A 288358-nucleotide genomic window follows, 5' to 3' on the forward strand; every position below is an offset into this window, starting at 1 on the left:
TGTATCACACAAGCGGTTTGTAGCGAAATAGCGTGCCTATGGAACATCGTCTTAGTTGTGTGACTGGATTCGTGATTTCCTGCCAGAGAGGTCACAGTCCGTAGTAATTGACAGGAAGTCATCGAGTAGAACAGAAGTGATTTCTGGCGTTCCCAAAGGTATTGTTATAGGCCCTTTGCTGTTCCATATCTATATAAACGATTTGGGAGACAATCTGAGCGACCTTCTTAGGTTGTTTGGAGACGACGCTGTCGTTTATCGACTAATGAAGTCACCAGAAGATCAAAACAAATTGGAAAACGACTTAGAAAAGATACCTGTATGGTGCGAAAATTTGCAATTTGAAACTTCTTTATTAAAAATATTACTTAAACTGCTGAGCGAAATTGAATTCACTTTGCTAGTCTTTATCCTTACAACACTGACCTACTGAACTTGCCCTGACAAACAGAACTCAAAATTTTCGTATACATTAATTACTCCCAATATACACTCCTGGAAATGGAAAAAAGAACACATTGACACCGGTGTGTCAGACCCACCATACTTGCTCCGGACACTGCGAGAGGGCTGTACAAGCAATGATCACACGCACGGCACAGCGGACACACCAGGAACCGCGGTGTTGGCCGTCGAATGGCGCTAGCTGCGCAACATTTGTGCACCGCCGCCGTCAGTGTCAGCCAGTTTGCCGTGGCATACGGAGCTCCATCGCAGTCTTTAACACTGGTAGCATGCCGCGACAGCGTGGACGTGAACCGTATGTGCAGTTGACGGACTTTGAGCGAGGGCGTATAGTGGGCATGCGGGAGGCCGGGTGGACGTACCGCCGAATTGCTCAACACGTGGGGCGTGAGGTCTCCACAGTACATCGATGTTGTCACCAGTGGTCGGCGGAAGGTGCACGTGCCCGTCGACCTGGGACCGGACCGCAGCGACGCACGGATGCACGCCAAGACCGTAGGATCCTACGCAGTGCCGTAGGGGACCGCACCGCCACTTCCCAGCAAATTAGGGACACTGTTGCTCCTGTGGTATCGGCGAGGACCATTCGCAACCGTCTCCATGAAGCTGGGCTACGGTCCCGCACACCGTTAGGCCGTCTTCCGCTCACGCCCCAACATCGTGCAGCCCGCCTCCAGTGGTGTCGCGACAGGCGTGAATGGAGGGACGAATGGAGACGTGTCGTCTTCAGCGATGAGAGTCGCTTCTGCCTTGGTGCCAATGATGGTCGTATGCGTGTTTGGCGCCGTGCAGGTGAGCGCCACAATCAGGACTGCATACGACCGAGGCACACAGGGCCAACACCCGGCATCATGGTGTGGGGAGCGATCTCCTACACTGGCCGTACACCACTGGTGATCGTCGAGGGGACACTGAATAGTGCACGGTACATCCAAACCGTCATCGAACCCATCGTTCTACCATTCCTAGACCGCCAAGGGAACTTGCTGTTCCAACAGGACAATGCACGTCCGCATGTATCCCGTGCCACCCAACGTGCTCTAGAAGGTGTAAGTCAACTACCCTGGCCAGCAAGATCTCCGGATCTGTCCCCCATTGAGCATGTTTGGGACTGGATGAAGCGTCGTCTCACGCGGTCTGCACGTCCAGCACGAACGCTGGTCCAACTGAGGCGCTGGGTGGAAATGGCATGGCAAGCCGTTCCACAGGACTACATCCAGCATCTCTACGATCGTCTCCATGGGAGAATAGCAGCCTGCATTGCTGCGAAAGGTGGATATACACTGTACTAGTGCCGACATTGTGCATGCTCTGTTGCCTGTGTCTATGTGCCTGTGGTTCTGTCAGTGTGATCATGTGATGTATCTGACCCCAGGAATGTGTCAATAAAGTTTCCCCTTCCTGGGACAATGAATTCACGGTGTTCTTATTTCAATTTCCAGGAGTGTATAACGGTAACGCGATCTGACTGCTACCAAATTAACTCAAAAGAATGGCCCAGACCAAAAAGAAATCTGAACAATAAGCTATACATTTCATTAAGCACTTACCTCACAAAAATCTTCATTACGCGAACTACTGCAATACAGGGAGCGTCAATACTGCAAGCTAAATAAAAGATTCTAACTAGTAAAGCCACTAACTACTAATAGGCATGTGGTTAGCAAAGGAAAGATTTTGTTGCAGGCCAAATAATGTATTTTTTACCTTAATAATGTGACATCTAGTTCAGACACAAACATAAATCGTCATTGACATCTAGCTCCAACTGCCCAACAGTACTTCCATCGTTCCTGGCGACTAGCTTCCAACTGCCCAACAGTACTGGCGATTGTCTTCCAATGAGTCCGACCAGCCACAGAGTCTCTTACAAAGAAAGCGCAGTCAGAGGTCCAATGTAAAACGCTACACAGCGCTGTCAACACAGAAGCAGCCCACTTACGAATTGACCGTAAATAATGAAGAGTGTGAGGTGCATCCACATGAGGGCTAAAAGGAATCCGTTAAACATCAGTCACACGATAAATCAGTCAAATCTAAAGACCGTAAATTCAACTAAATTCCTAGGAAGTTCGCCTCGATAGCTGAGTGGTCGGCGCGGCCGAATGCTGTGCAAAGAGGCCCGGGTTCGGTTTCCGGCTGCGTCGGAGATTTTCTGTGCTCAGGGACTGGGTGTCGTGTTGTCTTCATCATCATATCATCGCAATTGACACGCAAGTCGCAGAAGTGGCGTCAACTCAAAAGACTTGCACCAGGCGAACGATCTAAGCAACGGGAGGCCCTAGCCAGACGACATTTCATTTACAATTACAACAACTTAAATTGGAAGGGACACACAGGAAATGTTGTGGGGAAGGCTAACCAAAGACTGCGTTTTATTGGCAGGACACTTAAGAAATGTAACAGATCTATTAAGGAGACTGACTACACTACGCTTGTCGGTTCAAATGTGTATGAAATCTTATGGGACTTAACTGCTAAGGTCATCAGTCCCTAAGCTTACACACTACTTAACATAAATTATCTTAAGGACAAACACACACACCCATGCCCGAGGGAGGACTCGAACCTCTGCCGGGACCAGCCGCGCTTGTCTGTCCTCTTTTTAGAATACTGCTGCACGGTGTGGGATCCTTACCAGATAGGTTTGACAAGAGTACATTGAAAAAGTTCAAAGAAGGGCAGCACGTTTTGTATTATCGCGAAATAGGGGACAGAGTGTCACTGAAATGATACGGGATTTGGGCTGGACGTCATTAAAAGAAAGGTGTTTTTCGTTGCGACGGAATCTTCTCACGAAATTTCAATCACCGTCTTTCTCCTCCGAATGTGAAAATATTTTGTTGACGCTGATCTACATGGGGAGAAACGGTCACGATGATAAAATAAGGAAAATAAGAGCTCGAACGGAAAGATACAGGTGTTCGTTCTTCCCACGCGCTATACGAGATTGGAATAATGGGGAATTGTGAAGGTGGTTCAATTAACCCCCCTGCCAGGCACTGCAGGCTATTAGAATAAAAGGTATATATCGGTCTTTTTTATTTCTGAAGAAAAGAATTTTATTTGTGAGTAATATACCTACATTTCCCTTTCCAGACCACAGAATGAAGATAAATTCAGGCTATGGTTTTTTCAGCTGCTGCACCTTCATAGGTCGATTGTCGATTTCAAAATATCACAACTGAAAAGAAAGCTAAGCGTAAGCGTAGTAATAAAGTTAGGTATAAAGTACAACCGCCGGCCGAAGTGGCCGTGCGGTTAAAGGCGCTGCAGTCTGGAACCGCAAGACCGCTACGGTCGCAGGTTCGAATCCTGCCTCGGGCATGGATGTTTGTGATGTCCTTAGGTTAGTTAGGTTTAACTAGTTCTAAGTTCTAGGGGACTAATGACCTCAGCAGTTGAGTCCCATAGTGCTCAGAGCCATTTGAACCATAAAGTACAACCACAAGCATCCCGGTTTTTTCTGTCCGAAATATGGTCAACCTATGAATGTAAAACGAAAGTAACATAGATCCATGAATGCCCACTATAAATACTGTCACCTTAAAATTTGATACACGTTTGTAGCAAATGACATGAAATCAAATTAAGGCTGTTATAATAGAAAGCAAAAAATGGTTCAAATGGCTCTGAGCACTATGGGACTTAACATCTGAGGTCATCAGTCCCCTAGAACTTAGATCTACTTAAACCTAACTAACCTAAGGACATCACACAGATCCACGCCTATGGCAGGATTTGAACCTGCGACCGAAGCGGTCGCCCGGATCCAGACTGAAGCGCCTAGAGCCGCTCGGCCACTGCGGCCGGCAAAAGAAAGCAATGAGTAAAGAAAAAATGGCATTCAAAACATGCTCTAAACATTTGTGATCGTACCTCATATTGAAATTACTGTTATTAATTGATATAATATTCTAATCTATGTAGGTTACCATTCCACTGAAAGATCAGGAGGAGATGGTGTGGTAAAGTGGTCATTGCATACTTTATGCAAACTGGAGGGAATCATAGCTGTCAGCTGCAACGAGACATTAAGCGGGATCAGCGGCGACGAACGAAAATGTGTTCTGGACTGAGGTTCGAAGCTAGTACCTCATGATTACTAGGCAGGCGTTTTTCTGTTGAATGGTTTTGTTCGTTACTGTTCGTTTTATTTGCTCGGGGCGGACATCCAGTGCACTTGCTCAAGTTCATCGTTGATCCATTAACTCAGATTTTTTTATGTATAAATACAGAGTGCAGCTAACTCTCTGAGCGAACACGCTGAGCTACAGTGCCGGCGCGTCAATTGGGACACAGCGTTGTCCCAACTGAGCGGACTATTTCGGTGCCTCACGGTCGATCCGCATGCCCACCGAGCACCACCTATCCGTAGTCCCTGCCCATTTTGCTCACTATTCAGCTACTCTGTGATTCCCACAGGAGATCAGACGTATTGGTGCATCCACACTGAAGAAAGTGTATCCATTGCCCAGCTAATCTTATCAATTATATGAATGCATGGTGTCTGTTCCTTCGCACATGTCCAAAACAATATAATCAATGCATTCATATAACTGATAAGCCTGGCTGGGCAATGGATCGACTTTCTTTATTGTTGTTCACAAATACGTCCGACCTTCCGTGGGAATCTGAGAAACGTACATTGAGTTAATGGACAGGGACTGCGGATAGGTGGTGCTCGATGGGAATGTGGATGGACAGTGAGGCGTGCCGAGATAGTCCGCACAGTTGCCATAACACTGTGTCCCGCTGTGCTGTGGTTAACGCACCTGTCGGCTTCGAATCACAGCCCGGTACGCGTTTCCGCTCGTCGCCACTGACAGCGCGTAATGTTCTGCTGCAGCTGACATCAGTGATCCCCTTCAATTTACATATAATGTTTAACAACTGTGGATTCTGCATGGTGTCTGTTCTTTCGGACACCACGCATTCATATAATTGCATACTGTTTTGAGCTGAAAGGTGCTGGTGCCTGCCGAGAAGTGGTCACATTACTGTTCATCGTAAGAATAAACCTGATATTACGTATCCTTCCACATCTGCTGGAATCATATTGGATTTAAGCTTCGCGTGGAGCGGAGGTCAAGCCGTCCCGTTTATAGTCAAGTACGATAATAAGGATACGCTTTACGCCTTGCGCTACGGGCATATCGACTCAGTGATAAGGCATAACGGATTTACCGGCGCATTTAACTACATCGCACTGGTCAGCCAGCTGGTCCAGCTAACCCGCAGTGTTGTGAGCAGCAGCAGTTAAGACGTAAATAGAGACGAGCAGTAAACCATTATATACATTATACAGGGTGGTCCATTGACAGTGACCGGGCCAAATATCTCACGAAATAAGCATCAAACAAAAAAACTACAAGGAACGAAACTCGTCTAGCCTGAAGGGGGAAACCAGATGGCGCTATGGCTAACCCGCTAGATGGTGGACATAACTGCGTTCTTTTAAATAGGAACCCCCATTTCTTATTACATATTCGTGTAATTCGTAAAGAAATATGAATGTTTTAGTTGGACCACTTTTTCCGCTTTGTGATAGATCGCGCTGTAATAGTCACAAACGTATACGTACGTGGTATCACGTAACATTTCGCCAGTGCGGACGGTATTTGCTTCGTGATACATTACCCTTGTTAAAATGGACCATTTACCAATTGCGGAAAAGGTCGATATCGTGTTGATGTATGGCTATTGTGATCAAAATGCCCGACGGGCGTGTGCTATGTATGCTGCTCGGTATCCTGGACGACTTCATCCAAGTGTCCGGACCGTTCGCCGGATAGTTACGTTATTTAAGGAAACAGGAAGTGTTCAGCCACATGTGAAACGTGAACCACGACCTGCAACAAATGATGATGCTCAAGTAGGTGTTTTAGCTGCTGTCGCGACTGATCCGCACATCAGTAGCAGACGTCGGTGTTGAGAATGCTACATCAACATCGATTGCACCCGTAGCATATTTCGATGCACCAGGAATTGCATGGCGACGACTTTGCAGGTCGTGTACAGTTCTGCCACTGGGCACAAGACTTTTTGCACGCGTTCTATTTAGCGACGAAGCGTCATTCACGAACAGCAGTGACGTAAACCGGCATAATGTGCACTATTGGGCAGCGGAAAATCCACGATGGCTGCGACAAGTGGAACATCAGCGACCTTGGCGGGTTAATGTATGGTGCGGCATTATGGGAGGAAGGATAATTGGCCTCCATTTTATCGATGGCAATCTAAATGGTGCAATGTATACTGATTTCCTACGTAATGTTCTACCGATGTTACTACAAGATGTTTCACTGCATGACAGAATGGCGATGTACTTCCAACATGATGGATGTCCGGCAAGTAGCTCGTGTGCGGTTGAAGCGGCATTGAATAACATATTTCATGACAGGTGGATTGGTCGTCGAAGCACCATGGCCCACACGTTCACCAGGTCTGACGTCCCCGGATTTCTTTCTATGGGGAAAGTTGAAGGATATTTGCTATCGTGATCCACCGACAACGCCTGACAACATGCGTCGGCCCATTGTCGATGCATGTGCGAACATTACGGACGGCGAACTACTCGCTGTTGAGAGGAATGTCGTTACACGTATTGCCAAATGCACTGAGCTTGACGGGCATCATTTTGAACATTTATTGCATTGATGTGGTATTTACAGGTAATCAAGCTGTAACAGCATGCGTTCTCAGAAATGACAAGTTCACAAAGGTACATGTATCACATTGGATCAACCGAAATAAAATGTCCAAACGTACCTACTTTCTGTATTTTAAGTCAAAAAACCTACCTGTTACCAACTGTTCGTCTAAAATTGTGAGCCATATGTTTGTGACTATTACAGCGCCATCTATCACAAAGCGAAAAAAGTGGTCAACTAAAACATTCATATTTCTTTACGTATTACACGAATATGTAATACAAAATGAGGGTTACTATTTAACAAAACGCAGTTGATATCCGTTTGACCTATGGCAGTGCCATCTAGCGGGCCAACCATAGCGCCATCTGGTTTCCCCCTTCAAGCTAGACAAGTGTCGTTATTTTTTGTTTTTTCGTTTTACTCTTTTTTGTGAGATGTTTGGCCCGGTCACGATCAATGGACCACCCCGTATAGCTTCGAAAGTCTTTTAACTCTGAAAGAGAATAAAATTCGGCAGTACGCTTCTTGCGGAACCAGACGAGAAACGTAGCATGCTCTAGTTCTTAGCTAACATAGTACTGTAATTAAAAATTAGACTGGTGAAAATGCCTAGACTAAACACAGGGCAATTTTTCTGCGTGAGCTGTGTGTGACATAAAGGCTTACTGCAAGGATTTCACTGTATAGTTACATATTGAAGCCACCGTAGGTCTGGTAATCTTTGAGCTCCTTCCATATCTGACTCAGAAAAATACATTTCAGTGCTGAAACTGTCATCAGCTACGTTGATAAAGAGGTGATCGACAACAGAATCCACGGAGCCAGCCAAGTGCCACATTTTCTCACCTTCTTTTATGACGTGTCGTTCTATATCCCGTCAGAGTTCGGCAGTGACGCCTGACAGCTTCGTGCCTTAGTTCCAGCACATCTGCCCGCTAAACGTCCTGTTGTTTCGCGTGAAAAATTCCTTAACTTTGCGCCAGATCAGTTCTATTGTGTTCAGATTGCAGTGGAACGTGTGTCGCGCTCAATGCTGTGAAAATTGTTTTCCATGTTTCCAAAAAATGTTCAAATGTGTGTGAAATCTAATGGGACTCAACTGCTGAGGTCATCAGTCCCTAAGCTTACACACTACTTAAACTAAACTATCCTAAGGACAAACACACACACCCATGCCCGAGGGAGGACTCGAACCTCCGCCGGGACTAGCCGCACAGTCCATGACTGCAGCGCCTGAGACCGCTCGGCTAATCCCGCGCGGCTCCATGTTTCCACGAAGCTTATCACTCTGTCTCGTGTGGGACCACATCCGTCGTATAAAACAATGGACGTCGTCCAAATAAAGAGTATTTGACTTTTCACTTTTGTTCCAAAAATAATTTGTAATGTTCTCTTAATTTAAAAATTACATTTATTAACATTCTTTTATAAAATATCGATAGTTAAAAATTATTATTTGTAATGAAAACTGAAAATTTGCGTGCGATGTGTAATTACAAACAAGAAGTTGTGCATATTTTATAAAAAGATTCTGGTTTGATATGTGTTAATTAGCATATATTTGATGATCTTTTTAAAATGAAGTAGGTATTCGAACTCAACAAAAGAAAATTTAAAAAATAAAATACTACAGGTAGACTTGATCCTATGGGGCCTTGACCCATAGCACAGCCTCATGCGATTCTCATGCACTACTGATTTCGCTGCACGTCTGGACTGCTGCGACAGTCCTTACTTGCTTGGAGAACTTCAACGCCCATTTTATCTGCAATCTTGTGAAAGCATTAAGAACTACTTGTTTCCCGCCATTTCAACGGCGTTTCGGGCGCTTGTTTCACTAGTGAACAAGAAGCACCGTCGATCAAAGCACAAAGCATTCATAGACCGCGATTTTTGAAATAAAAACTTCGTAGCTAAACTATAATTAAGAATAACTTTGATGGGTGTTAATACGTTATACATTAAAGAGCCAAGGAAATTGGCACACCTGCCTAATATCGTATAGGGCCCCCGCGACCACGCAGAAGTGCCGCAACATGACACTGCATGGACTCGACTAATGTCTGAAGCAGTGCTGGAGGGAACTGACACCACGAATCCTGCAGGGCTGTCAATAAATCCGTAAGAGTACGAGGGGCCGGAGGTCTCTTCTGAACAGCACGTTGCAAGGCATCCCAGATAAGCTCAATAATGTTAGTGCCTGGGGAGTTTGGTTTCCAGCGGAAGTGTTTAAGAGTGTTCCTGGAGCCACTCGGTAACAATTCCAGACGTGTAGGGTATCGCATCGTCGCATTGCCCAAGTCCGTCGGAATGCACAATGGACATGAATAGATGCTGGTGATCATACAGGATGCTTACGTACGTGTCCTCTGTCAAAGTCGTATCTAGACATATCAGGGGTCCTATATTATTCCAACTGCACACGTTCCACGCCATTACAGAGCCTCCACCAGCTAGAACAGTCCCCTGCTGAAATGCAGGGTCAATGAATTCATGAGGCTATCTCCATACCCGTACACGTCCATGCGCTCGATACAATTTGAAACGAGACTCGTCCGACCAGGCAACATGTTTCCAGTCATCAACATTCGAATGTCGGTGTTGACGGGCCCAGGTGAGGCTTAAAGCTTTTTGTCATACAGTCATCAAGGGTACACGAGATTACATTCCTCTCCGAAAGCCCATATCGACGATGTTTCGTTGAATGGTTCGCAAGCTGACACTTGTTGATGGCGCAGCATTGAAATCTGCAGTAATTTACGGAAGGTTGCACTTCTGTCACTTTGAACGATTCTCTTCAGTCGTCGTTGGTCCCGTTCTTGCAGGATCTTTTTCCAGCCGCAGCGATGTCGCAGATTTGATGTTTTACAGGATTCCTCATATACATGGTACACTCGTGGAATGGTCGTACGGTAGAATCCTCACTTCATCGCTACCTTAGAGATGCTGTCTACCACCGCTGGTGCACCGACAATAAAATCACGTTCAAACTCACTTAAATCTTGATAACCTGCCATTGCAGCAGCAGTGACCGATCTAACAACTGATACAGACACTTGTTGTATTATATAGGAGTTGCCGTCCACAACGCTGTATTCGGCCTTGTTTACTTATCTCTGTATTCGAATACGCATGCCTATGTCAGTTTCTTTGGCTCTTCAGTGTATAAGTACTACCGGTTATTGTTTTGTGCTGTTGTGATAGTTTCTAATTATGGATATGTTTGTAACAAGAAAGAAGAGGAAAATAGATTCTCAGCATCCGCTAGGGCTACACTAAGTTAAAAACATGTACGCACTGCTATAACAGCCTAATTACTTATCTACAGCCGGCCGGAGTGGCCGAGCGGTTCTAGGCGCTACAGTCTGGAACCGCGCGACCGCTACGGCCGCAGGTTCGAATCCTGCCTCGGGCATGGATGTGTATGATGTCCTTAGGTTAGTTAGGTTTAAGTAGTTCTAAGTTCTAGGGGACTGATGACCTCAGAAGTTGAGTCTCATAGTGCTCAGAGCCATTTGAACTTATCTACAGCAGATTAATGTTACCACTGGATACGCTATTTCGAAGCTGGGAAAACTCTGAGATTGCAATATTTCAGTGTTTCGTAAGACAGTGGAGCGGTAAATGTCATTACAAGTAACAATAAATTAAAATCACTGCACAAAAATACACATGGATTTGTCTGTGTGACTTAAAAAATCGCGGGGTCAACAAAAATATTGTCCAAACTGTGATGGTTGCATTTATTCTATCATTAGTACCTCAATTCTAAAATATCACCCAACCTGGTCACCTGGTTGGTACTCAGTTGTGAAAACAATTTCCGGTACGGAAAGATGAGCAAGTGTTTATGGAGAGCAGAAGAGGTTCGAGGTGACACATTCTTAGCTTCTCAGGTGGTCTGTTTCTAAAGCTCTAAGTACCTTTTTATTTTCTTCTGTGAGTTCTCAGCAGTCACTCCCTTAGGCTGTTATTCGTTCCACTCTTGATTTGTATAAATGAATTTTAACCTTTAACTTATTTTTGAGGGCCAGAGTACAAGGTTTAATTTATGTATCGCCGCCCTTCCCTGCCTGATCCGTTGTTGGATATCTCTGTCACATTTTCCATCAAGTGATGGGATAGTACCCAGGTAGTTGAACTCTTTCCACACTTTCGTAAGATGTCCGTCAATATTCAAGTTAGTACCCGCTTCTCCCCAACATAGATAATTTTCCAACGCTACTTTTTATACTCTTACAACTACTTCTTCAGCACATGAGATATCGCCTTCATCGTTTGCTGCAGTGAGCTATTTATCAGCTTAGAAAAATGTGTTCATACACTGGTTCCCTACTTTAGTCTCCATGCCCACGCACTTTCTACGCCACAGATTCAGTGCCTTCTGCACACACAACCTAAAGAGCGTGGGAGACGGACAATATCTTGCTTCAGTCCTTCAGTTATTCTGAAGACCTCTCTGGAAACTTCTTTTCCTATTTTAATGACACATCCTGCTGACTTGTAGAGATTTATGATGCTTCTTACACAAAGTTTTGGCAGTTCCCCTGACCACCGTACTTTAAACAATAGCTTTAGTGGCACTGTATCATATGCTTTCTCAAGATATATTATAACCAAATGACTTCTTACATTCCTTCCAGTCTCTTCTCCATGACCTGTCATAGGATAAAGATGTTATCTACACTTGACTTGCCTCTTCTAGGGCCACTTTGTTCTTCCACTTCATTTACAAACTTCTCCATTCTTGATTTTAAAATCCTTCCATACAACATGTTAATTGTACATTGACACTTACGCCACAATAATTGCTACATATTCTCTTGCTGTCTTTTTGTATATGGGACTTAGGTATGCTAAGCTCCACCTTACTGGAATTTCCTCCCCATCTCACATACATTCCTTAAATGAGTTGCGTAAACATTCATACAGAATGCTTGGGCCATAGCTGACTGATTCTATTGGTGCATTTCAATGACCTGATGATTTCCCAATTTCCATTTGTGTAACTGCCTTCTGTACCTCTTTAGCAGTTATTTCCTCTACCTGTTCACCCTCCTTGTTCTGCCATATCTCCCACTTTATTACCTTGTACTCTGTCTTTTCTTCTGTTAACATGCCTTTAAAGTGCTTCTTCCACTCTACCAAACTGATAACCGGCAGGGTTTTCTTTCTTTTACTTCTTTTCTCAGCCCTGCAATAATTTTTCATGCTGTAGTCACTTTTGTGCCCCCCAGGCACCGATCGACTTCTCTGCATTTACCCTCCCAGGTTTCCTTTTCCTTTTTGCTGACGTTCTTTTTTACCTCTCCACTCATTCTAATATACAAGGTTCTATCATGTTTGTATCGTGCTCTCAACCAGTTTTATAGAACATCTTTTTTTAGGTTCACTTTTTCTTCAGTGCTTTGAGTCCACCATTGTCGGCACTGCTTTCTTTCTTCACTTCCTGCTCCAGTGCTTCAAATGGTGCGTCATGTATGCATTTTTTTTAATTCCTTGGTACATACGCCCCGCCGTTTCTTCTTGTAAGTACCTCAGTTTGTTTGCAAACCAGATATATACAAATTGTACAGACTCTTGACACAAGCTATCTAAGATGCATTTCATAGTATCCACTGTCCTCATGGGAATATTTGCCTCTTTAATTTGTCTGTGGCCCTTGGATGTTACTATCATCTTTGCACCTAACAGGGAATTGTCTGAGCCACATTCTGCAGCTGTAGACCCCAACATCATTATTGTTCTTATATTAGAATTTTATTTTGAATAATATAGTCTATTATTGACCTGATATTTCTGGAAGAATTCCCCCGTGTATACTTGTGAATCTGCTCGTGAGGAAAGAACCCACCTAAAATCTTCAAGGACAGTGTCTCACACTTATCCGCTAACATTTCTCCTTTCTCCATTCTCATTTACTCTGTCATCTCTATATTTTCCCACTACTCCACGAGCACGGGTCAGCCCTACTTTTCCATTAAAATTATATCTTTGCAGGAGCGTACTCTCTCTAGCATACTTGTTACTTTCTCATAAAACTCATCTTCGACTTTGCTGTCAGCGACACTTGTAGGTGCATAAGCCCCGATAATAATCAGTTTGTGGCCTTATTTTGAGATTCCTACGGTCATTACCCTCTCATCAACTTCCTCCCAGCATTTGATATCTCTTCTGTGCTTCATTGCTTCATATGGACGGACAGCTATTGAATCACCCCCCCCCCCCCCTCTCCCCCCGAGCCCTTACCTCCTTTTTAATGCCACTGTAAAAAGAATGTAATCTGCTATATTTTCATTTCCCTTCCCCTTGACCTTTGTTTCGCTGGAGACACATACATCTACATTCAACCTCCCTAGTTCCTGGAATACTTCTCTTTTCTTTGCATCCAAACCCTGCACATCCCACGTTGTTATAAACAGAATCCTTTTCCGTAGCCACTTTCGTCTCTATGATGATCCAATCCCATTATTTTTTAAGGCCTTTGACTAAGATCTCGAGCCGAAAAATAGTTTTTACAGATGCTTGTAAACTGGCCTAACAATTCAACCCCCACCCTGGAGGTCCGGGCAGTATTTTGTGGTTGCCATTCCCTAGGAAGATCGTATTCCCAAGGCTTTGAGCTGTGCCTGCCTGCTAAATCAAGGTTGATTGGGTTGATCTGGGGGAGGAGACCAAACTGTGAGGTCATCGGTCTCATCGGATTAGGGAAGGATGGGGAAGGAAATCGGCCACGCCCTTTCAAAGGACCCATCGTGGCATTCGCCTGAAGCGATTTAGGGAAATCACGGAAAAACCTAAATCAGGATGGCCAGACGCGGGATTGAACCGTCGTCTTCCCGAATGCGAGTCCAGTTTGCTAACAACTGTGCCACCTCGCTCGGTCATAAGTCAAGGAAAGGAAACATCAGAAATGGATGTAGGAAAGATGGGATGCTGTGAGATACTCTTCTTCTGCTTCCACCACGGAGGCCTGCCCAGATTTACGAAAGAACGAGGGACAGAAACTATATATACTCCGGATTGTGTCAAAGAATAAGGGTATTTAAAAGAAAATGTGATTTTCTCATTTAGTAAATAGTAGGTTTATTGGTTGTGTTATTAAGGTTAATGTGGCAATGCAATATTGATATTTAAGTTCAAAGTAATAAAGTTTCTCGCCAAAAACTTACTTAGAAACAATGTATTTTGAGATAAAAATTAAATATGAGTTTATGCTATTCTATGATTTTTTAAATGGAGAAGCAGCCCTTCAACTTTTCCTATTGAGTCGAGATTATGAAAAACTCCAAAATTAGGGGATAGCACAAGAAAACAATCTAACTTGGAAAAATGCTTCACTAGGTGTCACGTTTTATTTTTGGAAGAAATGCGAAAATCGAAAGCTTATATAAAAATTTTTACATCACTACCAAAAAAATGACTAAAAGTTGTTGTAAAAACTATTTGTTAAATCAAAGCGAAGAAACCTTAAAAATCTATAGTAAAAAAAAAAAGAAACAAACTTGCCTTGCAATCATTATATTTTCTAAAGCTATGTAAGTGGGCTGCTTCTGTGTTGGCAGCGCTGTGTAGCGTTTTGCATTGGGCCTCTGACTGCGCTTTCTTTGTAAAAGAGTCTGTGGCTGGTCGGACTCGTTGTTGGAAGATAATCGCCAGTACTGTTGGGCAGTTGGAAGTTAGTCGCCAGCAGTGATGGAAGTACTGTTGGGCAATTGGTGGTGGACATACAGCAGTGATGCATGTTAGAAGTGGGAAGTTAGCATTGATGGAGGGTAGAGGTCTGAAGTGTTAGCGTAGGCTAACGATCTGTACATGGTTCAAATGGTTCTGAGCACTATGGGACTTAACATCTGTGGTCATCAGTCCCCTAGAACTTAGAACTACTTAAACCTAACTAACCTAAGGACATCACACACATCCATGCCCGAGGCAGGATCCGAACCTGCGACCGTAGCAGTCGCGCGGTTCCGGACTGCGCGCCTAGAACCGCTAGACCACCGCGGCCGGCTGTACATGTTCGACTTGGAGATTGAATATTATTCGTGATTATATATTTTTGAACTAGATGTCAATGACGATTTATATTCGTATCTGAACTGGATGTCACATTATTAAGATAAAAAAAAAAACATTATTTGGCTTGCAACAAAATCTTTCCTTTGCTAACCACATGTCTATTATTAGTAGTGGCTTTAGTAGTTAGAATCTTTTGTTTAGCTGGCGGGATTGATGCTCACTGTATTGCAGTAGTTCGCATAATGAAGATTTTTGTGAGGTAAGTGCTTAATGAAATGTATAGGTTATTGTTAAGACTTCTTTTTAGTTAGGGAAATTATTTTGAATTAATTATTTGAAGTCAGGTTGTAATTTTTTGAGCAGTCAGATTGTGTTGCACTAGAATATTGTGGGTCAGTGTTGACACGATAAGAAAAAGTAAAGAGAAAGTAGGCTCAGTATGTTCAGTTTTACTCAGCTGTTTCAGAATCAAATAACGTAGAAGTTTCATCTTCTCAGTCATTCAGCAATTTAAGTACAGACACACACATTTAACTAAATTTCAGCTGATTTGAACAATGAAGACGCAAATAGATTTCTTTACTGCCTGAAAAACTGTATATATTACATAAAACTTAAAATTTATGTGAGTCTAATTTATAAAATTTAAAAAAAGTGGAAATGCAATGTGGAACCATTGACGCCCCCGAAAAGAACGAGACCAAGGGGGAAACGAGACCGGCTATGACGAAAGTGAGCAGTGAACAACTGCTCCTCAGAAGTACACATATCAAAAACAGTTTTGCGTTACCTTGGTTCCGAGAGTTCCGGAACCTGTACAGAAAATTGGAACAGAGATCCATATAAGCATCACTTCCGCCCTTTTGATTGCTCATGAAAATCACACATTGCGTGTTGTATCACCACACAGCGGGACCTTCAGAGGTGGTGCTCCACATTACTGTACACACCAGTACCTCTAATACCCATCAGCACGTCCTCTTGCATTGATTCTTGCCTGTAATAGTCGTGGTATACTCATCAAGGCACTGTTGGTTCAGATTATCCTACTCCGCAACGACGATTCGGCGTAGGTCGCTCAGAGTGGCTGGTGGGTCACGTCGTCCATAAACAGCCCCTCTATCCCAGGTATGTTCGATAGGGTTCATGTCTGAATAACACGCTGGCAACTGTAGTCAACCGATGTCGTTATCCTGATGGAAATCATTCACAACATGTGCACGATGGGGGCGTGAATTGTCGTCCATGAAGACGAATGCCCCGCCAATATGCTGCCGATATGGTTGCACTATCGGTCGCAGGATGGCATTCACGTATTGTACAGCCATTATGGCGCCTTCCATGACAACCAGCAACGTACGTCGGCCCCATATAATGACACCCCCACATAATGCCAAAACAGCAGGGAACCCCCACCATGCTGCACGCTCTGGACAGTGTGTCTAAGGCGTTCGGCCTGACCGGGTTTCCTCCAGTCTGGTTGGAGGCATATGCGACACTCATCGGTGAAAAGAACATGATGCCAATCCTGAGCGGTTCATTCAGTATGTTGTTGGACCCATCTGTACCATGCTGCATGGTGTCGTGGTTGCAAAGATGGACCTCGCCATGGACATCGTGAGTGAATTTGCGCATCATGCAGCCTATTGCGTTTGAGTCGTAACACGACGTCCTGTGGCTGCACGAAAAGCATTATTCAACATGTGGCGTTGCTGTCGGTGTTCCTCCGAGCCATAATCCGTAGGTAGCGGTCATCCGCTGCAGTAGTAGCCCTTGCCCGGCCTGAGCGAGGCATTTCATCGACAATTCCAGTCTTTCTGTATCTCCTCCATGTCCTAACAACATCGCTTTGGCTAACTCCAAGACGCCTGGACAATTCCCTTGTTAAGAGCCCTTCCTGCACAAAGTAACAATGCGGACGGGGTCGAACCGCGGTATTTACCATCTAGGCATGGTTGAACTACAGACAACATGGGCCGTGTACCGCCTTCCTGGTGGAATGACTGGAACTGATCAGCTGTTGCACCCCCTAGGTCTAATAGGCGCTGCTCATGCATGGTTGTTTACATCTTTGGGCAGGTTTAGTGACATCTCTGAACAGTCAAAGGGACTGTGTCTGTGATACAATATCCACAGTCAACGTCTATCTTCCGGAGTTCTGGAAACTGGGGTGATGCAAAACTTTTTTGATATGTGTAATTTCTCAATCTGTCTGTTAACTTCAGTAAACCATTCCTTGGGCCGCGTTCGTCCGTGAACGACCGCCCTTCTAGCTGTTACACTTTAGAATGCACATAATTTTAAGTTCTCACAGTCCATTGCCGGTCTTAAAGTATACATACATTAAACAGTTTTTCAGAGAGAAGTGAGGAGAATGCCTCTCCTATCAATTACTTTAAATTGTTCCAAGCCGAGAAGACATTTCAATTCCAGTAGACTGTATATTTTTATGAGTGTTATCATTCACAAATATGTTACGCCAGAACGGCGATTGCACAAGAGTACGTACTGAACTAGCCTTGCCATAATGTTCAGATGAGTGTGAGTAGTATTGTTGTGTATACCAGTACTCCTTACATCCTTATAGCAACACTATTTGTCTTACCACAGTATTTTATTGACTTTATGACACCATACACACTTTGATGTTTCGCCATTTTCAAAACAATCTACAGTAAAATAGGCATTCATGAGAAATATATGGTAACATCCACACCATGACTAGTGAACAAAAATTAACACTTACCTGAAAATATAACACAATGTTTTATGGATTACAAACAGCAGAATGTCTCTGTCTAACATGTGTATACACATTGCATCTCGTCATCCTTACTTTCATGATGTGTAAGTATAAACTGAGGAAACAACACCACTAGATCGCACATCACATAGGGAGGTTATGATATATAATATTTTGGCATCACAAGAGTAGTTTTCATTACATGATCCGCATACAGCATTAAGCAACAATTGTCCATGCATCAATCTTTTAAATAATATGAATTAAAGCTGACTGTAAAAGGTTAGGTGGGTATTTCAAAACTGGATGATGTTTATGTGTAACTAGGGTTGCCACATCTAGGTAGGAACTCGTCAGGACGCTCTGAGTTGGGGGTGTAGAAATGGTGTAAAAATTTATTTAATATAATTACCTTTTGTTTAGAACATAATTACATGGAACTTGTTGCGCAGAGGTAGTTGATACACCATATTTTTTGGAAGATTTAACCTTTTTTCACAAATCTTTTTTTCCCTTTTACATATTTATTAAACCCCCACACAAGTCAGCTGGTAGTTAAAGTGGTGCTGTAAGATTGATTCGACAGTCCCTTGTTGACATAAATAAGACTAAGTAAAGCTGAATTTACATGTTGTGCTAACAGATGGCGTACTTGAGCCAAGCTTGTAACAGTATTTTGCAAAATCGAGACAAAACTGGTCCTTGCCGGGATGTCGTGAAAAGAATGTCCATAATGGTGATGGTACTGACATATCGGGATGGATGGCAACTCTATGTATAACGATCTCTACACTGTTAGTGAATAGAGTGTTTGGGAATTTATATAATTACAGATAATAAGGAATACATAGGTATGGACATGGTCAAATATGATCAGTGTTGTATAACACCAAGCTGCATCAAAATTAAAATTGTATAGCTGAACACTGGTGTGTGTGGAATGAACATACTGTCTGAGGTGTATAAGTTGGTGTTGGCTAACACCAATGAGATAATATCAGAACACTAGGAATCTACATGACACTGAAATCTGATTACATACAACACCATTAAAAATGCAGTTAAAGACATGAATAACACATTTGTCATGAAATTCACTTGAAGACTCGCATAATCATTCCTATTACATATGAATAACACTGGGGAAATTAAAAACAAGAAATAAGAGAGAGAACAGCTGTAGCCTTTTCAGAGAGTCATTAAACTGTTAATAGAGGTAACGCCTTTAGAAATGGTGAACCTGAGGACTATGGTTAAAACAGAATAATGTTCATGAGCAACTGCAGTACATACATGCAACCTATGTACCAATAAATTCATCCTGCTACGAAAATAAATATGCATTGTCAACCTGTTTGCAGTCTTTTGACAAGCAAAGCACGAAACTGTGGTCAGCAGTTCCATAAAAACTTGCATTTTTGCACCATATTCCTTCTTAGTTGTTGTCTGACTGATACATATTTCTTTACAAATAAGTTTAAAGATATATTATCTAAATCTACGCCTCTTCTTTTCACTGAATTCCATGATATTCTCCTGTTCAATAAATATTTTGGAGCTTGTGTGTGGTCATGAGCATCTTCCGAACTTGACAATAAATTCCGTGCCCTCCAGTAAATAAATTAAAAGAGCAAAGCGAATTCTCACCACAGCATGTCCACAATACTTCACTGCAATATTACTTTAAATGTTTAACTTAAATTAGACAGCAAAACACTACGAAATCTTGCGCAGATAGCTAACCAGTTAGGGGCTGGAATGTTGTGCTACCTGAGGACTAAGTTTTCCGAGTTTTAAAAAGAATAAGGGCTTAGCTGACCATTTTTGGTAGAATTCTTGGGATTCTATCCAGAGCTGTTGCACAAATTGTATTTTTATATTGTGAAAATGTTATTCCTCATTACTGCAATTATCTTACAAAACATTATCTGCACAAAAAATGTCACTAGGCTTTTCTGTATTTTTTCCCAGAAATTCTATAGAGCTACTCAAATTTTGTATAGAGTACTCTAGAACTACAGCATATCTATCAAGAAATCAGAAAAAATGTGTGTTTTTCGAAAGTTGGGTTCCAACTTCACAGCTATTCACAATTTCGCGAAATTGTACAGAACTCTTCAAATTCTGTAGAGTGAATTTTAGAACTGTAGCAAATCGATCAAAACCTCCGAAAAATGAATATTTCTCAGAAATCAAGTGCCAATTAACAACTATTCAAAATAGCGATCATCATTTGTTTTCCCGAAATTCTGCTGAACTATCGGTATTCAAATTTTGTACAGAGAACTCTGCTGCAGCCTATCTATCAAGAAGACTGGAAAACGTGTATGTTTCCCATAAGTTGGGTACCATCTTCACAAGTGGTGAAAATGGGTTCTTCATTACTGTAATTATCTCATAAACTCTCATAAACTGTTATCTGCAGAAAAAATGTCATTTGCGTTTTCTGAAGAACTCTTGGAGAGCTATTCAAAATTTTGATTATAATTTTTTTTCTCAAATTGGCAAATAATTTTTTTACAAGCACTATTGTTTTTCTTAGCAAAATTCCGTAGAACTACTCAAATTTTGTGCAGAGAACCCTAGAACTATAGCATATCTATCAAAAATCTGAAAAAATGTAGATTTCTAGAAAAATTGAGTGCTGACTTCACCAGACTCCTCAAAGCAAATGGAGCAGTGATAGTCAAACCTTTTTGCTCATGAGCCAATACTCACACCGTGGGATGTCACCTCACACGGCATCTGTACCGACCTTATTATTAATTCGTAGCCTACATAAATTAATATGTTATGAGCACCAACAGACTAGCTACACTAAGTGCACTATATGTTGGCCACTGAGACCCAAAGTACTGATCTTTGAAAGTCGGCACCATTCGGAATATTTCGTGTCAAATATTCTCTATTTCAGTTTGCTACCACCCTTAGCGACCTCTAAGTTAGCTGGCTTCAGACACACAACAAAAATGTCATCACAGCTAGTGGCATACTGCAGTTGCATATAGTTGCCATGGCGCAACTTGAGAGACGGAACTTTTGTCATGCCACAAGAAGTTCGACTTTGATGTACTCTGTTGTGCCACTTTCCTCACACCACTGCTGCCTGTTTGTAGTATGTATTTTGAAACATAATCATTCTGGCGCAGTCATCATGGGGTAATTGCTGCTGTATTCCATTCGATTTCAGTGAGTTTCCATTTTATTACCGAAAAAAGTTAAAACAATTGTCGGCAGGCACACTTTGCAGTTTCTGGGACTACAAGAACACCAAACTATGTTTGATTTTCTACAGCAGTGTGCATGTGTGCGTGTGTCTGTGTGTGGTGGTGGGGGCATATTTGCAAGCCAGTAATGTATCCCACAATCTTAAAAGATTTCTGGATGAACAAATAAATAAACTTAATATATGTAACCAAAAAAGCGACCTGTAAAAACTTCGTGATTTATGAGAGCAAGCGTTGTCTAAATTGTGTATTCTGTGCACCAGATAGCTCCAGACTGTGAATGGCAGGTGTTAAACTAAAAATTAGGTACCTGAAATGCCTATATCAACAAATACAATAAGATTCTAAAATCTTGGAAGAGTGGCATGTTCGAGTTTGTATTTACGTGTCAGCTGTTAGTTTGTTTGTCACTGCAGACAGCATTTTCGTCTTCATATGTTATTTCTTTTGTAAATGTGTTTGTGACCCCTGATTTAGCTCTGTGTGAAATCTGTTTTAGGATACAACATTTGGGTTTCATCTTCCTTGTATTTAACTTTTGTCACAGCTCTAATGCCATAACATGCACTATAACATTCATACCCGCCAATATGATTCCAGTTTACGCCATCCTGAAATATATGCACCAAAATGCACACCTGTGTGAGTGGTAGCTCAAGGTATCACTACTGAAAGACACAAGCTGTGGTACCACATTATTTGCATGTGTGAACCTGGCTTCATGATACTAACTTCCTGATGAAGTACTGTTGTGTTGTCTGTGGAGCTGATGATTGGTAACAGTAACTGCACTTACATTTAAATGCAATATGCAATACAAGACACGATAACAGACTCGATGTTTCCTAGATAGTTTTAAAGTCATTTTTCTTGTACTCATCGTTTTGTGTTACAACTGTCTTAATTTAATTTCATATTCCTTGTTACAAATACGTACCACATTTCAAGATGACCATCTCTGTAATGCACATGCACAAATCCATGTTCCTTTGGTTTCCAAATTCATACATAGTAGCTAGTCTGTACAAGTTGGGCATGCCCATGAATCTGCAGCAATGGCAGACAAACATGATATGTTTCCTCCCTTACATCCCCTAGCCCACAGTGGCTGTGCTGTTTAGCCCTCTGATCATGAGGTAAGCAGCCAGCTTCACTTAGCTCATGGTTAATTCATCAGTGTCAGTTAAAATCAAACTTGTCTTAAAATATTACTGTGTCTGTAAGTATTTTTGTTTGTTACAAGCCTGAAAACTACTCCTTTAAGAAGCGCTTAACGTTAGTTGTCGTTTTTGGATTTAGCTGTTAGTTGCTAGATGCATATTACTATAAAATACGCCTGATAACTGGCGGCCACACGAATATTTGACTGGGTCCATGGGCCTCAGTTTCATGTAAATGATATGAAGTATTACTGAAATGGTTTAAGTCTGTTAAATACAGTAAGGTATTATTTGTTGTCACAGTATTTCAGAGCACAGAATTTTACCTGACAAAGAAAAAAAATGAGTCCATAGCAAAATTTTCCATTCCAGAAACTACAATCAAGATCCGAAAAAACAGAACACCTTGAACGACTGGAGATAAGACGTCCATATTCGTGGGTCATGTACATTAGTATATTCTGCAGAAATGATTAGCAATTCAGTCACCTTGGTTCAGCACGTGTCCTGCTGTTTAACACACACAAGGCCCACCAGGGACCCTGATAACTTGCTCCATGCATGATGGCATCGACGTATACAAGGTGTGAATGGCTTCCTGTTGTATAGCCATCCATGCTGCATTCACCTTGTTCCGAGGTTCATCTGCAATGGTTGGCATTGAGTCACAGCGCTGCACCTGTTGTTTTACCATATCCCACAATAGGTCTGGTGATCTGGCGGGACAGGGCAAAAGGCTGGCATCCTGTGACACCAAGAATGCATGTGTTCATGCAGCAACATGTGCCTGTGCGTTGTCGTTCTGACAAATGGCGTCTGGGGGTGTTGTGCAGAAAGAGTGTGGCTACAGATGGCAAGATGTCATTCATGTAAGACACACTGGTCACAGTGCGCTGGTCACAAACCATCTGTAATTTGTGGTTGTACTCAATAGAACCCCACACCATAAGGCCTTGAGTTGGCACTCCATGTCTTGTGTGAATGCAGTCACTATGATGCTGCTCCCCGTGTCTGTGGCAAACCAAAATGCCGCCATCATTTTCAAATAAACAGAACCTGGATTCATTGGGAAATATGACCTGATGCCATTCCTGTCCCCAGAGACATTATTCCATACACCGTTGCCGTCTAGTATGTGTCTGCAAATTCGTCAAATATAGGCGGAGAAGTGGAAAATACGTAGGCCTACATAACCTGTGCCATAATAGACGCTGTTGGACTGTCACCCCCGATAGTGTATGATGTGTTACACTGTTCCTTGCTGCACCAAAGCCGAGGAGGATGCAGATCTCTCCTGCAGTGCCATTCAGATGAGGTGTCGATCTCCTCCAGAGAGTGGCTGGGTGGTGTGACCTGACCCATCTCGCCATGTTCTACGGTCTTCCGTGATCCATTCTGCACACACCCATTGCACTGCTGAAACACTTCATCCCACATGAGCAGCAATTTCCTGGTTCAGTGTATCACATTCTCTCATGCCAATAATGCACCCTCTTTAAAGCTCACTGGTTTGATGGTACAGTTTGTGCATACATCTGCGAGGCATCCTGTATGTCTGCTCAAATCACACTAATCCATTACCTTTGCTTTATAGCTGCAGGCACATTTTACTGGTAGGTGGTGTTGTGCCACAATATCGCTGTTGGCTGGAACTCATGGGCCGAAATGATTCAAATGCTAATCATTTCTACAGAACGTACTAAGGTATATGTGTTGTGAATATGAACGTCCTATCTCTAGTTATTCAAGATGTTCTGTTTTTCTGAACCTGAGTGTAAAAAGCAATTAAAATAACCTTTGTCTTTGTAGATTCTATAGAAAATAAAGCGGCACTCAAACTTGAAATACACCCTGTCTGAACAATTTGTTAAAGAAAAGTACTAATGTGGTTTGGATAATAGTTGCCAAGAGAAGAGAATAAGTAAAAGTTTTGTGAAAGTAAAATCTTATACATACCAGGTTCATGAATGCCTTCTTTTCTTGTGAGAGACAGGAGTGACAGAGATGTGTGAGCACATTAATTCTGGGAAAAGGTAATATATAAGAAGGGTAAACATGTATCCATAACATTTGCCAGTAGAACTTTGTGACTACACGAAAAAACTATCTTGTTCACTAGAGATTATGTCTTGAATGCAGGCAAACTACTACAGAACAAATATATAGGAAACCATTGTACCAGAGGGAAATCAAATAAACATCAAAAATATCACAGAACAACAGCCTATCAGAGGAGCATAGCTAACATTGGTGTAATACTACATAATAAGATACCAAAAGAAATAAAAATTGCTATGTATCCAATATTTAAAATAAAATTAAAGGCTTCTCTAATAAAGCACTGTTTATACTCTGTAAAGTTATTTAAAAATTAAATTGTAAGAACAGGTACCTAATTTTCCTTTACTTACAATTTGCTAATGCTGTATATTATTGCAACTTTTCTTTGATTGTCCAATACCAACAGTACAGTTTGTGCTGTATGATAAAACAGGACTAATAAAAATCTGTCCATCAATAGTTCAATCAGTCAATCAATCAATCAATCACTGTACACAGTAACAGATAAAAGAACACTGGCCTTCAACAAATTTATGAATTATATATTGGGTCACAAAGTCGTTTTATACTCAAATCACAAAGCACTAAGTTACCTGGAATAGTGTGAACCATATCATAGTTGACTGAATATATGGGTATTATTTATCCACCAGTTTCATTATCCTACTAAATATATGACAAGGGCAGAAAAGTTATCATAGATCTAGATCACCTGTGTGGTCTGCATTAAAAAAGTGAAAGTGGATAGTATGAAAAGAAACTATGTAATTTAAAGCCATTAAAGTGTGAAAGGAATTAGAAGTATTTGCAGTGATATAAGAACTCAGAAATATGACCAAAATTCGAGAATGGTAAAAAGCTACATACGAAAAAGGTGCATGAAGAGGTTGATCAGTTCAACGATTGTAAGAGGAGTCTTTTCAGAAGAACTAAGGTGCACTGTGATAATTGGAAATTGTGCTGTCCTGATCTGACAGCCAGGTATCCAATGTGTCTAATTAATGTGTATATTCATGTCTTAGTGATCCTTAATCAACTATTGTTTGGTTTTTTCTGTTTTAATTATTTTCTAGGGGAACAAACCATACAGTGTAAGTCACGTGCTTGGTGAGCACAAGGACCCTGAACTATGTAGCACTTCCATCAATTTTCTTGATTATTTTGTCACTTATTTCCCTGTCAGTTGCGTTATGGTCTTTTCTGTATTTCAGGGTTTCTGCAGTCTCTAGTCAGGTGTGCTTTTCATTTAGTGTTAATGTCTTGTGACAACTTTGGATATTTGTATTCATGTCTCTGTGTTACTTACGTGCATGCATACAAATACTACTTACATTTTGTTACTTTTTTGGACAAAGTCGTTCTTCAGAAGGGGAAACTCACACAAATGGACACAAGTCTGAGTCACACACTCATGGCCTGTGGGTGCACAAGGCTCACTGTGACTGTGGCTGATGTGAGCAGCGATCTAACTGTGGAGGGTAGTGTGGGTATGAAGGTAGTGTTGGTATGAAGGTAGTGTGGGGTGGAGAGGGGAGAGATAGCAGGGTAGGGATGATGTAGATGCTAATGGTGACAGCTGTTGTTTAAGCCAGAACATTTATTTTGAAATTTCTCATTTAGTATTGATAGCATATTCTACATTCATACTGTCTACATACAATACGCCTTCAGACTTGCAAGCCATCATCATTATCAAGGATATGAACTTAATGAAGTACAAAGCGGTTTTTGACAGAGTTCTGGAGATTATTACATACTTTCAATATTTTCTCATTGCACAAAACATGCATGCTTCTTGCTGGTAAGTATCTTTTTTACTGATGTGGGCAGCTTTGAAAAAATCTCCTCTTCCATTCAAACGAAATTACGAAACAAATGTTGATCTTGAAATCTATGTGATAAAGTGTGTACAATACTTCAGAGTGATGGTAGTCAATGCAACATCGAGAATGTGGATATTATGGATGTGTAAACTGACGTTAGCCACTGTATTTAAACATTTATCAATTTAAACCAACTCAGCCAATTGAGTAAGTGAACAACTTTTACTAGTATGTATCTCAGATTGTTTACAGCATTATTCAATGTTCAAACCATTGACAAGTCCAGAATGTTCTTCACGATTTTCTCTGCTGCTCTTCACCAATTGCTAATGCAGCTATTGTACACGAATTCATTTTCGTAAATAAACTGTGTGATTTACAAGCCAGACGTTGCAGACTGCCCCTGAAGAGGGCTGGGATCACAGATGACCATGAGGAGCACGTTCCATGAGAAGTAGCAAGTTGTTTCAGAGTGTGTAGCAACCACAACAGACCTGACTTCTTGCTTGCTTCGCAACGAGCAACACATCCCACATGAAGGTGGCTTTAACCTTTGTTGTTGTTGTTAGCCTTTATCATTGTTGATAAACACTTTAAATACCTTTTAGTTATATATAACACACAGTATTAACATGATCATTTATTTTTTTGTCAGAGCTGGACACATGCAGAATTTAGGACAAAACGTATTTCACTATTTGTAATTTATTAAAAAAAAGGACATGATGACAATGTATTAATTATATACAATATGAATTAATAAACATTAGATTGCACTTGCAGACACATTTGTTTTATATTTGTCGGTGGAGGAAACCAGTTTCAAAATGTTTGGTCTATTGTCAAGGAGGAATGGAGCTTATCAGACGCTTTGTTGATGTTAGTCTTGGTAATCAAAATGGCTTTAAAAGCTGCGACGCTTAACTGTGTTTCGTCATTTGTCCATACCTTGTTCATTACAGAAAAAACTCTTGACAGGTGCATTACTTCCAAGCAAACATAAAACGTATTCAATAATTATGAGAAAATTCGTATAGTTCAGATTGTTGTCAGGGAAATGTGAACAATTCCACCCAACTGTCTTCAATAGCAAAATTTTCAGCGTTCCAGCTTGATATTTTTTCATCTGCGATGTGTTTGGAAATAAGCAAAAACTCATCGAATATGTCTTCATCTTTGTTGTTGCTAAGAAATCCTTGTGTAATTAGCCAATCTGTAACATTCTGTATTTACTCCCACATACGGTAGGTACTTTTGTCAAAGTTGCCCACTCAAACATTTCTAAGTGTACTGAACTGATACCACTGATCCAACTATTCTTTGCTAGTCTTGGAGATGCTAAATTTACCTTAGAGATTCTATAGCAGACACGCATTATGCTTCAATTTTTAACACCATTTGACTGAAAGTCACTGCCTGTGCATCAAAAAGTGTAACCATAATTCTGATGTGGGATTTTCTAAAACTTTTTAAAATATTTGGATATTTATAAATACTTAGAAAATAGCTTTCCAAGGGCAGAAATATTTTTAAAATTTGCTCAAGCGCCAGAATTAACGTGAGCAAAAAAGAGTAAATTTTTACAGTGACGCATACGAGGTCCACAAGGAGACAATATGAAGTTATTTTGATCGTGTTATGAGCTAGATGGGCTGGACATCCATTCCCAGTGAGTTGCCTTCCAAGTGGTAGGTTCAGTTTTGCATGAACATTATTATTCCCTTTTTATTCTTTCCTTCAAATTTGCAGTTAGTATTACGTCCACAAAATGCCACAATTTTCTTATTTAAACCATTGCACGACAATACCTCCTTCAAATAATCGACAACAATATCCGATGTTTCACCAGGCTGTCCTTGGAACTCTAAAATCTTGACTTTCGCAGCTCCATAAGGTAAAAAATGTCGAATAAAAAAAGGGAATAATTTTACTGAGCCACGATTTTAAGTACCGGTATCTGTTAAAAGACATGCAGAGAGCTTCACAAAGATGCTCTTTCAATTCATCCATCACCATAGATGCCAGCACATTTACAACAATACCCTAGGATTTTGTATGAGCAAATCTAAATTTGTTCTCAAAACATGTTCAAATTAGAGGCACAGTCATTTGAGCGAAAGCTGTTGTTTTCTTGAACCGTCTGATAAACCCATGCACATTCTTTTGCTGCAACATCCAAATACTTTGAAGTCGGCAAATCGTTTCTTTTTTTTAAAAAAAGCAAGCTTTGACGACCTGGAAGCAGCAGCTTAATCGGAAAGCCTGTGTTTTTTTCCAATTTTAAATGTTTTTCAATATCGTTGACACCACCATGACCAACAGTAAAAAAAATACGACACCTTTCACACGTAAAATCTGATGTACCACTCCTTTGTTTTATACATGGATATTTATTTTGCAAAACAGTATTGAAGGTACAGTTGCGTTTAGGCATTTTTCTAGTGTTACAAACACGAAAACGTTGAATGAGTCGTTTGACTGTGCAAGTGTGCCCGAACATTCCAATACAAACTAAAAATATTGTCGCATGTCAAGTTCGCACTCGATCAATGCAATAACATTGGCTGAGTAACAGCGTCTGTTCGCTCTGGCATATTACTCGCTCTTTCTCCACGCCGCCCGCACTGCTGCCGTCACCCGAGCGTTTCGAATGTAATGCGTAACCAATTACCATTTGACCTGTTTGAAAAAGTGGGACATTTTTGCTCTGGCTGGGGACAACGGACAGACAGTCTGAAAGCGGGACTGCCCCGCCCAAAGTGGGACGTGTGGTCACGTCACACATCATCAAATTTTCAAATTAATAATGTATTGTTATACAGCTGGTGAACATTAAATCATTCATTACCTCATATAAACATCGTCATATATGTTGTCTGCTCAACTGAAGTGTCATTCAGTTGAATAACATGTCAATGATTGCTCATTCATAGTAGACCCGTTTTCACCTCAGCTTTTACTTTGTGATAATACTTTACTGCCTATATACGCACAGAATGTTATTAATGCAAATGTATACATTACTAAACATGAAACTTAACATATATGTTTCACCAAAAAGCCTATAAATATACCAGTTGAAACTTTCGCAAGAATGCGTTAGTTCCCTTCGCAACGGCGCACAGCTGTGACATCTAGAGGCTCGAAATGATAACTATATTTTGATCGCCTGCTAGCAGCTAATACACACATGAAATGAAGTAAGAGATGTTTTGGATTTGGCTCACATACATAAAGAAATGGGCACAAGAAGGCATTTAGATTTGGCTCTCATACATAAAGTAATGGGCACAAGAAGGCATTTAATGAATCATAGGTTGGAAATCTTAGTATGAATGAAATATTTTTGCTGTGGAATAAACAATTTTATTCGTCAGAGAACTGAATGAGAGACTACATTAATTGATGTCTTACGAAAGTTATTTCATCACACATACATAATTTCCTGCAGTTTGACATTCATTTTCGAGGACTGAGATGCAGAAAGGTTGTTTATTTTATTTACATATGCTTTAATCGGCACCGAAAAGTATTTCTTGGCCAATATGAGGAAACGATTTTCGCAAACACACACTACAGCAGCACTGACTCCTCAATCTATGGACCAATTCGTTTGTACCTTCACAACTGCTTTCCAATACAAAATTACTAAAATGCCACCTAAAAATGTCAGACATTCTAGAACACAATTATTCTGAACACTCATGTTGCTGAATTTATCAAAGGCTTTTGACACAGTTGACCAGAGAATTTTATTACACAAATCAGAAATATTAGGAATAAGGGGTACAGCAAAGCAATGGTTTAAATCATACCTGGAAAACAGGGTGCAAAGAGTTGAAATCCACATACTTGCAAAAGATTGGTAGTTAAACACTTATCTGATCCAATATATATTAATATAGGTGTCCCCCAGGGAAGTTTACTGGGCCCAATCCTCGTCCTTACCTGTATATAAATGATTTCCCCACAGAGTGTCAGGCACGGGAAAAAATACTATTTGCTGATGACAGCACTGTAGTGATTACAGACAGAAGCTCAACACTGTTAATAGAAAAATTCAATGAAGCTCTCTGAGACATCCACAACTGCTCACTAAAGAATAAAGTAACTCTAAATGTCAAAAAGACAAACTGTATAAACTTCCGACTAAAGAAAAAACCCTCTGACATTACACTGAAAGTAAACAGTGAGGTACTTCATTGTGTAACAGATAGCAAATTCTTGAGGATGAATGTTGGTTGTCAGCTAAAATGGACAGGGCATGTGAGAATTTTAGCAAAGAGCCTATCTTCAGCATGTTACGCTCTGCGAATCCTTGCAGCAGTGTGCAATATTTCATCCTTGCAAGTAGCCTACTTTGGGTATGCGCATTCAGTCCTCAGTTATGGAATAATGTTTTGCGGGGTAAGTGCTGGAAACATACAAACTATTTTCAAGATACAGAAAAGAGCTGTTCGAATAGTAACAAATAGCAGTAACAGGGCACACTATAGAGAGTTGTTCAAAAAGTTAGAAATTCTGACAGTTCCATGTGAATATATGAGGGTATATTGGCAGCCGTTGAGAATGGAGCTCCCGTTGGATGTTACTGCCAAGTGTGAATTGCACGCAGTTATTCAGTTTCTGAACGCAAAGGGCACTGCGTCGACTGAAATCCATCACCAATTTATGGAAGTGTACGGTGAGTCGTGCATGGATGTCAAAAATGTTTGTAAGTGGTATAGAGAGTTTGCAGCTGGTCGGACCGAAATTCACGACAAACAAAGGAGCAGGAGACTGTCAATTTCTGAGGAGACAGTGTTGAAGGTTGAGCAAAGCATGCGTGAAGATCGGCAGATCACCTTGGATGATCTCTGCACATTGGTTCCTAAGGCTTCTCGAAGCACCGCTCACAGAATTTTAATTGAAACATTGAACTACTGGAAGGTGTGCACTGGAAGGTGTGCGCAAGATGGGTGCCACGCATGCTGACTGAAGACCACATGCGGCAAGGAGTTGATGCTTCCCGTGCATTTCTTCACCGCCTTGCAGCTGAACAGGACAATTTTCTGGACTGGTTAAAAGAACATTTGGCCAGAAAGCAATTCAGCTCCGACGACAAGGTGAAAGAAGTTCATAACTTTCTGAACAGCATGGCAGCAAGATGGTATGACATGGGCATAAAAAAACTGCCACAGCATCTACAAAAATGCGTTGACAGAAATGGTGATTATATCGAAAAATAGCTAAATGTCCAAGCTGTAAAATGATGTAAACCATTGTAGAAATAAACAGATTTATGTGCTTATAAAAAAATAGGAGACCTTAGTTTTGGGATTACCCTTGTATTTATCAAAACATAATGTATATAAGGAAAAGCATTCATCTGTATACAACAAACAGCATAATTCACAACTATGGAACCAAATCCAGACATTGTTTACATATAAACAGTAGAAACAAGTCAAAAACTCAAAATAGTGTATTACATCATGGTATTAAATTGTGCAACAGATTACCACTAGAAATAAAAGATGCAAACGATCCCCACACCTTTAGTCAAAAGCTAAAAACATATTTGCTATGTAATAGCTATTACACTGCAGATGAATATTTAAAATAACTATAGACTAATGTTCATCAACATTGTACTGCATAACAAATTTAACTTGACATGATTAGAAAAGTAGAACTAAGTATAGGAGCTGTCTATACTGTAAAGAGACATGTTTATTTTATAATAAATATTGTACAAACATTTGATGACATCCATGCAATGTATATTGTTCTATGGATGAATAAATAAATTGTTGGGAACAATATTTTGCTTGTTTCGTACTTTTCTACTGAATATGAAAGGTGTCGGGGTCACGATAATTTTGTTCAACTGACATTAAAGCAATTTTACACTCATTGTGCTCAATTCTGCTTATGACACAACAAATAACATAATTATCTGCATTTCTTTGTGCAGCATCTACTGCATCTTTAACTCCATCAGTGGCTACATTGCAAATATATTTATTATTGACACAAACTGGCTCTTTCTGTGTAACAAGAAATGCTGCAACATCAAATTCACAGTTACTGCCTTCTGATGGGGATGACAAGCTGTTTATCATAAGAAATTTTTATGCATCTGGGGTAACATTGTTGCCCTCTTTACCTCTCACTATGGCAAATGCATTTTCAATACGAATCTGTGTCAGTCTTCTAGTAAAAAGAATTTTAAAATTAAACCTTTCATTTAACTCTGACCACAAGACTATAGCAATGATACCATCAATCCAACCTTGAATCCACAGGGATTTTTTTCCATTATTAGGTATAAATAGCTGCTGTAAATTTTCCCGAATTTCCAATAGCGTCTGTGAATGGTTAGAATCACTACAAAGTGGTTTTCTGTACTATTTGGAATTGCTACATTCTAACGAATTGAAAGTGTCAAATAGATTTATCACACAGTTCCATGCAATCAACTGCATCAACAGCTGAGGGTGATAAAGAACCAAGTCTCACATGTACTTGAATACCACAAGCAACAGAGTGACTTAGGGTTCTCACTGCTAAACACACTTTCATTGGTGAGAATGGAGTGAGTGTGACGCATAGTTTTGTGATGCATAGTTTTGTCTAGGTACAACTACTGAGTCTTTCTTATAAAATTCTTCAGTGTGAGTTCAGCTACAGACTTTTCCCTTCCACTGAAAATCATATTTCTTGAGATTATTCCTCAGTGACTTGAGTAAGTGAGGAGCATCATCTATATATATAAAAAAAAAAAAAAAAAAAAAAAAAAAAAAAAAAAAAAAAAACAACTTTAAGTACAGACCTTTGACCATCACTACCATGACTTGTTTACATAACTGGCACTCAGTTAACTTTGAATCACTACAAATTTCTACAGCAGTGTCCTCAAAACCTTTGAATAAGTCATTTTGTGCATGGTAGATTAACATTGACTTAAGTGACAGTTCATCAAATACTACTGACACAATTTTTTCCTCTGGTTTCATTTTTTCAGCTTTTAGTTGCAACAAATCAAGCACTAAGCTATTGATACCTGGCTTAACCTCTGAATTTTGCAGCCAGCTCCTCAGTGTTCTTGGAAGTAGCTAAACAAAAATATTTCTGCAAAATCCTGTACGATTTTGGTGAACAGAAATGAAGAGCCAAAGCATAGCTCCTGTCTTGTTGTTTATACCTTCTTCCCTGAGGTTTCCGGTTTGTCATAAATTCCTGTAGGTTTATAAACTTGCCTGCCACATCATGAGAAACATTGCTTTTAGCAGAGCTGCACTCTATTACTTTGCACTGTAAAATACACAACTCTGATCTCAGACCACGGATCAACCCTTTCTGTCTCGATACTCTTTTCTGTAACATTCTACACTTTAAAATTAATGGGTACATTTTCACACTTTTTTTCCGCTTTGGAGATGACACTATTGTCCACTTTAGCTTGAATGTTAGCGACTGATTCTTGTTGCTCCACCTCCCCTTCTCTCTTTCTCTTGTTTGGGCTTGATCTGAAATTACTTTCCTTTCTATCAGGCAAAACAGAAGGAACAGAGCCTGGCTAAATACTAAAACTGGGAGAAAAAATTTTATGTAACGGCAGTAATGTAACTAATTATTGTACAGGCATTAAATATGGCCATTTTTTGTTTTACAAACAATTCTTACCCTTGGCTTAATAAATTCTTCTTTCTGAAGTCCTCCTCTACAAAATGATCAGAGCATACTACATGACTAGTATTTAAATGCTCTGGCTCTTCTTTCCTAAATATTTCATCAAGATCTGCCCTCCTACTATGAATAACCCACTGCTTTTCTAAAAATAATGAAAGCCAAGCTATAAATAACAACTTTCTCAGTTAGAAGAAGTACAACTAACTCATTGAAAGAAGCTAACCACAAATTTACATTAATACTTACATTTCTTTATTCTTCGGGAATCTGTAGAAAGACTTTTGATTACTTTGTTGCTGGTAATTATTGCAACCACTTAAAGTACAAAAAACACATCTACCAGCAATTTTCAGCTCATGAACAAACGGAAATTGTCTCTCAGGTAAGCTCTCCTATGTTTGTTTACACACAATAATCTGTTAGGATTCATTTCCGGTCATGCTGCAATCGCTGTCACACACTCTCAGGCAGAGTTTCTGCTACTATCTGTATAGGTTATTTGGTTTTATTTGAAATGTATACTTTTCACACTATTCTGTTTCAAACAATTGGGACTCATTCATTATAATTCAACAGCACAATCAAATCTACATTATTACAACCTTGAATATAAATACGAGAGTAGGCCTACTTCTTTCATGTCTTACCAATTGAGGACCAAGATCAGTTGTTGGAAAAAAAGAGTATTAATTGACACATGTGGTGCTGATTATGAAGTAGTGGAACTTGTAGATATTCATATTTTTTTGCTTTGTGCTTATATGCCCAACTACTGTGTATTTTTACATCGAAATTCGTGTAGTATTATGTTGTCTAGGTTGCTCAATGGTTAAACCAAACAATGAAAAATCTGGAATGGTATAGCAACTACTCAATCACAAAGAGGATTGTTGCATGGCAGATATGCACATTGAAAAAAATAAACTTTAGCTCTGAGAAAACACCTTTGGCAGAATGCTTGAAAGGGTAAAGGACGAGGACACACCACTGTGTAATGTACAGGTGAAGGACACAGTAAAAGAAAAAAAATATTATGAAAAGAACAGAAATAAAACTGAAAAAAGAAGTGTAAGAAAGTGGTAGCTCAAGAAAAGAGGAAAACCTGGGAGGATTCGCGTGAGAATTGGAAAAGGCTGTTATGGGGGGGGGTTCTGTATGGAATTACAAGGAGTAAGAGGAAGGAAAGAACATACAGAGCTGGTGAAACAGAAAAATGGAAAGCTCAAGTAGAGCAGATAAGAAAAAGATGGAAAGAATACTTTGACATACTACTTAAAAAAAGCACTGAAAAGAGAGTAGATGTACAGCATGGGTATATTGCCTGGATGAAGAGAAAGTTATTACAGTGTTAGAGGTAGAACTAACAGTTAGAAGGATGAAAACAGGAAAGGCACCTGGAAGATATTAAATAAGTGTGGAGATGATTAAGGCAGCTGGTCTTAATGGGTTACAGTGGTTATGTAGATTGCTAAGATGCATATGGACTCAGAAATGTGTTTGAAGAATGGGGAAAGGAAACAATAATTCCAGTGTTCATGAAGGGAGACAGAAAAGTACATGACAATTATTGAGGGATCACAAGTAGCAAAAATAATGAAGAGCATACTGGTAAGAAGACTGAGGGAAAAATGGAAGGTTAGTTAGAAGAAGAGCAGTAGCGCTTTAAACATGGTAGATCAACAGATCAACAGTGGACCCAATCTTTACACTGTAGTATGAGACAGTTGAGAGAAAGGCATTGGCAGTATGGGAAAGACCTGTGACAATATTTCTTGCCTTAGTGAAGGCTTAAAATGAAGCTCCCAGAGAAAATATATGAGTAACCTTGGAGAGAAAGGAAGCTGGGAAACAAACAACAGAAATTCTTAAAGTAATGCATGCCAAAAGGTTCAGCTGTGCCCCGTCCAAAGTTGGAAGAACTGGTTGGTTTAGAAATATTACAGCATTGAGACAAGGAAGTGTGACATCACCATTATTATTGTAATGATGATGGATGAAAATGTGAAATAGACAGAAGCAGCTCATAGAGGAAGGGAGATCAAGTAACAGCTATTTTCTAATGATACTGTGGTATGGGGAACCAACAGTAAATATGTACAAGAAAAAATATACATTGTAAATGAAAAAAAAGAGAAATATGAAACGAAATATAGTGTCAGGAAAGCAAGAGTATGGTGACAACCATAGGAGGCAGAGAAGGCAAGGGAAAAATCAATATTAAAGGACAAGATATTGAAATTGTGGGTAACTTTAAATATCTAGGAGATGTGACAATGGGGAATGAAAGAATGGAAGCAAAGTCAGCAAAAGGGTACAACAGAGCAAAGCATTTTAGTAATGCATGAGGGGATTAGTCTGGGGAAGGGTGCTGCCAATGAAAAGCAAGGAAGTGCTGTACAAGACATACTTTACACCTATGCCGACATATGCATTGGAGAAGTGGACAAGGACCAGGAGAGAGGAGAGTAGAATCCAAGCCAGTGAAATGAAATTTCTAAGTGGTACGTTAGGGAAAGCCTACAGATACAGAGTGAGAAATGAAGATGTTAGGAATGAACATGGAGTATAAGAGGTGAATTAGAGGATTCAGAAAAGGTTGCAATAGTTTGGGCATGTAAAGAGAATGGCAGATGGAAACATACCAATACAATTGATGGAGGCCAAGATGGAGACACAGAGCATGACTCACTGACTTGATAAAGACCAATTTAAGAAGAAGGAATCTGGGCTGTAACAAAACAGTTAGTATACTAGTCACCTAGTACTGATTCCCCTGCACACTAGGCTGGCCATGTGGGCAGCTGCCCTGCCAGGAGGTCATGGGTAAACTGCTTCATCGACAGTGAGATATTTCCTTGTATGGCCTGGCCTGTTTACCATCAAGTTACGTTTCACCTCCGCAGCAAGTGGGGGTGCCAACCTCACTGACAGGCGGTGCATCTGTTGCAGCAGAGAGTGCTGTCATCAGGGCACTACTTTGCTAAGCAGGTAATTTGGCCTCAAAGCGCCATGAAGTCAGTTCCATCCAGGCACATCAGCCGTTCAGTTTCAGTGCTACAAGTTGGCAGTACCAGCGGTTTCAGCTCAGTGCTTTGTGCCAGCAGACCTGGCCCAGTGCATAATTGTCTTCACCAGCAGCGCATCAGCCGTCACATGCTGGCAGCACTGTCCCAGTAATGTCCCAGGTCCTCACACCACTGTCTACCATGACTTCAGAGTTTGTCAAGTAGACACACCACAGACAGTATCACAGGAGAGATATTTCTTTTATATAGTTGTGGGAATATTCATCAAAGAACATTATCACTGAATTTGGTTTTGTAAATACTGTTATTGTTTTGAAGTGTCTTCAATCAATCCTCAGTACGGGTACACTTCAATAGATCTGAGGTAAGATATTTTTGGTGTTTTTCTATATCTGCAAATCTTCATTGGTGAGGTTTATGCCTCTCTCATGTGAGACACGTAAATTTGAGGTTGTTTTCTCTCCTCTTGTCTGCTGTATGTCAGTGGCGATGAGTCTGTGTCCATGTGTGTTGAAGTACATTGTTATTGTTGTTGTTGTTGTTGTCTTCTCTCCTCTTGTCTGCTATACTTCAACGACGACAAGGTAAAAGTGTGTTTTGATGTTGACATTTCTCACAGATTTCGGGTTTCAGTTCCCTTCCAGCCTGGTTTAAGAGTTTTTCCATGTATTGGGTTGTTTGCTGGAGCAGTTTTTGTTTTCATATTATTTGTAGTATGCTAGTTAGTTTTGCTGTGGCTAGTTTTCCCATTTTTTCTGTTCCCCCAGTGAGAGAGCAGCATTCTTTGCATGCACGATTCTTACACCTGGGTACAGTTTTCAGTCTATGCAGCAAGTTTCTTACAAGGGAACCTCCCCATCGCACCCCCCTCAGATTTAGTTATAAGTTGGCACAGTGGATAGGCCTTGAAAAACTGAACACAGATCAATCAAGAAAACAGGAAGAAATTGTGTGGAACTATGAAAAAAAAGCAAAATATACAAACTGAGTAGTCCATGTGTAACATAAGCAAGATCAAGGATAATTTCAGCACAGGAGTGCCGTGGTCCCGTGGTTAGTGTGAGCACCTGCGGAATGAGAGGTCCTTGGTTCAAGTCTTCCCTCAAGTGAAAATTTTAATTCTTTATTTTCGTAAAGTTATGATCTGTCCGTTCGTTCATTGACGTCTCTGTTCACTGTAATAAGTTTAGTGTCTGTGTTTTTGCGACCGCACCGCAAAATCGTGCGATTAATAGACGAAAGGACGTGCCCCTCCAATGGGAACCGAAAACATTTGATCGCAAGGTCATAGGTCAACCGATTCCTCCACAGGAAAACACGTCTGATATATTCTATGCGACACTGGTGACGGCATATGCTTCACATGACGGGAATATGTTGTCGACCCACGTAACTTGTACACTTGGCGAATGGGTAAAAAGATTCTTCTACCTTGCCCGATTTAGGTTTTCTTGTGGATGTGATAATCACTCCAAAAAAGTGATGAAAACATAAGAGTTTGTCACATAAACTGCAACAAATGAATGCAACAGTTTCACAGTCGCAGTTTTCCCTGTGCTCTGTCAAAACATATGTTTTTAACGTTTTCAAATTTTTCCGTGTGTAGACCGTCAAATCCTGCATATGTGCAAGCAAATCCGAACATGTCCTGTAATTTTGGAGAGTGAAGTTGATTATGTGTGACTGCCTGAACTTTGATAATTATCTGAAAACAAAAAATTAAACTTTTCACTCGAGGGTAGACTTGAACCAAGTACCTCTCGTTCCGCAGGTGCTCACGCTAACCACGGGACCACGCCGCTCCTAAGCTCACATTATCCTTGATGTTGCCTATCTTGCGCATGGACTACTCAGTTTGTATATTTTGCTTTTTTTTCATAGTTCCACACAACTTCTTCCTGTTTTCTCGATTGATCTGTGTTCAGTTTTTCGAGGCCTATCCACTGTGCCAACTTATAACTAAATCTGAGGGGGGTGCGATGGGGAGGTTCCCTTGTTAGTAGTTTTTGTCTTTTCTGCTTAGTCCAGATGGTTTATTAACGTGTGTACCGGTGTGACTTTGCATTCATGCTGCTGGCTGAAGTTGTTTTCAGTTTTAGTGCAAGATTTGAGTTTCTAATTTGGTGGCAGTGTTCTCACATACAGTTTGTGTGTTCAATAGTATCATACTTTCTGTACCATCACCAGAGCTGTCATTGTCTCGAGCCATTTGATTAGAGGAGCAGCAGATTCAGAAGTTGTTAGAGGGCATAACTCAGCTCACTCAGGTTTAGGCTACTACAGTTGCATCTCGACATGCCACTTCTGTGTATGATGTGCCACTTTTTTTGTGTATTCAATGGTCAGAAAGAGGACTGGAACCTGTACTGTCAACAGTTGGAGTTGCGTTTTATGGCCTACGGCATCAAAGGTGTGCAATGCAGTGGTAATTTTCTTGCCACTGGGATTGCAAACGTTTTTTATTTTTACTGTCAGTTTTTTTCCCAACTTGCACCTGGCATACAATTAACTGTTAGTGGGATGGTTAAATGTACATTTTCATTGGATCAGTCACCTCTGGCTGAGCAATTCGCACTCCACATCCTTAGTTAATGTCAGACAGTCCTTTTGCAATATTTGATTGATATTGTTCATGAATCAAGTCCAGACAGGCCATCCAAAAGTTTTGTGTGTGGGAAGATGGGCACCTTTAAGTCTGGTTGTTAACAAAGTTGTCTTCATGTCTTATAGCACTCCATGTGCTGCTCTCAGATTTTTACAGCAGCAGTACCACGACTCTCAGACCAGCCCTTGCCTGTGATGCCATTGGACACCTTCTTTCATCATTGGCATCAGTCCCATCACCACCAGCCCTGTTACAGCCAGTCCTTCTTTCGGCATCACTTCGGTTGATGCCATTCCTGTCACAGGCAGGCCTAGTGTCATTGCCAAGCCTGTCTGTGATGACCTCAGCCCTGTCATCAATCTGGTCATTACTGACCCCATCCCCCTGTCCTGGCCAGCCCTCCTGTCATCGTCAAGTCTGCCTACAGTGACATCAGTCTTGTTGTCAGTTTGTCCATTGCCAGTCGTTTTGTGGCTGGCCTGTTTTGTTGATAGTCCTCTCAACACCACTGCCAGCTGTCTCATTCGTCCTGCCATTGCCATTGGCGGCCCTGTTCCATCGATCCTGTTGTGCATCTGTCCATTGCCAGACTGTCCTGGCCAACTCTCGTGCCATCGCTGGCCCTGTTTCACCTGTCCCTCAAGTTCTGCCAGGCCTGTCTGCAACATTGTTTGACTGTTTGTCACTCTTCTCGCCACTGGCCCAGTTTCAGCCAGCCCTCCTGCTGGCTGATTCCAGCTATCTTGACAGTGAGTTCAACATTGGCCCTGCCTTAGTATTCCCCACAGCCGCTTGCATCTAGTCCAGTCTTTCCTGTCAGCACTGCCATATCTGCTCCAGTTGTTATTGCTGACTCAGCCACCAGTTCCCCATTTGCACAGGCACCACTGTTCTGCTAGGCTCTGGGTTGCACCTCCTTGGAAGTTTCATCGCTAGCTCCGCCGACACCCGACCACTCCCTGTCACTACCTGTGATGGAGGCCTGTCACCATTCCCCTTCATGGACATGGCATGCGTTTTTTGTTGGGATCATTTCTCATGTTAATTAGTGGTTCACATTGGTATTTTCACAGGAATAGTGTTGAGCTTTTGTGAATTTTCTGTACTACTACTCTTGTGTATCAAAAGTCACAGTCCTACACCCCATGTTCAGTAGTCTTTTTAGTTGTCTCTTGCATTCTTGTTCAGTGATCATGTAATTCCCAATGTTCTTACATATCAATAGTGTTTTTGTTCAGTTCAGTGAACATGGAATGCTAGGTTACGTTTTTCTGGCCAATTCCCGGGCACAAATTTTTCTTTTGCTGACTGTATTGTTGACTGTTCAAGCTTCCTGGATAGTCGGCACTGGTGGTGGTGAGCAGCCTCTCCCCATGAGTGTGGCACTTCTGTGAGATGGCTGTATTATCTCTTTTTAAGGGGAGAGGGAAGTTGTATCCACCGGGTAGTCGATTGCTTCACACACTAGGCAGGCCATGTGGGCAGCTGTCCTGCCTGGAGTGTGTGTGTAAATGGCTCTCATCAACACTGAGACATTTCCTCTTATTGCCTGGGCTGTTTAGCATGGAGTTACACATTGCCTCCACAATGTCCGGGGCACCAACCTCACCAACAGGCAGCAAACCTGATGCAGCAGAGAGTGCTGCTGTCAGTGCACTACTTTGCTATGCCAGGTAATGTGCCCTCCAAGTGCCACGTGGGTATCCATCTGCACCAACTTTTCAGGCCACCACCAGACTGTGCAAAGTCAGTAATGCCTTATGCCTCAAGTCGACAGTACCAGCAATTCTTTCCAGCCACATCAGCAGTTCAGTTCCAGTGCTACAAGTTAGCAGTACTGTCTGTTTCATCTTAGTGCTTTGTGCTGGCAGACTCACCCAGCAGTACATCAGACATCACACACACTGATAGCAGTGTCCCAGTAATGTCCCAGGTCTTCCCAACACTACCTACCATGACTCCAGGGTTTGTCATGAAGCCAAATCACAGACAATGTCACAGGAGAGATATTTCTGTTGCATGTAGTTGCATTGTAATTCATCCAAGGACATTATAATGGAGCCTGGTTTTGTAAATAAAATGTCTTCAATAACTCCTCAGTATGAGGATACTTCAGTTACAGAAGAAAAATGGTGGAAAGAGGGGGGAAAGTTGCGAGGTACCATAAATGCCCCAAACCTCCTTGATGCTGGATACAGGGAAAATTAAGATGACAACGAGAAGTGTTGCTAAGTGCTTTGAGGGAAGTAGAAATTTGTGTGGAATAATTTCATGTAGAACAGTCTTTTATTAATTAACTCATACATACTTTGAGTTGTTTCTTAACCACAGTAAGAAGAGGAAAGTTCTGTGTAAAGAAAGACCTTTTAAAGTAGTAAAAATATTGAGTGAAGCAATGTTTGTTGTTCTTGTCATAATCAAGGTACAATATAGTTGAAGATGCACTCTTAATAATGTTCAGAATGTTCTGTTTGTAGAGTAGTTTTTATGAAATGGACATCAATCCACTATTTTAAAGGCTTTACAGTTTGGTGAGAAGTAACTGTGAGTTGATGTATTGAGGTAATTTATAAAGTATTGAGAATTTATTATGAAACTAGCAGAACCTGGCCACACTTTGCTGTGTCTCAGTTTGACCAAATGGAAAAGAAAGCAAAGAGAAAGCACACATTTGTAATGTGTATGGGAATTGAATACGCATCCTAATCTCCTTCTCTCTCATCTCTGTCTCCTTCTGCCCCCCTACCCCCCCCCCCCCCTACTTTCCCTTCCCAGAAATCACCTTGAGACTTCTTAATTGTTATTGCTGCTGTTGTGTCATATGGTAACACAATCACCAGTGCAACGGTGGGTCCTTTGGTGTGCTCCAGGCAGGGACTGGGTAGAACTATGGCATGTAAAGTATTACTTCAATTTATTACAATATGGATACAAAGAGTTACTTAACTTTGTACAATTCATTTCCACGGGAATGTTCCGACTATTTACAACTGTATCTGGATTATTAAAGCATATCTTGGTACAGCTAAATTTACAAGACTCTTCACTTGAAGAATAATGCACGTAATGTTCTGCATAAGACATTAAGACATTTAATACACTGGCTACCTATCTCAAGTGATGCTGTTATCTTGATCATTGACTATGAATTGGGCTGAGCATTCCACTGCTCATCCGTAAGAAGATGAGCCATTGTGGTAGTGAAGAGAAGTTCTAGGTGACATGGCTACTCTGGCATTGCTTACTCGTCAGTGCAGCATGTAGCAACCGTACCCTCCTGTGGTTTCATTGCGAGATGCCAACTGTGCTTTGGCATCCCACTTTTTGGACAATACCACAATTTCAAATTCAGATTCTGTAGTACTATTCTAATCATAAGCCAATAAGCAAGAAATATAAATTCCTGTTTTCTGTGAAAACCATATGTGAGGAAGGAAATAAAGCACAAGTTATGTGCACAATTTATGTTTAAAATACCGGGTGATCAAAAGTCGGTATAAATTTGAAAAATTTATGAACCATGGAATAATGTAGATAGAGAGGTAAATATTGACACACATGCTTGGAATGATATGAGGTTTTGTTAGAAAAAAAAAAAAGTTCACAAAATGTCTGACAGATGGCACTGGACAGCAAAACTGCTAGCGTGACGGGTGAGAGGTACGCCGATATGTTACAAAATCGCGTCATCCCCAGCCTGGTTGATAAACACCTGCTGGAACGTATGATGTTTATGCAGGATGGTGCTCCACCCCATATCTCTAGACGCGTGAAAGATCTCTTGTGCACGTCGTTTGGTAATGACAGTGTGCTCAGCCACTACTTTCGTCATGCTTGGCCTCCCAGGTCCCCAGACCTCAGTCCGCGCGATTATTGGCTTTGGGGTTACCTGAAGTTGCAAGTGTATCATGATCAACCAACATCTCTAGGGATGCTGAAAGACAACATCCGACACCAATGCCTCACCATAACTCCGGACATGCTTTACAGTGCTGTTCACAACATTATGCCTCAACTACAGCTATTGTTGAGGAATGATGGTGGACATATTGAGCATTTCCTGTAAAGAACATCATCTTTGCTTTGCCTTACTTTGTTAAGCTAATTATTGCTATTCTGATCAGATGAAGCACCATCTGTCTGACATTTTTTGAACTTTTGTATTTTTTTGATTCTAATAAAACCCCATGTCATTCTAAGCATGTGTGTCAATTTGTACCTCACTATCTACATTATTCCGTGATTTATTCAGTTTTCAAATTTATACTGACTTTTTGATCACCCTGTATGTATGGAAGAAACAGTTTGTCTAATTATTTACACTGTGTTTGCTCAATATATGGCTCATTCTCTCTGCCACTCTGGGAATGTATGGCAAAAAAGGCCATATCTGACATTTCCTTTTCTGATGTAGCACTTTACTGTGTGTTTGATTGTGTGACACTTCTTATGCAACTGGTGAAGTACCCATTGCTCCTGAGAACACTTTCTAGATCTTGCATCTCATGTCTGAGGCACACTATTTATAAACTGACAAGGGAGATTAAAGAGTGTCTCAGATTGCCAAAAGAGAAAAGGGACCCACTTGGAATGTTGGGGCTATACCATATGCCATGCACATGTCTACGTTGAAATGTCTGGACGATCAGTCAACATCAGGATCCCCAAACATAAGTGGCATTGCAGGTTGGGGCAGGTAGAGAAATTGGCCATGGTGGACCACATACTGTGTGAGACTGACCATGTAGTGAAATTCGACGACATGGAAGTTCTTGCTGTTGTTCAGGGAAGCTATAGAAATACACAATCATGACAACAGCTTCAACAAGAAAGGTGCATGAATCCTGGACTCCCATGCTGCAGAGAACGACCATTGCACGAAGCAAGCGGAGAACTGCAGCAGTAATGACCATGGAAAAGCCCTTGGTTGTTGGTGCACCAGGTACATACAATCTGCAGCCATGAGCTCAACTCCAGTCCTTCTCCATCAATGGAGGGTGGGGCTTTGACAATGCCATCCATTCATACTAGTGAAACGCAGAAAAATTGTGAAACAAACATCAGCTTAAGAACCCAAGACAGAAGCCAACAGGCAATGTGTCAGATAAGAAATACATACTCAGAACTTTAGAATGCAGTACTGTGTAATATGTGTGCATGAACATGATGCTAATATTAGGTCCAAATTAGTTCACAACATATTTTGAATGCAATCATATTTGCTATTCAAAAAATTCAACAATGATTCTCTTCTTTTCCTTGCCTTTTCATCCCTCTCCCTGACAAAACCCCAGCAGTAGTCGCCCATCATCAAAGGGTTCCAGTGATCAAGATTACAGTGTTCCATCATATGCATGTCATAGTGAAAACTTTCACCCTGTTCATCATTTATGGTTCCTCAATTTTGCAGCAGGATATTATGGTGTGGATGAAAAAAGTACATTTAAGCAACATTTTACACCTGATGCAACTGCTTAATAAATCGTTCATAATGAAAACATAGTTATATCTTATGATTCCTAAAAAGCCCTTCACAGTGGCTTTGAAAGAGGACCAAGCAGCTAATTCAGTACCTTTATGTCTGGTATCGAATGTTGGATTTTTTTTATCAATTTTTATTAGTGGCCCAACAAATATGCATTCTTTTAGCTTTGCTTCACTCTACACAGGAAACTTTTGTGTCAAATGAGTGAAGGGCCTAGAATTAAAAAAAAAAACTTAAAAATTCAAAAACCTAACATGCTGGTACATTTTGGGGGGAAAAAAGAAGTGAAGCGCAGAAACTGAAACAAAATTCTGCAGGGGTGATCTCTGATGATTGAGATGGAATGGTGAACAGTTACTGTTTACCTGTACATAGTTACGAAAATTCAGCTACATCAACTGAAATTAAACAGTATTTGAATTCTTGAACTTCAGAGCAATTAAAATAAGAAAAAATAAAAAAAATGTGAAAAGGTTGCAAGAGCCAATTACAAATGAGTATTGCAAAGTCTGGAACATTTATATATGCTAAATGTGTCAGTGAAATTGAAGTCATGGGTTATGTAACTGGCAAGAGAATTCTGATTTTGGTTACAGATATCCCGTCAGTTTCAGATGTCAGTTATAACATGCTGTCAGTAGGTAATCTTGAATCAAAAGGTCTGTGCATAGTTTTTGAGAACTATAAAGGTATTATTCAAAAGTACAACATAACTCTTGCTATTGCACATATAAATGAGTCAAACATGTACACAGCCAAATTTTATGCATAAAGAACTTCAGTGTCATGTAGCTTCACCGACAGAGATGATTGAATAGTGGCTCAGTAAGCTGGCTCATCAAAGTTACAATAATATTTAAGTTGCAGACACATGTTGACAGCATGAACTTCAAATCTGACTAGTCATATTATGATTTTTGCCATACATCTATTGAAGGGAAATAGATGTTGCAGCCCCATAAAACAAGAAGAGTAGAAACTTGCTCATAGTGATACAATTGAACCAGTTGCTCCATGTTCATTTGATAAGAAACGGTATATTTTAACATTTACTAATGACTTTACTCACTTTTTGTGTATATTTTCTGGAAACAAATTCAGAAGTGCCAAAGTTTTTCAAGATTTTTGAAATAATATCTACATGTCAGTTTAATTTGAAAATAAGTTGTCTTAATTCTGATAATAGGCAAGAGTATATATTGAATGATCTGAAGACTTTCTGTGAAGACATGACCATTCAATTTGAGTTCATAATGCAATATACATGCAGCAGAATAGGGTTTCTGCATGTCTAAATACAACTATTTTGGATAACGCACATCGTATGCTTCTCTAATCAAAACTTGACAAGTTTATGCAGAAAACAGTGTTGGCCACAGTCTGTACTACAAATAGGAGTCCAGCTACAGCCTTGGAAGGAAAAGTACCAGTGGTTCTATAGTGTGGGAGAGAACAACTCAGAGAAGATGAAGGTTTTTGGTTGTGTGGCCTCTTGTTTAATCAGAAGTCACTATTTTACGTGGTCAGAAGTAAAGCAAATAAATACTTATTATTACAAATAAACTGGTATTTTGTGTGCCTGAGGAATACCTGCAGCTCTCTAAATTTTTCAGAAATTGTTATTGTGATTTTGTTAGTTTAAGTTATCAAGCAAAATTATATTTTTAATCTTTAGGGAAATCATTTGAATTATAAAACTGTAATTATATTGTAAATCTTAATAAAGATGTCAACACTAATAGCAGTGTTGAAAAGTTATATTAGTGACCAGTGCTCTCATTTTTAGAAACCTATATCAGATGTGGGCTCCAACTGCATGCTCAGTTTTTAATTCAAGACTCAGTTATATGACAGTTTTACTGCAGTTTTCCTCAGTATGATTGTTAATGGGAAGTTTTGTAATGGAGAAGTGAAGGAACTATAGTAAACTACAATGAAAGTTGAAAAAATTTGTTTGTGATAAAATTATTTCTAATGATGTAAGGATTCACTATATTTCAAGAGAATTACACTGGTACTTTCTGTAGCAAAAGAAAATGGTGTGCTAATTTTATCAACCCTCACCACCATTTCTGATTCATGAAGATAAGTATTTTAATACTAATGACTTCTTTCATGCTCCAAAACTTTTTATCTTTGAACAAAACTCTGTAAAACAACTAGAAGATTGCAATTTTTGGACTTTAACATTCAGGCAGTTTATGTCTCAGTTGTGAGCAGGAGTGTTTTGATGCACACACTTCATTTTAAATGCCTTACTCCAACTTATGATAATGAGCAATTTGTGTGTATGCCATAATTCAAAGTGAAAACATCACGCTTTGATTTTCATAAAACCTGAAATGAATCATAAAATACAGTTGCATTAAAAAGAAAACAACACTTAACTGCAAAGTATTTACTGTCAATACTGCAAGGAAATTTACAAAAATAACTGTAGCTCATAAAATTATGTATCAGATGCTGTGAAGTTTAACAAAGATATAGAACACAGTCGTGGCATTAGTAAAAGAAATTTTCAACAAAAAATGTATGTTTCAAGTTAGGACACACTTGAAACATTTGTAAAAGCCACAAAGTAATGTCTTTCTTCTTGCAATTTTGTTCTCAGTATGGGAAAAGTCATGGAAATATGAATGTGACCAATAATATGCCTCCTGATAATATAATGCTGTAGTGATTCAGTTTAGGAGAATAAGCTGCTTACTTCTTACTTTGAACTTCTGGTTGTTGGTTATTTTTGTCCATGTCCATCTGTTTAACAAATATTGTCATATTCTATGGCGAAAACATAACTATTAAACTGGCTTCAGGATGTATATAAGCAACCAACACACTGTCTGTATAACTGTGCAGTGATTTATTATTCCACATGTAATGATATGGACTTCCAAAGCCATACTATTCCATACATAGAAAGCCTTCATCTGAAGGCATGTTTTGTCAGATAGTAACAGGTTTTAGCTTCCTGCCAAACCAAAATCTGTCTTATATCACTTCACAAGCTAAGATTGGATTTCATAGGAATCTACTTATTGTTTAAAATGCAAGCAGCTTTCATGGCTGCAATTCAGCAGCTTAGCTTATTGATAATCATCATCTTCAGTGAGGTGTGTAACTCAGTTAAGCTGCTTTTCTCCACCTGGAATAACACCTGGTCTGTGTTGGGTTAAATAAATGATGAAGCCAAAACAGTCAAAATACTTTAAAAACTTATTTATTGCATTCCTAACTGACAAAGACTGATGTGGGTTTAGTGCCTGAGAACTGGTGTCATACTATGTCTCCTCAGGTACTGCTGTTGTTCCCTACATAGCTTCCAACAGTAACAGAATTGTATTATACATTAAAAATTTTTGGTAACTTTTTTGAGAAGCAACAATCTTGTAATCTATATAAAATCAGTGAAAAAACAGTCCAGATCATGATAGTATTTTATTAAAATGACCAGTTCCGGTCTATACTTAGGCCATCTTCAGATACCATCAGCTAAAGCTGATGATACATACAACAGCCAGTTCACCTCAGTCACTGAAATTTTAAAGTTGTAAAGTTTCAGTCACTGAGGTTAACTGGCTCTTGCACACATCATCGACTTCAGCTGATGGTGCTGTCTGAAGATGGCCTAAGTATAGGCCGCAACAGGTCATTTTAATAAAATACTATTGCAATGTAGACTGTTTTTCACCGATTTTATATGTATTACACATTGTTTCAATCAGACTTATTTGAGTTTACAATTGAAATTTCATTGCTTTTACAAAACTGGTTATAAAATTTAGTTTTAAAATTCATGATGATGCTTTTGAATCAGTTAGCATGTCAAAATACTACAATGTTTTGTGATAAAATTATGTGAAATATGTATCTGTAACAATATTCTAATTTTTTTTGTTAATAGATTTACAAACACAGACTGAATTTTGTTCCTAACATGAATGCTGTGATTTTACAGTTAACTGTATTGTAACTACTATTACTTTCTATTACTTTTCTACATATGAATTCTGTGAATAATAAATTGGACTTTGTTTACATTGTTTTTGACATATTTTCACTTTGTGGTTCGGTATCTTTAGAAATTAGTTGCAGTTATCTTACCTGGTCTTGATACATCTCAAATTGATCTAATTTCATCAGTACAGTAATCCAGTAATGTTACAAGACAAGCTCTTTCATTTTCATAACTTCACATAAACTTCACAACCTAATATCGAATATTTTATTACCTTCAGAATTGTAATTTTCATTAAATGTTGTTTTATTCTGCTACATTAAATGTTGAGCACATGTATGCAAAGGTGAAAATCTTAAAAAGCAACCTGTGTCGGTAGATTAAATACACCTAAACACTGAGTTACATACAACAAATATGCAAAAACTATGAAAAGCATTCAACATCAACTGAATAAAAGACACCTATCTAGCAGTATGTGGCAGACCCTTTCATCCTTATGACAGCATTGAATCATGGAATAGACTCCATGAGACACTGAACACATCTAGGAGAGTCATATTAACTGTGACTGCTCATTTGCTGCCTATAAATTACAAAGATTGGTCAGAGCTGGGCCCAAGGGGAAATATTTCTTTTGATGATACTTAAACATACTCTATAGGGATGAGTGTGAGATATTTAGTGAAGCCAAACAAGCTCTCTCATATCCATAAAGTGTTCCTCAAATGAATCTGCCACAGTTTGGAAGCAATTGGGTGGCAGATTTCATTATGAAACTTACACTCTGCAGCAGAGTGGGTACTGTTTTGAAACTTCTTAACAGATTTAAACTGCTTTCTGGACCAGGACTCAAACTTGGAACAGTGCCTTTTATGGGCAACACTTTTGCCAACTGAGCTATACAGGTATGACTTACGACAGGCCTTTACTTCTTTACTTCTGTCAGCACATCACTCCTACTTTACGAACTTCACAAAAGTTCTCCTGCATGCCTTGCAGGGCTAGCACTTGTGGAAGAAACACTGTCTTGCTGAAAGAACAGATGACATAAAAGGTGCTGTTGGTGAACAAATAGTTGCATGTGACTGGGCAGTGTGTTTCCTTGAGAGATGATGGCAGACATATCAGGGTTTCCATTGCAACCCATGTAAGCATCACCCACACAGGAAAATATCTTCAGCACATCGATGGATAGTGCCCTATTAGCAAATAGGATGCATCATCTAATGTAGTTACTGACACTTGTATTCAGCCATTGGTATTTTCCCCGCAGGTGCAACTCATTACTTCAGGATATTTTTTTCCATGTTTCGATCATCCATAGGTTGTGTAGCTGTGCTCATGCTATTTACTGTGCTCTGTGACATGCAGTGTGGAGTTATGGCTTCTGTTCCATATTTTCAAAAGGTGATTCTGGATAACATGGCTTAACTGATGTACACATTGTGTACATTGATGGTCTTCATGCTGAGGTAGCCCAGTTTACACCAGCCCACAACATCTGGTGATAAATCATGTGTTTGTTAGCTAAAAACATTTTTCGGGCAAATGAAGCAAAACTAAATTCACTTCTTGGATAACTGTTTAGAAATGAAAAATTCAGTTTGTGAAGTCTGGCATTTTCTGCACAGTACAATATTTCTCACTCAAAATGAAATAAACTTTATGGTAAAAACTTTACACATCATATAGTCAAACATAGCACGTTGTTAATGAATTGATTGGTTTCTTGTTATTGGCCACAGTTGTGACAATGCTTTGAAATTATGTAATCTGACAGAATGTGCTTTGGAAATTTCATATTTTGTAGTGAAGAAAATAGTCAAAGGGAGAAATATTTTCATGTATTGTTAAAAGGAAAAATTTCTCTATCTGTAAAGCCACAAGAATAAGTTTAGTTTTATTTCAGTAGAACACTACATATTTTATATGGCATTTGAAGAAGGTATCTCAGAAAGGGAACTACAGTGACACATAATATGCTACTCTTTACATTAAATTTTTCATAAAATACAAGCTAGAAGATCTATTAAATGTTAAACTGAAGCAGACAGATGGATCACATCATTAAGTGCATAGTACCAACTCTGGCTATGCAGATGAGATCCATCGTCACCCTCCCCCATTACACAACTTCAGTAAAAATGTCTGAAAATTAAAATTTGTTGACAAAATGCACCAACAGTACAAAGTTAAAAAGGTGGGAAATAGTAATACCAAAGTGGCCCACATACGAAAGAAGTAAAATTTTTCAAAATGTTAGAGACTGTCCACCTCTCTTATGTTAAAAAGGAGGGAAAACATACCCAACATACTATCCCCCCCCCCCCCCCCACCCCTCTGTGCCTTTCCATTCTGACCAGTTTGGGTTTGTAGGTTTCTATTTTTTTTTTAGAATTGTGAAAGTCAAACATTTTTTGGATGTTGCATACATTGAAACCATAGGAAAGGTGGCAACAAACTTCCCCACAATGATTTGATTGCTATTGTGTGTAGTTTCACACATTATCAAACACATTATGATGCAAGTTTTTTCTAAGCAACAGTTTTCAAACTTTTTCTTCATTTTTGTGCTTTACAAGCACTGATTGATTGACACATTATGCCACATTCACTAGTTCACAACCATCAACAGATTAATTTTGTCAGTTTGTAGGGTCAAGACTCACAGTTGCTTATTTTCACCCTTTCTCACAAATCACATTAGAGATTCATTACTCCCCCTCATAGGTCTATACTGCATCCCTTATTTCAGTTTTTTTCACACTTTTGAGTAGTATATGGTTGTGGAATCTGAGACTACAGTCTCAAGAAAATTGTTGTAACATCACTTTCTATGTGCTATATGCTGAGTGATTAATTGATTAATTGGTTGATTTTGGACACGGAAGTTGACTGTTTCTATTAATCAAGTCTGTGCATAAAAATGCAATAGCAAGTAGTGCAAATCATAAGAGAGGTGTTCACATCACTAATAGACTAGAAGCTTCAATGGACAACCAAATTTCTACAGCCTCTCACAACAAGGCAGCTTCTATAATATTAACCATGCACACAAAGACTCTGCATGAAGTAAAATTTAACAATATCTGGCTTTCAGTTCTCTTCTTCTGATATTACATCAAATGTGAGACCTTCTTTGTGCAGCTCTTTTATTAAGGATGTCTTTGAAAATGCAGTAGCTGTAGTAATCACACCTCCCCTGAAACATTAAAAAGTGAGAGTGTACGTAATGAAACAAATTTTGGATGTTTGTAAGTAGTTGAAAGTTTAAAAAAATCATCATCATACAGATATCTACATTTTTGAAACACTTTACATTAAAAATGAACTTTGAAGAAGTCTGTTATGAAGTGTGTCAATTTGTTGAATGTTCTCCAAATGCAGATAAGAATGTTTTGACCATTTTAAAAAGAATCCAGTACATTTTGTGCACTAATTCACTACTGTGAGTAAGTCATCATTCCACTATTTCACACCAAGGAGAGAATAGCAATAAAATAACTTGATAAAAATTGTCTGCCTTTTACCAAAAATAGACAAAGTTAATTCTGTCTGTCACAAAAATATAGCCAATGTTTTCTAGGAATCTTGTTATTGAAAATATCAGAAAGAGTACAATAATAACTAGTAAATACTGAATACTCTGCTGGATGATAATGTTGATAAAAAAGATGAAGTGGTGCCATTCCCTTGCCCAGTCTTGTAATGTTGTTGTTGTGGTCTTCAGTCCTGAGACTGGTTTGATGCAGCTCTCCATGCTACTCTATCCTGTGCAAGCTTTTTCATCTCCCAGTACCTACTGCAACCTACATCCTTCTGAATCTGCTTAGTGTATTCATCTCTTGGTCTCCCTCTACGATTTTTACCCTCCACGCTGCCCTCCAATACTAAATTGGTGATCCCTTGATGCCTCAGAACATGTCCTACCAACCGATCCCTTCTTCTGGTCAAGTTGTGCCACAAACTTCTCTTCTCCCCAATCCTATTCAATACTTCCTCATTAGTTATGTGATCTACCCATCTAATCTTCAGCATTCTTCTGTAGCACCACATTTCGAAAGCTTCTATTCTCTTCTTGTCCAAACTATTTATCGTCCATGTTTCACTTCCATACATGGCTACACTCCATACGAATACTTTCAGAAATGACTTCCTGACACTTAAATCAATACTGGATGTTAACAAATTTCTCTTCTTCAGCAACGCTTTCCTTGCCATTGCCAGCCTACATTTTATATTCTCTCTACTTCGACCATCATCAGTTATTTTGCTCCCCAAATAGCAAAATTCCTTTACTACTTTAAGTGCCTCATTTCCTAATCTAATTCCCTCAGCATCACCCGACTTAATTAGACTACATTCCATTATCCTTGTTTTGCTTTTGTTGATGTTCATCTTATATCCTCCTTTAAAGACACTGTCCATTCCATTCAACTGCTCTTCCAAGTCCTTTGCTGTCTCTGACAGAATTACAATGTCATCGGCGAACCTCAAAGTTTTTATTTCTTCCCCATGAATTTTAATACCTACTCCGAATTTTTCTTTTGTTTCCTTTACTGCTTGCTCAATATACAGATTGAACAACATCGGGGAGAGGCTACAACCCTGTCTTCAGTCTTGTAATAGGCTGCACAATTGTTGGTGCACCTTTCTCTGCTGCTGTGTCATGGGGAACTGTGTCTACAGTCCATGCAATTCCAGATGTTCTTGCACTGTCCATGCAGATACTTGATTTGCTGAAAGTGAGCTTATTTCCTGACTCTAGGTAGATGATGCAGCTGTGCAATCCTGCACAGCTGAGCAAACATGTCACCTGCTACTGCTGAGATTTTGCATGGCAATGAGTAACGACCTTCTTAACTCACTGATTTGACACCAATATGGTAGTCATGGGACTCTGGCCAACATGAGCAGTAATATGGTGGAATGATATAACACAGTCAGTTAGTTTCATGTTCCATGGATCATTTTGCATGATAAATCGTAATGATATATGGAATGAGGCATTTTACATTCACATCACAAATTAACGCATGCATGTGCACGACCTCCTCCCCCCCCCCCCCCCCCCCCCCCACACACACACACAGAGAGAGAGAGAGAATACTCAGGATTATTTGTATATGGATTATTCATGCATAAAAATACCTTGATTATTCATGTTTTTGCATCTTCTCCCCCACAGTACTTTGAATAATCAGAATAATCAGGAGCATACTGTAAGAGTGTGTGTGTGTGTGTGTGTGTGTGTGTGTGTGTGTGTGTGTGTGTGTGTGTGTGTCAATGAACCAAAATCCTGCTGTCATTGAATTCTGACATGTGCTTCTAGACCTTTTTGCTCATCACACACTCAATTCTGAATGAGAAATTCGCAGCACAATCTGTCCCTATATACAATATGTACATGGTCATGATTACTACCTATTTACACTTGTGCTGAGATCTGACCATTTGCACATTTATTGCATGCCCTCTTCATGGTGTTCCAATTTTAGTACTGGCAGTGTATGTATTATTTTAATGAGATCAAAAAATTACAATGGAAGATGCGCGAAAATGGGGTATGCACTGTCTCACACAGCTAATGTTTGATTACATGTTGGATTTTTTTCATCTTCAAGGTGCATCTTAAGTGATTTGCAGCAACATTATCAGAGAGCAGAAACTAATCCCCATATATCCCTTAGTGTTATTTTCTTACTATAAACATAAACATGCTTCCTTCCATTCCCCACCACTTTTCACATTCCATGCTCACACTGCATGTGCTACCTCTGTACATTGTTAAAATAGGAGGATGAAGAGATCAATGATATGGTACAGACAATTAATGTATAAAAGAAAACTGATTTAAATGGGTATGGTCAGTGACATGCATGCTAAACAAAAATCAAAGAAACAAGCAGTAATAACCCTGTCTTTATAAAAGCACATTATTTACACTGAGAGATGCATAACACAAAAATGCTATTTTCAACACTTCATATTATGATATTATATATATTTAACAACAAAGGACATTTCTTATCAAGCAGGAATTTTAAAAAAATATAAGCCCCAAGCAAAATGATACTTCAGTTGTATTCATCAGTTTCAAGTTTTTTTTTATCTTATAATTATTTGCACATTGCAAATTACCTAACTCAGTTTAGAAGTGGTAGAAATTCTGACAATACCATGCATTTTGTTTGTTACTGTGTAAACACTTCCAAGGAAGAGTTTTTTCTACATATTTTTATGATCATAGTATCTAATGATAGCAGACACTGTGATTCCCCAATTCTTGAAAATTTCTATGTCCTAAACAATGGAAATATAAAATGTCACTCACTAAGATTTGCCAAACCACCCACAGTGGTGGAACAGATGCTAGGGTTAAAACACTGTCCAGTGCTACTGTTTCCATATACATAAGCTCAATCTATTTCCTTTCACTACTTGCAGCTACGCACAAAGCACAGCACACATCCTCTTTTACAGGGAATTTAACCATAACACACTGACGAAACAGCTATTTTCTCATAGTGACAGCTACATCAATTCTGAACAAATCGTACCACTAGTCACTAACAGTTCAACATGTTCCCAACAGGCCCAGGTGGCATGACCTGGTAGTGTAATGCCAATCACAACTTGCACATACTCTTTGCCATACTGTCAACTGTTTTAAAATTATTTTACAGGATCCTTAAAGAGTGAATGAGGTATATTACAGTAAAATTAAATGAAGAAACACACACACACACACACACACACACACACAAGCAAGCAAGCAAATAATTTTTCAGTGCCCCTGTCTCAGAATATAAAGTTTATCAAAAAAACTGAGAACCCCCTTAACATTTACTTACTGCACATCATTTACACAATTATTTTTTTCTTCTTGTTTGTCTTCTTCCGTTTGTCTATGGATTCTTACATACCTTAGCTACTGTTATGAATAATAAGTTCTCAAAATGCGTGACACTGGGGCTGTTGTTTCCAAGAAATGCTGATGTTTTTCAAACTTCTTAGTGGCATACTACAGTATGAAAAATACAAAGCAACTAAAAACTCATTTTTTTAATGAAATTCATTAACCTGAGAACTTGAGTAACCAGTACAATTCCTGACACTGCAGTACTTAAAAGCAGACTTTGAATCATTATTTTCTTATTATAACAAAACTTTAACAAGACTGAGGATGAAAGCAGAGTTAAGAAACCTACCTAGATGGCATTTTCTCACGTTCTTTAATAATTGTCACTGCTGAAAGGACAAGAGCAGTACAAGTGGCACCATATGCTGGGTTTCTACCTTTAATCTGCAAATAGATGAAACACACACACAAACATCTTTCACATATTTAATGATTTTGCTTATGCATTAAAAAAATAGCTTATGATTAAAAGCAACTCACTTCTGTTGCATAAAAACTTCCACACATTATAAGCATTACACATAAAAATTCTTCATTATGAACAATTATTAGGGAGAACACATTAACATATGTATTCATAATTTAAGTGAGTCTTCAGTGGACTTCACTGTCCATGATGCCAATTACTGCAAGTCTTCAATTCTGCATCAAGATGATAAAAATTGCCAGTATTAGTAAAACTGTTACCAGCATCTTCATTATATCTACTGTTGCTACTACGTTCCTGTAACATTGCTGTCTGGTCCTTCCATCATAACTAAATAGTGAAATTATCTGTGTAATTCTCAAACAAACAATCTCTGGTTTACAAATGCTAAAATTTTGTGACCTTTAGTGTTAGCATTTTTATCTAATAATAGACAGTTCTTTAGAACAAGAAGAAAGGACATTTGCACACCTGCACACATCATTTATGACTTGTATCTGATTAACTCTATCTTCCCTTTTCCATATACTTTACAATAAAACCAGTTTATTTTGAACAGACATAAAAACTTTAAACAACAATATAGTCAGGATCAGTCTGTGATTATTAAGCATATAACTGTATATTAATTTTAAAGGAATTCCAGTTGCCTATATGCCTCTAGGAGACAATCTAATATTTAGAGGATGTGTAACTATAGTGTCTATTTCATTACACAGATAACCATTTGATAAGAACATTTATAAGCATGTCCTGTTAGTCAGAACCGAAATGATATTTAAAAAAGTTGTTTCCATTTTCATGTCCCATCATCTGCATCAGGGGTGTCCAACCCATGATCACAAGCTTCCAAAAGCAAGTACCAACAAGGCCCAAGAAGTGAGCATCTATCACATGATCACTAAAAATTAGAAAAAAAATTTAAAAAATTTCTTCTTCCAGCATGGTGTAGGTAAGCGGTAAGGTTGGTTTCCTGATCTATATCTACAGCCATGCTCTGCAAATCATTGTAAAGGGCACACCAGAAGGTACCTTCCATTGTACCAGTTATTAGGGCTTTTTCCCATTTCATTTACAGGAAGGATGGTTATTTAAGTGCTGCTACTGTACATGCTGTAATTACTCTTATCTTGTCCTCATGCTCTCTGTGGGAGCAAGGTGTAAGTTTGTTGTATATTCCTAGAGCCATTATTCAAAGCCAGCTCCTGAAACTTTTTAAGTTGGCTTTCTCGGGGTAATTTACGTCTGTCTTCAGGAGTCGGTTAGTTCAGTTCTTTAAAGATCTCCATGACACTCTCCTGCAGGTCAAACAAACCTGTGACCATCCTTGCTGCCCTTTTCTTGTATATGTTTAATATCCCACATCACTCATTTCTGATATGGGTCCACCACACTCTAGCAGTATTCTAAGATTGGTTACACAAGTGTTCTGTAAGAATCTCCTTTGTAGCCTAATTGCATATCCCTAATATTGTACCAATAAACCAAAGTCTGCTACATGTTTCACCCATGACTGGATCTATGTGATTATGCCATTTGACATCCCTATAAGGTGTTACAACCAGGTACTTATATGACTTTACTGATTCCAAATGTGACTAACTGATATTGTCATAATATACTACATTTTTTTAATTTGTGAAGCCAAAATTTTACATTTCTGAACATTTAAAGCAAGTTGCCAATCTTTGCACCTCTTTGAAATCTTATCTAGGTCTGACTGAATATTTGTGCAGTTCCTTTCAGATTATACTCTGTTATAGATAACTATGCTTTTATATGTGATAGTATTAGTGAATCTGAACAAAAAACTTCATGTGGACATATGCCCTATTGTGAATGGTTTCTGAGATAGAACACGTTTAATATCACTTTCTTACATTTTTCTTTAATTACTCAAAAAATGCACACTCCAACAAAAACATGTATCAGTACGCAATTAAACTAAATTAAATTTGCTAAAAAAAAAAGGTCCTATTTTTTGTCTAGGATTAACAGTCTGCGTAGAGAGATCATGAGAATATTGAAAATCTCGCGCAACGCACATGCGCTGCAGCTTAGGTGCTTTTTGTAGGCCAGTTTGAGGTAGTTTTCCGACTTGATAGACCACAAGCATCCTGCATCAAAATGTTAGTCTCAACTTCCTCTATATTACTGTGGTATGTTGTAAACAATGACAATGAATAATACAGGAAATAAATAGAAATGTTCATTAAAAGTGTTCTATCTCAGAAACCATTCAGAATAGGGCATATATCCACGTCAAGTTTTTTGTTCAGAATCACTAATACTATCGCATCTCAAGCATAGTTATCTGTAATGAAATATAATCTGAAAGGAACTGCACAAATATTCAGTCAGACCTTGATAAGATTTCGAAGAGGTGCAAAGATTGGCAACTTGCTTTAAATGTTCAGAAATGCAAAATTTTGTCTTCACAAAATAAAAAAAAATGTAGTATCCTATGACAATAATATCACTGAGTCACATTTGGAATCAATAAATTCATATAAGCACCTGGTTGTAACACTTTGTAGGGATGTCAAATGGCATAATCACCCATCAAAATACGTACCTTTCCTCCTGACTCACCCTGTGTATAACATGAATGGCAGTGGAACCAGTACACTTCCCTGGGGTACACTCTAAGTTACCTCGACATCTGCAATGACACTCCATCCAAAGCAACTTGCTGCATCCTCCCTACCAAGAAATCCTCAATGCGTTTACAAATTTCACTTGATGCAATTGTAATTTTGATAATAAGTGTAGGTGTGATACTGTGTCAAATGCTTTTCTGAAATAGAGAAATGCTGCATCTACCTGACTGACTTGATCAGGCCTTTCAGTATGTCATGTGAGGGAAGTGTGAGTTGAGTTACACATGACGGATGTTTTTGAAATCCTTGCTGCTTGGGATGGAGGAGTTCATTCTATTTGAGATATTATGTTTGAGCTCAGAATATGTTCTAAGATTCTACAGCAAATGGATGAAAGGGATACTGTACAGTAGTTTTGTGGATCACATCTGCTACACTTCTTGTAGGGATGTGACCAGAGTTTTCTTCCAGCTGCAGAGCATGTTTTTTGTTCATGGGATATATGATAGATTGTGGTTAATGGAGGAGCTAACTCAGCTGCAAATTGGGTATAGTATCTGACAGGGATTTGGTCAGGCCCTGGGACTTTGTCCAGTTTTAATGATTTCATCTGTTTCTCAACACCATTGACATTAATATTTATATCACTTATGAAACTTCCTGGCAGATTACAACTGTGTGCCGGACCGAGACTCGAACTAGGGACCTTTGCCTTTCGTCGGCAAGTACTCTACCAACTCAGCTACCCAAGCACGACTCGTGCCCCGTCCTCACCGCTTTACTTCTGCCAGTACCTCGTCTCCTCAGCGCACACTCCGCTGCAGAGTGAAAATCTCATTCTGTGAAAGTCTCATTCTATATCACTTATCTTTTCAGTGTCCCAAGAATTAAATTGGGGCAATATACTGGGGTTTTCCTTTGTAAAAGAACATTTGAAAACAGAGTTAAACATTTTTGTTTTGCTATCCACAATTTCAGATACCATTTTGTTCGTGAGTGCCTGGACACTAACTTTGGTGCCACTAACAGCCTCTAAATACATCCAGAATGTCCTTGTGTTTTGTGAAAGATAATTTAACAGTATTTTGCTGTGGTAGCCAATGAAGGTTTCAAAGCACTGTTCACCTGACATCCAAATGTGTTTCACTCAGCATATCTCTCTCTCATTATATAATAAAAAACACACAACCACACACACAAATTTCAAGCTTTCGCAACCCAAGATTGCTTCATCAGGAAAGAGGGAAGGAGAGGGAAAGATGAAAGGATGTGGGTTTTAAGGGGGAGGGTAAGGAGTCATTCCAATCCTGGGAGCAGAAAGACTTACCTTAGGGGGAAAAAAAGGACAGGTACACACACACACACACACACACACACACACACACACACACACACACACACACACACACACCCATCCGCACATATACAGACACAGGCAAACATATGTAAAGGCAAAGAGGTTGAGGCCCCAAAAGTGCATGGCTGGGACATGTGTCACGGTTTTCAGGCTCTGTGCAGGGTCAGGACACTGCTGATGTGGAGGATACACATTTGCATGGTATGACTCGATCTCTACAGTTGGCTTGACGGAAGTGGATTTATTTGTCAGCTCATATGAAGCAGGATATCTACAGATTCTTTTAAAATTCAATCCCAGAATGTGCTGGCCTATTTCAAGAACTTGATGCCATCATAATTCATGCCATCTCCTTTGGAGATGCAGTGCTCTGCGACAGCTAACTTTGTTGGTTGTTCCTAATCTGTGATATTTGTGCTCCACACACATTTCATGCACCATTTGGACAAGTCTATCTCTGTTGCTAAATAGTAAATTTCTATCTTCATTTAAGCATACTTGCATTAAGGAATCCAGTATAAATAGTCCTGATGCTGTACTTTTTTCTCCGTCCCTTTGTTGTCTTGGATCTGACTACATCCTCAGTTGATTCATTCACATTAATTTTGAGTAATTGTGATGAGCAGAATGATAAATATTTTCTATAAACAGCAGCACACTGACAATAGCTGAAAACAATGTTCTCACTTGTACAAAGCTGATTAAAATGAATTTCCCTTCCTTTCCAGTCTTCCCCAAGCTATCCCTCTTCCCTCCCTGAGTAAGGAACTACTAATACCAAAAGACTGCCATGGTTTTTTTTCTTTTCTTTGCCTTTTCTATTTTGAATAGATCTGTCAACAGAAATTAGAATTTCATCTCCTGAAGGTAAGTACCAGCAATCCATTCTACCTAACTGTTGTACTGTAATTCATTAGGCACAACATGAGAAAAGTGGAGGAAGACCTGCCAACAAATGGATCCCAAACTTTGTGACTAATGGAATAAGGAGGAGGAGGAGGAGGAGGAGGAGGAGGAGGAGGAGGAGGAATAGGAGGAGCAGGAGGAAGAAGAAGAAGAAGAAGAAGAAGAAGACAATGCTGATGATAAAGAGGAAGGAGCAGCAGCAAGGAAAATAAAAAGTTAAAACTAGCCTACAGAAAAAGGAAAAACAGTACTATACCTGTACAGTTACTTTCTTATTTATTGGCATTACATGCTTAGGTGTTGGTTCTGATAATCTTTCCTTCCATCCTTCAGCAAAAAGTGTAAATCTGAAGAGAGTATTTTTCAAGATTTCTTCTGCGGGATCTTCATGAGTTACATAACCAGATGTAAACATTCCTGGATGCTAGAAAGAAAGTGTTAAAAATTATATAATGATATCTGGCAGTCCTATTTGGAGAACTAAAAACTGCAAACTAAATCAGTCAGCATCCATTGTACTGTGAAATGTGCCACAGTGTTAACACAGTGCTCAGATTTATAAGTGGCCTTCAAATGAGATGTGAGCAACATCAGTTATGGAAACAAATTTCTCATGATGACATGCTTGTATAAAATATTCTCATTTACCTAACAACATCAAATCTGTGTAAAACCTCAAGTCATAATAGCAGCAGCCATGACATCTGGTTGCTGCTGATGAAGATTAGGCAATTTTACTCAGGTTTGATGCAGTAAAATAACTGAATGTTTTCCTGCATCACTGCATGTCTTCAGCATTATCTGTTTTATAAAAAGAGCAAATAAATAAATCTCATCAACAACAGTCTCAATCACTGGTACATTACGTTAGACAGTGTGACTATATGGGTAAATCCGTGGCTGTCAATGGTACCTTGATCCTATTGTCTCTTGCTGATACTGTCTCCATTCCAGGAAACACACAAGCTACGAGGGGCATAAGAAAAGTCCGTACAAAAATAAAAACTACTTATGTGTCTGGAGTAAACCTTTTTTTAATTTTTTGACATAGTCTCCTTTTAGACTTTTACATTTTGTCCAACGCTGTTCTAATTTGTTGATCCCTTCTGAATAATAGGAATTGTCCAAGTCTGCAAAACAGCTATCAGTTGTTGCAATCGCCTCCTCGTTTGAATAAAATCTTTGTCCCGCCAGCCATTTCTTCAAATTGGGGAACAAATAGTAGTCCGAGGGAACCAAGCCTGGAGAACAGGGGAATGTGAAACGAGTTGGAATCCTATTTCCATTAATTTTGGGACCAAAACTGCTGAAGTGTGTGCTGGTGCATTATCATGATGGAAAAGGACTTTTTTGCGGTCCAATTGCCGGCATTTTTCTTGCAGCTCGGTTTTCAAATGGTCCAATAACGATGAATAATATGCACCTGTAATAGTTTTACCCTTTTCCAATTAGTTGATGTGGATTATCCCTTGTAAATCCCAAAAGACAGTCGCCATAACCTTTCTGGCCGAAGGAATGGTCTTTACCTTTTTTGGTGCAGATTCTCCCTTGGTAACCCATTGTTTAGATTGTTGTTTGGTCTCAGGAGTATAGTAATGTATCCATGTTTCATCCACAGTGATGAAACAATATTTAAAGTGCTGCTGATTCTTCCTGAACAACTGCAAACCATCCTTGCAACACTTCACACGATTCCATTTTTGGTCAAGTGAGCAATCGCGGAACCCATATTGCGGATAGCTTTCTCATATCCAAATGTTTACACAAAATATTATGTACCCATTCATTCGAGATGCCCACAGCACTAGCAATCTCACACACCTTAACTCTTCTGTCGTCCATCACCATATCATGGATTTTATCAATGTTTTCTGGAGTCATTACCTCCAGATGGCGTCCAGAACATTCAGCATTACTTGTGCCCATATGGCCACTCAAAAAATTTTGAAACCACTTATAAACTGTTCTGATCGAAGGTGCAGAGTCACTGTAATGTTTATCAAGCTTCTCTTTAGTCTCCTGAGGCTTTTTTACCTTTCACAAAGTAATGTTTAATCACCACACAAAATTCTGTTTTGTCCATTTTTTGACAATCAATCGACTTCCTTGATTCACACGAATGCCAAACTCAAAGAAATAGACCAATATGGCTGAAACTTGGTGTGTGTTCTTTTCAAAGATGCTGCTAACTAAACATGACCTTGATATGTGCCAGTGGTGCCATCTCTTGGACTTTCCACGGACTTTTCAAATGCCTCTCGTATTACTGCTCATTTCCTTGACTATGTGGCAGCATGTGCATGTGGAAATATGTGCTAAAGAGTGTGGAGTAGAACAATACATAAGCATATTCAATCCATGTGTGGTTCACTCAGCTGCAGTGTAGAAGAGAGAAGCCAAATAAACTTCGTGAACTTGGCAGAAGTTTCCAAAAAGACCAGTACTACCCAGCTGAACCTTATTGCTGCTATAGCTGCACTGGGGTGGCTTTTGTTAAAGCTATACTGCTTGCCAAATGCTAATGCCTGTGCTGAGAGATGGGATTCCACCCAATATCAGATATTATTTGAAAATTATTGGGTGAAAAAATTGATTTTTGCACATCTTACAGTCTGATATCTTTACTCGATAAAGAAATGAATTGCTTTTTGCCATCCACCATACCTAATGCACTACATCAAATTAAGTAAAATGTTGCATGAAATTTTAAAAATTTTGCAGAGGTAAAAATCCATTCCATAAAATTCGCATGTGGTTGGTTTTAGCTCATATACATTGCAGGGAATGAAAGTTACATAAGATACAGAAATTTTATTTAAAATTGATAGCAGAAGGATATCTCATTTTGTTCTTTACTTATTGGGTTGTATATCTGAAAAACTGTCATACCCAGCATTCTCACAGACATCCTTGTGCATTGTGAATCATGTCATAACAATCATCACATCTCATAAACAATTCAAGATATCAAAATGAGGGTTTTTATAAATGATAGCATGCAATGAGGAACATATGTTGTATGATAAAGACTCTAAACTCTTTTATTCACCCATATATAGAAGTAACTCATCCACAGCAATGAGAGGTCAACATCTCAGGATGCATTCAGACTTCCATAGCATTGTAGGAAAACCAAAGTGGTGCACTTATACACATCCACAACACCTGGGGAATGACATATTGGGACATGTATACAAGCCCACAGCAGTGAAACTGTTAGCAACACAGCCACTTGCATGGCTTGCATAGTGATATGAAAATCACACAGATGTGCATAGGCCATGAAGATGCGGTGTGCACTGGCTCTATGTTCTTCCGTATGCCTCACAATCTGTTGTGACAAATCTAAACACTATGTTTCCTTTGCTGAATAGGAGGGGTCAGGCACCAGTTTGGTCACACTTGGCAAAACTCACCCACTGAAAGCAAGTGATGCTGTACCTCATAGGTAGTGATGGGAAATGACAGTCAGCTTGCCTTGAGGATGCAGTGCTCTACTAGGGAGTCTGTTAATCATTGGCAGTTTGAACATATGGTGAATTAGGGAAATGGCAGCAAGGGATTGGAAGAATCACCTTGTGCACTTACTGTGTATGATCAGGGGACTCAGTCAGCATCCTGAAGGGCTCTTCTGACAGCCAGGCAGCAAACAGCTGCAGAAGGTGGTGCATGTTGCAATGAACTATGCTTGTCATCTGGGCTCCGAGTTAACATTTGGAAGATTCTAATAACTGGCAAAGAAAGTGGAGAAAACCAGCCTTTCTCTTGGAATTTCAACAAAGCTCATAATCTTTAGCATTGCCTCCATTACTGGTTTGGCTCTGTGATTCTGAGCTGAGTACAAGGCCCAGCTCAGAGACTTGGAATGGTTTGTTAACAATGTGAGGTGTAACTTCTTAGACATGTGTTATAGTGTTTAGAGCTGTAGTGCACCACCAAATGAGACAGCAGTGCACTAAACATCAGAGACTGCTATCCAGGTACTGTCATCATTGGAACAGAGTAATAATACCCAGCAGTTGATTGGGATGGTAACTGTTTCATAAGTCAGAGTAATTTATGACCATTCCTGAATCTTTATTAAGTAATAGTGTTTTAAACAATGAAAGATTCAGGATGGAATAACCACAGCATTATGAAAAGGACAGATTGCTAATCACCATATAGAGGAGTCACTGAGTCACAGTCAGACACAACAAAAAGATTGCTATACATGTAAGTTTTCTGCCAAAAGGTGTTCTTCTGAAGTAGAAAACATACACACATCCACATAAGCCAAACACACACACCCGTGACCACTGTCTGTGGCTGCTAAGTCCATCTTCAGGGCCCAGAGACGGTGGTCATGTGTCTGTGAGTTGTGCTTGTGTGTTTTCTACTTTATAAGAATGTATTCTGCCTGGAAGCTTCAATGTACAACAGTCTTTCTGTTGTGCTTGTCCGTGACTCAGTGTCTCCTCTATATGGTGAGTACCAATCTGTCCTTTTTGTAACAGAATTTCAGTTGTTCTTACATGAGATACTTATCAAATTTAAGTATTTATCACTTACCTTAAGAAGAAATTTAACTCCAAGTCTGCACTGTGCCAGAAGACCCACCAACAAAGCCCTGAAGATGAAGCCAATTGTGGTTAACAATGATGGAAGCACAAAGTACATGTTAAATTGCACAGGGCGCTTCATTTCATTTTTATAAAGATGTCTCTGGGAACTCTCAGCAACTGCAACATCTGTCCCTGGAAAGGGTAAACACCAGCCCTCAACGTCAGATCTTCTATGAGGCAGCAACCTATTAAACAGAAATTAAAGGAGAATAAATTGATGATGCAACTCCAGTGTTACATTATTTAAGATTCACCTGAAGAAATTACCGTTGTTTTACTTTTGGAGTAAGTCGTGGTAATCTATCAGGGAACAATTTCTGTTGCAGTGACTGGATTTCACCATAATGGGATGTTGCATGAATAGCAGATTCCCAGGTGCCAAAGTGTATGGCGGGTCCCTAGAGCACAATAACTGAATTTATTAAGACAATGAGGTACACATTATTAAATGAAATATATATATATTTTTATTGTCGTATATAGTTTCCAGTGAGTGGTCAGCACACAGCCTAATTTAGATAACAAATTATGCTAAATAATTGTTGTATTGTATTTGACTGATTGGATTTCTTATAGTACGATGAATGAAATCCAGGACAAGTCAAAGAGTACAATATTATATGAGTGCTTTAATCCACATGAAATATTTAATTTATTAATACCAGAGAAGTTATTTTTTATGTTCAGTTGTCTAACTTAAGGTTACCAATTGGTATCAGCATTACTTGAAATGTAATTACATACTTACATATTACAGTGAGCACATAACATTAAATTACAATTTATAATCATATATTTTGTGGAGCATATGCAAAAAAAGTAATGTTTTTAAAAAAATCTTAACACCTGTGGTTTATTAATTTTCTGTTGTGACTTTTATAAACTAGTAAATGGCTCTGAGCACTATGGGACTCAACTGCTGAGGTCATCAGTCCCCTAGAACTTAGAACTAGTTAAACCTAACTAACCTAAGGACATCACACACATCCATGCCCGAGGCAGGATTCGAACCTGCGACCGTAGCGGTCTCGCGGTTCCAGACTGCAGCGCCAGAACCGCGCGGCCACTTCGGCCGGCTATAAACTAGTAACTTCCTTTTAACATTATATGAGGGTTGTAGAAAATGGTTCAAATGGCTCTCAGCACTATGGGACTTAACATCTGAGGTCATCAGTCCCCTAGAACTTAGAACTACTTAAACCTAATTAATCTAAGGACATCACACACATCCATGCCCGAGGCAGGATTCGAACCTGCGACCGTAGCAGTCGTGCAGTTCCAGATTGAAGCGCTTAGAACCGCTCGGCCACAACGGCCAGCTATGAGGGTTGTAGAGACTTTATGGAAACTGTGCTTCTTTCTCATTTCATGGATGGGATTGACACAGTTTGTTTGGGAAAGAATTCCATGGTAGGCTAAATGCAAAAAATTAAATTATAATAACAACAATAAAAGTTGAAAAATAGCAAAGTGAAACAGATCTTCTTGGGCTGGTATCATTCCTAACATGAATGATTTTCTCCTCATACCTAATTAATCTATACATATGATGTTCCAAAATTCAATAATTAAGATTTTGAGAGACCACATGCTCTCAAAGTTCTGACCCTGCTACTAAATTCCTATTACAGTACCGAAGTATCTTAATTTAAAGACCTAATTTTCATTAACAGAAATAGCACTTCATCTTCTGTCAAAATTTTGTTGTTTAGGAAGTATTGGTACACAAAAACATTTTGCATGTAACCCAACGCTACATAATTTGTAGAAAGTAACTTGTCAAAAATACATTATTAAAATTTGATGTCTTAATTTTTCTGTCTCAAAACGTTATGGTATACTTGGTGAAATATATTGTTATTGAAATATTGCAAGCATAAAATTTTGTTTCTGGAATAATCTTACTGAGCTTTATCAGAAAACATATGAGAAACCCCTGCCTGCAAAAATAGGACCTAATATTAAAGCTTTTAAAGAAAAATCTATCCAGTAATAAAAGAAAACTTCATTTCTGAAGACACACAAATTTCTCATTTAATTCTTGTTTTGTACGTTATTGCTGAAAATATAATTGAGCTGTATTTTATCAGCATATAACTAGTTTGTTGTTAATTTTTTATGCAGTTACTGGGCAAGCTGATAAATAGGCACTGGGATAATGCCAGTCACTCGTGACCAGAGAAAATAAGTGTGAAGAACTTGTGTTATTACATGAAAACTTACCACTCATAGAATTACATTAATACTGACTAAATATGAGTCTTTGGAAGCTAATGGTCAATTATTTTGATGTATATTGGGCAATATAATACTGTGCACTGTTCACAGTTTCACACTATTTGTTAAAATAATGGTGGCTGACTGTACTTTATATATCTCCAATATTGACTATTTCATTGGAAATTCCTTGTATCATTTACTATATTAATAATGTAGCTGAAAGATGTCTTCAGATGTCTTGCAGGTCAGTAACTTAACAAACTGTCTCTTATGTGTGTGTGTATTTATTCTCTACAGTGATAGAAGAAAGAGAAAAAAATGAAATGAACTGGTATAAAATGTTCTACACATATCTGATCATCCTTGAGTGTATGTTATATGGTGGTAGCAGCAACCAAGATGCTCAAAAAGTTTTAGCAAGGTTGCAAAGTAACTCAACTGGTACAACATTTGTATCTGCTAAAAGTAGAATATAAATATAAAGCTTACAGTTTGGGACCAATAGAATTATTTAATTTTGGTCACACAAGGAAACAGTCTCCCTACCTTGCTCTAATGATTCCAAGAAACCTCTTGATGGAATCCAAATCCCAAACCTCAAGTGTTAAGTTCGTCACTTGAGTATATGGGTCCTCAAGATGAGGAACAAAAGAACAATTCAGTGATTATGCAGTTCTCATAAAAATTTTTGATAGTCATTTTACCCTGGAATGTAACATAATTTATGCAGTCAGTATTCAGTAGTTTATATCATCTACCAATAAATTCATCACTGTGTGTTATGCTCTGGCTGAGTATTGTGATTTTCATACATTAAAGGATGAACTGATTTCAACCCTGACCAAATCATTGGAGGCACTCTTGATCAGAAAGCACATCTGAATTTTCCAAAAACAGATTTGCTTGTGTGTTTGTCTAGACATAACAAGAAGAAAACTAACCACTCAAAATGATACACAGATGACAAGTCAAAAAACAACAAAAGTCGCAGAAGCTGTGGTAATGACCCACTTTCAATGAGTCAGTGTCCATATAGTTAATCACACAAGTATTCCCAGTCAATGGGTGAAATGACATGTTGGAACATGTTGTTCACAAAAGCACTTGACCAGATTAGTTTCAAGTCTGATATAAGGGCTGAAACATGTATCACCAGAGAAACATAACAATCTTTTTTCGTTGCTAGCAGGTTACTGCAACATGAAAAGTAGCTTTATACTGTAAATGAAAATTTAATGTTTGGGCCTTCTGGGAGAATATGCAACCATGGTAAATCAATGTTGGTCAACATATATTTCACAGAAAGTTGGACAATACAGTTTTATGGCAACATGAATGATGCACTTTGCAGTGAGGTTCAGAAGTTGGGGATCCATATGGTACTGCAGAATTCCTGGGGCTAATGTAACAACTCATGGCAGACATAGTATGCCAATATCAGATAATTTCTTCTGAGTTAGGATAAGCAGTAAATGTTCTTCATGCATTGGCTCATACAATAAACTAGGGCAATATCCTGCCACAATAGCCACCCTGTAAGAATGACTGCTACAAGCTGAATTAGATTATAGTGTGATGCCTTACTATTCCGTCATCTAATCTACACCCACCAAATTACACTACCACTGGGTTAGAATATTTATGTCAAACAATCCCTTCAACATAGCCCAGTGCTCTGCACTTGAAAGCAGTGTAAATTCTTCATATTAAATGCCAGTTCCTTGTGGGCAGATTAATAGTGGAGAGAATACAAACTCTCAGGTCCCCCAGTTATTCAGAAATTAACAGATCTATAAAAACTTCTTTGGGCCGATTACTGTTTCACTGTTCAGGCAAAATGTTGTTGAATAATAACTGCTACCTAACATAAACTCTCCTTTGCTAACTAATTCACAGGGTGAACCAGTACCTCACAGTTCCTTTTTCTCAGCTACTTGCGTCCCACAACATCTATCTGCACTTCAAACATAAATGTTAAACATTCACACCATATTCATGACTAATATCCAAATTCAAATAAAATATTCACCAAGGCCAAAAATAACTGATGAACCACATGAGAGTGGTGGTTTCTTTTGGCCTGATCTCCAAGCAGAACAGTTATTCTTCCTCCACAGATCCCATCAGTGTTTACCACAGAGTCAGTAGTCATCACACAAGCTTTCAGTTCATCAGGACATTTTGAATGAACAAGATCAAATGAAGAGTACCATTAGCTCTCACCATCCCAGCAGTATGGAAAGACAGAAATATTCATCTTATGAAAATAATGCAGAAGATGGTTGAGTTACAGTGGTATGGCACTTCAGTCAACTTCATCTTCATACCACAACACCAAGGGCTCCAACAAAATGATTGGAGTTCAGTCAGGGTAGTGTAATAAGTGGCTACATTTAATTTTGTCCCTTGCTGCATGAACTTGACTAAAAGGACTCCTTGTATATAACAAAACATGTTTACCATAACCTTGTATGTTGAGATTGTGTGCTTGACCTTGACTTTGACTGGTGATGTCATGTGACTCCATTCCACCAACTGACATTTAAACTTCAAGGTCATGTAAGGAAGCCACATCTTGTCCCCTGTAACTACGTTCTTGAAAGACTGATCATATTCCTTATGATATCAGTCAAAAAAATCAAGTGCATGAGCCATTCTTTCCATTTTTTGTTTCTCAGTAAGTAAGCTGAGAACCCAATGTGCACACAGTTCACAAAATTACAAGTTTTCAGGGACAATATTGTGCAAAGTTGTTCTAACTACATCCAGAAATCCCAATGCTAAAACTGAAACTGTGAAACCCTGGTCTTCCAAATATTTGACCAAATCTTCCGAGGTCACTGATGGTCAACCTGGTCACAGTTCATCATAGACATTTTCCCATCAATCCTTGAAAGCTCACGCTCACTTACACATCTGCTGTCACTCACTGCATTGGGGCCATATGTCTCACTTATCGATCAATGAATTTCCACTGCTGCAATGTTCCTTGCTGTCAAAAACTGAATATTGGCCATATTTCGCAGTTGGCTGGCCGATCAGTTGGTTTAAACATTTTGAAATGACACTGTAAAAAGCAAACTGCAACATTACAAAATGCATATGGCATCCTTGGATGAGCAATGCATGATGGTAGTCAGTGAGCATGCGCGTTTCAATGTTCGGGTGATAATCACATAGCTATGGTGATTCAGACATTACTTTCTGAATAACCTTTGCAATTCCTGTGAAGGAAAGTGGGAAGAAACACTATCGCAGAGGGCAGCCACTGCTTTAATCTGTAACTTGCTCCCTCCAGAAAATATTTGTTTACAAATGGGTCATCCATTAGAGTATGATAACTAACATCCAATGTAAAGGCATGTTTGTGCCACAAAAACTTGCGCAACTGCCTCAACAGGAAAGGCATCAGAGACTCCTTAACTTGTATGTGTAGGTAAAATTGTAGACAAGAACATGAATGGACCCAGCACCGAAATCTGTGGAGTTTCATTTTTGTTTCACATTCCAAGTATAGTTTCACTTCTGTGGCCAACGACATCAATGTAATTTTCTGTTTTTTGTTGTGCAAGTAGACTCCTTATAAGGAGAATACCATTAATCCACATATTGGAAGATTTTCTTCTGATAAGGACACAAAAAATAACATGGAACATCGCTTAAAACAAGTTTTCCACCACCTGCAAATCTGTGAACATGTATTTTATAGATAGTTACTTATTCCATCGATTGTATTCATGATAAACATTAAATGTGATTCATGCCAACAGACTAAAAGTAGCGCACACACATGTGCATGTACAAGGTGTAAAAATATTTATGTAACTATATGGAAGCCATTAACAGATTTCTTTATAAAAATGACTAATTATTTCTATTCAAGATTTCTTCTGTGCTCTAAAAGAAGTGGGTAAGAAAAACACTTTTAATCTATATTTGAAAGTGCTACTGCTCCCTGTCAGATACTTTATTTCCATGGGTAGACTGTCAAATACTTTTATATCAATCAAAGAGTTTTACAGCTGCATAATTCAACCTTGACTGTGCCAAAGACAGAGTCATTAGAAGGGCTCTCCATATCATTTTTCTTCTAGTGTTGTACTTATTTTTATATCTGTTACTCTGAAACTCAGATGGATTGTAAATAACAAATTTCATAAGCAAATTAATATAATGTGAGGTTACGATTAACATTTTCAACCACTTAAAGATATGCCTGCAAGATGTGTACATGTGAATGTCATGCATAATTCTAATTACTTCCTTCTGTGCAATGAATACTTTCTTTCCAAGCAAGGAGTTACCCCCAGAATATTATTACAAAACATATCTGTGAATGAAAATATGCAAAATATGTTAATTCACTGACTTCTGCAGTGTCATTGAGTATCGAGAGTGGCACAAGGAGTATCAACCAGCACAGAGATACTCCACAGTAAAGTGATGTTATGAGGCACCAATGAGATGCTAGGAAGAACCTGTGCCTCCTGTAGTTCTGAAGTGCCGTCGCCACCCTTCTACCTTGAAATAGTGTCACTAGAGGCCAGCAGGGCAGTTCTGTTTGAGGTTGGAACCTGCCCCCTTCCAGGAAGTTCCTGTCTGAGTAATGCCATTGTGCTGCCTACTCGCTGTGACATAGCTCGTGTCAACTATCAGTGAATGAAGAGACTTCCTTCTCCAGTGAACTGTGTCTGTGCACCAATGCCATCAAAACTGTCAACAAGTGTCTAAAAACTTGTGTTTTTTAGTGACTGTAGTGAAGCCACAGTACAGCCATTCTGAACTTGGATCAATTTGCCACTTAGTAATCATGGTGCATTTAGTGTATTCTGAACTGTAAGCCCACATTTCCTCACAGTTTCATAGCTACAGCCAAGCATGGCAAGCGAAGACAAGTTTTGTTGTAATTAATAAAGTAGTATTTATTCAGAGTGTTCTGATTAACTGTATTATTACTAGCCACCTCAGTGTTTAAGAAGTTGGACACAACAACTTTAGTACCCCCAGAGTTGGGCAATTGTTCTCATAGCAAAAGATAACCACATCTAAGCATTTTAGCAAGTTTGCTACATGATTTTCCAGTTTAATTTTCCATCAGTATCTATGTCTAAGAACTTAGAATTTTCTACTCTGTTTATTAATTCTGTTGATATACTTGATTAATAGGAGGTGGAATATTTTTGTACTCTGTTTATTAGTTCTGTTGATATATTTGGTTAATAGAAGGTGGAATATTTTTGGCACTAAAAAACTGGATGAGCTGTGTTTTTCAAAGCTTAAAGCTAGCCTATTTGTACTAAACCAACCAGTAACTTTTACAAAAAGATAAATTACTATTTTCTCTGTTGATGATTCTGCAGACAGGACTAATTATACCTTGTGATTCAAATAAAATGGTGAATTATTAACATGAAGAAAGTACAGTAGCAATCTAATGATTGAACCTGTTGTTTCCACAGCTGGTGCCTTTTGATCCAACCACCAACCACGCATTGGCATATCACAATTGCTGCCCCTCCTAGGCACTTTTGAACATCAGTACAGCACATCAAGCCAGTAGCAGCTGCCACAGTATCTGGTGGCGCCACATTGCCAGAGAGAGTGCTGTTATATTTGACACTGGCTCGCCTCCACGAACCATGTGACACTAGCACAAGTTGTGGGTATTCCTCTACTGGACAGTCTTGTAGGATTCCAAGTTGCTTTCCAGTCAGTCAACATTGGGAGTTCACAGCTATGGTTCACCGGGTCAAGAGCTGAGCACACAAACAGTCCCAGAATCAGATTTCCACTCATTGGAGCACAGCATACATCAGTCGGAGTTTACGTCCTCACATTTTGCATCCAATCTTCCGAGGCATCACCAGTCCATCACTCATGGCCTATACAGGCTTTGGGCTGTCAGTGTTACTCTACTGAGCTAGACAGGGTACTCAGCTTTGAGATGTAAATACTGTTATTACATTGGTGTTAAACTCTTATCCTCAGATCAGGGTTACCCATAATCACATTAGTTCAGAAGCTGTTTCAGCTGTGCCTGTTTAAGGAATCGTGTAATAAAGTTCTGCTGTTCTTTTGGATACATTTAAATAATAACACAAGGAGTGACACTGGATGGTAGTAGAGTCATTCTTGTTATGCAAAGGCCTGAGAACGGTATATTTCAATCTAGCTGGAAAAACACTGAGTTAATGATGCATTAACAGGTGGCTAAAAAATGGCTCTGAGCACTATGCGACTTAACTTCTGACATCATCAGTCGCCTAGAACTTAGAACTAATTAAACCTAACTAACCTAAGGACATCACACACATCCATGCCCGAGGCACGATTCGAACCTGTGACCATAGCGGTCACGCGGTTCCAGACTGAAGTGCCTAGAACCGCACAGCCACACCGGCCGGCTGGTGGCTAACAAGCCTGCGTGTTGTAAGAGTACAATTTTTCATTTCTTATTGGAGATGCTATCCACTCATATGAACTTTTACCTTTTGGAGTCACGATAGCCTTCCTTATTTCAAATGGCAATCTGAGATTAATTTTTATTTCAATAAATGCCCCCTATATTTCTTCTTTGGCTTACTGTTTTACTTTCTCTTCTGAAATGTTTGCACAAATTTTCTCACTTATTTTTTAACAAGTAATTGTTAAAAATATCTGCTACAATATGCCTTTTATAATGCTCCCATTCTTCTCCACAGAAATGATGTCATCCTCTGTGGTTTCTTTCCATTTCTCTCCTTTAACAATATTCCATGATTTGATTTTACTCTCTGATGTGTCAGTTTCAGAAAGTGCATACTCCTGGAATTTTTGTTCAGCTTTTCTTAATGTGTATACTTCAAGTCAACTCAAGGGAGAATTCAAGGAAATTAAATAGGTAAATCTTAATAAAATAAAAATGAATGCTGTGAAAGTGCATATATGTAAAATTAGTGTCTGCTGCTGGGTAACATTATTCTATATCATTTTGCTCCACCCACAGACTCCAACATTCTTTGATTATTCTTTGCATGCTGTCCATAAGGTAGTAGAGATTTTTGTGATCAAGCTTGTCCCACTCTTCAGTAGTAGACTTCTGCCCTCCTGAGATTATCTAGTGTGTGAGGAGCATCCCTGTGATGACACATTGCTTGTTCCACCTGGTCCCAAGCATGCTCATTTGAGTTCATGCCAGAAGATTTGGTTGATTTCTACCTCTTGGAGAAAGGTGTTCCTGAAGTGGGTGTAATGTGCTCATGCATTTTTGTCTCGAAAAACAAACCTATCATCAAAATGTTGACTTTAAGGCTGGACAATAGGATTGAGAATCCTGTTGCAATATTGCACAGCCCTTAAATTACTCCTAATCTTGAAGGGCAGTTCCCAACATTCGTACATGACACAGGCCCAAAAGATGACAGACTAACCCTATGGCCAGATGAACCTGAGAAACCTGATAAGTATATTGGTTTCTGAGATCTCTGGACTTTTCTATGACAGTAGTCACAATGAGTACATTATTTGTCTAACACCATTAAGTTCCATTTCAAGTGCTCCCTTGCCCATTTTCTTCACATATCATGATGCTGAGAGATTTGAATTGTTCACACAAAGGATGCCTTATGGCTAAAACCATGTGGAGATTGTTGCATACTGTTTTTGTTGACATAGTGGTCCAAGTTACCCCATACAGGCAGCGAATATGGTGCATTTTTCTCAGAATATTTGCGAGCCATAATTGCACATAGTGGTCTTCAGCTGGTGGGCGACTGTGAGGCAGGTCTTCCAGGTTCTGTGTCTCATAACAGTGGCTGAATATGCAAATGACATCACTGTGCTGTATGCCAAAGTGTCAGCCAGTTTTCTGTGCCAAAAATGCACATGTGGGCAGAGCATGAAATGACCCTTTGGGGCATGCTGACAGACTGAACAGAGCACACACATTACCATTAGTGTTGCTATAGGATATCCAAGTCTGTCTACCAAATATAGCTTGAATGTCTGGCAGAACAAAAAGGTATAACAAGCCCTTATGGGGGAGGGGGCTGAATTATGTCAAGATTATAATATTCAGCTATCAACACAAGATAGCTGTTACAAAAATATTACTTTTTAACTACTGAAAGATTATTTACTCTAATTGACTGTTGGTTTTCTTTCTTTTCTTTTCTCTTTGTTAATTGGCATACACAATGTGTGCCAGGATAAATCTAGCATCTCTTCTTGACTGTTTATTTTAGTTACTATGTATGCTGCCACTATCAAGAGTTAATCATTGAAATTGTTCCTTTTTTTAATAATTCTACAGATTGCTGTTTCTATATTCTAAGGAGATTTTTTAAATGCAGATGCCTTTTGCCTGTTTATAGCATACTGGAAAGTTTTGCAATGTTGTTGCTTTTGTAGTTTCAAATTATGATCACCGCCTGCCCTCTGAATTAGAGATATCTCATACTGGCACAGTATACTTCAGACTGAGATGTAGTCCAGCCTTTCCCACATCTGACTGCTTGTATTTTATTTTACTGGTATATTTTGTACAACCTAGGACTCATCTTCATTGTTTACATTAGCAATGAAATTAGTTGGTTGGTTAATTTCATGTTTCATTCGTATGAATAATTAAAGATGTGGAATGAGTCATTTCACATTCACATTACACATTCATATGTAAATATGGCTATACACTGACCATTTGCAGATTTTTTTCCCTTATAAGCTAAAAGACTTGTCTGTTACCCGATTCCTCAAATCAATCACTATTTTTAAATACTGGTTGACTACCAGTATTTGAATCCAAGCAAAATTGAAACTACAAGTGATGAATATGAAAACTCTAGATTCAGATATATCTTGGAAAAGTTAGTGACTAAATATCATTCATTTAGGCACCATATGATGTGGCCAATTAATACAAAGGTTATTTTATTTGAATTGTAGCAGAAGAACAACAAAGTATGCATTATCATGTGGAGTGCTGCAGTAGCCTGCATGGCTCACACAGAAGATGTTTACTTCAATACATTTTGCTTTTATTTTCTTTTGCATTCAAATCAATTCTAGTTATTTTTCTACAGTTAGCATAATCAAAGTTATTAGAAACAAAACATAACAGTTAGTTACATATACAGTATGCACATTGCTGTGACATGGAAAGAATCTAAGTGTTTAACTATATCTCTACATGCTCAGTTTCCACAGTTTACAAGTGTTTGAGATGGAATGCATAGTGTGGTATTTTCCATAACAACACACAAAATAGAGGTGATCAAGTTAGAACAATTTTGCATAAAATACACCTTCCAATGGTAGCCAAGAGAAAGCAGGAAAAGGAAAAATGTGTTATTTCAAGGACATTCAGATTTTAAGGTTACGCAACTACACATTGACAAACAACTCAAACAGAAGAAAAAATTATAAGTGATTTGGGAAAAGATAGTTTGCTACTTACTGTAAAGATGAGACATTAAGTTGCAGATAGGCAAAATTAAAGACACTTACAAAAAGTTTTTGGTCACAGCCTTCATCAGCAAAAAAGAAACACACACCATTCATATACGCAAGCAAGCACGCCTCTCTCTCTCTCTCTCCTCTCTCTCTCTCTCTCTCTCTCTCTCTCTCTCTCTCTCTCTCTCTCAAACACACACACACACACACACACACACACACACACACACACACACACACACACACACACGTCCGTTAACTCCAGCACCTGGGCCAAAATGCAACTATCAAGTGGGATGGAAGCAGCAGGGAGGGGGGACGAGATAGTAGTGGGGGAGAGAGGAATGCTGTCTGGTGGTGTACAGGACAGGGATCAGAATGCCAATAGGCGCAGCATCAGGAGATTGTGTCACAGGGAGGTGGGGAAAAAGAAATGAAGAAGGAGAGGCATGGAGAAAGGAGGGCAGGTGCATTGGCAGAGGCTGCAAACAAAGAGGGTGGGAGATGAGAATGTGAAGGGTGTGGAAACTGCATGTTACTGTAGGTTGGGGCCAGGATAATTATGGACATGGAGAATGTGTTGTAAGGATAACGCCCATTAATACAATTCAGAAAAGCTGTTGGTGGAGGCGAGGATCCGATGCCTCGGGTAGTGAAGCAGCCACTGAAATCAAGCATGGAATGTTCAGCTGCATCAGCTGCATGTTGCCCCACAGGACAGCCTACTTTGCACTTGGCCACAGATTGGTGATGGCGTTTCATCCTGGCACACAGCTGGTTGGTAGTCATACCAATGTAAAAAGCAGCGCAATGGTTGTAGCAGGGCCAGTAAATGACATGGCTGCTCTCACAGGTGGCATGGCCTGTGACGGGTAGGATAAAATTGCAACAGCCCTGGAAAAAGCACTGAGTGTGTGAATTGGGCAGGTCTCGCACCTGGGTCTTCCACAGGGATATGATCATTGTCGCAAGGGGTTGGGATTGGTAGTGACAAAGTGATGGACTGAGATGTTGTGGAGGTCGGTGGACTATGGAAGACCACTTTAGGAGGTGTAAGAAGGATCTCGAGTAGGATGTCCCTCACTTCAAGGCTTGATGATAGGTAATCAAAGCCCTAGTGAAGGATGTGTTTCAGCTGCTTCAGTCCAGAGTGGTGCAGGGTGATGGAGGGGGCACTATTTTCTGGTTGGTTACTGGGGGTAGTGGGACAATTGGGGGCTGGGGGAAATGGTATGGGAGATCCGTTTGCATACTAGGTCTGGGGGATAGTGCCTGTCTGTGAAGGCCTTGGTGAGACCCATCAGCATACTGGGCAAAGGAGTTCTTGTCACTGCAGATGCACCATTCCCAAGTGGCTGGGCTGTGTGGGAGGGATTTTGTGGTGTAAAAGGGATGACAGCTGTCAAAATGCAAGTTCTGTTGGTGCTTGGTGGGTTTAATGTGGACAGAGGTGCAGATGGAGCCATCAGACAGGAGGTGGTCAACGTCTAGGAAGGTGGCATGCTGGGTTGAGGAGGACCATGTGAAGCGGATGGAAGAGAAGGTCATGAAGGAGTGAAGATAGGGTGTCTTGGCCCTGAGTCCAGATCATGAAGATATGATCAATGAACCTGAACCAGACTAAGGGTTTTGGTTTTAGGGAGGCTATGGAGAGGTCTCCACTACATGGCCCATAAACAGGTTAGCGTGGGAGGGTACCATGTGGGTGCCCATGGCTGTGCTGTGGATTTCTGTATATATCTTCCCTTGAAAGGAGAACTAGTTGTGGGTTAGGACAAGACTAGTAAGATGTATGAGGAATGAGGTAATGGATTTGGACTCCGAAAGATATTGGAAAAGGTAGTGTTCAATAGCAGTAAAACTACAGGCACAAGAAAAGCTGATATATAGGGAGGTGACGTCAAAAGTGATGAGTAGGGATAGCAGAGGTAAAGGGGTGGGGATGGTGGAGAGTCAGTGAAGGAAGTGGTTGGTATCTTTTATGTGAGAGGCTAGATTATGGGCAATTGGTTGGAGGTGTTGGCCAATGAAGGCCAAAATTCTCTCAGTGAGGCCATAATAACCAGCCACAATGGGGCATCCAGACTTGTTGTTGGGTTTGTGGATTTTGGGGAGCATGTAGAAAGTGTGTGGGTGTCATAGGCGTGAGGAGCGAAATGGATTCAGGGGAGAGATTCTGGGAAGGGCCTAAGGCTTTCAGGATTGGAAGTTGTGTTGGACTTTTGGGATGGGATCATTCGGGCATAATTAATAGATGGAGGTGTCAGATAATTGGTGGAGGCCTTCTGTGGCAAAGAAGTGCATTCATTGCAGGGATCAAGAGAAGAAGAGTAGGCCTTCTGTAAATCCAGAATGGTTAAATCTGGGTGTAGGGCTAAAGGCGAGACCTTTGGATAGGACTGAAACTTCTGTGGAACTGAGGGTTTTAGTAGAAAGGTTAACAACAGTGTTACAGGAATGTTTCAGGTCTGGATTTGGTGGAGTTCTGGTATGGTGTTTTGGGGAATGTGGCAAATTACAGAGGTCAGGAGGAGGAGGAGGATATTGGTGTTTAACGTCCCGTCGACAACGAGGTCATTAGAGACGGAGCACAAGCTCGGATTAGGGAAGGATAGGGAAGGAAGTCGGCCGTGCCCTTTGAAAGGAACCATCCCGGCATTTCCCTGGAGTGATCTAGGGAAATCACGGAAAACCTAAATCAGGATGGCCGGATGCGGGATTGAACCGTCGTCCTCCCGAATGCGAGTCCAGTGTGCTAACCACTACAGAGGTCAGCTAGGCAGGGTTCAGGTACTGTGAGAGGTGGACTAGGAGGAACATTGTGGGTAGGATAGGGTTCAGATAGTGGTGCATTGATGCAGCAGTAGAATGTTAGCACGTTGGATAACTTATGGAGTTGGTACCTGAAATGCTCCTCCAGATGCTGGAGAGCAAGGGATTCAATTTCTGAAATGTGATGTATGAAGCAGGGATTGCACAGTAACAGTAACTTGCACATACTGGTTCTGGGATGCCTGTGCCAGCGATACATGTTCTTGCAGTACTAGGTCTGTAAGGGCCAGAGACTGGCAGAATCCAAAAATGGGAAGGTCATTGTGAAATGAGGGTGGGATTCAGAGAAAGCAATTATTATGATTGGTTGGTTGATTTGGAGGAATGGACAAACAGTGAGATCATCAGTTCCATCAGATTGCAGAAGAATGGGGAAGAAAGTCGGCCGTGTACTGTCAAAGGAACCACCAGCATTTGCCTGAAGCATTTTAGGGAAATTACAGAAAACGGACACAGGTTTGAACCATCATCCTTCCAAATGCAAGTCCAATGTGCTAACCATTGCATCACACCGCTTGGTGAATTATTATGTTTAGGCGATTTTGGGGGATTCCATGGTTTAGGCAGCATTTGAGAAATAGGATGTGGGTCTCAGTTTTAGCCGGGTAAAGGGATATTTTCTGAATTGGTGCAGAAAGATGGAGCAGGTGTCCATGCGGCACGAAAGGTGGAAGTAAAATGGGAATGATGCAAAAATGGGTAAAATAGGTGTTGATGGTTGCAACAAGAGCTGGATAAGAGAAAAAAGAATAAAAAATATGTAAAGACAAGCAGAAACATCCAAAAAATGCAAAATTACATCCAGTTACACAAAAACACACACAGATAAGTATAAATACACACAAATACACTCTGCTGCAATCATTGAACAACTTTTTCTATTGTTATGACTATGAACCAGCTGTCCACCAGGATGAACAGCAACCACCCAGCTGTGGCCAAATGCAAAGTAGACCACCCTGTGGCAGAACATGCAGATGAAGGTAACATGCTTGATTTTAATGGCTGCTTCAATATCCAAACCATCTGGATCCTCTCCTCCAACGTCAGATTTTCTGAACTGTGCAGATGGGAGTTATCCTTGCAACACATTCTCTGCTTCCATAATTATCCAGGCATCACCCTCCACCCAACAGTTTCCACACCCTCTGTCCTAACATCTCCTCCCCTTTCTCATCTCCCACCTAATTTGTCTGCTGCCCTCTGCCATTGCACCTGCCCATCTTTCCCCACTCCTCTCCATTTTTGTTCCTTTTTGTCCACCTCCCTGCCCACAGCCTTCTGATGCTGTGCCTGTTGGCATTCTAGTCTCTACACACTCAACCAGACAGTGTTCCGCTCTACATCTACATCTACATTTATACTCCGCAAGCCACCCAACAGTGTGTAGCGGAGGGCACTTTATATGCCACTGTCATTACCTCCCTTCCCTGTTCCAGTCACGTATGGTTCGCAGGAAGAACGACTGCCGGAAAGCCTCCGTGCGTGCTCGAATCTCTCTAATTTTACATTTGTGATCTCCTCGGAAGGTATAAGTAGGGGGAAGCAATATGTTCAATACCTCATCCAGAAACGCACCCTCTCGAAATCTGGGCAGCAAGCTACACCGCGATGCAGAGAGCCTCTCTTGCAGTGTCTGCCACTTGAGTTTGCTAAACATCTCTGTAACGCTATCACGCTTACCAAATAACCCTGTGGCGAAACGCGCCACTCTTCTTTGGATCTTCTCTATCTCCTCTGTCAACCCCACCTGGTACGGATCCCACACTGATGAGCAATACTGAAGTATAGGTCGAACGAGCGTTTTGCTTAGGGACTACATTTTCTAAGGACTCTCCCAATGAATATCAACCTGGCACCCGCCTTACCAACAATTAATTTTATATGATCATTCCACATCAAATCCTCCCACCTGTACACTACTATCCCTCCCCCTCCCCTCCAGAGTGCTGCTTCCATCCCATGTGATAGTTTCAATCCGGCCCAGCTGGTGGAGTTGTCAGTCATGTGTGTGTGAGGTGTGTTTGCTTGTGTGTATGAATGGTGTGCATTTCCCTTTGGATGGTGAAGGCTATGGCCAAAAGCTCCGTGTAGGTGTCTTAACTGTGCCTGTCTGCAACTTAACATGTCATCTTTACAGTAAGTTGCAATCTTTCTTTTCCTACATTGTTGATATTTCTACCTGGAGTTTCAGTTGTTTGAAAAATTAACAACATATACATGAAAGCCAACATTCAAAATAAGCTAAAGCCCCTGTAAGAGATGCACCAGTATAACCTGTATTAACGTCTTAGCAGAGGAAGGTTATAAATATAGAAAACCAGTCTGGCCACTGATCATGCGCTACTGTGCTAGAGCACACTGTAAATATCACACTAAAATTATGTCATTTCTCTTTGACTGCATCCTGATACATAAATGAAATACATAAATGAAGACTTTTTTGTAGCACTGTTTCTGCAATAGTGAGAAACCGAGAAACCAGTGTCAAGTGTTAAAATGATGGTCAGCCACCCTATAATGAACTCAGAGAAGGGTCACAGCAGCCTGTTTTTGATTGTGGATGCTCTGAGACATAGTCATCCCCGGTCACAGCACCAGGTCAGTATTTTTCTTTGAAAGTATGTGTAAAGTATTGTGCAGGCAACATGGTAAATTTTGTAGACGATCTGCTAAAGAGGCCCCTTTCCTGTACATCTTTGGAAGAGAATGTGAGAGTTAAAGAGTTAGGAAGTCCTACTCCAAATTTAAATCTAACAAGGGGAGGGCTTGGGATGGGGCTCCCAAATTTGACTCAAACTGTGTGGGTAGAAGCAGGTAGATGAACTTTTCAAGTACAATATTTTGCCTGAGGAGGCAGTAAGAAAAGGTAAAACATTCTCTAATGATTTATGAATAGAGTATGAGGTATTTTTGAGCAACATTTGACATATTTGTGTCACAGTGTTCAAGCGCAGCAACTCGCATTTTGTCAGCTTGGGGTATATTCCCGCCACTACCATCTTTCTTTTTTTCATTTTATTTTATTCCTCACAATGTTGAACTAGTAATTATAAAATGTACATATATTTCAACAGTTCAAGTGATATATGTAAAATTAATATATTTGATTTAGTCACAATTGCTAATATTTTAAGTCAAAAGGTGATAGGTAGTGGTAAAAAATTGAGTGTATGAGAAAATTAAGTATGAAAGTGTATGAAAAGAGTTGCTTTCCATATTTGTTATTCAGAAACAGTGATGTGTGAGGGGAGTGGAAGATCTAGTATATATTACAGCATTAATAAAAAATAGCAGAAATCATAAATATATAAACAATATACTTGGCCTTAATGCATTATGTAAAGTTAATATAGCAATAATATTATGTATCACCTATCATGATGACTTAGTGAAACAGAATTTTTAATTTCTATAATGTTGTAGCAAACTGGTGAAAATTTGCACAAGCAGCCCCTGTAGAAAACTAAAGAATGATTTAAGAAAAGTTTGAGTTATCTTTCAATGAAAGCACAGAATCAATAATACAAAATAGTAATTCAGTATTGAATATTAAAATTTGCTTGAAACTTTTATCTCAGGAAAACGAGTGCATGAAGGTGGAGGACAGCTAAACATATATTCCATTATTTGTTGTTTCATAAAAAATGTTAAAACAAAGAGTGTGATCATTAAAAAAATTAATAATGGCATACAGTATCTCTACAGACCTTTCGATCCTTGACATCAACTTCAATCTCAAGATATGCTTCCACAGAGTTTATGTCACCTGCAAAGTGAAAGCATCCAGCTGCAGTTAATGCATATGTCTACTCTATTTTTAATTCCTTATGCACAGTTAATAACAGAACATAAATTCACTATGGGCACTGTTAACAAAAAGTTGAAGAATGTAAGGATGATTAATGACAACAACAATATACTTAAGAGAATGGTCTAAATTGGTGATGGTGATGTTTATAGCAAGCATGAAGCTAGCAATAAATGAAACATACTGTAACTTATTATATATAAAAACAAAGATGAGGTGACTTACCGAATGAAAGCGCTGGCAGGTCGATAGACACACAAACAAACACAAACATACACACAAAATTCAAGCTTTCGCAACAAACTGTTGCCTCATCAGGAAAGAGGGAAGGAGAGGGGAAGACGAAAGGAAGTGGGTTTTAAGGGAGAGGGTAAGGAGTCATTCCAATCCCGGGAGCGGAAAGACTTACCTTAGGGGGGAAAAAAGGACAGGTATACACTCGCACTCACGCACATATCCATCCACACATACAGACACAAGCAGACATATTTAAAAGACAAAGAGTTGTCTTTTAAATATGTCTGCTTGTGTCTGTATGTGTGGATGGATATGTGCGTGAGTGCGAGTGTATACCTGTCCTTTTTTCCCCCTAAGGTAAGTCTTTCCGCTCCCTTAAAACCCACTTCCTTTCGTCTTCCCCTCTCCTTCCCTCTTTCCTGATGAGGCAACAGTTTGTTGCGAAAGCTTGAATTTTGTGTGTATGTTTGTGTTTGTTTGTGTGTCTATCGACCTGTCAGCGCTTTCGTTCGGTAAGTCACCTCATCTTTGTTTTTATATATAATTTTTCCCACGTGGAATGTTTCCCTCTATTGTATTGATATTGTAACTTATTAATGATATACATCATGCACTTACATTGACATATAAGTTACCATCTTTTTTAAAAAAATAGTTTTCCTACAAAATAATAATCAAACACCAATCAAGGAAAGCCTGCATCAATTCAAGCACAAACGTGTCTTCAAAAAGAAGAAAGAACATCTCTATAACAACCAGAGTGAGAAATATGCCCACAAAGTCTTGCATGATGCATTTGTTGCATAAACGGTTCTTGTTCCATGTAATTCACTATGAAAATCTGAGCTTTTACGAATATCTTCAGTTTTCATCAGAAAATCAACTGACTGTCAAAGAAGCAATGAAAACGTACAGTTGTAACAGATGTAGCAGTGGCCACTATGACCAGAGAGGCAGTTTCTATGATGTGCTAGATAATAGAGGTAACACAGGAAAATCCAGACACCTTCATATAATTTATTAACCTAGGAAAAGTGTCTGACAACATAAAACGATGCAAGATGTTTGAATTTCTCAGGAAAAAAAGGGTTTAAGATAAGGAAGCAGTCTTTCTACCCTTCTGTTCAATGTAAACATTGAAGAAGAACTGTTGGAAATAAAAGAAAGGTTTAGGGGTGTGATGAAAATTCAAGATGAAAAGACATCAATGATAAGATTTTCTGATGACATTGCTAACCATAGTGAAGGGGAGTAAACATTACAGAAGCTGCTTAATGGAATGAACTGTCAACGAGCACAAAATATCAACTGATAGTGAACCAAAGACGAAAGTTATGAGAAAGTGCAGAAATGACATTAGTGATAAATATAACACCAAAATTGGGACAATGTTGTAAACAAAATTAAGAAATTCTGCTACCTTGGAAGTCAAATAATGCACATGCTTTGAACAACACTGAGATGGCATGGTCCAAGACACAAGCCTGGCACAATGATGAGGGTTATCTCATATACTGCCTTATTGAACTCTCTACTTGAGTAGAAGTAACTCCTTTTCATAATAGAATTGAACCAAGCAAGTACAAATACTAGTCGCTCCAACAGCTAGCAGTATCTGTCATCGACTGCTGCCTAGACTGAGAACTACTACACACCAGCCACCAAACTGATATGAGCCACATAGCCTCATCTACAACTAGCTGCTGCATCCACTACCTGTTGGTCTATGGGCTGGTACTAAGTTATATGCTGCTCATGCCTGAATGGGCACCATATGACTGAGCCCCAAAATTTTTGCTAATAGCTGCTTGCTATCAGCCTCTGTACCCTCTCCTGCTCCTGCACCACCCCCATTCACACTCTCTCTGACACACATTTATCACCCAATTCCACCCTTGCTCACCTCTCTTACAGTGCGAAATTTTCTGTACCCTCATTGTCTATAAATAAGCAACTGTGGAGGCTTACTGAAGAGCAAATACTCATAATTTCAGTTTGACTAATTCTGAATGAATCACCTTTCATGTGATGAAGAGAAGTTGAAAAATATAGACTGTGATCTTAGACATAGAGGTGCTATGGTATAGAGTTTAAGGCCAAGCAATGCTCCACATTATAAAGAACTGAAGACTTTTGTGATCATTTCAGTTTTTTTTATAAAGCTAAAGACTGAACTAATAGTCTCCTTTCTAAAGTGAATTGGTGAATTATTTAAAAGTGATTCTGGGGTACTTTAATTCTGTGGTGTTTGAGTTATATGTATATAATGTTTATAGCGGTGGTGAATAAGCATTGATCATAAATCAGACTAATGTTTAGCTAATGCATCAAGAAGTTTTAAAATGATTCATGATTCAAACTTTATTAATTTAAAAAAAAATTAATATCACATTCACAAAACATACAAGAGTGACTTTTTAATAGCAACAGTAATCAAAAAGATGTAATTAACCTATTCAACAGTGAGAGTTAAAAAGAGTAACTGCTGCTCCGAATATTTAGTAATCAATATTAAATATAAAGAAGATTTTCTGGAAATGTAATATAATTTGGAATGGTCTTCACAGATGGAGAATGAAAAGCTGACAATCAGAGCTATATAATTACATAGAAGCTTCAGGTGCACTGTCTGCATAATGGGCATGTAGCTCATTTTCTGGGAACGATAGTTCAGGACAGCAGTAACAGAGTGTGCAGTGGCTGTCCTACATCTATCTAGCAGCCATCTGCACCGTGGTTTTCCAAACGTGAGGGGCATCCAGTATCGTGGACATCCAGCTACAGTTGCCTCATGTAACATCTGCTGATGAGCAGCGGACATGGCCTACATGAACTCTAACTGGGGTTCACTTCATAAATGCCCCGTAGTTTCTGTTTAAATAGGATACTATTCATTGTGCAGTGGATTATTAATGTAAATTTATATGGTTATATGCTTACATGAATATCAGTTTTGCAGTGAACTTTTTAGGTGGATTTCAATTTAGATAATGTATTTTTCCAATGAAATTCATTCGTTTACGAGTAGTTTAGATTAAAAAAAAAAAAAAACATGTCATTTACTATTACTAATTTCTTAATTATTGTAAGTAATGCTCCTGTGAGTTTTTAAATTATTATTTGTCAGGAGATTGATGGCCATGATTCTCAAATAGGGAAGGAAGGCATTTGAAACAATTATTCAAGTGTTTTCACACTTAACAACACACAAAAACGAAAAATGTTCTTATACTGATTTTCTAAATAGAGAAAATATTTTCTCAGATGTAAGGAAGACTGCTGAACATAAATGATAAACTGATTGATTTAGTCTCTAACTCAAACGGGAGACGTGATAAACTAGAAAATTGAATTTGGGATTAAAACATGTACAACATTTTGATAATCATATAGACTTGGTACAAGGAAGGACTGAAAGCAGAGTTGAGCATTTAAATACCATTAATTTAATACCAGTACAGAACATTCAAAATGGTTCAAATGGCTCTGAGCACTATGGGACTTAACATCTATGGTCATCAGTCTCCTAGAATTAGAACTACTTAAACCTAACTAACCTAAGGATATCACACAACACCCAATCATCAGGAGGCAGAGAAAGTCCCTGACCCCGCCGGGGATCGAACCTGGGCGGGGGAAGCGAGAACGCCACCGCACAACCACGAGCTGCCGACAGTACAGAACATTCTTGCAAATAAAGCACAAATATTAGAAAGATAATAATACAGAAAAGCACAATTTGGAACATGCCCTGACTAAGAATGCTGAAACACATACAGGATTTAAAAATGAAATGGAACCACAACTGGAGTAATTAGAAGCTAGTACAGGATACTCTGGTAGTGAAGGAACTGATTGCATAGAGATCTGACAGCAGAAAAATTACTCTCTTTTGTTCCTACCGTACGAGTACAAGCTGAGAGAGGAACCTCATTAAATAATATCTATGACATAGGACTCATGTATTGGTAATTACCAAAACTTGTGTCAGATGAAAGATAAGCAAACAATTAGAGGATTTATATTTTGGTCACCAAAATGTTTATTGCATTTGAATAAACATTATTACTTTAAGGATATATTTAGAATAGTAAAGAACAAATTACTGAGAATTTGTAGCACATGTCAGAAAGTTAAAGTAGTTACATCACATTTATATACTACTTTGTATCCAATAATGCCAGAATGCTCTTGAGTCTGCAGCTGATGGTCTAGTGGCTAGCGTTGCTGCCTTTGGATCATGGTGTCCTGGGTTCGATTCCCGGCCGGGTTGGTGATTTTCTCTGCCCTGGGGACTGGGTGTTTGTGTTGTCCTTGTGTTGACCTCATCATTTCATCTTCCTCATCATCATTTGCATAACAGGATGGCAACAGTAGGGACATCTGGCCACTCCTTAAATTAACCCTGCCAAATCTGATCCTAACCATGGCAACCCTACGAACTGTTGGACAAAGGCACCAGGAAAAGAAAAAGAATGGCAGAATGCACTTGGGATCATGTGGTTGCAGACCTTTTTGGTCCACTGCCACTGGCAAACATTTTGTAGTAGACACAGAAATACAAACAATAAATATTAAACAATGTTTAGTCAATAAGCGGGTGAGATGAAAAAAAAGATAAGTATGTGGGAAACCTGTGCAGCAAGGGGGCCATGCAAAAGTTTGTACTTTCAGTATTTTGGAAGAAAACTTGTAACTAGTCATAAAAAGTTCCAGTTAAGACCTAGATAAAAATCTACTTAATACTAGATTTTAAATCATCTTGAAAGAAAAACACCTGACTACACAATATTTTTGTCCTTTACCTGTGAGCTAGGGGGCACTCATGGAACCACTTGCCCCCAGATATGGGTGTCCTTGCTGTGCAGTACAAAGTGGGAGATTTAGTTCTAGTTAAAAGCCATAAGAGTACTATAAAAAATAAGAAAGTAGTTAAAAAATTTTATCCTTTAAATGAAGAAAGACCCTTTGCAGTTGTGGGTATGCCACACACCAAGGCAATGATGCTAGACCACTACTGGAAGATCAAAAGAATATTTAGTACCAAAATATATGATTATCTGTAAGTGACTAGACAAAATAATAAATACTAGAGAATAAATCTCAAAATTCTAGTCACGTATGTATATCCAGATCTTCCAAGAGTTTTTTGAGCCCAGTGGCAGAGATAACCACATTTGTTGTATCTATTAAAAAATAAAGCATGCCATCAGTCCTGCGGGACAGGGAGTGGACTCTTGGTTTGGGCTGCGTCACATCCTTTGACCTGAGAGTGTACTTTTCATTCGGATGACATCAGTGCATGGGAAGAGCAGTAATGAGTTTAAAAAACAAATGTTGTAATTTTAATGAAGTTCATTAAAATGATCAGCACAAAGATGCAGTTTAGAGTTTCATGCATAACAAAAGGTAACCACCTCTTTAGGTAATTTTTTAGATGCATCGAGCCTAAATGTTTTCATATTTGTCTTGCAGCATTCAGAACGATATCTACATACATTAAGCACTTTACCTCCCTTTTTGCCCAACAAATGTTTGCTTCTTCATGTATCGATAGTGAGTTTGTATCAGTAGTGACTGGAGTTTCTTCATGTGAATGCCATTTGAAAGCATCTTTCAACTGTTTCCAAAATATCATGACTGACACTTACCATCCCACTACATATTGGAATACATATAACACATTCACAGCAATAGTGAGATTGAATGCTAACTTTTGATCCTATTTTACTGTAGTTCCCAATGGACTGCTATATACACACAACTCGTCCAAAAGGTGAGTTGTAGTATTTGCCTTATTATATTCAGTAACAATTTTTGGTTTTCAATAAATTGCTATTTTAGTTGTCACATTTTCCATTTCATGAATACACACATTAGGTGGTCACTGGCATGCGAGATTGCTGCCTCAGCAGATAGCCCAGTAAAATTGAGTCCATGCTCAACATGTTAACTGTAGGGCATTGTTAGAGCATCAAACTAGTGTGTGTATTTATAGCATGTAGAGCAGGAAAACTGACCAGAAAAAAGTGAAGTGGAGGTTGTGTTTTTTTTATATACAAGCAGATATAAATGAATTGTAGTCTGAGGACTCTTTGCATCCTTATTAAGGGGTGGCACCAACTATAGCATACTGTGATAGATTATGATGTATGAAGACTCAAAGAGTTGTAGCAGTATTTAATATTGTGATCTTAGAACTATTTTTATGCATTAAGATGTGGGCACCAGTAATAGTGTATATTGATTTAGTATGAGGGAGTGGGGACTCAGAGGCTGCAAGTAATTATCATGGTCTTAGTGCCCTTTGTCCTCTGTGTAGGGAAGTATTTTTCTTTTTGTGTTACAGGGAAGAACCAATATACTGGTTGGAATTTTGGTTACATGGAAGGCCCATGGGTAATTGGCTATTTTTTTACTCTTATATGTAATAAAAGTTCTACACAAGTATTTTAATCGAAAAATTATAGAAGAATAAGAAATTACTATATCCCTACTGATGTGGAGTTCAGTATCGAAAATTTTGAAAGTAACTGGAGAAATCAATAAAACAAGAAGAAATGTTATTTTGATGTACATCACAGTTGTTTTTGAAAATATGGACAGGAGAAGAGACTTATTGAAAAGCAAATTTTAATCATTTCCAGTTCCAACTTCAGTGCTCAGAATAATCTTTCACTATTTCTCTCATATTGTATCTTCATGTTCCCCTTATACTCTTTCCTATCAGTTTCTACTAGTTCCCATCAACCTGACCTCTGACTCCTTTCATAGTATCCATCCACTTCCACTGTACGTGCATTTGTTCATAAGTACATACACACATACAACATGCCAGCATAATTTTCATAATCCCCTCATCAGCTGATATCCAGTTAATATCACCACTCATGCCAATGTAGATGTAGCTCAAGGAAACAACAGCTCAAGCTCAAGGGAACTATAACATTAAAACTAGATTTTAATACTTGATCAAAAACAATACCAAACCAAAAGAATTGCTATGTCTTAGTAGTTTAATTATATTTTTAAAGCCCTTAGGGAATGTACTTCTGAAAGTAATATCTGTCAGTGGTGTATACAGTGCCCTTCTGAGTAAATGAAATCCACCTACTTTTGATAATTAATTACTGTTTTTTTATGTGAGTAATCCTAATTGTTGTGGGTTGGCAAGAGAGCCAACCCGGTACTACTAGAGGAAGCCGAAAGGCACGCGTTTTAGCTCACACAGGCTGGCGTGAGGTCTGGAACAGGACAAGGAAATTAGACTTTAGCAAAAAACGTACGTTGCTGCTGGAATACTTAATCCATAAATGGTGAACATCGCTCTTGATGGTACATTATTCATAATCTCAATAGTAACTGGCAATGGCACCTTGCTAGGTCGTAGCAAATGACGTAGCTGAAGGCTGTGCTAACTATCGTCTCGGTAAATGAGAGCGTATTTTGTCAGTGAACCATCGCTAGCAAAGTCGGTTGTACAACTGGGGCGAGTGCTAGGAAGTCTCTCTAGACCTGCCGTGTGGCGGCGCTCGGTCTGCAATCACTGATAGTGGCAACACGCGGGTCCGACGCATACTAACAGACCGCGGCCGATTTAAAGGCTACCACCTAGCAAGTGTGGTGTCTGGCGGTGACACCACACTAATATTTGGTAACTAGTATATCCAATATGTATTCATTTCTGGCCACATGTAATGCATATGAACTCAACCACATTCTTGGTTCTATATTTTCCTCATATAATAATGCAGTTCTTGTGCTGTGTACTACATATTTCAGGTTTTTTATTGAAAAAAGCAAAAAACACAAAACTGGAAAATGGAAATAATATAGAAAACTAGAAGATAGGATTGCATGGAAACAAAAAAGATTAAGGAATAGAAACAGATCCTCACACATAAATATAATTTAAAGATATACTAAAACTGTGTAATTTTCTTGAGGGTATTGGTCTGTTCGTTCAAGACATGAGGCACAGGTCTATTCATTGACTTTACCGGTGTTTTCATTTCGGTATAAGAACACAACAGAAAGTAAAATTGTATTTTGTTATTATCTTTATTACTTTATCACTAGATATGCATCATGTACCATTCGTACAATTTTTCATATAACATATGAACAAAACTATTCACAATAAGGACATAGATAAGAAATTGAAAACAATATTATTTTGTCCAATCACTTTCGTCATTGTCAAAAAAAATTCTTCAATACAGTATAAAGAGTGCTGTTGTATGTCCAATAGTGTTTTCCTTTTGGATTTTTCTGGTGGGAGACATTGCACTTCTCGAGGCAGTGTCTCGCACATTTTTAGAGCAACCATTGGAAAACTGTCTTTTGTTCCAGACAGTCAACAGCTTGGCATTTCAATGTTCCTTTTGTTCTGTGTGTCATGACTGTGTATTTCTTGTCTCATATAGAAAGCCCTTTTGTTGTTTTTTATACTGATGAAGCACAAAAACACATACTGGCTGAAAATGATCATTATTCCTCACTGGGTGAATACAGACTTGCAATGCTCCATTCTCTCTCTAGAAATGATGACTCTTTTTTGTAGCATTAACATGTCCTTGCAACCTCAAGAGTATCCCCATAACAGCAGGCCATGATTATGTGGCTATAAAATAGTGCACAATACACCATTATTAAGTACTGGTCAGTTCATACGCCATTTAGTCTCCTAAGAGGGTAAATTATGTAGGAGAGCTTGGAGTGCACATACACTGTGTACCAATTCATTGAGAGTTTGATATAAATCATGAAGCCCAGCAGTTTGACAGCCTCCACATTATCCTGGGATCCAATGCCAATGAGGCTGCATATCAGATGATGTATTTTCCCTTCATTCATCTTCATTTTATTTTTGATGAATCACTCTTTGATGTTTTAAAATAGCACATCTGTTGCTTTAGAGCTTGTGGGGCAGATTTACCTTTGCAAAAAGGGCAGTATCATCAGCAGACTGTAACATACAGTTGTTGCAACCTATATCATTGACATAAATAAAAAACAGGAGAGGTCCTATGACAGATCCCTGGGGTTCACCACACTCCAATTTTCATTCTTGCAAGATTGCTCCATGGACTGGACACTTGACATGGGTCCCTTTTTTTGTAGACTGTTATTGTTTGTCCCATTTTCAGGCATTCTGGAAAGATACTGTAGGATTACTATTGCTAGTGGTTGAACAAACTCTGGAATAATTTTCTTGAGCACTGTGCGGGACAGGCCATAGATATCTGCATGAGACCTTGTAGTGTTTCAGGGTATTTGTAAACATCCCAACACATCATTGGGAAGCGGTCGACAAGAGATGCTTGTGAGTAAGTTGAATAAGGATAAATGTAGTGGGAAAGAGAAACTGTGTGTTTTCATTTCTTGTATGCAGTGAATGTGGACCAGTGGTGGAGCTGGCGAGAAGGGAACCAGTAAAAATGGTATTGCAACTGTGGTGTCACCGCCAGACACCACACTTGCTAGGTGGTAGTTTTAAATCGGCCGCGGTCCATTAGTACATGTCGGACCCGCGTGTCGCCACTGTGTGATCGCAGACCGAGCGCCACCACAAGGCAGGTCTCGAGATACGGACTAGCACTCGCCCCAGTTGTACGGACGACGTAGCTAGGGATGCACACTGACGAAGCCTCGCTCATTTGCAGAGCAGATAGTTAGAATAGCCTTCAGCTCAGTCAATGGCTATGACCTAGCAAGGCGCCATTAGTAACATTGCATGTATCTAAAGAGTCTCACTTGTATCGCCACAATCTCCAGATGTACCAAAAGGATGGATTAAAGTTAAGTATTCCAGAAGCTACGTACTTTTCTTTATAGCATTCATTACGTATCCTGTTTCAGACCTCACGCCCATCTGCATGAGCGTACCGCGTGCCTTTCGGCTTCCTCTCATGGTGTCTAGGCTGTCTTGTCTAGACACAACATTTTTGGCGACGAGTCAACGGAAAGGGTCTTGTTCTTTCTAATTGCTTACATTTACTTGTGTCATGGCTTCGCCAAATGTACTGTCCGAATTTTATCGCTTGCAGAATCAGCAGACGCAGGCGTTATTGGACGCCCTTGGACAGCTCGTCCAGGGTCAACGTGCACTGCAAAATGATGCAGCCGCCGCTGCTTCACCGCTACCGCAGCCACAACATGCTGTTGCACCCCCGTTCCGGCCGTTTGCACCAGCTAAGGAAACATGGACGGAGTGGTCATGCCAGTTTGGATTTCATCTCGCCGCCTACAGAATTCAAGGTAACAAGCGGCAGCCTCACTTATTGTCTTGTGTCGGCATGCAAACGTACCGTGTGATAGTGAAATTATTTCCCCGACACAACATAGCAACTCTGTCCTACGAAGAAATTTTGTCTGCTTTAGATGTCTATTTCAAGGAAACAGTCAATGTCGTTGCAAAAAGGTATACTTTCTTTCGTACAAAACGTACGGCCTGTCAAACTAATAGGGAGTGGGTTGCAACATTGCAAGGCCTTACAAGGGATTGTGCTTTTGAGTGTGAATGTGGACTCCCTTATTCAGATACTATGGTACGTGATGCAATAGCACAGAACGTTTCTGATGTTCGCATACGGGAACAGATTTTGAAACTCGCCAATCCCTCCCTTCAACAAGTGATAGACATATTGGATAGACAAGACATGCTTGACTTTGTTCAGGAATCATTTGCAACTTCGCCAGCCGTGTGTAACATTAACCGGCCCGCCGGGTGCGCTGCACGGCCCGGTAAACTGCCCTCGCACACGTCCGCGCAGCTGCCGCCACGCTCTAAACCAGGTGTGCCGCGCAAGCATACAAATGCAGTGAAATCATGCCCGCGGTGTGCAACTAGACATTCGCGTGAGAATTGCCCGTCACACCAAGCTATTTGCTTTTTCTGTAATAAGAAAGGACATGTTCAAAGTGTTTGCCAGAAAAAGCTGAGATCAGACACACTTAATCATTCCAGGCCCTTTGCTTCGCGCCGGAATCGAACCAAGAATACTCAGGCTCGTGAACCTTCACCCATGGACATTCATGTAGTTAATTCCACCTCATCCAGTGCCACTTTCTCTAACAGTGACTGTGTTCGTCCCACAAATACTGTGCGCCGACGTCGCCGGAATTCCCGTCAAGTCGCAAGTGCTTCTGTACCAGTGTCCGTTCAAATTGCACGAGGCAATCGCTCTTGTCGTCAGCAGGACAATAAACTTTTTGTAGATTTGGACTTTAATGGCAAGGTTATACCATTCCAGCTCGATACTGGAGCTGCAGTTTCATTGCTCAATCACGACACGTACAAACAACTGGGCAAACCTCCGTTGCATGCCGCAAATGTTCAGCTCACTAGTTATTCAGGACAGCCTATCCCTGTGTTAGGACAGTGCACTCTTCTTGCAACATACAAGGGACTAACAAAACTTGTGTCATTTTATGTTCTTCGTTCTTCTTCTGCAGTGAACTTGTTTGGTTTAGATTTATTTCAGTTGTTTAACATGTCTATAGTAAATCGGGTCCTATCAGTGCATCAGACTGTGCCTTCAGACAGTGTTTCTCGTCTGTGTGAAGAATTTGCAGACATTTTTGCACCGGGCCTTGGTTGCGCTAAGAACTATGAAGCACATTTGGAACTGAAAGTAAACGCGCAACCGAAATTTTTCCGAGCGCGCAATGTTCCCCACGCATTGCGTGATGAGGTCGCAAGAACATTAAACGATTTAGAATCACAAGGTGTAATTGAACGTGTGCAAGCTTCTCTCTGCGCCTCACCCTTAGTAATTTTGCCGAAACCTTCCGGAAAATTGAGACTTTGTGTGGACTTTAAGGCAACAGTGAATCCACAATTAGTGATTGCAACTTATCCTTTACCCCGCCCGGAAGATCTTTTTGATAAACTGTGCCCGGGTCAATATTTTTCAAAGTTGGACCTAGCAGATGCATACTTGCAAATACCAGTGGACGAGGATTCCCAGTGCGTCTTGGTGGTTAACACGCATCTTGGTTTGTACCGATTCAAAAGACTGCCCTTCGGGTGTGCATCCGCCCCTGCATTGTTTCAGCAATATTTACAAACTGTTTGTGCGTCGGTCCCTACTGCAGCGAACTATCTGGACGATATTGTGATCTCCGGAAAGACAGCAGATAAGCATTTAGCACACCTACGAACATTATTTCAAGTGTTGCGACAAAATGGTCTTCACTTGCGGAAGGACAAATGTGTGTTTTTTGCTCGTGACTTACCATACCTGGAACATGTCATCAATGCCCAAGGCATCCATCCCAGTCTAGAACACCTCCGTGCCATACAAGACTTGCCTTCGCCGCGGAATTTGAAGCAGCTACAGAGTGTGTTGGGTAAAATTAACTATTATCATCGCTTTCTGTGCAATGCCTCTTCCCTTTCAGCTCCGCTTCATCGCTTACGCCGTACAGGTGTTCCGTTCGTCTGGACGACGGAATGCGAACGTGCCTTTCGCCAGTTGAAATCGGGGTTGGTTTCTCATACTTGCCTTACGCCATTTGATCCCCAGAAACCCCTTTTGTTGATGGTAGATGCATCAGATTTCGGGATCGGTGCTGTGCTTGCGCACAAAGATGGGTCGCATGATCGCCCTATTGCCTTTGCGTCCAAATTGCTCTCGTCTGCGCAGAGAAATTATTCACAGATAGAGAAAGAAGCTTTGGCTCTCGTGTTTGGTGTTACTAAGTTCCATGATTTCTTGTATGGTCGTCACTTTACCATCATCACAGACCACAAATCTTTGACATCGCTTTTTCATCCGACCAAGCCTGTACCTCCGCGTACAGCGCAGAAATTCATTCGCTGGTCTATTTTCCTCTCGCAGTACCGCTACGATATCTTGTATCGGTCCACTGCTAAGCACGGAAACGCCGATGCGTTGTCCCGTTTGCCTGTTGCTGAGGATAGAGCATTCGATTCTTCCGAACTTGCTTGCATGTTCATTGATTTGGAAACCGATGAAGTGGTCGAATCGTTTCTGATTGATTTTCGTCGTGTAGCTACAGCCACAGCTGCTTACCCTGTCCTTGCTACCGTTTTGCGTTTTGTTGCTACGCAATGGCCTTTGTCAAAGTCTCGGATCGAGGATCCGTTGGTTCGCCGATTTTTTGCTCACAAGGAGAGACTTTTTGTTCGACGTGGTGTTTTGTTGTTGCGTTCTGATAATGATCAGTCCAGAGTCGTGGTCCCACGTTTGTTACAGTCCTCTGTCTTAAAGCTTCTTCACCAAGGACATTGGGGTATAGTGAGAACGAAACAACTTGCTCGTCAGCACTGCACTTGGTTCGGAATCGATGCTGCGATTACGAATATGTGCTCTTCTTGCATGGTGTGTGCCGAACAACAATCCGCACCACCGCGGAAACTCGTTGCATGGCCGCAAGCCACTTCCCCTTGGCAACGCTTGCACATCGATTTTGCTGGTCCATTCTGGAATGCTCGATGGTTGGTTCTGGTAGATGCCTTCAGTAATTTTCCTTTTGTTGTCCGGATGTCTTCCACGACGTCAACTGCCACCATCCAAGCATTGTCTACTATCTTTTGCATTGAAGGTCTTCCGCAGACTATTGTTTCCAACAATGGCCCACAATTCATGTCTGCAGAATTTCAGTCATTCTGCCAGGCCAATGGTATTCAACATCTGACATCCGCGCCGTTTTCGCCTCCGTCAAACGGTGCCGCTGAACGATGTTGATGTTGAAAGAGTCGCATTCTCGGGAGGACGCGTTGTTGCCCTTTTTGTCATCGTATCGCTCTCAGCCCCGAGATGGTCGCTCGCCGGCTGAGTTGCTCCACGGTCGTCCTCATCGAACCTTGAGGTCTTTGCTGCGCCCGCCGCATCAGGTTCCTGTGCAGCGGCAGCCTTCTGCTTTTGCTCCAGGTGACGTTGTATTCTGTCACAACTATCGAGGTTCACGGCGTTGGCTCGCAGGGCGCATTGTTCGCTGCCTCGGCCGCGCGATGTATTTGGTTTTGGGGGCCTCTGGTGAGGTGCGTCGGCATCTCAATCAGCTGCGCCTCTGTCGTCGCACGGGTTCTGCCGCTCCCCGTCTGCTTTCAGCGACAGTGCCGTCCGGTCAGCGCCCTGGGGACCCATCTACTGGCTCGCCTCATCCCCAGGTGTTACCGACGATGCCTTCCGTTTTGCCCCATGGCGACGCGCCGCTGCCGCCTCCGCCGCCGCCGCCTGTCCTCCAGCCGGCACCGCCCGCAGTGGACGCTTCGCTGCAGCCGCCAAGCGCCTCCCTGGGTCATGCGCCGCTGATCGCTTCCCGTGACCAGCTGTCCTCCGCCATGGAACTCTTGCCCGCTCCGGACCATATGCCGTCATCGCGCGTCGGATACCCCGACGCAATGGAGGTCGACCCTTCGGCCCCTCCTGTCTCTTTACGGGCGCATACACCGCATGTTGACATGCACCCTGGACTAGGTTTTCAGGCGTTTCCTAGATCCCCTCGGACCGAATGGCCGGGTGCGGGTGGCACAGCCTTGCCTGTTGTTAGGCTCCCCACCTCATCGCATACGTCAACATGGGGTCCTCCCCACGGCAGGCGGAAGCCTTATAACACGACCGTTCGCCGATTTGCGGGGGAGGAATGTGGTGTCACCGCCAGACACCACACTTGCTAGGTGGTAGTTTTAAATCGGCCGCGGTCCATTAGTACATGTCGGACCCGCGTGTCGCCACTGTGTGATCGCAGACCGAGCGCCACCACAAGGCAGGTCTCGAGATACGGACTAGCACTCGCCCCAGTTGTACGGACGACGTAGCTAGCGATGCACACTGACGAAGCCTCGCTCATTTGCAGAGCAGATAGTTAGAATAGCCTTCAGCTAAGTCAATGGCTACGACCTAGCAAGGCGCCTTTAGTAACATTGCATGTATCTAAAGAGTCTCACTTGTATCGCCACAATCTCCAGATGTACCAAAAGGATGGATTAAAGTTAAGTATTCCAGAAGCTACGTACTTTTCTTTATAGCATTCATTACGTATCCTGTTTCAGACCTCACGCCCATCTGCGTGAGCGTAGCGCGTGCCTTTCGGCTTCCTCTCATGGTGTCTAGGCTGTCTTGTCTAGACACAACAGCAACCACTGGTCATCTGGAAGTCATTTGGACCATGTGCAGCAAGTGCCTCAATATGAGAGCCATAGAGTAAATGATGAACCAAAAAGGGCATAATAAACATTTGAACAGCAGTAGTTTTTTTATCTGTGTTTTGATTGCCCTCTCAGGTCCTAAAGTACGCAGTCTTTGAATGTACTCAAGAGAGTGGTATTACCATGGCAATTGTTTGTTTTGTTGTTAAAAGAATTAATGAAAATGTTGGGCAAAATATACCCCTGTTTGTGAGAAGTGTGGCTATTTACCTAGTAGTGCAGTAGAGAGAACTTGCGGAAGCATTTCAGGAATCTTCACCGCAGTTGGATTGACAGGGAGATGGTACGGAAGGATCTGGACCACCAAAGAACAATTCTGAGAAGAGAGGATAAAGGTAATACTACTTTCATCTGGTGGTGTATTAGGGTCAGCAAAATATTTGCCAATATATCGGCCAGGGATGCAACTTCCCGCTAGTGCTGGTATAAGACCCATCACAAACCCTACAAAATATACATCAGCAGGAGAAGAGGAGAAAATACACCCCATGTGGTGACCCTGGAAAAAGCGAACAGAGAATGCACCAGCAAGTAAGTGCAGAAAATTGATTTGAGTCAGGTTTATGACTCCAAAGAATAGAAGACAGAGAAGTTGCCCCTGGCAACCAGCGATCAACAACAGTGCCTTATAATGCATGTAACAAGAAATCAAAACTAATTCAGAGTTTCTTTTGAACAAATTGTCTGAGAAAGATTAGTAAACACATAATGAATGGCAACTATAATTTACTGTTGGATATCTGGAGTGCACAGAATTAGTTCAAAACTTAACAAAATTGTTTCAACGGGATAACGCATACAGCAGACATCGATCTGGCAGGAGTTATCAATGCAGAGCGGCAAGCAGTTACACAAGTACGGGGTGCTGTATTGTCCAGCCAGTGGCAGTGCAGCACGAGAGCCGACATCAGCTTCAACTTCAGTGTCGGCTTCGGCTGTTCTACAACCAGCTGCAGTTCACAGTTCCACAGAAGGGTGAACTGTGAACATTTAAAAAAAGTAGAGAGATTTCTGTGAGTATAGGATTCAATATTAACTAACTAAAGATGAAATAGATGGTTTTTCTACAGATAATAGGTTTAATTTAGCAAAGCAATTTCCAAAGTATAAACCAGATGGTGATGTACACACAATTTATTTTTTACGAGTATTTGCCGGATCTTTACCTAGAAATTGGGATGACTTCAAGAAAATAGATTTCACATTAGGCAATTTAATTGGAGACGTGGTGGAATGCAGAAGAATTTGTCTTGGAAAGATTTTGAGGAAAGCTTTAAGAGGAAGTACTGGTCTTCAAGCACTCAAAAATTAAGATTAAAGTTATTAGATCCAACTCCATACAATAATTCATGGGGTACATATAAAAAGTACATAGAAAGGCATTTGACAAAATTGAAGTACTTAGATGATCCAATAGATGAAATGCACTTAGTAAAAGTACTCATTAGACTTTTACCATACCACGCTCGACAAGGAATATTGCATAGAGGGTGGGAAACAGTGAATGAGTTATTAACGTTTATTGAAGGTTTAGACACACTGAATACTGAAAGAAATGAAAATTATTCAGTGAATGACCAAAATACAGGGAATAGGAATAACAAATACTTTCCTAATTCCTAACCGTAGGCAAAGGAATCCAATTATTGTAGAGTGAGCAGTAATGAAACTGTTCACAGCAGGGATAACGGTCTAAGTCGCAATAACCCTAGAGGGGGAAGAATTCAGACTGATAACAGACTCGCAGCTGTTTATACCTCAAAACCAACAAATAAATATGCAATGAAATAATGACACAGGGGCAGATCAGCATATTGTTGAAGTAAGTTCCGACTGGTATCTGATCATAGTGATGGAAAACAAGAACAATCCTGGGTCAAGGGCCAGAATCCAGGATAGACAGAACAATACTTGGCCCATACAGAAGTAAAATGATCGCTTATAGTAAAATATCACCTATTAACAACTGGTTATTAGCGGAAGAGGAAAATTTAGAATAATTGCAACACAAACCAATTGTAATCGGAAGAATAGGAAATAAAGTAGTGGAAATTTACACTGATTCAGAAAGCGAAGTATCAATAATTTTGGAGGAATGGCTATGAAGTGGAAAAATAAAGGAATTTCCTAAGTTAACAGTTACAGGAATACATATTGTAGGTATTACAGGTACTAAGAGCAATGTAGTGAAATGGGAAACAAGGATTACTTTTGAAATGATCAACTGGTGTTTGAACAAACCATGTTAGTAGTCCCTAAAATAAATACACAAGTATTACTAGGATTTGATTGATTAATGAAATATGCCGTGGTAATAGACTTTCAGAGTGGTTCTTTTAAGTGCAATCTAGATAACTATAATAAAGAGATCTTGTTTAAGACAGAGCGATGTCAAGGACTAAATGGAAGTAAAAATTTACGGTTAATAGCGAATATGAGTTCAATGGAGGAGGATGTAAGTAATCTACAACAAACTGCAAATAAAGCTGATTAGTATGCAAAGGCTTACAAATCTGAACTGTTACCCTTACTCAAAAGGAAGAGCTATATGGAATATTACACAAATATTCAGACATGTTCTTAGACAAACCAGGGAATATAGGAGATTATATGCGCAGTTTTAAGATCAAAAGCAAGGAACCATTTTTCTGTAGACCTTGCCCTGTATCTATCAATATAAAACAGGAAGTACAGGAAGAAATAGATAGAAGGTTAGATAAAGAGATAGAGGGGCTGGCCAGTACTTACCTCATCTCAGTACAGCCGATAGATACACAAAAAACAGAACCGAAAATTTACGTTCCTAGGTTTCGGAACAAATGTTCCTTCATCAGGGAGGAGAGAGGGGAAAGAAAGGGAAGAAGGGAAAGAAGATTCAGTTACTCACAACCCAGGTTATGAAGCAACAGGGAAAGGAAAACAGGGAGGGTAGCAAGGATGGAGGCATGGTTGTCAGAGGGAAGCCAAAGATATTCTGCTGTAAGTACTGTGCCAGCTTCAAACCAAAGAGGATGCATACAGAAGTAAAGAGGTATATAGTATAAAGATAAACACAACTATGTAGGATGAAAAGATGCGTGAATGGCTGAAGAGGAAAGGGAAAGAGGAGAAGACTGAAGTGTAAATGGGAGTGAGGTTGTTTAACGAAGGTTCAGTCCAGGGGGATGGTGGGATGAAAAGATGTGTTGGAGTGCAAGTTCCCATCTCCGCAGTTCAGAGGGATTGGTGTTGGGTGGGAGAAGCCAAATGGCACATACGGTGAAGCAGGTTCCTAGGTCCCTAGAATTATGCTGGAGGGCATGCTCCGCTACTGGGTATTGGACATCTCCTAGGCGGACAGTTTGTCTGTGTCCGTTCATGCGCTCAGCCAGTTTAGTTGTTGTGATACTGATGTAAAAGGCTGTGCAGTGCAGGCATGTCAGTTGATAAATGACATGTGCAGTTTCACACGTGGCCCTGCCTTGAATTGTGTATGTTTTACCAGTAGCGGGGCTGGAGTAAGTGGTTGTGGGGGGATGCATGGGGCAGGTTTTGCAGCAGGGTCGGTTACAGGGGTAGGAACCGCTTGTGTTTATCTTTATACTATATACCTCTTTACTTCTGTATGCATCCTCTTTGGTTTGAAGCTGGCACAGTACTTACAGCAGAATATCTTTGGCTTCCCTCTGACAACCATGCCTCCATCCTTGCTACCCTCCCTGTTTTCCTTTCCCTGTTGCTTCATAACCTGGGTTGTGAGTAACTGAATCTTCTTTCCCTTCTTCCCTTTCTTTCCCCTCTCTCCTCCCTGATGAAGGAACATTTGTTCCGAAACCTAGGAACGTAAATTTTCGGTTCTGTTTTTTGTGTATCTATCGGCTGTACTGAGCTGAGGTAAGTACTGGCCAGCCCCTCTACCTCTTTGTTAGTATTTGTTTCACATCTTTATATGAGATTTTCCATTAATCATTTAAAATGTTAGATAATAATGTTATAGAAAGAAGTACAAGCGTATACAACAATCCACTGTTAGTTGTCAGAAAGGCAGCAGGTGGTGTGCTCCTAGTACTAGACGCGAGAACCTTGAATCATCACATTGAACCAGAGAGAGATTGTCCCATATGCATAGATGAACTACTTGCTTGTTTTGAAAAAGCAAATTATTTTAGTTCTGTGGATCTGATGACTGGGTACTGGCAGGTGAAATTAGCTAAAAAATCTATACCTTATACTGCATTCCTATATGACGGAAAATCATACCAGTTTGAACTTTTGCCATTTGGGTTAAATATATCAATATCAGTGTTTATAAGAGCATTAGATCAAGCATTAGGGAGAAAGTTGTTACAAGAGCTATTGATTTATGTGGATGATATACTGATTGTTTCAGAGACCTGGGAGGAACATTGTGATTTACTTGGGGTCATCTCATAGGAATAAGAGGAATTAAGCCAGATCCAGAATGCATTAGAACGATTAAAGACTGTCCACATCCACAGAATGTGAAACAGTTGTGTTCCTTTTTAGGATTAGTGGGATTTTATAGATGGTATATACAAGGAGAGGTCATGAATAATCCACATCTACTATCGCTATTAAAGCAAAAGGTGAAATGGATATGGGATGAAAATGCAGAAAAGGCATTCCAGGAAGTATAGAATACCCTGGTCAGTGCTCCTATTTTAAACTGAGTCTTCATGAACCATTTGGCATCACAACAGATGCATCAGAACATGGCATAGCAGCAGAAGTATTTCAAGGGAAATGGGACCCAGAAGAGGGAGAACATAAAGCCACTGTTTTCGCTAGTCACAGCCTAGACAAACATGAGCTGAATTATACAGCAGTGGAGAAAGAATTATTTGCTGTTGTATGGAGTTTAAAGAAATTTGAAACACTGATTTGGGGTTCAGATATCGTTATATATACAGATCACCAAGCACTGATATTCTTAATGGAAAGTAGTTTATTACATAGGAGGCTCATGAGGTGGGTATTGCTTTTACAACAGTTTCAGATACAAATAGTATACATCAAGGGAACATTAAATTCGGTACCAGATGCTTTGTCACTATTGCCATTAGGAATGGGTAATTCTCAGTAAAATACTGGACCAGGAATGATTTTTAATACAAATTTTATGAAAATAAGCTATACGAAAGACGAAGTACGTGTGTTAGCTACTAAAATCAGTCAAGGAATGAAAGACGAAGAAGAGTTAAATCTTAAAATGTTAAAGGAACCAGGACCAGGAATGATTTTTAATATAAATTTTATGAAAATAAGCTTTACGAAAGACGAAGTATGTGTGTTAGCTACTAAAATCAGGCAAGGAATGAAAGACGAAGAAGAGTTAAATCTTAAAAATATTAAAGCATGGGAAAAATGAGTTACCATCCACAGAAGACAAAATTTTGACAGTGATCAATCAAGTGTTGTTTTGGAGAGAGAATAAAAATACATCATATTGGAAATTATGTGTACCCGAGTGTGCACAAAATGATTTAATTTGGTTTATACATAAAGGTTATGGGAATTTTGCAATAAGGAAGTGTATAAAACATATGATAAAGTTTTACCATTTTAAACACCTAGGTAAGAAAGTTGTTAGATTACTCCAGACATGTCAAGTCTGTCAAAAGGCGAAGGAAAATAATAAAGGAAGACATTACACAATGTATCCCATAATACCTAGAGCTTTACATGATTTAACAGCTTCAGATTTTTATGGACCATTACCATCAAGTCAAGGAGGTGTCAGATATATTTATGTTCTATTAGAGTGTTGGTCTAAATATATTACATTATATCCAATTAAACAAGCTAACACAGAGACAGTTATAAACTGTATGCACAAATATTTTGTAGAGGTAGGAAAACCTACGAGATTATTAATGGATAATGGTTCACAGTTTGTGAGTCAATCATTTAAAGAGTTTTTAGCTTGAGAGAACATAAGGCATGTCATGATATCAAAATATCATCCAAAATCGAATCCGTGTGAAAGAGTTATGAAGGAGATAGGACGTTTATGCAGAACTTATTGTTCACCGAGACATACAACTTGGGCAAAATTAGTGCCAGAATTTCAATTGGTTTTGAATGAACTACCCCATTTGTCTACAGGATTGTCTCCCGTAGAAATACTACGAATAAAATTTATAGGGAAACCACTATTAAAACTCTTCAAATGGCCAGAGGTACAACAGGAAGAAAGTGCTAACTCATACAAAATAGTAGAAAATGAATTGTGTATAGCAGCTAATAAAAGATTGCAAAATTATAATACATCAGCAATAAACCCAACATTTGAAATAAATGATCTTGTGATGGTAAAAGAAGAACATCATAGTTCTAATCTTAAAAAGGAAATGCAGAAATTTTTTCTGAAATATGCAGGACCATTTAAGGTTGTGGATAGTCCACACCCAAAAGCATAATATTTAATTGACCCACACTGTTCAGGAGAAAGGTTTACATAATGCTGACATATCATAAATTAGGAGGGGATAGGGGACAAGCAACCAAGTACTAAATAGTATTTCACGTGACTATAATAATAGGATGACAAATAGGAAGATAGGATTCAGGTACAGAAAATGGATTAATAGAAGATGAAAGTAGAGACAGTAAGTTTTTGAATTGGTAATCTAGCTGTAGCTTGGGTTTTAAGAAAAGAGAGAACAAAAGAAAGAATAGAGAGCAGTTAAGAATACTTAGACATGTAGTGTTGTCAATAGATGAGTTAAGATGTGGAGAAGGTAGTAAGCAAGAGACTTTACACCTGAAACAGAGTGCAGACATGGAAATCAAAAGGGAACCTCAAAGTAATATGGGCGAAAGTAGAAGAAAAAGTAATGGAAGATATAAATGTATCTGAAATGTGGAGTGTACTCTCTAATTTGGAATGACGAATAAAAGGCAGATAGGCGGACCTAAGAAAGGCTGACCTATACTGTGTGGGCAGGGGCACCAAGAAGGGGATTGACCTGTATCATAGTAGAATAGGAATTAATATGGGGCACTACCACATTGAATGAAAAAGGTATATTTTACTGCACTAAGATGCAGAAGTGGTCTTTGGTGGAAGCGGGAATAAGTTGTGTTAAAAGGATAATTCACAGATTATTCTTAAAATTTGTAGTAAATAACAAGAGGTTTTTCCAAATGGTTTACAACAGAGAGGTGAAAGGATTTTAGTGCAGTGGTGGAGACAATTTACACCTCCACATTATTGCACACAAAGCCTTTGCAATACAAGTCCATACACTTGGAAGGTGGGATATTAAAGAAGTTAAGTTCTCTAAAAAGAACATTTGAACAGCAGTAGTTTTTTATCTGTGTTCTGATTGCTTTGAGATTCTTCCTGATTTTGTTACCTCTCTTCTTTGTTTACTATATCCAACAGGCATTAGGCTTATACCCTTAGCTTTCTGTATTTTGGCCAGGTGAAAATCTGTTGTTACATTTCTTCTGTTCTAAGGAATGGTGTCCTTTTCTGGTTGATCATCTTTTCCCAAGGTTTAGAAATCCATTGAAGAGATATTTCACTTTACATTTGTTGCTGAATTAATAAGTCTTACTAATCAAAGTGAAGTGCAAATCAACATCTCGCCTTAATGGGAAAGTTTTTCTGCAACTGTGAAATACAAAACAATTTTCAATCAAATGATTCCAAATTTTTGACATGAAAGCAAACTCTGTCTGCTTGAGTCTTCTTGACCTTTCTACCTTGATATCAGAGCATAAAAATTCAATATGTCTCTAAATTTAATTCTTGACATTGTATCACAAAAGAACTGTGGGTTGTCAGTTTTCAGTTGACAAGTTATCAATTTTGAACCTATAGCACAAGAAAGGCACACCCATACGAAAATGTAGTGATTGCATACTCCAAGTTTTTATGGGTTTCTGTCTTTGTGCACAGTGTTATATGTTCTAGCACTGTGTCATTTATGAACTGCCACTAAGAACTAGTACTGCTGTGAATTTTGATGTTTCTGTCTGAAAGTGTCTTTGGCCCTGCTGTATAGTGTACTACATTTTGCTTTTGTAGTCTCCCAGATGCATTCAAGATATGGCCAGAAACATTCCATTCTGTCCATTCTTTCCTGAATTCTGAACAGTTCGCAAAAAAATGGTGAAGGTAACTAACACTTACCTCTTCCTCTTCCTGTCATCCTCTGTTGAATAAAATACTATCTCTTCCTAATTGACATCCTGGTTTTGATGGGGAAGTTTATTTTGCTACTGTAGCAGTCACTGATGTAACTTCTATGGACGCATCACAACAACTTTCACTTAGTTCTGAACTGTCTGGAATATAGTCATAGTAATAGCTCCTAATTATCTTTCAATTTTTCTACCTCTGAACTATTGTTCTGAAACTCAATGCAGGTCTCAAGTGACATAACTGCATAAAGAAATATTAAGCAATCAAAATGCTTGCTGCTGTATTTGTAAGTATACAGCGAGAGATAAAAGCAATGAGTATACATACAGGTTTATAATTTTTACAGTGGGGTTACTGGGGGAAGGAAACAATAGCCACAAACATTTGAAGTATAACATAAAAATATTGTGATTACAGGTAGACAAAATTTCAGAATGGTCAGTTTGTCTGGTTCTAGTGTTAACACAGTAAAACGAGACTCCATGGTTTTATAAATAGTTGGATACTTAGTTAACTTCATGTTAGATATCATTTGTGCAGCTTCTAAAGTAATACCGTGGAAACAGTCAGCATGCAAGCCACGTATACAGACTTTATTTTTTGCAAATTGCTTGCTGATACCTAGCTACAGATTAAGCAAAATCATTTTAAAGCATACTTTAATAACGTCATTGTCATCATCATCATCATCACCATCACCATCACCACCACATCACCACCACCACCGCCCATTTGAAATTCACTTGTAGTCTTGAAGTAATAAATAATTTGAATGAAACATTTTAAAAGTCTCTTTGTGCTTTTACATATGGGGCAATAAATAACTTATATTTTACTTAATATTTAAATTATAACAAGTCATCACATACCTCCAAACTTATTTTGCAGGAACACTACTCCCATGTCTGTTGGAATGCAGTCGAAACCACAGGCATTAATAATGAAGACATCTTTCTCTTCTGCCAATGTGTTGTAGCTGAGCATAAGTTTTTGGATGTACTGTACCAAAAAGAGAACAGAATTTTCCTTGAAAACTAAGTTCCCAAGATTATAATGTTTAGAAGTAATGCAAAAGTTACTTGCCTGAATTTCACCAGTAACATCAACTTGATGAGCACCACTCTCTATACATGCTTTTACTACTGGCTCACCATAAAATCTATAAGGACCAACACAGTTCACAACAACACGAGCTCTTGAGGCCATATGAAGCAGTGAGTCAAAATTCTGCAGGTCTGCCTCTATAATTGGTATGTATGACAAATCTTCCCCTAAAACAAAAGTCACAATAAACTGAAAGGTAGAGGTCATAACAGGTGTAAAATCACCTATTTATAAATGTTTTCCACAAGCCCAGTGTGTTTTTAACGAAGCAGTTATCCATACAAAACAATATAAAACTGAAACAGAATTTTTGGCTGTGCCTTACCTTCAGCAGTACTACCGAGAGACTTGTGTAAAAGTACAAGCACTATTCTAATTGTCAGAACTAATAGTCCCCTTGTCAAAAATATTAGTAAGATCATTGTCCTCTATTTTACCTTCCTCTCCTCCTATTGTTCTCTCCTTCTTAATGAATGAACTAATAGTTTCAACAGTTGGGATAGTGTACATAGTTTTGTCTCTCTCTCTCTCTCTCTCTCTCTCTCTCTCTCTCTCTGCAATACTGAAATTTCACTTCCTGAATGTAAGTACTGGCCACCAATTCTGTCTTATAGTTTTAGTTTTCTTGCAAGGTTTGTTCTCTCTCTCTCTCTCTCTCTCTCTCTCTCTCTCTCTCTCTCTCTTCCTTTTTGATACAGTTAGCCATACATTCAGTCATACATGTTCTACAGACTTGTCATCAAGAAGTACCTTTGGCTATGTGGAATAAGTCACACTGTTGGAGTGTTATGTATGAATGTTTTTAACATGTTGTGTTCCATTCCATACATGAAATGTCGTTCTGCTAATATGTATGCGAACTTTTATCTTACAGGTATTTTGCAGTCACCATTCCTGAAATTATTTGATGTAAGGGACCTGCTATGCAGTGCTACTAGACTTCATCACCTTTTTCTGTGAGTGGGTGCTGAAAGAGAGCTCTGATCTATTTAAGATGCTAAAATAACATAATCAGTTTTGTGATAGCCTTTCTGCATTATACTCACAATGTTTCCTTAGTACAGCATCATTTACAACAGTGGGCAATAGAGATGTCTCATTACTTGCAGTGCACAAGAGATTATAATACATACTGCTGTACTGATTTGACATTTCAGAATGACTGTTCTCCTCTATCATCTACAACTGTTCTGGGAATGACATTATTTCCTGTGCCCTTGTCTCTGTGGTTTCCAAGGCAACTGGAAGCTGCAAGGCCAACGACAATCAGGCCTCTGCAGCAGGTGAAGAATTACACTTGCTATTGAGTCTTGATGTTTTGAGCCGATATCGGTTGCACCAAATCTGTATGTATGGCAAGTCAGAGTGCACACAGCAGGACATTCCACACTTAACAAGAGGTGTTGTCATTGTTGTAAACTGAGAACCTGCAACTTGTTGGGTAATAATAATAGAATAATAAGCTATTGGAGGTAAACTTATAAAAAACACAATTATGTCTGTTTTAATTTTTTATGCCCTGAATATGTATCATTAAATGAGTCATCTTCAGTGTGTATACTTTATTCTGTGCCAGGTGTGGTAAAATGCTTGAAGATCAACACTACAAAGTTGGCGGAAGGTCTTTGCCTGGCCAGAGTGTGGACAGAGGATGTGTTGTCTTCAATGAATGGTGTGTGTGTGGCCAATGGGAAAGGGAGTTCTTTCTGGAGCAAACTCGTGATAATTGTGAACTGGGGCATTGTGTCTGTCCCGTGGCCTGTAACGTGAAGATTTGAACATTTGCACTGTAGGGTGTCTGTCTATTGCTTGTGAAGGTTGCTGAAGCTGCATCAAAGTTTGTGCTGCTCTGTATGATTATTATTATTATTATTATTATTATTATTATTATTATTATTATTATTATTATTATTATTTGGGTTGAGGGGCACTCAACATCATGGTCATCAGCACCCTAATGAAAAGTCAACATGCAAATCTCAAGGGTGGGGACAAAGGCTGTCCCCACATGCAGAGTAGTTCATAATGTATTACAGGCTGCTGCCCTTCCCCACTAATTTAGGGATGAGGCCTAATAGTGCCCAAAATGCCACCACCCTTGTAACGTTGGAATTGGTATCTGTGAGGATGGTGGGCAGATCACTGGCGAGACTGTAGGCTTCCCTAATACCAGTATACAGCTTAAACACAGGCACAATATGCTTAACTGAAAGCAGCATGCCACAAACTTCACAGACTGGTGGATCTTCCCACCAGAGGAGGAAGCCATGTGTTAAAGGACTATGTCCAATACGCAGTCTGGTAAGCAGAACCTCCTTCCAGCGGCAAGGCTGACACAAAGTCCGCCACACCTTTGTTGTTGATTTGAGCAACCACAGTTTGTTGTCTGTCACCTGAAACCATTCAGTCACCCACTGGCGCATGATGCATCTGTCACAAAATGAGACGAAGGTGTGCGTTGGGATGTGACACTGATGGGCAGCACCATCCCAACATGCTTCCTTGGTGGCTATGTCAGCCATGTCATTGCCCTGTATCCCAATGTGGCCTGGTTTCCAGCAAAAGATCACCTCCTTGCCATGGTGTTGCAGCCACTGCAAAGAGTCATGGATGAGTTGAATCAGCGGGTCTACTGGACACATTTGTGAAGTGCTTGCAGTGCACTAAGAGAGTCTGAACAGACAAGAAACCTTGTATGGTGATGTCTGTGAACCCTCTCTAGGGCCATCAGAATGCCATATAAATCCACATCATAATTATAAATTGCTCTGGAAGGTGCACTTTAAAAACCCTATCAGGGAAAACAGCAGAACAACTGAGAGCATTCTCTTGCTGTATATACAATGATAAAACTGTGGCAAGTACTTAATATGGATGAAAACAAAGTTGTAAAAATTAAAATCTGGAGTACAAGTTTTCATGTACTGTGTCAAGCTTAAATCACTTCAGGTCTCTGGAGATGCCAAGGTGTCAATGCATTCCATTCCTAGCTGTGTATTTTGATGCCTGATAGATCCAGATCCTTGAGACAGTCCGTAGCATGTATACCAAATGGCATGGACACATGGAGCCGATTCCTGAACGGCCATTCAAAAATTGGTTGGACCACTGAAATAAATATCAATAACTGAGGTGGCGCTGAGATTTTCAGTGCCTATCCAGCCAAAAGGATACATCGCCGAATCCAGAGTGGTGGTTCACCAGCCTCTGCACACAGGCTCTGAAATGGGCTGGTCTGAAAGGCTCCAGTCAATATCTGAATGCTCTCATGGTGGATAGCTTCTAACATCTTGAGGTAGGAAGGGTGAGCTAATCCATAGACCATGCTGCCATAATCTAAGCATGATCGAACAAATGCCCTCTAAAACTGCAGGAGGCAGGACCTGTCAGCTCCCCATGCTTTTCCGCTAAGGTATTTCAAAATATTCAATGACTGAAAGCCCTTTGTTTGTAGGTCCTTCGGGTGTGGGAGCCAAGTCAGTTTTGAGTCAAATAATAAAAACAAAAAGCACACAGTGTCTTGAAAACGTAAAATATTGTCCCCCTCAGTGAGCACTAGTTGGTTAAAACTCTGATGAGCATGGTTAAAAGTGACACATGTAGTCTTCTTGGGTGAGAACCGAAAACTAGTTGTCCTGGTCCAGGTTTCCAGTCTCCCAATGGTCAGCTGTAGCTGCCTCGATCATCGTAAGATTGGAGGAAGAGTAGAAGATTGCAAAGTCATCCACAAGCAAAGAGCATTTGACAGGGTTCCTGACTGCAGAGGAAATGACACTGACAGCAGTGGCAAACAATGTGACACTGAGGACACTGCTCTGGGGGACCCCATTCTCCTGCACATAGCAGTCAGACATGGTATCACCAATGTGATATCAAAAATGCCATATCTCAAGAAAGGATTGGATAAAAAGTGGCAGGCATCCACATAGTCCCCATTTATGAGGTTGGCAAAGGATGTTTTATCTCCAAGTAGTGTCATATGCTTTTTTGAGGTCAAAAAACATACAAACCAAATGGTTTCAGCATAAGAAGGACTCCTGTATTGCCATCTCCAGTAGAACTAAGTTGTAAAGGATGGAATGGTAGTGCCTGAAACCGCACTGGGGGCAGCTCAGGTGACCTCGGGATTTGAGCAGCCAGACGAAGTGGCAGTTGACCATGTGTTCAAGAATCTTACCCATACAACTGGTAAGGGTGACACTCTGGTAACTATTAGGGTTGCTATGGTCTTCGCCTGGTTCCCAGAAGGGAATTAATATTGTCTCCTTCCAAGTCTTGGGGTATTGTCCATCAAACCAGATCTGATTGAAACAAGAGAGGAGCTGTCCTTCGCTTCAGGGCGCAGATGACAAAGCATGGCATAATGGATTTCATCAGGTCATGGAGCAGTGTCTCTGGCTGCAGACAAAGCTGATTCCAGTTCCCACATGGAGAACAGAAGGTTGTGGACTACTACATTATGCAAGAAGAAATTGAGCTCCCTCATCTCTGCAGTCCTACAGAACACCTGTCAAGCAGGAGCTTGTCTGGATGATGTAGTAACAGTAAAGAAGTGTTCAGCTAAAACCTGAGCATGTCTCCTGGCATATCTACCATGACCCCATTACTTGACAAGGCTGTAAGGGGACATGTACTACCCTTGCCTGAAATCTGTCTTATTGATTCCAAAACTTGTGCAGTGGAAGTGGACCGAATAATGGAAGTCGTGAATTCCCTCGAGGAAGCCCTCTTCCATTATTTTATCACTCACCTCGCATGTGCTCTCACAGATCTGAAGGTATGGATATTGTCTGTAGTTATACAGTGTTAGAAGTTCCGCAGAGCTGTTCATCTGGCCCTAATTGCCGGTTGACACTCGTCATTCCACCAAGGTACAGGCTGTCATCTGAGTTGGTTACTAGACCAGGGGATGGACTCTGTGGCAGCCTGTTTGATCTCACAAGTGATATGGGCCATCACCTCCTGTGCACAATTCCTTTTAAAGTAGCCTGTCGACTGTACTGTAACCAATTTGTCCTCTGTGCCATACATCTGCGTGGTCTCCTGTCAGCCACCATCCTAGTCAGCAGACGGATCCACACTGGGAAGTAGTCACTAGAATGTAAATCTGGAGCTACCCTCCACTGCACTGAGTCTGCAATAGCAGGGGAACAAAAACAAAGGTAAATGGCTGAAAAAGGCCCTGTATCTGTGGAAAAGTGTGTCATCTGATACGCATTCAGAAGGCTGATATTCTCAGAATGGACGAGTTGCTCAATCATTCAATCCCTGGAGCAATTGGTAGCCAAGACCCATAGCACATCGAAATCACCCCCAGAAGAGTTCTGCCAGTGCATCTGCATCCAAAGCATCATTAGGGGGAAGGTACAAGGAACACACTGTGATATTAAAGGGAGTGAGAACTTTCACAGCAATTGCTTGCATGGTCGTGGTAAGAGGGACAGGGGGGGAGTGGCATCTATCATCAATGAAAACAGCCACTCCATCTTTAGCCCTGTCTCCAGAAGTATCGTCCTTCCTGTATGCGTGGGAGCCCTCATAATGTACGTGTGTCGGTGACATTAAGATGCATTTCTTGTAAGCAGGTGCAGAACGGTTTCTCCTGGACCATTAGCTGTGATTCTTCCAAATGTGAGTGATATCCATTCAAATTCCACTGCAACACAGAAGTCCCTGTGGAAGCCATTGGTTAGTGATGGTTGTTCTTGTGTTTCTCCCTCAGAGGCAGTGATTTACCAGAGAAGTCAGGGGGAACGTTAGCCGATTCCTTGCTCTCCGGTTCCTCCAACTGGAAGTCCATATCCTCAAGAGCTCGCCAATCCAAACGTTTAACTATCACTTTCTTGGACTTGGGACTACTTTTCAAAGGATGAAAAGGAAGGGGTTGTCTGGGTTCCGAGGATGGCTCAGTTGGCTTCTGATATTGGGTAGTGGTATGTGGCTTAGGTGGTAAGCCTGTTGCTGATGGCTTTTGAACAACTTCATTTTCAAGTGGAGCATTTCCCCCACGGGTACATCAACAAGTGCATGTGCTCACACGTGAATCTGTGGTCTGAGTTTGTGTGGAGTCAACACACTTAGTGATTGGCATCTTAAGGGCTGATGCAAAAGAAGTAGCAAAAACTGGTGGTTGCATAGCTTTGAAAGCTTTTTTAGCTTCACCATAGGGTGCGCATCTCTTTATGTTCAACTCCTGATTTTTCCTTTCCTTGTAGTAAACCTCACATTTCTGTTCCACACTGTGTGAACCCCGGAACAGTTTACGCATTTTGGAAGAAGTGTGCAAGAATTGCCTGATTTGTGAGCTAAGCCACCACAACTGCCACACACAGCCTTCCCCTTATGTCCCATAGTGGTATGGCCAAATTGTTGACATTTGCAGCATCACATTGCATTAGGAACAAATGGACAAACCTTATGACGGATATAGACTGCAGGTAATTTCAGAGCACTAAACATGAGTAGAAATGTTGCCAATTTTTCCAATTTGCCATTGACTCTCCTCCTACAGTTCTGCACTTCCATGACACCCATATTTTTCCATTCTTCATGTAACTCCGCAGGCTCCACCTCCATTATGTCTGAGCAGGTAAGCACGCCCTTACTAAAGTTAAGGGTGTTATGCAACTCAACCTTGACTGGGTAGTCATCTAAGGCTTTACATCCCAGGAGCTTAGATATTTGGTTTGACTTAGCAGTTTCAACTAGAAGTGTTCCATTATGAAGTCGTTTGACATTTATTTAGAGACCCAGCAATACCTTCCAATGCCTTATGAATATAGGAAGGAGAGATCTTCTCAAAGGTTCCCCCTATTTGCTTGATTTCAATGAAAGTTTTATGGCACACTAACGCCCTGCTATTTGGGAGGACTGCCCAATTGAGCTCTCTTTGAGTAGTGGGTGTAGGTATTACCTGACAGTACAGATGGTACACCCATCCCAACAGGAGTAGTAGTTTGATGAGATCATTCCATAGGGATCCCACGAGACACTAGGGAAACAACCATCACTCAGGCAGAGCCCTGCATGCCTGAACAAGCCTTATACAACTGGGGGGCTGCAGATGCCTCATAGGTTGCCCACTAGAGACTGTTTTACCTCATGAGTCCTTCACCTCATCAGCATGTAGTACACCTTGAGGTTGACGGGTTTTTTTTTACAGTGTGTGTACCTTTGGGACCAAGGGGTGAAGCCAAGATCCCCATTCTCCGAAACACTAAACATTCCACCACTGCGCCATATGAAGGTCACTCAAGCAAGCACAGAACTTACGGTGACAGAGGGCTCGTGGAACTTACCAGTTCACACCTCAGGAACCCCAGGGTCGCCAAGCCCATCAGCAAACAAATGCTGAGTCCCTGATGGGTGCTCTGTGTGGAATTCAGGGTGGTTATTACCACAGCCATTTCCTAATAATCATCAGTGAATTGGCAATGAAGGTGAACTGGTGTTGGATAACAACTAAGTGTTAATTTCCTTACTGTTAGATCACAAAAAAGTCACTTTGGCATTTCAGCCTTAAAATATTTACATATTGCCTTACTTCCAAATGTTCTGGTTTTTTATCAGTGAGGAAATGTTTTAATTGTAAAGGCTTTTAAGGTTCTATCTGTTGCTCTAATGTGTTAGAGCAATTTATTTTGACGATTAAATTTGTCAAACTTTTGTTGTGAGGGTCCAGTAGTTACAAATCATCATTCATTGACCATTCATTGGTAATTATTATGTTTATGAGGCACTAAATGGAGACTTTCTTCACATTTTTTGACGTCACACTGTGGCTTCTGCAAACTTTTTTTCTGGACTGTTGTAATTGGTTTTAAAAATTGTGCAGCTATTTGTTATGTGTTTGTTTTTACTCATATTTCTATTCTTAAATGTATGTTTTTCTTGGCGTTTTCTTTCTCATATGATAGCAAAAGAACATAATTTCTGACTCTCCATATCTCCACTAGAAATGGAGATAATTCTTGGAGTCTAAAGTGGAATCAGAAAGTATTTTGTAAAACTGACCTTCACCAATATATTTTTATCTGACAAAGTAAGGAATTAGAACAAGCAACTATTTATCATCTTTATGATCATTGCCTCATACTTATCTGACCACAATGATATTTCTCAGAGAATAAAAATTATATACATTTGTAGGATTCCTTTTCTGAATATGTGTGGATTCCAAGTATCTTGATTTACGACTGATGGTAGTTTGTTGAAGACATTTACACCAGAATATGGAAATCTGTTATGAACCACAAATAAAAAGTACTTTGAATTGTGGAAATTATGTCTTTGTGAGATTAAGATTTTAACTATTTCCTGTGAACTAGTTACAGGGCTCTTCAGCTATCGTCTGGACTGTACTTGGTGGTGATGTTAAATTTTGGCCACTAATTAATATTCTTACACAATTTTTTCTCCTTCATTATTGCACCTTCTGCTCCCTTATCTCATGAAATGAGATGTCTGTCAAACATGCTTTGGTTTAGTTTCTTTTTCTTCATAAAACTGTCAGGTCTCTGACAACCAGTCCAATACAACACTAGCCTAAAGGATTTCTCATCCAGGAGGAGGAGGAGGAGGAGGAGAAGATAACTGTTTAACATCCTTTTGATAACGAGGTCATTAGGAACGGATCACAAGTTCACATTAGGGAAGGTCAGAGAAGGAAATTAGCCATGCCCTTTCGAAGGAACTATCCCAGCATTTACCTTAAGTGTTTTAGGGAAATCACAGAAAACCTAAATCAGGATTTCTGGATGTGGGTTTGAACCATCGTCCACCCAAAGATTTCTCATCCAGAAACCGCATTTGAATGTTGGTTGTTTATAAGAAGATAGTGTTACTCATCACTGAAAAAGGAGAAATATTTATCAAAATGTTTTGAAACTTTGCAGTAGCAGGGTCATGGCCTATAGCCGAAACCGCAGACTTTGCTACGAATATGGAATCAATCATTTCATGAGGACCACGTTCGACACTCAACAGCTGTGTCAGAATAGAACCTGAGAGGACAGACATGTTATTTGTTTGGCTGTACAGGATTGAACAGCCACGTCACACACCTGAGCCCGAAAATGGGCTTGTTTGCAGTAAGCCAAACATCCACACAGACAGGGTGACTTTGTATGGAGCACCATGAACTGTCAGTGTGGTGATCATTGTTGTGATGTCCCCTGATGCAGTAGAAGAGAGAGGTCCACTGACAGTGGTATACCCAATGGCACTGGACACAGGAGAGGAATCATGTTGTCCTCTCAGACAAATCCCAGGTCTGTGTACCGCGTCAAAATAGACATATCTATGTATAGAGCTAACTAGGGGATTGAACCATTTGCAGATTGAATTTGTAATTACAATTCGAGCTCAGCACCTGATGTGATGGCATGTGTTGCCATTGGGTATATGAGACTATCATCTCTGGTCCGCACAGTCCCAAATTTGGACAACAGATGTACATTTCTGATATGTTAATATTGGGGATTATGCCCTATCATCAATGACTCCATGACATTATTTTTCTGTCCATACTGTCCTGTCCAGTCTTGATAAAGAGGGTATTTCACTGCTGCCCTGGCCAGAATGATCGTCAGGCATTCTACCCACTGCAAACATTTACTTGCAAATTGCTGAGAGACCACCATACAACTGTTCAGTAGTTGCTACTACTGAAACTCTGGCAGAGAGTTGAAGCAGTTTTGTGTCACAATATGAATGTGCAGAAGTGTAGATAACATCTACAAAAGATATAAAAAGACCAAGTTCCATAACATGCATATTACAAGTCTGTAGAAATAAAAGATTCACAATATCACAAGTGAGAGGGTTAAAGCCAAAGGGATGTTAGTCACACTTTTAAGTTGTTTTACTTAAGTACTATAAGACAATGCAGATCTGTTAAAGATGCAGATCTGTTAAAAAGAAGAGTGGTGTAGGTCCTAGTATAGTTCATACATCCATTGGCGGCAGTAGCAGTTTCAGGGGTGAATAAAACAGTCACTTTGTTAGCATCCAATCTGGTGCTAGTCAGACTTACACCACTAATCCTCTAAATGTTTGTGAAGTGTGAGTTTCTACATATGTAGGATTTGCTGTACATTTTATGTTGATTATAGTGGACCCTCAATCTGATGAAGATGTGAATACTGAACCCAGTACATTGGAATATGCAAAATCTAATGATGACCAGGAACCATCAGAGTCTGAAATGTCTGACTCTTCAGGTAAGTTTGTTGTTGTTGTGGTCTTCAGTCCTGAGACTGGTTTGATGCAGCTCTCCATGCTACTCTATCCTGTGCAAGCTTCTTCATCTCCTAGTACCTACTGCAACCTACATCCTTCTGAATCTGCTTAGTGTATTCATCTCTTGGTCTCCCCCTATGATTTTTACCCTCCACACTGCCCTCCAATACTAAATTGGTGATCCCTTGATGCCTCAGAACACGTCCTACCAACCGATCCCTTCTTCTGGTCAAGTTGTGCCACAAACTTCTCTTCTCCCCAATCCTATTCAATACTTCCTCATTAGTTTCATTCCTCATCAGGTAAGTTTAACATTTTATAAATACATAATATTATCTGGCCATCTCACAAACGAAAGCACTGGCAGGTCGATAGAAACACAAACATACACACAATATTCTAGCTTTCACAACCAACGGTTGCTTCGTCAGGAAAGAGGGAAGGAGAGGGAAAGATGAAAGGATGTGGGTTTTAAGGGAGAGGGTAAGGAGTCATCCCAATCCCGGGAGCGGAAAAACTTACCTTAGGGGGAAAAAAGGACGGGTATACACTCGCACACACACACGTATCCATCCACACATATACAGACACAAGCAGACATATTCAAAGACTTTTTAGATATATTTTTCCCACGTGGAATGTTTCCCTCTATTATAATATATATCAAAAAACAACGATGATGTGACTTACCAAACGAAAGCGCTGGCAGGTCGAAAGACACACAAACAAACACAAACATACACACAAAATTCAAGCTTTCGCAACAAACTGTTGCCTCATCAGGAAAGAGGGAAGGAGAGGGAAAGACGAAAGGATGTGGGTTTTAAGGGAGAGGGTAAGGAGTCATTAAAATCCCGGGAGCGGAAAGACTTACCTTAGGGGGAAAAAAGGACGGGTATACACTCGCACACACACACATATCCATCCACACATATACAGACACAAGCAGACTTATTTAAAGACCATATATATATATATATATATATATATATATATATATATATATATATATAATGGAAGGAAACATTCCACGTGGGAAAAATTATATATAAAAACAAAGATGAGGTGACTTACCGAACAAAAGCGCTGGCAGGTCGATAGACCTATCGACCTGCCAGCGCTTTTGTTCGGTAAGTCACCTCATCTTTGTTTTATATATATATATATATATATATATATATATATATATATATATATATATATATATATACGTTTGTTTTCTTAGTTGCAGTACAAGAAGCTGAAAAAACAAAACACAAATTTCTTAAATTAAGTAGAAAGAGATATATATATATATATATAAATATCCGTTTGTTTTCTTAGTTGCAGTACAAGAAGCTGAAAAAACAAAACACAAATTTCTTAAATTAAGTAGAAAGAGACAGAAACATGAGAGTAAAAAGCAAGAGAGGAAGAAGTAAAGAAATTCTGGCACAGCATATGAAAATAAGGGGGGGGGGGGGGGGAATAGTTTCTAAAAAGAAATTCAGTAACACAAGCTATAACTGCAGGTCGAAATGTCTAGAAAAGGTACAAGAAGTGTAATATAGAAATTCAGCAGAAAAATTTTGGAAATTAGCTTCTTTTTCTTATCAGAATGCATTTCTATGTGGGTTGATTTAGAAAATGAGCCTTGAATTTAGGAGTCCTAAAGATGGCTCAAGATTGCCAAAGTCAACAAGTAATCAGTTTTACATTCAAGTTGATGGAACTAGTGTTGAAATATGCAAAAGATATTGCCTTAAAACATCCAAAATTTCAGATTCGCAGTTGACCACAGCTATTAAGAAATTGAAAGTATTTCCAGGATCAGATAAGCTAGCAAGTGTGGCATCAATGAATAAAATCTCTAATGACAGAATGAAGTCTCTAATGAGAGAATGAATGCCAATATAATTCTGATTTATTGTTCTGCCTCAGTTGCACATTTTAAATTAGATTACAAGTGTTGATTGTTCTGCATCATCTTCAGATCTTAAACAACTAAATATGTATCAGCTAATATTTTATGATAAGTAGAAAAGACAAGAACTGTACATATATGTAGAATTCACCTATGAGGTTGTGTTTGCTACCAGTCTTGTCTACTCAGAACCACTTATCAGAGTGCTGTGTTTTGGAACTGAAGTCAGTGTTTTAAATAGGTATATGTTAGAGGTATAGGTGGGAAGGGGCATAGGGGAAATGGAGTGAGGCTGAATGGTGGAGGTGAAAGAAGCAGGGAGGGGTGGTGGGGATCTCATGAGTTAAACAAGAGAGGTCATGCTATAATTATATAAATTCTCATTGATACACTAATAGTGTAGAACAATGGGTATTTAAAATATAAATGAAATACAATAATGAAATTATAAAATGGACTGAAGGGGGCTTGAGAGCAGGCAAAGAAGGCAAGGGTGACAGGGGAGGGGGGCAGGGGAGGAGGACAGGAGGGAGAGATTGTGAGAAGGATACTATGGGCTTAACAAGAGATAGTCTTATACCAAAAATGCAAGACTTCAATAATATAAAAAACCTTCCGTTAAGATACCACAATGGATGTGTAAAACTGGAATAAAATAGCAGAAACTGAATTAGTGTCTGAAGATGTTCAAAGTGTGAAACTTTAAAAGTATACAGTCAAAAATTGTAATTTTTTTTTTTTTTTTTTTTTTTTTTTTTTTTTTTTTTTTTTTTTTTTTTTTTGTCAAATACATAAAGTATAGGCCTACACCAATGGATTTATAAATAGTGAGAGACATAAAGATCATAAAATTATGAAAGTGGGATTATGCTGAGGACCTCAAATTGCATGAAGTATTGTTAAGTAATATGAATTTTTAAAAAATATGAATTCAAATTATTTATAATCCAACTTTCATTATTACAGCTAATTTTTGATGAAACTGCGTTTTTAACAAGCTAGTGACTTCGACAGGAAGGTCATTCTGTTTATGAATGGGAAGCCTTGCTAAATCACTAGTGCATTTGATGTCTGCTATAATTCTCTTTATGTCCTAATGTTGGTTTGGGATTATAGTTTAAGCCTCTTGATGGGAAGATGTCTCATTAACTGTAAGAGGAATATCTGTAAAATTAATGAGCTTGTTGAAGAACTCATGGTTTCTAGGCACAGTATTGTTCCCATATTTCCTTCCATCTGCCATACACAACATTTTTTTATGATGCCTTGCAATTATTTTTGTTCTTTCATTGTCCATTCTATTATTAATTAATGTACATAGACTTTCAAACTGTGGAGAATGAGTTTTAGCTATCTTTAAGTGAAAAAGTATAAGTGATCATTTAATACATCTTTGTTCTTGAAGGTTTCCCTAATTTCTGCTTTTACCCACATAATTTCACTTTTTTTGTAATTGGATGAGCTATTACTTTTTTATTCATGATTTTAACTTTTGCACACCCTGGGAATTATATTTTTATGTAAGTATTCAATGTTAAATATAATTTTACAACGGTTTTCATTAATTTTACTTAAGTTAAATAAAACAGTGTCTCACCGCCAGACTAGGCACCATTTTCAATATAGTTGACACAATCGTCTTGTGTGATTCAGCAAATGTTTAGAAAAACCACTCCGTCTTCAGGCCACAAGTGGCCCATCGGGACCATCCAACCGCCGTGTCATCCTCCATGGAGGATGCGGATAGGAGGGGCATGTGGTCAGCACACCGATCTCCCGGTCGTTATGATGGTATTCTTGACCGAAACCGCTACTATCCGGTCGAGTAGCTCCTCAATTAGCATCACGAGGCTGAGTGCACCCCGAAAAATGGCAACAGTGCATGGCGGCCTGGATGGTCACCCATCCAAGTGCCGACCACACCCGACAGCGCTTAACTTTGGTGATCTCACAGGAACCGGTGTATCCACTGTGGTAAGGCCATTGCCAAGCAAATGTTTAGAAAATTAAGATAATTCTCATTTACTGTTCTGTCTCAGTTGCACTTTTTAAATTAGATTATATGTTGTGATCACACTGAATCAAATTAAAAGTAAATATGTACCATCCAATACTTTACAATAAGTAGATAAGACTGTTGTTGTTGTCGTTGTTGTGGTCTTCAGTCCAGAGATTGGTTTGATGCTGCTCTCCATGCTGCCCTATCTTGTGCAAGCTTCTTCATCTCAAAGTATCTACTGCAACCTACACCCTTCTGAATTTGTTTAGTGTATTACTCTCTTGGTTTCCCTCTACGATTTTTACCCCCCACGCTGCCCTCCAATATTAACTTGCTGATCCCTTGATGCCTCAGAACATGTCCTACCAACCAATTCCTTCTTCTAGTCAAGTTGTGCCACAAATTTCTCTTCTCCCCAATTATATTCAGTACCTCTTCTTTAGTTACACGATCTATCCATCTAATCTTCACCATTCTTCTGTAGCACCACATTTTGAAAGCCTCTATTCTCTTCTTGTCTAAACTATGTATTGTCCCTGTTTCACTTCCATACTTTGCTACAGTTCATACAAATACTTTTAGAAACGACTTCCTGACACTTAAATCTATACTCACTGTTCACAAATTTCTCCTCTTCAGTAACACTTTCCTTGCCATTCCCAGTCTACATTTTATATCCTCTCTACTTCAACCATCATCAGTTATTTTGACCCCGAAATAGCAAAACTCATCTACTACTTTAAATGTCTCATTTCCTAATCTGATTTCCTCATCATCGCCTGATTTAATTCGACTACATTCCATTATCCTTGTTTTGCTTTTGTTGATGTTCATCTTATATCTTCCTTTCAACACACTGTCTATTCCATTCAACTGCTCTTCCAGGTCCTTTCCTGTCTCTGACAGAATTACAGTGTCATCGGCAAACCTCAAAGTTTTAATTTCTTCTACATGGATTTTAATTCCTACTCCAAATTTTTCTTTCATTTAAGACAGTAATTGTACATAAATGTAGAATTTACTTATGTAGTTGTGTCAGCAGTGTGTCTTGTCTACTCAGAACCATATATCAGAGTACTTTGTTTTACAACTGTTGTCATTACTAACTACATGTTGGTGGTATGGATGGACGGGGTTTGGAGGTGTCAAGAGGAAATGAACTGAGACTGATTGGGGGAGGGGAAAGGAAGCAGGAAGGGGGTGGTGGGGATGTCATGAGTTTAACAGGAGAGGACATATAGAAATTATATAGCATATAATTATATAAAATCCTTGATGAAACCATAATGGTGTAGAACAATGGGTATGTAAAATAGTGAAATTATAAAATGAAGAAAGGCGGATTGACAGGCAAAGAAAGTGGGTGAGGGGCAGGGAGAGGAGGGGGGGGGGGGGCTGTGGGCAAGCCAGAATGGACAGGGGGTGTAGTGAGAGATTATGGCAGTGATGCTATGGGTTTAACAAGATATGGTCTTATACTAAAATTGCTAAAAGTCAATAACATAAAAAACCTGTTAAGATAGCTGAATGGATGCATAAAACTGTAAGAGGGAGACAAAAATTGTAGAGTACAAAAGAGGAAATAAAGTAGCAAAAACTGAACTAGTGTCAGAAGGTATTCAAAGCGTGGCGCTTTGAAAGAATATAGTCATAAGTTCTTACTCTGAAAGTATAAAACGAAAATTGTGTTAAACTTTTTTTTGTAAATACATTAAAAGTATAGGTCTAGAACAATTGATGTATAAATAGTGAAAGACTTAAAGATCAAAAAATTCGGAAGTGGGATTATGCTGAGGACCTTGAATTGTGTCATTAAATATTATGAATTTTAAATAACAATGAAAGTATAATGCTGTAAAAATATAAAACAAATTATAAAAGTGAAATTATGCCAGGCTCTTGCAGGTGGCATGTAAAAATCTCACTTTCTTCCAACATTGTCAGGAGGTGTCCTTTTTGGGAAACACTTTCAAATGTGAATCATTAGTTCCAATTGCATGCTTCAGTGTTTGAAGATGCTCATCAAACACTGTTTTATTACTATGGCTTGAAGCGTGCTTTTGAAGTGTATTTAGTTTTACTTTGTTTTGCATCTGAAGATGACCCAGAGTGACTGAAACATGTAATTTAATTAAAAATGTGCAGCTGAGATGGAGCTATAAATGAGAATTATCTAAACAGTTGTTGAATCTCTCAAGACGATTATGTCAACTATAGTGAGAACGAATGCTGTCCGGAAGCATGTCTCACCATTCCCCCTGCCCTTAATGTATGTCTTATGTACAACTTATACATGGAGTACTACAAAGATGAAAATATATTACCTGTTGAAGAGCCCATTTATTGCAGATCTTTCAGTAATGGCTTCAACTTACACCACATAAAGTACCCTGTTTAAAATGTGGAATGTGCAAAATACGGATGTTCATTTTAGAAGATGAAGATGGAGAAAAGATCTTGGAAGCACAACATGAACTTCATCTTTGAAGGGCACAGGTTGCTCAAACAGCTATGAAATTAGATCCAAAATATGTCAAAGAATAATAAATTGTTTCATGCCTTTACTTTTGACTCTCCACCTTTCCCCATACTAACTGCTTCCATGGCTTACTAGAAAAGAAACATGTACTTATACAACCAAGGCTATCATGAGCTATCAACTGAGTTGGGCTTTAGGTACATACGGGATGAAATGATTGTTTCATGTGGTTAACAAGAAATATGTTCTTGTGTTACAAGACACATTACTACAAGAGCCTCGACATCAAGACATGTTGTCAGGAATAGAGGCACTTGTACAGGACAGAACAGAACTTTAAAACTTGAATTGTCTTGTGAAATTGCTGCAAAGCAGTGATAACATAGGTATTATTGACCATACATTTAGGGTGAGTGGTTACTCCTACTATCAAATGATTCAGATTCTGGGTCGATAGTATCTTAAACAAGACATAAGATCACTTTTGTTCCTGCTGATTGGCACTCCATAATCTCAAAATCAATAAATAAGAAAGCATCTTTTTAACAGAAATGTCAGTTCAAGACTTCAAGTCTATGAAGATTCTTAAACAAGCAGGAAAAAAGTCACAAACAAACCAGTGTCATGGCTTAACATATAATGAGTTCATTTAGTGAAGAATGAATCACTGATGCTATATTACAAGGAAACTCATAAGGAAGAAGTTCCATTTCCTGCTCTATGTCTAAAGTCAGCTAAACTAGGGAGGCCAATCTCACTCTAGCATGTTGCTCTGGAAAATCTATACCCTGGACCAAGGAGAAGGCAACACTAGATCCCTAGATCTTCTACATTACATTCCACCCATCAGCCATGCTTACAAAACACACACACACACACACACACACACACACACACACACACACACACACACAGAAAAAGAGTGAGGGAGGGGGGGGAGGGAGGGGGGGGAGAGAGAGAAAAAGAGAGAGAGAGAGGGGGGGAGGGGGAGAGAGAGAGAGAGAGAGAGAGAGAGAGAGAGAGAGAGAGAGAGAAGAGAGAAAATGATACAGACCCACTGAAATTTACTGATATTGAACTTGACCAAGATTTTTAGTTGCACAGAAAGCATGTTATCATTGTATTGGGTGTTCAAAAAGTCTCTCCACAGTGCTGTATGATTGTTAGCTGCGTGTTCCGTATGATTGTTTGCCTGCCTGGGTTACTTCCCTTCAAGTGAACTCTCCCGACACTCCACTGTTTCATTTCTCTCAGCCAGTGTCAGTAGTATCATTGGTGTGTGTCGTTACGTGTTGACGCGAACATTTAAGTTTAGTTACTTTGTTCATTTTTGTCACCGTTAAAATGCTAACCATTGAAGAACGTGTGTTTTTAGTCGAACAAGTTTTCAAAGCTGGCAGAAAATACACAGCTTCAGTTCATCAAACATTTAATTCAGTTTTCCCGGAGACAAAATAGTTTAAGCCAACATAAATTATTTTCAATGATAATCACAATGGAATAATGACACCTTTCTGCAGTGCACAACAAAAAAGTGCTATTGATTTCTTATGTAATTTATTGTAATGCATCTAACAAAACCTTCAACACTGTAAGGAAAAGACAGATTGCTACTTACTATAAAGATAACACATTAAGCTGCAGACCAGCACAATTAAAAGACACACATTAGCTTTCAGCCACAACAAAAATGGTTCGAATGGCTCTGAGCACTATGGGACTTAACATCTGAGGTCATCAGTCTCCGATAACTTAGGACTACTTAAACCTAACTAACCTAAGGACATCACACACATCCATGCCCGAGGCAGGATTTGAACCTGCAACCGTAGAGGCCACGCAGTTCCAGACTGAAGCACCTAGAACCGGCTCAGCCACAACCTTTCTTAGAAAAAGGAAGACACACACACACACACACACACACACACACACACACACACACACACACACACACACACACACACACCATTTATTCTCACAGGGAAGCACACCTTACACTCACATAACTGCCAACTCTGACAACTTTGACCATAATGCAATTGTCACATTGAATGGAAGCTAGAAACTGGTGGGGGGGGGGGGGGGGGGGGAAGGGATGGAAGTGTATGGGTGAGATGAGAAAGAAGCGTTGCCTAGCAGAGTGTGCAGGTACTAAACTGCCAACAGGCACAGCATCGGTAGGCTGTGGGGTAGGGAGGTGGGGAAAACAGAGTGAAAAAGGAGAGGAGTGGGGAAATATGGGCAGGTGCACTGGAACAGAGTAGCACACAAAGAAGGTGGGAGATGAGAACAGAGAGGCACTGATAGGACAGAGGGGGTGGAAACTGTTGAGTGGAGGGTATGGGGACAGTATATTACCATAGGTTGAGGCCAGGATGATTTTGGGAGTGGAGAATGTGTTGTAAGAGTAACTCCCATCTGCACAATTCAGAAAAGCTTGTGGTGCAGGGGAGCATCCAGATAGCTCGGGTAATGAAGCGGCCATTGAAATCAAGCATGTTATGCCACATGGTGGTCCACTTAGCTCTTAGCCACAGTTTGGCAGTGGTTGTACATCCTGGTGGACACCTAGATGGAAGTTATACCAAAATAAAAAGCTGTGCAATGATTGCAGTAGAGCTGGTAAATGACATGGCTGCTTTCACAGATGGCCTAGACTGTGATGGGGTAGGATAAGCCTGTGACAGAACTGGAATAGGGAGTGCTGGGTGGATGGATTGGGCCAGTCTTGCACCTTGGTCTTTCACAGCAATATAATTATTGTGGCAAGAGGCTGGGATTGATGTTGCATACGGATGGACCAGGATGTTGTGGAGGTTGGGTGAGTGATGAAACACCACTACAGGAAGGGTGGAAAGGATCTCACGTAGAATGTCCATCATTTCAGGGTGTGATGATAGGTAATCAAAGCCCTGGCGAAAGATGTTATTCAGTTGTTCCAGTCCGGGGTTGTATTAGGTGATGAAAGGAGCACTCCTTTGTGGTTGATTCTTGAAGGTGGTGGGAAGATTGGGGATGTGAGGGGAAATATGATGGGAGATCCATTTGCAGACTAGGTCTGGGCGATAGTGCCAGTTAGTGGAGGCCTTGGTGAGACCTGAAGCATGCTAGGGAATGGAATTCTTGTCACTGCTGATATGGCATCGCTGGATGGCCAGGCTGTATGGGAGGAATTTTTTGGTGTAAAAGGGATGACAGCTATCAAAATACAGATACTGTTGCTGGTTGGTGAGTTTAATGTGGACAGAGGTGCGAACAGAGTTAAGATTCTCCAAAACTTCCTTCCATTTATCAATGATGTGAGGCCATACCATGGATAGATCAGCAGCAAATCTCCTATACTGTTGGGTTTAAAATGCCGATACACACATCTTTCTTCAAAATCCTACATAAATAAATTATTAGAAGCAGTACAGGCAGATTTCTAGTTTTCTATCTTAGCCGGTTGTACTAATGTAACTGCTTGACAGTTGGTGTTCTCATATGGTATAAAACTTTGATCCTCAATTCCTTGAAAATGCTGGATAAGTGCATCATATTATAGCATCATTTGTAACATCCCCATATGTACTAAAGCTGTGCTAAAGATGAGCAAAATTGGTAATTCCTTTAGTGGTATGCTACCCTTGTCAGCAAGTACTATCTTGCTGAGGTATCAAATGAATTTTTTGACTGGACTTCTTGCTAAGATGGGAACAGCATGCTATTTTGAAAGAAGATTCATCAACAGATACAGAAGTAACTTCATGAAATATATTAATGACCTGGAAGACAACATAAATAGTAACCAAAGATCAAGATTTTAAACATGGCTGAAACAGCAACTGTTGAAATTCTTCACGGTAAATGATGACAGCCAAAACAGTTGCAGGATAAAGATTTATTAATTAATTAATCTTTAGCCTGCAACTGTTTTGGCTGTCATCATTTACCGTGAAGTAACCAAAGACTTCTTGCAGATGATGCTGTCAATCCAAGCAGATCTCAAGATTCTAAAGTGATGCAAAGGTTAGCAACTTGCTTTAAATGTCCAGAAACAAAAAATTAAGAATTAAACAAAAGGCAAAAAAGATCAATGAGAGACAACATAAATCAATTAACTCACACAAATACCTGGGTGTAACAATTCTTGTCTGGCCCCCTCCAGACACACGAGCAATATCAACCCGATACTCCAACTCGTTCCACACTCTCTGTAGCATATCAGGCGTAACAGTTTGGATAGCTGCTGTTATTTCTCGTTTCAAATCATCAATGGTGGCTGGGAGAGGTGGCCGAAACACCATATCCTTAACATACCCCCATAAGAAAAAATCGCAGGGTGTAAGATCAGGGCTTCTTGGAGGCCAGTGATGACGTGCTCTGTCACGGGCTGCCTGGCGGCCGATCCATCGCCTCGGGTAGTTGACGTTCAGGTAGTTACGGACAGATAAGTGCCAATGTGGTGGCGCTCCATCCTGCTGAAATATGAATTGTTGTGCTTCTTGTTCGAGCTGAGGGAACAGCCAATTCTCTAACATCTCCAGATACTGTAGTCCAGTTACAGTAGCACCTTCGAAGAAAAAGGGACCAAAAACTTTATTGGCTGAAATGGCGAACAAATGTGCAACTAAATGAAACTTTATAGCCCCCTTAATTCGCCGACAGATAGTGCTTAGCTCTGCCTTTTGTCATTGCAGGGTTTTAAATTCCTAAAGTTGTGGTATTCTTTTTGAATCACCCTGTATTTCAGGCCGAAATGTATAAAAAGAAATTAATGTGTTATAATCGATATGTACTAACAGCTAAAATTACTCTTCTTTCAAAAATATTTGAAATTATGAAATTTCAAGCACATTTAAAAATCATATTATTAATTGCACAATCTAACGCTAATTATTAAATATATTTCTGGATTAATTTACAAGATAATTAAATATTTCTGTGAAGATTCTTCTTTTGGCAAAAAAGTATGTAAACTATTTCGCTTTGTGAACATTTTGGAATTGTATGAGTACTGCAGAATGTAAGTATTAGTAGTGGGCATGCCTCTGATGGAATCAGATGTGTTTTTGAATGTGTCGCTTATAATGTAACTTTTGGTGTGACAGAAGTAAAAATTGTAAAGTCAATGTGAATTAGAAGACTGGGATAAAGCAAAAAAACTATTCATAGCAATAGGCAAATCTTCATCAGTTATTTCATCTTCAGGAACCCAGAACGTTATAAAAATTATAGCCTCAAGAATGTACCCCTAGACACAACAGGAATTAGAGCCAAAAACAAGAAGAGAAAAATCAAGATAATTAAAAGGTTCTTCATTTGTATATCTTACGCCTCTCAAGGATTTTATAAAAAACAACCAGACTAAGAGGAATTTTATGGTGATGTGTGGGACAATTATATTATGAGTTATATAGTTTCAAAAAAATGTTTTAACTGAGCAACCTAGAAACATACTACAGATTGCTATGTATCAATCCCAGGGGGACCATGAAGGCAAAATGAGACTAATGACACCACACACAGAGTCATTAAAGCAGTCATTCTTTCTGTGCTTCAAACACCAATGGAACATGGTACAATGGGAAATACTCTCCACTATGGTTTGCAGAGTGTGGATGTAGATGCACACTATAGATTGTCACAGTGGGTAGACAGTGCATTACTAGTGAGGTAAGAATTAAAATTTTCAGCACTGGTTATTATTGAGAATATACCAACTTGCTCTTTCAGTGCAATGAAACAAACAGGTGCCATGTTCACTCAACACTGACAAAACATTTATCTAATATCAGTTAGAAATAGATTCTTTTCATTATGTCAATTGTTTTGGAGACCGTTTTGTATTTATAGTGTAATTAATGCTAAATGAATACTGTATTCAAATTTTCAAATTAATAGTCTTGAGAAAAAATAAATAAAAAATGTATGTATCTTAATTATTATTTAATGATAACTGTAATCGTGGAGACAACAGATATGGCATCATTACATAAGGTTTCTGATTTTTAAGGTACATACCTGTTTTCTTACTGATGTCATCTAAAATCTGCTTTAACTTCTTAGAGCTCCTACCAGCTATTCCCCATGTAAAACCACCATTTACTTTCGATAATCTTAAAGCTTCTTCAGTAGTATATTTTCCAGTAAAGCCACTGGCACCAAATATAACAAGGTCCAGTTTTTCTCCTTCAACTGATCCTGCTGAAAATTTTCAACACTAATGAGAAAAAAATTGAAGTGACTTGCAAATATATTATTATCTTATAACATTTGTTTGAACGTAATGCTTTTTATAAAATACAATTGGAATATGGCAGTTTTTCTGATACAGGTAACAGAGCCACTAGAAAAAGAAACATCATATATCACACTGTTAATACCAAAATAAACTGATTGTTGAAACTCAATGTATTAATTAAATTTATTTTCTATGAAAGTTTTCTAATATTCAAAAAACTAAAAGTTATGAGTCTGGCAGATTTCAGTTATAAATGCAATTTTGCAGACTCTGTGCTCATTAAACCCTATTATTTAAATAATAAACTATTTTTTCCATGAGTGCAAGCAACTGGACACAATGTTCACACATGCCTTGCAAGAACTGTTATCAACGAACTAAGATCAGATTTTCGAATCAAGAACAACTGCCAACATGAATAACGTAGAAGTAGATATCCTCAGAGTAGTTAAGCAACTTAAATCATTTAACAAAGGCAAGTCTTCCAGTCCAGACTGTATAACAGTTAGGTTCCTTTCAGAATATGCTGATACAGTAGCTTCATACTTAACAATCATACATAACCATTCGCTTGACAAAAGATCCATACCCAAAGACTGGAAACTTGCACAGGTCACACCAATATTTAAGAAAAGTAGTAGGAGTAATCCACTAAATTACAGGACCATATAATTAACATTGATATGTGGCAGGAGTCTGGGACATATATTGTATTCAAACATTATGAATTACCTTGAAGAAAATGGTCTAGTGACACAAAGTCAACATGGATTTAGAAAACATCACTCTTGTGATACATAACTAGCTCTTCGAGTGCTATTGACAAGGGATTTAAAATTGATTCTGTATTTCTAGATTTCCGGAAGGCTTTTGACACCATACCACACAAGTGGTTTGTAGTGAAATCACATGCTTATGGAATATCGTCTCAGTTTTGTGACTGGATTCATGATTTCCTGTCAGAGAGGTCACAGTTTTTAGTAACTGATGGAAAGTCATCGAGTAAAACAGAAGTGATTTCTGGCATTCCCCAACCTTTGCTGTTCCTTATCTATATAAACAATTTAGGAGACAATCTGAGCAGCCATCTTAGGTTTTTTGCAGATGAGCTGTAGTTTATCAACTAGTAAAGTCATCAGAAGATCAAAACAAATTGCAAAATGATTTCGAAAAGATACTTGTGTGGGGAGAAAACATTTGCAATTGACCCTAAATCACCAAAGTGTGAGGTCATCCACATGAGTGCTAAAAGGAATCTGTTAAATTTTGGTTACACACAAATCAGTCAAATCTAAAGGTCATAAATTCAAGTAAATACCTCGGGAATTACAATTACAAACAACTTAAATTGAAAGGAACACACAGAAAATGTTGTGGAGAAGGCTAACCAAAGACTGCATTTTACTGGCAGGACATTAAAAAATGTAATAGATCTACTAAAGAGGCTACATACACTACACTTGTCCATCCTCTTTCAGAGTACTGTTGCTCGGTCTGGAATCCTTACCAGATAGGATTGACCGAATACATTGAGAGAGTTCAAATAGTGGCAGCATGTTTTGTACTGTCATGAAATAGTGGAGAGAATGTCACTAACATGATATTGGATTTGGGGTGGACATCATTAAAACAAATGTGTTTTTCATTGTGGCAGAATCATTTCACGAAATTTCAGTTACCAACTTTCTCCTCTGAATGCAAAAATATTTCATTGATGTCACCCTACATCAGGAGAAACAATCACCAGAATAAAATAAGGGAAATCAGAGCTCACACAGAAAGATATATGTGTTCGTTTTTTCCATGCACTGCACAAGATTGGAATAATAAATAATTATTGCTAAGGTGGTTTGATGAACCCCCTGCGAGGCATTTAAATGTGGTTTTTGGAGTAATCATGTAGATGTAGGTGTGACAGTACAGAATTTTTGTGTAGTTAAATTTGGGATTTTGACCTTTAGAGTCGGAGCTGTAAAGTTTTCTGTACCTTCATCTTAACATGTAAATAAGTAAACATGTTTTTTTGTTAATGTTAAATTAAATCATGGGTTTGAAAGCACCATGGTAAACACCAGCTATTTACATACAAGATAATGGGAACAGACATTCTGAGCACTGCTTCCTGCAGGGGGAGCTCAAGTGACGCCCTGCAGGAAGTATCACTACGCCAAAACCTGATTGGCTGGAGACAGCTATTTAGGGGCTAGATCCAGCCCCAAAGTTCAGTTCACTCCAGATGCTGACCTCGTGGACTTCGACCGCTGAAGATTACGGCTTCGTCTCTGAATTGGACTTTTACTAAGATGTGTGTGTGTTACCACGAACCTTTGTGGAAAAGTAGAAGTTAACTTTTATTTGCCTCAATTAGGAGACTTTTACTGTCTTCATTATTGTTACCTTTCTTTTGTTGTTCAGTCATCAACTGTGTAAACTAACATGAATATAACTTGTGTTTGTGAGAAATTGCGAATTGTCAGTCGCACACAAGTGGCGACGAGTTGGCGCCTGCATGTGTCTTCCCCATGGCAGTACTTCAGCAGCCGGCCCAAAATGTGCACAACTTACTACAAGGTTTTCAACAGTTTTGCAAGAAATCTCAGGATACACAGGAACGTTTATTTGTGGAACTCTTGCAAAACCACACAGTTTCGCCGCCCCCGCTGTTTCCCACTTTCAACGAGGATGCTGAAGACTTAGAAACATACGAGAAGCGGCTCCAGCAGCATTTTCAGATCCACCAGTTTATCCAAGAGGCTGCTTGTCGTTCCTACTTTTTGTCCTGGAACCAGTCCAAAGTGTGTGTTCTCTTGATGAAACTCCAACTTCGACCTCCGGATTCTTTGACTTTCTCCCAGATTTGTTAGGTTCTCGCGGCTTACTACCAATGACGGTTCCACATGTTGGCTGCTCGCGTCGAATTCTACCAGTGTCACAAGAAGGCTGGCCAATCCTATCACCAGTGGGCAGCGGAAATGCAAGGTCTCAGCCGGAAATGTCACTTCAACACACAAGTCTCCAAAGAATCTTACATGGACAAGATGGTCCGCAATCACCCCATCCATGCCGCCCCTCATGTGGCTTTCCGGCACGATGCCCTCCGAGTCAACGATCCTACTCTCGACCAGATCATTGATCTAGCATTTAAGTACGAAGTCTCTACAGCGCCCGACAAGCGTTTGGAATCCTGGGCGGAAGTGACCCTCCACGACTACAACGCCTCAGAGCCCATCACATCGCTGGTGGAGGTCGAAGACATTGTCACTATCCATTCTAATGGCTGGCACCGACCATCGAAGGTGGAGGTCGAAGACGTTGCCACTATCCATTCCAATGGCTGGCACCAACCATCCTGTTCTGCACAGCATCAACAGGGCAGCCACCCTGTACAGGAATTTGCACCCTCAGACGGCTTCACAGGTCCGGCGCAGGCCGTCAGTGCACAGAGGCCCCTGCACCCTCACCAGCACCACCAGCCCCTCCGGCTGCTGTCCTGCCCGTGCTTTAAGAACCATGCACGGGAAGACTGCCCTGACAAGTAGGCGTATTGTGCAGTGTGTACCCATAACAGACATGTCAGTTCGGTCTGCCAATCTTCACAGCCCACTCCTCATCCAACCAATGACCGTCAGGGACCTATCCTCATGGATATCAATCAGGTGCAGTTTTCAGGATCTTCCAAGCTGATGATTGACATTTAGGTCAATGGTCAGCCATTACAGATGCAGGTGGATACTGGAACAGCGGTCTCACTGATCAGCTATTCCTCTTGTGCAAAGATTGTGGTGACCCCCGGCATCCACACCTCGGCGCCTCCTTACTTATTATAATAAGCACACGATTGCCCTCTTGGGTCAGTTCATGGCTTCCGTCCTGTATAAATAGTTCGCTGGAAAGTTACATTCCTTGTGGCCAACAATGAGGCCATGGTGGATCTCTTCGGGTTGGATGCCTTCTGTGCCTTAGCTTCATCATCAATGACAATGTTCATGTGGTGTCTTCCCAGGTTCCATTGCCGGCAGTCGATACCTTGTACATGGAATTCCAGGACCTCTTCTTGCTGGGCATCGGTTGTGCTCAAGATTTTCATGTGTTGCTCCAGCTGAGACCATCTGCCTGCCTAAAGTACTTCTGGGCCCAGCAGGTTCCCCACACCCTCCAGCATCCTCTTTAACAAGAATTGGACCGTCTCACCATAGAAGGAGTTATCACTCCAGTCTGTTACAGTTTGTGGGCGACACCCTTGTTCATCCTCAAAAGACCAGAGAGGCGTCTTTGAGTTTGTGTTGACTTCAAGGCTACGCTTAACCCTCAGCTACAGGTTAAAGACTATCCCCTCCTGTGTCCCGAGGACCTGTTCTCCAAGCTCGCAGGTGGAAATTTTTTTTCGAAGATCGATCTTGCCGAGGCCTACCTCCAAATACCTCTTGATGAGCCTTCTACTCACTTGGCCATCATCAACACACTGTTTGGGCTGTTTCAGTTGAACCGCCTCATGTATGACATCGCTTGCGCACCAGCCATCTTTCAGCTTTACTTGGAACAGCTCTTGCAGGATGTGCCATGTTGTATCAACTACTTTGACAACATCGTCATCACCGGCCATACCGTGGATGAACATCTCAGCCATCTGCGACAATTGTCCTGTGCCTGCGGACTGTGGGCCTAAAATGCAACCTTGCTAAATGCTCCTTTTTTCAACCTGCTATCTCCTACCTGGGTCACATCATTTCCCATGATGCCATATCACTTACCTTCTCCCACATTGCTGCTATAGCGGCCCTTCCTCACCCACGTGATGTCCACCAATTGCGGTCTTTCCTGGGTAAAATTGCTTACTATCAAAAGTTCATTCCCTCTGCCGCCCATGTTGCGGCGCTCCTCCATTACCTATGCCTAAATAATATGACTTTTCATTGGCCCCCGGCTTGTGAATTGGCTTTCCAAACCTTAAAATGGAAGGTGCACTCATGGAGTGTCTCATGCCATATAACCCCTTCCTTCCTCTCCCCTTGGTTACAGACACCTCAGACCATGATGTTGGGGCTGTCCTTTCACACTGTCTACCGGATGGATCAGAATGCCCATTGGCGTACATATCTAAATCCCTTACAGATGCCCAAGGCAAATATTTCCAAATTAAGAAGGAGGCCCTAGACATTGTGTTTGCCTGTACCAAATTCCTCCCATACCTTTACGGTACGTCTTTTCGCTTGATCAGTGACCATAAGCCCCTCGTGGCCTTATTTTCAACATCAGCCCAGTTATCCACAAAGACTTCCCACCGCCTGCAGTGATGGGCCCTATTCCTTTCACATTTTAGGTACACCATCCATTTCTGGCCAACCTCGCAGCATGCTGTAGGGAAGCAGCCTACTCACGCCTTATAAAATTCACATCAGTCTTTCCATTGTGTGCCAGCCAGTCCGCTGTAACTAGCTCTGACGTCATAAATGTTGCGCCATACTTTAAAAATCAAGTAAATAACCTGAAACATTTCTAGCATGTCAGGAGTAATACTAAATCAATGGGTGTTGAATATCAGTTCAATAACTTTAACCATTTTCGAAATTTGGACGTTTTTCTGTAAAAATCATTGGCGCAACAGAAAAGAGCTAGAAACTTAAAAATTTATATTTAGATTCCTTTTACATAATAATTTAGTAGAAACAGTATTCTGGATCTCACAAATTACAATTTTAGTTGAAATTCATGATTTTATGGTTTTTATCTTTAAAATTAAGGAAGCAAGATAGATTAAGTAGGCGAATAAATAAAGCTAGGATGTTTAAATTTAAGTAGAAGGGAGATCCGCTATAATCATAAAGATGTGAGAAGTTTCAACTGAATAACTATAAAACTATAGCAATAGCGTATCTCCAAAGGGCAAGTTCAGAGCTTGTCTACTGCGTGTAGTGTAATTAAATTAATTATCTCGCCCAAAATATTTGACAAAGCCACGTCAGACTTTTATTATGATTACTTACCTGTGTGCTGATTGCACAATTAATGTTGATGCTAGTGGCTATGGTATAGCTGTGGAGATATTCCAAGTAGAAATAGAGAACGAACAAGAAGTGCACAAGACTATAGCTTTCACAAGTCGATCTTTACAGGCAGCAGAGAGAAATTATAGCATCTCAGAACTGGAAGCATTGGCAATTGTATTTGGGGTACAGAAATTTGAGCAGTATCTATTAGGTCACAAGATTTCTTCATGACCATAAGGCGTTGACCTTTTTAAAGACCTGTAAGTTGAGGAATGCTCGTTTGGTAAGATGGTCATCGTATCTCCAGCAGTTTGACCTTGAGGTTAGATATATTCAAGGGAAAGATAATTTGGTAGCTGATGGGTTATCTAGAAGTGCGGAGCTCTGTGATGACATGGGAATTACAGCAACAGACCTAAGTCAAGTACGAATGTTTGCGTTGCACGAAATAAAGGAAGAAAGTGCATTAAAGAGGGTGATTAAGAACTTGAGAGTGAGCAGAATGCAGATGACCAGCTGAAATTAGTAAAGAGTTATTTTGGAGATGCGAACTATCATAAGGTTTCGCAATACTACTGTCTGCATAAAGGTATTCTGTTTAGGAGGAAAAAGGTAGGTGTTTCTGAGTGGAAGCTGTGCTTTCCCTCACAACATGTAGACTTACTAATCGACTATGTACACCTGAGGTATTGGCACTATGGTGCAAAGAAGTGCATTGCAAAATTAAAAGAGAAAGTTGTGTTTGACAACATGTACCGCCGTGTTGCCAAGCGTCTAGCATCTTGTGTAGTGTGCCAGAAAGTCCATGCTGCTAACACCAGAATACAAGGGGATATGCATTCAGTAGAGCCAACTGAAACCCTAGAATTACTGGCTTGTGATTTGTTTGGCCCTCTTCCTGCTTCGAGAGGTGGGTGCACCCATGTTTTTGTTGTTGTAGATGGATTTAGTAAATATGTTAAGCTATACCCAATTAAAAGAGCAAATGCAAAAACATTGGTAGAAAACTAGGAAAAAAATTTTTCATGAGCATTGGCGTTCCGAAGAGTTTGCTGTCAGACAATGGGCCTCAATTTACTTCTGATAGATTTAAAGAATGTCTGGATAAGGCCGGAGTGAAACATCTGAAAATATCTGCATATTTCCCCCAAGAAAATATGAGTGAACGTATTATGAGAGAATTGAATAGGCTTTGCAGGACTTGTTGTGCTCGGAAACACTCAAGTTGGGCAGAGCACATGAAGTATTTTGAGAATGTAATTAACAACTTAAGGCATGATGCAACTGGTTTTGCGCCTTGCGAATTGATGTTTGGCCAAGAACCGCACAATGTGATTGCAGATATGGTAGAATTCCCTATTCTAACGCAAATATCCACAGATGAGAAGAAGTTAAAGGCTGGGGCAAATATAAGAAAAAGAGCATTGGAAAGGAAGAAGCGTCATGACGCAAAAGCTGTACCCACCAGTTTTGAAATAGGTCAGTTAGTCCTTGTCAAAACCAAGGAAAAATCAAAGAAAATAAATGCAGAAACAAAGAAATTCATGTTCGTATACCAAGGACCTTTCAGGATCATAGGAAAACCACATGCCAATGCATATAGGCTAGAGTACCCTAAGAGTAAAAAGCTATTAGGTCTCAGGAACATGATCGACCTAAAGAAGTTCATAGGTAGTGAATGCTTTCTGTAGGGAGGAGGTTGTTCTGTAACCTCTACACAGTGTGGCAGCTGTGCAGTCCCAGCTGTGTGAGATCTTCTTTCCCATTTCAGATTTCACTCTCTCTTCATCTTTTCTATCCACCTAAAATTTCGACCTCTTCTTTCCAATACAAAAATTTTTTGAAACCAATGAATTCTGTAGGGGGAAGTTGTTCTGTAACCTCTACACAGTGTGGCAGCTGTGCAGTCCCAGCTGTGTGAGATCTTCTTTCCTTTTCAGGTCTCACTCATTCTTCATCTTTCCTATCTACCAAAGTTTTGACTCCTTCTTTGCAATACTAAAATTTTCTGTCATGGCTATCAAGCCATGAGTTCTGTAACCATTCTATCCACCGATTAGTGAAGAAAATACCTAATGTGACAAACCTAACAGTGACATAAACAATAGAGAAGTGTGACGTAATTAAGGTACAAATGCATTTGAGTAACAAGTATGTATAGAACCCTGGTAATATTGTAAGTACAAAGTGTTGTTTTATTGGAAATGGTCCCGCAATAATATTTAAAAAAGAAATACAAGTTCATTTATAAGCAGGATCTGAAGTGGTAATGAGACCTAGTGTATGCATTAGAGCTAGCTAATAAATATCAAGAGAGAGTGCTTAGTGTTATGAAAAATAGACAGATAAGTTGTAAAAATTAACTCACCTTGTGTAGCAAGGAATGGCAGTGTAATAGGATTGAGTAGTGTTTGTGGTTGAGATGTGAAGGACACGTCCCTGGAGTATTTATAAGTTTGGAGCTGGCCATTATTTTGGCGTTGGGTGTGCGGTGACACACCTACATGTATTGAGGTTATGAGTTGGAGGCGTGAATGCGACCATAGGTACCCTTATGTTAGATGAGACAGAGCAGCTCATGGTGTCCTATAGGTTTAAGGAATTTAGCATTATGCTCATCCATAATTACTTAATGCACTTTAGTGGTAGGTCAAGAGAGACTACCTGTGGTTTCAGCATCCGATCAAGTGGAAATGGATTGCCACGTGAGCAAACTGATCAGCTGCAATACACTATAGATATGAAATAAATGTGCTATCCTATGCTTTAAATTTTAATGGAGTGAGTATTACTTAAGTTCATACACTAGCAAAGTAAGGAAGTACATAATTGCAGATGTGGAACTGACACAGCAGCAGAAGACCACTAAGTGGATTTAGTAGTCAACTAAACATAGTGTGTTTTGAACGCTCAGAACTGTACTATTACCACAAGTTACTCACATGTACAAAGAAGCTGAGAAGACAACTACTAATCAAATATACTCATACTATCTCTAAGAATAAGGTAATCGAAGATGAGTCAGCTAAGTAAATTAAATACAAATGTATCAAGAATGTACCGAGCATTTGTTCAGTGTTCTGGCCCAGAAATAATAAATTGAGATTAAATAGGATTCATGATTGTATGCCTTGAGCATAAATTTTCTCTAGTATGTGACTAACAGCGTTTTGAGCCATTTGTTTACTGATTTTATGACAGTTAAGTAACCGCGAGAGTAAAATTGAAAAAGTTCTGTTAACTTTGTTCCAGCAACATATTGAAAGATAAAATGTATATATATATATATATATCCCCATTTCATTGCCACCCTTAGATTTTAAATGAACAGAGTCTGAGGCACTCTTTTTGTTTGTTCTACAGGACAAACCAGATAATGGCAGCCCTGTAGCTGCGTGAAAGCGTGGAGTGACTTGGACACAACTCACAGTGACCCCTCCCCTTTCCCCATGTAATTTAGAGTGAACGTGAAGGACGCACACCATAGCAACTTCCCCTCCTCTACCCTTGTGAATGGAAGTGTAGAACGCCAGCCAAAGCGGCTACAACCACGTGCGTAAAAATGAAATTGTCATGATTTGTGAAATTTTCTTTCAGGTTTAGAAAAGACTGCTAAGATATAATTATCTGTTTATGTATCATGAATAACTGTGTTATTTTCTTTGAATTTGTGTATGTAAAAATATTTACAGACAATTTAATGGATTTAAGATTTTCATAATTTTACATATTTTTATGTGTTTGTCTGTCTAAGGCAATATGTATGCCAAAGTGTTTCATTGATTTTGCTTAAATTTTGAGTGATAATGTTGCTTAAGAGGCAGTGAACATGCCAGCAATTTAAATAATTGAAGTAGGTAATAAGTTTTCTTTTAATATTTTCTATATGTTTACATTTCAATTTTAATTTTCATAGGTAGTTAAACTGTACTCTTGCTTCCCTTTTTGTAATTAATTTTTTTTCATTTACATTCAAAAAAGTTAAGTAGAGGGTGATGTAGGGAAGCAGCATACTCACGCCTTATAAAATTCACATCAGTCTTTACATTGTGTGCCAGCCTAGTCCGCTGTAACTAGCTCTGACGTCATAAATATTGTGCACTGCTTTAAAATGAAGTAAAAAAATCTGAAACGTTTCTAGCATGTCAGGAGTAATACAAAATCAATGTGTGTTGGATAGCAGTTCAATAACTTTAACCATTTTCAAAATGTGGATGTTTTTCTGTAAAAATCATTGGCGCAGCAGAAAAGAGCTAGAAACTTAAAAATTTATATTTAGAGTCCTTTTGCATAATAATTTAGTAGAAACAGTATTCTGGATCTCACAAATTACAATTTTAGTTGAAATTCATGATTTTCTGGTTTTTGTCTTAGAAATTAAGGAAGCAAGATAGATCAAGTAGGCGAATATATAAAGCTAGGATGTTTAAATTTAAGTAGAAGGGGGATCCACTAAAATCATAAAAATGTGAGAAGTTTCAACAGAATAACTATAAAACTATAGCTATAGCGTATCTCCAAAGAGCAAGTTCAGAGCTCGTCAACTGCATGTAGTGTAATTAAATTAATTATCTCGCCCAAAATATTTGACTTAGCCATGTCAGACTTTTATTATGATTACTTACTTGTGTGCTGATTGTACAATTAAATTGAAAGCTTCATCGCCCATCAGCAAAGGAAGCAATGATTTATTCGATAACTTAAAGTGGTGCATTACTAGCCCAGCAGCTAGTTGGGAGAGCAGATTTGATCAGGCATTCCCTTAGCCGTCCGCACCATGGGTTTATATGTGAGAAAGCTGGGTGAAAAAAGGCAAGGCCCCAGTTCTCTCCAGACGCTGATTAGCGCACCAACTGTGCCGGGAGTTGTGTCGCGTCAGTATCGTTGATATAAACAGCCTTGGATGCAGTAATAAGTTACTCGGGATATGCGTAACCATGAAATCGTTTTCGAGTGAAGTGTTGATTTTGGGATGATGTTAATGATCTATCTTCAGTTTGCGTATGTCGTATTTTCACGTGCCGCCGCAGGACAGACATTCTACCATTATTTAGCGTGGCGTTTGATGAACATTATCATCAAATTATGGCGAGCATTCACTTAAACATTTAATTTGAACAGTTATAGTTGCATCAGCGCATTAGACTCTGAACTGCTCTGGTAGTTGGATTGTGTGGATTCTTTTTGGTCTGTGACTTTCAGAATATAGTGAACATTTTAGAGAGAATGGTTTTTGATTAAGAATCCCAGGCAATCTCCTAATTCCTCAGAGCTATTAGCTGAAGCTATAAATGTATTTCTCAGATGAAGTGGGCACTAGGGATTCTAATTACAGGCTTCACGTTTTGCTAATCACTTTCTGGTTGCCAATATTGTAGTTAGAGAGCCAGTGTTGAGAACGGCAAACAACAGCATTAAATAAATAATGGGAACATTAACAATTATTCCACCCGCCGCCCCACAATGCCAACACTGATGGCTTGTCTCGGCTCCCCTCCGGCCAGGATTCGGTATTCGATTCATCGGACCTCCTAATTTTTCAGGTCGATGATGACATACAGGATGCATTAGCTGCATTCTCAGTCACAGCTGAAAGGGTGACTGCAGCAATGACTGCAGATCCACTCGTGCAACTGGTGCAGCACTATGTTCTCCGAGGCTGTCCCACGCTTCCTCCACCTCGCACCCAGGCTGACCTCTGATTATTCTTCTCCATCCGCCATCAACTGGAGGCCGTCAGCAGGGTGCTCCTCCGTGCAGAAAATGACACCAATCCATGAGTCATGGAACCAACTTCCCTGCTGTCCTGGATTCTCCACGTCCCACATCAAGGTCCCGGGTGTATAGCCTGGACGAAAACCTACGCACGTCACCATGTCTTCTGGGTAGGAATGACAGAGGATGTGGAGCGCATGGTCCGGGGTTGTCAACAGTGTACCCAAGCCCTTCCTACACCACATCGGTCCTTCCAATCATGGCCAGCCACTTCCCTCCCATGAGGACGCATCCATATGGATTTTGGGGGACCCTTCCTTGGCGCTTACTGGTTACTCATCACGGATGCCTTCTCCCACTTCCCTTTCATTATCTGATGCTACTTTATTACCACAGAGAATACCATCATGGCCCTGTCAAAAATATTTTCCAGGGAAGGCCTTCCCATCACCTTGGTATCTGACAACAGCCCGCAATTTCGCTGTCAAGAGTTCACCAAATTCTGCCACAATAAAGGTATCCACCATGCCTGTAAACCTCCTTTCCATCCCCAATCATATGGAAAGGCGGAGCGCCTTGTTTACACTTTTAAACTCAGATGAAGAAGTACACGGAGGACCGTTCTCCAGAAGAAGCTCTTACATTATTTCTCAGTACCTACAGGGTCACACCAGTGCGTGACAAGAGTCCAGCTGAACTGCTCCATGTTCGCCAGCCTCAGACTCTACTCCATCTCCTCCTGCTGGCGCTTCCCAACATTCATCCGGCTCCAAGGTGTGGGCTCACAAATTTGGGCCCCGGCCCAGCTGGCTTCCAGGGGTCATTATCCGGCCCCGTGGCTGACAACTGTTCAACATATGCCTGGCCAACAGGGTCATTTTGCATCACCGCAACCAACTGCATCCTCGTTTCCTTGAGCATCTGCAGCCCCAAATGCTGGCTCCTCTCTCTCTCCCATCGCCGGCCCTTTCGTTGGGGCCTATGTTGATGCCGTCCCCTCAGTTGGTGGATGATCTCCCGGAGACCCCGCCCTGCAGTGCCCCTGTGGTCATCCATTGACAGTGCGCCATATTTTATTGTCCTGTCCCCAGTTTATTCACTCTCGTGTTGTCCTGTATCTGCTGTCTACCTTACAGGAACTTTTAGCTGATGCTCATATCCTTAGTTTTATTACATTGACAGGCCTATCCAAAGAGATCTAACTTCTTTACTTTGTTTATCTGCACCTTTGTAAGTCCTTTCTGGTGTTGCCCCCTTGCGTTTTTCTATGCTATTAGTGCACTAACGTTTGTGACTGGGCGCTAATGACCTTAATAGTTGAGCGCCCTAAACAAAAAACAAAAAAAAGCCTTTTCCAGATGCCAACACCTGGTTGCTCTCTTTTTTGACTTACATAACGTGTATGACACCACTTGGCGACATCATATCCTTGCCACATTACATGAATGGGGTCTCTGATGCCCGCTCCCAATTTTATCCAAAATTTCCTGTCATTTCGTACTTTTCTTGTCCAAGTTGGTGCTTCCCATAGTTTGCCCCATATCCAGGAGAATGTGGTCCTGCAGGGCTCCGTATTGAGTGCATTAGTGGCCATTAATGGTATAGCAGCAGCTGTAGGGCCGTCCGTCTCAGCATCTCTGTATGCAGATGACTTCTACATTTCATACTGCTCCACCAGCACTGGTGCTGCTGAGCAGCGCCTACAGGGAGCCAGCCACAAGGCGTAGTCATGGGCTCTAACCCACGGTTTTCAGTTTTTGGCTGCAACGTCGTGTGTTATGCACTTCTATCGGCATTGTATCATTCATCAGGAACCAGAATTTTACCTTAATGATGATCCACTCACTATAGTAGAGACTGGTTTTCGACGCCCGATTGACTTGGCTTCCTCACCTCCATAACCTTAAGTGGAAGTGCCGGCAGCACCTCAATGTCCTCCGCTGCCTGAGTAACACCAACTGGGGTGCAGATCACTCTGCGCTACTGCAGCTCTACAGAGCCCTTGTTCAGTCTTGCCTTGACTACAGGAGTCTGGTTTACGGTTCGGTGGTACCCTCAGCATTGTGTTTACGTGACCCAGTGCACCACTGTGGCATTCGCCTAGCAACAGGAGCTTTTAAGACGAGTCCGGTGACCAACGTCTTGGTGGGGACCGAAGTCTCTCCATTGCATGTTAGGTGTGTGCAATTGCTCTCCAGTTGCACACATTCGTAGTTCTTCTGCGCATCGCAACCACAGTGGTTCATCTCCTACATTGGCGGCCCACGTCAGGGCTTACAATTGCAGTTTGTGTGCGATCCCTTCTCTCCAAACTGGAGTCCTTGCCTTTACCACCTTTACATGAGATTCATTCACGAACACCTCCATGGTGTACACCTAGGTCGTGACTTCGCCTGGACCTTTTACATTGCCCTAAGCACTCAGTTAACCCTGCGACTCTCCACTGTCACTTCCTCTTGGTTCTTGACATGTACTGGGGCCATGAAGTGGTTTACACTGATGGCTTGATAGCTGATGGTCACGTTGGCTTTGCCTATGTTCATGGAGGACATATAGAACAGCACTCCTTGCCAGATGCCTGCAGTGTTTTCACGACAGAGCTGGCGCCCATATTCTGTGCTCTTGAGCACATCCACTCGTGCCCAGGTGAGTCATTTCTCCTGTGTACTGACTCCTTAGCCTACAAGCTATCGATCAGTGCTACCCTCATCATCCTTTGGTAGTGACCATCCAGGAGTCCATGTATGCCCTGGAATGGTCCAGTTGTTCAGTGGTATTTGTCTGGGCCCCAGGTCATGTCGGAATACCAGGCAACAAACTTACAGACAGGCTGGCCAAACAGTCTACGCAGAAACCACTTATAGAGATAGGCTTCTCTGAAACTGACCTTCGTTCAGTATTATGCAACAAGGTTCTGCAGCTTTGGGAGATCGAATGGCATAATCTCAGTAGGCACAACAAGCTGTGTGCCATTAAGGAAACTACAAATGTGTGGAAGACCTCCGTGCATGCCTTTCGCAGGGACTCTGTGGTTCTCTGTCAGCTGGCCATACGTGGCTGACACATGGTTACCTCCTCCGTCGTGAGGACCCACCTCGGTGTCGCTGTGGCTCATGAATGACGGTCATGAATCTCTTGCTGGATTGCCCTCTTTTAGCCGCTCTGCGGTGGACTTTTAACCTTCCCAGCACCCTACCTTCGGTGTTGGGTGACAATGCCTCAACAGCAGCTTTAGTTTTATGTTTTATTCGTGAGGGTGAGTTTTACCATTTGCTCTTAAGTTTTAGCACATGTCCTTTGCCTCTGTGTGTCCTCCACCCTAGTGCTTTCAGGGTGGGGGTTTTAATGTGTTGCAGAGTGGCTGACTTTTCCTTTTTACCGTCATGGTCAGCCAGCCATGGAAGCCTGCTTTCTTGTTTTAACTTCTTCTACCTGTTTCTTGTGTCTTTGTGGTTTTCTTGTCCTCTTTTGTCCCTTTAAGTGTTTGTTGCCCTTCAGTCGTTGTTGTGGTTTTTCCTTTCATTCTGTTTTGTGTTGTCTCATTGTCTTATTCTCACCCTTCTGCCATTGTTTCCTTCAGAACAAGGGACTGATGACCTCATAGTATGGTCCTTTCCCCCCTCTTTTAAACCAACCAACCAACATTGACATGGTATTTTGTACACTCCGGGCATGCTGAGCCCTAGTCTGCTCCTTCACAGGCCTCATGAGTTGTATTTCTTCTGGAGGCCTGAACGCTTTTAAAATATTGTGTCTCTTCATGAACCGGCTAATCCTTCACAACATTGTGCCATAGAAAAGCAGAAAAACATATTTCTTGCTCTCTTCTTCAGTGGTTTTCTTCCTGCACATTTCACCAGGAATAGTTCATGACACCTGTCGGTGATTGTAGCCATTTTGCTGGAAGATTCTTTGGAGGTGGTTTAGTTCTAGTGGAAAGTTTTTGGCATCTGAGTAAACTTAAAGCACGATGTACAGAAGACCATGTTTTTGTGCCGGACAGTGGTGGGTGAGGTACTGACCTGCATATGGGTTTCCTGTAGTTACTGTGGCTAAGGTGCCCATTGGTCTTTTAGTGACTGAGGACATCAAGGAAGGGTAATGTACCATTTATCCCTAATTTCATAATAAACCTGATGTGGTTGTGAACACCATTCAGATGTTCTAAGAATTCTCCCAGTTTTTCATGTCCATGGGCCAGATGATAATGTGTCATTGATGTAACAATAAAAGTAACTAGGTTTAACTGGTGCTGTGTCCAAGGCAATGTTTTCAGATTTCTCCATAAAAAGGGTGGTTATGGATGGAACTAACAGGCTTCCCTTTGCCTCACTGTTCATCTGGTGAAAATACTGGTCACCATATAGGAAATCCAATGATTTCAATATGTGCTTAAACAGTCCCACAATTGTACAATCAAATAACTGAGACAGGAGGTCTATACAATATTTAACTGCAGCATATGTAAATAGGGGAACCACATCAAAGCTGATCAAGAGAAGATGCTTAATTCAGTTGATAAAATTGTTGGTGTTTTTGATGTAAGGCAAACAGTGACACACATGCAGTGTAAAGAGGCTGGCCAGATATTTGCCAGTCTATAAATTGGTGACCCAATTGTGTTCACAATATGGCAATTAAATGAATTCATTTTGTGGATCTCCAGTAGCCCATAGAGCGTAGTTGGTCATGATGCCTGAGGGAGGAGACTCTTAATAGCAGTCTCTTCCAATGCCTACTGTTTTGGGAGCTCTGATATCTTCCTCTTTATTCTTGACATTGGGTCCCTTGGCAGTTTCCTGTTGGTATCCTCCTCAAGTATGAACTAAATTTTAGTGTCAGTCAGCTTTACTCAGAATGATGGATACACTGCCGTAGTCAGTTGGCAGAATCATGTTGATGGAATCATTGCGGAGTGCGTGAAGGCTGTTGTGTTCTGCCTTAGTCATGTTAGTTGGCGGTGGTTTAGAGTTTGAAATAATCTGGCACATTTTGTGTGAATTGCATCTGTACTCTCACTAGGCATCTTGCAAATTGCTTGTTCAACCACACATACAATATCACAACAGGGAAACTCTGAGGTGCTGGTGTGAAGTTAAGATATTTCTTAAACGCCGAAATGTGTCTTGCATTGATATGTCTCTCCATCATGTTGATGACAGTTCATTCTGTTGTTTTTTGTTCTTCTTTTTGTTGTTGTTGAGTAAGCCAGCTGGATTTTGGAACAGCATTATAAAAGAAGATGTAGAAATAAAAATATCTGTAAACACCATAAATAAGGACTGCGGTTTTCAGCTCAGCAGAGCCTGGAACCTGGCTATTGCGGGCTAGGAGTGAACACGACAGATATAGGAAAAAACATTGCCCATTTGGTTAGGAAGTGAGCACCAGTGATGTCACAGCCAACAACACAGCTATATAATAGCAAAGCGACCATGGCAGTCATTTACTGCTTGACAATAGCCAAGGAGAGCTCAATTGGAAGCTTGTGGGACATTAACCATCTGATGTGGCTAGAAGCCAGAGAAGATTTTATTAATTCATATCACCATACATATAGAGAGGAAATGTGGCACACAGCAGATGTCAACACGAAGAGAACCACAGAGAAATGGAAAGGGACATTCAGCCAGCTACCTCAACAACAGCATGATGCAGAACAAACTGTCATCAATATGATGGAGAGAGATATTGACAAGGCTGCTATTTTGACACTTAAGGAAGGTCTTAACTGTGCACCAGTACCTCATAGTATTTCAATCTGTGATATAAGTGGGGTTGAACAAGCAATACACGAGATGCCTGGTGAGAGCACACACAAAATTCATCAAGAAGCATGTAGGACTGGAAATGAACTCAGTGGAATACATTCATTCTGCAACAACCCCTCATTGTGAGTCTACCAGCTGACAAGGGCAAAGTATCCATCATTCTGAATAAAGCTGACTATGATACTAAAATTCAGGTGATTCTTGAGGAGGATACTTACAGGAAACTGCCAAGGGACCCAATGTCAAGAATAATGAAGGAGACACCAGAGCTCACAAAATAGTCATTATTGCAAGAGACACAACATTTCATCAATGTTCAGTCCCCCAGCAAAAATGCAACAACTCATCAGGCCTGTGAAGGGCAGTATAGGGCTCAGAATGCCTGAAGTGTACAAAATACCATGTCAGTGTGGCTGCTACCATGTCGGGCAAGAGTAAGCACCATATTCATAAATCAGAAATGTGTGCTTTCAGGCACACCTAAGGGTTATTGTATTTGAGAGCTTTTTTATTTTCCTTGAATGATGACAGTTGAATAAGTACCTGTGTTTGGAATGAAGATATCAATTTTTATTGAAAAACAAATGACTTTTCAACATAGTTCTGCTTTTTCCCAATAACTGTCACTTGACATTCTAATTTGAGTAGAATTGTATATTTCTTGCAAATCATTCTTTGTGTTTAGAACAAGATAAAATGGAAGCCAGGTCAGATGAGTGAGGAGTGCAACACCAATTTGTAATGCACTTCAACAAATTTTGTGGCATCAAGTCCAAGTGAATGTGCTGCTGCACTGTTGTAGTGGAGCAGTACTTCCTTCTTCATTAACTGTTTCCTTCAGTTTCTTAATAAGTGGCCAGTATTTCATTGCAGTATGTCCAGTGATTATTTTTTCTTTTTCTAGAAAGTCTAAGAGTATGACCAACACCACAAAAAATCATTGCCTTAATGTTTTTGGCTAAAAGGGCAGCTTTCATCTCCTACAGATTCACCAGAAGTAACCAATTATTTTAATTAGTTCCTTAATTTCTGAGGTATGGTGATGATTTTAGGCCTCATTAAGGGTAATAGCTTGATGCATAGAGTACTTAGGATCTTACTTAACTTGCTCCACACACAGCTAAGAAGTTGAAAATGTGATCCATTTGCTATCCACTGTAAGCAATCATGGCACTCTTCAAGATAACCAGTTTTTGTATCTCCATCTTAATCATGAACAATATCATTATTCCCCTCAATTCAATTTTGGTCTCTGGTATTTCATGCACTTTCATTTCAGGGTCGTGAAGAATCATGTTGTGAACTTTTTCACTGATTTCTGTGTGACTGTACCTCCCAGGCATCCTGGGGGTTCCACATCAACAATGGATTTTTGACCATGTTTAAATTCATTGAACCAGTAATTAACTGTTGTCTTTGACAGCAAAGAATTACCATAAATAGCATCCAGTTTCACTTTTATTTTGACATTCATTTTTCGCCCAAAAACAAAAAGTGAATATGCACATTTGGCATCTTGGCAAAGAGAACGTAGCATAACCGACTGGAATGGCTTCCAAGTCCAAACTAATCTATGGATCAGTGTCGTTTTTGTTGTGACTGACAATTCACAATTTTTCGCAAACACATCTTTTATTTATGTAAGTTTACACAGTTGATGACTGAACAACAAAAGGAAGGTAACAATAACGAAGACAGTAAAAGTCTCCTAATTGAGACAAACAAAAGTTCACTTTTACTTTTCCACAAATGTTCATGGTAACACACACACCTTAGTAAAAGTCCAATTCAGAGACGAAGATGTAACCTTCAGCTGTCGAAGTCCACGAGGTCGGCATCCGGAGTGAACTAAACTTCAGGGCTGGTTCTAGCTCCTAAGTAGCTGTCTCCAGCCAATCAGGTTTTGGCGTAGTGATACTTCCTGCAGGCTGTCGCTCGATCTCCCCCTGGCAGGAAGTAGTGCTCAGAATGTCTGTTTCCATTATCTTATATGTAAATAGCCAGTGTTTACCATGGTGCTTTTGGTATGCCTTGGACACAGACAAACCCATTCTGTGTGGTGTAATATGGGTTGCTGGCCCTCAGGGGCTACTTTGGCTCTGGCACAACACCCTTCCCCCTTGGAAAAGATGGTGCAGCACGGGTGACTGCGGGAGGGGGGGGGTGGGGGGGGCAGTACCAATATAACCCAGTGCCGTACGCTGATCTGCAGCTAAGTCCTCCTGCAGGAGGCACTGAAACCCAGCTGCCAGAGAGTAGGGCACTGCCTTCCGCGCGAGGCAGCTGGAACGCTGTACTGATACAGTTCGCCATCGTAGGGTGGTGGTGGTGGTGGTGGTGGTAGGTGCATAAAGCACGTCGCCGAGCACGAATAGTGTCACCACACGCTGTAGTCCACCAGTGGACTGGAACTCGACGTGGAGAAGAGGAAGTACGAGGGATGGAATATTCAGCAGCAGCGAGAATAACGCCTGCGAGGCATGCAACCTGACTATCGCAGCTGGAGAAGTTTTGATCATGGAAGCTCGCCAGGGAGGTGAAAAGCCCCCAGTCAGCTTTGGAGATGTTCCAGTTAGTGGAACATGGAGAAGGTCTGTGATGCAGGAGATGGATTACACGGGGGAAATGGTTGCTCGAGTATGCGTCAGAGCATACCACTCGAACCAACGTGCAAGTTGGGTAGTGGATATTGAGAGGTCTAAGTGGGAATAGGTATGTGTTGCATCCGGAAGGAAGGTAGGTGCACTGGTATTTAAGCAGACTAGATTGAGGTGGTTGAAAAGGTCTGCCAAGAGGGAGCCTCTCGGCCAGGATGCTGGAGAGCCCCAAAGGGGATGGTGGGCTTAAAGTCGCCAATCAACAAAAATGGTGTAGGAAGCTGAGCAGTCAGTTGTATAATGTCTGCCCTAGTAAAGGCACATGATGATGGAGTGTAAACAGTACAAATGGAAAATGTGAAAGTGAGGAGAGTAATTCGGATGGCAACTGCCTGCAGATCTGTGTGCAATGTGATTGGGTCGTAGTAGACATCATCCCGAACCAGCAACATGACCCCTCCATGAGCCGGAATATCTGCCACAGGGGGAAGGTCAAAACGCATGGAGGTATAGAGTGCCAGGTCAATACGATCACATGGGCATAACTTTGTTTCTTGGAGACCTACGACAAGCAGACAGTGCATTCGAAGGAGCAATTTTAGTTCCTCTCGGTTGGACCGAATGTCGTGAATATTCCATTGAAGAAGTGCCATTATGAAAACAAAAAGAAAAAGAAGATACAAGAAAGGGTCACCTCGATGGCCGCTGAGGGCCTGGCTTCGAGGGAGCACTTCTGCTGCAATCGATAGGTGGTGAGTCATGGTCCATCAACTCAACAGTTGCATCTGCCACCTTTCTGAGCTGGTCAGGAGGGGCAGCTTCCTCCGCCGGTGAAAGGCCAGATGATCGGCTACCAGCGGTGCAGCCTGGCGAAACTGAAGATGGCCTGGGACAGCAACCGCTGGGTGGCGCAGGACAAGAAACGTGCCTCAGCAGAGATGGAAAACACTTTTTTGTATGAGCCTTCTTTGAAGAATTATGTTTTGTCGAAAGAACAGTTGATGGCTGTGAAGTTTGTGTATGCAAGAAATCTTTGCGTGTCGGTTCTTTTTTGAAGGCCCGAGCATCTGATTCAGAGGTCCTCGTCTTAGCAGTAGCAGATGATGATGTTTGAGCCTTAGAGTTGGTGGGAGGAAGAGGAGACGTTGATTGGGCGATCTTAGTACTGGCCGATCGGATGACCGAATCGCTAAATGTTAGATCGCAAGTCTGTGTTGCTATCTCCCCGGTAGGCTGAGGAGAGGTGAGAACGGTACTGTATTGACCTGCCAGAAGCACAGTGGGGTTTCTGCTATTGAATAACTTGCGAGCAGCCGAGGTCGACACCTTCTCTTTCACTCGAATTTCCTGTATAGTTTTCTCATCTTTGTAGATGGGGAAGTCGTGAGAGGAGGCAGCATGGTCGCCCATACAATTGATGCAATGAGGGGACGGAGGTGGACAGTCACCCTCATGGGCATCCCTGCCACAGGCAATACATTTAGCCGAACTTGAACAAGACTGCCGTGTATGGTTAAACCGCTGACATTGGTAACACCTTGTAGGGCTGGGTACATACGGCCGAACAGAAATGAGCTCATAACCCGCTTTAATTCATGAAGGAAATTGCACATTGTCGAATGCCAGGAATATGATTGGGGTCGGTATGAGGTCCTTGTCGACCCTTTTCACGACCCGATGGACAGACATCACTCCCTGATCAGAGAGGAAAGACAGAATCTCCTCATTAGTTAGTCTGTAGAGTGACCTGGTATACACCACACCACACGACGAATTCAAGGTGCGGTGGGCCTCCACTCGTACAGGATGTGTGTGTAAGAGAGATGCTCGAAGTAATTTTTGGGCCTGGAAGGCGCCCTCTGTCTTCAACAGCAAGGTACCATTGCTCAACCGAGTACAAGATTTCACTGGTCCTGCAATCGCATCTACACCCTCCTGAATGACAAAAGGGTTGACTGTTGGGAAATCGTGACCATCAGATCTTGTGACAACAAGAAACTTTGGTGCCGATGGTAGAAATTTCGAAACAGGAATTGCATCTAGCTTTCTTTTTTGGGCAGAAGACAGGGAAGAAGAAGGAGAAGAGAAATCCATTGCGGATGAATCCCCCATGATTGCCAGCATCTCCGATGGCGCGTTCCTTCCTTGTGGGGGTCCTCGCAGAGGGCACTCCTGCCTTAGGTGATTGGTCACACCTCAGGTCACACCTCACAAGAAATGGACAGAGGGACCAATCGGCACGTTCGGAAGGTAACTGCTCAGGCAATCACCCCTCCCTGGGCCTGGCCTTTACCAGGGGGTACGTGCGTGCCTTACTTGTCTGCCCAGGGCGGGAATTACGCGTTACCACGTCACAGGCTACGTGTGCGAACACATGGGTCGGCCTTCAGACACGCACAGGGAGGAAAGAAGAGAGGAAAGATAGAGAGGGACAGAGGGATAGAAGAAAGAATCTCAAACACCGAAGCAGAGAATAAGACATGGAAAAGAAGACAAGGAGAATAGGGCAAGGAGAATGAGGAAGAGATAGAAGTAAGGGCATGAAAGCAAGGAGAAGAGTGAACGTAGGGAGTGAGGATGGAGAAAAACAAAGGAAACAGGATCCTGGAGTTTTCAAACGTCTGTCTCTGGATGAAAGCTCAATACATTACTCCAAAGAAGAGGGAGTGTGAAGGGGTGGTGAATGGGGACGAGGAGGAATGGGGAAGAGGGGTAGGGCAGCCCAGAAAGGAAGGAGAACTGCACTAGCTCAGGGCCCCATGCTCGCCACATACGTATCCACAGAAGAGTTGTGGACTCCCTGGGGGGTGGAAAAGGCTGTTTGGATGGCGCACTCGAGGGACACAAGATTATCAGTGATACATCGACCCTGGTGGAAGCCACCCTGACATGGAGGCAGTAGGCCACGTGACTCCAGAACCCAACCCAACTGCTGACACACCATATGTTCAAGCAGCTTACATAGAACATTGGTGAGGCTGATGGGCCAATAGCTATCCACATCAAGTGGATTTTTACCGGGTTTAAGCACTGGAATGATGGTGCTGTCCCACCATTGCAATGGAAAGACACCATCACACCAGATCCGGTTGGAGATGATGGGGATCTGTCGCTTGTAGTTAAATGAGAGATGTTTAATCATCTGACCGTCGATCCGATCTGGCCCAGGAGCTGTGTTGGGGCAATGTGCAAGGGCATTGAGGAGCTCCTACTTTGTAAATGGGGCGTTATAGGGTTCACTGTGGTGTGTAGCAAACGAGAGGACTTTCCTTCCCATCCACTGTTTGAGAGTGCAAAAGGCTGGGCGGTAGTTCTCCGACACAGAGGCTCTAGCATAGTGCTCAGCAAAGTGCTCATCAATCGCGTTTGTGTCAGTGGACAACATGCCATTGATGTTAATGCCAGGGAGACCTGTTGTGGTCTGGTACCCAAAAAGATGTCTGATCTTCATCCAGACTCGAGAAGGTGACATATGGCATTCAATGGTCGACATGTATCTCTCCCAACACTGCTGCTTCTGTCTTTTGATGAGCTGGTGAACGCGGGCACGGAGCCGCTTAAAGGCTATGAGGTGCTTCAGAGATGGGTGCCACTTATGCCACTGTAGAGCTCACTGACGCTCCTTAATTGCCTCAGCGACTTTGGCGATCCCAAAGGGACTGCCTTTCGCTGGGGACACCCTAAAGAGCAAGGGATCATGTTTTCCACCACATTAATTATTGTTGTTGTCACCTGCTCAACCATCACATCGATGTTACCGTGTGGGGAAGAGTCAACAGTGACCACAGAGATGAAAGTTTCCCAGCCTGCCTTGTTTAAAGCCCATCTGCGCAAGCGTCTGTGGGCCTGATGTCAGGGTAGTGGCAGTTAGATGCGGAAGTGGTCACTACCATACAAGTCGTCATGTGCTCTCCAGTGGGTACATGGGAGAAGTCTTGGGCTGCAAATGGATAAATCAGCGGCCGAGTAGCTACCAGGAGCCACACTGAAACGTGTGGCGGCCCCAGTATTTAAGAGGCAGAGGTCAAACTCAGACAGTACAGTTTCGACATCTCCACCTCAGACAGTAAGCACGGTGCCACCCCACAAGAGGTTATGGGCGTTAAAATTTCCCAAACATAGGAAAGGTTTAGGGAGTTGATCAATCAGTGCAGCTAATACACTCCTGGAAATGGAAAAAAGAACACATTGACACCGGTGTGTCAGACCCACCATACTTGCTCCGGACACTGCGAGAGGGCTGTACAAGCAATGATCACACGCACGGCACAGCGGACACACCAGGAACCGCGGTGTTGGCCGTCGAATGGCGCTAGCTGCGCAGCATTTGTGCACCGCCGCCGCCAGTGTCAGCCAGTTTGCCGTGGCATACGGAGCTCCATCACAGTCTTTAACACTGGTAGCATGCCGCGACAGCGTGGACGTGAACCGTATGTGCAGTTGACGGACTTTGAGCGAGGTCGTATAGTGGGCATGCGGGAGGCCGGGTGGACGTACCGCCGATTTGCTCAACACGTGGGGCGTGAGGTCTCCACAGTACATCGATGTTGTCGCCAGTGGTCGGCGGAAGGTGCACGTGCCCGTCGACCTGGGACCGGACCGCAGCGACGCACGGATGCACGCCAAGACCGTAGGATCCTACGCAGTGCCATAGGGGACCGCACCGCCACTTCCCAGCAAATTAGGGACACTGTTGCTCCTGGGGTATCGGCGAGGACCATTCGCAACCACCTCCATGAAGCTGGGCTACGGTCCCGCACACCGTTAGGCCGTCTTCCGCTCACGCCCCAACATCGTGCAGCCCGCCTCCAGTGGTGTCGCGACAGGCGTGAATGGAGGGACGAATGGAGACATGTCGTCTTCAGCGATGAGAGTCGCTTCTGCCTTGGTGCCAATGATGGTCGTATGCGTGTTTGGCGCCGTGCAGGTGAGCGCCACAATCAGGACTGCATACGACCGAGGCACACAGGGCCAACACCCGGCATCATGGTGTGGGGAGCGATCTCCTACACTGGCCGTACACCACTGGTGATCGTCGAGGGGACACTGAATAGTGCACGGTACATCCAAACCGTCATCGAACCCATCGTTCTACCATTCCTAGACCGGCAAGGGAACTTGCTGTTCCAACAGGACAATGCACGTCCGCATGTATCCCGTGCCACCCAACGTGCTCTAGAAGGTGTAAGTCAACTACCCTGGCCAGCAAGATCTCCGGATCTGTCCCCCATTGAGCATGTTTGGGACTGGATAAAGCGTCGTCTCACGCGGTCTGCACGTCCAGCACAAACGCTGGTCCAACTGAGGCGCCAGGTGGAAATAGCATGGCAAGCCGTTCCACAGGACTACATCCAGCATCTCTACGATCGTCTCCATGGGAGAATAGCAGCCTGCATTGCTGCGAAAGGTGGATATACACTGTACTAGTGCCGACATTGTGCATGCTCTGTTGCCTGTGTCTATGTGCCTGTGGTTCTGTCAGTGTGATCATGTGATGTATCTGACCCCAGGAATGTGTCAATAAAGTTTCCCCTTCCTGGGACAATGAATTCACGGTGTTCTTATTTCAATTTCCAGGAGTGTACATTCAGGGGTACTGCACCATCTGGAGGAAGATATACATTGCAGACAGTTATTTCCTGTGTCGTCTTCATTCTGACAACCTCAGCTTCAAGAGGGGTTTGAAGGGGCACAGTTGCACTACAGACTGAGTTTAGGACACAATCGCAAACTCAGCCTGACACTCTATTATAGTCACTACAGTTCCTGTAATACCCCTTATAGCCATGGAGGGCAGGGGTCTGCATTGCTGGGATCTAAGTTTCCTGGAGGGCAATGCAGAAAGCAGGTGTAAAGCTTAACAGTAGTCATAGCTCAGCCAGCAGTGGAAAAAACTAATGCAATTCCACTGGAGGATGACATCGTGAGACTGGGAAGGCATGGAACATTCAATGAGGCAGTTTACGCCTCAGGGTCACTTGCTGCCACTGACCTATTGCCTGAGCAGTCTGTATCCATTGTGTCTGAGGGTCCAGCGAGATCTAGGTCCTCAGCGGATGCCAGGAACTCCACCTCCTCCTCAGATGCAGAGCTTGTAGGTAGTGGTGATGTGGGTGCCACCACAATTTCCTTGGTCTTAGCAGTCTTCTTTTCGGACTTTCCTTGGTACTCCTTAGGTTTCTCTCGCTGGGAGGGCTTCACTGATTTAGTCTCTGGGACTGAGGAGGATCGTAAAGTCCTATGACCAGCTGCTTTTGGGCACTTCAGCCACTGGCGGGCATCATTTTTCCCACTAGCAGAAACCTGGGAATGGAGTGATGCAAGGGATCCCTTCCAGGCAAGAGGAGCCAAAGAAGATTTACGCTTCTCCGGCTGGGAAGTGGGGAACTGGTGCCCTCGATGGTTGGGAGGGCAGTGCTCCCAAGGTCGGTGGTGCGGGAGCAACAGGGGGGAATTTCCCCCCACCATCAAGGGGACAGGTGTAGCCTTCTGGCTCTGAGAGCCGACTGGTATTCGCGAAACTGATGGGGCTACAACCGTTCTTGTAGCAGCGGCGTATGAGGAGGTCGTAGCCATAGGCTGTAGGTGCTCATATTTTCTCTTAGCCTCAGTGTAGGTCAGTCGGTTGAGGGTCTTGTACTCCATGATTTTCCTCTCTTTCTGTAAAATTCTGCAATCTGGGGAGCAAGGTGAATCCTGCTCTCCACAGTTGACACAGTTGGGAAGCAGGGCACATGGAGTATTGGGATGTGATGGACGTTCACAATCTTGACATGTGATGCTGGAAGTACAGCAGGAAGACATATAGCCAAATTTCCAGCACTTAAAGCACCGCATTGGGGGAGGGATATATGTCTTGACACCACAGTAGTAGACCATCACCTTGACCTCCTCGGGTAAGGTGTCACCTCTGAAGGCCAAGATGAAGGCACCGATGGCAACTTGATTATCCCTCGGACCCTGATGGATGTGCCACACGAAATGAACAACTTACCGCTCTAAATTGGCGCGCAGCTCATCATCACACTGCAAAAGAAGGTCCCTATGGATATAATACCCTGGACCATATTTAAGCTCTTATGTGGTGTGATGGTAACAGAAACATCCCCCAACTTGTTACAAGTGAGTGAAGCCAATGACTGGGCAGAGGAAGCTGTTTTTATCAAGACTGGCCCAGAGTGAATTTTGGACAAGCCCTCCACCTCCCCGAACTTGTCCTCTAAATGATAAAATAAAAAACTGTGGCTTCGTTGAAACAATGGGATCCACATCAGTTCTCGTACATATGAGGTACCGGGGTGAATAAGGTTTGCTGCCATCCTTAGCCTGGCAGTCCTCTCATGGTGTGGCCAGGGAGGGGAATGATTTAGGACCGTACTTCCTTGCATTGTACTGAGACTTAGAGCAGTTAGAGACTGCTGGTGTTTGATCACCAGCAAGTGATGACGTGGTGCACTTCATCGCGCGTCATCTGCCCTGATGCCACCCACTTCGGCCAGGCCCCCTCCCCACGGGCGCTACCGAGCCTCAGCAAAGGCCACCTGGCAGGATGGCCATTGCCGGTAGTCCCGATGCCCCAGGGAAATAGGCACGTGGGGAGTTAACAGTGCAGGCATCAGCAGAGCGATCCTTGTGTTGTCAGGGCTACAAAGAACAGGTTACATGGCGGTCCCACAGCAATGGACTGGCTACTGTGCTGGATACCAGGTGCAAACAAGTCCATGGTCATCGTTGGTGCAGAAAGCGACATTGCATAGTGCATGGTGGAAATCACTCCCAGGACATTGTCCTCACCCAAGAGATGGAGAATGAGTGGGACTGCAATGTGACGATGAGCAAGCGGGCTACAGATCTCAAGGCACGACGGACACAATGCACCATGTAAGGCACCCTTCCCCAGTTGGCTCGCTGTTTGGAAAAATGTTGAGGAATGGAGGTCAAACCCTACAGGGGACCATCACATAAAGGCCAAAACGTGTGAGGCTCCTTTTAGTCACCTCTTACGATAGGCAGGAATACCTTGGGCCTATTCTTACCCCTGGACCCGCAGGGGGACCATGTCAATGTGGCTGCTACTATGTCGGGCAAAGAGTAAGCACTGAGGAGCAACAGCAGACTGAACATGAGAGGTGCTTATGTGCAAAAATGTGGAAATGGCAGAACAGTCCTTAGAAAATCAACATTGAATTATGTTCGACAAAACATCTGTTAGTATAAGGACAAACAGATTTTGGGATAGTGTTATAAAAGAATCTGTAGAAACAAAGCTATCTGTAAACAGTATCAACAAGGATGGCAGTTTGCGGCTCAGCACAGCATGGAACCCAGTCATCATTGAGTTGAAGCAGGTGCAACTGGTGTTGGAGAAAAACATTACCATATTCGGCGAGGAAGTTAACAACAGTTATGTTATAAGCCAGCACTGTGGCTATGTAACAGTGAAGCCACAGAACCATGTCAGTCAGTCGCCATTTGACAAAGGCCAAGGAAAGCTTGGTCAAAATCTTGTGAAATTTTAACCACCTAATATGGCTGGTAGTCCGAGAAGATTTTATTAGTAACTGCATTCCAAAAAAAAAAGCATGAGGCACAAAGTACAACTAATCAATGCTACACATAGCATCAGTAAGCTGAAAAGCTTAAGTGTTAATAGTCAAATTCTTGGTATAGTTAATGATTAAAGATGATAAAAGAAAACTGATGAATACAGATACAGAAAAGAAGTTCTTGAAATAGGTGCTATCTCCTTTAAAATAACAAGTTGAAATGAACATGTTGAAGAAAATTCCATCCAATGTGTAAAAGATAGAGGACAATGGAAAAGTTGACATCCAACAGTGAATATATTGAAGCTAAGAAGAAAAACTGCTAAAAAATAAATAAAGGAGCAAAGAAACTGATGTTCTCTTAACTGACAAATTAAAAACCTCAACAGTACCAAAATAATTTTACAGCTTAACAGACACGTGAATGCCAGTTGTAACATAATTACTGTAGTGGTACATATATAAGCCACACCTAAATATAAGCTGGGCCCAAATTTTTAGGGTTGGGGTGAGAAAGAAAGTCAGTACAGTTACGTTATGTCATATTACCAACTAAAAAATAAAATAAAAATAAAATTACATTGTACTCACTCTTAACGACATATTTTAAATTTTACTGTAATTTTTAATGCACAGCCTTCTAATCACTGTCTTATATTTTCATTCATTCATTGTGTTATATATATATCATCAATAAGGAGAACCTTAAGGAATGTGGAATGAGTCAAAGTACACATTAACATAAGACAAAGACACCATAGCACGTCAGTCTGTATAGTGTACTAACAATAAATTATGCTTAATTCTATTCATATTTATGCCATATAAATTTAATCAAGTAAATTAGTAAGCAAACAGCTACTATGAAGAAAGCTGCTGCCCTCATTATTATTATTATTCCAGAATGAGATTTTCATTTTGCAGCGGAGAATGCACTGATATGAAACTTCCTGGCAGATTAAAACTGTGCGCCGGACGGAGACTCAAACTCGGGACCTTTGCCTCTTGTGGGCAAGTGCTCTACCATCTGAGCTACCCAAGCACAACTCACACCCGTCGTCACAGCTTTACTTCCACCAGTACCTCGTCTCCTACTTACCAAACTTCACAGAAGCTCTCCTACAAACCTTGCAGAACTAGCACTCCTGGAAGAAAGGATATTGTGGAGACATGGCTTAGCCACAGCCTGGGGGATGTTTTCAAAATGAGATTTTCACTCTGCAGTGGAGTGTGCGCTGATATGAAACTTCCTGGCAGATTAAAACTGTGTGCCAGGCTGAGACTCGTACTCAGGACATCTGAGCTACCCAAGTATGACTCACGTCCCATCTACTTTGGAAAGTAGGAGACAAGGTACTGGTGGAAGTAAAGCTGTGAGGACAGGGCGTGAGTCATGCTTGGGTAGCTCAGATGGTAGAGCACTTGCCCGCAAAAGGCAAAGGTGCCAAGTTCGAGTCTCGGTCTGGCACACAGTTTTAATCTGCCAGGAAGTTTCATTATTATTATTATTATTATTATTATTATTATTATTATTATTGTCATACAGCTTTATAACGAACATTGCTACTTGCAATGTAGCTAACAAGACTTTCCAGTACCCGATTACAGGTATGCAGATAACTACAAGTAAGAGTGGCTAACGAGATACGTTTTGAATTTTCGATTGCTAGGAATTCTCAAGTTCTTGCCTTACGTTAGATGGAACTTGTTGAATGCTAACTATCACAGCACATAATTCCATTGTCAATTCTGGGTAAAGTCTACATGCAAATGATTTTTGTGTCTTGCATTGTGTATCACAGTCCAGCTGAAACTGATTTTCATTACCATGAACAAAAACAGTTCAGGAGTAAATGTGTTGGGAAGTGAGTTTAAGAATTCAAAGATCCTTAAAAATCCTTCTACAAAATGTACAGTTATCTACTTTACACAAAATTATTACTGTCGGCTTCTGCTCAATAAACACTTTATTTCTTTTTAGATGCACTGTCTCAGAAGATAATTCCATACAACAACAAGTAACGAAAATATTTAAACTAAGTCAACACTCTTATCTTTAGGTTAACACAATGAGAAATGCTTCTAAGGGCATAATACAGAGATCTGAGCTTTTTTACTAGTTTGTCCATGTGTTGACTCCATTTTAACTTGTAATCCAATTAGACCCCAAAGAATTTTACACATTTCTTCATTTATGGAGGTTAGAAAAAAAAAGAGAGCACCCAGTACTGATACCTGCTGTGCTTCATATGTTATGATCCCCCACGCAAGAGAGATACGATAACATTTTACTTACTAAATAGAATTTTGTAATCCATACAATCAAAAGCTCTGGCAAGGTCACAGAATATATCAACAGGATACTACTTCTTGTTTACTTCTGCTAGCTCTACATCAGTGAGATATCTTATGGCTTTCTGTGTGGAGAATTTGTAACAAAAACCAAACTGAAACGCAATTAACAAACTCTGACTCATAAATGAGTCAGTATTCTATGATATGTAACTTTCTCAAACACTTTTGAAAAGACTAGAAGGATTGAAGTACATCTGTAATTAGAGCTACTACAGCACATTTAAGGCAGTCAGGAAATATGCTCCATGACAGCGATTGATTATAAAGATCGCTTAACCGTGATTCTATGTCGTCCAAACAAGAATCTAATATTCTGCTAGAAACACTATCACAGCCAACAGAATTACTACTTTTTAGTGAACTGTTGAATTCTGTAATCTTAGATTTGAAGTCATACAATGACTAGGTCTTCTCTTCAATGCAGAAACTTTATTCTTTACTTTAGGTGTGAAGTGACCTTCAGTGACATCCAATACTAGCACAGAACTCTTACTGATCAGTCCATCATGTATACAGTTCCAAACAGTAGCTAGCCAGTCCATAAATGATCCTGTTGTCAGCCGGCCTTTTTCTTAGACATAAATCACAAACACCTCAGAAAAATTTTCCTTGGACAAGGTTTTACACGTCAAAACAACACAGGAGGCAGCCTTCCTCCCTCTGCTGTAACTACTAACATCACAGTCATTCACTGATTTTAATTTCTCGTTCTCTTTGATGTGATGTCTCTCATCACTTTACAGTCCACCCCCATACTGCTCAGCATGTCCCATAAAATGAGCATCTTGCTTGCACTGATGATCTGGTGTAGAGACTAAGAGTGCTTCTACTGCATTTGGATTATGTGTATCTAGATGGTGACAAATTTCTTAGTAAAATCTTCTGGCAGTCTCTAGGCCAGTGAAATATTTCATTGGATAGAGGCCACTTCCAAGCATAAAGCTGTGACACTAGCTGGTATTCCCATGTGCAATTTCAACGGCATTTAATTAGATTATCATATCCTTCCTTTTATCATATACAAAAGGAATAAATCCTAGCTTCAAGTTTAGGATATTTCCCAACTTTTCACCTTCTGATGAAGGGGTAGCACAACAGTTATCATATTCATCCCCACCTAACCATTTCCAATTCTTACTACCAATGATTGAAGTGAAAATAAGTGGATAAGTTTGTTGATGAAGGTTCGAGGAATGGTCTGCCACCACATTTTGGCAGCCTGCATCAACAAGGCGACATTATCATAAATGCGATTTGTGTCGGTAAAAACAGCAATGATGTTTTTGTTGTGGTAAGACTTATCTGGTTATTGATTACTAATTTTACAAGTATTTCATTCATGCTCTGTCTGAAATTTGTTTTGGGGAACAAGTTGTGGTGTTCATACCACCATCCACGTCTATGTTTTAGCATCCTTTCCAGCACTTTCTGTACACAGCTCTGGAGTGTGACTGACTTATAAGAGGTTGTTTCATTAGGTAAACTACTCAATGTATTTTTCAACTGAATCTGATGTCAGATGTCTCAAGAAGTCATCCACTATTTTCTTTGAAAGCACTGTTGTACTATTGTTGTTCCAGGTTGGGACCAGATTGATGACAACATACGTAAATGTGCATTCTGGAATATATTAGCTGTGGTTAGTGAAAATTTGTACCCAAATTAGTGGAATGAAGTGAAAGAAGGGCTAAGTAGGAAAAGTAATTTTAACAGTAATATATTTTGTGTTCCTTCCATAATAAGAGATGTTAGTTATGCTATGGTATTCATTCATTGTGTTAAATCTTTACCTGTCAACATGTGTAACCAAAGTAATGATATGATAGTAGTGATGCTGATAAAACCCTGCAAAAACAGTGTGGATGTAGAATTTGATGAAATTGATCTCTTACATGAAGTGTCCAATAACATAGATGATGATTCAGATTTTGGATGTCCTTACATTAAGATTAAGATTGATCAGTGGTAAGGGAACTGTTTTATTGATACAGGCAGCCTAATTTGTGTTATATTTGAACAATTTAGAGACAAGATTAAATGTAATAAAAATTTTGTGAAAATGCCCATTGTAGATGTAAAGATAAGACGAGCTACAGGTAAGCAAAGCAAGAATGTAAAATGTCAGGTACTGGTAACATTTACAGTATAGAGGACAAGACCTGTGAACGTGAATGCATAATCATACCTAGTCTAGAAGAAAATATTCACTATGTTTGAAGATTTTTAAGACTATATAATTATGTTTTGTTTGCCATGAATGTAGTATGTAAGATGATGTATTTCCAGAATTCTAACTTATCTATTGACTGAGTGTAAATCCATTTGCAGATCCATAAAATTATGTAATTGTGTCTTGTTTGCCTGGAATTTAGAATGTAAGATGATGTGATTTTTAAAGATCTATCTTACCTACTGACTGAGTTAAAATCTATGATACAATATATAATTATGTGCTGTATTAGATTTTTGATTTAGAATTTGATACATATCTGCCATGAGACTAAATCAGATCTTTTTGCAATTTTGAACTGGAACAATGTTCGTAATTTGTACTGCAAAGATTAGTAATAGTATCTAAGCATATCTGTCTGAATTACCTTATTAGTCCATTCTTTTCATTGTATTTAACTCTGTTTATTAATGTTTCATATGTGAACACTTTTTAATTTCATCTGACATTAATCCCATATAATTGACTTTGAAAAATTACTGAGGGGAACACATCTCGTGTGATGTGAAGAAGGTATTGAACAGCATATTTAGTACACGAAACCATGTTTCAGGATTTGATGTGATTGCTAGACAGGAAGTTACCTATCTGTTGGAGTGTGTGATGAGAACTCTAAAGAGGAAACTGAAAGATGTGGCAGATCCACTCCCCACACTGCTGTATGGCTGTACCCTGCTTGACCAGTCAACTTTCAGGAGATCGTGGGTACTGGGTAATGTACTCGAGCGTCTGTCAACTGGATCTGTGTTGTGACTGATATTTGTGAATTGTTAGCCACAACTGCTAAAGAAAGTGTTATTCAGCACAAATGCATATTTTTTTGAAGAATGGGGATTGACTTTCCAATGCTTTATGTAACTTTAAATCACTATGTATTTTATTTTTTATCAATTGTAAATGAATCTTCTAGGTTTTTGTGTACTTAGGTTAGTTTGTATGGAAGACATCTACTAGTAAAACCAATATAACACGATGTATATATGACTGCTTTCGTACTCTGATTTTGTTTCTCAAGCTACTATACTGTGTCACCATTCTCTGATCATCGCGACACTCTCTCTCTCTCTCTCTCTCTCTCTCCCTCAAAGATTTTTTGATAGTTTGTACTCGGTGTGGTTTGGATTCATTGGTCGATGCCCGCATCGTAAACTTAGGGCCTAATATTTTTCCATTATTTCGTTCTTTCACAAGTCAACATATCCTTAAATACTAAGGTTTATGTGACTAGATTGATTCCTAGTCATGACTGAGGATGTTTTTGCTCGTCTGTACCGGCCGTTGTGAGTTTTTCGATTCGACTCACTTGTCGTACACTTTAAAACTCTGAAATTTTTCTCTTCTGTTTTGAAGATTTTTGAAGGTTTGATTGTATGGTTGTTAACTTCCAATTTATAATTTTAATAATTCTAGTAATTTACATTGTCTATGTATTTATTTCTATAGTTTAGTGGTGTAATGTTGTAGATTTGACCTTGTATTATTTGTCTTGTGACAGTATGTTCCACAGATCTGAAAATCTGAATACCATATCCTGATATATGTATAGATTGTGACTAGTATAGTAGATATTTTTCTTAAGTTTTCTGTAATATGTTATGTATCAGATACTTCTATATATCTATATTCTATCCTGAGCATCAGTTTGTACACTGTTTGGCAAACCTTATAGTAATATTGTAAACGCACTGTGAGGGGGATATAATAATGGGACATCCTCTTCTAACACAGCCTCTTTTTATATAAGTAGCTGATACCACAGAACGTAAGTAGTGGTGGGCATGTCTCTGGCAGAATCAGACGTGTTTTTGATTGTGTCACTAATAATGTAATTCATGGTGTGATAGAAGTGCAAATTGTAAAGACGGTGTGATATTGCGATTGTATGGAGAATGTGTAAGGGCTTCCCAGAAAAATTTCTACACCGTAGTCGAAACAATCTTGGTAACATGTGGGAAAGTCCTTCTGTAGTATACCCTTCCTAACTGAATTTATTATCGAGTTGTAATCCCAGATTAGATTAGATTAGATTAATACTTGTTCCATAGATCATGAATACGACACTTCGTAATGATGTGGAACGTGTCAGGTTAATAAAAGATATCTGTACAAGATATTACATTACACAAAATATTGCACGTCACTAATGTTTAAGTTGTTTTTTTTCCCCCTTAATTTATATCTAAAAATTCAACCAATGAGTAGAAGGAGTTGTCATCTAGAAATTCCTTTAATTTATTTTGAAATGTTAGTTGGCTATCTGTCAGGCTTTTGATGCTATTTGGTAGGTGACCAAAGACTTTTGTGGCAGCATAATTTACCCCTTTCTGTGCCAAAGTCAGATTTAACCCTGCATAGTGAAGATCATCCTTTCTCCTGGTGTTATAGCTATGCACACTGCTATTACTTTTGAACTGGGTTGGATTATTAACAACAAATATCATAAGTGAATATATATACTGTGAGGTTACTGTGAGGCTCCCTAGATCTTTAAATAGATGTCTGCAGGATGACCGTGGGTGGGATCCAGCAATTATTCTGATTACACGTTTTTGAGCAATGAATACTTTTCTACTCAACGATGAATTACCCCAAAATATGATGCCATACGAAAGCAGCAAATGAAAGTAGGCATAGTAAGCTAATTTACTGAGATTCTTATCACCAAAATTTGCAATAACCCTAATAGCATACGTAGCTGAACTCAGACGTTTCAGCAGACCATCAATGTGTTGCTTCCAGTTTAACCTCTCATCAATGGACACACCTAAAAATTTTGAAAATTCTACACTGTCAACCTCTTCAGTCTGCATCTCTTCATATGTCATACAGATGCTGGAAGGCAAAATCTTACAGATTCTGAAATGCATATAGTGGGTCTTTTCAAAGTGGATGACAGTGAATTAGCTTTAAAGCATTTATTAATGTCAACAAAAATTTGATTAGCAGTCATTTCTAAACCTTACTTGACTTAAATAACACCTATATTGCTGCTCTTCAGAGGTTTGACTTTCAGATAACATGGGCAAGAATAGTGTCTTAACAGGAAAATTATCTCTTGTATACAGCAAAAAATAAAATAAGCAAAGAGAAGGAATCAGTAGGAAATGTGTGTCTAATCTGAACCAAGAATCAACTGTCCTTAATCCTCTAAATACAGGCAGCCAAAGACAATCATCACAGTACAGCAACGAAACAAGCTAATGAATCAAATAATTAAGACACTATACTTCTGTCACAAAAGTACAAGACAGTTTAATTTTATGTTTCTGCCTAGCTTTAGGCAACAATTTGGGAAGCTGTAACATTGTCAACAATAAGAAAATTGTTGCTCTCATGAAAATATCATTTGTGCCTTCACCTTCTCAATTGTATGGACCTCTAAAAAGTGCAAAGTTTTGATAGTATAAGGGGCAGTCAAATGAAAATGAGACCGATGGAAAAAAGTAATTAAACTATCTATTATTTCAAAACTAATTACCAAAGCTGTTAATATATTTATCCCACTGTGAGATAAGACAGTCAATGCCTTCATGGAAAAATGTTTGTGGTTGCCTACTGAATAATGGTTGTGCCTCTTCAACGAAAGCAAATCAACAGCCATGAAAGTTTTCTTTCGGGGCTCCAAAAATATGGAAATTGCGTGAGGAGAGATTGGGACTGTATGGAGAATGTGTAAGGGCTTCCCAGTAAAATTTCTGCAGCATAGTCGAAACAACCTTGGCGACATGTGGGGCAAGTCCTTACACATCCTTTCCCCATGCAATTTCCACATTATTAGAGCCCTGAAGAAAGACATTTGTGATCATCAGTTTGCTTCACATGCCTGGAGTACAATAATGGTTCAGTAGACAACTGAAAACATTTTTCCATGAAGGCATTGACCATCTTGTCTCACAGTGTCATTGTATCAACAGTTATGGTGGTTACTTTTTAAATAATAAGCAGTTTACTTAATTTTTCCATGTGCCTTGTTTCACTTGACAGCCCCTTACAAAACCAGTGAGCTATCCTGTGTATAACAGACTAATCAAATGCTTTGAGGTTCCAACATCTTGCCCAGTGCAGCACTTCACTGATCAATGCTGGCCACAGATCTTGAGCCACAAGCAACCAAGAAAACTGTTGCCACAAAAATAGTTACTGCTTGAAATGATTTAATGTTTTTGAAAACTTATTATGACAAGGCAACATCAAGAGAGCCGTTTCTGTTTCAGATAATGTGGCTTCCTCTTCCTGTGTTCTTAATGACATGTCTAACCTCTCCAGCCCCTTGAACCCCTCCCAACCATTTCCTTCTTTTTCTACAATGAAAGTATCTGAAAACAAGTAGCACTGCCTTAACTTATAAGTAACTTATAAGCTGTACTGAGATCTGTGCTTCTTACAAACACCGATCAGCCCATCATTCTCTTTGTGAATTTAATGACAAGAAGAAAGCCAAAGATTGACATTTATTCTTTAATTGGAACCAACAAGGAGTAAGCTTTCAAAAGTCGTATAGACATGTGACACCATTACCGCCTTTTGTCCAAAACAGAAAGCAAAGCTCCTAATTGTTTTAGCTAATGATTCTGTAAAATGTACATTGATGGTACCTTTAGTATTCAATATGCGTCAAAGTTGTTGGGCAGAAATAATCTGGATAAAACTTTACAATCTTTTGTTGTCAGGACTATGATGTCATGCAGGGCAACAACAGCCATAAAAATTGGAATTATTGCTGACAGTATTAACATAGAAAGAAGTTATCAAATCAATTCTGCATGGGCCTCATATTGGTAGCATGAATCATGATTATGTCCCACCTAAAAACATACAGGCAGGCAACAGCTCAAAATCTCAGGAATCACATCAGGAAACAGAGCAAATTTGTTTTACATAAGTGCATATAAAAGGAGGATTTAGACACTATGTACATATGAAACTTCCTGGCAGATTAAAACTGTGTGCCCGACCGAGACTCGAACTCGGGACCTTTGCCTTCCCGGGCAAGTGCTCTACCATCTGAGCTACCGAAGCACGACTCACGCCCGGTACTCACAGCTTTACTTCTGCCAGTACCTCGTCTCCTACCTTCCAAACCTTACAGAAGCTCTCCTGCGAACCATGCAGAACTAGCACTCCTGAAAGAAAGGATATTGCGGAGACATGGCTTAGCCACAGCCTGGGGGATGTTTCCAGAATGAGATTTTCACTCTGCAGCGGAGTGTGCGCTGATATGAAACTTCCTGGCAGAGTCTCGGTCGGGCACACAGTTTTAATCTGCCAGGAAGTTTCATATCAGCGCACACTCCGCTGCAGAGTGAAAATCTCATTCTGGACTATGTACATACTCCTTAGGAAGAAGAAAGAACAACTCAGTGAAACATTGAATGTAATTGATGAACACAGTTGGGTTAAAGTTATGAGGGGTGTGAGAAACGTAATGAGATTTGTTTTTTTTTTCTCCCAAAGTTTTTTTTTTCCCAAGCAACAATATTGCCCCCTTCAAAGTAGTTCCCTTCAGGAGCTATACACCGGTGGAGACATTGTTCCCAGTCTTGATAGCAGTGATGATAGGGCCTTTAACATGTCAGTCACACTCTTCTGAACGTTCTCCAGAATCGCAAAATTATGACCTTTTAAGACATTTTTCAATTTGGGGAAAAGAAAAAAGTCACAAAGACTCAGATCTGGTGAATACAGGAATTTGGAACAACAGGAATGACTTTTGAGGTCAAAAATTCAATGATGAAAGTAGGCATGTGAGATAAGGTATTTTCATGATGGAGCATCCACTTGTCTGCGTATCCAGTTTCACTTGATTCACTCTTTTCCTGAGAATTTCAAGGACATCTTTGTAAAGCACTTGGTTGACAGTTTGTCCTGGAGGAACAAACTCTGTATGCACGATACCCCTACTGTCAAAAAAAGCAAATAATCATTGTTTTGATCTTTGATTTACTCACTCAAGGTTTTTCTGGTCAAGAAGATTTGTACTCAAAAATCCAGGATTCACCACCTGGCTTACATGAATGAACCATTCATGGTCATTGGCAATCCTCTCAAGAAGATCAATGCACACATTTCATCGATTTTCCTTCAGCTCAGTTGTGAAGTTTTTTGGCACTATTTTGGTGCAAACATTTTGCATGTGCAAAAGTTTGGTAAAAATTTGACGTGCAGAACAAGTGTTTAAGTTCAACAGGTCACCCATCATCCTTATATTTAAATGTCAGTCCAATCTTAGAAGAGCATGCACACATTCAATGTTTTCATCAATTTCCGAAGTCAAAGGTCTCTCTGAGTCAGGTTAATTTTCAACATGTTCTCAGCCTTGAAAAAATGATTTGTGCCAGCAAAAAACTTGTGTTTTTGATAAGGAATGTTCCACATAGCCCTGTTTCAACTTTCGAAAAGTTGCACTAGTGAATTCCCCCAGTTTAACACAAAACTTGCCATAACATTACTCTACGGTCCACTATTCCAATTTCATAATGCTCAACAAAAACACAGCTTCACTGATGGCAGTTTCAAAAATCATGTGATGGCTTTAAGAGCTGAAACTCAGACTGAGCATCTTGAAGGGATGAACACACTGGTCTACACAAGTGGAATAACATAGCATTGCCATATCACTCATAGTGTTGTCAGTCTTGTTACTTTTCTCACAAACCTTGTACATATCGGAACCCCATTCCAGTCTGAAATTTGGTTGTGGTGACAAACTGATCTGTAGAGCAGCCTGAGGTCTAGGTTAAGTTGGACAGTAATAGTCTGGTTGAGAGTTCACAAAGCCAATGTATTTGAAAGCAGAAAATCTGGTTGTGGTAACAAATTGACCAGTGAAGACTAATGCCTATATCTGTGCCATATTGAAAAATGCAAGAAGGGGGTGGGGGTGGGGAGGAGGGGCCTTCCCTGTCACCACATGCACAGCTGTCATCATCTTTACACTTAAAGGTGCATAGATACCAATGTTGATGCCCAGAGATGAGGTGGACAAGACTTTTTGTGGGAACTAAGTGCTTCAGCTACTCCATTCTTTTAAATTTTGCAAACATAAATGCACCTTGTCACTAATAAATGTATAGTAGACAAAGAATGTTGCCATTCTTTGTCTGCCATATCAGTACTGCATCTGTTCTGTAGTTATTGTCCACACTTTTTCTCTCTTTCCCCTGGGTAGCCAAACAAGTAGACCCTCTCCTTTGAATCTGCAGATCTACGGCATTTATTTCCAGGATTACTAGTAGGAACTCTATTTCTAGTGTCCTGTATGCACTCCGCATTCTTTTCAAGATTTTTACCATCTCTCTTCACCTCACTTTGTGCACCCAGACATTGGCTGCAAATGAAATTACAGCTATCAGTATATTTTCTAAAAATGTCTGATCTGAATTGTGGTAGCAGTAGTAGTAATCTTGCACACAATTACTGTTGCTCATTTGGACGCTGGTTTCATGCAGACTTTAAAAGTCATATCCTCATCCAAATGGAGACTAAGATATTTATAAACCTGCAGTGTTTTGACTGACGGTTTGTTTAGTCTAGTAGTTGAATTCCATGTCTAGGCAATCTGCCCTTCAGTAATATGTAAATTGTTTTATTTAGTCCCATTTGCAGCTTGTTGCACCTACACTAGTTCTGCACCAGGACTAAAACCTCATCATGTTTCTTTTTCCAACCGTGCTTTGGAATTCCTTGAAATATTATTTTCAATTTTTTTTTCCATGTTGCACTCACAATCAAGACAATGTATTTTGTTATTCCCGTTCCAATCACGTCGTGAGCAAAATGACTACTCCAGTCTTAATATATTGGACTCACATTCTAAAGGACTGGCATTTGTTCCCCATCTGGCCATCCTGTCTTGGGTTTTCCACGGTTTCCCCTTATCACAAAGGTGAATGCTGGGATGGTTCCTTTGATTAGACCATGACTGATTTCCTGTTCTTTCTGCTCCTTATCCTGCCTTTTTTGTAAATGCTTTATATGTATATATTATTTCTGACTGTTTCTGACATGTCTGATACTATTATGCCAATTGGTCTATGGATGAATAAATAAATAAAATAACAATGATTAGCAGGGCATGTGCAGGTGCCACAACTCAAGTAACTTCTGACTTGCTTTCGGCAATTCAAGTGAGGTGAGGGGAGGGTCCATCATGGTGTACCAAAGGTAGGCTCACAGATGGATTCCTGGAGGCACGCCTCTATGATGTTTCCTCATACTACTGCTTAGGTTATCCATAATACGTTCCAGTTTTTTGCAGTAATCTAGCAGACTCAAATATAGATACCTTGGATTTCTTTGACTCCCTGATCTTGGCAAAAAAAAGAGGGCCACCACAAATGATCAATAGCTCGCTGGACATCAGTCATCACTTCTACAGTGTAGCAAGACACTGCACCCTTGAGTAGTTCTAATGTTGAATTTATTGCATTCACAACGGAGCTCTTCTTCCATAAGCTGTATTGAATACAATTCGGTCCAATCAGCTCTGTATGGGTAAGTACCTACGCAGAAAGAAGCAGTTCTTGGATTTTTTTCACAGAGTATTCACAGGGCACATTGGTAGGTATGTTATCACCTTGTTTGAGTATTACTGCATCAGTCACTGTCGGCACCCTCCCCTGCACCAGAAACTCATTCCAAAGTGCCTCCATAAAATAATGTGGTACTAACTAACTATGCACTTCATGCAGGTCCTCTGCACCAAATCGATGTAGTGCGGGAGCTGTGGAGCCTTAACGACAGTGTTTTGTCAAAAATAAAGGAATGTTTCACTTAGCCACTCAAAGAAATTTCTTGAAAAGGGCTTGTGTTTTGTCTTCCAAAAGAGATGAAGCTAACCTAATAATTACCGAAAGTACTCCTACTGGATGTCACTTATAGAAAATACACACTGCTCTGCTCATAGCTGAAACAAACATCTGTCATCAATTTGCAGATGACACTTGCATGACTTAACTGTGAAGATTTTTCTAGCAAAGTAGAATATTAAGTACAGTGGCTCATTCCTGAAAATGAATATTAGAGTAGGTTCTCAAAATACTATCGGCAAAACATGTCCAGGTTTGTGGACACACACATCCACAGGTACCAGTAGTAATTTAAAAATTTTTAGCTGTCAAACTGAACTACATCTTGCAGTTGTTTAAGAACTAAAGTTGGTTTAGCATACAGTAAAACTGATTTATTCTGACATTTGCTGTCAAATGTTCAGTTTGGTTTTAGAAATGGCTTAACAACTGAAAATGCTATATTCTCTTTTCTCTGTGGGGTTTTGGACGGATTAAATAAAAGGTTGCGAACGCTAGGTGTTTTCTTTGATTTAACGAAGGCTTTTGACTGTGTTGACCACAAAATATTACTGCAGAAGTTGGACCATTATGGAGTAAGGAGAGTAGCTTACAATTGGTTCGCCTCTTACTTTAAGAACAGAAAGCAGAGGGTAATTCTCTGCAATATTGAGAGTGGTAGTGGCGTTCAGTCCCAATGGGGCACTGTTAAGTTGGGCGTTCCCCAAGGGTCGGTGCTGGGGTCACTGCTGTTTCTTATTTATATAAATGATATGCCTTCTAGTATTACAGGTGATTCAAAAATATTTCTGTTTGCTGATGACACCAGCTTGACAGTGAAGGATCTTGTGTGTAATATTGAAACAGTAACAAATAATGTAGTTCATGAAATAAGTTCGTGGCTTGTAGAAAATAATTTGATGCTAAATCACAGTAAGACTCAGTTTTTACAGTTTCTAACTCACAATTCAACAAGAACCGATATTTTGATCAGACAGAATAGGCATATTATAAGCGAGACGGAACAGTTCAAGTTCCTAGGCGTTCGGATAGATAGTAAGCTGTTGTGGAAAGCCCATGTCCAGGATCTTGTTCAGAAGCTAAATGCTGCTTTATTTACCATCAGAACAGTATCTGAAATAAGTGACACTTCAACACGAAAAGTAGTTACTTGGCATATTTTCATACACTTATGTCGTATGGTATTATTTTTTGGGGTAATTCTTCTGATTCAAAAAGGGTATTTTTGGCTCAAAAACGGGCTGTTCGAGCTATATGTGGTGTAAGTTCGAGAACGTCTTGTCGAGCCCTATTCAAAACTCTGGGAATTCTGACATTGCCCTCACAGTATATATTTTCTTTAATGTCGTTTGTTGTTACCAATATTAGCCTATTCCCAAGAGTTAGCAGCTTTCACTCAGTTAATACTAGGCAGAAATCAAATCTGCATGTAGAATGCACTTCCTTGACTCTTGTGCAGAAAGGAGAGCAGTATTCTGCTGCATCCATTTTCAATAAGCTACCACAAGAACTCAAAAATCTTAGCAGTAGCCCAAACTCTTAAGTCTAAACTGAAGAGTTTCCTCATGGCTCACTCCTCCTATTCTGTCGAGGAGCTCCTGGAAGAGCTAAAAAATTAAGCAAATTCCAGTGTTACATTGTTGATTTTCTTCATTTAAACTTACGACTTGTCACCTGAATATGTTTTTTTTATATTTCATTTTATCTGTTTCTAATATCGTGTTATATCATCATGTATTGACTCGTTCCATGACCATGGAGACTTCTCCTTAATTTGGTCCCACGGAACAATAAATAAATAAATAATTAATAAATACTGAAACCTTGGCTCCATTCTCTAAAATTTGGATTGACTGTTTGAAATAAGCCTGACGTTTATTTATACAGAAAGTCTAATGAAATTAAAAGTTTATCTGCAATTCAGCCATGGGATGGGTGTTCTTGAAGGCAGGCCGCTTCTCGAAAGCTATTGCAACGTCAATGACTAATTCACAGAAATCAATAATTCATTGATTGCTAATCGAAGTTGAATTAAAGTTGCTGCCAACATCGCAAACAAACAAACCTTACAAAAACTGACAGGCACGCGCTAACGTACTTTACTTCTGTTACGCATTTAATGTAATTAACACAGAATGAAGACCTTCATTCTAATAACTTAATAAAACAACGAAACTGCCAAAAACTGATAAACACAGGTTAAACAGTGTGTGATATTAATATCACTAGTAATAAAACATTTTCACGCGTCGTCTGCTTTAAGATAGGCTTCTGAGGAAAAACTGAATGTATAAATATGAATACAAACACATTTTATGAAGCTTGCTTCAGCGGAATATGTGTTCGCCTGGCACCTGCTGACTTTCGCTTACTACTGATCCTGCCTGTCATTATCCGACATCGTACCTGAACTTTAATCAAACCGGTTTATCAAACAAATACAAAAATACAAGGTCAAGTGGGCGTTTCAAATTTACGCGGTGACCAGAGTTCAATGACGCTGACACAGCAAAACCTTGGAACATAGAGCAAAACACATCCTCTCCAGAGCTTCTACATTGTGATCTGCTCTTCGACCATAGACAGAGATGTATGTCAGGACTTCAGTCAATCTTCGCCTCGGGAGATACTAACAGTGGTCATTGATCACCGAAAGTATATATAGACGTCTATATCCTTACAAGACGGGAAGACCAGAGTTCTAAAATATAAATATATGACCCACATTAGAAGATGAAATGAATCGACATTAGTGAAAACTTTCGTTAAAATTGTAACTATGTAGCATATATGTGTTAAACTACTTGGTTTACGCCACAACTACACAGAGCAACGTACAAATATACTAAAAGAACTATCAAAAACCCTTTCGTTACTAACTGAGTAAATATTTTATTGTTTTATTGTTCTCAAATGCGGGAACAATATGTCACAAGGCGTCTAACTAGGGTAGAGAATTATTATTTATGTAGATTATTCATTTTTCAATCTCAACTGGCCTGGAAGTTTCGCTGTGGGTAATTCCTGTGAAATATTTTTTGTTATATTTTGCAGGAGAATGTCTGTCATCCAGGAGTTTGATGTTTTCAAACGGAATTTTATAAAGATCAACATATGACGTATCTGGAAAATGAATGTTAGTTATAACTATTTCCTTATTGCCTTCGACACTAAACTTCTTCTTTTCATCAATTCAGAAACCTGTAACTGAGAACACTCTCTCTGAAGTAACATTAATGCAACTAAAGCTAGCACAAACACAGTAATGAGCTGCAAATTCTTACAGCAGTTATCTTGAGATGTAAGGAATGTGAAGATAATAGACCTTATTCAGTTTGGTTTAATCAAAGAGTGTATTTCCTTTATTCTTTGAGTATGACCACATTTGCTCTTTATTTAGTTATGCTACACATAAATTATAATTATGCTATTTCAAAATACACGGGGCAGTTAATGAAAAATGGGTCAATATGTATCCTGTATGTGGAGGGGCATGAAAGGGAAGCAGTGGTTGGGAAAGGAGTGAGACAGGGTTGTAGCCTCTCCCCGATGTTATTCAATCTGTATATTGAGCATGCAGTAAAGGAAACAAAAGAAAAATTCGGAGTAGGTATTAAAATTCATGGAGAAGAAATAAAAACTTTGAGGTTCGCCGATGACATTGTAATTCTGTCAGAGACAGCAAAGGACTTGGAAGAGCAGTTGAACGGAATGGATAGTGTCTTGAAAGGAGGATATAAGATGAACATCAACAAAAGCAAAACGAGGATAATGGAATGTAGTCGAATTAAGTCAGGTGATGCTGAGGGAATTAGATTAGGAAATGAGACACTTAAAGTAGTAAAGGAGTTTTGCTATTTAGGGAGTAAAATAACTGATGATGGTCGAAGTAGAGAGGATATAAAATGTAGACTGGCAATGGCAAGGAAAGCGTTTCTCAAGAAGAGAAATTTGTTAACATCGAGTATAGATTTAAGTGTCAGGAAGTCGTTTCTGAAAGTATTTGTATGGAGTGTAGCCATGTATGGAAGTGAAACATGGACGATAACTAGTTTGGACAAGAAGAGAATAGAAGCTTTCGAAATGTGGTGCTACAGAAGAATGCTGAAGATTAGATGGGTAGATCACATAACTAATGAGGAGGTATTGAATAGGATTGGGGAGAAGAGAAGTTTGTGGCACAACTTGACCAGAAGAAGGGATCGGTTGGTAGGACATGTTTTGAGGCATCAAGGGATCACCAATTTAGTATTGGAGGGCAGTGTGGAGGGTAAAAATCGTAGAGGGAGACCAAGGGATGAGTACACTAAGCAGATTCAGAAGGATGTAGGTTGCAGTAGGTACTGGGAGATGAAGAAGGTTGCACAGGATAGAGTGGCATGGAGAGCTGCATCAAACCAGTCTCAGGACTGAAGACCACAACAACAACAATTTATTTTGACGGGACAGTGGTACATTTAGACTAAATAATGGATGAACACATAAAATATGGTGGTAGCTGTTCTAGCAGAAGAAGTAAAGAAGTATACTTAATTCACAATTGCAATGCAATTTTGGAAGCTATTGCTGCCTTTCCTTACTTCGTAACTGAGAACCTATCAACTTCATTCTTGCAAATTACACGAGTTTTGTAAAAAGAATTAAGTTTGTCACTAATAAAGGACCATGTACCCATGTTTAAGCAGTACTATCTATCAGGCCCATTCATTAGAAACCTACTAAACCTGAGTTTTAAAACTATGTTTCTTTTGGCAATGTCGATTTATCAAAGCCTGCAACATGTTCGTATCTTCGTCTACTCTATGTACAAACATTAATGTATACCTATTAGCATCGTTTGCTACGCTGAACTGGCAGCAATCATTTCACATTGTGAATTCACGTCAAGGGCCACATTACGACAAGTGAAGAGGATGAATTAATGATATGTGGTGCTACTCCAATAATAATCACACGAAGAAAAAGGTGCAGCCATCGTAGATGTACATAACCATGCTATAGAAGACATGGCGACAATGACATGTGGTGCGAGCTGAATTTAGAAGACGGTCTCGCTTTCGTAACTTCACTAGGACGTCGTCTTCCAGATATTATATTCTACGAAATTATCTAGCTAGTTGTTTCAGAGAAAGACACGAATGTCAGAAAAGAAATTCATGTGAATCAAAGGCTTACTCTTCGTTCTTGGCAATGGAGATTTCCATCAAAGCCTTGCACAGTTATTCCACATTTCTAATTGTTCCTGCAGCTTGTGAATCTTCGGTTGAAATTTAGAAGGATTATGTAAAGGTGATACAGCTACAGTAACAGCAGTGAGACGTACTTTTTATTGATCACAGACCTAATATATATATGTATAGATTAAAATTATGACATATCGTCTTCATTTGCAGCAAACATAATTTCTTCCACTCCAGTGTCACTGGCAGTGCTAACGAATCTGACAGGGGAATCTGCAGTTCGTGACCCCCCTGTTACATGTTTGTTCAATACTGAATTTAATTCAATATACGAAATTTAATGTTGTTCAACATAAACACAACATTCAGTGTAATCCTTAGGTACATTTTATTACTCTTTATTACACTTAGTGAGAGTATGAAATTTGTCTTTTGCATACAAAATTTACTGGCACTAACTTAATCTGTTGTATGGGCAAAATAGCTCCTAAATGTTTGTCACTCACGTTACTTTTGTCTTTAGGTTTTGTAAATTTTCAGCAAAGAGAATAGCTGTTCTCACCTGTAGGTAGTGCCAAATACAAATTATAAAACTTGTGCAAAGTCTTTGAACTTAGGGTAGTTTTCTTCTGGAAGAAACTTGTAAAACTGAAGAAGGTTTCCTTCTTTAAATTTGTACTTCATTGTCTCATTAGCTTGTAGGTCAATTATTTCTCATCGCAGTGGTGACTGAATGTCTTTCACTTTACAAGAAATGTGTTTTTGGAAAATCCTCAGAATGAACATCTAAATCTGAGAACCTGGAAGAGAACTCTTCTTTAAGATTCTGTACCCCCCCCCATGAACCATGGACCTTGCCGTTGGTGGAGACGCTTGCGTGCCTCAGCGATACAGATAGCCGTACCGTAGGTGCAACCACAACGGAGGGGTATCTGTTGAGAGGCCAGACAAACGTGTGGTTCCTGAAGAGGGGCAGCAGCCTTTTCAGTAGTTGCAAGGGCAACAGTCTGGATGATTGACTGATCTGGCCTTGTAACAATAACCAAAACGGCCTTGCTGTGCTGGTACTGCGAATGGCTGAAAGCAAGGGGAAACTACAGCCGTAATTTTTCCCGAGGGCATGCAGCTTTACTGTATGATTACATGATGATGGCGTCCTCTTGGGTAAAATATTCCGGAGGTAAAATAGTCCCCCATTCGGATCTCCGGGCGGGGACTACTCAAGAGGATGTCGTTATCAGGAGAAAGAAAACTGGCGTTCTACGGATCGGAGCGTGGAATGTCAGATCCCTTAATCGGGCAGGTAGGTTAGAAAATTTAAAAAGGGAAATGGATAGGTTGATGTTAGATATAGTGGGAATTAGTGAAGTTTGGTGGCAGGAGGAACAAGACTTCTGGTCAGGTGACTACAGGGTTATAAACACAAAATCAAATAGGGGTAATGCAGGAGTAGGTTTAATAATGAATAGGAAAATAGGAATGCGGGTAAGCTACTACAAACAGCATAGTGAACGCATTATTGTGGCCAAGATAGATACGAAGCCCACACCTACTACAGTAATACAAGTTTATATGCCAACTAGCTCTGCAGATGACGAAGAAATTGAAGAAATGTATGATGAAATAAAAGAAATTATTCAGATTGTGAAGGGAGACGAAAATTTAATAGTCATGGGTGACTGGAATTCGAGTGTAGGAAAAGGGAGAGAAGGAAACATAGTAGGTGAATATGGATTGGGGGACAGAAATGAAAGAGGAAGCCGCCTGGTAGAATTTTGCACAGAGCACAACATAATCATAACTAACACTTGGTTTAAGAATCATGAAAGAAGGTTGTATACATGGAAGAACCCTGGAGATACTAAAAGGTATCAGATAGATTATATAATGGTAAGACAGAGATTTAGGAACCAGGTTTTAAATTGTAAGACATTTCCAGGGGCAGATGTGGACTCTGACCACAATCTATTGGTTATGACCTGTAGATTAAAACTGAAGAAACTGCAAAAAGGTGGGAATTTAAGGAGATGGGACCTGGATAAACTGAAAGAACCAGAGGTTGTACAGAGATTCAGGGAGAGCATAAGGGAGCAATTGACAGGAATGGGGGAAATAAATACAGTAGAAGAAGAATGGGTAGCTTTGAGGGATGAAGTAGTGAAGGCAGCAGAGGATCAAGTAGGTAAAAAGACGAGGGCTAGTAGAAATCCTTGGGTAACAGAAGAAATATTGAATTTAATCGATGAAAGGAGAAAATATAAAAATGCAGTAAGTGAAACAGGCAAAAAGGAATACAAACGTCTCAAAAATGAGATCGACAGGAAGTGCAAAATGGCTAAGCAGGGATGGCTAGAGCACAAATGTAAGGATGTAGAGGCCTATCTCACTAGGGGTAAGACAGATACCGCCTACAGGAAAATTAAAGAGACCTTTGGAGATAAGAGAACGACTTGTATGAATATCAAGAGCTCAGACGGAAACTCAGTTCTAAGCAAAGAAGGGAAAGCAGAAAGGTGGAAGGAGTACATAGAGGGTCTATACAAGGGCGATGTACTTGAGGACAATATTACGGAAATGGAAGAGGATGTAGAGGAAGATGAAATGGGAGATATGATACTGCGTGAAGAGTTTGACAGAGCACTGAAAGACCTGAGTCGAAACAAGGCCCCCGGAGTAGACAATATTCCATTGGAACTACTGACGGCCGTGGGAGAGCCAGTCCTGACAAAACTCTACCATCTGGTGAGCAAGATGTATGAAACAGGCGAAATACCCTCAGACTTCAAGAAGAATATAATAATTCCAATCCCAAAGAAAGCAGGTGTTGACAGATGTGAAAATTACCGAACTATCAGCTTAATAAGTCACAGCTGCAAAATACTAACACGAATTCTTTACAGACGAATGGAAAAACTAGTAGAAGCCAACCTCAGGGAAGATTAGTTTGGATTCCGTAGAAACACTGGAACACGTGAGGCAATACTGACCTTACGACTTATCTTAGAAGAAAGATTAAGGAAAGGCAAACCTACGTTTCTAGCATTTGTAGACTTAGAGAAAGCTTTTGACAATGTTGACTGGAATACTCTCTTTCAAATTCTAAAGGTGGCAGGGGTAAAATACAGGGAGCGAAAGGCTATTTACAATTTGTACAGAAACCAGATGGCAGTTATAAGAGTCGAGGGACATGAAAGGGGAGCAGTGGTTGGGAAGGGAGTAAGACAGGGTTGTAGCCTTTCCCTGATGTTGTTCAATCTGTATATTGAGCAAGCAGTAAAGGAAACAAAAGAAAAATTCGGAGTAGGTATTAAAATCCATGGAGAAGAAATAAAAACTTTGAGGTTCGCTGATGACATTGTAATTCTGTCAGAGACAGCAAAGGACTTGGAAGAGCAGTTGAATGGAATGGACAGTGTCTTGAAAGGAGGATATAAGATGAACATCAACAAAAGCAAAACGAGGATAATGGAATGTAGTCTAATTAAGTCGGGTGATGCTGAGGGAATTAGATTAGGAAATGAGGCACTTAAAGTAGTAAAGGAGTTTTGCTATTTGGGGAGCAAAATAACTGATGATGGTCGAAGTAGAGAGGATATAAAATGTAGGCTGGCAATGGCAAGGGAAGCGTTTCTGAAGAAGAGAAACTTGTTAATATCCTGTATTGATTTAAGTGTCAGGAAGTCATTTCTGAAAGCATTCGTATGGAGTGTAGCCATGTATGGAAGTGAAACATGGACGATAAATAGTTTGGACAAGAAGAGAATAGAAGCTTTCGAAATGTGGTGCTACAGAAGAATGCTGAAGATTAGATGGGTAGATCACATAACTAATGAGGAAGTATTGAATAAGATTGGGGAGAAGAGAAGTTTGTGGCACAACTTGACTAGAAGAAGGGATCGGTTGGTAGGACATGTTCTGAGGCATCAAGGGATCACCAATTTAGTATTGGAGGGCAGCGTGGAGGGTAAAAATCGTAGAGGGAGACCAAGAGATGAATACACTAAGCAGATTCAGAAGGATGTAGGTTGCAGTAGGTACTGGGAGATGAAAAAGCTTGCACAGGATAGAGTAGCATGGAGAGCTGCATCAAACCAGTCTCAGGACTGAAGACCACAACAACAACGACCTCGATCTTTGAAAACTGAATCCTTATAGGTAGGCTTTGCTGTCCATCTGTCTGTCTGACTGATTGCTATGAACTCTTTTTCTCAGGAACATATTGTAATATTAAGTTCATATTTTTGTAACATGTCAATGTCTATGGTCTGTTACGGTTGTAAAAATTTTGGGTTTTTAGATGACTGAAATCATAAGATATCCATTTATGTCACATATTTTGATACTTGAAAACTAACTCATCAAAGCTTCCCATTGACTTAGAATCATGAAATTTGCCAGAGACAAGGTTTCACAGTACAAGTAAAGGGAAAATACGAAAACAGCTAATCTGCAATGATATTACAAGAATAAAAATATTTTTTGTCATTTTTAATCCATGTGTCCGTCTGTTCATCTGTTAAGACAGTTGTTCTTTTGAACAGTTAGATGTACAAAGTTCAAATTTATGTCACATTCTAAGGTCTATGGTCCCTTGGTGGTGTAAGACATTTAACCTTCTAAGTCAATCCAATCACAAGATTCAATCATAAGGTCATATATTTTGACATTCCCTAACTCACTCGTCAAAACCAACAGGATACTTGCTTTTGACTTGAATCATTAAATTAAGCAAGAAGCTAGGTTTCACAGTACAAGTAAACTGAAATATCCAAAACTTATTAAAAATAATTACATCACATAAAATAACGTACATTGCATTCATCATCCATCAAAACCATAAGAGACGAACATTTCTGCATGCAAACATAAAATGTAAGTTGTAGTCCTGTTTTAGTAAGTAAATAAAATGTTTTATTAAAGCCTATTTCTATACATGCATAAGTCCCCTGCTCACTTCTATTTATGTATCTGGGCTAGTCTGGGGAAACACTGTAGAAATTTTGATACAGTTTTGGAATTCCCAGGACTATTATCTTGTCAGTAACAATATTGTTAACAGGCAGAAATCGTTGAGTGTCTCGATTCCCACGATACCTATACATACACAAACACATACGAGGTGCGGCTAGAAAAAAACCGGACTGATGCTGGAAAAAACATTTATTTACAATTATTTACAATTTCATGTTATCTCCTTCAATGTACTCTCCTCCTCGGTCTCTACACCGCTCCATACGAATTTTCCACTGTTCATAGCAATGCTGCAGATCATCTTCGGTAAGTCCATACATTACTTCCGCCGCTTTTTCTTTTACTGCTTCAACAGTCTCAAATCTAGTTCCTTTCAAAGCTGAATTGACTTTAGGGAAAAGAAAAAAGTCACAGGGGGCCAAATCAGGTGAGTAGGGTGGATGATCTAAGATGAGAATGTTGTGTTTTGCCAAAAACGTCTTCACTGACAACGCACTGTGAGCTGGGGCATTGTCTTGGTGAAGGATCCATGTTTTTTCTCCACAAATCGTTCCGTTTTCTCCGTACTCGCTCACGTAGGGTAGCCAGGACGCTAATGTAGTAATGCTGATTCACTGTTTGTCCCTCTGGTACCCAATCAATGTGCACAATCCCTTTGATGTCAAAAAAACAAGCATCATTGCCTTGAATTTCGATTTTGACATTCGTGCTTTTTTTTGTCGTGGAGAACCAGGAGTTTTCCAATGCATCGATTGGCGTTTAGTTTCGGGATCGTAAGTAAAAAACCACGATTCATCGCAAGTGATAACATTTTGTAAGAAGGTGGGATCACTTTCAATGTTTTCCAGGATGTCAGAACAAATCATTCTTTGGCGTTCCTTCTGTTCAATTGTGAGACACTTTGGAACCATTTTTGAACACACTTTGTTCATGTTGAAACTTTCATGAAGAATCTGCCTAACACTTTCCTTGTCAACTCCTGTTAACTCAGACACTGCTCTGATTGTTAAACGGCGATCTTGTCGAACAAGTTTACCGATTTTTTCTATGTTTGCATCAGTTTTTGCTGACAATGGTCTGCCAGTGCGAGTGTCATCACTGGTGTCTTCGCGGCCATCTTTAAATCGTTTAAACCACTCAAACACTTGTGTTCGTGATAAACAATCATCGCCATACACTTGTTGTAACATTACAAATGTTTCACTTGCAGATTTTCCTAGTTTGAAACAAAATTTGATGTTAACACGCTGTTCTTTCTGTACACTCAACATTTTTCGACGCACAGACAAAACGTCAACTACTTAAAACAGACGCCACGGGCAGACTGAGTGCAGGAGGCAGATGAAACTCGAGCAGTAGGCGGAGCGAGAGTCACGTGACAGGCCACGCGACTTTCAGCCTTATTGCATTCGTTTTATTGTTTCACCAGTACTAGTCCGGTTTTTTTCTAGCCACACCTCGTACACACGTAATTACATTAGTATGAATCCCTCAGTGTGCAAGTTCTAGTCGCAGTTGGCCAAATTTTTCAGCTCACCAAGAGATTGCACTGCAAATAAGCATGCACATCCTTCTATGAGTGACAATTGGCGAATTGTGAGAAAATTTTCTGTCTGAAGTTACGTTCAAAAGCCTTAGTTTCTCTCTGAAAGCCTTAAGAAGTATGTATAGGTCATTACACCGTCACACATACTTAGACAAGATAATCAGCTGCCCAGTTTTGGTAAGAAGTGAATTTGCTTCTATAGCTGAACGCTAGTGGACCTAGGGCACAGGATATGTTGCAGCCAGGGCAGCTAGTTGACAGTTCCTGCAAGCCTAGGTTCAGAGACAACGAGAACGTCGCCAGAAATGTGTAAATCGCAGAGCCAGGAATTTCGACAGCTGTTGTTGCATGGTCTTTGTGCAGGAGATGCTCCAAGAAATGGCGGAGTATCAGAAAATTTTAAAGATGGCTAAGCTACAGCTCTTTGAGATTCAACAATAATTCATATCAGGTACTAATGAAAATCTGAATATATCGGTGACCTCAGATAATGAGACACATCCAATGACACAACAATGTTTCAATGCCTTGAAAACTACAAAAGTTAATATTTCGCAAGTGTGGATGCCACCATTTGAAATGCATTGCACAATGTTTTGATGGGAGGTGACGTGACAGCCAGTGTGAATCAACCATAGAGGAATTTCTGTTTGCTCTTGTAGCAGCCTTTGCGTGTATTTTGTCTCGATGAAATAAGACTATAAAAGATTAATGTTAGACATTTAGCCACGTACTACTTATTACAATCTTCAGAAAGACTCACGAAGTAGTTAGGCTATAATTTTTTTTATTGCAACGAAAAGTTCATATTAACATTGAATCAATAACAACAGAACTATTATATATAATCAAAGAATAAACAATCTGTCCTTTGTGCGCGCCACCACAGAATAATACTATCCTTCACTGTGCGTCTACAGATGTTCTGCTGGCGCCTCCCACACAGCCCCCCTCCAATAGAGCGGAGCTCCGAGAATGCAGGGGTATTTATATTTCGCCGACGCCAAGCTCTTGTGTGTAATGAAGGCATTGGTTGAACTTCTTCAGTTTCTGTTGCTGATAGTGATGGTACTGCTTCCTCTCGTGGTGGTGAGGTGGTGTCATCCTGGTCCAGTGGTGCGGAAGGTGGCGCTTGGTGCCTGACCTCTGTGTCCTCTTCAGTCGGTAACGTATGTGCATGTTTGAGCCGTTCAAATGATACCATTTGACTCTTTCCATTTAGATCTATCTGCATGGTATGTTCATCCTGTGAGAGCAGTCTGTAAGGTCCAGAATATGGAGGCTGCAGCGGTGACTTGACAGTGTCCGTGCATAGCATCACATGTGTACATGAGTGTAGATCTTTGTGCACGAACGTATTTACCGCTCTATGTCTCGAGACAGGAGATGGGCGAAGTATGGCCATATGCTCGCGTACCATTTGCAATGTAAACGGCAATTCGGTCCGTCGTGCCCTTTCTGTATCAGTGAAGAATTCTGCAGCCAGTCATAAGGGTTCACCATAAACCAATTCTGCCGTGGATGCCCTTAAATCCGTTTTCAATGCTGTGCGTAGGCCCAACAAAACTAGTGGTAACGCTGACATCCAAGATTGTGCGTGGCACATTAATGCAGCTTTTAATGTTATATGCCAGCATTCCACCATCCCATTGCTTGCTGGGTGGTACACTGTGGTGTGATGATGTTGGAACTCGCAGGGGTTGGCCAATTCTGAGTACAACATCGATTCAAACTGACGCCCCTGGTCTGTGGTGACATGTAAAGGGCAGCCGAAACGTGCGATCCAAGATGAAAGAAATACGCGTGCCACCGTTTCTGCTGAAATATCCGATAACTGAATCGCCTCTGCCCATCTGGCGAAGCGATCCACTGCAGTGAGGAGATAACGGTATCCTTCCGACGGCAAAAGCGGTCCCACGATGTCCAGGTGCACATGTGTGAAACGTTGTGTGGTAAGTGGGAAATTTCCTACCGCTTTGTGCACATGTCGTCCCACCTTGGACCTCTGACAGTGTAGGCACATTTTTGCCCAATTACAGCAGTCTCTATTTATACCGGGCCACACGAATCTGTCTGTCATTAGTTTGACGCTGGCGTTTATTCCCGGATGAACCAGTCCATGGATGCTATCAAATAATTGTCGTCGCAATCTCTCAGGTACGAACGGTCTCGGTTTTCCTTGCGATACGTCACACCAAACTCGGAAGTGTTCACCCGGTGGTTATATTTGTTGCAAGCGTAACCCGGCCGTACTATCACGAGAGAATTTAGCAAGTTCCTGGTCTGTTTCCTACGCTGTAGCTATTTCCTAGTAGTCAATAGTCTGAGAGATTGTTTCCAACCTAGACAGGAAATCTGAAATGACGTTCTCAGCTCCTTTTATGTGTGGTAGGTCTGTCGTAAACTGGGCGATAAACTCGAGTTGTCTAAATTCTCGTGGTGAGCAAGCATCCTTGTTCTTACTGAAGGCAAAGGTAATTGGCTTGTGGTCTGTGAAAACAGTGAATGGTTTGCCTTCTACTTGCGGTCGGAAATGTATGATGGCTTCATAAATTGCCAGTAGCTCCCTATCATACGCACTCCATTTTACTTGTGATGATGTAAGCTTGCAGGAGAAGAAACCTAGGGGCTGCCAATTGTTTCCCACCTTCTGGTGAAGAACTGCACCTATAGCCTGCTGGCTCGCATCCACAACAACTGCCAGCCGAGCTTGAGGAACCGGATGTGCCAACATTATTGCCTGACGTAGACAGGTTTTGATCTTTTCGAATGCTATCTGCATCTCTGATGCCCACAGTGAAGGTCGTTTGTCTACTGCATCCTTGCCGACTAGTGCTGACGTCAAAGGTGCTTGAATGGCCGCCGCATTAGGCAGATGTTGTCTGTACAAGTTAACTGCTCCAAGAAACCGGCTTAGTTGGCGATAGTCGAAGGGGCGGGTCATCTCTTTGATAAGGTCGAGTTTGTCTTGCAGTAGGCTGATACCGGCTGCTGTCACTGAGTAGCCCAAGAATGGCACCTGACGTCGTCGAAGTAAACACTTTGGTTCATTGACCGAAACGCCATATGCCTCAATACGTTGGTGAACAGTCCTTAGATGTAGTTCGTGCAATTCCTCAGACAACGAAAAAACTAAGATGTCGTCGAGGTACACGAAGCAATATGGTAAACCTTTGAGGACTTCGTCAATGAAACGCTGCCAAGTTTGTGCCGCATTTTTTAACCCGAATGGCATACAGAGGTATTCGAATAAACCGAATGGCGTCGTGACAGCCGTCTTCGGTATATCAGCAGGTGCGACCGGTATCTGGTGATACGCTTTTTTGCAATCAATGACACTAAAAATGGTCGTGCCTGCAAGTGCGTGCGTAAAATCCCTGATATGTGGTATCAGATAATGATCGGGGATGGTACGAGTATTTAGTGCCCTATAATCTCCGCATGGTCTCCAAGTCCCATATTTATTCTTTACGAGGTGAAGTGGCGATGACCACGGACTGTCGGATCTATGGACGATTCCCGGGAGTAATAATTCTTCAAACTATGCCTTCGCTGCAGCAAAACGATCCGGAGCTAATCGGCGTGGGCTTTGAGACACTGGTTGACTGGGTGTAGTCCTGATGTGATGTATCGTATTGTGCTTTATTGTGTGCCCAACAGACATGGATTCGCAATTTGCTACTTGCCTGCAATCAGATGTGGACATAGGGCTTCGTCCTAGGGTGCCTCTGATGCACTGTGTCCTCTGTCGAATGCTCACTGAGCTAATAGATACCTCAAGTGCATAGTGAAACGAGAACTCTGCACCCAACATTGCGTCTGACACATCGGCAATTACGAAAGTCCATGATAAACTTTCATGGAACCCGAGGTCTACCTCTATCTGACGTTTTCCATAAGTCGCTATCGACGTCTGGTTTGCTGCTGTGAATTTCGACTGAGATGGAGGGAGCTTCACATCACAGTTTCTAACAGGCAATGCACTAACGTCCGAACCTGAGTCGACTACGTAAGCACGGCCGGACTTAACGTCTGTAACCAACAGCCGATGGGACAGTGAAGGTAAAGAAGAAAGGTTACTCGCCCGTATCTACCCCTCGTCGATCTCACCTCGTAACAGTAAGCGCTGGTGCTCGAACTCGCGACCGGCGGTGCCTAACTCGGGTCTAGTGAAGCAGGGGATACAACCCGTCGGCTTTGACCAATGACGTCATACATTAGTCATAGATAGTAATGTCTTCACTTCAAGGAATACATAATAAAATACTTCTGTGTTCCGGGTAAGCGCTTTCATTGTACATTAAAGTAATTGAATGTGAATCTAAAAGCGATCGCTTGGTATTCCTTAAATTATTTATCGTGTGATTTAATTAAATTAATTGGTTGTTTCTTATTCAAACGGTACTTAATTTTATTCGTAATGATATTTAGGTAATTTGGAGTATTAGTTTGTTATTGCAGAACAATTTTTAGTGTCTTATTTTCGTTTATAGTAATGGATTTATGTGTTGCAATAAGACTTGATGATTTAAGAGAAGCTATGGGCGAAGACATGTTGACCACAATTTGTTTCTTGCAAATGTGTGGTCTTATTGCTGAATACGTCCGATGTCGTGAGTGCAGCGAACATATGCGCCTCACCAGTGTATCAAGTCGCCGTACTCATGACTTATTTGTATGGAGGTGCAGCAGTTTTATTCCACTAATTTGTGTATTTTCGTGTTGTGAAGTACGTAATGGAAATTTCTCAGATGTCAATCTTCTTTCGTTTCCCAGCGCTAGCATCAGTACGACATTTTAGAATGTGTACTTGCTACATCAAAGACGAAACCCCCGACACAACTAAAATTTGTATCCCGTTCTTCACTTCACCTTTACACTGACACTATATATGTCACTTGGCGAGCAAGATACAAATGTTGCGTATAGCTATGTAGTCTGGTATACATATATTACATACGTAGGTCCTTGTGTCATCTGTAGCACTGATATGTACGTAAGCAAAGACTGTTAGTAATAGCGGAGACGAAATAAACAACACATCTACAATTTGTATCCCGTGTTCCAATAAGGGTTTACTGAAGCCGAGGATACATCGTTCAAGTGAAGAACAGGACAGTAATGCTAGTGAAAACGAAGAAATCTACTTACGACAAACTCGTATTCCGTACTGTACTTAAGCAACACACTTCAAATGAACTTTTAATTTGTATCTGGTGTTTCATTTACGGTTTAGTGAAGCAGGGTACACATAGTTCAAGTGAACAACAGGACAGCAATGCTAGTTAAAACTAAGAAATCGGCGTACGCTAAACTTGTATCCCACACTGCACTTAAGCCAATACTGTTCGAAAGAGTTTCGAGATACAACTGACATACATGTAACGTGATGTATTCTTTTCTAGTAATATATTTAATTCATTTATTTCCATTGTATTTTGCGGAGAAATACTAAGATACAAACACGCGATATCGTTAACGCGAAAATACTACTCGCCTTTATATATGTGAAGTACAGTTTTTCTCCCTTGCATTCCTTTGTTTCTGAACATTCTTCTCAGCTCTTTCATCTTTGTAATAGATGTTCTCTGGCCAATTCTACGTCATTGGTCAAAGCCGTCGGGTTCTATCCCCTGCTAAACTAGACCCCCTAACTCCGGCCGCTGTCGCCATTTGGGTGATTGCAGGGTGATGTGCAGCGCTTCGCCTCGCTTCCGAATCGTCGATGGTACCAGCAGATACGCCTCTTAGACACAATGTCATCTTCCTTGCTCTTCTTGTTTGTGCCTGTCTTGCCTCCGAGCAACGTCGATATATGCTGCTTCAATCCGTCAACTTGTTTTCGCAGGTCATCCAGTTGTTGAGAAACGTCCGGCTGTTGGCGTCGTTGTATCGCCGTCGTTTCCTGTGAGTCTGTACTGTTGTGTCCGAACATCACCGTCGACGTATGCGCTGCGTCTAACGAGGTGTAGACCTTGTCGGCTAATGAGATCAACGACGAGATATCTTGTGCGTCTGAGAGCGCCACAGCCGTTCTGGCAACTGTACACGCCATACATGTTGCAGTGTCGTATCTGGCAACTCGGTGTCATTGACTAAACGTCGCAGGTGCCGCCAAAATTCCGAAGGTGACTTATCTCCTCTCTTTTCACCGTGCAATACTTGCTGGATACGTTGTTCCACCGGCCGACGTAGTCGCTCAATGAGTAACTGCTTAAAACGCGGATACTTTTGCGTGGCGGGCGGCTGAAGTATTATATCTGCGCTGATCGTTGCTGTTTTATTGTCAAGCGCACTAACGGCGGTCATAAATTTTGTCTCTTCGTTTACAATGCCATGATGCTGGAAAGTCAGCTCAAGCATTGCAAGCCACAGTTTATGTTTATCAGGTATGAACTGCGGTGGGCGTAATTTTATCTTGCTACTGTTCTCTGTCGAAAAGCCGTTTCTTGATGGCGCAGAAAAATTCAACACAGCGTTTTGTTGTTCTTCAATGTCGTAATTCCTCAATGTTCTTTAACAAAATGTCGCGCCGATCCGTAACACTCTGTGCGCCGCACGGACTCGCCGATCTCCTGGTAGACGAAATTGAACTGGGCTGCATTTGTTCGTTTACAACGAAATCCATCACGTCGGGGTCACCACTTTAGCCACGTACTACTTATTACAATCTTCAGAAAGACTCACGAAGTAGTTAGGCTATAATATTTTTTTTATTTCAACAAAAAAGTCATATTATCATTGAATCAATAGCAACAGAACTATTTTATATAATCAAAGAATAAACAATCTATCCCTAATGAGCGCCGTCACAGAATAATGCTATCCTTCACTGTGCGTCTACGGATGTTCTGCTGGCGACTCCCACAGACTGTATAAGCGTTTACAAATTACTAAAAACACGGCAGAAGAAAAGTGCAAAGCTATTCTACTTGTATTGTTTCTTAGCAGCAATCTATGTACTGATATTCCATTGACCACGGTTTGATATATTTCGATATGGTTGATTTATTATTTCGATTATTTCCTGTCGAAGAAATTGTTTTTCAAGGATATGTTTATAGTTTACGTTCTGACCAAAGATTGTGTAACTGTAGTTGAAAGTTTTGTTTATATTTGTAATATTGTTTGAAAATGAGCTCGGCTGATATAGTTAGTACGTTACGAAAATTCGATGCATACCCCAAAACTTTGGATGATTTTAGGATCAAAACATTTGGAGGCGCAACAGGTACTGCATCATTCCGCCACCGCGTTTGACGTCGGCTACAGGCATTACGCGTGTAATTTAATTGGAAATCCCTTGATTGTTGCACAAGTATAGCATAATATAAATCCTTTTTATTGTTAATGTATAACAGCCGAGAAGGCAGTTGACATCTGCAGGCAACATACAAATGAGAAAATTCTAAAGCCGGGTGAGCGTCCGTGACATGCTATGAAGCGTTAAGTATATCTGTAAATTACCATCATTCGTAATTGATTGCAGTGAAACTACCGATCGCCCAAATAAACGTATTTCACTTATACGAGTGTGTTACGGAGTTTAACGATCGTATTTGATGGATAATCACAGTAACTATGATACATGCCATCGTACCAGAAGATAACAAGGTGAGATGCTGAATACTCCTCTCCCTTTTATCTTCGACTGAACTTGCCGATACCAGAACTTGACCTTGACCCTTAATGTAGGATTATGTGTCGTTGACATCTTACATGCGCGAATAACAAGAGGTCAGAACACTGACAATATTCTTTTATATATCTACAATTTTTTGGTATATAGAGTGTGGTGTAAGACTAATTTGTGTTGTACCCTGAGATACAGATTAAATTATATGATAACAATTTCATTGAGAGTTTGCGAACACTGAAAATGTGAATGCGTTATCTTAATTGTGTTTACATACTGATCTACAGAGTAAACGGAAGTCTGGGTTAGATCCAAAGTTAAATAGTAGTGAGTTGATGAGGTAGCGTCTAAGATTTTACTTGATCTGCCTATTATACGTCATTGGGGCAATGGGTTTGGACAAAACTGCAGTTTATCCAATTTGCTACTCTTCACAACAAATACTTGTGATTAAAACTTTATCATTTGTCTGTTTTTGCAAGTGCTATGGTGATTTAATGATGTGTAATGCTTCATCCTGCTGCAGCAGTGTTTCATGTGGTTTAGGATGTTATTTGGCATGAATCTGAACCTTAAATCTTTTAATTATATGAGAAGGAAATCCGCATAGTTTAAAATTATAGTCACTTGTTTACACTTGCTTTACGGGATGTGCACTTATCAAGACAGATTACGAATTTAATAGCTGTTTACTGTTGACAAAATACACACTTAGGTTAGAGTTATTGTAAACTTACTTCACATACATGTACATTATTTAGAATGGTTTCTCATTTAAAACTCATGCCTTCAAGTATGCTTTATTACAAACAGTGTCACATTTTCTTTGTGTGTTTTGCTGTGGAGTGCGGAAATACCTCGGTACAAATATTAAAACACAACTAAACCTACAGTAACTGTAGTTACTTGCTGAATTGTATAGGCTTCTTATAGTGAAGTTGTAAACAGGGATTAAAGTACCTTGCTAAGTAAGAGATACCAGAAATGTCTTCTCTTCCTAAGACAATAGGAAAAAAACTACACTAAGGTGATAATAGTCGTGGGATACCTCCGTTTGCTCGGTGTAGTGCAGCAACTTGACATGGCATAGACTCAGCAACTCATTGGGAGTCTCCTGCAGAAATCTTTAAAGAGAAATTTCTATTGTGTAAGGCATAGGCCTATGGAGACTGGAATTTCTAAGATCGTACGTTAAAATCGTAACAAATGTATGAAGTAGCTGTAGTAACTAAACGAGCTTGCCGTGGCCTCTGAATGATATGGGAAGCAATTCCTGCTTTGTAACTCAATAATATCTTCTTTCATAAATTATTCATGATTGATTGAATGATTTCTTTCAATTGGCACGGCAGATTTCCTTCCCCAGTCTGATCTTGGCTTTTGTCTTCATCAGTGGTGTGTAAAATGCTAATCTTCCTTCTGTCTTTCCTTCAGAATGTCTCCCTGGAGCAGCACCATCACATCTTACCCTTGTCTTCTGTTGGGTAATTAAATCTTGCCCTCCCACATCAGTCCTTTTCCAACAAAATCATCACTCATTGTGCAGTAGTCCTTCAATCACAGAATGAACTGTAGCTTGTAATTAATGAATCAGTTTTTGGTGGTGTTTACAGTTAATTCAGTACAATACTCACGAACTCGCACCAACTTTGAAATTAAATACTTCGACCAAATTTGGCTGTACATTTAGCACTTACAGATGCTGTGGAACTACTCATATCTGTGCCACAAATCCAACGACACCAGTTTTGTTATTTGTAAGTTTCTAAGTGGCTAACATAATTTGGCAGTTTCTTTAATTTCCATTTGGAATGGCCATTATTAAAACAAAATGATATTTGTTGCAGCAAGATCTTTTCATGAAATTCCAATCATCAACTTTCTCCTCGGAATGCGAAAAAATTTAGTGATTCTCATCTACGTAGGATAAAAGACCGTAATGTTAATAATATGAGAGAGATCACATCTCACAGGGAAAGACTTAGGTTTCATTTTTCCCATGTGCTAATGTATTTGAGATTGAATGGTCAAGAAATAGTGTGAAAGCAGTTCTATGAATCCTCTGCCAAGCACTTAAATGTGAATTGCAGAGAATCATGTAGGAAAGATCACAAAATATTTTCTTCAAACTATTGATTCCAATAAAATTTTGTTTCTGTTTACATACATGCAATACCTTGAAACAAAAATTAGAAAACAGTTTACAAGACCAGCTAGGCACCGTTGAAAATTTGTTAGTTGTGGTGCAGTCAAAACTACAGCACAATAAGAATAATACTATATTGAAACTGGAATGCATAGTGCTGAGTTATAAGTTGGAGAAATAGAAAATATTAGAGAGAAGATTTATGAGGAGAATTTAAGGTATAATAAGCAGCACAGAATACTGGAAGTTAAGAAGCATTCCTATTCCAATGAACATATGTGCTGACACGGGTGAATATTACCAAAAAATGTGTTTAGTAAGTCATGGTTGCAAAGTACTGACATGGATTATTGGTGGAAGAATGGCAAAACTAGCAGAAATTGACCTCAGGTAAGATCAGTTTGGATTCCAGAGAAATTTAAGAACATGAAAGGCTATTCTGGCTCTATGTCTTATCGTAGAAGATTGACTGAAAAAAGGCAAGCCTACGCTTATAACGTTTGTAGATTTAAATAAAGCTCTGGACAGTGTTGGCTGGAATACACTCTTTATATCCATGAAGGTGGCAGGAGTAAAATGCAGGGAGCAAAAAGTTATCTTCTAGTTGTACAGGAGTAAGATTGTAGTTACAATAGTGTAAGGGCATGAAAGGAAGCAGCATTGAAAAGGGAGTGAGATGGGGATGTAGCTCTCCCTCAGGTTACTCAATCTGTGCATTGAGCAACCAAGGAGAAATTTGGAATAGGAATTATAGTTCAGGGAAAAGAAAAAAAAACTTTATAAAGTTTACCAGTGACATTGCAAGTCTGTTAGAGATGGCAAAGGACTTTCAAGAACAGTTAAATGGAATGGATATTGTCTTGGAAACATATGATGAAAATCATATAGGATAATGAAATGTAGTCAAATTAAATCAGATGATGCTGATATTAGATTAGGAAATCAGAAACTAAAAGTGACAGTTGAGTTTCATTGTTTAAACAACAAAGTAACTTACGTTCGTTGAAGTAGAGAGGATATAAAATGTAGATTGGCAATAGCAATGAAAATCATTTCTGAAAAGAGGAATTTTTTAATGTTTAATAGAAATGTAATCATTAGGAAATCATTTCTGAAGGTACAGGGTGACAATTATTGAACTATATGGATAAAAAAATGTAAATTAGTTACAAACTACGGTGTGCACACACTTTATTCAACATGTAAACATCACTACAGATATTCGGATTTAGGTTATGACATGTTTGATGTGCCTACCATTATTGACGATGATGTTGCACAGATGAGTAGTGAACTTCTGCACAACCTGCTGAAGTGTCGGAACATTGATGCCATCGTAACCTCCTGAATGGCTGTTTTCAGCTCAGCAGTGGTTTTGGGGTTATTGCTGAACATCTTGTCTTTAATACAGCTCTGCAAAAAGGAGTCGCATGTGTTGATATCTAGAGAATATGGCGGCCAATCAAGGCCCGTGCCAGTGGACTCTGAGTACTCCAGAGCCAGAATGCAGTCCCCGAACTGCTCCTCCAGGACATGAAATACTATCCTGTTTCTATGTGGTTGAGCTCCATCTTTCATGAACTACATCTTGTCGAAATCAGGATCACTTTCGATAATGGGGATGAAATCATTTTCCAAAACCTTCACATACCGTTAGGTAGTCACTGTGCCATCAAGGAATATCACACCAATTATTCTGTGTCTGGACATTGCTCATCACAGCGTCACCCATTGAGGGTGAAGATACTTCTTGATCACAAAATGCAGATTCTCAGTGCCTCAAATGCATCAATTTTGCTTATTGACGAACCCATCCAAATGAAAGTGAGCTTTGTCACTAAAGCAAACCATACACATGTACTAATTCCCATCATGCTCTACAACCAACTGTGCAGTTTGAGCATCCTAACACAAACCATGCAGAGGTTATGACAATTTTATTTCATATTGTTCAATAATTGTCACCCTGTGTTTGTATTGACTGTAGTATCGTACGGAAGTGAAAAGTGAGTACAAAAATTTTTGAAATGAGGTGCTAAAGAAGAATGTTGACAATTAGATGGATAGATCAAGTAACTAATGAGAAGGAACTGAACTGAACTGAGAAAAAAGGAAATACGGCAAAACTTGACTAAAAGAAAGGATCTGTTGATAGAACACATTGTGACGCATCAAGGAATGATCAGTTTGGAAATGGAAGGAAGTGTGGGGCATAAAGATTGTAGGGGTAGACCAAGGCTTGAATACAGTGAGCAGGTTCAAATGGATGTAAGTACAGTAGTTATGCAAATGTGAAGAGGCTTGTGTAGGATAGTCTAGTGTAGAGAATTGCAACAAACCAGTCTTCAAGACTGAAGACCACAACAATAATATGATTAACTAAAACAAAATACAGAAACAACGACGAAAATATGATTTTTGGTACCTCTATGTAGGATTAAAGAGAACAGGCTGTAAAAACAATCTTCAAGTCCCACTGAGAAAATAAAAGCAATTGGGATCAGAGAACTTAAAGAATATTTAGGAATACACAACATAAAAGTGGAAGATGCAGATATTTTCTGAAGGAAAGTATTAAATTTAGAAGGATCCATGACAGAAGCACAGGTGTGAAGTTGCAGTTTTCTGAAGAAAGATAAAAGAGACACAGTACCCCACTGCAGACTGCTAACAGAGATCCAAGCATATGGATTAGCCTGGATATCCACTGGGGCTGTATTAATCCCACAGACAGGTTTTCTGTATCATAATACAACAATGGCCAACTGCTGAAGCTCATTTACTGCATCCGAGTAACATTAGTGGCAGCCAGTCATTCACTGAGCATTTGAACCCTGGGGGATAACTGAACTGCTTGATTGGGCAGGGGAAAGTGATTTGTACCTTCTAGTAAATGTATATCTCACGAGGCAAAGAACTGAACTAAACTGAAGGGAGGTCTGAATTGGACCTATATTACAAAGACGAAGCAGATTGGGAGAATTTCATCACTTACATGAAGAACTGAAGAGAGACTCGGGAAAATTTTTATTCACTATGGAATAAACGTAGAAACATTTCACTATATACTTACAGTTAACCATCATGCAATTACGAAATTGTCAAATTTCAGGGAAACTATACAATCTGAGGAATGTTTGGCTTTAACATTGAGGTAAGTTGTATACACATTTAATGGTCTCAAAAGAAAAAAGTGTCCAGTCGGCATAAGGCCTGCTGATTGTTTCATTTGAGTTAACATTTTGGCCTGTTCTCATTCACAAGACTTTTCTATGTCCATAGGTGATAATGAAGTACAGAATACACACAGACCAAAATAGCTACAAATGCTCTTATGCAGCACCTGTGTCTGACTGTGTCCGACCAATCCCATTTCTTTGGGATCCGTCTGTTAGCTGATCGTGTACAGCCTTACGTGGCTGACTTGATCGTGTGCTGGATGCTCAGCCTTAGACTCTCTTTCTCATGGTGGCAGCCTTTGATGTCAGTCCATCTATTCCTTAGGTTCTGCCTTCCATTCTTAAAATATTCTTTCATTCACTGCCTTTTGGCTGAAGTATTTGCAATCCTCTTTTTAGCACCAATTGCATGCAGTGTTAAAGATTGTCGGCTTATGTTCTTATTAGTGCTCCGAAGCCAATGTGGTTGCCCATCTGTCATTGTGGGATTGCCATGTACCCTTTTGGTTGAGCCCCCTGACGATACAGGGATCATATTGCTGGTGCCTGAGCTACTAACTCACCATGCGTACCAAGGAATAAACGCCTGTCTTCTTGAGGTATCAGGACTCCTGGCAGTTGCCTTCCAGGAATTGAAACCTGAACATGGACAGTTAGAAATCTTCTACTTTTCCTACTCTGGCTACCCCATGGGAAGAGGTACAAGCCAGACATCTAGGACTGAAACAGTTTATTCAGTACTTACTGCATACTTTAACTGATGAGGATACTTGTACTGTGGCAAAGCCATTATTTGTTGTGGAGTGTATTGAAGATAAGCTTGGAGAAGTTGAATCATTAATGAAACATGCAATGGATTGTTATTGAGCCTCTTCTGCTGCACATTCTACAGATCTTCAGGTATTTGTCTCCCAGGGGCCTCACATTCCTTTCGTGAGTATATGGGTGGCGAGCACAGAGCCCCAAGCTATTACACCCTTCCTTCTTTCCCAGACTGTATTTTCTTTCCCTTCCCCTCCCCTCCTTTCCTTTCCTGTCCTTGCTCCTTCCCCTCTGCACTCTCCTCTCCCTCTCTTGGTGTCCTTGTTTATGTTGGCCCCGCTATCCTCCTGGTTATGTTGGCTTTGCAATTTGGTTTTGTTGTGTATTTACCTCATCCTTTTGGCCTTCTCTGGTCCCCCTCTGGGGTTTGACCTCCATTACTAAATTCCTGTTCTGTAGTATGAGCCATTAGGGGAAGAGCACTTTACCTAGTGTCTCTGGCTTATGCCCTCGTAGTTCCTTCCATCTTTTCCTTCATGTCGTTGTCTGATGCTAGGGTACATAGCCAGCATGGTAGCCAGCCCGTGTGGTGGGGTCGCTATGTACCCTTTTGGTTGAGCCCCCTGAAAACACAGGGACCACACTTCTGATTCTGATACCTGAGCTATGACCTCCTCATGTAAGTCTAGGAGTGGCTGCTTGTCATCCCGGAGCATCGGAGCTCCCAGCATTGGCCACTGTGGCAGATGGCCCTTGTTGTGGCTGAGTGGCGCCCGTGGGGCGAGCCCCTGATCGGAATGCGTGGTATCAGGGCAGACACTATGCAAATGAAATGCATACGGGTTCAAAACTCTGGCCGTTCTTCTACAGCCATCTCTCTGAATGGAAATGATACTTTTAGTGCTGCTTCTTCTGCTCCTTCAGCCTTCCCTTCCATGGCTATCCCTTGGAGGAGGGTCAGGCTCATCGGCTAGGGGTGGAACCTTTCCCCCACTATCTGGTTCGCACCAGGACTGATGGGGATACTTTCACCAATACCAAACCTTTATTTTTTGTTGAACACATTGAAGACAAATTTGGCGAAGTGGACACTCTGAGCGAGATGTGGTCGGGTTCATTGTTGTTCAAAACTGCTTTAGTCTGCAGTGCCTGTGACCATATTGGCACAATTCCTGTGTCCATAACCCCCCACCAGTCTTCGATTCTGGTTCAAGGTGTAATTTTCCACAGGGACCTCATCCTTCAAACTGATGAGAAATTTAGGAACAATCTATGATGATGGGGTGTTCACTTTGTTTGGCATGTTCAGAAGGGCCTGAAGGACAATCGCATTGATACTTGAGAAGGTCAAGATTAGGGTTTAACGATGTGATGTGAAGCTGTACATCCCACCATGTATGAGACGTTTAAAGTTCTTGTGTTTTGGACACATGTCTTCCCCCTGTTCGCAGACCCCTCTTTGTGGTGACTGTGGACGTCCACTCTATGTGGGGAGTTCCTGTGTTCCCCCTCCTGTGTGTGTTAATTGTCATGGCAGTCATTCTCCATGTTCACCGGATTCCCCGGCTTATAAGAAGGAAAAGAAGATACAGGCATATAAGTCCCTTGATTTTCTAACCTACACTGAGGCTCATAAAAAGTATGCACGTCTTCATCCTGTGTCAATGACGTCTAGCTATGCTTTAGTTACATCTTCACCCCTTCCTCCCCCTTCCTTACTCCAGTCCTGAACCCCTCCCCTGCGGTTCCCACACCCTCCCCTCCGGGCGCCACTCCCCCTCCCCAGCTGGAGAAGTGTCCCACTTCTGCAGGTCAAGGGTGCCCCTCCCGGGACCCCCCTTCCCGGCACCTTCCGGGCCAAAGGTCTGCTGCCATACAACGACCATGAGAACTACGGTCTGTGGGCCCCCAGGTCGCCCGCTCTCATTCTGTTCGAGATCTTGCTGCAGCTGGCTCCCTTTTGCAGCATAGCCCTCCTCGATCTCAAACAGAAAAGAACAAGAAACATAAGTTCCGGGACAAGGAGCCTCTGGTGTCAGCAGAGGTCCTGTCCCCACCTTCGCAACCTGACTCTGACGTGCTGTTTGTGGATGTCACCCTCTCCTTGTCAGTGACGGATGGTGACCCGGCGGCATGACTGGTTTTAGCCTGTTCACCCATTTGTATCATCGTTCTGTGGTTACCCATTGGAATTGTAATGGATATTACCACCACCTTCTGGAGTTGTAATCCCTTATTTCGTTTTAGTCTGCAGCTTGTGTGGTTCTACAGGAATCTCATTTTACTGATTATCACTTACCGACCCCCCATGGGTTCCATGCTTTCTGTTGCAATCAGGTCAGCCCCCTGCGGGCCTCTGGTGGCATTTGTACATTGGTCCGTACGCATGTTGCTAGCACGTGGATTCCTCTTCAAATTACATTGGAAGCAGTTGCTGTTAGGGTCCACGTGGACTCTGGGGTCACAGTTTGCAATCTTTATCTCCCTCCTGACAGGACTCTTACACCTGCTGCCTTAACTGCTCTTCTTCAGCAACTTCCTCCTCCCTTCGTCCTTCTTGGGTATTTCAATGCTCATCATCCCTTGTGGGGCAGTGCATTTCCATCTAGTCGGGGTCTTCTCATAGACCCAGTTTCTTGCAAATGTCGTTTTTCCTCCCTCTTTGTAGGGTTGTATTGATGACGTCCTCCGTGACATGTCTGATATGATTGTTTTCACTGCTAGCCTTGCTATCCCACACTCTTTTGTATCATTTCACTGCCGGCAAGTCCCATGGTGGAGTACGGCCATTGCCATTGCCTTCCGTGATTGCCGTCAAGCTTTTGCAACATCTTAAGAGGCACCCATCCACTGTCAATCTTATTACCTTTAAACGCCTTCACACCAAAGCCTGTTAATTAATCAAACAGAGCAAATGGGTGTGTTGGGAACACGTTGTTTCTTCCCTCGGTTCTGCTGTCCCTCTGCCATGGCTATGGGCTACACTTCGCTCTATCCAAGGTTACCATCGCCAGTCTACCCTTCTGGGCCTTGCCCTCCCGGATGGTGTTTGCACGGACCCGTTAATTCTCGCGGAACATCTTGCAACCCATTTTGCAACAGCATCAGCCTACTATCCGGCTGCTTTCCTTCACCAGAAACAGCAGGCCAAAGCTTCCACCTTATATTTTACCCCTTGTCAGTCAGAATCTTACAACAAACCTTTTACTGAACGGGAACTTCTTTCCACACTTTCTTCTTCTCATGATACAGCCCCTGGCCCAGACTCCATTCATAACCAGTTGCTTCAACATCTCAGTGCTCCACAACGACAACATCTTCTCCAGGTGCTTAACTGTATTTGGCTCCAAGGTGACTTCCCTTCTCAATGGAGGGATAGCATCATGGTTCCCATCCTTAAGCCTGGTAAGAACCCCCTGTCTGTTGAAAGCTGTCGACCAATTACTCTGACAAACATTGTTTGCAAGTTTCTTGAATGGATGGTAGCCCATCAGCTCAATTGGGTCCTCGAATCTCGGGATCTGTTGTTGCCTTACCATTGTGGCTTCGGAGAGGGTAGTCTCCAATCAATCATTTATTTCGCTTGGAATCTGCAGTTCGGCAGGCTTTTTCCCAGCACCACCATTTGGTTGCACTATTTTTCGACCTACGCAAGGGCTATGACACGGCTTGGCGCCATCACATCTTACACTTCATGAGTGGGGTCTTCGGAGCCCTCTGGCGATTTTTATCCGCCAGTTCTTGTTCCATCGGTTGTTCAGGGTTCCGGTTGGTACTGTTTTTAGTTCTCCACGGACCCAGGAGAATGGCATCCCACAGGGATCCGTATTGAGTGTACGTCTTTTCCTCATTGCTATAGATGGACTTGTGGCCTCCGCCGGTCCTTTGGTCACCCCTGCTCTGTATGTGGATGATTCCTGCATTTGGGTTAGTTCCTCTTCGGTAGCCCCTGCAGAGCGGCAGCTCCATGCTGCTATACTGTGTGCCTCTGCATGGACCCTCTCAGATGGGTTTCACTTCTCTCCTTTGAAATGGTGGGTGGTCCACTTCTGTCACCCTACTATGGTCCACCCTGATCCGGAGCTGTACCTCACTGCACAACGATTACCTGTGGTCCCAGAGTTTCGTTTCCTGGGCCTTCTTTTCAACAACAACCTCACTTGGCTGCCTCATATCAGACTTCTGAAGGTAGGATGTTTCCGTAAACTCAATGTCCTTCGCTTCCTTGCCCACACCTCTTGGGGTGTGGATCGTTCCACTCTCCTCCACCTTCATTGGGCTTAAGTGCTGTCTCGCTTGGACTATGGTGTCAAGTTTATGGTTCGGCTGCTCCTTCCACACTGCGTCTCCTGGATCCGGTCCACCATCATGGTATCTGTTTGGCCACTGGTGCCTTCCCTACTAGCCCTGTTGATAGTCTCCTGGTTGAAGCTGGAATCCCCCCCCCCCCCCCCCCCCCGCCCTCCCCCCTTTCTGTTCGGTGGTCCCAGCTTCTGGTTTCTTATGCAATTGCTGTCCGTTCCTCAGTCACTCATCCTTCCTATTCTATCCTGTTCTCAGACCAAGGACGTCACCCACCTGTTTCCCACCCTATGGCAGGTTTACCGGTTGGGCTGTACCTTGGGTCTTTTCGCATGATTTTCAGCTTCCTTCTTTGTCCTGTCTCCCACGTTCCCTCCCCAACATCCCCCCCCACCCGGTCAGTTCCTTGGTCCCAGATTCGAATGGATCTCTGCCGAGGTCCGAAAGATTCCGTTCCCCTGATGGTGTTCCATTGTTTTTTTCTGCTGACTTTTATGGGAGTTTTGGGATGCTGTTCCTTTTTACACTGATGGCTCTAAATCTGCTGATTGTGTGGGATGTGCCTTCACGTCCTCTGTTGGATGGAAAATCATCTCTTGCCAACTGCATGTGGGGCGTTTACTGTGGAATTGATGGCTCTTACATTTATTAAACAGTACCAACTCAACCTCGCTTTGTTATGTACAGACTCAATGAGTGGCCTTCAGGCTGTTTTTCCTGCCATCCCTTGGTCTTGGCCATCCATGACCGTCTTACTGATCTTCACCATACTGCTTCACCATGCTGACTTCCTTAGGATCCCTGGCCATGTGGGTATCCCACATAATGAGCTTGCTGATTCTTTGGCTGGGGGAGCAGTCACTTACCCCCCTTCTCTGTAACCCCGTATGTGGTGGGTTTATGACTTCATATCAAATCCCACTTCACACAGTAATGGGCCAACTCTTGGGAGACTACCTCCCTGTCTAATAAACTTCGCCTGATTAAGGTGACACCTGTCCTGTGGCGTTATTCCTTCTGCATCTCCCAAAAGGACTCGAGCACCCTGTGTCATCTCTGCATCGGCCATACCACGCTGACCCATGGTTTTCTTTTGCGTAATGAGCCACCCCCACTTTGTGGTTATGGGGCCTTCATGTCAGTAGCCCACATTTTGGTGGAATACCCCCTTCTTTTGGCTCTGTTTACTAAGTACAGACTTCCCCGCACTTTACCTTTAATATTGGCTGATGATTCCTGGATGGTTGAACTGTTTCTCAGTTTCCTCTGTGAAAGTGGTTTTCATTTTCAGTTCTAAGGTTTATAATCTCCATCTGGAGAAGGGGCAGGGTGGTGAGGGTTGGGCTGTCTCCCGCTGTAAGCTGTGTTTTGAGATTCCTGACTCCACTCCCTGGCCAAGATCCTCTTTTCTCTCCCTTTTACTCTGTTTTTGTCACTTTTTAGATTTGGTTGGTCTCCTTTTACAATATGCCCTTTTACATTCTAGTGGTTGAACGCTTTTGAATAGCAGGTAGTCTTGCCTGTACTGCATCAGAGGTGGGATATTTCCTGCCTCTAGCATAGCCTTTGGGTTGCCCACTTGTTGCCTTCCCTCCTTTTGTTTTCACCATTGACTACATGACTGCACTTTTATGTTTTTTAGCCTTTTCCCTTTTATCGTTATGACTCTTCTGATAAGTAAATCTGTCCGAGTGGACCACCTTTTAAACAAGGGACTGATGACCTTGCTGTTTGGTCATTCAACCCCAATCAACCTACCAACCATCAGGTATTTGAACGTCTGCGTGACACACCATCGACCATTGTCCCACACAAGGTCTTGAATATGGTCCAAGGCATCATTTTATACTGAGATCTTACACTCCAGATGAGGAACTACAGGCTAGTCTTGAGCAGCAAGGCATACATTTTGTCCAATGAGGCAAAAAAGGTTCCAAGGACAATGGGATAGATATAGGCGCCTTTATCTCAGCTTTTGAAGAAAATGTCATCCTGGAAAAAATTAAAGTCATAATAGACAGTTGCGACATCAAATCTTATGTCCCATCACTCATGAGGTACTTCTAATGCTTGCACTTTGGTCATATGTCATCCCACTTCACTGCGGACCCAAAATGTGGTAGCTGTAGACAATAACTACATGAAGGTAGTCCTTGTGAAAACCACCTTTGTGTGTTAAGGCACTGAACACCATTCTCCATGTTTGCCAGTGCCCAATCTTGGGAAAAGAAAAGAAAAAAAAATATATAAATGTATTGACTGCCTGATGTATACAGAGGCACAAAAAAATATGAGTGCCTACATGTTTTTGACATGATGTCCAATTATGTGAATATCACAACCATCACTCCCAGTACCTCAAGTTTTTCAAAACCATTTGTCCCACTGCCCTCCTCTGTTGTGGTTTTCATGGCACTCTCTTAAGGAACCACTTCTCATGCCCAGCTGATTGAGCAACTTCGCCTTCAGGCATCAAGCACTGATAGGGCTCCGTCTTGAGACCTACAGATCAGAGGCTTGATGCAAAGCAATGACTGAAGGAACCATGACCTGTGGGCCCCAGAGCTCCTAAATGCCCAGGTGATACCGATACAGATGATTTTGTTGTGTCATGTCAATCCTAATTCACTGCTGTCCATCGCATCATCGCTTGCACAATTTATTAGGTCACTAATGTGAATTGGCAGCTTCAACATCAAATAGAGGATTAGGATGAATAGGCCGAAGACTGCAACTGACAGAACACATGAAGAAGCTGTTCTGGCTACAACACTTATAAACAAAGAGGAGAGGACTGAAATGAAAGTGACAGTGGTTGCTAGGAAAGAAGAGAATTTCCATAGAGAACTCTGTAGACAAGGGTAGGGAATAGTGGTGTGGGAGGAAGGGTTGATGAAATTGAGCTGTAAAAAGAGATAGCTATTGTGACAGACAGTGGGCTATTCGCTGTCTTTTGAGGTTTGAAAGGATTTTAGTTTCTCTAATATTTTGAGGAAGATTGTTCCAAACCCAGGTTCCTGATACAGAAAATTGTTCAGAGAACACAGTAGTGTGTGTAGTCCTAAGGTGAGGATTTTAATTTTATGGGAAAAAGTATTTCTGCTGCCTTTTTCAGATAGTAGTGTAAGGATTGAAGATAAACAGGAAAGAATGCAATGATTGAGAGGAGAAGATACAGAACACCCAGGGTCTGATAATCTTTACACTTTTCGGCACATAGCCATGATAATTGGTTATGTGCAGGAATGATTTGGTTGAAATAATGTGCATCACAAATGTATCGCACACAAGCATTCATCGCCAGTTCCAGTCAATGTGAACTCTCGTATAAAAGTATTGGAGAATAGGGTCATCATAATTAAGGATGGGATGTATTAGTGTCTCTATTAGTTTCTTTTTAAGCTCAAGAGCAACTACTTTTTTGTATTTCTGTAATGAATGCAGTGATGCTGACACCTTCTTACAAACTGCAGCTGTGTGTTCAATCCATTTACGGTGATGGTCCAGAATTACAACAAATTCTTTGATGTCTGTGCTGTTTAGCATTAAGGGTGGAAGAGTTTCTCTGAACTGAGTAGTAATATGTCTTCTGTGAGTGACTGAAATTGCTTGAATTTTAGATGGGTTAAGTTTGAAAATCTTTTGTTCTGCACCCATTCTGATACATTCTGGGAGGCTGTGTCCAGATTTGTTGGGCTTGCACTTAGGTATAACTAAAGGTCATTGGCGTATAAATGAATAAATGATATATGCAATAGGAGGTAATAGTTGACACATCAGTAACATATACCGAGAAAAGTAGTGGTCCTAATACTGATCCTTGTGGGACACCTGCTACTACATTCTTCCATTGCAACCTCTTTATTCTGCCCATTACACATTGCTACTTTTTGTAAGGTGTGAGTGGAACCACTGTACAGCACTTGGAGTAAAGGAACCACTGTACATCACTTGGAGAAAAGTTTTGAGTTTAGCTGGTAGAATATCAAGTCAACAGCTTTGCTGAAGTCCAAAAGCACACAATACCATCTTCTTATTTGTCCATAGCTTCTTTCAGTTCATCAGTCATTTTTATAAATCATGCTGCTAATTTGCCAGAAGCCAGATTGGTATTCATCCAGAAAGTTATTTGAAGTTAAGTAACTGGTAAATTGATTGTGAACTATGTATTCTAAAGCCTTAGATAATGCTGGTAGAATGCGAATGGGCTTGTAGCCCAGAGGTTTTTTTTGTTTTTTGTTTTTTTTTGTTTTTGTTTTTTTCAGATTCTGGTTCGGTTGAGGTTTAATGATTCCCTTTTTGCAGGCCATTGGGAAGATGCTGGAGAATGGTTAAAAATATATATTATTATAAGCAGTAATGGGTTGCTGAAAAAAATTGCTCATTTGTATTGTAATATTGTTGTATCCTGCAATTGCAGAACAATTCGTGCAGTTGACTTCCTGTCTGTGTTAAGGCTTACCAGCTGCAGAAAATTTTTTGTTTGTTTGGACTGACCGCAGATATATCAAGGGATTCAGTGTTTTGTGTCCTCATACATTGATCAAGTAGAGATGTAGATGTGGTGAAATACTCATTCAGATTCTCAGTAGAAATGAGAGGTTCAGCTGCAGATTGAGATATGGCTAGTCCTAGCTCTCATAGATTTTCTCACAAGACAGAAGATCTGTGAAAGTCCTCAGTTAATGAGCAGATGTATCTGAGTTTTGCATTCTTACTGACAGGATTGATTGGTAAACCATATTGCAGATTTTCTCCTGACTCTTCTAGTTTTTATTGAAGCATATTTATTGTATAAATTATTGAGTCTCTTAGTGAAATTTGATACTTCATATTTTATATCAAAGTTATTTACTGTCATTCCCTGTCAAGAGATATCATAAACATCAGCTGTCAGCTCAGACATATTTAAGCAGTAAAAATCTCTAAAAGTGGACGCTTGTGATTTGTTCTTTGGACATAGTAATCAATCAATAATTCATGAATATTACATCATGAGCAGGTAAGAGAGGTGCAGAAGTTTCATCAGTAGGAATTACTTTGTTTGGAGACTTGGTTGCAAAAATATCAATAGAAGTATGAATGTCTGCAGTATGATGAGTTGGCCCAAATGGAAGCAATGTAAGATTTGGGCAGGAGAATATGTGCTTGAATTTTGAAACTGAAGGCCTGTTGCTTATAAAATTTATGTTCACATCTCCGGCTATAGTTAAGTGTTCATACAAAGATTCAAGACCTGTGAGTGTGTGGATTCAAAGCTTGAGAGCTGTCCAACTTTAAGTGGATTGTATATTACACAGATAAGACACTTTCTGCTGAGAAGTTGAATTTCTAGAAACATATATTCGGGTTGTTTTTCCTGATTTTTGAATGTGAGCACAACATTAGGGAGTAAGTTTGTAAATGTAAATGCAGCCACACTGCCAGATCTTCTATTGTGCCTGTTATGTCTCGGAAGCATATGTACTTTCATATGTTCGTCTTTCTCTCAAATGGTGATTGCAGATGTGCCTTGGAGTCAGTGGTAAACAATGTGAACACATTCTTAAGTAAAGTGTAAAACTATGTTTCATTAAGAAAAGTATTTATTGTGTATGTTACATGTTATCAGTCATACCAAATAAAATGATTAGTTTATTTATTTCCTATAATTACAATTACATAAGTTTCTTTTTTCCACAAATGGGGTTGTGCATCATTAGGAAGTATGAATTACCAACTGTCCTATATCAGCTTTGACAAGTAAGTAGTAATGGGGAGGCTTTAAATAGAAAAATGCCTGACTAAACAGTAGTTGTTTCCCCATCAACCTGGAAATGTTCACAAGTTTGAAATAGTTTTCCTAAGCCCCGTCTGATGGGCCAGAAGCTATCATACACCATAGTTCCATATACAAAAATCAAAGCTGACTCTTTATCTATGTAGTGTAGGAAATGAGATTTTATCTTAGCAGCTTAGGCCTGTCTTGCTGCATATGATGACAGAACCTCATATGAGAGCTCTACCCAGCAGTGATTGCACCACCGTAGCCATATCTGGCCACAATGCTTTTCAGTTGTAGTACATTTATCGGATTCTTTTGGGAAAGGTTTCAGGGTCAATATTAAAAAGCACTATATCACTGTAATTGCCTTTTTAAGAGCTATTGAATGCAGTTATGAAAAGTATATGGTTCCATTAAAAATAACCATACTTGTTTCAGTATCTCAGTTGATAGCAGAGTTCAGAGAATTATTCAAACAAAACATTACATGCCCTCAGCGTACTATCAGTTGCTGATTTCTGGAACTATTCACAAAATAAATGGAGTGTCATGTCTTATGAGACTCGCCTGTATAATAAAACAGCATTCACCTCTGTTGACAGAGGCTGGTCACAGAAACCCCAGTGAAGATGACGTGTTGAGATAAAATTAGCAAGGCACTGGTGAGGGGAAGAAGAGTACATGGTGCATGCATGTATAACTAATTAAGCATGTGTGTTCAGGGGATAAAGTGGCAGGAAAGTGCTGGTTTCATGACTGAAAATCCTTAGCCCAATGAAACATTGAAAGACACGTATTGGAATACAGTAAGTACCAAGCACAACAAACGAAAACATATGCAGTTCAACATTTTATTGGCAATTAATCATTTTAAATCATGACAGTGGCACATTTTTGCCACTTTTTCATCTGAGGATGTTCATATGAAATGAAATCATTGGCTTAATAAATGTGTCTAAAGTAAAGCTTCAGGCAGTTTTCTTAACATTCATATCAATCAGATGTCAAAAGCTCATCATCATCATCATCATCTTCGTATCCTTCCAGTGAGCCGGGTGGATTGTTCACGAACAAGTTGCTTCCATTTCGCTTGATATTCATCTTGTCTTGATATTGTTTCCCAGTTTTCTCCTTTAGTCTTCAAATATTCTTTAATCTGATCCTACCATCTTTTTGTGGGTATCCTTGTAGCTCTTTTCCTCAGCACATTTCTCTCCAAGTATTGTTTTGATAGGTACTTACCTTCAGTCCCTTCACATGTCCAAACCACTAGAGCTATGCGGTACTCAGTCTCTCAGTTATTGACATATCCATTTGCATCTCTCCTGTGATGTCTTCATTCCTCATTTTCTCTCTTCTAATCTTATGCAAGGTTGGTCACAGAAACTTCAGATCACATGTTTGTAGCATGCTCAGATCTGTCTTGTTAGTGACAGCTTTCTAAACTGCATGTCATAATTGTTTGGTTCTCATAGGAAATCTCATGTCCCACACAAGGTTCCACACTTGGTGAGAAAAAATTAGAGCTCTTTCTTGCTCTGTTTTGTACTTCTAGTTTGGCAGTTCCATTCCATTCCTTGCCTTGTGGAGAAGTGGGATCTTCAGTGGCTAAGGGAGTAAACACCAACAGAAAATCCCCATCCGAGTTAGGCCTAGCAAGTCAACAGCTGAGTATGAATGTATTGCTTTCAGCATGGGAACAAGCCTTGGATAGTATAAGCACAGTGAAAGCACACCTTCCAATTTTGAGAAAGAAAACATTGTCCAAAAAGGCTGTAATAAATTTATTGTTCATTCTAGTAGCTAATTTCAACTGCTAGTCATTTTCAAGCTGTAATCACAAGCTTCAAGCTTCGCAACACATTTGGCTAAAATAACCAGTAAGTACGTAAAGACCCACATCTCTCCATGTGTATGTGTAACACAAGTACAATCCAGTAGTGCACTAGGTTACATCCATTAAAAAAAAATTGTTTGATGTATTCCATAAGTTATTTTTTTCTGCGTACAAATAATGAGCATGCAGACTAAAAAAAAAGTTTGGCAATAAGATTTTATAGAACCATAGCAGTCATAGGGACTCAAAGTATTATGCATTTATTACTATGAGCAAAGCCATATGTGAAGCGGAAATTGTTTCTGGTTGTAAAGATTTGGACGATATAAAAATTAAGTGGGTCCAGGTGCAGATGGCATGACTTTGAACAGCTCACAGGACTTATTGCTTGTGCTTGTGACAAAAATAGTTGATAACTTGTGTGCTATCAAGAGATGAAAAAGGAGAAGTAAATCTTTTATTTATGTATCCCTGTGGATCATCTCATTTTTTTCATAATCACAAAGATCTGTTAAATGAACTGTTCTAAAAAAATCATACTTTTTAAATTAAATCCTGCAGCTGCCACTGGAAGACCATATTGACTATCAGATGAAGAGTTGCGAATAGCTTCACAGATTATATTGGAAAAGAACATGTTACATCAATAATTTGTCATTATTGGTTGAGAGAACAAGGTTATATCATTTAAAAGAAAACTGCAATATGTAATCTTAGACTCTAATAAGAATGTTATTGGAGTGTCGTAATGTCTTCCTTGTTGAAGATGAGAGAAAAGTTTCTAATTGCAAGGCACTCAAATAACACTTTGTTAAATAATAAAAGCTAAACCTTTGTTTAATTAATAATATTGATTAATATAAATGTATTTGTAAAATGAAGGTATAATTACATAAATTATTCATTGTCTTCTTTGAGTATGTGTTGTTATGATATATGTAAAAATGTTTCACCGTCATCATGGGAAAGCCAAATGTGAATTTAAATTTAAATGTATGTTTCTAATAATCTAAAATAAATAAAAAATAAAAATGACTATACAATAAAGTCTACATTACAACTTAGTAATACATCCAAAGTCCTAAAAATGAGTATTGCATTTACCTGTAAAATAGAGTTTATTTTAATATGTTGAGAACACCCTCATGGAATTTGACATGTACAAAAAAAAGTTCTGAAATTTTAATAATAAAAAAAATTGTTTGGGAAAATTCAACATTGTTATGAACATTGACAAGCAGGACATACTGTTTTGTGGGAAACTGGATAAAATGATACTAATTTTAGGTCTGTAAGTCACATATTTTTTGAGATATGGTGTTTTTAAGGTTCTAAAACATTGACAAAAAATTGGATAATTTGGAAGTTTTGAGAATTAGTAACTCCCAAATAAAGGGATTTTCGCGTAAACAACTAATACTATAAATGTACGAAAGTTATCTAAATCTGAGATGTCAAGACCTTGACCATTGGTTAATTTCACATGGACTGACCCACTCATTTTCTTTGGCAATAGTTGTTGCTTTCTTCAGCTCCATTACTGCTAGCAATTGAATATTGTGCAGAGCACAACCATGGTGCTTCTTCCATTAGTTTTAATAATTTCATTCATTCATTCATCTGTGAAACAAGTTAAGATACATATTATCAGAGAAAAACATCTCTTAAAAACTTGATATGTACACTGTATTAACAATCATTGTATTGCATAATATTATTTGTGTTTATGCCAACTAAACATAACATTAAATACTAAACAAAGCTACTACCTGCAAGATAAAAAGATATCTTTCTCAGTTATATGAAATCGATGCTGTTAACCTTCTGTCAATAGCATTGGTGTTTTTCAGAGAAAATAATTACCTACCGATGTAACACTAGAGGCTTGTTTACAATCCACTATTTTTTGCCATGTAACTGACAAAAAAAATTGTGTTGTCTTGTACTGTGATAGTGCAGATCACAGTTCAGCTGTAACTGATTTTTATTACCAGAAACAAAAGTCATTAAGGAATAAAAGTACTAAGAATTCCTAGATTATCAAAAAGGCTTCCGGAAGATGTGTGGTTATCTAATTTACTCAGTATCAGTCTGTTTGCTTCTGCTGAAATTACACATTGTGGGAATTTGGACTGAAATCCAGGCATTCCCAAAATTTTGATAGTTTCTGTAAATAATGTTTGACATGAACAAGAGCTAGAAATCATGTATCAAGCTGAGTAGTTGATATCTGCGGATGAAAGAATAATTGGAAATGAGTTGGATTCTAATTAACTGATGTAAAAGATATATCTTACCATTGTGTGAATTATGTTTGTGACTGAAGTAACACTGTTCTGAGTAGAAACATGAAAGTGTTTGTTCTTAGTGTTAGTCTGTTTCATATCTTTTCTCTTTCAGTTACTATATTGAGCGGTATCATAATGACATTGCTTTTCGTCTCGGAACTACAAGCTTATCTGTCACCAGACGTTTCGGAAGAGCTATTTGTGGATACTTCAAGAGGAACCAAACTCCGGATAAATCTGGACATTATTATACCTTCTATTTCTTGTGAATGTGAGTGTAATGTAGTGATAAAAAGCATGTCGCAGTTTTATGATTTTCACAGTAAAACTTTATCTTTGTTTCATTGCTGTAGTTTTGGTGCTTGATGCTATGGACACATCAGGCGAGCAACATCTGCACATTGAGCACAATATATACAAGAGAAGATTAGATAAATCAGGAAATCCAGTTGAAGAACCACGAAAAGAAGGTATGTAATTCTCTGCCTCACCAGTTTTTCGTAGTACAAAATGATTGTGCTCACATGCTTGCAGCCTTGAACTGTGCTTATTCAATTCGTCTATGGTTTAGATAGTTTCAGGCATTGAAAACTGTGACAGTTTAGCATCTGATATTCCTGTGACGCATTATGCAAGTCAGACACCAATAAATGTGAAAGAAGGATAAGAACTGGGTAGCTAAAAAGTGATGATAGGATTAATTAAAAGAAAAAGAAGTGATTCAAAGTAAAAGAAGTGATCCAAAGAGAGAATGTTGTTTATATTATTTTTTAACATAAGTATTACATTTTCTACAACTGTGTAAAATCTAATCTGTGCTAATAATAAAACTGAAAACCCGCCGTGACTGTTAGAACATGCTGTTCTCCAAAACTACTAGACCAACTTCCATGGTGTTTTCACAGGTAACTTGAGCATAGTCTGAGGGCAATGTATTGGCTTTATTTCAAGAAAATTTGGATCATGGAAAAGAAGAAGGAAAAAATAATGTGATTTTATCAAAAACCATTGTATCTGTTTGTTTGAAAAGGTTCATCTCCAAAATTACTAGACAAATTTTCATGCAGTTTCCACAGGTAACTTGAGTGTAGCATGGGGCAACATATAAGATGTATTTCATCAAAATCTGAACATGGAAAAGAAAGATATCATAATTTAAAGTTCTATCTAATATCATTTACTCATCTTAGTGGTACAGATGAATAATCATCAAAGTGTAGTACACCAAATAACCAGTACATAGTGCTGTTGGTTTCATAGCACACCAAAGATCCTATAGGTGGCATTCCCGGTGAACTTATGTTACTTTGTGTCAGTTACTGTTCATGTGGCCAGCTCTCCTGTGTTAGTGAAGCAAACAAGCTCTTTGTTCATGTCCCCAATCATACTACTTCACCGTTGTATACTAAGAAACTTTGTAAGTTCAAAATAAATTCGACATGTATGAAGTCTCGGGCACAGCCCTAAATGAATACCGGGGCAACTCCAGGTTCTCAGCTAGTGACAAATAAAACGTGCTACTATTACCTCCTTATTTTATTTCACCATCCATTTAGACTTTCTGCTCTTTCATTGATAGGGTTTCTACTCCTCCATCATTAGGTGGACAGACCTATTACATTACTGATGTTTGAGAGAAATTGATTTTAAGTCACTTTGTCAACTTGTGTTTGCTATGTGATATGATGACAAATGCTACAAATAGTTTGTAGTATTGCTAATACATGTACAAGTAAATTGTGGATGATATTGAGTTTAAGTTGTTGTTACAAACTGCTGCGTGTTTGCCAGATTAAGTCACTACAAGAAGCACAAGTAGTTTGCAGTATTGGTAAAGTATACACTATGTGATCAAAAATATCCGGACACTCCCAAAAACATAAGTTTTTCATACTAGGTGCATTGTGCTGCCACTCCTGCCACGTACTCCATATCAGCGACGTCAGTAATCATTAGACATCATGTCAGAGCAAAATGGGGCACTCCGCAGAACTCATGGACTTCGAACACGGTCATGTGATTGGGTGTCGCTTGTGTCATATGTCTGTACACGAGATTTCCACTCTCCTAAACATCCCTAGGTCCACTGTTTCCAATGTTATAGTGAAGTGGAAATGTGAAGGGACACACACAGCACAAACGCGTGCAGGCCGACCTTGTCTGTTGACTGACAGTTGAAGAGGGTCATAATGTGTAATAGACAGACATCTATCTAGACCATAACACAGGAATTCCAAACTGCATCAGGATCTACTGTAAGTACTATGACAGTTTGGCGGGAGGTGAGAAAACTCGGATTTCATGGTCGAGTGGCTGTTCATAAGCCACACATCATGCCAGTAAGTGCCAAACGACACCTCGCTTGGTGTAAGGAGCATAAACTTTGTACGATTGAACAGTGGAAAAACATGACAAATCACAGTACACAATGTGGCGATCCGATGGGTATGGAGAATGCCCAGTGAACGTCATCTGCCAGTGTGTGTAGTGCCAACAGTAAAATTAGAAGGCAGTGGTGTTATGGTGTGGTCATGTTTTTCATGGAGGGGACCTACACCCCTTGTTGTTTTGTGTGGCACTATCACAGCACAGGCCTACTTTGATGTTTTAAGTACCTTATTGCTTCCCGCTGTTGAAGAGCAATTCGGGGATGGTGATTGCATATTTCAACATGTTTGAGCACCTGTCCATAATGCACGGCCTGTGGCGGAGTGGTTGCACAAGAATAACATCCAAGTCCTGACCTGAATCTATAGAACACCTTTGGGATGTTTTGGAATGCCGAATTCCTGCCAGACCTCATCGATCGACATTGATACCTCTCCTCAGTGCAGCACTCCATGAAGAATGGGCTGCCATTCCCCAAGGAACCTTCCAGCACCTGATTGAACGTATGTCTGTGAGAGTGGAAGCCGTCATCAAGTCTAAGGGTGGGCCAACACCATATTGAATTCCAGCATTACCGATGGAGGGCGCCATGAACTTGTAAGTCATTTTCAGCCAGGTGTACGGATAATTTTGATCACATAATGTATATAAATTATGTGATACACTGATATTGTCAAGTTTCCTTCCCCTGTAAAAATTGTGATTCACATCAGAGTCACTGTTATAGCAATTAAATGTAATAATTAACCAAATTCTCCTTGATATGTGATCTATTTGTCGCCATTGATGTCCTAAGCACCGATAAATGCTGACAGTATATAAAAAGTACATTCTTTGCTTGTATCAATCTGTGAAGTAAGATAGTAATTAATGAAATGTATTTGTATGGCTGTGGTAATGTGGACATCATTTGTAGTGACTTTTGGAAGTAAACAACAAGCAATATTATTGTTAGAATGTAGGCCTAATATCATGTATTCATTTGTTGCAGTGTTATGCAATAAGCTTGGAAACTTTACAAAAGTAGCTTAAAATCAACATCACTTACACTTCAATAGAACAGCAGCATTGTCCACTAGAAAGCAAGGGAGGATAAAACCTAGAACTTATTTGTAATTTGAGATAATATTAGTCTAAAACAAAGTAGGGAAAAATATTTTAACAGCAATAATAATTGGAAAAGTAAGAAGAAGGGTCAAAGAGAAGATTGGAGGGAAGGGAAAAAGACTCAAAGTAATGATGGAACAGAAAAGCAACAAAAAGAAAATGAAACACTGTTTGGGTAGCTTGAAATACGACAGATCAAAAGTTGTAAGGAAGAAGATTAAGATTTAGTATCATGTTGACAGCAGGGTCATTAAACATGGAGCAGAAGCTCAAAATGGGGTAAATTTGGGAAGGGAATTAGCCATGTCATTTTCAAAGGAACTGTCATGGCAACTGGTTTAAGCATTCTAGTGAAAACACATGAAGTCTCAGCCTGATTAGTATGTTGGGGAATTTAACCCCAGTCATGGACATATGCAGAAATTTATTCAAGAAGGGACAAGATTCGGTCATTCTTGATATAACTGTTGAGATGGATTTAAGAATGTGTTGTATCCAAGAATTACATTTTACTAAAAGTACACCAAATGTATTGCTTGTGCAGTGGGTTCAACTTAATATTTTTGAAAGGTAAATTTATTTCATTATGATATGCAAAGTACATTTTTTTATTTTATTAATATGAGTACAGACACCACCTCCTTGATTTAATGATCTGAAATTATGATCCCCCATATGGTTGTATCCACCCTTGAGAAAATCCTTTTCTTTATGTCGTAATGTTTAGTGTAAATAAACTTTGTGTAAATACATCTTTTTCATTGTTTAACTTCACTCATTTGAGATCAGCTTTGATACAGCTGTAGTTAATTGTAAAACTATCCATTCTGTTCTTGTGTATTGTTTACTCAGTTGACATGTTTCTATATTTCATGCCTGTTGATATTTATTGTTCCCATAGCATGCATTTAAATTGCACCATGCAGAAAAAAATGTGTAGATTTTATATAGTGTGTATCTTTTTTGTTTTTACAGATTTGGGAGCTACAATAACTGGTGCACAGGTAATTATGACAAGACGTTTGTGTGATAAATGACGTAATTTAATACTGTTTGCAAAAGACCTATCAGAAGGGAATAAAACTTAATGTGTATATAACCTAAAGAACAATCAAATATAGGAAGCATTAAAACAATATTCAATTTTTAAAACTGGTAATCATTGAAGTTTCCATGCCTCTGTATGCCGTGAGACTGGTTAAAATTGGTTTAGGCCAAATCTTTTTCCAAGTTCAGTATACAAGGTGTGATCAAAAAGCCATTATCATCATATCATCCTCATTATCTTCTTCCTTTCATGGATTATGCTGTTGCCCGTTCTGAACTCACAAATAGACAAAATCGTCCTCATCTTTTTTGGTATCTTCTGATATATGTTTTTCCATTCACCTTGTAGGTCAGCATCTTCTGGGGAATTCTGTGACGTGGCATTCTCATGAGATATTTCTCCAATCTTCTTCACCTTCCATGGCCGCTTGCCCCATTTCCTTCAGAAATTTTTAAAGGACCAAGTTTTCAAGGTTCTGCCTTGTTGGATACCGTTATCCAGGAAAATGGTGTGCCTCAGGGTTGCGTCCTGAGCGTTGTCTTTGCTATCACCATTAACCCTATAATGGCCTGTCTCTCACCTGACATCTCTGGCTTTCTTTCCATTGATGATTTTGCAGTCTATTACAGTTCTCCATGTCCTTGTCTCAGTGAGCGTTGTCAGTGATGTCTTGATCATCTTCACTCGTAGAGCATTGACGGTGGCTTTTGTTTTTCCACTGACAGAACCATTTGTATGAATTTCTGGCAGCGCAGTTGGTTTCTTCCACAGTGTTTACATCTTGGGTCTGTTGCTCTTCCATTCATTGAAACTACAAAATTCCTGGAGCTCGTGCTCAACAAGCAACTTTCTTGATCCTCCCAAGTGCCTTACCTGGCAGCCCGCTGCAGCGGTCCCTCAGCGTCCTACATGTCCTCAGGGGTACTTTCTGGGGAGCCAATCAAACCAGCCTTCTCTTTTTGTACCGGTCCCTTGTCCGTTCGAAACTAGACTATGGGTGTTTAGTTTATGCTTCTGCACGTCCATCCCTCTTATGCCGTCTCAATACTATCCACCATCGTGGCATCCGTTTGGCCACTAGTCCCTTTTACACTAGTGTGGTTGAGTGTCTGTTTGCAGAAGCTGCCAAACTATTGCTGTCCTACCACCATGAGTTTCTCCTCAGCAGATATGCATGCCATTTGTCTGCCCTGCGTGGCCATCCATCCTATACCTCCTCCTTCGATGACGCCTTTGATTGTACGGGGCATGTCTCTCTTTTCTGTTACCCCCCGGAGTTCGCTTTCGGCTCTTTGTGTGGCAGTGTAACTTCCTTCGCACTACCTACGCAATAGTACCTTTATGTACACTGATGGCTCTTGGACTGACTGTGGTGTACAGTGTGCCTTAGTCAATGGCACTGACATTTTTCGGTATCAGCTTCCGGAGCATTGCTCAGTATTACAGCAGAACTCTACGCCCTGTATCAGCCCACACAGTACATCTGGCGACTCAAGCTTTGCAGTTGCATTATCTGCTCCATTCAAAGCCTCTGTGTGCTGTACACAGTCCATCCCTTAGTGCAATGGGTCCAGGAAAGGTTGAAGGGTACAATTTCCATTCACACAACTGCAGAAACTATACAGGATATAGGCCAAGTACAATTGCCACTTGGAAAACTCCAGAAACTATACAAGTTATAGGCCAATGTTGCATCCTGGAGAAAGGTTCTTCTACTGTTTTTGTAACATCATGAGCCACGTTCTCAACCACGAAAATGTTTTTAGGACTATGCCCCCTGTACCATCTGCCCCTATTGAATGATTGTCTTAATAGAAGTTGATACTTTGGCAGTTAAAGCATCCCAACACAATCTTGATGTCTTGGTCATGAAAGTCATTTGGCTTGTGGAAGGTAAAATCAATATTAGATGGTTTGTACACTGATGTAATAGTACACAACTGTAGTTCAATTGCCAAAATTTTAATGTTGTTTGTGTCCATCATACTTATTGACTTAATCTCGTATCTTGTCGTACAGAGATAATACTACCATATTGTTCATGAGGGTGTTCTAATGCTGTCTTCATGCCTTCAATTTTTGCTCTTCAGTTGTTACCCTTCTGTGTATTTCTTCCATGTTAAAATGTCTCATGAATGTTGTTTGCATTTGTCTGACAGTAAGACTTCTTACTTTCTTGACAATCCTTCAATATTTAATGAAGATGTCACTATTTTTAGTTTTAAAGAGGTCCAATTTCGCATGTCTACCATTTTTCTCCTATGTTTCGTGATGGTAAAAGGACTAGTTGTTGACACTAGTTCACCATTTCCAGGATATGCACAGTTTGTTCACTCTACAATAATCATTCGCAGAAGCTCCTTCCATGCACCTCTGTACACCCAGGCATTACTAACAAGCTATAATAAAATGAAATGAAACTGCCAGTCAACTGAGTGATGAAATTATTACATGTGTACATAGTCGCATGAAAAAGGATATCCACAGTGAGAGTTCCGTCTCCGAAATGTTCCCTTCCTAAGGAATGGAAGTCATATTCCCAGTTCCCACAGCCCTAGGTTTGCACATCTTCAAAAACCTCTAATGTCTATTGCCAGCTAGAATTTATTTCAGTATTACATGCCCAGATATGGCGTTAACTATCCATGCATTGGTCATTGTGGCATGACAGTAATTGAGTTAGTGGTAGATGATAATTGAGATAATGATGGCTTGGATATGGTTAGCTGAAATGATTAAGACATTGAAATGAATTGTCTCACTACCTTAGCAGCCAGAACGGCCACACGAGTTCCCATTCTTCATTTCTGTCATATGTTCAGAGGTTCCGAATGTGCCAGTTTCGAGATGTATCACAGGAAAAATAAAAACCGGTTGCTAGCATCTTCTGCCTCTGGAGGAAGACAACTCAGCAACCCAAATGAATTTGGGAGATGTAATGCTCATGCAAGACTATATCCTGTAACAATTGCAGCTTCTAATCTTGTCTGAAGCAGCATGGCCCCATGTAGGACACACATACTCCAAAATGGGTTTATAAAACCTGAAACTATAGTTCACAGTTACTACAGACTGTAATTGTAGAATACTGTTGTTAGGCGTATTCAACAAAGCTTTCACTGCAATGGAAGTAAATTTGACAAACTTTTGCAGAGTCAAATGTAATGTCTTGTCGTCTCCTCCTCCCGTCCACCTGAACTGTTAATTGAATTACAATTGTAGTCACTGCATGAGCAGTGAATATTGTGCAAAATAAACATAAAAATTTGTTTATTATTGGAATAGAGCTTATAATGAGACCAAAAGAAAATAACAAAAATGAGGAAAAAACTGAAAATGTGGCTGGGAATGTAAAAACAGGTTTTAACATACAAAATAATGAGCAGATAACAATTGCTCTCAAAATTTCTAAATCACATGTAAATATTTTGCCCCTACTGACATGAAACCTGTGGGGACCCCTAATTCTGCGTCAACATATCAGAATGATCTATTTCTTTTAAAAATACAGTGATTGCTACATTTTTAAATTTTGGATACTGTAAAACATCTACTTAACAAAAAATCTGTACACTCTCACTATTTATTCAAAACATAAGAATTTTATTCCATAACACTGTGCAAATATATTCTTATACTAGCAGAAAATGCTCCTATAGGAGCACAAGAAAGATGAATATACTCCTGTTTAAAGAGTTTTGACTGAAAAGTGGGGTACCAGCTGCCTCATTTTACCTTCCTCAGCACCTTTAAAAATTTTCCCAAAAGTTTTGGGATGCAAACATACTCACACTCTTTTAAACATGCAACTTGCCTTTCACTCCCACCTGCTCCCCTAACTGTAACTCATTCACACCCACTAGTCCATTGCTGTAAGTTGGTTATACCTACCCACTCCCACTTGCCCATATTCACTCAGTCATTCAGTCCAACTCATTGTCATTATTATCTGTGTTACTATTTCACTGTCTTCTGTGTCACAGCCACTGCCTCCTTCATTCTGTTCTGCTACGACTGTTTCCTCTCACTGTCAATGTCTTTCTCTTGTTCTCTCTTAACTGCTACTATCTCATTCATTCTTCCCTACTGCTCCCGTCTCTTCTCACTGTAACCCTCTCTCTTCCTCATACACTCTGTCTCTCATTATCACTGGCTCTCACCCACTTTCGCTTTCTGCATCTCTTTATTCCTCTCCCACTGGCAGTGTCTCCTTCACTCTTTGCCTAAAACTGTCAACTATGCTCCTCTGCCACTGTGTTGCTCTCATTCTCTCACTGCACTGTCTACTGTCTTCCAGTATTTATTACTTATCCATCTTATCACCCCTGCCATTGTCTTCTTGCCTCTCAGCATAAAAAAGCATTAATATTTTTACATGCCAAAATTTTCAGAAAAATTTATGAAAGTGCTGAGGAATGTAGACTGAGACAGGTGGTATGTCACTTTTCAGTCAAGAGTATTTTAAACAGGAGCATATTCACCTTTTTTGTGCTATGATAGAAGTATTTTTCCACTGGTTCCCTTCTTTTCCCTGCCATAGCAGAGCATATCATTCATAAATTTTGATAGTTTACTTAATGTGAAATTTAAATACCACAAAACTAATTTTTACTCCCAAAACTGGATTTTACATGCAGAAAAATTTTGCACGTCCTTCAATGTATAAATGATCTCAAATGTGGATGCACAGAAAACAACCATATTTGCAGATGACACCACAATTATACTAAAAGTAGTCATTAAAGACAAATTACAGCAATCAGTAAACGTCATCACAAAACAATATAGCTGGGCACAGAATAATCAACATGTAATAAATAGTGAAAAAGCCATTACACTAAAATTCCACAATGCTCCAAACAAGGACATGTTTATCCCATTGGTCTCTATTAATGACGAACTAGTCAGTAACAGTACTGAAATCAAACTCCTAGGACTTTGGCTGCAGAGCAATGTTAAATGGAGTAAGCTTATTGAATACCTTAATGCAGAACTGAGATCAGAGATGCTGGAGTTGGTGGTCATGTGTGCGTGAGGTGTGCATGCTTTTTTTTTGTGTGTGTGTGTGTGTGTGTGTGTGTGTGTGTGTGTGTGTGTGTGTGTGTCTGTCTCTTGACTGACGACTGAAAGCTACATCTAAGTGTCTTTTAATTGTGCCTGTGTGCAAGTTGACATTTCTTCTTTATGGTAAGTAGAAATCTATCTTTTTGTACATTGTTAATGCAGAACTCAACAAGACATGTTACCTTCTTTGCTCACAAAAAACATTGTGTAGTGAGAAAATAGTAATGAATGCATACCGTGCCTACTTCCATTCTTGCCTTAAATGTGGAGTCGCTTTCTGAGGAAACTCTAAAACAGCTAATAGCAATTTCAGAGTACAAGAAGGGCCATTAGAATCATCTCGACACTGACCATCAGTGAGGCAGCAACGTCAGTTCTTTCCAAAGGTTTAAACTTCGCAGTTATGCCCACAAAGATTCCCACAGAATAGATCATTCAATCTGTGGAGGCATCACTCCACCAAGTACCACGTGTCAAAGCAGAGAAGATAAGGCAGGAAACTGTAAGAATCTTACAAACAGCAAAACCACCCAGAGCCAATATCACATGTGAAGAAAGACAGACAATATCGGAGCTCAGGAATAACAAGGATATTGTGGTCCTACATGTGGACAAAGGAAACGCTATGGTGCTGATGGCCACTTCTGAATATGAAAAGAAGATGGACGAACTGCTTAGCGATCCCATTTACAGAGTACTAAGAAGTGACCCGACGGCGAGGATAGGCAGAAATATGAAGGCCCTCGTAAAGGACTCAAGAATTTATCCTGACACAGCCAAGAGACTAATCACCAAGGTGCCTGTTCCTCCTAGAATCTGTGGAGTACCTAAGCTCCATAAGGAGGGTTATCCGCTGAGGCCCATAGTGAACGGAATAGATCCACCTACGTATTATGTTGCAAAACATCTGGCACATAAGTTACGCCGTCTTGTGGGACAAACAGACTCCTACGTGAAAGACTTTTCCCACTTCATACAACTGATTAGGGAACAGAGAATAAAGCCATCAGACATTATGGTCAGTTTTGACATCAAGTCTCTCTTCACTAACATACCCATTGAAGAGACTATGTGCATTGTACAGGATCGAATCCCACCAGATATCTGCGATCTGGTGCGCTTATGCCTGTCATCTACGTACTTCACCTGGCAGGGAAAATATTACGAACAGTTAGATGGAGTGGCAATGGGTTCCCCGCTCTCCCCTGTAGCTGCGGACATCTTCATGGAAGCCTTTGAGCAAACAGCCCTAGCTTCTGCTCCATTACCTCCCAGTTGTTGGCTACAATATATGGATGACACATTCGTTATCTGGCCTCATGGTGAAGCGGAATTGGGAAACTTCCTCCAGCACTTAAATAGCCTGCAGAAAAATATTAAGTTCGCACATGAGACTGAAAACAATGGTACCTTGCCATTTCTGGACGTGGAAGTATACAGAGCTGCCGAAGGAAAACTGTGACACAAAGTGTACCGGAAACCAATGCACACTAATCGGTACCTGCACGCAGAGAGCCGCCACCACCCAGGTCAAAAGTATTCTGTTCTGCATACGTTAACTGCCTGAGTCTACCGGATAAACGATGAAAATAACATCAAAGAAGAATTAAAGGAGCTACAACACATGTTTCATGCCAATGGCTATGATGACAACATCATAAGAAAGTTAGCTAAAACCAAAGGGAGCAGAACATGTGAAGAAGGCAAAGAAGAGGAGCTTCCACTGGTGCACTTACCATATGTAAAAGGCATCAGTGAACGGCTAGGCAACGTCCTCCGCCGTCAAGGTTTCAGATCGATTTTTCGAAGCAGTCACAGGATCCACGAAATTATAGGTTCCACCAAGGATGTAGTCAACGATCTTAACACTGCAGGTGTTTACGAACTATGGTGTGAGTGTGGAGCTTCCTACATAGGAAAAACGGGGAGACCTGTAGCTTAAGAGTAGCAGAACACGAACGCTATGTACGATTACAGCAACATAATAAATCAGTGTTAGTGGAACACCACTGTGACTGTGGACAACCTATCAGGTTCCAGGAAGCCCGAGTACTGGCAAAATAATCATGGATGCGAGAACGCAAAATATGGGAGGCGATCGAAATTATTAAGCAGCCTGACAACATCAACAGAGAAGATGGCTACAAACTCCTGGCGTCCTGGCTGCCAGCCATCCCAGTCCAACGGGCCACGAGTGGTCGTGGGGCAGAAGCTACACGGGACATGAACGTATCTGCACAAACAGCTGTAGAGCAACTCTCAGTACATTTTCGTGCACACCAGGAGGAAAACTTGCCGACTAGAAGCCGAACGCTGATTGGCGGACAGCTACCAACCGTTGACAACATGGTCATCCACAAATAGCCTCTTTCCTTCCATCTTCCCTTACGTCATGACTAGCCAATCATATTAGAGGGCCAATTAAAAGTTTTAGAACAGTGACGTCAGACATCGATAGTATGTAATAAATAGAAGCACCTATCCCCATGCAAAACCAGTCGTGACCTGAGGAAGACAACAAGTTTCTGGCACAGTTGTTACATAGGTTATTGCTGCTACAATGGTAGGTTATCAAGATTTAAGTGAGTTTGAATGTATGTTAAAATCGGCGCATGAGTGATGGGACACAGCATCTCCGAGGTAGCGATGAATTGGTGATTTTCCCCGTGCAACCATTTCGCGTGTGTACCGTGAATATCAGGAACCCAGTAAAACATCAAATCTCCGACATCACTGCCGCTGGAAGAAGATCCTGCAAGAACGGGACCAATGATACCTGAAGAGGATCGTTCAACATGACAGAAGTGCAAACCTTCCACAAATTGCTGCAGATTTCAGTGCTGGGCCATCAAAAAGTGTGAGCGTGCGAACCATTCAACGAAACATCACCTATATGGGCTCTCGGAGCTGAAGGCATGACACAAATCTTTATGCCTCGCCTGGGTGACATTGGACTGTTGAGGACTGGAAAGATGTTGCCTTTTCAGACAAGTTTCATTTCAAATTGTATCGAGCAGATGGATGTGTACAGGTATGGAGACAACCTCATGAATCCATGGACCCTGCATGTCAGCAGGGGACTGTTCAAGCTGGAGGCTCTGTATTGGTGTGTGGCATGTGCAGTTGGACTGATAATCGATCCCTGATACATCTAGATATGACTCAGACAGGTGACATGTGCATAAGCATCCTGTCTGACAACCTGCACCCATTCATGTCCATTGTGCATTCCGATGGACTTGGGCAATTACAGCAGGACAATGGGACACCCCACACATCCAGCATTGCTACATAGTGGCTCCAGGAACACTCTTCTGAGTTTAAACATTTCCGCTGGCCGCTAAACTCCCCATACACGAGCATGTCTGGGATGCCTTACAACATGCTGCTCAGAAGACCTCTCCGCCTCCTAGTACTCTTACAGATTTATGGACAGCTCTGCAGGATTCATGGTGTCAATTCCCTCTGCACTACTTGAGGCATTAGTCCAGTCCATGTCATGTCCCATCACATCCGCATGCTTGCGGGGCCCTATACAATATTAGGTAGGTGTACCAGTTTCTTTGGCTCTTCAGTGTAAATACAAAATGTGTAAAGTGTTTTAATGTAACCTTAAATAAGTATGCCTAGAAATCACTTCCAGAAGTGCACTTATAACTTGACATGTACAATGTCTTATGTGAAAGATGCTTTGTAGACAACACCGATAAATACAATACAATACAGTGCAACAACATGGTGTCTCAGAACCCTTCTGATAATAATGCAGATACTTACAACACTTTTCTCTGTTCAATGTCACATTATAAACTAGTTTTCTCCTCACATCAGATTTTGTGTGTACAGGCAGGATAACTTTGAACCTCTGCCTCTCGGAAATGGATGTAGATATCAAGAAAATTTTCAAGATTGTTGGAGGTCTGATCTTAGGAATTGTCATAAAAATTACACCAATTTGCTGTGCGTAGCTGTCTTGGAATTTGTGACTCGATCCTAGTACCCAGAAGCTATGGTTTTGTGGTGTTTCTCAATAATGGTTGATTTTTGGAAACGGAAGATGGAACTTCTAGGTAAATGCCTTGAGAATATAACGTTAAAATTTGAGCAATTTTCTGAGTTTATTTATAATTTAGATTTTCTGGTGTTGTGCATGGTGGTGGTTGATGCCTGGCAGAGGAGATGGACTTAGCCATCAGGGGGCACTGCGGCTGCTTAGCTCTATGCTCTCACAGAGATAGCACCACTGTCTCACCACATGACTACATCAGCCAATTGCATTTCGTGTGGCCGGTATATAGGTGCTGCTCAGTGCACAGCCGGTCAGTTAAGTTTTTGTGCTTGATACTGTCAGGTCTATCTTTGCTGCTTTACTTTACTAGGACTGCTTGATAACTACCTCGCTTGTCACCTAGTTATTCTGTTTGGTTGCATCTTGGCTTTGTTCTTATCATGGGGCGACGGCATTACTTAGCACATCGTTGTCGTCTAGGTCGTTTATCCTTGCCCAGGTCTGTTGTCTTGTTCACCGTCCATCTATTGCATTTTGTTGCCCTACCATTAATTTGGATTACTCTTCTGCATGTGGGTCTCCTGCCTGCTAGCTTCCTCGATTTATCCATTTCTTCCAGAGTTCCGACATGCATACCAATATCTTGCTACTTGCAGATACAGCAGACTTTGCCTCACACAGGATTTTACACATGTATTTTATGTGTGCATGTGAGGTACCTTTGAACCTCTTTATCTCAGAAATGGAAAAAGATATCAATAAAATCTTCAAGAATGTTTGAGACTGGGATCTTAGGAATATACTGTAAAAATTACAGCCTTTTGCTGTTCGTAGCCATCTTGGAATCCAATGCTTGGTTTTGGTACAAAAATGGTAAAAACAACCTTTTTGGGGGTTTTCTAAGAAACTGCCCATGAACTAATGGTGTTCCCATAAATCTCGTCAAGCTCATCATAGACCACATCAAATAAAAACGAACCAACCAATTTGCTCCATTCTGTTTATCCTTCTTCCTACGGACAGTTGTGGGGCCTCAGCTGTTCAGTACAGAATATCAAATCAAAACACCTTTCAGCTCTCTTGTACAAATTCACCTTCTTCAAAGGGATTCCTCCTTTTCACTAATATGCTGAAAACATCATAAGAATCAAGAGTGGAGGCAATAGTTTCGTTCATAGATTTTGGGAACAGATTTCGGTGAAATCCTAATTGATTTTTAAGTAGTGTGAGTTTTTTTTTCTGTTCTCTGTTCACAGTATAAAGGAAACTCAGCATTCACTCTTGGGTGCACATTTTGAAATGTCTCTCAAAGTTTGTCTTATTCACAAATGCAACAGTATCTTGGCATAATAAACAAATGTGTGGACCATTTCTTTCTGTGACAAAAATTTCATGTTCCCATTCGGAATGGAAATGATAAATTTTACGTTTATTTCATACACCAATCATTATGTATGAGGTCATAGAACTATATATTATTTTCTTGATACAACATCACATGTGAAGGCCTTAATCACAAAATCTCCCTGATAACCAAACATGAACATTGAGATAGTATTCTCTTTGTCATGACGAATTGTATTACGTCGTGGAAGTTGGTAGTGCACCATAATGGGATGAAACTCACCGTTTTCTCCCAACACATACTGAACCTTTTGTACTAACAATTTTCCTTTTATGCTCACAGTACTCAGGCCATCTTTCAAATAAGCACTCGTGATGTACCATTAGATCATGATAGACATGTTTCTGACCCGTGCTGTAGACCAAGCCGTTCCAGCTTAAGTGCCCATCCACGGACATCCAGACGCCCACAGATAGTGGCGGTCAGGGCTGAGTAAACATCTGACCCTTCAGTAGTCAGGCAACTGGGCTATAATCTACATGACTATACTGTCCTAGTCGAATATGCACAGATTGTGGTGGCCAAGTGGCTTGTACAAGTGCAAAACGTGCAACAGAACTGTGGTGGGTAGTGTTTACTACCTTTGGTTGTCTGTGGGCAAGCTAATAGTTGTGCCTAGACACCCATGGGCCATGAGAATTGTTGGAATGGCCTGCTGTACTCCTTGTCAGGATTTTCACCAACAGATTGTGCCTGTCCAAATCTGGTCCACAAACACATTATTTGTACTTGTACCAACCAATTACAAAGGTGTAATTCTCCTATTACCCTCTGTTATACTGTAGTAGAAGAACTGTAAAATATCTTGTACTGTGTCTTCAGATACCTTTCACCATGCTATGTAATAAGGAATATTGTCCCCAAAATCCTTTCCATTTCTCCTAAAATGGTATTCAAGTACCCACTCAACCTGCAAAATCTGTCCCTTTTTTACTCTTACATCTGACCCTTTATCGATTTCTTACCTTTGTGTGAAATATCCTGCTGCAAGATATGTCCCATTCAGCACATATTCTTTCTCTGTGTACATCTGTCCTCTACAATTGCTGCAAAATTTGTAACAAAAGGTACATTTCATTGTATCAAATGTTAAATTTTCATCCTGCTCCATTGCGTGATTTCTATGGGATAAATGTATAGTGAGCTAAAGAGTCCTCATACTTTCTGCCCAGAAACCTAGTTCTGGAAATTTCATAAGCGGATTGTTGCGAAATGTATGGCATCTTTCTTTGAGCGTCTACCAGTTACAATTTTTCATTGTTTCTGTTATACGTCCTCATTAATTAAACAAGCCTATGGTCTTTCACACCAACCTTCTTTGTATATATGCTCAATCGCTCCTTGAGCAGCATTCAGTTACAAGTGTTTTGTGTGCAATTTCTTTTACGGAGAAACTGCAATTTCCCAGAATTCTACCAGTGCTGTATATTGCCAATTGCTCTATTTACAACTGAGAGACTATGTGGTTGTTCCCACTTCTTATTTCTACATATTGTTACACTTTTGGTGTTTAGTGTGTCTCTAACAAGTCTTGGTGTAACATAACAGACCATGGAAAGAGTGATGATTATTGAGCAAGCAAAAACTTTTGTTGTTATTTCCAAAGAGTTGTAACATGATTAAGTCTGCTTCTGGTGGGAGCATCCTTGCCAATCAGCATCTGTAAATAATTTCAGTCTGTATGGAAGCTCAGAGAGATGTTTGTGTTATGTACTGATATTAGTTTTCGCAGGACAGTAACACAACAAAGGAAACTTGTGGAAGCTGCTATGGGGCTGGTGGACCAAATGAGTAAGTTGCCGTATTGTCTTTTTGTAGTACTGTTTAATTACTCTTTTGCCAAATTTTGCTAGATAGATAGTGTAACGTGTCTAGTACTTAAAGACAAAAATAGGTTGTATATGTGAGCATTTGTTTTCTGAAAATGTTGTTAAATTTTAGGTGTTGTAATACATGTGAAGAAGTTAAACAAGCATACAGGAGAAAACAGTGGGCAATTGACAAGTTGCAAGATGTTAAACAGTGTCAAGTGGAGAATTATTCAGACAAACTGAAAACAGCTTTTACTGAAGCTTGTCAAATATATGGCTATATGGAAGTGAACAGAGTAAGTAACAGTAGTGCCATTTTTACTGTTTACCAGTGCACTTTTGTATCACAGTTTTATTATATTTGCTAAGCCTTTATTTGCGAAAAAAAAGAGAGTATATTAGATTGTTCTAAACAAGAGCAACTCATTTCATAAGTGGATAGCTTACAACAAACAAACAGAAAAGGGTGTCGGAACTTTATTTTGCAATTTATTATTTTTATTTTAGATGTGTCTTAAAAACATATACGCGCTAAAATGCATTGTTCCCTGTTTGCAGATTCTTGAGGTTATACATTGTATAAACTTTAATGTCTTCATCTTGACAACTGTGTAGAATGGGCCTGTAGCTATATGAACATGTATATGTGGGTAAAACGATTTTTTTGCAACTACCCTTCGAGTTCATAATTAATGGCAGAGGAGTAATGAAGCCAGAGACTTGAGACAAGATGATGAATGTTTAATTATTTGTCTGTATCTGAATTGCTGTAACAGATACCCAATAAATAACAAACCAGTGGTGACTTATGAAAAGACATTTTCTTTTGGATACATTAAATCCAATGTTATGCCTTTGATAATGGAACTATATGCTTTAGAAGATGATATTAAAGGTAGCTGTTTGGAGATAATTTTTCCCATACTCCCAAGACCACACACAATTTAAAGTTCTTAATTTCAGAAATACGGTAAGGGCTCCTTCTTCACGCTTATTGAATTCATTGACTTTGCATCCTCAATAGCCCTTCATCTATGATAATCTGTTCTGTCTTCCTTGCATACAAGCAGTCCACCTGCTTAGCTGGGTGGTAACGTGCTCCCCTCCCAAGCTAGCGGGTCCGGGTTCGATTCCTGGCCGGGTTGGAGGTTTTCTCCGCTCGTGGACTGGGTGTTGTACTGCCCTCATCATCCTTTCATCCTCATCGCCAGCGTGCAAGTTGCCCAATATGGTGTCAAATGAAATAAGACTTGCACTTGGTGGCCGAACTTCCCCGAATAGGGGCCTCCCGGCCAATGATGCCATACGCTCATTTCCATTTTATTGTTAACAAGCAGTTGATTTCTTTGTGGTTGATTGCATATTTTGCTTATTTCTTAATTATCATCTTCCTCATGAATGTCACAGATTTTTTAATTTTATTTTTTAAAGGTTAGATATTTGTCTGCTTATGTGACATTCTTTTATACAAATAAAGTACACTGCTAGTCATTGAAATTGTAACACCAGGAAGGACAGGAAGCATATACGGTACTGCAGGAAGAACACAAGATTAAATTTGCAGGGCGCCAAGTTCAGTATACAGAACTGCCACCTCTGGCAACAACAGTGGCTTTAACCTAGGTGAGCATTAAGGCAGACTGAGTGTGGACGGTAGATACGAGTGCACAAGAACCTCGTTTATCCAGACTGAGTGGGTCAGGACATAATCCAGCAGAAATATTCTACTAAATGCAAAAACTCAAATATGTACTGCACTTGGTGGCCGAACTTCCCCGAATAGGGGCCTCCCGGCCAATGATGCCATACGCTCATTTCCATTTTATTGTAAACAAGCAGTTGATTTTTTTTTGTGGTTTCTTTGAGGTTTTTATTCTATTGAGGTTATAACCACTTACCCTAATAATAATTAAAAGTAGTATTTTCCAGCAAACACGGGCCTAGTAATACTAGGCCCCGTGTTGCGTTGCAGCGTCAGTGCGGCGGAAGTCCTTATCAACGCTCAATAAAAACCGGAAGTTAATTTTCTGGAATTATTGCTTATCAGCGCCGTAATCTCCATAAGAATAACACGTACCGGAAGTGAATTTTCCAGCAACACAGGTTAAGTAAAAATACTGGACGGTCAAAATTTCTAAGTCCGAATCAAGGACAAACCCTTTATTTTGCCACAACAGGAAAACATTCATAGGCACTTAAACTTGAGAGTTACTGCAGTCTGTTCATATTTATGATTATGTACTGAAACAGTGTGTGTGTGTGTATTTTGTTTCAAACTTGTGTGGCATTTTAGAGCAGCATGATTGTGTAGATGGGGGTATTTTCAGAGAAAATTACTTCTTCAACTTTTTTTAAAGTTTTCTGCAACCACTGTGTCCCACAAACAGCTTTTAACCATTACTGAAAACTGGCTTGTGCCTTGATGAGGTTTCCATCTCTCCAACCAACCTTGGCTGACTGTGAAGTGATAATCATTATTGGGTAATTGCTGTTTAAGTTTAGGACCTTTTCCCACAAGATAGGACTGCATATTGGAACACCATACTCTTTTTTCCTCACTGAACCAAATGAATATTGCTTCATCCAATGTTTTCTTTCTTGCTTACTTTATTGTACCACACTTCTGCAAACTGTCTTTAGTTATCATTTTGCAGCAGAGGTCTTCAGTTTCTTTTTGGTTCTTCTTCCAGTCTGATGTAGTTGATTTCCCTACACCATATTCCGCAGCTATGTTTCTCTACAGTCCTCCTTTGTCTGTTCTATTTAGCGCTTCCGACTCTTTGTCCATCAAAATAACCAGTTTCTTTTGCTTGGATGCTATTTCACTTACACACACTCAAAACAAGGAAACAAACTAACAATACTGGTACAGCTTCTTAACTCAGTAAAGAACAGACCCACACTGACTGTAGTAAAGGTTACTAAAAGCATGAGACTGGTGATCTGTATGTCACCTGTGGTTCCATCATAACGACTGTGCATATACCATTTTGTACCAACTGTATACCATCCTTTTTATGTTAAAAAAAGGACAAGGAAACAAAAAATGACTGTGGATAACCCAGATTAATGAGGACCGGATAAAAGAGATACTTGTGTACATCATTCCATGCTGTTACAACTCGGCCAGAGTTCATCAATCACAGTGGTTGGTGTGTGGTGACATGCTAATCTTTTGGCAAACCATGATCGGACCTTTCCAATGGGTGAGAGACCTGGGAAAGTACTAGCTAGGGCATCAGTTTAAGTCTCCCTGTATGTTAAAGTCCCCTTGTATGCAGCTAGGTCAGGGAAAAATAGACAGTATTCCATCTTGTGTTACTGTGCAGAAATAAAATATCACAGGAATTTCGAAGGTAGGGTACAGTCACTAGCCTTAACAAAACACAAATGTAATGGCTGCTGTCCAAATTACTCGCTGGGTGAACCAGAGATCATCATGTTGTGTAGCCAATTGCTTCCCATACGTTCCTATCATGTTCTAGGCCTGAAGATGAGAAATGAAATCTGATGTTTGCTCTCCTTGGAACAACTAGACACGGGTACTCCAGTTGTGAAGCAGTACGCAGAACCAAGACTCATCTGAAAAGATGACACTGTGCCACTCCTTTGTCCAGTGTTGTTAAGCCCACCACTGTAGGAGCACCTCTCTCTGCTGTCGTATCAAGTGGTTGCCATGTTGACAGAGGATCATGCTCTAGAAATTATCACACTGTTTTTGTACATACTTGTCTTGCTGCAGACAAGCCCATTTCCTGGCTCAAGGTATGTAATGTGACTACAAGAACCTGCATGGCTGAGCAAACAGTATGTCTGTACTCCCAGTCACTAGTCACTTGAGGCCATTGAGATCCTCCATGACATTGAGTATGATCCCCCTGAACACATCAGTTTTGCATTTTCATAACAGTCATGGAATCATGACACAACATGAGCAGCAATATTGCGGAGTGATAAACTGCAGTCTCAATAGGCCACAGTCCTGCTGCTGTCTAATTCCAGCACATGTTGGTAGAAGTTTCTTCTTGGTGTGTGAGGTACAACATGATCCTACTGACAAAAAGCATTCAAATGCTATTTCTGATCAAGTACCCCCTTAGTAATCTTTCCATATACACGGAATGTAGACAGTCTTCTCTTACCTAGTTTGTGCAGATGTGCTGAAATGCATTTTCACAGATGTGACAATGCTGCAGAACTGTCCTGCCAGCACAAATGTCGCTTCTGTAGCCGATGGTAGGTACTTGACCCAGAAGCAGGGGAGTGGGACCCCAGAGGAGGAAGAACTCGATACAAAGCGAAAGTCAGGTCTTTGTTAGCCATTTTCAATGTAAGAACTGATTGTCCCAGCCTACACCACTGACAAATAAACACCTATGTCAGCAAGTCTGCCCATATGATGCACCTTGTGTGCCATTCATGATAACTTTGTCTCTTTTTTGTCTGTGAATAGTTTACCTTGTGTCACTGATAGCGTCTTTGATGCATAAGCAATGGGCTGCTCGGTGCCATTTGGGTTATAATGTGACAGGACTGTACCAATGCCATACTGGGACGTGTTGGTGGTCAGTATTAATTGTTTACCAAACATAAAAGCAGCCAAACAGGGAGCGGAGCACAAAGACTGCTTGAGCAACTGAAAAAATCCATTGACAATCTGCGGACCATGTTAATTTTATGCCCTTTTGGATCTGGTTAAGAGAATGGCAGATGTATGTGTCCTGGGGAATTAACTTAGTATAATAAGAAACCTTGCCCAGAAAGGACTGGAGCTCCTTCATGTTCTTGGGTGTTGGCATGTTGACAATAATATTGACTTGTTCATCTGTAGGGATGATGTCATCTTTGCTAGCACATGGCCTGGAAGGTGCACCTTAGGGGCAAAAAACCTTCATTTTGGTGTAGAACCCATGACCCAGATGACATCAAGGTAGTTGATGCAACAGGGAATGTCGTTAATAAATGCTCCATGTATCTGATAAATTCCTGGGGCAGAAGAAATTCCAAAGGGCAAGCAACTAAACTGATAAAGCCCAAAAGGGTCATAGGGCACTAGGAAACAATGAGAAGTAGCATCCACTGATATGCATCACATAAGTCAATAGAGGAAAATACTGGGTCCCTGACAGCCTCACCAGCACTTCCCGTGAATGGGGAATACAATAATAAATCCATAACACAGAGTACATTGACGGTTTGTTTGTAATTGCCACAAAGGGCGTGCTTCCGTTTGTCTTGTGAATCACTACCAAAGGGGTGGCCCACTGACTAGATGAAATAGGGGAAACAACACCAAGTTCCTGCCAATGCTGCGACTCAGCCTTGAGTTTGTTGCAAATGACGAGGAGGATGGGGCAGGAGTAATAAAATTTTGGTACTGATGATGGCATAAGGAACACATGGACCTCAAATTTTTTGCCTAGCCCAAGATATTCTCAAACAGCTGGTCATACAAATTCAGTAAAGAGTCCAAAAGGAAAGGTGACTGATTGGTACATTAAGTGAACTGGAATCCAAAAACAAAAATCGAGCGAGGTGGCGCAGTGGTAGCACACTGGACTAGCATTCGGGAGGATGATGGTTCAATCCCGCGTCCGGCCATCCTGATTTAGGTTTTCCGTGATTTCCCTAAATCGCTCGAGGCAAATGCTGGGATGGTTCCTCTGAAAGGGCACGGCCGACTTCCTTCCCTAATCCGATGAGACCGATGACCTCGCTGTTTGGTCTCTTCCCCCAAACAACCCAACCCCAACCCAAAAACAAAAGAAACATTTTGTGCCATCAGTGAATTTACCACTAACAACGTAAGTTGCATTTTAGCATTCTTATAACCTGAAACTTCCTGGCAGATTAAAACTGTGTGCTGGACCAAGACTCGAACTCAGGACCTTTGCCTTTTGTGGCCAAGTGCTCTACTGTACCGTGGGAGAGAAGGCTTTTTTGCAGGCATCTGCCCTGTCACCAGCACAGTGTGAGAGCAAAGCAATTCTGCATTTGGTTTGAGCAGCTCCTGCATCTACTCCTGCTGCAGCTATTATTGCTTCTGGAGGCATAACTGTTCCTGCCACCATTGCGAAAATGCCAGGTCCATGGTGCCCACAGATTAACACTATGAAAATATAAATAAATAAAATATTCACACATGTAAGAAAGTCCTCGGTTGCCACTCTGGTATATGGACACACACGGCAGTGCCCTGGAACCATCCTGTCATAACAAGTGTGACTACTCTAGCCTAGCCTACGCTAGGTGCTCAATCCAAAAGTTGGGGAGCAGGACTCTGGAACAGGAACATCTTGATGTGTGGGGCAGTCTACAAGGGAGCAGAGAGTCTGAACGATGTATAGAGACTGGCATAGAAACAAGCACAAAATGCTACCTGTACAGATCGCCAAAACAACTAGCATGGGAACCCAGAGCATGGTGTGTTGTGAAAGCCAGTTAGCCTGTCTCGGTGTAAGAGCTGACTGGTCCAGCACATTGCTGCAGGCAAGTAAACATCTGGGTCAGCAGTTCCACCCATACAACACTTAACGCATGCCACCTGTGATTGCTTTCTGTACTACTCTTTCGTGAAATGGCATCCATATGCATGTACACTACTGGCCATTAAAATTGCTACACCATGAAGATGACATGCTACAGACACAAAATTTAACCGACAGGAAGAAGATGCTGTGATATGCAGATGATTAGCTTTTCAGAGCATTCACACATGGTTGGCGCCGGTGGCGACACCTACAACGTGCTGACATGAGGAAAGTTTCCAACCGATTTCTCATACACAAACAGCAATTGACCGGTGTTGCCTGGTGAAACATTGTTGTGATGCCTCATGTAAGGAGGAGAAATGCGTACCATCACATTTCGGACTTTGATAAAGGTCGGATTGTAGCCTATCGCGATTGCGGTTTATCATATCGCGACATTGCTGCTCGTTGGTCGAGATCCAATGACTGTTAGCAGAATATGGAATCGGTGGGTTCAGGAGGGTAATACGGAATGCCGTGCTGGATCCCAACGGCCTCGTATCACTAGCAGTCGAGATGACAGGTATCTTATCCGCATGGCTGTAATGGATCGTGCAGCCACGTCTTTATCCCTGAGTCAACAGATGGGGATGTCTGCAAGACAACAACCATCTGCATGAACAGTTTGACGATGTTTGCAGCAGTATGGACTATCAGCTCGGAGACCATGGCTGTGGTTACCCTTAACGCTGCATCACAGACAGTAGCTCCTGCGATGGTGTACTCAACGACGAACCTTGGTGAACAAATGGCAAAATGTCATTTCTTCTGATGAGTCCAGGTTCTGTTTACAGCAGCATGATGGTCGCATCCGTGTTTGGTGACATCGCGGTGAATGCACATTGGAAGCGTGTATCCGTCAATGCCGTACTGGCATATCACCGAGCGTGATGGTATGGGGTGCCATTGGTTACACGTCTCGGTCACCTCTTGTTCGCATTGATGGCACTTTGAACAGTGGATGTTACATTTAAGATGTGTTATGACCCGTGGCTCTAACCTTCATTCAATCCCTGTGAAACCCTACATTTCAGCAGGATAATGCACGACCGCATGTTGCAGGTCCTGTACGGGCCTTTCTGGATACAGAAAATGTTCAACTGCTGCCCTGGCCAGCACATTCTCCAGATCTCTCACCAACTGAAAATGTCTGGTCAATGGTGGCCGAGCAACTGGCTCGTCACAATACGCAAGTCACTACTCTCGATGAACTGTGGTATCATGTTGAAGCTGCATGGGCAACTGTACTTGTACACGCCGTCCAAGCTCTGTTTGGCCCAGGCGTATCAAGGCCGTTATTACGGCCAGAGGTGGTTGTTCTGGGTACTGATTTCTCAGGATCTATGCAACCAAATTTTGTGAAAAAGTAATGACTTGTCAGTTCTAGTATAATATATTTGTCCAATGAATACCCGTTTACCATGTGCATTTCTTCTTGGTGTAGCAATTTTAATGGCCAGTAGTGTATGTATGTATGCTGGTGCAGGTACTACAATTTACATATAGAAGCATGTAGTACACTTTGTGCCAATTTGATGGTTGATGCATGCTGCATGCATAATGGTGCAATTTCAGTTTGCAGCAGTGTATTTAATTTGAGTGGTTCGATTTTGAATGAATAGTTTTTTTAAATGGTCCTACAAAAAAGTTAGGCAGATTGTACAAGGCATTGAGAAGATGATCCCCAAAGAGGCCATTTATTATGAAAGATGTGACATTTTCATAAAGTCATTTCTACTTTCTTGATTCAAAGCTTAAGATATTCTAGAAGATGCTAGTTGCACGCTTGCACTCTGGCTGCAGGTGGCATTTTGTTAATTGTAAAAACTGACTCTTCCATTGCTGTAGTGAGCTGGAATGAAAAAGTGAAATCCTTATTACCACTTTTTTCTGTTTGATTTGCTATCTCTTACTCACTTGTGCCCTGGATTCCATGTAATAAGAATTTCTCTATATACATCTCACCCAACAAAAGCTCTGTGAGTATGATTTCTATAAAGATGTTAGAATACTACTTTGTTCTCTTCAGATTTCCTGTAAAGTCCAACAAGTGATTCATATTTATGTAGCCGCTGTGTAATCTTTGTATTGTTTCTGTCACTAACAAAACTACACAGATTATTTTATTTTTACTTTAGGTAGGGGGCAGTTTCCATATAGCACCTGGCCAGAGCTTCTCTATTAATCATGTGCATGGTAAGTAAATATATACAAATGGCTAGAGGAAGTACCAAGGTAGTATGATAACAATGAAAGGCAGTGTGATATGGGACATTAAATCTGGGCGCAAGACTGGACCTTGAACTTGCAAAGCTGTCTTTTGCAAGCCATATTCTTTAAATTGAATGACTCCACCAGGCTTTACAGATAGATTCAAAGCATAATCAGACTGCTCTTATTTCTCCATTCTTTTCTTTGGGAATACTCCTGTCCACAAAAGTGTAACCCAGTTCAAGTTCCAGTCCAGCTGGCAGGTTTAACATGTCACAAAAAATGATCACAGTTGAGCACCCTTGTAAAGAATAAATCTATTCACCAAGCAGTAGTAAGAGAACACACATATAAAGATAATGAAATTTGTAAGCTTTTGGATCCAGTGGCTCACTCTTCTGGCATAGGGTTGAAGGGGAAGCTCTCAGGTTTTCACATCTCGCCTGTAAGTCTCCCCTGACCTGGGGTTCTGGGTGACGTTTCCAAACTCTATCCATTTTCTGTAGTTCCCCAGTCCTTTTCCTTCATCTCTCTTCCTTCCCCTTTAAGCCTTCTTTCTGCCAGAAGAAGGTGCCACTAGCTCCAAAGTCTTGCAAATTTCAATATCTTTGTATGTGTGTTCTCCTGCTGCCTCTTGGTGAGTAGATTTATTTATTTATGTATCCAGTTTCCTTATATTTTCATTGATATTTCATAGAGAATAAGATATTTTGTTCATTTTAGCATAGAATAAGATGTGTTGTCAGCGTTACGGTAGTTTATTTCAGTTCCTTGTTTTATTTTGAACTTGTATAAAGAGAAAGTGAAAAGTGCTGCATTCTCTTGAGTCATATAGTGATAGAAATGCCTCTTAGGGAGTCCAGTTGTTCCATAAACCAACATTTTCTGAGTACCTACTATGGTACATATAATACATCTTGTGTCACCTTTCTATGTAGGTTAACATGAACGAAATTATACTTAGAAAAAGGAATGACACAGGTTGAACAATGTTGACCTATGGAGACCCTCACGAAGCTATACAACTGCTTTCCGTTCATGTCAGTCAAACAACTGTACATTAACTGTAAACAGAAAGCATAATAAATTTGTGACTCAGCCTGTAGCCACACCAGGCAAGCAGTCAGAGCCTGTTTTCATTCTCATTGTTCCACAGTGTCACAATGTAAGGAGTATGCTTCTTGTTAGGCATGAGCATTGAGAATTTTTCAAACTCTGCAAGATATGCCCCCATTTAACACACATACCGTAATACACACCCACAGTGACACTCAGCCCCAGTACTAGTTCCTGACACATGTACACAATAGCCCACAAGACCTAATGGATGGTCCGTTGTAATATTGGTGACTTTCTGACCAATTGTGTATGGAGTGCAGAAGAATAACACTGTATACTGTGGCAAACACCCTCAGTCCTCTTTATTTTAATCCCATAACCCCTGTGTGGAATACACGATGAAGACAGCACACTGCTTCTCTGCTCTTCATCAGATACTTTTTCCAGAATTTACCCACAGTGTTTTCCAAGGACAGCATAACCTTCCTTCCAAAGATTTCCATTTACACTCCATCAGAATGTTTATCACTCTTTTGCATAGGCTGTACTACTTTTTGCTAATTTGGTTGATGTCTGCTTTTGTGCCACAACTGTTACTGTATGGCATGCACCAGGAGATGCAACTTAAAAGTTGCGAAATGGATAGTGTGCGTCTCTGATCGACTTAAATAAATACAACTACAGTGGAATGTTGGGTAAAACAAGTATTTAAACACCAGTTACCATGAAGTAGTCAATCAATCAGTCACGTGTAACTACTGATAATAATTCCAACCACTAGAGCAGTAGTGTAGAATAAATCTTACTAGTGTATTGTGTGCAATTTCCTTTACAGTTTCATTACACTTCCCAAGAATCATGCTAACAAATGTATCCTCCATTTATCTTCTCTAAAGCTGATTTCAAATGTTTGGCCCATTTCATATTGCTTTACAGTATGACCTGCAGATATGGAGGGAGACACTCTAGCAGTATATCACTAATCCTTGTCAGGTTCTACTAAACTCTCATTAACTTGCCTTTATTTGTATTCAAAGGAGCTGCCATTTGAAGGAACAATTTATTCTGTATTTTTTATGATCAGCCAGCAAAAACACATGCTTGTAGAAAAAAGCAGCAACAGTGTAGGCAGTGAGACTGCTATTAGCCTTATCTAGCAATGCATCTTTATTGAGAATATTAATGATCCTCTAATGCTTCCCTATGGCCCACCCAATGTTGCTTGGACTCCTGCTGAACATTTGCTTTGCAGTGTAATGTGCTGGATTTTATGAACCCATAATTCTTTGAGTAAATTGTATACTTGTTATTATACTCTGAGTGTATCGCGGTTATCAGTGGACAAAATGGCACTGTGCTGAATGCGCATTGAAACTATAGGAAGACAAATCTACCACTCTCCTGTGTCTACTGTTTGTGAGTGGGCTGCAGTTTTGAGAGAATTTAGCACAACAAATTTATCATATTGTATACGGACAGCTCAAAACAAGGTGACATCCAGTGGTTGCCCAGTTGTCTTTCCTCGGCATGCCCTCAGCTTCAACTTCCTGACAGTGTTCATACATGCAACATTGAGCTCTGAGAGATCCTGAAGGCACTGCAGCAGATGAGGTGTCATCAAGCAAGGAAATTTTTACTTGCTCAGATTCCTGCAGCCCTTAAAGTAATGTGACCAAACATGAAAAATCACCCAAAACCTGAAGGATCATCTTCCTCTCTGCAACAGTAGAAGATGTATATATAATTTGAATGGGTACTGGACCAGGAGGAAATATGGTGAAATGGGCAAACAGATATGGCAGCGCAGGAGGCATGCAGAGATGACACTGTGCCATTCCTCCACTGGCCGTAATCTCACAGTTGTGTCAAAGACCTGTGCAACATGCAGGATGTAAAATAGCCGTTAGTGGTAGACAATAAGACACAGTTGGAGAAATTAATTGCTCAACTATGGTGTACTTCATACAGGTAACTCTGACAAAATAAACTGTACCTTGATATGTTAACTACACCCACTGGCTGAAAAACCCGTGACAGAGTTCCTCAGTCAGTAAAGTCATAGGATCATTTAATCTCACCTTGATGCTTTGAGTATAAAGCACTATCCATTATGCATGAGATTATATACCCTGGTGTGATGAATGCACAATGTGTGGCTGAGGAATTGCATTTTTCTTCATTTTCATGGAGTGTGCTCTTTATTAAGACGAGAGGACAGAAGCAAACTTAAGTGGGAACCTGCCCTTTATTTTAGCTGTTCACATTGCTATTTTAAAAAGAAACATAAAATTTTGTGTGTTGTCCAGGCTGGAAGTAGTTTGCTCAACCTTTTAGTTCAATAAATGGCCATGTTTACTTATTGTGCAGTTTGAGCTCTTTTGGTAAGGAATTTGCAATTTTTAATTTGGGATTTTTTAACTGACTGAAATGACAGGCTTCTGTGTGGTAAGAAAATGTGATATTTATACTGTACATGGGTAATCCCAAAAGTAAGGTCTCCTATTTTTTTATAAGTACAGAACTCTGTTTGTGTGGCAGTTGGTCACACTGTTATGAAGAGTGCTTCATGCACTGTGTGTAAACATGCGCACGCCACTCTGAGGTGCTCAGTCTTGGCTCAGCAGCCGTTGAGAATGGAGCTTCTGTTTGATGTTACCACCAAGTGCGAATTGCATGCAGTTATTCGGTTTTTGAACGCAAAGGGCACTGCGCTGATTGAAATCTATCGCCAATTGACAGAAGTGTATGGTGAGTCGTGCATGGATGTCAAAAATGTTCGTAAGTGGTGTAGAGTGTTTGCAGCTGGTCAGACCGAAATTCACGACGAACAAAGGAGCTTGAGATCGTCAATTTCTGAGGAGACAGTGTTGAAGGTTGAGCAAAGCATGCGTGAAGACCAGCGGATCACCCTGGATGATCTGTGCATGTTGGTTCCTGAGGTTTCCCGAAGCACCGCTCACAGAATTTTAATGGAAACATTGAACTACCGGAAGGTGTGCGCAAGATGGGTGCCATGCATGCTGACTGAGGACCACATGCGGCAATGAATTGATGCTTCCTGTGCATTTCCTCACCGCCTTGCAGCCGAACAGGACAACTTTCTTGACTCAGTTGCCACGGGTGACGAAACACCAAGCAACAATCATGCCAGTGGTGGCATCCTTCTTGGCCAAAGCCGCAGAAATTCAAACAAACAACGTCTGCCGGTAAAGTCATGACAACCGTTTTTTGGGATCGGAAAGGGGTATTGTTGGTCTACTTTATGCCCACTGGGACCACAATTAATGCTGACAGGTTCTGTGAGACTCTGAAAAAAACTCAAGTGAGCAATTCAGAACCGAAGAGGAATGTTGACCAAGGGCGTACACATTCTCCATGACAATGCTGCTCGCCCACACATCGCTCGCCAAACTGTTGCTCTCCTGCAGCAGTTTCAGTGGAACATAATCACCCACCCTATAGTCCTGACTTGGTGCCCAGTGACTATCACCTGTTCCCTAGGTTAAAAGAACATTTGGCTGAAAAGCGATTCAGTTCCATTGAAGAGGTGAAAGAAGAGGTTCATAACTTTTTGAACAGCATGGCGACGAGCTGATATGGTATACAAAAACTGCCACAGCATCTACAAAAATGCAGATTATATCGAAAAATAGCTAAATGCTCAAGCTGTAAACTGATGTAAACCATTGTAGAAATAAACAGATCTATGTACTTATAAAAAAAAATAGGAGATCTTACTTTTGGGATTACTCTTGTAATAGTCTCTACATTTTATCCATTTTACCATGTGAAATCTAAAACTTTCCCGGCATATAGACTGTTCCACGAAATTTCAGGTGAATTGTCAGATGTCACCAACTTCCTGCCACAGTCTTCTGGCCATCTGTTGGTGTACCGTATTTACTCGAATCTAAGCTGCACCTGAAAAATGAGACTCGAAATCAAGGAAACAAAAATTTCCCGAATCTAAGCCGCACCTGAAATATGAGACTCAAAATTCAAGGGGAGAGAAAAGTTTTAGACCGCACCTCCAAATCGAAACAAAGTTGGTCCATTGAAACATGGGACACAATTTAGGTCGAATGGATGAAGGTACAGCTACAGTAGTTTGGTTTGAGTCGTAAGCTTAACAGTTAAGCTTTACCAAGTACCCGTTGCTATGTGTCAGGCCCTCCGTCCGTATTTATACAGGTACCCTTCCCTTTTTCACGTGCTTCGACTGGTTTGAATCAATTGCTTATTTTGCTTTGATCTGATAAGTGCGATTATCTTTGTTATAGATGTTTATGTCACTCTTAGCTGAAAATGCATTATTAAGTTGGCATGCATTGTTTGTCGCCTTCTGATAATGAGTGTTTATGACATGTCCTGCATGCGATATGGCTTGCTTTTGTGCGCGCTACCGCAGCTTACAATATATATATTAAAAAAGAGAGAGAGAGAGAGAGAGAGAGAGAGAGAGAGAGAGAGAGGAATTGTCTCGTAAGTGAAACAATGGCAGGAGACTGGCTATTTGCTGTTACTTACAGTGCTGCTTTTTTTGATAATGATCAACAAGAACCAATTAATAGACTGCATATGATAGATGATGTTCTGAACGAGAGTTTAGCAAAAAATTTTCTCCGTTTGAAAATCTTTGCAGACACCTCTTTAGTACATTACATTCTGCGCAGAAATTAGAGTCATCTTAGATTTAAAAATCTAGTCAGTTGCCGTGCTTCATTTCTGACTGTATCACTATTCAGCATAAGAATAATACAGTTATAAACATGACATGAAATGTATATTCTTCCGCATTTGCTGTTGTCTTGCTCTAGTTTTGTAGTTTATTAGGCAGACAGGATTTAAATGAGATAGCAGCAAACGTGAAAGAATACATGGCATAGTGTTTAAATTCTTCTACCTTTTCTTTTAATTTATTTACTGACGCAGAGGTTTTGGTGCCAGTATTTATCTTTGTACCTGCAGAGCATGCCTGTGCAGCGCTACATATATTCGACGGCAGAAGTTAGTGGCGGCACCTACCAACATTTTTCAGAACTTACGCTTACTTTGCACTTGATTCTAAGCCGCAGGGGGTTTTTTGGATTACAAAAACCGGAAAAAAAAGTGCGGCTTAGATTCGAGTAAATACGGTAACCTAGCGAAAGTGCACTGAGGTCTCCTGTTTAATACCACTCATTTGCATGTGTTGCTGTGAGCACCTTTCATCTTCACACGGTGGACTTGCACAACTATACTGGCTACATAGAGCATGAAGTTCTTCTTCAGCAGAATTGGATATGCATTATCTAACTGGAAACTGCCATCCCAATTGACAAGGTCTCTAGACAGTCATAATTCCACAGATTCATTGATAAGAGTGTTCCAAAAGTTTGAAATATGGACTACAATTTCTATTTTATTGTATTTCATGGGAAGACCAGTACAAATATAGTGCTCTGATAGGAAGGCAAATTAACATTACATATGCCTGTCTACCACTAAGTTATCAGTTAGAGTGAATTGGCATATGGAGAGGGTGTATACTCATGCTCTGCAACATGTCCACCACATGGGATTAGCTGAGTGGTCTCAGGCGCTGCAGTCATGGACTGTGCGGCTGGTCCCGGCTGAGGTTCGAGTCCTCCCTCGGGCATGGGTGTGTGTGTGTGTGTTTGTCCTTAGGATAGTTTAGGTTAAGTAGTGTGTAAGCTTAGGGACTGATGACCTTAGCAGTTAAGTCCCATAAGATTTCACACCCCATTTTTTTTACAACATGTCAGTCATGATCTTGGTGCCTGTTTCACCACACTTGTTATCTAGATTCCTCCCCCAGACACCAGTTTCTCAGAACTCTGCAGGTGGAAACTGGAGTTACATGTTGCCACCCACCTGGCCTTAATGTATAATTTCTTCAGTATGAGCAATGTTTCTCAGTAACTATACCTTTCTTCACTCTCTCTCAGTTTTCTGATCTGCGTATTTCTCCCATCTCTACCACATACAATGCACTTAAGCTTCCCACTCTTGTTAACTCATGCACAATGTTTTGTCAGTAATCTCTGTCTTGTGTATTAGCGCACTTCCACCGTTAAGCTCTCAGGTTCCCAACAATCAGTCTTTCCTTCTCTCCTATCTGGTAAGTCTCCCCTGTCCCCTGACCCAGGGTTCTGAGCAACTTTCCCCATTTCCTAAACCTCATCAGTACTTTTCCTTCACCCATTCTGCCAGAAAGAGCCACTGACTTTTAACATTTAATCTTGATATTTACAACAAAACAATTTGTTTATGCAGCAGTGAAATATTGTGTAAACTCTTTCGGTGGCCATGTTTGTCGCTCAGAAAGGACAAATCTCCTTGGACAGTAAATATTATGATTATTTGACCTTAATCTCTGCACACTGCAACTTCAAGGCAGAAAACATTTGATAAAAGTAGGATTGATTTGCAATTAAGTGAAAAGAAATGTGCAAGCATTTTAAAGCACAATGAAACAGTGAAACAGAACTAGCAAATACTTAAAGAGATTTACAGCAGCCACCTGCATTTTATGACGACAAGAATTATCATTTCGAGGACACAGGGAAAGCTGCAACTCAAACAATCAAGGTAATTGCATGGAGTTAATTCATTTGTTGGCCGAGTTTGATGACTTCCGAAACAAAAACTTATAAGAGAGAAGCAACATTTGTTGCTATTTTACTAGATGAAACATTGGATGTCACAAATCTCATTTGTCAACTCTATTCATATATGACAGCACTTCAAATGGTGTGCCGACAAAAAGTTAGAGAAGTAATTCCACATGCGGTATTTGTGCACTTTTACATCAGCAAGCTGAATTTGGTTTTATCACAGGTAGGATAGTGTATGAGTAAATGTAGAATGTCCTTTTGCTAATACAAGTGGTCTTGTACCATTTTTGGCCATTCCTTGAAAAGAACCAACTTATTAGATATAGTAGTGAAGAAGAGATTATAACAATATGAAATTATTGAAGTTGCTTGGTACAAATTATGGCAGATCGTAAGGGTGAACTTGAAGATTTGTATGAGTGCAATTTGGGGGGAAAAAAAATAAAAAAAAATTGGGGCACAAGTGCTGTTAGCGAAGCATGTGGATTTCTCACGATGTTATGATATTTTCAGTTTTAACTTCCTGTTGTGTCTGAAGAATTGTTTTTACTGACAGACATTACTTTTAACATTGTGCAGTCAAAATTCTTAGACATGTTTTATAGCAAAGAAGTGGAAGATACAAAAGAGGAGCTGCATACTAAGACATATGATGGGTTTGAAAAAAACATTGTGCAAGGCTGAAAGCATATTTGATACTCCAGGAAAATGAAGAAAGAAAACTGCACTGAAACATAAAGGATGACTACAGGAGGCTGTACCTGGAGATATCAGATATGATAATCATGCAGTTAAACATTAGATTTGAATTGCTGCCTGATTTAAAGCCTACAAAAATGTTCAACTCAAATAAGTTCTCAAGCTTTGAAGATGTGTTTGCTAAGGGGGTGTTAAGCTTAAGGACTATAAATGGGAAGTTTTTTGATATTTTTAGGTTCAAGTCTGAAGTGAATGCAATGTTTATGTCACATCATCTTGAAGCCAAGTCTGTGAAGGAAATTCCAGATTTCCTGTATCACAATGAACGTCACACAGGACTTCCTGTACTCTATAAACTCAATGAACTGATATTAATCATACCGGCTACAACTTCATCTGTAGAACAATTGTTTTCCACACTGAAAAGAATGTCTTTCATTAGGAAAGTCTCTGTTCACATTCCATAGTAAAGGATCTGCTGGTGCAGATGAAGGTTCTAAACTGATATGTTGGTGACATTATTGAGTAGTCCTGCCAGAAGAATAACAGAGCGGAATTTACTACAGATAACACCACGATGAGTGAGCAATACAGTAGATAAGTTCAATGTTGCATGCTGTACCAACATTTTCAGTATATGCCACTGGTTCTTATACTAATAGTACATTGAGTTGCATACCGTGTAAAGAGAGGGCAGGACAGTTCAATATTTCTTGATAAGATTCTTGGGAACTTAGCTATTTTTCAAGACTTCTGATCAAGGCATATTCCCTTTCTTAGTTATGTTGAGTGACTGTAGGAAGATATAAGACACGTTAGACAATATTTCAAGTGTGATGAATGGCAGCTAGTGTTAAATGTTAAAAAAAAAATGTAATTTAATGTGGATGGGTAGGAAGATCAAATCTGTAATGATCAGATACAGTATTACTAGTGTCCTACTTGACACAGTCAAGTCGTTTAAATATCTGGGCGTAACGTTGCAGAGCAATATGAGGTGGAACAAGCATGTGAGAACTGTGGAAGGGAAGGCGAATGGTCGACTTCAGTTTACTGGGAGAATTTTAAGTAAAGGTGATCCTGTATAGGATGTTGGTGCAACCTCTTCTTGAGTACTGCTCAAGTGTTTGGATCCTTACCAGGTTGGATTTAAGAAAGACATTGAAACAATTCAAAGGCGAGCTGCTAGATTTGTTACTGGTAGGTCCAAACGACACATATTACAGAGACGCTTCAGGAACTCAAGTGGGAATCCATGGAGGAAAGGCGACATTCTTTTTAAGAAACACTACTGAGAAAATTAGGAGAACCAGCATTTGAAACTGACTGCCAAACTATTCTACTGCTGCCAACATAGTTTGCTTGAAGGGACCACCAGGATAAGATATGATAAATTAGGGCTCATATGGAGACATACAGACAGTTATTTTTCCCTTGCTCTATTTGCTAGTGGAACAAGAAAGGAAATGACAAGAAGTGGTACGGGATGCCCTCTGCCGTGCACCGTATGGTGGCTTACAGAGTATCTATGTAGATTTAAGTTATTGTATCAAAAACATTAACAATCTTATTCATAATTACAAATTGAGGGAAGCTGCATTGCCGTATCACGGAATTATGAAATACCACCAGATTTCTTTATGTACACACTATTTTGATATGAACTACAATTATGAGTGTAGGGTGTCATTGGTGTTTTTTGTAAAGTAAATAAAAATAACTATCTTAAGTGTTATTGTATCAATACAAGTTATTAACAGATTTATTGTTCATTCCCTGTGAGAAAGTTTTCAGTTACTAATTTTACTGTGCTTATTTCCAGTGCATGATGTGCAGCCATTTTCTTCGTCCAATTTCAACACATCACATCGTATAACACATTTATCGTTTGGTAAAAACATTCCTGGAAAAACAAATCCTATAGATGGCACTGAAGTTGTTACTCATGAAGGTAAGTTCTCAATCAAGCTGCAATCATATATGTTATAGTGAAACTCCTTAATTATAAGCGATGTGTGATGTTATTGAGGTGCTTGTGGAAAGTATGGAAGAAGTGTGAACAGAATTTAGACCTATCAGAATGATAGAAAGGAATTGAATGTACTGTATAAAATTACAGGAGATTAAAATCACACATTAATAATACCTGAAGGTTGTAAAAATTGAGAGGAGACAGGTCAGAAATTAAAATGAGACAGCTCATGAAATCATTATGTATTACTTAAAAAGGACCAAACCGATATGCATGCACTAATCATCAATTTTTATAGAACATACTAAAATGAAAGCTACCATTTAGAGCAGAGTATAGTTTAATATTTTGCAATGATAATGGAACTTATTTTAGAGATAGGGCAGTGAACACAGGTTACAGTTGAATCATGACAGATGGTGCTGATGAATGGCAAAACTTACAGAAGGAATTAAAACATAATCAACTAATGTTTCTATTCCAGATTTGTTTTAAATTAGTAGTATTATTGATAGGGAGGGGGGCAGGGCAGTTAGTGCTTTAAGCATTTGTAGTATTTTGTACACCATGTGTACCTTTCGGAGAATACAAGAGATTAGTCCTCTTGAATTGAATTGTCATGGAATGAAATCAAAATATTTGCACCTAATAGTGTGACGAGTGACGTAATATTCTCAGTTGGCTCAGTCACATTGAATCACAACATTTCCACTTCCAAAGAAGAGAAATTTTTATTTCCTGTGGGCTTGCAGCTTTAAAATTAAATAATGACTGTAGAGGAGAAATTTGTTTAGATTTCTGTCAGTCCTCCTCCTCAAAAACTCAAAACTGTTTTAATTTTTTCCAAAGTGCTTTTTTCCCTGATTGAGGGAGAGTTGTAAACAGTAATATGTTTCAAGAAAGTTAGCACTATCAAATTTTAGACTGGGTACTCCTACCTTTGATAAGGTTAATTATCCCACTGAAATACCAAGAAATCCATTTTGGTCAATAAAGGAAGGAATATTCTGGAACTGTGATGGGGGAACCTTTCAAGCATTAACATATTCACTGTGGCTGTCACTTCTAAGCATCAACATATCCCAGTATTGCTAATTCTTATAAGTGTTCCCATGACCAATGAGCAAGTGCAGCAATTGCTTATAATTGTGCACATCCACAGGTGTATTCTTCACTGTAGTATGCAGATGTGAAACGTGTTTGTACAAGCAATGAAGTCCCGGGAACAATTTTTTGTCCCTACAGGTGTCTTTTGCAAGCTTATTTCTCTGATGGATAATCAAGAACACTGCGATAAATTAATGCTTAAAAAAAAAAAAAAAAAAAAAAAAAAAAAAAAAAAACTGCCAATCAGTTACTGGAGGTATCAGAAGACGACAAATCGGAGGAGGAGATCCAGAATGTCAAGAATACAGAACATGCCATAGTGATGATAGCTTTCAAATACATTTCATGATACTGCACAGAATTTGGGGACAAAGTACTTGTCTTTCTGGGTATTTCATTTCATATGGGTAATGTGAAATCTTACCATTTACAAGACTATTGGAAGTTACATCCTCTGTTTCAAAATAGATGAATAACAATGTAAACGAGCAGAGACAAATATATAATCATCTTGCACTCATTACATTTTGCTAATAATCTGCTGCCAGGATACCCACAAGCAGAAGATCAGTTATATAAAATATGATACATACTAAATTATTTTAACAATAGAATGTGTCATATGTATTATTCAGGAGGATAGATGAATCAGCTGTCCTTTGGAAGGGAGACTGTCCTTTAGACATAAATATGGCATCAAAATATACATGCTGAACAATCTGAATGGTTTTATAAATAAGTGTGCTGTGTACACAGGGATGCTTGACAATATGGGAGGAAAATTGTGTCCTGAAAGAGTTGTTTTACATTTGTTGGAGGAGAAGCTGCATCTTAGCTAAAACTTTATTGAACCTGAAAAGACATTACACTGGGACACTAAGGTTAAGTACGAGGAAGACTCCTAAAGTAGTAGTACCTGCAAAAGTGAGTAAAGGAAACAACTGCTTGTTATTTGGAAGTCATGATGATCTGATAATGGGAAGGATAGATGTGATGTTAGTTACATTTCCACATAATGTCATAATGCAATGGTACAAGTGACAAAGGCTAGCAGTCAATCTCAAAAATGCTACCAATTGCAGAAACAACACAAATATTTGTAGGTTTGGGAGGCAGGATGGACCAGAAATTGTTGTATTATGTATGTGAATGGAAGCTTATCTGCTGGCCTAAAAACTGTTCTTCCACTTAATGGACACACTATTTTTAAAGTCTTATTACCTACACAACAGATTCTTGGGAATAAAATAAAACTGTATGATCACAAAATAAAAATAATAAAGGGACTACTTCTTTCAACAAAAATTTGAAGAAATGCAAGGAGACTTCATAATAAAACAATCATTGTGCAAAAGTGGGAACCAACTATAGAGAAAATGCAAATGACAAGGAAGAGGCGTAACAAGAGTGCTGAACAGGACAAGCATTCCAACACACAGGAACGTACAGACTGTTCAAATAAGATTCCATTTGAACTGCTGTTTGCCAGACCACAAATCCAAAAGGTCTCATGTTGCTAAATCAGTCCTATTGTTTTTATGTCACTTATCACTATGGCAGTGCTTGTTGATGTGAAAAATGTTGAGTTGCACCATGGTTTGGAATCCATGTTAAACTGTAGGTGCTCTATAATTGGCAGTGCAGATCACTTCAAAGGTCGTATGGAGGCACTGGTGTACCACCTCCAACAGGCCCGTGCCTAGTAAATGATTGTGGTGTTCAAAACAATATTTGCAGAGAGCTATTTTTTTCCCTTTAATAATGTTCGAATGTCTTTCATTTAAAGTTTTATAATTGTTTTGATGTTTTTGTAGCAAATATGTTTTCTTCTTCACCAAATTTCCTCATTCTTTGAATTGTTTCTGTGCATTGGCAATTAATCAGAGGTGCTAGCGAGACTGATTGAAATAATTCTTACAGGCTTATCTAATGATCGAAGTGTGACTGACACAAATGCAAGGGTGTGTTAAAAAGTAATTCTGGATGTATGTGAAAACTCTTACAGCTTTTTAAGTAAAGCTGACATTATTAACATTACACGCCTTTATGCTTCTTATCTGCATCTGTCTGGCACTAGACGGTTCCGAATTGTAGCATGCAACATAACTCTGTACCATGTGAGAAACAGCATGTTGTAGTCAAGCTTTGAGTTTGTACACACACAGTGCACCCTCTCCTTTAGCGTATCAATGCCAGACCACACGAGCACTGCGACATCTGCAACAATCCGACACCTTGTGTTCACCCCCCTACGCAGTCCCAACATGGCCTCTTCTGATTTCCTCCTGTTTTCAGAACTCAAAGAACACCTCCACAGACTTCACTTTGATAGTAATGAAGCGGTGCAAGCAGAGGTGAGGTTGTTGCTCTGTCAATGAAGTAAAACATTGTACAGTGATGGTAGCAACAAACATCAGGAAAAACATTAACAGCCAAGTATGTAGACATGAAGAATAAATTTTAAAGTGTTGATAACATTTGGCTTATTTTAAAATGCCTTAACGAGTTTTCACATAAAAGAAACTGGAGTCATTACTTTTCAGCACGCCCTTGTATACGTTACATTACCTGTCAGTATCTCAAGTGTAGGACACAAACTGTAAAGTTTTGCTTGCATTCTGTTTCGACCTCGTATTTAATCCAGCAGTGAACTGAGAAAGATGTAAAGCAGCAATATATATATATTTCCTAATATCAGGAGAAATTAATTAATTTTGTTAAACCGTTATAGTTTATTTTCTTATTTCTCCCATGAAGTATTCACAAACCCAATGGCCATGTTGGGTGAGGAATCAAAGTCTGTTGCCACTCTTATCTGTGTAAGCAGCTCACTTACTTCTCGAGTTATGTGAAACATTCTTAATGTTTGCTAGTTTTGTGACATATCCTATCCCAAAGCATGCCCAACCAAGATCTCTGCACGTTGGGAACAGTTTCATCTAATTGCATCACCTTAGCAGAGAAAGTATTGGATATTGTATCTACACCCTGGCTACTGCATGTATAGTACACGAGTATACTTTTGGAAAGAAACACTCTATCCTACATGAATATTTATAATTCAAACCCATTTACTTGTCAAATGTGCATAGAAGTGTCACCTCTTAAATACAGTAAAAAGTCACAGCTGTGAAAATTCCACCTTTAAATAGCATCATTTATATCTGTACTCATTTCAAAAGAGGATTCTTTATTACAAATGCCAACAGGAAATAATGCAAAACCAAACATGGGTTGTGATACAAACTTCCAACAGTATTAATGTTCAGTATACCTAAACATGATAGTTACCAACTGTATATGTAATTAAAGAGAGTCAGTGGCTTATGTTTAGTAATTCATGTGTCAGTTCCATAAGGATATTAATCACATACTTGCTGATTTTATTAATCACAGACTCACACAATTTTTTTACAGTTTCATAACATATCAACCAGAATGAATATGCAGCTAATAATAATCTGTCAACTCCACCTATTCTATAATGTGTCCATTGCTAATTTTGGCAAATGCCACATTAACATTGTGCTACATGTTAACCTGTCGTATCCAGTCTTATATTCTGGGAACAAAGTTATTTTCAACACCTTATTCCAGTACCAATTGCCATAAATGTTCCAAAAGTACCACCACCTTGCAGCATCATTTTACCAACACTGTTCACGAGCTCTCTTCCACGAAGCCCATACCTGTTACATAAAGAAAATTCCACACATTGAGGTATACACAAAAAATCTCAAATAATATAATGCAGTTAGATACAAAAAATAGAGTAGAGACTTTTTACATTAAGACTTCTGTTTCTTTCGTTGTTAAATAAAAAGAATTGTTTAAAGTAATGGCTTTTTATGATCATGATTAACATGCAAAATCAGTCAAAAACCAATGAGAAGAGCTTTATGCATTAGAATGGAGAAAAATTGTGGTTCTCGTTCTCTCAGTGCTGCCAACAGACCCATATAAAAGCAGAACCAACCTAGCCTTCAGATCTGCAGGTTATGGAAGGTAAAGCCCAACCGAAAAAAAAAAAATTGGCGATAATTCTTTTATATGCCTGACAGGAAATTACTGAATAAAAGTTCATTGTAATTGTTGATTTTTGTGCCCATTGGAATGGCATGCCACTCTCTAAGAAAAGAAGCACTGCCAAGGTAGTTGATACACAATGTTTATACCCCTCTCAACTGGTAGCAGAGTAAACTACTGGGCTCCAGCTACAGCTCTGGAAACACGTTTTCACTGGTGCTAAAATATACCCTATCATGTTGCCACAACTGTCAGGATATAGAGGTCTGAATGACCTACACCTCATTTCAAAGCTTTCGCTACCTAACACATCCTAAAGTTAGGGCAGTTTCTTTGTACTTTTGTGTTTGTTTATGGGTAGCACTTGGAAGTCCACAACCTGAGGGTCAGTAAGGCCATCCATTCTGTTTCATTGTCATTTCACAGTTTGTATTTTGTTTTTAACTAAAAGACTCTGTAACAACACCACTCTATTCCTCTTAGACAAAACAATAGAAGACAGAATTCTTGACATATAATGATTGAAGTTTTATCATATAAAATCTAGTAACAGAAATTTTAAATAATACAGCCATTTGTCATAAGTTCACAATCAAGTAAACTTATTTTAAATCTGAGCAAATAGGAGATGGAAAAAAGCAGATTATTCTAAGTCTGAATAAAATTCAACAAGAGAGCCATTCTCACCATGTTTTTCACTGAATATTAAAGTGTCAGATGTATCAGACACTACATATGTATTGAGGAAAGGTGTAATGGGCATCACAAGTTAGGAAACCATAATTTGATATTTATAAAGCAGGATATCTTTTATTGAGAAGAAGTGATGCATGATATGCTGGGAAGAATTAAGTCCCTTTGTACTTAAACTAGGCATCTACCGTTAACGAGTACATACTGTGTGTTTGCTTTAATGACATTTGCAAATTAAAATTAACAATCCCATTTTTATTAATATAATTCCGTCAGAAAACTGTACCTCAGAGCAGAGAATCCTCCAAATAGGGCACCAGATGCCATTCCCACACAGAAACCAATCGTAAATCCCAGTTTCATACGATCCCAACAACTGGGACCAGTTTGGTAAGCACCCACAGGGACTGGCATTTCTGCTTTATTAGAAATTCAGGGTAATTTTTCACTGAAAGAGATGTAATTCACTATGAAATTTAAGCATAAGTATTACGGTTTTATGATTGCACAATGTTATAATTCAGGTGAGCAAGTAGGAAAAACAATTTGTTACAGTAGTTAAATACAAAACATAAAATAGTTAAAAATCACAGGGAGGAGAATCTGGCCAGTACTCACAGGAGCGCCCCCCCCCCCCCCAAAAAAACAAAAACAAGTAATTACTTCTTCAATTATGAAAGAGGAATTGGTTGGGGTAAGCTGGTAAGTGGGGAGGAGGGGTAGGGGTGGCTGAAGGAGAAGCCTATTGGTTGAAAACTGGGAGTGCTGTAGATTATTTTGTGTTTTTATTTGGACAGCATGATTGAACATACTTATAATGAACATTGGCTCTGACCCATGACTTAATAACAAAGTGGCACATGATGGTATACATCCAAAAAGAGAAAGAACACCTGCAGTATTTAGCTTGCTCCTACATTATTTTGCGAAATGTAGATTGTGGTGATGGAACAATCTGTAGCATAGTTTGACATCTGAGGTTACGATTGTGGTTAAGAGTTGGTGGAGTCAACAAAATTTATGTCATGAGTATAATAGCTAGAATTTGATATTGGACCTCCCCCTGAAATCCTGATTTTTGTGACAGACTAACAAGCTCAATGTCTAAGTCAGGTTGGAGATGATAATTTTTTTGCGTGCTTGTGAAAATAACAAATGTGAGAGCCAAATAAAGCTTATAGTAACAGATTGATTTGTAGTGTAGCCTAACGTTAATGTTTGCACCTCATTTAGGCCTAGTGCACTTTCTGTTATCTAAACATATTACTAAATTAAAGGTCCCCCCCAGTCTGTCTGTAGTGAAGGTTAATTTCAGGAAGTACTTGTAATAATTTTGATATGAGTTATGAGTTTCACCAACAGACAGACTGATTCATAAGTAAAATGTATGTAATTAATTACTGCTATCAAGACAAATTATCTGGCTGTAGATACTTGGTACTACCTGTGTGAAACTGGGACAGGCTACAAAAATAAAATAAATAAATAAAAAATGTACGTGTATCATACCTAAACTGAAATAGGCTAGGGGGATCCATTACATAACTCGTACCACAATAGTTATGATTATTATTGTCACACAAATTTTATTTTGATGCTGGCATGGATCAAGGCAGATAAGTGATATTGACAAAATTAATATTTCCATAGAAATCGCACATTATGATGGTAAATCTGGGGCAGATTACCTCATTTCAATGTCAGTTTATTGGCTTTCTAGTAATTAGCTTTGCATACACCAAGGTCATTCAATGAGGTATGTGGTGGATGTTTCAGATTCATCACGAAATCAGCCTTTCAGGTTTAATGGCAGGGGCTGTTTCTTGACCTGAAAAACAGTGCTGTAGTCAAATATTGAACCTCCCCAGCTTATTGAGTATGGTTTCAAACAGAATAAGATATCTGGAGTTGCCTCTGTTGGCTTAATGGCTGCCTATGACACTATCAGCCACAGAATATTGCTGATGAAAGTCTACAAGCTCACAAGTGATTACCAACTAACATCCCTTATAGACAATCTCCTGCAGAATAGAAGATCCAGGTCTTTCTCCAGGGTAAGAAGATCAAGTGGGGCATAGAAATGACACGGTGTGCTCACTCCTGTGTTTTTCAGTATTTACCCAATGATCAGCCCATTACAGAACACTCCAAGGCATTTCATCTAGGTCAATGATGCAATTGTGCACATTTAACTTAGCCTATAGAATAAAGATGCCCAGAGTGAACTGGACATCACGTGGCAACATTGCCCAGCACCTGTATATCAGGGTGTATGTTCTTGACTGGATACTGTTCTTTAGGAAAAATTAGCATAACACTGGGCTGAAGGTCAGTGCAAGAAACAATATTTTGTGGAAGCTGATAGCCACCACTTGGGAGCTACACCTTAGGTCTTGAGAACTGCTTGTGCCTTGTGTGTGTGTGTGTGTGTGTGTGTGTGTGTCAGCTGCAGATTACATTTCACCTGTATGGGGTGCATCTGCTCACACCAAGCAGGTTGACAGTGCTGTCAGGGTGTATGGAGCCAATTCCAGTCTTCAAACTCTGATTCTTGAAATATGTCCTTCCACTAGCACAAGGATCGTTGCTGCTGCCATTGTGGAGATGGCAAAGCAGGTCAGTGATCCCCATCATCCACCCACAATCTTCAAACTGTAGTCTGTCATTTGAAATCTACAAAGAGCTACATTGCTACAGCTCAGCCCCTGGAGGGAATATTGGAGTCTAATATCAGGAGATGTAAGGGTAGGATGTGATTGGGGCAAATCACAAGACCACCCTTGTTGCTATGTTCTTGAAATGCCAACTGGACATGGAACTGAATGAATGACTACATTAGAATTATCAGCTGTCTTCCATGAAAATAAGTTTTGGATCAACGAAGACTATGTGATGCAAAGGGCTTTTGGGAGCACACCCTGCTGGAGTTAACACCCCTGAAAAATCTATGGTTCTACATGGAAGAACCTAAATGCCATGGACAGTATTCATGTAATCTAGCTGAACTGCAATGGTTGGTGTAGCAGTAAAGATTGATCATTACATTCTACACTTAGTATCTTGCACATGTCACATTATGATGATTAGGAACCCTTTATGACAAAATGTTAACATGTTTAGACACTAAAAAAAAAATTACTTTTTTGTGAGCTAATATTAATGATGCAGATGGTATCTCACTTCCAAGTTTATTCATATTTTTAGCTTCACTTCTTATACACACTGCATTTTTGGCCCAGGCATAGTTACAGAAATTGAAGTAGGCCTATACAATTTTAATAATTACATGAGACACAGGACTGTACATTAAAGACATCCACATGAAGCCTAAAATACAAAAAAGTAAGTAAATTACTTGGTGTCACAAAATGTGAAGAACATAGAGCATCTGTCACCATTGTTTATTACTTCCGCTGAACCCAAACAGTCCATGGGGTAGATTCACTGTTATCATGTACAAAGGTTGTATGTTTATTTTTAAATATTATGTAGTAGGGCTAATGAAAATTGACATTTATCAAATATATTTTACACTTTTATATTAGATCACAAAGTTGATGATGGCCATTTATTTCAAAATTCGTAATTTTTGTAAACGGCTTGAGACGCTACTTTTATAGAACAGTGATCTTGAACAGCATTCGTACTTACATAAACCCCCTCCGCAAATTATGCCCGAAGCTGAACATACTTTCTTTTGTCATTAGTTTAAATTTTGACGAGTTAAATTTGCAAAGAAACAAAAAATTTGGAATTCTCCTAAAGCAGAAAGTTTATATCGTAGACGGGACGTGAATTAAGAAGGGTTATGCTCTACCTTTTCAATGTTATTGTAACTATTGCAGTGGTGAGTTTGAACAAACGTGATATTTGCGTATTTACTTACTAAAATATAGTTTCAGGACATATATGACTTTCAGATACATACATGAAATTGTCGCTGGCAGTGTCTTACAGAATTCAAGCTTAAGATCCTCAGGTTCAGTGTCTAATTTCGAAGAATTTTATAATATTTCGGCTTACAGTTTGCCAAATGTTTGCATCGCTCTCTGTTGTTTTTACTGATTCAACGTAGAGAAACAAAGATCTTGTATCGAATGCTAGTTGCGTTGTAACTCTGCGTTATCTTTGGAAGTTGTCAGAGATTTCTCTACAAAAAAAAAAAAGTAAAATCAAGTATTGGGATTTTCCCGTTACAAGAGTACCGCATATTAAGAAGGATTTTCACCGGACACTTTGCCTACTCCTTTGTAGAGCGCTGGAAGTTGTTTTTTGCTCATTTTCAAATGCTTTAGTGACATCTGTCGTTTTTCTCTCGTTAACTGAGATTGCGGACAGGAAAACGAGAAATTATTTCCACTTCTCGCCTATTGCAGCTTTTGGTATTCTAATTTTCAAGTTCACTAATTCTGATTGCTAAACAAATGCAGCTACAGTACGTCAAATCATTTTAACACAGAGAGTTACTAAGTTATAGTACAAAAGGGAAAGTGGGCTTCCAAACGCCGAAAAAAGCGAATAGTGAAGGCGGTATAAATTTACCCCTACCTTTGCCAACAATAAAAGCAAAAACTAGTTTTCATATTTACATGTGAAAAGAATTAACAGAAGGCACACACCGCTGATGATACTTTACATATGAAGAGACATTTTTAAAACAATTAATACCGTATACTCTTAAGACTGAAAAAGCCAGATACTGTGTTATTCATTTGTTGCGGAAGATTGATAATCAAACGAGAACCTCGTAAGTTTACTGTTGCCCGTTTCAGTTCCCGCGCGGGAAGCGATGAAACGATGCACCCGTGATTAACTCACGTTTTTCTCACGTCACATTCTGACAGTTATACATCAATGTAGTCTGGTGGAAGCAGTATTTCTTAGCATCCGGGGAAACATTTGACTCGATACTGCTTCAGCTCGTATTTACGATGTAAAAGACCTCAAACGAATTTGTGAGTGTATTAACCTTACGTTAATCGCGCGCACTTCGCAGGTGCTACAGCAGTCAGAAGCTAGTACTCGCACGGTCTGTACCACTTATTCGTTCACTTTCCGCCCAGATGCTTGGAAACCTCTTTACTGATGAAAATTGATAAAGGACCTCTCAGATGCAGTTTGAGTATGGATTGGGAGGCAAAGGGGCACAACTATCGAATGGTTAATGACTTAGTGGTTGGGAACACCCGGCTTTTTGGCTTGAATGGGGAGCTGTCGACATATGTGAAATTAACTTCGAGCCATTCGCCAGGAAAACTTGTGGGGATATTTACTGTTAACGTTTTATGTTATAACCTGGCAAGCCATATTAATAGTAAGCCCAGACTTCAGCAGATGATGTTATCCATATTGAAGTACTATTGGAAAAAAGCAGCACAAATATACAATCATAATTCAATAAGATTTGAAAGTGGTGCAAATAGTGACAACTTGCTTTGAAACTTCAGAAATGTAAAATTGTGCATTTCATAAAATCGATGCCATCGTGTCCTATGACTGCATTATTGTTGAGTCACAGTTGGAACCCACCTCACATACCTGATTGATGTGAGGTGATCACTTAGGCTGAGACATAGGTGTAGCAGGTGGCAGCCTTCGAATGATTGGTAGGATACTGGGAAAATGGAAATCAAATTACACCGGAGATTTTGTACAAAACACTTGTGCCGCCCTTACTAGACTTATCATTCACATGTGTGGGATCCATAACCAATAGAATTAACAAGGGATTTTGGACGTATACAAAGAGAGTCAGTGGTGATGGTCACAGATTTGTTTGACTCATTGGAGTGTGTCACGAAATCCTGAATTTGCAGAGGCTTCATGATGGAAGTCAGTTATCTTAAGACCACTTAAAAATTTTTCAAGAACCAGTATAAAATGAGGACGTTAGGAATATACCACAGCCCCACACATATTGCTCTTGTAAGAATCGCTGAGAGAAGGAAGAAAGGAAGGTTTTGTTTAATGTCCCATAGACATCGAGGATATTAGGGACAGAGCACAAGCTCAGATTGTGTCAATGATGGGGAAAGAAATTGGCCATGCCCTTTTGAAGGGACCATCCCAGCGTTTGCCTGGCGTGATTTAGGGAAATCACAGGAAACCTAAACCTGGATGGCCTCCTGAATGTAAGTCTAATGTGCTAACAACTGTGCCACCTAGCTTGGTTGCGAAGAAAATACTAGGCTAATTACAGCACACACAGAGGCATCTAAGCAATTATTATTCCAGTGCTCTATACACAAATGGAATGTGATGTAACCATACTATGTGGTACATGGAAAGTATCTTCTGCTAAATACTTCTCAGTGTTTTTTTAGAGTATGGATGGAGATATATGCATGTAGATATCGTCTGTAGGGGTCTAAATACTCATTGCCATGATGGTGATGGAGGCATATCATTCTCAGGGTTGAAGTTAAAATAGTTTTAATGTATGTGCAGTATGACATTCCCTCATTGAAGAAAGTTGTGACACCTCTATGACCATCCACATACATCTACGAATAGCACAAAATTATGTTGCTTAAGTCACTTGATAATCCTTTTCAGCATAATGAAACACCATAATTAATTCACATCTAAAATTTAATACTGATGCTTTTTAGAGTACGTCATTTGGTAATGTAGGCAGATATGGAACTAACACCCTTTGGCTGAACCATCTTCTTGTATAAAAATTAACATTGTTCTTGAAGATGCCTGGGTTGGGTAGAACATCTAAAATAAACAAAACAAATTTTCAGTGATTTGCTTGAGATATTATCACTTCTTGAGTGAATCAGTTATATACATTATTTATTTGAAAGAGGACTGATAACTGTGCTTCGTCCTAACATATATAGCATTGCCTACTGCAGGCATTAAATATTTTGTCTCTAGATCTAACTGCAAAATTTTTGTGAACTAATACTAGTGAGTTATTCAAAATGTTTATGATGTTTCTGGTATCATTTATTGTAAGATTTTTTTTTAAATAACTGTGTTTCATACTCTTAAGAGATTTTCTACCTCTCACACCAATTTAATTTTATCATCAGAAATATTAGACTTTACTTTCTTTGTTACAAAACTGCATTTCTTATGTAAGTGCATATGTCATACATCCCCACTAATCTTAACAATTTCATTGTATTACTGCATAATGTTTTCATTCAGTTTGTGACACAAAGTCTTTAACCACTGCTTCTCAGTATACATATTCCTCAGTAAAATTTGTTGCAAGTAGGGCCTCATATGTCTCAATTTCCAGCTAATAGCTCAATGCATAGTATCAGTACGAGGGATAAGAACAATCTACATAAAGACCTAAAATCACTTACCCTGGTCCATAAAGGGATCCAATATTCAGGAACACACGTTTTCAATAAGTTGCCAGGAACCATTAAGAACTTGGTTTCAGATAAAATACTGTTTAAACAGAGTTTGAAAAACTTTTTCATGGGCAACTCCTTCTACTCTGTAGATGAATATATTAACAAGGACACTTTGACCAGTTTAAGTAAAAAGGTCTATTAGGTTTCAGCTTTGACAGTGCTTGGTCTGTCAAGATTAGGTGTTTTGTCTATATAAAATTTATCAAAAGTGCATAACTATATTTCATTCTGACAGCATATTAATTCAGCAATTGTCAGCAGTTCCAGTTTACTGTAATGTACTTCCACATTTTGACAATCTTCTCGCAAATGATTTATGTTTCTTATATTTTCTGACTTGTTCGTCACCCACGAGAATTCTCTCATTTTTGTGTCTATGGACCAAAAACTGAATCTAATCTAAAACAAAAATCACAGTCAGAGATTTATTTCCATTTGCACACTCCAGTAAACTGCCTGTGTAGTGGCTGACAGGAGTAGTTGAATCAGTAGAAATCCTGTGACACCAACCAATTTTAGTGATTTGTGGTCACTGCCAGCATTAACTTGTACATGTCTAAAATGACTGTCTATGAAACTAGAAGTGGCACATGGAATTGATAGTTGCTGAAGTCATTTAATTTGTTGACATGTATAACACCCCCTCCTCTTTCAACAGATTTTGTATGAACTGTGTGACTGAATTACTTATATCATTGCCTAGAGTCCCACATTCAAGTTTTTAACAACTGACCATGCCACCTCTTTTCATGGGTGAAGGAATGTTATAAAACATTTGTGTTAATTTGATCCTCTGCGCACAGGATTTCTTTTCATCATTAAGACACAGAAACATAATTTCTTTTACCTTGTACATATTTATTACATTCAAGCATCTATGTACCAAGTCTGCACTCTTCATACATGTCTCTATGGAATTATACCAAGTAATTATGCCACATTACGTGATACTAATTATACTGAGTGTAATGGCAGATAACAGTGGCAGAGCTTGTTACAATAGCAGCTAGTTCTATTGAATGATGAACATGAACAAACTTTCTCTGGCACTGTCTCTGTAAAGGAAAAGAAAAATGAACACACACAGAGTAAAACAAATCTCTGCTGTACATGATGTAGATAACAATATTTGTACAAAATTAGATACGGATATAAATATTGGTGTGTTGGAGGTGTAAAATAAAACTGAGATACTACACATGTTAGATGCATTAAATGCTGTCTCCTGCTAGCAGCAGTTGGTAGTGTCTGGGAAGCATTCAAAACCAGTCAATGATTTAGCTGCTCTCTCACCTAGTCTTTTTGAGGTACACATATAGCAGAAATACATTAAATTAGAGTTATCACTTGTCACACTATTATCACCTCTCTGTAAAGCATCTCAGGATTTCCTATTTTTCAATTATTTATCGTAATGTTGGTGTGAACAACTGTGAATCTTATTAAAGAAGCCATTCATGATAGGATAAACAGCTACATGCACATCCATACTCTGCAAACCACAACAAAGCCCAAGCTAGAGGCTACTTCACATTGTACCACATGTTAGGGTTTCTTTCTCATCCTTTTGCTTATGTAGTATTCTGTATATGTATGCTGTAATTAGTCTAATCTTGTCTTCACAATTCTTGTGAGAGTAATACATAGGGGGCTGTAAAATATTTCTAAATTCCTTTCTTAATACTGGTTGTTGATACTTCATAAGCAGGCTTTGATAGGGTAGTTCATGTATGTCCTCAAGTGTCTGCAAGTTGAAGTTTTTCAGAATTTGTATGCTCTATCATGAGCCAATGAAACATTTAGGTAACGGACTATGCTTTCAAATGTCAGAATGTTATCTATTTTGATAAAATGTGTGCTGAGGATAGTACTGAACCAAAAAATTGTGACTGCTGTCTACCACGAGATTGAGTGCCAGCTGGTGGAGTGCAGACATGTGGCACAGGAAGAAAAGTATATAAACAGAGCAGAGGTGAATGGGTAACCATTTCAACAATGATATGGAGAAATCTACTGACATAAGTGACTTTGATAAGGAGCAGATTGTTGTGGCTTGGCACTTGGGAGCGAGCATCTCGGAAAGTTATTGAAGAACAGTGAAGCCATGAGTAAGCAACTAAGTGTTGGACATCCACACCTCAACAAAGAACATGGAGGGCAGTGGCTTGTCCATTCCGTGAAGCAGGGTAGGCAACAGTTTTTGACAGATCTGACAACAGGGTACAACGCTGGTTCGGGCACTATCGTTTTGGAGCACACCGTTCAGCCCCCATTGTTGAACATGGGGCTCTGAAGCAGACGCCCCCTATGTGTTCCTGTGCAAACCCAATGAAATTGTCAGTTATGATTGCAGTGGACACGGGATCATCGATATCAAATTGTGGATCAATGAAAATGTTTGCCTTCTCAGATGAATCACTTCTCTGGTTACACAAGGGTGATAGAAGTGCCTGGATACAGTGTCACCCAGGCTAGCTGCTGCTCGAAATATGCACTGTGTTACGGGCACAGGCTGGTGGAGACTGTATTATGCTGTGGGAGTCATTTTCACCTGGTCTTCCATGGGACCTGTTGTAGCAGTCAAAGGCACCATGACAAGCTGTGGAATAAGTGAATATCATTGCAGGCCACCTGCATCTCTTCATGCTTTATGTCTTTCCTGGTGGCCGTGGCATATTCCAGCAGGATAACTGTCCATGTCACTAAGTCAGAATCATGCTGCAGTGATTTGAGGAGCAGGACAGTGTACTAACATAATGTCTTGGCCACAAGATTTACCTGATTCAAGTCCAACGCTACACATCATGTATGTTATTTGGTGTGCCAGCCGCAGTGGCCGAGCGGTTCTAGGCACTTCAGTCTGGAACCGCGCGACCGCTACAGTCGCAGGTTCGAATCCTGCCTCGGGCATGGATGTGTGTGTTGTCCTTAGGTTAGTTAGATTTAAGTAGTTCTAAGTTCTAGGGGACTGATGACCACAGATGTTAAGTCCCATAGTGCTCAGAGCCATTTCCTATTTGGTGCCACCTCTGAGCCCACAAACCACCAACTTATAACTTTTGGGAATTGCATGATCTATGCATGAAAAATTCAAAACTTTCTGCTAATGGCTATTCAAATCCATGCCACACAGAGTCGCTGCTGTATTCCATTCCAAAGGTGGACCAACAAGTTATGAAGCAAGCGGTCACAATGTTTTGCCTCGTCATTGTAACTTTATCCTTGCCTGGACATGTGACTGAGCAGCGGATGGAAAGGGGTAGTGCTGGGAATTTCAATCAACAATGAACCCTGTAACTTCCAGACTGTATGGTTTTCCCAAACTCTGCAAAGATCATAACCCAGTCCTTCCTGTTGTGTCTTCATTCTCAGGTCTCCAGTCCATGTTACATGTTAGCCAAAGAGTTAAATGACCAGATCAAGGTCAAAACAAAGTCTAAACCTAGTCATGGTATTCTTACTTCAGTTAACTTTCTGAACAAGGTGAAAGACTTGCAGATGCCCCTCTAGTGTCAAGTGCTAGTTTCTTTTGATGTCAATAACTATTCATGAATATGCCTGTACAGGAGCATCTAAACATTCTGGCAGACTTATCTAATAAATCAGGAGTTAACCTGGTTGTTACAGATGACTGTAAGGGTAGCTACACAAATGTGCCTAACGTAATTTATAGGAAACTTACCACCACAAATGTTGTATTACCTACCAGATCTCAACACCCAGTGACACTTAATATGCTGCCTTTCACTAAGTGATACAGTGCTAATATACATCTCCAACTTCCAAATTAAATTATATTCAGTCAGACAAGATCTCCAAACAATGGCTACCCTCCTATCTTGATGGACTCCATAATTCACAAAAAGCAGGAATAACAGGTGTGCTCTCTTCGTTACCCTGTTTGTTCACAACCTACTGCCTTAAGAACGCAATAAATGGTGCACAATTCCATATTTAAGAAAAGTTTCACTGAATGTAGCCAGAAAGCTTAAGTCTAGGAACTTTAAAACATTGTTTTATGTGCGCAACACTGTGGGATGCATCTCGGGTGATGCTAAACACATTTCAGCTTTGGAAAAGAGCGGAATATATAAAATTACTTGTAACTGTGACAAATTCTATGTCAGTCAGTCTGGCAGGGTAATCTCGTGGGGGGGGGGGGGGGGGGGACCAAAGCAGTTGGAAAATAAGAAAAGGAGGTCCTACTTTTGCAGACCAGCTGCTTAAAGAAGGCCATACTTACAAGGTGCAACATGAAGTATTACATCATATCCATAAAGGATGGAAGAAGAACTTCTGTGGAATAATGGAAATTAATAAACACATGTCCATCTGACCAAGCTTAATACTGAAGAATGACCAGACATAGTTCCCTTACTCACCACATCTAAATGCAGATACTACTCATAATCCCATCCAGACCATGTTGTAAATTACCCCTCTTACTTACATGCCCCATTTTTTCCCTTTATTTCATTTACTATAATTTCTCTTGTCCCGTTCAAAATATTACCTTGTATAAACAGAGCTGCTTCACTTATCTGCGTAGTGTCACTAGTATATCTTGTCTGTGTGTAATTTAGGGCCTGTTAAAGACAAGATCATTTGGTTCAGCCACTCCCATGGCACATGTCTGCAGACTTTCTTGTTCAACTTATTTTCTTCTAAGAACAGTTGTTGTAATTCGTTATATAGTTTATTAGTTGATGTGTCACACATTCTATCTTAGTTACATAATCTTACATTGCATTGTAAATGAAATAATTCCTCTAATTTTTTCTTAAATGTAACGTTAACAATTTTCATCTTTGATGACAGAGCTACTCTATAAAGGCACTAATTTAAAATCTGTGATCCTACAAAAAATTCTGCACCACATATTTATCTTTGTACCTAATGAATTGCAAAACATCTTAAAACTGGTTTGTGAAATAAATAACAAACATTGTAGAATATTACACTACTGTTCTGTGTGTTTTCATTTGTAATGTATCAAATATTGTACCAAGAACTGAAGGAACAGTCAATCATTGCAAAATACTAAATATTACAAAAATCTTTTTACATGGTATGTGGGAGACCTCCATAGAGTTCACAGATGACCTTTGTACAGCAAAGTGACTCAGATGCCCTCATTAGCAAGCATAACAGCCTATAATCTCAGTGTGAAGCACGCACACATAGGATACACACGCACACATAGGATACAATGTTTCTGAAGCCCTTTGAGTGAAAGCTGCCTCAATGGTGATCCTTAATGATGCCTCAATGGGCTGATGTGATTTGTTGGAGGCCATTTCAGCTGCATTCCATCATTTAAATCAGGGCTGTTGGAGACTAATATTCATTAGACCAAAACATTTTAAAATTGTTTGACACTCAGTTTTGTACTAAATGGCTCGTGTGGTTGTTGCACTATCTTGCTGAAAACAGATGGAGATCCAGACACCACTGTTTTCATCCACAGCTTCATAATACTTGAAATATTGTTCAAATAAACTTCTTTTGTGACAGCTTCTTTGCTTTTAAAAATTGTGGGAGTATGATATGACTCTTGCTCTATGCAACAGTTAGCACATGAAGACTCACCATAATCATCATCCTCAAGGATTGGACATGTTGGCCTGTTCCACCTCAGAATTGTTGACACCATCTCCAATCCAGCGTGAATTTTCTTTGGATTTTTGGCAATTTGAATGTCCCCCTGGCTGCATTGCAAATGCTGCACATGGTAAGGACAGTGGCGGGACTGCCACATTTAAGCCTCTGTCTCTGCTGATTTTATTTCAGACATGATCTGTCCTAGACACATTGCCTTCTTTATGGCTTTGAGATCTGTCTTCACTTTGTGCTAGTTTGGGTCCACGCTGGGTATTTTATTTCCCCAATGCCTGCCATATCTGGTGAGTATTCCCCTATCTGCCATCTGGGGAGGCACACAATGGGTGACTAGCCAACTTCACACTTAAAGACTGGTGACAAATTTTTTTCAGACATCAGTGGGAATATTTCCTGGATCATGTATGGGGCTTGGTAATTTTATCCAGTTGACTTTCATGTCTGCTGTAAAACTTTTCTCACAAGAAAAGAACCGATTTGTCTCACAGCATCATTTTTTAATGAACGAAGATGCAAATTGCAGTGCCTAATGTGCTTCATAATGGTCTTGGAGAGCATTTGTCACACGTTAAGAGTGGGATTTTGATTGAAGATTCTCCTTGGCAATTGCTTAGTGTTGTTGGCTCACCAATAACTTTTGCCGATGATCACAATGATGGTCTTGAATTCTTAGGAGTCAGGACTTGAGCTCTTTTTGACTTCAGAGGTCCTCACAAAGTAGTCTTTCAAAGTTTCACTTCGATGTCAATACACTGGAATCTTCGTTTGCCTGTTTGGCAGCCAAGTGTTTCCTGACAACAATATACTTAGCAGTGCAGAGTGTCAACATTGACCTCTGGCATAAGAATAATGTGGTATGAAATTCAAATTTGCCTAGATTTTAGTGAACATTCCTGTATATTTCCATATATTGGTCTAAGCAAAAACTACAACTTTCAGTAATTTTGAATCTCTGGATATTTCTAACCTAAATGATTCATGTTTGGCATGTGGCTTGCTGTGTTTCAATGTGCTCAAGCAATCGAAGCACACCTCTTTTCTTTTTTAACAATTAATATTCAACTGTATCAGACTGAGATCTGCATATATAATTATATAATATTTATCTTTAAAAACAGGCTGCCTGAAGAAGGAGTTTATTTTTAAAAGTACGTGTCTTAACTGGCGTTCTCAGGAGTATTTTCTGTGGCAGTGGTACAGTGCCTTTTCATACAAGGGGACTTGAAACAGTAAGTTGCATGTTGTTATGGCAGGCCAAGTTACTTTTACTGAATACTGTGTTGCACTTCAAAGTGACACACATACATGACACTATTTTTCAACATATACATCTACTCCTTGGTCACAAAGCCTTTCAAGAACTGCTTTCAAAATGGTTCATATGGCTCTGAGCACTATGGGACTTAACATCTGAGGTCATCAGTCCCCTAGAACTTAGAACTACTTAAACCTAACTAACCTAAGGACATCACACACATCCATGCCCGAGCCAGGATTCGAACCTGCGACCATAGCAGCCACGCGGTTCCGGACTGAAGTGCCTAGAACCACTCGGCCACCACGGCCAGCAAGAACTGCTTTGTGAATCTCCTCATTGTTGGAAAATCTCTGTCACCTTAGATGTTCGTTCAGCTTGCAGAAAAGATGGAAATTGCATGATGCAAGATTTGGACTTCCTGACCAGAATCAATCTCTGCTATGTGGTATTGGTAAAATTGTTAGCTTCATTTCACTGTGACTGGACGTGACCTTGTGTTTGGTCCATATTCTGCCAGAATTTCATGGTGAATCTGTGTGCAGTTTAGATATTTTGCCTGTAAAAATGGAACAGTGTCATGAATTTCAACATTGGAGTATGTTTCCAGTTACTGTGCCTTTTCAGTTGCACTCTGTGATGAACCTGTTATAGGCATCATAGTAAAAGTGTGTCTGCAGGAAACCTGGAACATGTACTCTCTTCTGATAATGCACCACTCTTGTCGTGCGATGGCCCTTGATTGAAATAACAAGTGTAACTTACTTTGTGAAGTCCCGGCATATATTTGAGTGTCAGTTCAGTTAACTTGTCATCCCTCTAATGTGTTCTTGTCTATCAATAGTAGAACTACTTGCAGAGTAAAAATGTGAACTTCTCACAAAGAGCATCAGTGAACTGTTCAGTCCTCATTTAATTCAACTTATGACTTGGTTCATCCACACTGAAATGCAACTCTGAAATATTGGTAGCCTCATTAATACATTTTAATTAGCCTTCATAACACAGAATGTAAATTTGTCAGTCAACAAGATGTTGTTTCTAGAACTCATCGTAATGTGCCCTTAACAGCATAAAAGATAGCCTGATGAAATCACAGACTGAGTTGAAATACTCCAAAATACTGACTTGTGTAAAATGAAATATGTCAGTTTTTCACTTTATTGTAGATACATCCAGAAGAGGTAATATTATGAAAAAGTTAAAATTATTTGTAGTTAATTTCCCACAGTAGAAGTGACATTGTTTTGGCTGGAAACCACAAACAGGATCTCTCCTGATACGCATACAATAAAAGTGTTGGCAGTGTAGAAATTTGAAGGCAGCAACTTCTCTGATTCCTGTGGCATTTTGAGGTATGTGACAGATTATTAGAGCCATGTCACAACTCATTGTAGTTGCTTAATAGAACTTAATAACAGTTTTAATAAAAGTTGATACTTATAGAGAAAATTCCTTATTTTAATCATATTGGATTTTATTTATAATATACTCCTATTGCTAGTTACAAACTTTGATGCAAAGTATAAAATTAAAATAAATTATTAGAGAGGACTTGAACTACAATCTGTGGTACAGTTAATAACACTGCCTTTTGTTCTTCACTCTTGGCTACACTCTGGTGTAATGTAAAACTGGGGGAAAACAGGTGGGAGAGGGTTTGGTGTAGAGCATCTCAGTGTATAGCCTGTGGTATTTTTGTCTTCAGAAATGTGATACACGCTTGCAAAAATGAAGCGATGAAAATGCTCAACTTTGTCACTGGTATGTCATTCCGGGTTGAGTTTCTTGTAGAATAGAGTTTCATTTTAAACTTTATTCTACAGGTGGCGTCAGTATTGTGCTGTACTGTCTGACAGTCAAACATAATTCTTTCAGTGGTAGATAGTACATAATTCTTTTGACAGTAGATAGTGGTTGAACATGATTCAAGCTCAGATGTCTGCATCACTTTGAGACTTTTGAGCCCACTCATATTGTTCATGGATCACATACAGGGTGAGTCAGGAGGAATGTCACATAATTTGTGAGGTGATTCTGTGAACATGTGTCCAATTTCAGTCATTATGGAACTGGAGTGTGTTGAAGACTACACACATCCATGAATGAACATGAAGACAAGTGTGAATATTACTTACCAAAATGCTGTGTAGTCACTATGGTGGGCAGAATAATGGTGGGACAGATGACTGATCTATCCTACAAGAGGTACGGGGGTTCTTCAACAGATGACAGCACTGTGATTTTGCACTGAGGCAACTACTGTAAATGTACACAGTGTGCAGTCATCGGTTGGATCAGTGAGCAGTTGTGAGGCCATGTGCATGTCGTGCTTGAGAGTTGTTTAATTGAGCAAGTCCATTGAGTCAGAGAATACCAACATGCTACATATGTTCACCCATGCAGAATACGCAAGTGTGTTGTTTGTGTACAGGTTCTGTAATGGCAGTAACCATGCAGCTGTGACAGAATACCAGAGACTTTCCCCTGAATGACAAACCCCATGTGCTTTCGGCAGTAACTGGATTGCCAGATCGCCGGACCTAACCCCATTAGACTTCCTCTTGTGGGGCTGGGTAAACAGGAATGTGTATACTACGAAGGTGGATGGATACACATGAAGAAATTTTCATTTGCATTGCTGATGCTGTTGCTCACATTAAAGCCCACCGAGATGGTGTTCAATGTGCAATGCAACACATTGACAAGTGCATTGAGATGGGCGGAGAACTTTTTGAACACCTCTTGTAGGATGGATCAGTCATCTGTCCCACCATTATTCTGTTCACCACAGTGCCTACACAGCATTTTGTTTTAGTAATACCCACACTTGTCTTCATAATCATTCACGGATTTGTGTCATCTTCAATGTGCTCCAGTTTTGTAACAATCAAAAATCGGACACATGTTGATGGAACTTTTTCGGTTTATTTTCACATGTAGAATCACCTCACAAATTATGTGACATTCCTCATGAATCAGTCTGTAAATCACCAACAGTTTATCTATGACTCATTATTGGTTTTGCATACGAAAGGAATTATTCAGTATCAGGCACCAGGGAATGGTTTGATATCCCCTATAGCAGTATGCAAAGTTTGATAAAAGAGTACCTGCATGGAGAAATTGGAGAATCAAATTCATGGACAGACACTGAACTTTAGCATATTAAAACACTGCCCAAGGATAATGAACTAGTGAACCCATCATGCCAATAATCTCTTTCCAATGTAGTGCTTTAAAACATATTAATTCCTTTTCCAGATTGATGTTTAAGGTTCAGTGCTGGTTTTGGGGGCCTGCAGCCCTCAAGAGGAGCCTCATGATGAAAACTAGCATTTGCGTATGATAAAGTCTATTGTAATTGGGAAAAAGCCACAATATTCCCTGATAAATTGATACTGTTCTCAGCAAATAATGCCCCCATACAATTACACAGGCTGCAAGGTGTCCACTTCAATCCGTAAAGCATCCAGAAGTTATCTCACAGTGGTTGAGTGTCTTTGGTGTGATGGGGCTGCATGTCTTCCAGGGGATTGGAGTGCTGTATGTGATAAATAGTTGGCTTGGTGTTGCACAATACTGTGCGTACATTTATTATGAGAAATCTGGATCCATCAAGGTGACAGCTGTATCATGTGAGAGCAATCTTTCATGACAAGACCAGTCTCCAGTACAAACATTAGTGACGGGGCTGGAAAGCTTTGCAAAATAGAAAAAGTTTGCTCTTTTCACGTGGCCTCCTCCTGGCCCTGACCTCTCCCATATGAAAATGTATAGGCAAAGCCAAAATGAAGTTCATTAAATCACTATGTTGTTAAAATCACTCGCCCCATGAGATCGCCATTTGCTGATCTGTAATTGTCTCTTGTTGATCTATAATCCTAAGAATCAAGCACTGCAGGTTTTACAGAGGAAGCATCCATTGTGCTGAGCATCAAAGTGGTGTAACTGTTTCAATGGCATGCACATTTACAACACTTATACCCTATAACGTAACTGGTTCCAGTTAAGAACAACTCAGAAGTTAGCTCCAGCTATTTTTTGCTGTTATGTGTATACCACACTAATTGGCAGTAAGCATTCAGTTGCTTTTTTTAAAATAATTTGTTTATTTGTTGCAGTTCCACCATAGAATTAAAATTCAACCACCTCACTATGAGAGCTCAAAGTATTATAAGTACTCCTCGATGATCTTGGAGAGTACATGTAGGGTAATTCCTGCTTGTTGCAAGAGAGAAATGAGGAGAACAACTAGAATCTCGTACTATCCAAAATGAGCCCATAAAAGTGGGTAAGAGCATTTTTAATTTGAGACAGCCAACATGAGCACTGAAAATTCAGCATGGTGGACACACTATCAAGTGGCTTAGGAGAGAAAGTAGATGTTACATACATTTTAGGTTGTAGACTCCTGCTGGTACAGGAAGTCAAGTATGCGACTGCTTAATTTCAGGCGTTTGAGCTAAAGGCAATGATTACTCTCATATCCCAGCCTGGCTACTTTGACTACCTGCCATAAGCGTGGATCTCAACCATCGCTGCTAGGCAGAGCTTCTATATCTATGAGCATGCGCATCCCCATGCCATAGTGCTGGCCTCGCTCGGCTGCAGTGCTATGCCTCTCTCACTGACCAATTAGTGCTTGTGGCAATGCTATAAGTTTCGCTGTGCCATGGCCCTGCTATCATTGGTGTATTTGCCTCACAATCATATCACTAGTCAAAATGCACTGATGTTTCTGGGCTGCCATTTCACCATGTCTTGATTTTTCTCTTGGATTACTCCTTGCACTTGTTTATTTGTACTGCTATCTCTTCTGTTTTCCTGATTGATGTCTTCTACCTGCACTTATAATTCGACCATTGACAATCCCAGGGCTGTTGGCAGCCTTGCAAGTTTCTTGAGATTTTTCTTATCTTTTGTCAAATACCAGTCACAATAGTTGGAAATGCTGTAAAAGGTTAGCAGCATACAAAGGATGCAGAGTTCTCAAAGCTCTTGGAACAACAACAGCAACAAAAGCTCTTGCACCACCAATTGCAGCGATAGTTCCAACAGCAGTTTCAACAATAGCAGCATCAGCAGCAACAAAATGAATTGCTCTATCAAGAAATTCAGCTATTGATGGATAAACGGCAGTTTTAGTGTACCCACGCAATGCAGCCAGTAGTTAGTTCCCAAGTGGAGAGCCGCCCACTTGCATTACCACCTGTTAATTCTGCCAGAGAGGACTGGGACATGTATATACAGTGGCTGAAGCATCACTTCACCACCTTTCATATCACAGATGTCGCTTTCCGACGGTTGCTCTTCCTCTCTTGGGCTTCCCCGGTGAAGTTGGCTCTTCTCTCAAATCCTATCGCCTCCATATTCGAGGAGATATGCCCGTAACTTTCAAGTTATTATGCACAGTGGTTGCGTGTTGTTGCATTGTGGCTCAAATTTCTTCAATGCCACAAGCAATTATATCAGTCGTATTACTCCAAGGTCACTGATTTACAACTCACTATTGATATTTTGCTTGTACGAACTCACTTGCAAAACATTCTATCCAGACTCTTTAATTTGAGACATAGTGGTCCATTTGGCTACCAACCTGGAAGTAAGCACTTCAACCCTTAAGCTAAACAAACCTTCATTATACGATATTTTGACAGTTGCGCACTTTTGAAATCATACAGGCAGCAAATGGTGCCTCATGGCGTGACCACTAGTAGCAGTGGACCAGATGCTGCATCACACTCCAGGACCATGATATCCTCACAACCCACTTCCTAGATGGTGTCTTCATGATTCATCAAATTCATATGTGTTGATGGCCTGTGAATGACCAGCTATACCCTGCCAGCAGTGGGGTCTTCCGGCTTGCCCATGTTGCACAGCACACACGTTTGGATTGTACAAACTTCTGCATGCACTGCATCCATTGTGGAAAGGTTGGACATTTCCATTTCTGCCATAAGCTGTCAGGACATTTGGGCCAAGCTTGTCACATGTGTCAACTGCATTAACTTCAGGCAGTAGTTCCACTTGGCCCCACCTACATTGGTAGCATGTGTTGACAGTTCAATTCCTTATGGTGGTCGTTTTAAATCTCCACATGCCCAAGAAAGTCACGTGGCTGACAACACTGTTTGTTGTCGATAGTCATTAAGCCAGAAACTTTTTCAGGCCAGATTGCTTCTTGTTTCGATTCTACATCAGTAACAAGGTTCTGGTCATGTCTGATGCCCTTCCCTTTCGGAAACTCGATGACCTTTGTGCCACTTTTGCATCTATTTTTGAACCTGGCCTGGGGTCCGTCACAAATTTTCAGACTTATATCTTAGTGCATTCAGATATAGTGCCCCATTTCTGCTTAGCACAATCCATTCCAGTCTCCTCATGGACAGCTCTCAAGAAGGAACTTGATTGATTGGGGTGACTGAACCAGTTAAATCAGGCACTTGGGCCATGTCCTTAGTAGTGGTAAAGAAATCCAGTGGTTCTCTCTGGCTCTGTGGAGACCTTCATTCCAAGGCACAAGTAGAGACCTATCTGATACCAAGCCCGGAAGACCACCTCCCAGAGGAGAGTATTTTTCTAAGATAGACCTTGCTGCCACATATTTGCAGAGTTTGCAGGAGTTGCAAGACATTGCGGTTATCAACACTACCTTTGGTTTATATAAATGCAAGCACTTGCCTTTTGGGATCTTTTCCACTCCGGAACAGGTAACCATGTCTATATCCACTTGTACTAATTATTTTGGTGACTTAATTGTCACATACACTACGCTTGAGGACTGCCTGTGAAACTATTGCACTGTATTTACTATATTTTTGGGGTGGGGCTAAAGTGATCCTTAGACAAATGCTAATTTTCTTCAGGAGCAAAAGGGGTACCGCAGGCACTTACTCCCCACAAGTGGCCCATATCCTGCATTAACTAAATCAGCTGCAGAACAAAGGCTTTCAATACAGGTGAACAGCTGCCTGTGAGTGTGCTTTCACGTAGTTGAAGTACATGCCACCTCAACACACACCCTCTTCACCATCGCATTCACCAGTTCTGGCCACGGATGCCTCTCCATATGGCATTGTTGCAGAGTTGGTATTGAGCAATCAGTTTGCCCATGCAACAAAGATATTGACACTGTCTCAAAAGAAAATTTTGCTAAAAGGAAGCTTTAGTGATTGTCTTGCAGTTAAAAAGTTCCATGTGATTCTTGAAGTTTTCCCGGCGGACATAATGTTCCATCATCATTCGGGCGTGCACTCGCGACAGCGACAATTCTTCTTGCAATATTTCGGCTAGAAACCTCCCAGCCATCTTCAAGGCGAGTCGGAGACTGAGTTCATAGCATTTGCGCGTGCCTATGTATACGGAGAGTCACGTGATACAAAGCTGCTGAGGATTGAAAGCGCATGCGTCAAAGATATCAAAGTCGCCACTACTGCACTAGTCATAGATAAGATGTATATAACAAAGATAAACATATAAGCACAGAGTGCAAACAAAATAGTGCTGCTGCGAATCCACCGTGCTTGTAAATAAATAATTAATCTTTAAAAGTGGTAACATCTGTTGGAAGTGAAGATGCAGAAATTCTTTCCGAACAAAGGTGTGAAATAAGCGGTTTCCAAGCATTGTCAAGATGAAATCCTTCGTCACGGTTTAGCAGGTTGTCGGCTAGTTGTATTTATACAGCTTCCTTAACAACTGAGTCCCAGAAAGATGAAGCAGTAGTTAAAATCTTAACATCTTTACAATCCATGGCATGGCCAGTAGAAGTGCAATGTTCGGCAACTGCTGATTTGTTGGACTGAAGAAAATGTGTGTACCACTGGTGTTTGACGCATCGTTCCTGTACAGTGCGCGTGGTTTTGCCCTATGTAACGTTTGCCACACTCACAAGGGATTTCATAAACTCCTGCCTTTCGCAAAAGGAGATCATCCTTAACGGATCCCAACAAGGCTGCAGTGTTAGCTGGTGGGCGGAATATCACATCCACTTTATGTTTTTTCAAGATTCTAGCGATTTTAGAAGAAACATTACCCACGTATGGGAGATAGGCTGTAGATTTCACTTCCCTTTCCACTTCCTCATCCTTTTCCTGTGATTTTTCTGCAGTTTTTATTTGCAGGGCTTTCTTAATCTGCTGTTCGAGTAGCCATTTCTCCTAAAAACTGCCTCCAGGTGTACAAGCTCATCCTGCAGGCTGTCAACATCAGACACTACATGAGTCCTGTGGACCAAAGTTTTCACTATTTTGTTTGCACTCTGTGCTTATATGTTTATCTTTGTTATATACATCTTATCTATGACTAGCGTAGTAATGGCATCTTTGATATCTTTGACGCATGCGCTTTCAATCCTCAGCAGTTTTGTATCACCTGACTCTCCATATAAATAGGCACGCGCAAACGCTATGAACTCAGTCTCCGACTCGCCTTGAAGATGGCTGGGAGGTTTCTAGCCGAAATATCGCAAGAAGAATTGTCACTGTCCCGAATGCACGCTCAAAAGATGATGGAACATTATGTCCGCCGGGAAAACTTCAAGAATCACATCGCAGTCCTCTTCGTGAAGGTACGAACTTTAAGAGCAAAACTATTGAATTCCTTGAGCTTTTCACAAAGATGCCGGAGCCATGATATTATACCTAAATTTGTGAAAGTGGTACTTTTATCAAGACTGTGAGCAGCTAATAAGATTACTCGTAAAGCGAGTTTGGCATTGGTTAAGGAGAGAATTAGATATACTCGCAGGAAGTTGGATTTGATCTCGGCAGAGTTGTATCATTTACATCTGAAGATAGCAGCTAAACTCCCACCTATTTCTTGGGAATGGACTGATGGCATAACATGGGCAAAATCAGACTGGACTCATCAAGATTCCACTGCAAGACAAGTGGCGAAATTCGACCGTCTGACTACTCAGTCGCAGCAAGATGTGTGTTTTAAATCTTCTGTTTTCAATTTTACAAATAAGGACTTGGACAATGCGACTATGTCAGTTTTAGAAAAGGGTCTGAACTTGCTCCCACGCCAAAGCCCCTGCCGTTAACATCTTTTATCTCAGGTATTGAAGAAGCTGTCCGAAAGTTACCTGGTGATTTCGCCGAAGAAATAAGACGTGAAGTGTGCCGAACTCTTACAAGATCTCGTCCACAAAAAAGCAACTTATCCTCAGCTGAGAGAGCTGCACTTCGTAATCTCCGGAATGATTCCCAGTCTTTGGTCCTTCCTGCAGACAAGGATAATGCCACAGTTTTGCTTCCGAGAGGCGTCTATATTGAGAAGATGCACAACTTACTGGATGAGTCTGCATACCGTAAGATTGACAAGGACCCCACATCTCGGGTTGAGAGGAAAACTGCATCGCTTCTGAACTCCAGTTCTCTGCCTAAAGAAGTCGCCAACAAACTGAAGGGACACAGCTCTGTGCCCCCCAGATTATATGGCCTTCCCAAGGTACACAAAGTTCTACGAATGTCCAGTTCTGAAGAAACTGAAAATGTTAATCCATGTTTGGAGCAGATTTTAAAAACGCTGACTTTTCGACCAATAGTTAGCAATATAGGTGCACCAACGTACTCATTGGCAAAATATTTAGCCTCTCTGTTGAGACTGTTTGTGGGGAAATATGAACATCATATCCGCAACTCGTCGGATTTTATCAGTAGGTTGAAAGGTCTGAAGCTCAACAGCACAGATTTATTAGTTAGTTTTGACATTGTCTCGTTGTTCACCAAAGTACCTCTGGCTGACTCCCTGTATCTCATTAGCAGCAAGTTTGAGGATGATATAACAGCTTTGTTTAAGCATGCATTAACCTCCACTTATTTTTTATTTGATGAACAATATTACGAATAAATTGACAGTGTCGCTATGGGGAGCCCTCTCTCTCCCCTGGTGGCTAATTTGTTTATGGAGGATTTTGAAGAGAAAGCCCTCAACTCAGCAGTATTAAAACCGACGGTCTTCTGGAGATACGTGGATGACACTTTCATAGTGTGGCCCCACGGAGAGGATAAACTGAAAGAGTTTTTGGAACATCTCAGTTCCATTCACGGAAACATCAAGTTCACTATGGAGCAAGAGAAGAATGGCTGTTTACCATTTCTGGATGTGCTGGTTCGCCGGAAAGAAGATGGATCCCTAGGTCATTGCGTATATCGTAAGCCCACACACACAGACCTGTATTTGCAGGCATCTAGCTGCCACCATCTGTCGCAAATTATGAGTGTTCTGAAAACTTTGGTCCACAGGGCTCATGTGGTGTCTGATGTTGACAGCCTGCAGAATGAGCTTGTACACCTGGAGGCAGTTTTTAGGAGAAAAGGCTATTCGAACAGAAGATTAAGAAAGCCCTGCAAATAAAAACTGCAGAAAAATCACAGGAAAAGGATGAGGAAGTGGAAAGGGAAGTGAAATCTACAGCCTATCTCCCATACGTGGGTAATGTTTCTTCTAAAATCGCTAGAATCTTGAAAAAACATAAAGTGGATGTGATATTCCGCCCACCAGCTAACACTGCAGCCTTGTTGGGATCCGTTAAGGATGATCTCCTTTTGCGAAAGGCAGGAGTTTATGAAATCCCTTGTGAGTGTGGCAAACGTTACATAGGGCAAAACCACGCGCACTGTACAGGAACGATGCGTCAAACACCAGTGGTACACACATTTTCTTCAGTCCAACAAATCAGCAGTTGCCGAACATTGCACTTCTACTGGCCATGCCATGGATTGTAAAGATGTTAAGATTTTAACTACTGCTTCATCTTTCTGGGACTCAGTTGTTAAGGAAGCTGTATAAATACAACTAGCCGACAACCTGCTAAACCGTGACGAAGGATTTCATCTTGACAATGCTTGGAAACTGCTTATTTCACACCTTTGTTCGGAAAGAATTTCTGCATCTTCACTTCCAACAGATGTTACCACTTTTAAAGATTAATTATTTATTTACAAGCACGGTGGATTCGCAGCAGCACTATTTTGTTTGCACTCTGCGCTTATATGTTTATCTTTGTTATATACATCTTATCTATGACTAGTGCAGTAGTGGCGACTTTGATATCTTTGACGCATGCGCTTTCAATCCTCAGCAGCTTTGTATCACGTGACTCTCCGTATAAATAGGCACGCGCAAATGCTATGAACTCAGTCTCCGACTCGCCTTGAAGATGGCTGGGATGTTTCTAGCCGAAATATCGCAAGAAGAATTGTTGCTGTCCCGAGTGCACGCCCGAAAGATGATGGAACAAAAAGTTCCATGTTTACCTTATTGGGACTAATTTAATTATGGACCGTAAGCCACTGTTGACACTCTTTGAGCCATGCATCTGACTACCAGAATGGACAGTACAGTGGCTTCTGATTTGGACACTTTTCCTCATCTCTTACAATTATACCATTAACTACAAGCCCGCAGTGCAACACGCCAATGTGGAAGCTCTGTGGGACCAGACATGGCCTTTGAGCAGCAGGAAATGTCATGTGTCCAGATAAATACGGAATGGTGACAAACCTCGGTTGGGTTCCCCATTATGCCTGCATGAATTGCTGCTGACATGTGCTTTGACACAGTCCTACAATGAGTGATGCACTAAAAACTTCGTGGGTGGCCCACTTAGTTTCCTGAGAACACTATTCTGGAGCTCTGAAGCTTAGCTCATCTCTCCCATCATCTGTCAGTCATCTGTGATGTCCTCCTGAATGACTGTGAGGCAGATATTCACTGTGTTCTTGTCCTGACTGCCCTGCACCCTTAAATTTTACAACTACTCCATCACAGGCACCGGAGAATGTCATGGCTGAAAGGCCTAGTGCAGTGACATTCTTACTGGCCAAGTTAAACAAGGACACAAAGCTATGGTGCACAGCTGTTCCATTCATACCCCTCATCAGGCTACTACACCACAATACTTCGCCCCTAGGCCCACCTCCTGTCGCCCTTGGAACCACATTTATTTGTATTCTGTTGGCCAGTTTTCAGGTTCTCTCCGGTTACTAGTTGTGGATGCTTGCTCCAGCTACATGTATGTGGTCAGTATGGTGTCCACTACAACAGATGCCTCAACTAACATGCTCTTCTGAATGCTCTTGTGGTGTTGTCTCCCAAGGATGTCTCATGTGCGTTCGATCGGGGACAGATCTGGTGACTGAGCAAGCCAAGGCAACCTGTCAACAATCTGTAGAGCATGTTGGGTTACAACAGCGGTATGTGGGCGAGCACTATCCTGGAGGAAAACACACCCTGGAATGCTGTTCGTGAATAGCAGCACAACAGGTCGAACCACCAGACCGATGTACAAATTTGCAATCAGGGTGCGTGTGATAATCACGAGAGTGCGCGTACTGTTACACAAAGTCGCATCCCACACAATAACTCCAGGGTAGATCCAGTATGCCTAGCACATTGACAAGTTGATTGCTGGTCCTCAACTGGCCATCTCCTATCAACAAACAGCCATCACCGGCAACGTTACAGAACCAGTTTTCATCAAACACAACAGACTTCCTCCCTGCCCTCCAGTGAGCTCTCGCTTGATACCACTGAAGTCGCAACTGCGGTGGTTTGGGGTCCGTAGAATGCACGCTACAGGGCATGTGGGTCGAAGCTGTCCTTGAAGTAACCAATTTGTAACAGCTCTTTGTGTCACTGTGGTGCCAACTGCTGCTCAAACTGCTGCTGCGGGTGCAGTATGATGCACCACAGCCATACACCGACCACGATGGTCTTTGCTCTCGGGAGTGCACGTGGCCGTCCGAAGCCCAGTATTCTTGCGACCGTACATTTCCTGAACCATCATGTCAGCCAATGGGCTCCAGTTCGAGGTGACAACTTTTGAACAACTCTGGACCTCAAACGGCATACAACGCATTTTTAACCTGCCATCCCACACATCCCCCCAGTGGTGGGGCAGAGCATATGGTACAGACATTTAGGCAGCAGATGTTAAAAGCAGTGGAAACTACCACCACCACCACCACCACCACAGCAGTGCTCGCGATGTTCTTGAGGACGTACCGGAGCACACCCGTCCATGACCGTAGTGTGGTGAAGCTCTTCCTTGGAAGACGACCATGAACTGTCCTGCATTTCCTGGCCCTACAGCTCTGAGAATCCTGGACACAGCATGCAGAGCACTGTTCCCTGGGCATAGTGGTGCAAACATGCTCATATGGGATGAAAGACACATGGACACAGGCTACGATGTTTATCACTCATAGGTGACACCTTGCAACAGTGGACCCTTTGACCAGTTTGGAGTACCATCATGCCAACCATCTCCACCCACACCTACTGACTGCACAGCTGCTGGTAGACCACCCTGTCCTCGAAACACGTGTGCCACTTTCGCAACTACACAGATATAATTTGCACTCCAGAACACCAGCAGCAATTTCTGTGGATATGGACATGGAGGCGGAAGTCTCCACGCACTCTCCACAACCATGTCACTGCATCCCAGAAACATGCCAGAGACTCCTGGGTCCTCATACCTGTTAGCAGGCTTCCACATTGGTACATAAATCATAATACCAGCTCATATCCTGAAACACCAGCATGGATACTTCTAGCCATACATGGCCATTTCAGGGTGGGGGGATCTGGTATCCCAACCTGGTGACTTTGAAAGTCCGCTGGAAAGTGTGGATCTTGACTGCAGCTTCCAGACAGAGATGCAACATCTGCGAGTGTGCACATTACTGAGCCACAGTGCTGGTCTCACCCTGCTGCAGCACCATGCCTCTTACACTGACCAATTAGTGCTCACAGCAGTTCTGTTAATTCTGCTGCACTGTGGCCCTGCTTTCAGTGGTGTATCACCTCACAGTTATGTTGCTAGCTTTGACGCACTGTTGTCCCTTGTTTCTTCCATTTCTGTACGTTTTGGTTTCTGTCTTGCATTACTCTGTGGGCTTGTTTGTTTATACGGCTGTCTCCAATGTCTGTTTTCATTGTTGTTGTGTTCTGTGCTTATTCAGTGTTCTGCCTTTGAGAGCCCAGACTGGTCATCCAGCCTCATTTGGTTTCATGAATTGTTCCCAGTCTTTTGTCAAATCCCAGTCACAGTACTTACCAACACAAGTAACAACCCCTATCAGTACATGTTGTCCATGGGAAGAACTGATCAAACTGAATAGTATATTGGCAAGTGATATACAAGTCAAACTTTTGCCAGACAACAGCTATGTTAAAACATAAATTGTATTCGGGTGTGATTGTGTGTTTAATACAATGCTATAGGAAGGTTATCAGCTGAAGAGCAGTTGAGCGAAGTGGTTTGCCTAGTATCTGGTATGTTCCATGAATGATAGTATTTTATGATGGCTGAAATCATCCTTCATTATTGAAGACAAGGTCAACTAAGTTTATCTATTGAAATATTGAGAAAGAGGTCTCTGTTGGTGAAGATATTGAACACTGCTCAGCAAGACAATTGCCAGGTGCATCACAAGTGTGGTTGCTTGCTGGCTTCGGAACTCCAAGACAGTGGTTTGCCATGGTCCAAGGTCTTGCTTTTCACACAGACCTCATACTAAAAACCGATTATGAAGTGAATTCAATAAATTAGAGTGCCAGAATATTTCTCTCTTGCTGGATTCATCAGAAACAATGAGGATACTGTGCTTTCATTCTCATTTTCAAAGAAAATAACTTTCCTGAGAAGGTCAGAGTTATATTTAGGAGCAATGTAAAGTTGGGCATCCATTTACTACAAGATACTTTAAATGTTTGAGACTTAGGCATTTGGCTTCCCATGGCACCCATCAACCCATCTATGAGGTCTGTGGGAGCACAATGCATGAAGAAGTATATCGTAAATGTCCTCCTGTCTGTTACTGGCAATGAAGGGCATGAGCTGGCATTATTCTCTATCTCCAGGCTTCCTTGAGTTCAAGAAGGAGAAGAAAAAGATAATTTAGGAATATTACACCCTTGACCATATATCATACTGAGATGCTAATTGTAAGAAGAAAACTCCACTCCTTTGCTCTGTGGCTGTATCCAAAACCCATAACATGGGTTGCAGCTTATATAAATCCCATTATTGGCATACCCCTTCATTGGGATAACCAGAGAAGTACACTCAAGCTAAAAGACACCCTAGAAGAAGGCTGATGATCAACTGGTAATTAGCCAGTAGCTGAAAATACCACCAGTGTGATGTCACAGACTAGGGGACACAGATTCTCCTCGAATGCCCCCCCCCTCCCCCCCAATCTGTAACATGAGCCAGAGTTCCTCTGGTGAAATCAAAAAGAACTGAAGCCAAAGTGTTTGGTTTTGCAATTTCAACTGCCCCCAAGCCATGTCATCTAAGAGTGAGCTTGCTGATCTAGACTTACACTGCTCACAGAGGAGCAATCACAGTAAAGCTATTTTGGCAACCCTTTCCCTTTTTATTCCTGCTTAGAAACCTAGAGAAGAGGCTCTAAAACAGCACTGTTACAGTAGAACTTCAATGTGTAGTATTGTAATCTTGTTGTGATCTTGTTTCATTTGATTCTGTTGTTCTTATCAAATGCAAGAAATATTTTTTCCAGAAGACTTCACTCTGCACATCAGAAACTATAATATTTACTGTAAGAATCTTATGAACATAGAGTGACTTCCCCTTCGTGTTTGTACACTGATCATCATGGTGCCGTTGGTAGACAATTTCCGTCATGGAAGAAGACGCTATTACAGTTTTCTTACTTTTGTTAATCATGGAAACTTTTGCATTCTGTTCACAGGACACAAATGTAACATACTAAAACCTTGTTGACCCATTGGAGCAACAGCACGCCACACTTCTCATGAGGAAAGGGAGAGGGGGAGGGGGCGTTAATTTCTGCAATGCACTATGAGTCAGTGTGGATCAGCCTAAAAAGATCAATCAATTCATTATTTTCTGTTTACTTGCAGTCCTTCAACATTTTAGGAGGGACAGTAGTCTCCTCCTGGACTGTTATTAAATGTATTTATTCACAACCATGCTTTCAGCCTGATATGCCTATCTCGAGTGACAGTTCATTTTGAAATGCATCAGTCCATGATTATTCCTTTTAAGAGAACACCGTCAGTATCTCAACGAAGTTTACATATTTCACATGCATAATAAGACAGAATTCATCATTTCACTTCAAGTAATAATTACTATCGAATTCATGCCACCTGTGCACTAATGTTAAGCCAACAACAAACAGTAATACAGTGAAACACTCCTCCCACTACAACTTTAACATATGAAACTATTCAGATGCTGATTCACTACACAGTTGGTGTCACCATTATCTGGACTTGTCATAGCCCCCCCCCCCCCCCCCCCCCAAAGCATGTGACACAAGATAATTTTTTGTGCCGCTTTTACCAGCTGTGAAACCATTGATGCATCTGAATTAATTATAAAGCATAACCTCATGTTTTGTGACACAAAAATCAGCTGACAGGGCTACAGTTATTTGTGAGCTATTGTTGCCATTGTAGTATTTGATACTTTTGACCTGTGTACCAGCTTCTGACATATGGAATGGATGAGTAGGTAGAATAATATTTGCTGAAGTAAACTGATTCTTTTAGTGTTATAGGAGTGCATAGTTTCACAGCGATATGTACTAATAAAGGTTTCTCGGGCTTCCAGTGCGTCAAGTGGTTTAAAATCCAGGCCTCAGAATGCCAAGAGTATATAAAATACCATGTGGGTGTGGACGGTTCTATATCGGACAGACTGTGTGTACGATTGAACAGCGCTGTGTAGAACAGGAGAGATGTTTCCATGTACGGTACCCAGAGGAATGAACGGTAGCAGAGCATGCATTAGAAAACGGTCATCATATTGCATTTGACAAGATCTCTATTATCACACGGACCAACAGTTTTTGGGATAGCATAACAAAAGAAGCAATCAAAATAAAAATTTGTGTCAACACACTCAATAAATACGGCGGCCTGCAGCTAAGCGCAGCATGGGACCTGGCCATTGGAAGGTTGAAGCAGGCGCAGATGCCGCACCAAGCAAACATTACCATATATGGTGCCAGAGTGGGTACCAGTGATGTCAGAGAAGGCAGCTCAGCTATATAAGGACGGCAGCAGAGCCAGAAAACAGTCACCACTTTACAATGGGCAAGGAGTACTCGGCCAAAAGCTCGTGGATTTTAAACCACATGACGCGGCTGGAAACCTGAGAAACCTTTATTTGATTCTTTTAGTGTTTGAGTCACTCACCAAGAAGTCTGTGACTTACCTTTGATGTTAACTAATTTAATTTTCTATAATATTTGTGCTTCTTGTATCAGTTGTATGTGTTATGTATTGAACAAAATTGGATTTTTTTTTAAAGTTGTACTTGACACACACACATTTCTCATTTCAGGTTCTACAATGTTTCAGTACTATGTCAAGATTGTTCCTACAACATATGTGAGCAAAGATAACACAATCTTACTTACAAATCAGTTTTCTGTAACCAGGCACCAGAAAGTAAGTGTATTAATCTTTCACCAACTTGTGTTACTGTAGGTTCAAATTTACTGACGCAAATACTCATAAAAATTTAAAATTATAGGTTATATCTACAATCAGTGGTGAATCAGGGATGCCTGGAATTTTTTTCAACTATGAGTTGGCTCCTATGATGGTGAAGTACACTGAAAGAGAAAGGTAAAGTTTTATATCATTTAGTAAAAAAACTAAAAGTATCAAGTCAGATAAAACTAAGAAATCTTGTTTTTTCAGGTCATTTGGACATTTTGCAACTAATGTATGTGCCATCATAGGTGGTGTATTCACAGTGGCTGGTCTTATTGATTCTCTGTTGTATCACTCATATAAAGCTATTCAGAAGAAAATTGAGTTGGGGAAGGTGAATTAAAACCAGTTTTCCATCAAGAGTCTTACTGAATGAGCAAAAATGCTTCCACTTAGTGGCTGTTCCCTTGGTGTTATGAAAAGCCTACAAGTCAGTTACACCATAGGGGAATAGAGGTATTTGAATGAAGTTTAAATTGTCAATTAAATATCTACAGTTGAAATGTGTCTTGATTACCTTAGATTTTTTGCATTAATTGTCAGACACTTACTTTTATGAATGTAATTTCCAAAAGAATTCGTTTAATTAATTACATTGCATTTATGTACCAAAAATATACAAAGTTATGCAGATGACTTACATTCCTTGCAAAATGAAACATCTTTGCTCATGGTAGAGTGTAAGAACTGGTGTTTTAATCTGATTTTCAGTATTAAACGTAATCATAAATAGTCGTTGTTGCCTACATATCAGTTTTGTAATTGTTTTCTTTATTGACTATTGTGTTTTTACACGTTAATTAAAAGACAAGAAAAAGTTACTGCAATGTCATTTGGCCTTTCTCTCTTACCAAACTGTTGCACAGCACAAAGGAAGATGAGGATGTGGTAAGAAACTCCATAGTGAAAATTTAAAATAGCTGTAAGTATTGGAGTCTTGACATATAAAAGAATGTGGCAGAAAGCAACAAAGAAATGTGCAATATTTGCTTAATTGCATCAAGAGCAAAATTCACTCAAGAAAACTATAAAATTACAAGACAAAATTACTGGTCACTACTCACCTTTAGGAGATGAAATACTTGTACTAGCAGTAGGCACATGTAAAGGTACGTGACACTATCCTAGTTGTTGGAACTATTAGTTCCATAGTCAGGGGAGAGAGATGAATAGATTGGCAAAAGTTAAAAAGGAAGGCCAGGCCACAAAGACCCAGGATGAGAGGGACTCATCTATTGTACAGAAAAAGGGAGACAAAGATCTTTATCTCCCATTGTCCTCACAACAGTTGGGTTCCTCTCATCCTGGAGCCTCAGTGACCAGCATGTGCTCACCCCTTTCAGACTTGGAATGATTTTCTACAAGAAGTCATGAAGTGGGGGATCTGTGATAGATGAACAAAATCAGAGACAGGTAGAAATAAAAGTGAGACTGCAAAATGCTAACCGAACCTATTATGCAATACAAAATCTCTTAGGGTCCAAACTGCTGACTAGGAAAACTAAAATAAAGTTATATAATTGTTGTGACAGTGCCACGAGATTTAAAAGTGCCGCTACGTCAGTACGCGAACACGGCGATAGAGGCACTCTGCAGCTCGGCCGAGCGCGGGAGCGCCACCTGGCTATGAACGGCGCCGGCCGCAGGTCACGGCACGGGAGTGGAGTGACAGATTCGGAGTTGGAAGCATGTAACTCGC

General features: G+C 40.2%; 2 protein-coding genes across 5 annotated transcripts; one reads left to right on the forward strand and one right to left on the reverse strand.

Annotated features, from left to right (window-relative positions):
- Positions 1-51241: 51241 nt before the first annotated feature.
- Positions 51242-175971, reverse strand: LOC124612638 (saccharopine dehydrogenase-like oxidoreductase). 2 transcript variants are annotated; one of them, XM_047140936.1, is made up of 10 exons: positions 175844-175971; positions 131308-131490; positions 108664-108851; positions 108450-108579; positions 83910-83968; positions 65986-66116; positions 65666-65903; positions 61371-61538; positions 56114-56208; positions 51242-52104 (listed from the first exon to the last, which is right to left on the reverse strand). In XM_047140936.1, the coding sequence occupies exons 1-10, from the start codon at positions 175845-175847 to the stop codon at positions 51999-52001; spliced, it is 1302 nt and encodes a 433-aa protein (XP_046996892.1). In that variant the 5' UTR covers positions 175848-175971; the 3' UTR covers positions 51242-51998. The 2 variants fall into 2 exon arrangements, with proteins under 2 accessions (XP_046996892.1, XP_046996893.1); XM_047140937.1 differs by having other exon boundaries at positions 131308-131487; positions 175844-175938.
- Positions 175972-192289: 16318 nt separating this feature from the next.
- On the forward strand, positions 192290-287480 carry LOC124612452 (endoplasmic reticulum-Golgi intermediate compartment protein 3). 3 transcript variants are annotated; one of them, XM_047140676.1, is made up of 11 exons: positions 192290-192463; positions 213259-213417; positions 213500-213616; positions 217617-217645; positions 229891-229958; positions 230109-230274; positions 238647-238704; positions 248917-249045; positions 286505-286611; positions 286697-286791; positions 286867-287480. In XM_047140676.1, the coding sequence occupies exons 1-11, from the start codon at positions 192367-192369 to the stop codon at positions 287000-287002; spliced, it is 1161 nt and encodes a 386-aa protein (XP_046996632.1). In that variant the 5' UTR covers positions 192290-192366; the 3' UTR covers positions 287003-287480. The 3 variants fall into 3 exon arrangements, with proteins under 3 accessions (XP_046996632.1, XP_046996633.1, XP_046996634.1); XM_047140677.1 differs by having other exon boundaries at positions 229900-229958; XM_047140678.1 differs by lacking the exon at positions 192290-192463 and adding an exon at positions 192596-192846.
- Positions 287481-288358: the final 878 nt, after the last annotated feature.

Source organism: Schistocerca americana, chromosome 4, assembly GCF_021461395.2.
Source record: "Schistocerca americana isolate TAMUIC-IGC-003095 chromosome 4, iqSchAmer2.1, whole genome shotgun sequence".
Taxonomy (NCBI): domain Eukaryota; kingdom Metazoa; phylum Arthropoda; class Insecta; order Orthoptera; family Acrididae; genus Schistocerca; species Schistocerca americana.

Excerpts from the sequence above, each read along its gene's own strand:
- LOC124612638 (XM_047140936.1), bottom strand. Across the intron at positions 65,904-65,985 it reads ACTCCAAAAGTAAAACAACG|GTTGCTGCCTCATAGAAGAT; the intron begins GTAATTTCTTCA and ends TCTGTTTAATAG. Across the intron at positions 56,209-61,370 it reads ATAAGAAAGTAACTGTACAG|ATTAAAGGTAGAAACCCAGC; the intron begins GTATAGTACTGT and ends ATCTATTTGCAG.
- LOC124612452 (XM_047140676.1), top strand. The coding sequence starts at position 192,367 with ATGAGCTCGGCTGATATAGTTAGTACGTTACGAAAATTCGATGCATAC. Across the intron at positions 213,617-217,616 it reads TGAAGAACCACGAAAAGAAG|ATTTGGGAGCTACAATAACT; the intron begins GTATGTAATTCT and ends TTGTTTTTACAG. Across the intron at positions 286,612-286,696 it reads CTGTAACCAGGCACCAGAAA|GTTATATCTACAATCAGTGG; the intron begins GTAAGTGTATTA and ends TTAAAATTATAG.